General features: G+C 38.1%; 3 protein-coding genes across 3 annotated transcripts; 2 read left to right on the forward strand and 1 right to left on the reverse strand.

Annotated features, from left to right (window-relative positions):
- The first annotated feature begins 821 nt into the window (after nucleotides 1-821).
- LOC134651239 (protein winged eye) lies at nucleotides 822-152,301 on the forward strand. The gene is made up of 14 exons (XM_063506303.1): nucleotides 822-971; nucleotides 76,397-76,479; nucleotides 77,398-77,460; nucleotides 81,960-82,065; nucleotides 82,559-82,733; nucleotides 83,442-83,631; nucleotides 85,980-86,084; nucleotides 121,081-121,206; nucleotides 143,082-145,504; nucleotides 146,774-146,996; nucleotides 147,326-147,960; nucleotides 149,385-149,585; nucleotides 150,621-150,779; nucleotides 152,012-152,301. The coding sequence occupies exons 2-14, from the start codon at nucleotides 76,422-76,424 to the stop codon at nucleotides 152,234-152,236; spliced, it is 4,689 nt and encodes a 1,562-aa protein (XP_063362373.1). The 5' UTR covers nucleotides 822-971; nucleotides 76,397-76,421; the 3' UTR covers nucleotides 152,237-152,301.
- Nucleotides 152,302-160,141: 7,840 nt separating this feature from the next.
- On the reverse strand, nucleotides 160,142-168,744 carry LOC134651235 (senecionine N-oxygenase-like). Its single transcript, XM_063506300.1, has 7 exons — nucleotides 168,539-168,744; nucleotides 166,422-166,560; nucleotides 165,859-166,042; nucleotides 164,626-164,901; nucleotides 162,650-162,813; nucleotides 161,855-161,998; nucleotides 160,142-160,330 (listed from the first exon to the last, which is right to left on the reverse strand). The coding sequence occupies exons 1-7, from the start codon at nucleotides 168,733-168,735 to the stop codon at nucleotides 160,157-160,159; spliced, it is 1,278 nt and encodes a 425-aa protein (XP_063362370.1). The 5' UTR covers nucleotides 168,736-168,744; the 3' UTR covers nucleotides 160,142-160,156.
- A 15,976-nt stretch (nucleotides 168,745-184,720) lies between these two features.
- LOC134651268 (sodium-independent sulfate anion transporter-like) lies at nucleotides 184,721-225,390 on the forward strand. The gene is made up of 14 exons (XM_063506336.1): nucleotides 184,721-184,916; nucleotides 194,310-194,450; nucleotides 197,441-197,511; nucleotides 197,994-198,186; nucleotides 201,826-201,930; nucleotides 202,828-202,946; nucleotides 203,961-204,123; nucleotides 210,640-210,804; nucleotides 211,517-211,678; nucleotides 215,903-216,043; nucleotides 217,161-217,306; nucleotides 220,055-220,216; nucleotides 224,293-224,446; nucleotides 225,325-225,390. The coding sequence occupies exons 1-14, from the start codon at nucleotides 184,883-184,885 to the stop codon at nucleotides 225,360-225,362; spliced, it is 1,794 nt and encodes a 597-aa protein (XP_063362406.1). The 5' UTR covers nucleotides 184,721-184,882; the 3' UTR covers nucleotides 225,363-225,390.
- Nucleotides 225,391-288,358: the final 62,968 nt, after the last annotated feature.

The following is a 288,358-nucleotide window of genomic DNA, read 5'->3' on the forward strand; positions in this document are numbered from 1 at the left end:
TGAAGCCTTGAAATTGTTAAAGTTTAGAAACAGCGTCAGGCCTCACGGAGAATGGCGGAATCCTTACAATGCTGGTTCTATACGAAACTTGTTTGACCAGAACTGAGAAAAAAAGTAGCGGACAAGTTCGCCTACAATAGCATTCCTTGGTCGGGCCCGCCCGCGACCCGCCCCGCGCCGCGGCCCGCGCGCCCCTCGCCCCGCCCGCCGCCAGTCCGCGACCGAGCGCGACCGCGTGCGTACCGCGCCACACATCAACATTGTAATGTGCTCACAAAAGAATCAGCTCAACAAACAGACTAAATTAAAAAAACGGTTAATTATCAAAAACCCTTTCTAAAACTTTAAAGGTAATTTAGAATCTCTACCCAATTAAATTACTTTATTTCATTACAACTCCAAAAGTTAATCTCAAGTTACATTGACATAGTGTATTTTAGGCATTTGAATTAAAAAACCGGCAAATCTGTGTTGTGAATAGTTGTGTCCATCTCTAACGCGGTTGTTCCATATCCATTATCCAGTTGTTATCGATTTTTGGCGTCACTAGCCCCGAACAGCTGTTTTGGGGATGCGGAAGCGAATTGTCTGTGGCAGTTGCAGTTTTCTCAAAAACAAAAACACCTCTAAGTTGAATATTATGAGTGTTTTAGTTCATTTATTAAATTTCAATGAAGATTAGTTCCGTACAGTAAAATTGAAAACTGAAATACGAAGGATCATGATGTGCATGTGCATGATGGATTTAGTAGAATAAAAAAACAAAATACATTTTGATAATCGTGCCAGTGTTGTTTACAGTTGATGTGATAACATTGAAAAAAAAAACAAATTAAAAATAAATAAAGTGTCAACAAGTGCTAACAACGTGTGCTAGTGTTTTTGAATGGTTTTTGATCAAAATTCAGTGTAAAACAGTGTTCACCGATTTGGATTTCAAACGTGGATGTGGATTGTGCCCTAACAACAAGGTATGGTGTAATGTTTTGTTATTATTTGATAGTTTGATTAGTGAAATTGACGTTGCAAGTTCCGCTCGGCGGCACGGCGCCGCGCGCTTTTGCCGGTTCTAGGCCTAACTGTGCACCGCGGAAATGCTGCGATGCAGTTTGTAAAACTCCTAAATGTGCAGATTAATACAGTTAATAATAATACAGGCAAAGTCTAGCGATAACAATATGGTTTTGTATTCGTATTAACGAAGAATATTCAAAGTTTAAAGTTACGTTTTGAAGGAAGAAGGAACGCAAGTTACCCGGGTTTAAATTGCAGGGCACAACAGAAGTTAGGGTCTAAATTTTCTACTTTACCCTTGAGCCTTGAGTAATTGTGTTTTACGTTAATTACTTACTTAAGTTACTGGTCTCATAACTCTGTAAACATTATGTCGAGTACCTCTTTAGTTGCTTAGTTAAAGAAATGCTGTACAAAATAGTTATATAGACGACAATATACAACACATAAAACACGAAATAATATGTTCTTATTTAGAAATTATCCGAAATGCAAATATACATTAAACAGTCAACTGTTTAATCATTTTGTAATTAAACACTCATTTCAAATTACCTACAGTACCTACTCATATCCAAATATATTAAGGGAGGCGTAGAATAGCAAGAACTTGCAATGCAATTGACATTACATTGCCGACTACTAAGGTAAACATTCAAAAGTTTGCTCAGATACCGCAATGTAATGAGAATCGCATGCAAGTTCTTGAGTCTAAACCTCACTTTAGTAATGTACAGTTCTTTATTGCATGACTTATTAATAGTAAACTGTTCACTACAGCAGTGCAGTAGTTGTAAGTCTAGTAAACAGACTGTGAGGCTTTACAGTCAAATCTCGATAATCTGGCACTTCGATGGTCCTGTCCTGTGTACCCAGTAATCCGGCACTAAAATTGGGTTATAAATGATCATTATACAGGGTGCTTCCTGTAACAGGGGCAATAAATTAAACTGTAGGCTGTGCTCCTCAAACTGACCAACATTTGTTCAGCAACTTTTGAAAATAACTCATGTTTCGATTTTTATTACACTTTAAAGTTCATTCTAAGACGCAATGTATTGCAAATTTTGTTATGTTTAAAGCGTGACAAGCAAAGTCAAACACACCAATGTCAGCGTACATTGAAGGCAATATTTATTTTGTATGAAAAAGAGGAAGTCTAAAGGATTCATAATTTTTAAAAGTTGCTGAACAAATATTGGTCAGCTTGAGGAGTACAACCTTTAGTTTAATTTATTGCTCCTGTTACAGGAAGCACCCTGTATGTTCTAATTTACTATGTGCGCCTACATTGTCGCACTTCAATCTCTTTATAAATGGCTAAGTTCCAGATAACAGTTGAATTTTCTTTGAATTTAGTATTTTAGGAAATTGTATTTCTACGACATAATAAATACACATCAAAATAATATGCAGATTTGCTCTAACTTCCAGAAATCCGAATGTTCCAGTAAATTGGCTCTCTTGTGTCAGCATTCGTGCTGGATTAGTAAGATTCTACTGTAATTCAATAAACATAATTATCTGAGTGTCATGTGTTTATCTGACATTATTAGAGCTTTTCATTAAAATCAATATGTTCGGGATATCAACAATTCAACACTAACACACATTTATTCTACAACATTTCCACTTATCATCATTGGCCTTTGCGTCTATTCCAGACGATTTATGGTGTAACGCCGAAGAAACACCTTTTTTGGTGGCTGAATAGACTGATGCGAGACCGACATGGTCTACCACAGGACTGACAAAAGAGATTTCCGGAAAACGGCACTGAGACGCCTTGTCGTCGTTTTTGCCTCTTGTCAGCGAGTGCGGCGAACCAGGTCTCATCACAAAACTTGCGACCCTCCACAACACGTTTGCGCCAATCCGTCCGCTGTTCTGCAAGCCTCTCCCAGTCTCGGTGGTCGATATGGAAGGCAATCATGTCCCTCTTTGCGCAATCTTTAAAGCGAAGCAACGGCCTCCCAACGCTACGTTTTGCATTCGCTACTGCACCAAGAAGAACACGGCGGGGTAGTCGAGAGGGTTCCATCCTGTGCACATGCCCTAGCCAACGCAGACGTCTCTGTTTGAGAAACGCGGTTAAGGTAGGCAGCTGTGCAATTTCTAGAACCCTTTCGTTTGTTACCCTGTCTAATATAAGTAGAAGTATAAGTAGAGTTAATATTAGATGAACTTTTAGAACTGTAAGTCACAATAAGAAGTTGGTTCATGAATAGAAATAGTATGTAGGCTATTTGCACCATTTTGTAATCTTGCCTGTAAATGTTATTAGCCTGTATCTGTTTTTTCTCCAATAAAGAAAACAAAATGAAGCAGCGGTAAATTGTGCTTATACGGTGCAAATTTTATGACCCAGGAAACAGCTCAAGTTGTGGCTAATTCAATCATTATTATTGTGTTGATATTATTAGAGCTGTTGACATCAATTTGTTCGAGACATTAATACCTAGAAGGGACTCGTTTCTTAAAAGCTTGTAACTTGTAATACAAGTGGAAGTCCCTTTCTAACAAAAGCTGTCAAAAAGTGACATCCGCTTGTATTACAAGTTACAAACTTTTGAGAAACGGGTCTCGGAACCGGTATTTAAAAAAAACTCCTAAGTAGCCTGATATTTTGAATTATTTTATGCTCTTTACGTAGGACTGAATCATGTATTTAGGTAACAACTTTGTATTATGTATTAGATTGTCCCATTAAAAATGAAATAATAAACCAAAGAACGAAAAAGAACGTAATAATACCGGTATTTTTGTATGGAGCAAATACCGGCTTCCCACTTCCCAGCCCCTAGAAAGGTTAGTTAGGACATTCTGCAATAGGTATTTACATTTCTACGAACATTCAAATATATTTACCATTATTGGTGATTTTGGAACATACCTATATTTCAAAGTCACTAAGTCTCCCATGCATGTTTAAGATGGTTGCCATTGCCATTGAAAAAACACTGATTCTTTCCCCATACAGAAGTCTTCTTTAAAAAAAGCGCTGGTGGCCTAGCGGTAAGAGCGTGCGACTTGCAATCCGGAGGTCGCGGGTTCGAACCCCGGCTCGTACCTACATATGAGTTTTTCGGAACTTATGTACGAAATATCATTTGATATTTACCAGTCGCTTTTCGGTGAAGGAAAACATCGTCGTGAGGAAACCGGACTAATCCCAATACGGGCCTAGTTTACCCTCTGGGTTGGAAGGTCAGATGGCAGTCGCTTTCGTAAAAATTAGTGCCCACGCCAATTACTGGGATTAGTTATTGCCAAGCGGACCCCAGGCTCCCATGAGCCGTGGCAAAATGCCGGGTCAACGCGAGGAAGATGATGATGTATACATAATTCTGTCTACATCTGCTGTCTAATAATTCGAGAAAGACAACCATAGTAGATCAGAGTACCAGAGGTTTTATTAAGTTTGTCTTGTGACAACACTGTAAAATGTAAGCTCCAGAACATTTCAAACTCTCCATATTTTTTTTTAATGACATAGGTGAACCAAATAATTTTGCCTAATATTCGGTTTGGTAAGATCTCAACCGAATATTAGGCCATTTATGGCTCATCTAGGGTTGCCAGATGGTCGGGATTCGGCGGGATTCTCCCGATTTTTAGCATGTGTTCCCGATTCCCGACAAAGTGAAAATTGTCCCGAAAAACAGCATCAAGTTATAAAACAATAATTTCAAGTTCCGAACTGTCGTCGAGCGAGCGAGCGACCTGCGTCGAGCCCGTCAGCGCGCGCGCCGTGGCGAGATTGGGCAGAGCAGCTGACGTAGTGCCAATAATGTAAAATATCGTTTTTAATACAATTAATTTAATTTGAATGGTTTTTTTCCCGACTTAAGGCCCAAAATCCCGAAATTTTGATATTTTTTCCCGATAATAGCGCCTTTCGATCTGGCTCATCTCTAGTCACTTCTTTAAGCATGTCAATGCATGTCGTGGTGTGCAATTCTGAGTAACTTTACAGTAGGTTACTGTTACATTTCGTAGTTTTGTGTAGGTCCATGTCCAATACTGTCGCCCTACGTATTTGCGGGTCGATAACTCGATACGACCTTCAAGTTAAGAGCGCACTCCCATCGTAAAGACCGGCAACGCATTTGCAACCCCTCCAGTGTTGTAGGTGTCCATGGGCGACGGAATTGCTTACCATTAGGCGACTCGTCTGCTTGTTTGCCTCTTATATCCATAAAAAAGATGTAAGGTTCACGAAAATTATCAGGCATAAAAATCACGATAACTCTCATTGATAATTATCCTTTCGAACCCTGATATATTTAGGTAAGTACTAGGAAAGTAAGTATAAGTACTGAATCCGTTTAAGTTAAATTGTAAGTACATAATTCCTATTTAACAGAGTTTGCGCTTTATAACTGGGTACAGATATCAAGGATGTGATGTGTACATATTACGCCTTATTTTATTACAAATGGAGTAAGATGCAAAATTATAAATATATCTTTGGCATCGAGTGACCAAGGAAATTAGGAAGTAAGATAAGAAAAAGATTAAAACTCAGAAAAAGGAGGAAAAACCCCGCAAAGTCGAAGGGGGATAAAAAGCCGACAGAGCGTTTGGAGGTTCTAATTTAACGATGGTTGGCTTTATTATAAACTCGTTCAACCGATTTATTCTTGAGACGCTGATTCGCATCGATCAAATTTAAACCGGTTTGTTTGTTTGTAAAAAACTTAATTTTGAAATAAATTTTACTTTTAATTTAAACACGGACCCATTCGATTCGGAGCCTATCGATTTCTTAGTTTTAAAGATTAGTCGTTATAGTCAGCTGTTTCCGATTTTTGAGGCTACTTAAAAACGGCCCCTTGTTGAGTTTTATATGAAGCTTAAATAAATTTTGTATCAATCAGAAACGCTTAGACCCAATTAAAAGTGGAAAGACTTGAACCCACGACCACCGGATCGCTAGCCCGGCGCTCTTCCATCTGAACTACCAAGACCTTACCCAATACAGCGAATGATTCCACCTTAGGGAGGCCCTAGCTAGCGACAGCGACATCTACCGTAAAGGCTTCGTCATACAAGCACGTATTCCGGGCGGGGCATGAGCGGGGCGCGCTGCTTTTACATATAAAACGCTCACGCTCCGCTCACGCCCCGCCCGGAAAACGCGCCTCTGTGACGGAACCTTAAGGAGTGAATATTTCCACTTTTTATTTATTAGTTTCCAAGCTTTGAAGCTTGCCACGCCAAAAGGCCAATGTGGCGAAGACCGGCATACCAATACAATTTTGGTTGGGAAGACCGACGTAGGGCAAGGACTCTTGTATTTTTTAATACGTGCGTCGGACACAGTCTGAAAGGAAGAGCTTCGCTCCTTCTGCTCTACCGACCGTCTGTAAGTGGGTAAAGCGCAAGAGTTAGAAGCGACGACGACGTAGACGGTCTTACCTGATAGACGATAATCGCCACATTGATCTTATCAAATTCATTGCCACCCAGCCAAACAAGACATCCGCGCCAGGCCACAAAAATTTCGTCATATAAAGCTGTATAGTACCACGATCTCAACCAGGGATGTTGCGGATGCAGATTTTTTGACATCCGCGGATGCGGATGCGGATGCGGATATTTAAAGGCTCACATCCGCGGATGCGGATGCGGATGCGGATGTCAAGATTAGGTACTTAGAAAACGTCAAATATTACATTTTTAGTATTTTTTAATTAAAAAAACCGAAACGTTTAGTATTTGAGCAAGAATATAGGTGAGCGTTTTCCAATAAAAGTGTACATGTCATTCATGTCTTCAAAATATTGACTTCTTGGGCTCATTTTACTCAGAATCATTTGTACATTCACGCCTCATACATGAAAAAAAGTGTCCCAAAATGTTGTATGAAAAAAATTTTTTCCAGTACGTCACGTTCATACAAATAAAAACAATTTCATACAAGAATGTGACGATCAGGAAAGGAAATTTTTGGACACATTTTTTTATGTATGAGGCGTGAATGTACAAATGATTCTGAGTAAAATGAGCCCAAGAAGTCAATATTTTGAAGACATGAATGAAATGTCCACTTTTTTTGGAAAACGCTCAGGTGCGTTATATTTAAATATCTGGGTGACCGAGCTTCGCTCGGAAAACATATAAAAACTCGAAAATGCGCGTTTTCCCTGAGATAAGACCTAGCTAGATCGATTTTTCGCCCCCGAAAACCCCCATATAGCAAATTTCATCGAAATCGTTAGAGCCGTTTCCGAGATCCCCGAAATGTATATATAAATAAACAAGAATTGCTCGTTTAAAGGTATTAGATAGATAGATAAACAGCAACTTCGCCGACTTTTCTGGATCTAGCTAGACGATTTCCTTATAGGTAATGACGAAATTACCTAGCACTTACGCCGCCGCTAAGACGTTCCTATACCGACTTGTTCGACATCCGCATCCGCATAAGCTCCGCATCGATTTTATGCGGATGCGGATGCGGATGCGGATGTTGAAAATAATGCGGAAGTTCCGCGGTTGCGGATGCGGATGCGGATGTTCGCAACATCCCTGATCTCAACTATCGGGTCGTCCGGCCTGGGAACGAAATCATAAAATACCCGATAGTCGGGTTTTCGGCACTGAATGTGTTAAATATATAGGTACTTTTTGATTGCCAATTAACATGTACAAATTGTACGATTAGTATAAAATTAAAGCAATCTACACTCAAGAGTTAAAAATTATTTATTTTCATTTAACACTCAAGAACACTAGCAACTGGTCACATTACAGGAAAACTTTAGACAACGTATCCCGTTTTAACTGCCCTCGAGTGCAATACGTTTAGCACGGACCGTGGCTATGCGCAGACGCATGTAAAAATACACCATGTAGCGTTTCCGGTAGATAAGGTCTGATGGATCACTTCCTCCGGATTAGGGATGCGTCCGCGCACAGCAAAGTTGCCACTATAATAAAAATTAAAAAAGATTTACTTAGGCCATAGAGAAAAAAATACATAGATTGCTCAATCCATACATCAGTTTTGATACCAAAAAGACTATTATTTTCATAGTCGACATCTAGCATCGAGTAGCGGAATTATCAGGACTGCTACTATTTATTTTATGATGGACATTGACAGATACAGCGGCGGTATCAACGCCACAACAGTAATGTCGCAACTGTAAAGGCTTCGTCACACAGGCGCGTTTTCTGGGCGCGGCGTGAGCGGGGCGCGCTGCTTTTACATATAAAATGCTCACGCCGCGCCCGGAAAACGCGCCTGTGTGACGAAGCCTTAATGCGGCAGTGGACATCTTATGTGGCTTATAACGGCTTATGTGTAGCTCAATCGATACAGTGAATAGAGTCCTTATAAGACTCCAAGCTAACTTTGCATTTGCACCGACTTGGCAAGCGGCACAATGTGGCATAAACGAGAAATTTCCATGAAAGTATAACGATTATAGCGACACTGTCACACGTTGTCGCGGTCGTTGTCCAAGTTGGTGCAGAGGTAGCTTAGATGGACTTTAACTTCCATGTTAGACTATCAGTTCTCAACATATCTTTGATTTTTACCCCTACTTATCCCATTAATAAACCAATACCTTACCTTGTCGTGAGCAAAGAACGGAAGCAAATTCCAAATTCAAATCATTTATTCAGTTGGGACCGAGTTCCAGTCACGCGCCAATATAAACCTAATCTCAATAGTGTAAGGCTTACAATAGATCGGTTAATTGTGTCGTTGGTGAGCATCGATTTGAAAGCTTCGAGGAGTAGAGGTTTTGTGCACCAACGGATATACTGTTACTCTTCTTGAACCTTATTGGAAAGACATAAGGTGCATATGTGATCCTGATCAGTTATGTTGCTGATAGTAAGTCTGTTCGGAAAGAGAAGAGTCGTGGAATGTATTATGCCCCGAAGTTCCACGACTCTTCTCTTTCCGCACCGACTCTATAACTTTGGTAATATGGGATCTTGTGAAGAATTGCTGATCTTTTGGACGCCATTTTACAAGCTTTATTTAACGTGCAATGTATGTATCTATACTCAGGTCATCGTGCAAGCTAAATTATAGACCCAGGTCTCAATATTCGATTGCGCTGGAACTTAAGTTGGGTAATAATGCAATATTACAGTACCATCTGATCTGGTAATGATGATGAACACAGGAGATGGCCATAGAAACTCTGTACAACAACGCAACTTAACTGTGGTTGGGTTTGTTAAAATTAGGAGTAGTTGCCTGTTGAAAGAAAAGTAACGGGTTATTCATAAACGTCTGCTAAGTTAATCAGCTGATGATCATCGTTTAATTGTCCCTCTCTATGGCATACCGACAGATAGGGACAAACGACGACCATCAACTGATTAAGTTAGCAGCCGTTTATGAATAACGCCATATGTCGTTAAGTACTGTAGTAAGTATTGTACCTATCAAAAACGAAATTTTTAACAAAATAACGTATTAGTTTTACCGTCACGGACTTAAATTGTTTAGCCTTCTGCCCTAGTAGCACGGTAGCATTTTTATCGTTTATCACCATGCCTGTCATGTTCTAACAAGTATGTAAGTGCGAAAGTGACGGGCATAGTGATAGTCGATAAAAATGCTTCCGTGCTGAGCCCGCTGGTGTTCGAATTAATTTGGTTTTTCAATACTTACCCTTTTAAAATGTGCAATGCAAGAAACCCTAAATGGCTTATCAAAGTCTGTAGCTAATGTACCTATCACTAGTAGTGATTCACTACCTACTGTTATCGCTGAGAAGAGTGATTCGTTCTTACACCAAGGCTGAATGTTGAGTTATTTCCAACTGATAATTTTACTACTATATTTCAATGCATTATTCCATAAAATACATTGTTGCAAAGTGCAAGTTGCTCTGCTTCGGAATACCTATTTAAAATATCGCAAATACTCACACTATTGAATCAAATAAATACGAGCAGAAACGTCTGCGAACGATGCTAAATAAGCTTAATGCTTAGAATAAATTAAAGAGTGGAATAGTTATTTGTACAATAAGAGATCAAAGTTTGAGTCCCGTGCCAGCGAAAGATTCTATAGTAGATTCACGAGCGTAGCGAGTGAATCTAATTTAGAATCTTGAGCGTAGTAAGGGACTCAAAAGCGCACGAGATGTAAATAACTTTGATCTCGTGTAGTTCATAAAACTTTTCACCTCAGCAGTAAAAACATTTAGACAACCAGAAAAATGTAATCCTTCTTCATCACTTACCTATTTAGTCATGTTTCTTAAGATATACTAACAATTAAGTATAATTACCGCAATCAAACACAAAAACGAACAAACAAACGTAGTAAATTTCAGTAAAATAGGTAATATATGAAAACAACGACCATCAATTGATTGACATTTGAATCGGCAACTTTTTTTTTGTAAAAAAAAACATTGTAAGATACGGTCCGAATTACGGATACTTACTATTTGTAAACTATTGTAGAGTTTCTTAAAAGTATAATTATTTATTTTACGTGATATACTGTGTATTTTTTGAGTTCATTATTTTAATCGTACAATAAATTACGTAAAATATAGTGTTTTTATCAGTTTTTATCAAATCTGAAACTTTATTTTCATTAATTACATATTAAGAATTCATACTTGTATATGTTTTGGAACGATGCGTTCTGACGGTTTTCGGGGGTCTATTATAAACCGTCAATATACCGTTGAATGTCGTTTGAAATTTTTTTGTCTCTTTCTTTTTGCTAACGACGTGAAAGGGACAGAGATAATAAAATCCAAGTATTTCGAACTTGTATTAGACCCCGCATGTTGAAATGACATTTGAATATTAAGGTCACTTGAATGTCATTTTGTCTCACTCAGTGAGCAAAATGCGATTTTGCTCACTGTTTTTAAGTAGCAAAGTACCCTTGTTCGAGCTGCTGAGGTGAAAAAATTATTGTCGCTCGGGTCCACTTGACCCATATGGTGGAAAGATTTGCTGGCCATGGATGAGGTCTTTAATGGCTCAGATGGCAGAGCGCTGGAGTACCTATCGGTCACCCAAGACAGTAATTTTTACACTTTTAAATTTATTGTAAGCCAAACAAATACGATTGATAACGTGAATTTCTTGGTCTTTTTAACACATTTAAGTATATTTTATTTATAAACCGTTTTGACAATTATTATGAATATTATTGGTCATTCTATCATATTATAACCAAATTTAGTTGCCATAATGACCATAATCTCATGTCGTATAGAAATAAATGTATTTACATACAGGAACGTCGCGCTTTGCGGCCGTCAATTAATTAGGATTATCGTAATGGATGGATTTGTTTTCTTTGAAATTGGAACCGGACGACATATTTCTTGTTTTTGTTTGGCTTATACAATATGCTATTTCTGATGTGGCTGCCTTGGTCTTTGAAACGGTTATTTATTAAACGTTTTAAAAAGTCAATGTTATTCTTATTTGTAGTTTTTTTTTGCGGTTATGTCAGAAAGCTTTCAAAACATATTACACAAAGGACGTAAGTTTTAACCATAAACGGTTGAAGGAATTAAGGCTTGGCCAGACACAGAGCGCGACGCAGCGCCGCGTCCGCGTCGCGTGGAGCCGACGCGATGACTGTTCAAACAGGGCGCGCGCGGACCGCGCTCTCAACACGCCCTCATCGCGCGCGCGAACGCGGCGCGGCCGCGCGCCACCGCTCGCTGCCTAAGGCTTAGCACGCACTGCGGTTTTTAAACAGCGGTTCCGCTACCGCAAAAAATGTAACGTACGGCATTCTTTATAAGCGCACGCACTTGCGATTTAAGAATGCCGTACGTTACATTTTTTGCGGTAGCGGAACCGCTTTTTAAAAACCGCAGTGCGTGCTAAGCCTTACGTCCGATCCGACTGATGTGACCCAGCGCGACGCGGCGGCCCGCCGCGTCCGCGCGGCGCAGCGCTGCGCGGACGCAAGGGGCCGCGCGGCGCGGGGCGCGACAGAAGCGGGGCGTGATACCGGCGGGACGCAGTCTGTTTGACGTCGGTAACCTGTTAGCATGTGCCGCGGTCGCGCGGCGCGGACGCGGTGCTGCGTCGCGCTCTGTGTCTGGCCAAGCCTTTAGTCTCTACTATTTTTAATTAGGTACTTAATTTTAATTAAAACCAGCCTTTTTGCTTAGTCTCTTCATCATTATTGATCATTACATTATCAACATTTTTTTCCGTCATGAACGCAAGAACCCACCTGGCGGGTTCACATAGTAATAGAAATTCTGAGCTCGTTACTAAATTAAGTTCCGATTAAGAATATTGAAACGTGAACTGTCGAGTGTCTATCTAATGATTTTTTTTCAATATTCCCTAAATCGAAGTATTTTCTCAAAGATATAAAAATCCGGTTGATTAAATCATAATATTGATGTTTGGATACTTTTCGTTCAACGTAAAGTACCAATAATTAAAGCCGATATTAGGTGCCCTAATTAAGCAATTTCCAGTTTTTCCCTTAACAATACGAATCTACAATTGCTACAATTTCAAAAAGTGCTCCTTTAGTTCTCAACTTAGCGTCCCGCCCGCCCCTAAACCTTCCTCCAGAATCACTCTATTGATAGGTGAAATCCGCATGAAAATCTGTAGTTTTTGAGTTTATTGCGAACATACATACATACATACAGACAGACGCGGCGGGGGACTTTGTTTTATAAGGTGTATTGATTGAAATGTACTTAAGGTAATATCGAACTTAAAAATAAATAAATAAAAACTCGGCAAAGCAAATCAATCAAGCAGAACGACTTATTACTTTTTGCGCCGTTAAAACAGCTAAGTAGCAGTAAACGGACGATATCCAATTTCGAAATGAAATAGAAATTTCTAGCGTCATGACGTTTATAAAACGGGCCCCGGGCTGTGCGCGTGCCCAAACAGCTGATTGCCCGACCACCATAAAAATTGATATAAAACAACAAACAACCAAAAACAAACCTTAAAATCTGACTTATAAGCTATAAATTGCAATGGCGGTGCGTATGCGACCCTTACTTAAAGCTTCACCAAGCGATTTTAAACTTTAATTCTAACAGAATAAGTTTAAAATTGCTTGTACTAACAACCCACCGTACACGTCATCTCCAGAGCTCCCCCACACCAATGCAAACTCAACTTTAACGTAAATAAACGAAGGTTGTATTTCACTTGTACGGTGGTTAACGAGATAAACTCGAATGGATTTTGTGCATTTCACTTGGCTGGAGGCTGGAGGCCTGCAGCGCCGAGATGGATTATTCTTAATTACACTTGCAGATACCGCACTTACCGCGAAGCGAACTGGTGGTGACTTTTATGACACTAATTATAGCAGCACAACTAAGAAACACTACTTAGTTACGTACAGTCACCTGATATAATATGTTACACACCGAAGGCCGCATAAATATCTGACACGATCTTATTTGTAGAGCCATAAGAGCGTGTCACATTTTTTGCGGCATTCGAAGAGTATGTGACTGTACTAAAGTAAGGACGCTCAACACAAAGAATTTCGTACATTGAAATTAAAATTGAAAATATTTATTTCAGATTTGCATCCATATTTGTTAGTATAACTTAGCAATAACGTTAATTTTTGTACATAATATACTTATTACTACAACTATATGTATATACCTAAACTATTTTCTAAATTTACGAAATCCACATTATTGGAGCCGCCGTTTACTACATTTATGTCTATCGCAAGTGCATAAAAAACAACATGTTCTCAAGCATAAAATAAAAACACATTCACTGATACTTGACTTTATTCATCGTTGACTTATTTGACCTTTGCCTGGTTGTTCTGTTGTGAACTTGTGACCGATAAAGGTTACATTTGAATTCCGACTACAGTAGGACGGTGGATTTAAATCGCCTTCTAAAATCTGTAACTTTTTATTTTTTCTCCTTTACATTGTTGAGGATCGCGGCCACATGTATTTTATCTCCATTTTGTGTGATCATAAGCCACGTGGACTGCGCGGCGCAAACTGCCGCCAGCAAAGCTCTTTATAGCGTTCAACCATCTCATACATAAAATGTTCAAACTAATTCGAAACTAGAGTCTGTTCGGAAAGAGAAGAGGCGTGGAATGTATTGGGCCCCATACATTCCACGACTCTTCTTCTTTCCGCACAGACTACTAGGTTTTATATCATAATTACGACATTTCCAGTTCAGGTAAAGTTCAAGTTAGGCAAAGCAAAGACAAAGGCCATAACACTCAGTTTAGTCCACATTGTCCACAGTAAGCCCTCAGACAACGTATAGTTCATAGTTATTTAAATATCTATTGTCGTGCAGTTTGCGGCCGGGGAGAATATACCTATTCAAATGTGGAAAATCACTTCCCGTCGTTTTTGCTTCAGTCGCCGATCCAAATACATCACGAATAGGACTAATAATTAATGACACAACCCACTAAAGACATCTCTTATGGGTAAAATAGATAACCCCATGTGCAAAGCGTGCATGGGAACAGAGGAAAACAAGAGGAGAGGAGCTGCGGTGGTTAGAGTAGCGCTAACTCATTTTTCATGAAAAATAGACACAATTGATTGTTAATTTACTGCAACTGTCTCGACTGCAACTAGCACGAAATCGTACCTTGGTTTCAAAGCTTGCAAAAGCATTATCTAAACTTGAAGACTGAGTAAGGAATGTCGAGATCCGACGCAGCACTAAGGTGCGAAACGTGGGTGACGACATTACCGAGCACAAATGGAATTTGGCGGGACATGTTGCCAGGCAGTGATGGCAGGTGGACCAAAATTTTGACTTATTGGTGTCCGCTTTCGGAAGGATGAAGCACCTGGCGTCCTAGCACATCGGGTGGACGATATATGGAAGATCGCGTTGCACTTCTGCATGAGACTAGCCTAGAATCTCAGGTCCAGCAGTGGGCGACGGGTGGCTAGAATGATTATGATGATGGTTTCGAAGCAGAATACTTGTCTACTTGGCGCGTTTCATTTTGGCTGCAAACTGCCCGGCTCCCAGCTGACTCGGCAAATACCGTGCCAGATATTCACTTCGTAATATGGTTTTGCGTTGCATGGCCCCGTTTGCCATATCAAGGAAAGATAAAACACTTATATTGCTAACATAAAGTGGGATGGAACAAATGTTGCCATCATTGACAAAGTTCGCTGACAAATCGTCAACTTAATGCGAAGAAATTGGCGTTTCATAAACACTTGTTAAGTCTAACAAGCCCTTGATAATCTTTTGTCCTTATGCGTAATTTTGACATTTTTGTTTGTTAGAAAGGGACAAAATTGATAAAGGCTTGTTAGGTTCTATGAATACGGGGGATACGGCCTATAATGACCATTCAGTTTGCTGTTAGTGACGCAAGTTGCATCATACAAAAGGCACCGACCGAGCCATGCAACCAATTTATATGCAGAAATAAATTGAATATGATGAATTCTATGAATTAATTGTCGCAGAATGACATCTTTTGCGGCTAGAAACTTAACATATTATAATGATTTAGTTAACGAAACGAAACTAATTTACATAATTTCGGAACTTATAACGTAATGGACCCTATAATGGACGTGGAACCGGTAATGGGACATAAAACCACAAATCCTCTAAAATAAGTATGTAAAAGTAGTTTATAAACACTGGCAATATTTTACCATAAATAAGAGTCATAGAGCTGTTTAAGTTTGACTTTTTATTAATTTCGGTTAATTTTTAAGAAATTGGCGCCAACCCAAAAGTTGTCGTGTCACTGGAAAAAATAACCAGTAAGAATTCTTAACAACTTCGCTAAGAGAGGTGAGTTCATATATTAAATTGTAATTAATTATTACTTGGTGTAAACTAGAATGTGTTTTGTTAATTGCATTTACCATGAGATAAGGTATACAACACATTATGTTGTGACTCTAGAGATGTATAAAAAATAGTAGTATTTTGCCCAATCCCATTATAGGAGCTGTAAAACTGCATACCTCCTATGATGGGATAATTTACATAATGATGCTTGCCATGGCGTAATTTCATGTTTAAATAATACAGAAGTATAATGTAGTTACTCGTACGAACTATGTCAGGAGGTCTTCTCGGACTTCGGATAAATTAATATCGTTTTTACAAAATTTTATTTAACTTGCCCTGTTAGTTTGTATACAGGGTGGATTTTCTTTTTGGGTCAGTGAGGGTAGCTACCAGATCCCGTGCTGCGACGAGAAAACGGTCTTAGAAAACCTTCCCTCGATTTCAAATTAATGAAGATTGGCTTTTACAGATTTTGGAAAAAACATACAGGGTGCGAGAAAAAGGTCATTTTTGACAATCTTTTTTTTGATGCCAATCGATCCCATTCCTATTGAGGATCAAAAGCTTGTATGGAGCTAAAAAAAATTCCGGCTAGAAAAGCCACAAATCGAGGAAAACTTTTCCCATACAATTTGTATGAAAATCAAAACTTTTATTTTTCACATGCTATTTTTCTATGACAATTGATTCCATTCTTATCTAGTATCAATAGTTTCTTTGGGGTCAACTTACGATAATGTACTAAAAAGCCACAAATTAATAAAAACTTTTTCCATTGACCCCAAAAAAACTATTGATACTGGATAGGAATGGAATCGATTGGCATACAAAAATAGCATGTGAAAAATATAAGTTTTTATTTTCATACAAATTGTATGGGAAATGTTTTCCTCGATTTGTGGCTTTTCTAGCCGGAATTTTTTTTTGTTCCATACAAGCTTTTGATCCTCAATAGGAATGGGATCGATTGGCATCAAAAAAAAAGTTTGTCAAAAATTACCTTTTCCTCGCACCCTGTATGTTTTTTCCAAAATCTGTAAAAGCAAATCTTCATTAATTTGAAATCGAGGGAAGGTCTTCTAAGACCGTTTTCTCGTAGCAGCACGGGATCTGGTAGCTGCCCTCACTGACCCAAAAAGAAAATCCATCCTGTATTAGTGTGGTTCAAATCTTGGAAATGGCATTTGAGCCACTTTCGGATTTCCGATTGAGTTGAAATTTTGGATACGTATGCAAATCGGATGACAATGCAATCGGGTGACAAAAATGACTAATAACTAGTTTTTTGCCAAAAACTTATTCCCTATTCCAATATCTTATACTGATAGGGTATGCCCATTATAGGGGGCCCATTACTGGATCCACGTCCATTACCGGGGTTCCATTACTGGAGCTTTGGTGTCCATGACTGGAGAAAAAAACCATACTTTTAATTTATTAATTATGTGGAAACTAACTGCAGTATCTTTGATACAACACGCCTGAAACATGAAAGAAGGATAGGATATTCATCTTTTAACAAGCTAAGCGGTAGAACTTTTACATGTATCAGGGAAATAACACAAATACTCAAAATTTCCTCTTAAATGTCCCATGACTGGTGCCGTTACTATAGCCTCTGATTCTAATCGAGTTTCGTAGCTACAATTTCTTAAAATTACTACAATTCTTTAGAAACCTTATCAGTAATATAAAAATGCTATTTATTCTACGATTTCTACGAATACTGTAACCGAGAGCCGTAATTAATACCTTAAGGCCAAGCCACACCGGATGCGTGTGCGTGACGTACACGTACGCGTCCCGCTGCGTTGTAGAATACGAAAACACATAAGAGAGGACACACCGCTTGCGTGACGTGTGCGTGACGTGCGCGTACGCGTGACTTGCACGCAACGCAGCTCCGACGAGACAAACCGGCTGCGTACTGCGTGCACGCATCCACGCAGCGGAGCGGCAACGTCGCTTCGTTGCGTGCAGTGATGACGTTGTGTTTAACTGCGATCCCTATGAGAGGGCGAACCGAGCAGGTTCGGACACGCACAGCTCGGTGCTGCATAGGTGCTGTGCGTGTACACGCGCAGCTCGCTTGTATTTATTTACAACTCTGTCGGTGCGCGTGCTGGTTTTTAATATGGATTCAGTGATAAAAGAAAAACTAATTAAAATCTTTCGTCAATACGAATGTATATTTACAACATAGCACAAAGATTACAAAAAAATACGTCTTATATAAATAATTTGGCCTGTGGGAACAAATCGATGTTAGGTATTAACCAGGCATGTTATATGTGTAATAATTGCAATGGCGGCATTAGGTGAGCTGCTTCCATTTGCAACGGGAGTCACATGATGTAGGTACTGTCGCAGGAGTATTTTATTTTACTGCACGCATGACTGAGCTGCAGCGTGCACCTGCGTGGCGTGTGCAGCACACTGCGTGGCGTGCGCTGCGTGACGTGCGCGTCACCCGGTGTGACAGGGGTGCTGCGCACGTCACGCAGCGCACGCCACGCAGTGTGCTGCACACGCAGCCGGTGTGGCTCGGCCTTAAAATAGCCTCAGGGAAATAGAAGTCGAGCGTGACCTTTCGTCCAGTCGGTTCGGAAGTTCATGTTGCCAGCGGGTTTTACTTAAAAGCTAATTCCCCTAATTACTTACTACTTACTTACTTGGTTCGCGATAACCCAAAATGAGTCTTGGCCTCCAACACAAGAGCACGCCACTTGGCTCGGTCCAGAGCGGTATCACGTCAGCTTTCGCCGACGCCGAGCTCACGGAGATCTGCCTCCACTCTGTCCGCCCAACGATATTTAGGTATTGGTAATTATGCGTTATTTTATGCAAGTTTCATAATTTTTCTCAAAAATGGACGGCAAAGTCGACGTTGCCGGTTAAAAAATAGGTCGCGAAGTGCGTAGTTTATGGTCATTCAAAAAATTAAAAAGTTAAAAACATTGCAGTCTCGATTTCGGGACTGCAATGTCGCATACAAATTCCATTATTTAACGAGTTCCAAACTTTTTAAAACTTCAAATGGCCATATCAAATGAAGGCATAGGTCCCTTAAACAGCCAAACAGATGATCAGCACTTATTATTATAAAGCCTATAACAGACTATCGCACCGCACCGCACCGCGACCTTGGAGCGTCGCACCCATAAGTGAGAGCGAGAAACAGATATCTCTTTCTCGCTCTCACTTATGGGTGCGACGCTCCAAGGTCGCGGTGCGGTGCGATAGTCTGTTACAGGCTTAATGTTGGTACCGCGACTATTTAGGTGTCTCAAATAGGTTGGCGTATTTTCAGCAGAAAAATACACTTCTTTTTTTTTTAAAGGCGGCAAGCTAATTTTTTTAATGGTTGTATTTTTTTCTGTGAAAATTAATGGAAAATTAGAACGTTGCTTCTGTAAGTTCTGTAAAATATTTCTATTTCTTGCACCATTTTTGAGAAAAGCACTATATATGACTCGGCTGGAAGGCTACTTGCTGGCTTCGGATTCAATTAAACGGACTCCCAAGGTCGTCCGTTTAAAACGAATCCTCAGCCTGCAAGTAGCTACTTCCGAACCTCGACAATAATGTACTATATACCTATAGGTACAGAGTTTTTTTTCACTGTGTATACATCCTGTGTGTACCTGTTTTCACTGTGTGTACATACATCCTAATCCTAATGGGAAAGGGAGAAAAAACAGAAACTATAAGAGATTACGAGTAGGCACTTTAAGCATGACTTACGCTAGAACGGTCCGGGTCCGAGCCGGAGCGTTCGAAACTTCAGTTTTCTGTAAAAAGCATCACGTGATCGTCGATTACCGCCGTCATCGAAAACGACGTTTCCGAAGCCTTGGCTGTGATGGCTTCATAGACTATTCATGAAACCGATGCTGCCAAAAATACTGGGGTGCGGGGGACGAGGTGAGCGTATCCCGTGCCGTGATTGGTCCGTTCAAAGACACTGACCAATCACGGCACGGGATTCTGACACTTGACTCGAAGATGGAGTAAAACTACCGTATATTTGTGGCAGAGGGGGTAGCGTTACTATGCTCAGTCTAGACTTCTAGAGGATATCTTGTCTGTGGATGACTTGAACCCATAATTCTACAGAGTAGAGTGAGTTTATTCTTTGGTCGCTTATTATGCTATTATCGCTAATCCGAATGTCAAAACAGCATTTAATACCGTATTTTACCCGTTATCAACGTTGACAACGAAGCGTATGTTTTGTTTTGTACATAGAACATAACCCAAGACCAATATTGAGAGCTCATTGAGCCCCAATATTGATCTTAACGTGTCAAACATACAAACAGCAACACTAACTGTCCAACGATGGACCTTATGCCTTTTGTAATAAGAGTTACGAACTGTCAGTTAACTGTGTGGGCGAGGGTACAAGCACCATCTTGTTAACTCATTATTTCCTAAACCTTATGGCCCAGACATAAGGTTCAAGCATGGTGAGTGATCATTCCAGGAAAATTGTCGGTAAAATGGTTTCGTGGAAGTTAGATCTGGCCCCTATTTCACCATGCCGACATTTGTCAGTGACATATGTCGAGTGACAATTGTCAAGTGACTGGTGACAAATGACAACTTCGTAAACTGTTTTTGTATAGAAGTGCTTATAAACATGACAGGCATTTAATTACAATTGTCCATCTTTCATTTAATGACAATGATTTGGTGAAACAAGAGTAGTTTTTATAAGTCGACATATTTGTCAATTTGTCGGTAATTCTTGACATGAGATCGGAGCTGTGTCAGGCTTGGGTGACAATTGTAGTGTTTTCGTTGTTAGCAAACCCCGTTATCATTGTTGCAGTTCATTGAAAATAAACGTTGGCAAAACTGTGTACCCTAAATTCGCCTTTAGGGTACAAATAAAAATCGCTTTAAATCGCTTTTAAATTCTTCTTAACTAGCATTAAATCATAATTCCATTATAAATTGTAATTGTTGCCTATGAAGGCGTTTAGTAATTCAACATTTAGGATTTGGAATAAGTCTCAGTATAGTTTTCATAAAAAAAAAAAATTATATTGCGAAGTTGGGGACCGGTAGCGAAATTAGGTATGTATATGTTAGGTAGGTATTGTTTTTTTAATAATTTACTTGGGCGATGTTGGGCACTAACAGTAAAGTTAGGGTTTTGGTTAGTTAGAAAATGAATCTCCGCGAGAGCAATAGTGGTGATATTCTTATACAAGGGAATATATAAAGTAAGAATAGATTCCTACTTTGACGTCACTGACTTTGCATTTGCAGAAAAAATTACTTAAAACAAACAAAAAAATAATGCTTTGACGCCTTGTCAACAAATAATGTAGGTATACGCTGCATTAAATGGGGTCGGGACACAGATGGGATCTCAATCAATATCATGTTAGTGATGACAACACGGCACATCGAAAGCAATTAACGATCTCTTGTGAAGAATTGACAAATATGTCGACTAGTAAACATTACCCTTGTTTCACAAAATAATTGTCATTAAATTTAAGATGGACAATTGTACTAAACTACCTGTCATGTTTATATGAAGTTCTATACAAAACAATTTACGAAATTGTCATCTGTCACCTGTCACTTGACAATTGTCACTCGACATATGTCACTGACAAATGTCGGCGTGGTGAAACAAAGGTCTGTCATTTTTTTGACAATTGTCGTACCTGTCAGCTTGGTGAAATAGGGGCCTGACCTTTACTCTTTAGTTCGTGGAATAATAAATTGTAGATTTTTTATAGAATATGGTTTCTGTGAGTACGAGTTGACGTCGGTGAATAATGTATACAATATTTTTATTTCTTAGTCTCAGACAAAATCAATTGGATGCCTATGGCGCTCAAATTACCGTTTTGTTCATTATTAATAAACTTCCGAAAGCCGACAGTAGAATAAAAAACGTATACACTCTTGCAAACCCACCTTGTCAGTAGAAAAAGGTACAAAATTGCCAAAATTAAAATTTTCTGTGAGAGGACAACTCTCCGCGCCGACGTATTTTAAATTTGACGCCCTTTTCTACAAAAAAAAAGGCTTTTCAAACTATACTTACCTCTACTCACCCCTTTGTGGTTATAATACTGGCATAATAAAAAAATATGGTTTTCTCGGCCTACGCTCCACTGACAAGCAAAACTCTCACCAAATTATAGTTGTGTCATGAAAAATAGTTGTCGATGGTCAACTTCTTAATGTAATTGTCTCTGGCCGCGCATACCCCACGGTCAAAGTACCTATTGTCTATGCCCAAACAATGAAACAAGCTACTGAGAGATGAATCGCATCTTCGACCGATGGCAATTCCATCGTTTCTTATCCTTTGTATTGCGGCTAAAGCATTTTGATGAGATTTAATAAGTTATTTGATGTAGGTATTATATTGAAGAAATAAACAGCAAATATGAGTACATATGTACCTATAGAGAATTTTAAATGACAAAATTACATCAAAATAATATTTGCGCAGGCTAGCCTAATTATTTATAAATAGATTTCGATTTATTTATTTCATAATATGAAATTACAATATAAATTATTTTACACTAATCTATACGAATTTATATTATGATCGTCAAGTAGGAAAATAACAATTGATTATAATTATACAAATGTCAAGCAATACACAATTTAAAAACCATTATAAGCAATCGATTAATTAACTAAATTATTAATAATGTCAAATATTATAAAATAAAAAAAACAATAATGTCTGCGTTTTGGGCTGTATCTAAGAAGCTTTACCATTCCCAGTACAAAGGATGACGGAAATAAGTACGGATAGTATCCGTAATACCTTTTGTAAAGATGTCTAGCAAATTTACGTTGGACGCGCTCGACCATGATGTTATACTTTCTTTCCCGAGGGTCCCATGCGATGGAACTGTACTCAAGCTTGCTGCGAACATAGGCATTATAAAGAAATGTCGCATGCCGTTTGGAGACATCACATATAGCGTTGAATTTCTTCGAAAATACAATACAATTCGAATTCTCTTACCTATTGTACAAATATACAACAAAATATACCCCGCACTAGCGTCTCCCGAGTGTCGGCGACTAGTCTAGTCGACTCAATGGCTATGGTTCGACGCAACACTATTTTCCATAGCGCTGAGTCGCTGACTAGACGCCGACGCTCAAAAAGCACTAGTGTCCGAGTCTCTTATATTATAGCTAAAGAGCGGTGTCATCCAGAAAACCAAGACATGGTATTGGCGCAGATTTAGCTAGCTACAATGTTTTACTCCACCGGAAAGCCATTTTCGCCTCTATTTTTTCCCTATGGCTTGGCGAGCCACAAATAATCAGTATCTACGTTCAAATTGTAGACCTGTAAAACGCTTTCTACCGTCGCCATTTTCCTCCGATTCGAATCTGAATATAGCGAGAATTTGTTAGTTTACTTTAAAAATTAATGCTGTGCTTAACGCTAATAACTTGTACAGTCGCCATCAGATATATCGGAGCGGCTAAGGCGCTCACAAATATCTGAACACGCCTCTATTTTCGAGGCGTTAGAGTGCGTGTTCAGATATTGTGAACACCTTGGCCGCTCCGATATATCTGATGGCGACTGTACCACAAGTAAGTAAGTACTCATCAAGACACTAATAACCGCGTGGCTATTACACGTTTTTAATATTGCGGGCGGCCTCTATTCTGGGTCGTTTTGTCTAGCTATTAAAACTGTTTTCTTAGCAGTTTAATGTATCTACTTCAACCTCAAGTAAATTCATACCATGGGCTAGGCTACAGCTAGCTTTAGAATCTTAGAACACGCGGCACTAAAGGCTTGTGAAATTCTGCCGTATTTTTTCCGAAAATGGCCTTCGAGGCGAATTGAAATCTGAGGGTCTGCCGCGAAAAACGATATTCGCAAATTGGGATCTTTCTCTTTTACTTCAATGAAGGCGTAGTTAGAGTGATAGAGAAAGATGCCCGCAATTTGCGAACTTCGATTTTCGCGGTTATAGCCCTGTTGACCTATCCTGAGCTATTCGCTTATGATTTGGGCCATAAGAAGTCAGTAAGTTAAGAGCGGGGCACTAAAAAGCGCGTGGCTATAAAACGCTTATGATGTGCAGCTGCCACTGCCGTCACCATGTCGTTTACTTTAGTATTTCAGCCTGAATATTGCGGACAGGGGCCCGTTTATCAAAAGCTTGTAACTTGTAATACAAGTGGAAGTCCCTTTCTAACAAAAGCTGTCAAAAAGTGACATCCGCTTTGTATTACAAGTTACAAGCTTTTAAGAAACGGACCCATGGGTTCGAAAGGATAATTATCAATTATAGTTATCTTGATAATTATCTTGATAATTATCACGATAATTATCGTGATATTTATGCCTGATAATTATCGATTTGATACTAACCTAATTAAATTTATAAAAAAATAGCAAAAAACGCCCCATTTATTTTTCACTCTCAAAGAATTCAAAGAAAATAAATACTTAGGTAACATAGCACCATCCATATACCTGGAATAATTATCAAAGCCTATAGTTATCTGGATAATTTCGAACCCTGATTGTGGCCGACTAGACTGTCAAATTGCTAAAAACTCTTCTTTCTTCTTTTTCCTGTCTATTGCCCCAGTTTATTTGGGGTCAGCCCTCCTAGTAATCCTGAGCCACATCACAACGGTTGTGGGTTGTCTGCTCTGTTGTGTTGCTTTTGCATATAGTTCTTTATGGTTTGAAACAAGGTTTTTGGTAGTTGTCCAGGCCCTTTTTTTCCTTTTTTTATGCTAAAAACTAACCTTTACTTGAAATTGTCACGGAAAGTTTTAGGGACAGAGAGAGACTACAATTGATGTCAAAATAAGATCAAAGTCAAATATGAATTTATATTTTTTTTATTGGACGAAAAATTCGGACTAAACTCGAACTTGCGACCTTTCGGAGCACCGGTCCGATCGGTCTTGACCAACTAAGCCATCGAACCTTACCAGAAGCGAGCAAATCTCTCCATCGCAAGCGAAATCTAGAAGTTTCTATAAATTTGAATTTGTGTATAAATCAATCTACTTAATAATATGCCTAGGTTCAACGTACTCCAAGGCAATCTGAAAAATGGCAACCGTAGTCTAAACTAGTTAGGAAGGAAGACGAGACAGACTCAATAAGGGCTAGGTCTAGCCACAATCTAGGTAGTGCAGATAATGAACCTTAGCGCTACGGAATAAAGTCGCAAGTAAAGCCGGAGACATGGAGGGGTGAGAAGTTATAAAGTTATTGCCGAAGCTTCCTGTTGGCAAATAAAATCGTTTTACAGGAAGTGGGATAAGGATTTTTTTCAAAATACATATAATTAACCAAAAATACCCTAAATTTTGAGATTGCGCAAACTTTTTTTGGTCGGTGGGTTAGATAATTAGTTTGATGTCATAGTAGGTATATACTTTTCATTAGTTTAATTGTATCTTCATTTTTATGTCTTTTCACTTAAATCGCTTAACAATATCGGTAATTTAATGAAACCTTACCAATGGGAAAAATAGATTTACGCGGCAAAAAAATACTTAACCTGTTAAGCCAATGTCATTTTCTATTATTGTTTCTGAGAATCGTACAATAACAAGTGCTTATTCTTTATCTTATGTATGTGCGTATATCTGTTCCCCCCTACGTCGCGGTCCCATGTGTTCTCCACATCTGCCGCTGCTCATAAACTGCGTCATATACTTTTATTGTGTTTATACACGGTAGGTAGGACTGAGAGTCATATAAAATGCCAAGAAATATAATAATGTAACAATAATGAAAGGAGTTTCTATTTAATTAAGTCTATGAGAAAGGCACACAATCAGCTGTGAAAATAAACTTACCTACTAAAAAAAACTCGTTATTAGTTCGTTTTTAGGGTTCCATACCCAAAGGGTAAAAAACGGGACCCTATTACTAAGACTTCGCTGTCCGTCCGTCCGTCTGTCACCAGGCTGTATCTCATGAACCGCGATAGCTAGACAGTTGAAATTTTCACAAATGATGTATCTCTGATGTTGCCGCTATAACAACAAATACTAATAAATAAAATAATATAAATATTTATGGGGGGCTCCCATGCAAAAAACACGATTTTTTTGCTCTATTTTTTGTTGATGGTGCGGAACCCTCCGTGCGCGAGTCCGACTCGCACTTGGCCGGTTTTTTCATTAAAACCTGAATTAGCGTTGAAAAAACCCGGGAAAATACTGGAATATTTCAAAACGGCTCGTTTTTTTCAAGTTTCTTTCGAATAAAACAATACAAATTTCAGTTACAACAATACTTAAATAGTTATTTGTACAACAAGAGATCAAAGTCAGATATTTCTTCGAGTGCTTCTTTTGAGTCCCGTGCAAGCGAAAGATTCTATACTAATTTAGAATCTTGAGCGTAGTAAGGGACTCAAAAGCGCACGAGATGTAAATAACTTTGATCTCGTGTAGTTCACAAAACTTTTCACCTCAGCAGTGAGAACATATTAGAGAACCTGAAAAATGTATTCCTTCTTCATCATCTTACCTCTATTCACTCATGTTTTCTTAAGATAAAGCAAAATGCGATTTTGCTCACTGTTTTTAAGTAGCAAAGTACCCTTGTTCGAGCTGCTGAGGTGAAAAAAAAACAAGTACCTATTTTAAACATATACATATACACATATGTATTTGTAAACATTCTGCTATTCTGGTAGATAAACGCTTTGTATTTGTGTTTTGTGTAAGTACATAGTGCGACTTCCTTTTCATGTTCCTATTTTTTACCACTCCCTTGTAAATGTAGACCCGCGTGTCTTTAAAATGTAGTGCTAGCTAAGTAAGCATACCTCCTTGTTCTCGAAGTACCTATATAACTGAGGAACAGTTTGGGAACCCCCAGGGTAAAGTAATCCTATTACGGCCGACGATCAAAAACTCGACTTTACCGAGCGATGAGTGACATTTCCTGGGAGCCGACACTTTGATGTTCTACTACAGATACAAGTAATTATCTCACATGTGTTACATGTCCATATGTAGTTTTTAAAATACGAGTTCAGAGAACCAAGAATTTGGCTTGTTAAAAATTACCGGGAAATTACTAAACATGTTAAAGCCTGACCAGGAATATATGATCACGCGCCATGTTGCAAAATTTCACTGGAAATTATTTTTTCATACTATACTGAACTGTCACCCTATACATGAGAATAACAGCGCCTTCTTGACAATGATCATAATATATTACTGGTCAGGCTTTACTTTACCATTTTGATGACTACTTTTTGTATTCACTGAGAAGTGAGAATTGTCACATCAGGGCGAGATTATTTACAGATAGACCACGTGTAGGCCGATAATTTTAGTAGTTAGAACTCCCAAAAATGCTTCAAGCTTATGTCAGGTTTAGGTTTTGCGCTTACCTAAATCAAAAAATTACAAGCTAAAAATTAACTCGAAAACTACGAAAAATCGGCTAACATACATGGGGTATATTCTGATAGCCCACGATATGAGATATTCTGATAGTCCACGATGTTAGGAATCTAAAAAAAAAATTTTGGACCGCGAGGTTTGGACCATTCTGTATATAAGTAGGAAAAGTTGACACAATAGATTTACTTGTTTGACTTCGCTGGAGAACTTGGTGGCTGACGTAATGTGGCCATTAAACACGAGAAGTGCCAAAGGAGCGATATCCACGCGATAAAACGTAGAGTGGCCGGTTCTTGCTTTTATTTAGGGACATAGGCGAAACTTCTGGGCGTGTACTATGTGTAAGAATTACACGAAACTAAAGTATACAAGTAAAGTTAAATTTGACATAAGAACCCCTCGTGTAAATTTCATTCGGTAGTGTGACGAGCGTTCGCGTTTGCGTTATGTCTATTTTTGTATGGGATTTTGAACAGCGCGCCAAGCGAGACGTTTTGTAAACTCAAAATAACACTTGACGCAAACGCGTACGTCACGTCACGCTATCGAATGAAATTAACACTATAGCTAGGGGTACAGTTGATACACCAGAGGTGCTACCGCGAAAACCGAAATTCGCAAATTAGAGTGACAGAAAAAATGCTCGCAATTTGCGAACTTCGATTTTCGCGGTTATAGCCCAGACTTGTTCGGACTTCGGTGGAGATGGAGATACATGCAGTAGCTGACGTAATATCTATTGCCATTAAACACGAAGTGCCAAAGGAGCGATTATTTACGCGATGACTACGCTCTTGCCTTTTTTTAGGGACATAGGCGAAACTTTTAGTGAGTTATTGTGCCAATATGTACATGAAAAGCAGCTGTAAGTATATTTAGTTGTCTATGTAATATAATCTGGCTGTCAGTCCTACTTGCTTGCATATTTTTTTGCGGAAAACCCTTTTTTTAAAGCTTGTGAAGAATAGGAAAGCTTAAAACTTCACTTATAAACTTTAAAATACGTATTTATTTACATATTCATCTTACATGTAGATGTAGTAACAATTTCTCAATAACGACAAATCAAATTACGGGCATTAGAAAAACCGTTACCATTTGTTTTCCCAATTTCCTAGTTGCTGAACAATTTGCCAAATGCCTTGAAGGCAAATTCGATTTACCAAATATTCGACTTCCGATGTTCCCTCTCGTTTCCTGGTGTGCCGTCTCGTTTCCGCCTGTCAGGAACAGACGCTTTGTTTCTTGACAGTTGTGGTGACCCTTTATTGTATGTATTGTCCTATACACTCTAATTTGGGTTGCTTTCCTAATGTATAAGTAGAACTACCATTATTTGTGACCTTTCCTAGTTAAAGGTACCACGTCGGTTGTTAATAAAGATGATTTCGGTGTGCGTATGGCAGGGACACCTTATTCACAATTCCATTTTGTTTAGATACATATCATATTATTAAATTGTACAACGGGATTTAATCGCGTAATTAAGTTTTAAGATTTACCTCCGACGTTTCGAGGATGGCGTTGTCCCCGTGGTCTCGGAGACATTATTAGGATAAAGTCCCGTTGTACAATTTAATAATGTGTAAAAATTGAAAAAGTTTAAATCAGTGTTAACATACTTGTTAGGTAGGTATACCTTAATCTTACCAATTGTACCTACTTAATAAATCACAGTAAATATTTATGAAAAAATCGTCGCAATCGCAGCTACAGGACGCATGTCAGTCGTGACATCACGCGGCCTATCTCTCGCATATCTAGTGACTAGACATAGACACAGACTGCGTAGGTAGACTGGTCACTAGGGAATGCAACCTCGAACCAAGATTGGCGATTCGAGATCTCACGCGAAAATTCTGAATATTGGGTACTTGTGGGATCTCGACCGAGATAATTGATAAAAACTATTATTAGTCTTTTTTTTTTTTAATTTTTCACAAGCAGAAACGTCTACGAACGATGTTATTAAGCTTAGAACAAATTTAAAAGTGGAAAAATTACTGAGACTGAATTTGAAAATTACTGATTGAGAATTATAGATGGTTAACCAAATCTTGTCAGTAGAAAAGGGCGCGAAATTCAAATTTTCTATGGGACGATATCCCTTCGCGCCTACATTTTTCAAATTTGCCGCCTTTTTCTACTGACAAGATCTGCTTGACCAAGTATACGTACTGTGAGTTCAAGTCTCACCCAAGACAGTAATTTTTCCACTTTTAAATTTATTCTAAGCTTAATAAGTCTTTTTATAGTTGTTTGGCTGGATATCGGATGTTCGGCCTTACCATCGGCCCATCATTCGGTATCCGGCCGCCGAATTTTCGGCCGGCGTAACTATACCCTCATTTCGGTTTTTCAGATGTCCTGACGATATTCGAAGATTCACTTGATATTTGCCAGTTTCGAGATCTTGCGAGAACGAGATTCCAAATTCTAGGTGGACCAAATGTGTTTACGATAAGGTTGTAAGTTAAACGTGTGTCTTCTGGCCGATGGGACAGTCAGCAGCAACAGTTGCTAAGCGGGCGAGGTGTTTAAAATGATCATGACGCGGCTTTATTGTTAAGAGATTGATCGCGTCAAGGTAATTTTGAACACCTCGCCAACAACTTCTACTGTTGATTACGAGTGTACGCTCAACACGACTAATCGGCTTGCCCCATCTGTTAACTCCGTACTCTACAGTCGATCTCCATACAATAACTGGTGTCCTGGTGGCGCCGCCGCTGGGCGCCCACCATTTCCATCCAATTAGGTTAAAGCCTGCCCATTGTTTAGTAACTTAGGTATTAGACAGACAGTCAGATAAGTCGACGAGTAAGTTGCTTAGTAAAGTGAGTGGACTTTGCTTTTTATGGATTTTGAAAGAATTGCAACACGACACGAATCGCAGTTCTTATAGAGTTTAGATTTTAGATCTTAGATTCTAACGTCCGTCTAAGGTAACTTTGCAGCGACGCCAGCGACTTGAACAGAACAAAGTGAGTTTTCTTAGTGGGAAAGTTAAACACAATGCACATTTGATCAAATATTGGACAGGTGGAATACCACCCTAATAAACGATTGTTTAATTGCGTTAAACGTCAAGTTCAAAACCCGTTAGAAATAAACGTGATGACTTCAGTTAACTGTTACCAAAAAGCGTTACGAATCGTTCCCAATTAAGCTGTCAAGTTTAATCATCTACGGTGTACGTAGAAGCGCAGACGCAGACATCAATTATAAATTGGTATTTAATTCATTTAGTACTTAGGTATGCCTTTTTCCGTTGGCATAAGGTTTAAAAGCGGTCATGTTCTCTCCCTAGAAATATGATGCAGTCTCCAAATTATTTTATGTGAACTCTTTTCAAAAAGGTTTTTTGAGAACGACATCAATGGACGTAGAGCTCAGTATTTTTTTTTATTGTCGGAACATACGTAATAGGATTTTGGGTGCTGGAATGTTTTGCATTAGCCAAAAAATAGGTAAGAAATAAAAATAAAAAATTATTACATTTCTTACATTTGGAGCATACTACAGTCGTAGCAGAAGTTGCTAAGCGGGCGAGGTGTTCAAAATTACCTTGGCGCGCTCTTATTTTCTTAGCAATAAAGTCGCGTCAAGATTATTTTGTACACCTAGCCCGCTTAGCAACTTCTGCTGCTGACTGTACCTATTTCGTAGTTTGGTAACTATTTTTCTATAGTTTAAACACATGAAATATTTCCCGAAAAAAAAAACATGACGATTTATGCTAATCGATATACTCTATTTATTATAGTGTGGCTCCTAGAGTTTATAACAAGTTACCTGAAGATATAAGGAAAGTGTGTGACATAAATATATTTAAAAAATCTGTAAAAGAATTTTTGGTTAGGAAGGCTTTCTACTCCTGTAATGAATTTCTCATGGACAACCTTTACTGATTATAATATAATTATTATTAAATTGAAAATGTGATATGTATAATGATAATATTTTTTTTTTATTATTCTTAATTGATATTATTGGACATTTTACTTAATTTATTGTTTGACATACACACTGCCTGTAAATCTTAATTTAGTGCATGGTGCATGCTAATTGCTATTAGCAATCAAACGTAATTTCGTATGCCCTTGGGTACGACATAGTGGAACAATTTATATTTTTTACCATCATATGCAATATCATGTTGTGTACACCTATGATCGACGAATAAAGCATTTGTATTTGTATAGTTTTCTCAGTTCTATGGAAGAAATAGGAAGTACTTAAGTCCTAAAGCTACCCAGATTATATAGCACGAAACTTATGAATTAGTGTTTTGAACAACTTCGGAAGCGTCAATGGTGGATATACACTTCGTAAAGCGTCAGCCAAGGCCTCACATGCGTATGCGCATTCAAAACGGCTTTAAGTTCAGTTTCGCTTAGCTTTCAATTCAGTGCAACTGCATCCCAGCTGTATAATTACGCGGTGCGTGGCTCGCGGCGTAATGCGACGCGACATGCGACCGAGATAAAGTTTATTGACAGTATTGTAACTGATTAAAAACGTTAAGTAAATACAGTAAGAAAATATTTCATTGAAAGGAACATTTCAAACGAGTTTTATACACCAACACATAAATATGTAGGTAGAGTCAGGCTAAGGCAACTCTGCACCGTGCGTGATAGAACAGAGTGCATGTGCAAGTGTTATTTTATTCGTCATGTATTTATAGAAATTTGACGTTTATGATAACACTTTCTTACTTTGTGGTATCAAACACGGTACAGACTTAGCTTAGCCAACCCTACTGAGACCAGTAGGTAATCTATTTTCTAACATTTTTAATTTAATTTCGAAATCCAAATCTTGGTGCCTTTATATTGACTTGCATAAAACCGCACTGAACCTTTTATCATGGCTAAATAACTCAGAAACGTCGTAAAAGTCATTGGCCAAATACACAGTAATTAATTCAGCGAATCGAGCTGTGTAGGTAATTGTGTATTTTGAAGTTTAGAGTATCGCGTGCGTGGAAAATGGATGTTTATTTCAACGCAGAACCGCTTGATATAATTTTTCATTGCCCCCTACAGCCCAGGTAAATAGAATAAGGGTGACGGCTGGTACCTTAACTAGAGAGTAAGATAAAGAAGAAACTTAAAATATATCTACAATTATACATTTTTAGAAAATACTTAAAAAACACCAATCAGAATATTTGATCCTTATATACAATTGTATATTCCTTCAGTTAAAATACTGCTAACAATATTTTATTCATACAATTCGTAGCAACGCGGCCGGCATGCATACTTCATTAATTTCATCCAGCTCTATTTCGCTCATGCAGTAGCAATTACCTGAAGCAATCCACAACTGTACAGTCTCCATCAGATACATCGGAGCGTCTGAGGTGCTCAAAAATATCTGAACACTCGCCTTGACAATAGAGGCGTGTTCAGATATTTGTGAACACCTCGGCCGCTCCGATATAGGTATCTGATGGAGTGTACCGTGAAATCTTTATTACCATAGACCTTAAGTAAAAGGTTTAAGGTTGATTTTCGCTTGATTTATTTGCTGCAATTACTGTATTGCTATGCAATGATCAGATAAGTGAGACTTATCTGTTTCTTGCGGCGTTTCTTCTCTGCAAAAAATCGTAGTACATTTTATTAGTATTACTTTGTGGTTACAAACTTGTTCTTTCTTCATCATCATCATAGCTGAAAGACGTCCTATACCGCTGAAAATGAAATCTTTCTTCTAGGGGGACATCCTGTACGGCTACCATGAGTTGACACTTGACTTTTACGCTAGCGAATGCGTGAACTCGATCGCAGTCCTCGCTCGCACTGATGTATTGGTGCGATCGAGAGGGAATACAATCGAGTCCACGCGAGGGAAGGCATTCGCTAGCGTAAATGTGAAATCTCAACTCATGGTAGCCGTCTAAGTATAATACCCGCACTAATGAAGGCTCAATAAGCAATTTAGTATTCATTCACCGTCCGCCGCTGCCTTCCACGCATAGGTACTTACCTACTACGAGTACATTATGCGACATTGGCAGGTGATGTTATGAAAACTTACTACTTTATTGAATAATAAATGTAGCTTGCATGAATTACGGAACAGACACGTAAGCCATTTAATCGTACAATTTGATATCCAAATGATATCTAAAATCGAGGGTAGAGGTAAGAAGAACTAAGGCCTTAGTCCGGTTTTCTAACGATGTATTCCTCTTCACCGAAAATTGATATTACGAGCCGAGGCTCGAACCCGCTATATTCCTCTTAATATTTACTGCACGCTCTACCGCTACGCCAGCAATGCAGCAATTATTTAAGTAATTTCATCATCATCATATCAGCCATTCAGCCCTTTATCGCCCACTGCTGAGCATCGGCCTCTCTTCTAGTACGCCACTTGTCCCGGTCCTGAGCTAATCTCATTAATTTACCACCATTGAAGTATAAAAAACCCGGAGAAAGTTCCGTTCTCCCAATCATTAAAAAAAATCGAACCAGATAAAGTCCGGTGCTGAATTCTATAGAATTGCCCTTCCTTTGTATGTTGCAGTATCGATTTCCGATAATCCCACATGTGTGGACCCGTGGACACTGAACACAGTATTGATTCCATTAACACATTCACTACCGACGACCCGCTAGGCGGTTCAATATTTAAAAAGATATTAAAGAGGGTTCAAAGTTCTAATAGGTCAACGGGAAGTACCCTATACATTTTGACTCCCTTGAGAGTGTCGAAAATTCGAAATATACATTTTTTGCGGCACAAACGGCCGTATATATCTTTTACGGTAACTTAGAAGTTTGATTTATTCACAGCTTCAAGGGACTGTAGACCTGGGTATAGGGTTTTAATTTCAACTCGATACCGCTACGCGTTCCCGAGATAAAGGGTCTTGTCAAACAGACAGACGGACGGACAACAAAGTGATCCTATAAGTGTTTCGTTTTTTCCTTTTGAGGTACGGAACCTTAAAAAAGAGTATGTTTCGATGATCATATTTTAAATCGCAAGTTTCGCGCAGCGCGCCACATAGATTAGATTAGATGATGATTAATTTCATGAATGACAATTACATTATAAGTTTGCATTGATGTCAAAAATATAAGAATTTCTATCATGATCACATTGTCCACTTAATATCCAGGCTTTACGCTACGCCCCCTTTTAACGCCCAGTTTCCTGTTACAGGAATCTTAACTGGACGGATTTACTTCAGTAAAATGACAATTTATACCGGTTTTAATGGAGGGCTTAGCCTTTTTGACTGGTGACAGAGTGACACTGATCCTCCGTATATTTCTGGATTTACAGATAAATCTAAAATTGCCATAGTATCTCATAAGGAAATTTTATGTTGCGTAAGTCGAATCAGTCTTAAGATAGGTAAGTACGTGACTGTGTTAATTTTGTGTAATTTCAGTATTGCTCAAACCAAAATTGTTGGATTTTTCAAACGGTAGCCTCGCATCAGATAAAGCCTCCCTGCGTGCGCGTACCATGCATTTCTACCAACGCTAGTTAAAAACCCGTTAAATTTCGCTGTTAAATGCATGCAGCGCCATTTTTTCCTGCACTTCTAAGGCTAGATACACATTGAACTTTTATATTATAACATTTGTTTCTAAAGTAAGAACGCTATGCTCGTCTCTTACTTTAGTACAGTCACAGTCAAGGAATTGAATTTAATTCTTTGACTTTTTTGAGTACCTAAATACATCTTTATTAGGTACCTCGAAGCTTGTTTGTATTTATAAAATGTGATCTAAGTTAAATCCACCTATTAATGCACCCTTTAACACATTCGGTGCCAGCGCTTGCTACGCGCTACGAGCGTAGCTGATAACATGTGAAAAACCGTATATAGCGAAAACGACTACGGATAGAGCACCCGCCTGGCGGGTTGCTGGCAGTGAATCCGTTAAAGCGTGTCGTGTCGTTTATTATTGCGCATTTCACTAAGCAATATATTATTGCAGGTGACATGTTCAAAATGATTTGACTACAACTTTATTGTTAATAGAATAAAGGTACAGTTACCTACAATAAATAGTATGTTAGACAACGAAGGCCGCAAAAATATCTGACACGATCTTATTTGTAGACTGTAGAGCCATAAGAGCGTGTCACATATGTTTGTGGCCTTCGAAGACTGTCGATAATATATTATTGCAGGTGACTGTACAAGTGTACATGTTGGAAGTAGGAACCCCACCGTAGGCGACAGCAGAAAACAACGTGTCGTCGCGCATCGTGGCGTCGTGTCGCTATGTTACGATTTCGAACCCGACTGCAGACGGCAGCACATTTTCTTCATCTGCCGCTCGCCGACTAAGTCGCTTTCGGGTCGCTAACTACAAATGGGTACGAGTATTTCATAGAAATAGAAATTCTGCGGTCCTGTTCGATCCTTCCATCTTGTACCTTAACACTTTCAGTGCCGAAAACCCGACTATCGGGTATTTTATGATTTCGTTCCCAGGCCGGACGACCCGATAGTCGGGATCGTGGTACTACAGGTTTATATAACGAAATTTTTGTGGTCTGGCGCGGATGTCTTGTTTGGCTGGGTGGCCATGATTGTGTTAAGAGAACGGCTTAGCTCTGTAACGTGCTGTAACTCTATTCCCATCTGTACTTAACCATATGGTCACGACGAATTAGGGTTCCCTTAATATACAAAGTGTAGTGTGTGTACTTGCTTTACAAACCATGCGCATACAAATTCACATCCAATGTGTGCCTGCCCCAACCGGCATTTTTTCCGCTCGAGCACTAACTCGCCCCGCCCCCCACTTAAGCCGTAAATACAGTTTTAAAGAAACCTGGGGGCCATTCACTAAGTACGTTGCGCTGTAGGCGACCATTCTGACTTCCGATTACGCTTGAACTTAGTACTTTTACTACTTGTATGGCAGAAATGAAATTTCGTTATCTGCCTCTCTATCGCTCTTGCGTATTCGAGCGATAGAGTAGTAGGACCTCTATTTACTGTCATTCGATTCTGTAAAAAAAGACTAGGTTGGGACAGACAAGGCCATGCGGGCTGTGGAATGAATCGCTGTGGATTATGGCCTCGAATGTCCAATTCCTCGAATGTCTAATTCCTCGAACGTCCATGTACCCCGAAAGTCCAATGATAATGTTAAATCACACCGCTAGCAAGATACCTATCTTGCTACCATACCATATAGACCCAAGAACTGTCTCTCTTACACAAATTAACCATGTATTTTATCATTGTCAAATACGTCGTAATCAAAACGAGATGCAATTCTGTAGTGGCCCCCCACTGGCTGTTACATAACGTTATGTTATAGGTACAACATGGTGTCACAGGAACAACATTAATAAACACTATTTTTCGAGAACCGGTCGTCCACAAGCGTCTTAAATTATAAAGTAAGGAATGAACACAAACGACTCACAATTGTCTTGCGAATGTTCGTTTGACAGGGGAAAAGTTCCCGACGTTAGGAAATTATACGTTAGGAAAGTTTGTTTGACTTTCCGTTGTTTTTATTATTGCTTGTTTATTGCGTATCTTGCAATACTGAAGATATGTTTATTGCTGGAAGTTATATTTTTAGAAGTAAGTTAGCTAACGTTCGAGTTATTATTTCTGTTTTTGTAAGTTTTTTGAAGTGGAAACTTCTTTAGCGGCGCTGGGCACTTTTTGAGGTGGGGAAAAAATGATAAACTCGAGACAGCGTAAGGCGATCACGTGACCGTAAGGGGCGTAAGGCGATCACGTGATCGTAAGCCCCGTAAGGTGGCCACTCATAATTTAAATGGCATTTAAATCAATAAAGAAAAACTCAATGTTATTTGACATTTATGTTGCGGACTCCTTTTCAAGACTCTTTACCTATGTTCAAATAATTTGACGTTGTCATGGCAGTATGTAAATAAACATGTCAATGAAAAAGTGTGATCTTAGTTGAGAATGATAATAATATATAATAAATGAATAGAATACCTCCGCTAAACGTATGTATCGTGTTACGTATCGTGTTACCGGGCGTCGGTAACATAGTGAGGTGAGTTTTCACTTCTATCGGCACTCCCGGAGTGCAACCGTTGTTGCTTGTTCATTAGATTTAAACATACATAAACCGCAAGAAGCAGCCCGGATTTTTTTTCCTGGTGTTCAAATTGGAAGTAGTGGATTCTAACCCCGGGCAGCAGCGGCACACACCGCACTAATGATTTTTAAGATGAAATCATGCGAACATGTACACCTATCTGCGAAGAGTGCAGAGTAGTTTATAAATAGAGCCTTTAACCGAAGTTTCGGCTTCGGTAAAAAAACTGCCGAATCATACTTCGGCCGCGCCGAAACTGTATTTTCGGTAGTGTCCGATCGAAGTTTCGGTGTGGGTATAAAAATCACGTTCGCAAGTGATATTTATACCTAGTCTTTTCACTTCGCAACATCACCAGTATACGTTTTACAGTAATTTAATTACATTACACACTGTATTGGTTTGATAATGCACGGCTAAAAAAATCCTTTAATAATTTTCCTCTCACGCAAACGGTCCCTTGCACTCTGACAAGTGAATTGCGTGAATCCCTTAGAGGATTTCATTGCTATTGCAATTTATACCTTATCTTTGAAACTTTAAGGTCTATTTGTCTTTGCAACTTTTATATTTCTGCTCTAACGCTGCGATTACATTCGTGCTACCACGATTTAAACTTTATTACCATCAATTTAAGGTCTATTATTCTTCGTAAGTTAATTTCTTTCGTCGTTTTGCAGCGTGTGATCTCGTCTCGCCATCTCGTGCGTGTTAGGGTTGTAGTTGTGTCCTTGTCTGGCCGAAGTGGTGTGATAAGGACGGATGGAGCTTTTGTAATTCTTGTCAGCTTTTTGGGTGCAGTTTTCTTTGAAATAGACGACGTGTTGTGCGTTGTTTCTTTTTCCGTGGAATTTCGTATAGGGTTTCGTGGATAAAATTGGTAAAATTGAGATGAAGAAATTGAGGTAGAAATGTTTTTTATAATGAGTAAAACTTAAAAGTTTACCCTATACTTTTCAAAGCTTATAGACTCAAAAATCACATCTGCTTTTACACTAACAAACCATGTCACATCTTATACCTTTAAACGAGCAATTCTTGTATATTTATTTATTTATATGTATGTACGAGGGTGAATTGAAAAGTTTTGAGCCTGAGGTCGATAAAAAAATAAAAGGAAAAAATAATACTGGGACGTAAGACTTACATATTTTTTTATCATAATGCACTATCTTTTGTTTTTCTTCTGTCACAATTACACATTTTGTGATCGAATTACTAAAAGAGGTTCGCGATTTCCTTTAGAATGGATACAATTGAGCACCGTTCTGTCATGAAGTACTTACAAAAAAAGCGGCCAAGTGCGAGTCGGACTCGCCCATGAAGGGTTCCGTATTTAGGCGATTTATGACGTATAAAAAAAAACTACTTACTAGATCTCGTTCAAACCAATTTTCGGTGGAAGTTTACATGGTAATGTACATCATATATTTTTTTTAGTTTTATCATTCTCTTATTTTAGAAGTTACAGGGGGGGGGGGGACACACATTTTACCACTTTGAAAGTGTCTCTCGCGCAAACTATTCAGTTTAGAAAAAAATGATATTAGAAACCTCAATATCATTTTTGAAGACCTATCCATAGATACCCCACACGTATGGGTTTGATGAAAAAAATTTTTTGAGTTTCAGTTCGAAGTATGGGGAACCCCAAAAATTTATTGTTTTCTTTCTATTTTTGTGTGAAAATCTTAATGCGGTTCACAGAATACATCTACTTACCAAGTTTCAACAGTATAGTTCTTATAGTTTCGGAGAAAAGTGGCTGTGACATACGGACGGACAGACAGACGGACAGACGGACAGACAGACAGACATGACGAATCTATAAGGGTTCCGTTTTTTGCCATTTGGCTACGGAACCCTAAAAAGGGGTTAACGCCAAAGCAATTTTTTAAAGACATGTGCCAGACTTTAAGAGAATCTGCTCCATCATATGCCACTGTAAAACGATAGGCGGCAGATTTTAAACGCGGCAGAGAAGCAGTTGAAGATGAACCTAGGTGTGGTAGACCAATAACGGCTTCTACTGACGATAATGTCAATATAATACTAGATATGATTATGAATGACAGGCGGTTGAAAGTTGCAGAGATAGCGGAGACGATTGGCATTTCCTATGAGCGATTACAAACATAATGACCAAGGATTTTGGATTTTCTAAGGTTTCTGCTAAGTGGGTACCGAGACTAATTTCAGCTGAAAATAAACGCACCCGCCATACAGTGTTACAGGATTGTTTGAATCTGTTTCAATGCGACCCACAAGATTTTCTTGGTCATTTCATAACTATGGACGAAATTTGGGTCCACCACAATACACCAGAGTCAAAAGTGCAATCCTAACACTGGAAAAGGTCAGGGTCCCCACCTCCTAAAAAAGCTATGGCCATTTTATCAGCGAAGAAGGTAATGGCTTCAGTTTTTTGGGATTGCAAGGGGGTCATCATGGTTGATTATCTTGAAAAGGGTAAAACCATAAATGCTGATTACTATTGCACCCTGTTACAACGTCTGCACGAAGAAATTAAAACAAAAGGACCTGGTATCATAACTAAAAAAAGTGTTGTTCCAACAAGACCTAGCTCCTGTCCATACTGTAGCGAAATCTTAGGCACAAATACATAACTGTGGGTTTGAATTGTTGCCGCATCCACCCTATTCGCCTGACTTGGCTCCTTCTGATTATCATCATTTCCCGAACCTAAAAAAACACTTGGCAGGACGGAAATTTTCGACGGATATTAAGGTACTAGCTGTGACTGAATATTTCGATCACCTTGAAGATTTTTTTTTACAAGGAATAATGAAATTAGAAGCAAGGTGGCAAACGTGTATAGATAGTTTTCTAAAAACTCTCTCTCTACTACTAGACTATGTAGAAAAATAAAATTGTTATAAATAAATCATAAATCATTTATTTTTCGTGATAAACTAGTTAAACATACAAAAGTAACATGATAAAGGTTATAAATTCATAATTACATATTGTTTACCACGAAATGGGCTCGCCTCAGCATAATGCTGACCCGAGAGTCGGCGCTGATCTTCCGGCGAGTCCTTTTATTGTGGGCCACGATCGCAGCTGTATAAGCTGTATAAAACTCAAGTCTTTATTTTAAAGGTTAGGCTCAAAACTTTTCAATTCACCCTCGTATATTTTGAGGATCTCGGAAACGGCTCTAACGATTTCGATGAAATTTGCTATATGGGGGTTTTCGGGGGCGAAAAATCGATCTAGCTATATGTTATCTCTGGGGAAACGCGCATTTTTGAGTTTTAATATGTTTTCCAAGTAAAGCTCGGTCTCCCAGATATTAATATAATTATGTGCGTAATAAAAATATAATGACCACTGAAATTGGCCACGTTGTTAACTTGTTATGTTATGTTATAGGTCGTGGTGTATACTTAATTATACGGCAAATGATGATGATGGAATTTCCTTTTGCAGAGTTCACACCTAATAGAGAGATCGCACTTTTTTGTCATGTATGTACTACGTACCCCTAGTCTCGTGTAAATTCCATTCGATAGCGTAACGTGACATACGCGCTTAGTGTCATTTTGTATAGGATTTTTGAGTTTCCAAAACGTCCCGCTAGGCGCGCCGTTCAAAATCCCATATGTACAGAAATAGTCATTACGCAAACGCGAACGCACGTCACGCTATCGAATGAATTACACTGGGGGTTCTGATGCAGTGATCAAGGACCCGTTTCTCAAAAGCTTGTAACTTGTAATACAAGCGGATGTCACTTTTTGACAGCTTTTGTTAGAAAGGGACTTCCACTTGTAATACAAGTTACAAGCTTTTGAGAACCGGGCCCCTGAACTTTTGTTTAAAGAAATCTCAGGTATACGTGATCGGCGTAGTTAGGTTAGGTAAATATAGAATGATTGTCTGGCGACGCCATTTGCCCTTTGATTCAAGACTACAATGAAAGAGCTATTTGGCGACGCGCCTCACAGTAGAGTTACCACGCTTCAGGTTTGTACTTTCAAGACTAGGACTGTCTAGAAATGACAGGATTGACAGGGTTTTTTGATGACGTAGTTAGTCTTACTCGTAATACTCGTTATTATTAAAGTGCCAGCCTGAGAATGGCTCCGCGGACCCCTAGGGCTCCGCAAAGCCTCCGCGAGAAAAGCGAAAACAAATCAATAACCAGCTTTCCTATATCTCTGGTCCACAATAAATATTCCAACGATTTTTTTTTTATTTGGGGCTCTATCAAAAATTATGCTTTCCAAAAGGGTTCCGTCCCAAACAAGTTTGAGAACCGCTGGATTAGTTATTTCCACTTTGTAACTTTTATTTTCTAGTTTTAAATTTTGTCCCAGCCGTTTGTATCTGGGAGCTCTAGTCGGCGCACGCTGCCAACGCGATTTGTATTCAACCCGGTGCTCGGTGATTTAACACCTCCGTGCTCTGCTCGCCTGGTATTTATTTATTAATTTAATCATAAATTACCGGTAATAAGTAATAAATAATAATTTAATTCTTTATTAACGTTCATTATATCATATTTTGTTTATGGGTGAATTTATACCATGTTAAAGGTGAAATGATGGATGTGATGATGTGTGCACCCTTATTTTTACACTTGACTGTACTTTTTTTTAATACTTTGTTACCACATTAAAATTGACATAGGTATGTTCTCGGGAAAACTCGATGTAAGCTTGTAAAGAACTAAAGAGTTGTAAGCAAAATATTGTAAACGCGAAATTCCGTATGAAGGTGCACAAGACTCGGAAGTTAAGTTAATGTGCGGAATGGAATTATTGGGCAGATTGGGCTTTTGTTGGCTAGAGAAGTTTAAACTAAAACTAGAAATTGCCTGTCAAATGATGTCAAATGTTGATTGCAAGTATTGAATTCAGAAATAATAATGTAATTGCCTAAATTATGTGCTTTTCTAACAGTAATCCAAGTCAAGGTTCTGGTCTCGAATCCAGAGGCTCGACATATTCACACATGCGACTAATACGGCAAGAAGTGCCGTGCAGCGATAGGTGTATAACCCTAACCTCTAGCCGCCCAGATACCTATAAAAAGGTCTCCTGTTCCATTCTAATTTGAACTTTGTGTTGACAGAATAAAATTTAATTTTGCTTGGCAAGGTTTGACGTATGCGCGGCTAGAGGATAAGCGGAAATGCATTGGCCGTCTCAACCGCTCTTGACACAGCGTTGTAACAATCATCCGTCAGGCCATTGATGATGAATCCAAGTTAATATAATCGGCCACCGTACAGGGATGTTGCGGATGCAGATTTTTTGACATCCGCGGATGCGGATGCGGATGCGGATGTCAAGATTAGGTACTTAGAAAACGTCAAATATTACATTTGTAGTCTTTTTTTATAAAAAAAAAACGAAACGTTTAGTATTTGAGCAAGAATATAGGTGCGTAGGGAAGACGACATAAGAAAGATAGCTGGCCCAACATGGAGACGAACTGCAAAGGACAGAATAAAATGGAAAGATTTAGAGGAGGCCTATGTCGAAAGACAAGCTGTAAAAAGGAAGAGACGAAAACCGGTTGCCGATTCACTTAGTTAAGAAATATAGATATATAGTGTAGTATTAAAATAAATATTGTGTAAAGGTACCTACTTAATACTTATATTGTTATGGTGTTAAACAGCAATAAAGGCTTATTTTATTTTTTATTTTATTTATTTTATTTATTTATTTATAGGTGCGTCATATTTAATAAACAGTAACTTGGCCGACTTTTCTAGATCTAGACGATTTCGTTATAGGTAATGACGAAATTACCTAGCACTTACGCCGCCGCTAAGACTTTCCTGTACCGACTTGTTCGACATCAGCATCCGCATAAGCTCCGCATCGATTTTATGCGGATGCGGATGTTGAAAATAATGCGGAAGTTCCGCGGTTGCGGATGCGGATGCGGATGTTCGCAACACCCCTGCCACCGTATTTCTAATCTTACGTCTTAGTACGTTTAGTAGCCTCCTGCGGCCGCTGTGACTCACAGCGTGCTACCCTTCACCTTACTCACAGCCTGTGAGGCTAAAGGGTAGCACGTTTTTTCATTTTTAGTCTGCCTCTTTCGCACTCTAGAAATTTTCATAATCGTCATGGGTGCCCTTTTGCACACTCTAAACTGCGGACTGTTAATCAGTGGCCCCTTTATTATCAAGCGTACGCTTCATTTTAGATACTGTGCAACTCATGACCGATTTAATCTTAGGTACAGTCAGCAGCAATAGTTGCTAAGCGGGGGAGGTGTTCACAATGATCTTGACGCGACTTTATTGTTAAGAGTATTAGAGCGCGGCAAGGTAATTTTGAACACCTCGCCCGCTTAGCAACTATTGCTGCTGACTGTATCCTAATAATACCTAATATTGTATCTTGAGATACAAGCTAAACGAAGACAAATAGATTCCGATTTATTTGTGACAAAAATACTCATATTACTCCAAAACCAGCCTCAATGTTTACCTGATATCAGCTGCACTCATCTCACGATACCCGGCACGAACCTACCTTTACAAAAAACCTATGAAGAGGGTTCGGCCCCATACAAATCTCCCATCTAAACACACGCTTTTATCCCAAAGGTTTAAAGTTCATTTTCGCTCGGTTGATTGTAAATTGGATTTGTCAGTGCGCATGCGTGGTGAACTCCCCTGTTTAACACCACCAGTATATCCTTGAGCTCTGTTCTCGTATAGTTCGTACAAAGTTGCGGGTTAAGTTGCATTGGTAGTATGTGTAGGGTTTGTTTGGTAAGTTCAGCACCTGCGACACTCGCCTGTGGGATGCTGCGAGTGACTGACGTGTGTATGACATTACAATTACGATGAATGAATTTATTGATTGCATCTGACCTTTTGTGCCGCAAATTACGCAAGTACGCATTGGTAAAAATGCTGGCGTAAAAATAGTTTGCATTTTTGGGTTCCGTAGCTAAAAAGTATTTTATTGCGATCTTTCAACTGAAAATAATATTAACGTCTTGCCCAGTAATTTTAGGAGAGGGATCTTCAATATCTTCATAATATTTGAAAAGTAATATATTTACATATACATTTAAGGTTACTTTTTATTGTAAGTTTGTTATTAATTATGTTAATGGTTTTAATAAATAAAAAACCCATATATATTATGTTGATCAAAAAATATAATTTTATGGCCGATAAGATTATTAAAATTTTCGTGTTCAGCCTTCTGAATCATGAAACGACAGTAGGTATTCTTTTTTTTTTGGATTTTACATAAACAATACTTTGAATTGAATTCATTAGTCATATTTATGTCGATAAACATTCGTTTTATCTTGTTTTTTGTTTAGCTAAGAGAAGTTTTTACTTTTTGTGTACAAGTGATAAAGATTAACAGCATCATTTGAGAAGGGGAGCCAAAATCGGAGTTAAGTATGTATTTTCCAGAAAACTAATTCCTTGACGAGGCAGATTTTCAATCATCAGGGACAACATAACATAGCGTACGAGAATCGAACGTTTCCCTTTACCGCAATTTGTCACGTCCTATCACAGGCACGCTTATTATAAGTGTCATATCTACTTACTGAAACCCATTCTAATATCTACCTTATACTTATGACATAAGGTGTATTTCCGAACTAGTTTTGAAATTAATATACGTTAGTATTTCTGTAATGTTTACGGGCGCTAATGGCAGTGCGGGTCGAAGATTAATAAGCGGAAATAGATAGATCCACCTTCCGGACAGCTCTGATTTCCTGGTCAATAGAAACCTATTACTTATATAGGGGGAGCTGGCTGGAATGGCAAGAAAATGTCTAGAGGCTCAATACAATCCACGACTCTTCTCTTTCCGCACACTCTACAAATTACTTCGTCTGCGTGGGATGAGATACAGTAATGATAATTGTGATAAAAATGTCCTTCCCCGGGACGCAAACTATCTCCACCGTTCTGCGGGCTCCGCGGCTTATGCGTGAAGAGGTAACAGACAGACACAGTTAATTTCTCATTTATAATTTTTAGTAGGTAGGGACCAGGGTTTGCACGACGGATCCGAGATGTATGGGAAGATCCGCGGATCCGGATCCAGATCCGGATAATTTCATACATTTCGGATCCGGATTGCAAACCCTAGTAGGGACCAACGGTAAACCATCATTTCTGTTTGGCAAACCAGATCCAGATCCGATTTTTTTCCGAAATATTTTTATCGCAACCGAATCTCGATATTTTCCCGCTTTCGAAACGCTTGCCTTTTGTTTTAACAGCAATTTCGTGGTTTATTAAAGCTAATGGCTCGCGGCGTGACGTGGAAATACGAATTGAGCAGGTAATTGGTGAAATGTCACGACTGGCGTGACTGGCCATAGCAATAGAATAGAATCCCGTGTTTTAACTAACAGGGAATTATAATTGTGACGTTCTATGGGTAAAGGTACCTTAGGAATGCGTTGCTAAATAAGAGCCAATCGCCATAAGGTACCTTTATGGTTACCTCAAGTTTCCTCAACCAACTTTCGGCTCGGTCGTCAGAGACGCGATGAACAGTCACTGATGGAGGCAGATCACAATAACCAGGTGTGGAGAATCCACATTCACATGATGACGCCGATCCTCAGTCATGAGGGAGGGACCACAGAGAGAGAGAGGAGATTCTCAGCTTTTGAGATTCGTCGGCAAGGGTATCCTATTGTTTAACAAAACGTTTTAAGTCATAATGTATTGTTTGCCCGCATTTTCGTTAGTCATAATTTATTTGGTTAAGATCCGAATCGCGTCACTATTCAGGATTGCCATAAAACAAACCTAACCTACGAGGGGTGTTCAAAATATTCTCGGTATGAGAATGAAAACAAACAAGTACGAAAAGTTTGATATTTTTATTTTTCAATATACTCCCCCCCTATGTTCATACACTTAAAAGATCGATCAATTATTTTTTTTAATCCCTCGTAAAAATATTTTTTATCTTTCGTGTAAAAATGCTCCTCCACTGCCGCTTTCAATGCTTCATCGTCAGAAAATTTATTTCCACGCAGATCCTTTTTAAGATTGGGGAGCAAAAAGAAGTCGCTAGGGGCTAAGTCCGGACTATACGGTGGGTGAGTAACAGTTTTAAACCCACATTCAACAATAGCTGCCTTGGCAATATGAGCAGTATGGACGGGGGCGTTGTCATGCAGAAGCAGAATACCTTTGGTTAACTTTCCTCGCCTCTTTTCTTTAATTACATCCTTTAATTGACGTAGAATGTTAGCGTAGTACTGTCCTTTGATATTTACACCTTTTTCTTTATAATCGATTAGTAATACTCCTTCACAATCCCAAAATATCGTGGCCATGACCTTGCCAGCTGAAGGGATGACCTTGAACTTCTTGGGATGAGCTGAACCCTTAATGTGCCACTGCATGGACTCTTGTTTACTCTCTGGGTCATAATGATGAACCCAGGTTTCATCTCCAGTAACTATTCTTTGCAGCACCTCATCAGGATTTTCACCGCACAGGTCAATAAAATCGGAACAACAAGCTACACGCATGTCTTTTTGAAGCCGAGTCAGCATTCGCGGAACCCATCTTGCACTTACTTTTGACATATTAAGATGGTCATGTATAATATCATGTACGGTACCAATAGAGAGATTGGTTACTTGTGCTATAGATTTTACCTTCACTCGACCATCTTCCAATATAAGTTTTTCCACTTTATCAATATTTTCTTGTGAAGTAGCTACTACAGGCCGGCCAGGTCTAGGGTCATCTTCAATACTCTCCCTTCCGCGTTTAAACTCGCTTGACCACTTTTGAATGGTAGATAAAGAAGGAGCAGACTCACGGTAAACACAATCCATTTCCTCTTTTATGGTTTTTTGATTTTTACCCTGTTTTGTCAAGAATTTTATCACGCATCGATGTTCTAATTTAGTTAACATTGTCAATTCGCACATGATGTTCATGTTTGTTCAGCAATTGCAGAAAAACAAAAGACTATCTCGGTTCGAATTATACTTTTTTTTAATGTCAATGAATAAACCTTAGCGGCCAGTAACGAAAGAAATTTTAGAAGAGGTCGTAAGATATCAATACCGAGAATATTTTGAACGCCCCTCGTATCTATAGGATAACCTTATTAAAATCCTAAAAAGTTAACGGTTTCAGTTTTAGGACTAATGATAATATGATGTTTGTCATATTATCATTAGTCCTAAAACTGAAACCGTTAACTTTTCATTACGACTTAAAACTTTATGGGAAACAAAGGGATCCCTCGTCGATAATCAATTAATCATCGACCAGATTAGACGATAATATCGTACCTATCGTACATTGGATTTTATCATTTTATACATTCTTGCGACTTTTAAATTTCGTTTTCTCCTATTGAGATATCGGCTCATTTAATTTTGATTTTATTTTAATAAAGGGCTGTATTGTTTTCAAGTAATTCATGATTTAATGAAGACGAAGACACGTGTGAGTCCTGAGAGTGCTGACAGCAAATATCGTAATCGTATAAACATCGTAACACGATATAAATACACACCTATTAGTAATTTAAACTATATCCATCCAACGGCGGCGCAATGATGTTTTCCCATTACTCATTTTAACTTTATTCGTATTTATTTATCACACTAGGAGGTCAATACGAAATATGAACTTACATTCCGACATCAAAATGGTGTCATTTTGCCGATTTACGTACATCATTTTGATATCGAAATGTAAGTTCAAATTGGCCTCTGGACATAAAAACCATAAAAGTCAAGTAGATATTTACCTATTATACTATTTCCAGCACTCCACAAAATGATTCACGCGGCCTAGAATGTGTCATAGCCAGTCAGTAGCGCAAGACAAAGTAGTTTGCGGCCTTTCCGAGTAGTACGATAATAGCGTGTTTTACGGTTTGTCATAATGTTGACATTATGACCGCCTGCCTACATACAATGGCTCTTTATGGCTTGAAACAATTGTGTGTTTTTTTTTAATTTACAATTGAGTTCGATATTAAATTGAAAAAGCGTTGGTATAGTCTAGCGGTACCTAAGTAAGAGCGTGCGACTTTCAATCCGGAGGTCGCGGATACAATACAACGCCAGCTCGAACTTATGTACGATATTATCATTTTTATATTTTTACCAGTTCCGTTTTATCAGTTTCTTTTCAATTAAGGAAAACATCGTGAGGAAACCGGACTAATCCCAATTAGGTCTAATTTCATGTGGTGTCATTGTGATGAAAACATACTAGGTTCTAGGTACTCGTATATATTTACCTATACCAACGTATTAATGTATTTGCTAGATTGCAGGTATAAAAAGTGGTTCTAAGAAGAACAAATTGATACCTACTGACTTTTATACATGTTATCTGATTTTCCTTTTTTTGAATAAACATCTTGTAGATAAGCAGTTTCAGCACCACCTGGGTGGTCTATTTGAACTTTATACTTTGAATCTAGACTTGATTTCATATTTGACAAATATCTATAGCTAGCTCATTCAATTTCTTAAACCAGTAATTATAAATCAAAGTGAGATTTGTGAAATTAGAGAAGACCTCTAGGTGGGCGTTTTTTTTTGTTGTCCCCTACACTTTTTTTTCAAATTTGGGATTTTTTATATTATTTCTACTCAGAATCACGAGCTCTGTCTATCCTAATAGGAAAAAAAAAGTGTCCCAAAATTTCCATACCTTTTCGATCTTTCCATTGGGCAACCGCCATACAAATTCTATGAAAACTGCAAACTGCACTCTTATATGCAATTTGCTACCATAAAATGCACCGGTTGCAGTTGGGGGCGACAGAATGACTATTATTAGGTTAGGTTATACAGTATGGTTTTTTACGTTACTTCCGTTTGTTGGTCAATTTCACTGAAGAGTAATTTTAATTTATAACTCTTTTTTTTTTAGGGTTCCGTATTTCGTAGTAGTGCGTTGGGTATTAACTACTTTAATTTCTAATTTTAAGGGTTCAGTAGTCTTAATGGGAAATCATTACAGTTTTGTCTTGTCAAGCTTCTATTCTATTCGTCATGATTCGTTTTATAAGTTTGAAACCGCGAGTGCAAAACACACTATATTATGAGAATAATCATAACATATAGGTAGAATTGTTTACACATTGTACCGTTTTTAATGAATTGGCAAAAAAACTGCAAAAACTGCCTTTAACAAAACGAAGAAGACTTGCACCTTTTCTGTAAGTAGGTATTTTGTTTTAAATTCTTCGAATTATAAATTTAAAGGTCTCTAGCTCGTACCATGGCCCGTGGGCATGTGGGCCATGCATGTAACAGCGTGCTGTTAACTGTACATCTGTGGACTTTATGCCTTTTGTAATAAGGTCCACCGATGTACAGTTAGGAGTGTTGCTGTGTGTACGTACGAAATATTTTATGCAATCAATAGTTTTTTGTATGAGTAAGGTCAGGATGTTACGTCCGCTGCGTTCTCACAACGGATCTTGTCTCCACCAGATATATCGGAGCGGCCGATGTGCTCAAAAATATCTGAACACGCACTCTTTGACAATATAGGGGGTTCAGATATTTGTGAGCACCTAGGCCGCTCCGATATAATGATGATGACTGTACTATCCTAATTGTTAACCGACAATGACCCTTACTTACAAGGATATATGATCCATCGGTGGTTATTAAATTAAAATGTTGATGTTAGGACTAACATAATTTATCATTGCTGTGCCTTATTTCCTCGCAATAAGGCTTACGTATGGTTATTTAATTATGTCAATGATATGTTGAAGCGAGTTGCTTGTCGGTTATGGTCTCCTAATACATTTTCATCTTGGTTACTTCATCTTTGGTCGCAGCATCCACGAAACTACTGCACCAGCAACTCAGACGATATTTTGATTTGAACTACTTCGATTATTATTTTGTTTTTCTTTATAAATTGCTAAATTTGAGAACGAAATTTTCAAATCATTTGGTTTTAGGCTGCCTTTCCACTGATGCGGAGATGAGGGGAACCAACCAATAGCAATGGCATTTCTCTTTTCCGCTCCGCTGATTACAACCAATGGCAAAGCTTGATTGATTACTTTCATCAAATCATCACCGCTCGTCTCCGCCTCAGTGGAAAGGCAGCCTTTAGCACTAGAGCATTGCGAAATGTCTAGATTTAAATGACCGGGACATAAATGAATCTCTATTAACGCTTCCAAATACTCATTATTCTGTGATAACACGACAACGTACCTACTGATTGAGATGAGACATCCAGTGGTGTAAACAGGAACACCCTTAACTGCCCATCGGTGGACCATGGTAATAGGTACTTGTCGGTTCCCTAACATAAGTACTACGGGGGTTCGAAAATACGACGAAACGTGCCGAGAAAAGGTATGCACTGCCTTTTGCCCTTTGTCTCGTCTTGGCGGGGGCACGGCCGTGCCCCCAGATCCAACCTGGATACTTAAGGCTTGGCCAGACACAGAGCGCGACTTGGCGCGACGCAGCGCCGCGTCCGCGCCGCGTGATGCCGACGCGATGACTGTTCAAACAGGGCGCGCGCGGACCGCGCTCTCAACACGCCCTCATCGCGCGCGCCACCGCTCGCTGCCTAATGTCCGATCCGACTGATGTGACCCAGCGCCAGCGCAACGCGGCGGCCCGCCGCGTCCCGCCGCGTCCGCGCGGCGCAGCGCTGCGCGGACGCAAGGGGCCGCGCGGCGCGGGGCGCGACAGAAGCGGGGCGTGATACCGGCGGGACGCAGTCTGTTTGACGTCGGTAACCTGTTAGCATGTGCCGCGGTCGCGCGACGCGGACGCGTCGCTGCGTCGCGCTCTGTGTCTGGCCAAGCCTTTAAGTTGGAGCAACGACCGTACTCGTATTTACGTTTCTAAAGTGCCGAGTATTTATTTATTAGTTACAACAATTAAAATGGGTCACTTTTTGCGGACTTCCTTACTAAGGATCCCGTTCTTATTGCTTACCTGTGTGTATTATACATACTCGTTGATGAAAAAGACCTGATTCTATGTTTGAAGTTTTTCTGAAATTAAGATAGCAGTATAACACTTTAAACTCTCGCGTTTTGTACACATATTTAATTACACAAACGGGTCTACCGCGATATAATTTCATTGTTTTTACCTTTAATTCCGAAGTTTCAGCTGAGTTGCACCAGCTGTGGTCACGGAAAGTGGTCACAGCTGGTGCAACTCAGCTGAAACGTCGGAATTAAAGGTAAAAACAATGAAATTATATCGCGGTAGACCCGTTTGTGTAATTAAATATTAAGATAGCAATTTTAGAAAGTTAAAACTCAAAAATCTCGATTAGGCATATGGCAAAGCAAAGATACCTATAATACGAGGGGTGTTCAAAATATTCTCGGTATGAGAATGAAAACAAACAAGTACGAAAAGTTTGATATTTTTATTTTTCAATATACTCCCCCCCTATGTTCATACACTTAAAAGATCGATCAATTATTTTTTTTAATCCTGCATAAAAATATTTTTTATCTTTGGTGTAAAAATGCTCCTCCACTGCCACCTTCAATGCTTCATCATCGGAAAATTTATTTCCACGCAGATCCTTTTTAAGATTGGGGAACAAAAAGAAGTCGCTGGGGGCTAAGTCCGGACTATACGGTGGGTGAGTAACAGTTTCAAACCCACATTCAACAATAGCTGCCTTGGCAATATGAGCAGTATGGACGGGGGCGTTGTCATGCAGAAGCATAACAACTTTGGTTAACTTTCCTCGCCGCTTTTCTTTGATTGCATCCTTTAATTGACGTAGAATGTTAGCGTAGTATTGTCCTGTGATATTTACACCTTTTTCTTTATAATCGATCAGTAATACTCCTTCACAATCCCAAAATATCGTGGCCATGACCTTGCCAGCTGAAGGGATGACCTTGAACTTCTTGGGATGAGCTGAACCCTTAATGTGCCACTGCATGGACTCTTGTTTACTCTCTGGGTCATAATGATGAACCCAGGTTTCATCTCCAGTAACTATTCTTTGCAGCACCTCATCAGGATTTTCACCGCACAGGTCAATAAAATCGGAACAACAAGCTACACGCATGTCTTTTTGAAGCCGAGTCAGCATTCGCGGAACCCATCTTGCACTTACTTTTGACATATTAAGATGGTCATGGATAATATCATGTACGGTACCAATAGAGAGATTGGTTACTTGTGCTATAGATTTTACCTTCACTCGACCATCTTCCAATATAAGTTTTTCCACTTTATCAATATTTTCTTGTGAAGTAGCTACTACAGGCCGGCCAGGTCTAGGGTCGTCTTCAACACTCTCCCTTCCACGTTTAAACTCGCTTGACCACTTTTGAATGGTAGATAAAGAAGGAGCAGACTCACGGTAAACACAATCCATTTCCTCTTTTATGGTTTTTTGATTTTTACCCTGTTTTGTCAAGAATTTTATCACGCATCGATGTTCTAATTTAGTTAACATTGTCAATTCCCACATGATGTTCATGTTTGTTCAGCAATTGCAGAAAAACAAAAGACTATCTCGGTTCGAATTATACTTTTTTTTAATGTCAATGAATAAACCTTAGCGGCCAGTAACGAAAGAAATTTTAGAAGAGGTTGTAAGATATCAATACCGAGAATATTTTGAACGCCCCTCGTACGCGCGGTTGTTTTATACGCAGCGGAAACGCATGCTTCAACGGAATGTAGGAAAAATGCGTTGTTTCATTAACAATTTCGCAACTCCACCAGCCAAACTTCACCGAGAGTACCAGGGCGCCATACTTAGCAAGCGATACGACGTAAGTACATGAACATTACCCATTACCATAACACTGCTAACTGAAACTAAACCTTATTGCCAAAGCACAAGGTTCACAGATGGTCAGGAGTGTTATTACATAACGGTCATATTCAAACATAACGCCTCGCAATACGATCTTCGTATCGAGTGGCGGTTCTCAGAAACGTCTACCTCCGCCTAGGGCCCAGGTAGCGCCGACGAAAAAATACCTATAGTGTTGTACCACTTGTACCGAATAACAGTCGATAATAGCCATTTTACGGTATTTTTATTCTCGCTTCTTTTTATAGTAAAATGAACGCTATATTGCGATTTGCGATCCGTTCCGTTTAGTAGCTGGGCCCAGCCCAGCCCAGTCCCAGCATTTTTATAGTACCTAAACCTATGATTTCCAAAAGGAAACTTATGATTAGAGATGACTATACGACTTACACGACTACAAATGGATTGGGGCTTTTATACAAACATAAAACTTAAGTAACTTCATTATTCATGCGATTGCGATAAAATCTGATCTACCGGCTTCATATTATGTTTAACAATACGATGAGTAATAGATACCACGAAAACAACAGAAAATTGATGCAATAGTGGGTTAAGGATTAAGGATAATGCTTCTGAATTTAATTAATTTAGATAATCATAAACGTAAAAATCGACATAACAGAATTAAGATTAGTGTTCACGAATAAACCTTAATTCGTCGATAGTAATGTCGATTATGACGTGATCGGCGAAAATTGCACTGCAAAGTGATAGGCAAAATAATTAGCTAAACACCCTCTTGCATTGACATTGACAACTGCCCATTTCTCTTGAATATTCATAAAAAATTAATTATAATTGGACTGGAATTTTTGCTAAGCAGCTAAATCAGCGTCGCGGAATGTGCCATGTGGGTTATACCGTGAGACCTAGGTGAGTGAAGACCATTAGCACAACTTTTCATTTAGTGTTAGTTAGTTTTAAGGTTATTGTGCTAGTAAATGCTTTCTTCTTCTCTTCTTCTTCTTCTAAGTTTTTACCTGTAAGAATACCGCTATGCGCTCTATAATAGTAGTTTATGCAACAGTGATATAATAAGGGTTATTAGGGCCAATTATGAGCTGTTGCATACATTACTTTTTCTATGACAGCTGCAGCAAAAAAAAAAAAAAAGAGTTATTATTAAAAAAAAAGAGTTATTATTAAAAAAAAAGAGTTATTATTAAAAAAAAAAGAGTTATTATTAAAAAAAAAGAGTTATTATTAAAAAAAAAGAGTTATTATTTAAAAAAAATTGAGTTATTATTTAAAAAAAAAAGAGTTGTTATTGTAAATGAAAACATACCTCTTTCAATCAAGATGATCGGAACTTGTATCTTAAAAAAAAATAAAGCAGTTGTATTATACTCATAAGATGACTGCTAGCAGTCATCTTATGAGCCTATAGACAAAGCATTCAAATGACATTGCTTTAGATATCACTGTCAGTCATTTAATTGACACATTTAAGTGCTGGAGTAGAAAAAGCTATTAAAAAGTCCATCGATATACCGCCGCGTGTCCCATCCCTCCGAGCCGGTATTCTCACTTCCCGCTGCGATATTTTTTTACTTTTTACTTTTTTTTTCCGAATCCCAATAATGGCATTGTGATTTTTTTCGTTCTTTCGTACTTTATTACCGATTCCGAACGAACTAGGCTAGATGTAATCGCGTTTGGTAAGATTGATGGGTTTGATGGTGTAATAAAAACATTAAACAAGCAGGTAGTAATTATAAATCGATCGATCTGTTACGCGAAGCTGTTAGTAAGTAAGTTTTTTTTTCTGCAAGTAGGTAGTTAAGTTACTATGTATTAACTTTCTTTCTTTTAGGTTAAGTTTATTTTTGAGACTCTTGTTTTCTACTCAACCCGCCCGCTTCGCACAATGTAGAGTTTTTTTTGAAACCATTATTTCCATGATTCTTTGTTGCTGTCATCATGCCAAGTATCACTTCTAAACATTCTAAACCTTCCACATGAATCACTGTGGTTATTGATGAAAACCGCATTGAAATCCGTTGCGTAGTTTAATAGTATAGTGAAATACTATAAACGTACAGTACAGACTGAGCTAATACTAATACATATAAAAAATCTAATAGTCCTTGAATCCTTGACAAAGCGAAACATTTGTGCCTATTCATTCACAATGAAATGGTACAAATTGCAACAGTTACGAAGTTTCAAGTGGCTCCCCCACACGTTTGAGATTCGGTCGATAAAGTTGGGCGCAACACTCGAAACTTTGCGGAGTTGTTGTAATGTTTAATTTTCTCTTACTTTATTGTTAATATATTATGTATATTCATTTTGAAGTATATTACAAGGAGATGTGTAATAAAATAAAATAAGAATTAGCAAGCAACGCACACGTAGTGAACACGTTTTGCACACGGTAGTGAATAAAAATAAAAGTGAAGTGGCTGAAACGATGAGAAGTATGAAACTTTGAAGAGTGTTTTTTTTTTGTAAAATATGAGTTTTTGCCGAAATAACAAAACACGTGCCCATCACTTTTTCATGATCTCCAATATATTATGAAACCAATAATTAACTAGCAATTTCCTTGAACAAAACTCTCTACAGAAGTTAAAGTGTCATTCTATGGAACTTGAGCAAACTATCTAAGCAAACCGCCATATTGAAATTGTCTCTGAATGATGAATTTAATTTACTTAATAGTGACTTTTGTTTACATAGTTAGCAAGCTCCATTACATAGAATGACACTTTAGAAGGTTTGGTCACTTTTCAGTAAGTACATACTTTGGAGGATAATTTCTCCCAATTAGGTTGAGTTTGGACAGCTAAAAAAATACATGTCTGTTATCTTAAGATCGGTTTTCCTAGGATAGCGGTGCCGTCATATAGCGGCCGTCTCCATACTAAATAATACGGCTAAATATGGATGTCGTAGTATTTGTATGGAGACGGCCGCTATATGACGGCACCGCTATCGGAGGAAACCAAAGCTTTAGACTAAATAAATCAAATCGGAGCCGGATAGTTGTGTACCTTTCCTTGTAATAATTTGGGGTAAGTACCTATTCGAGAAAAAAATAGGTAGATAGATGTTTACTCCAGTCTACTACTTACCTTTTAAAACATAAACCATTATTTCAGTTTTTCTAACAGAGCCTTCTAAATCCCAGGAAAAAGTTCGTTATTAGAGAAATTTGCGACCCATGTCTGTTTGCCTGTCTCTGTCTATCCAGGGTCTGAACAAGGAATGCAAATCAGTGGCTTTATTAGGTTTGCTCTGGGCGGTTCGAGTCTAAGCTTTGAGGTCACAGTCACAAGCTACTGAAAAATTGAAAATCTGTGACATTCGATAGACAGTTCTAGGATTTCGTAATAGCTCCCCTTGAGGAAAACTAGGAAAATTGTAAATTCGTTGGAGACAAAAAATCAGAAAAGAAGCTTTACGTTACATTTTAAAATGTACAGACATTATTATTTATTGGTCCTCAAATGAAAGACGGTAGGTGATGCTGATGTAGCTATCGTAAAGGTTACATTCTAATTTAATTTGCTTCAAGATCCAGGTCATCCAGGACATGATTTTGAAATGAACTGCAGCAATGCTGTCGCAATTAGAATGTATGCTTTTCGCAGCGATTACTAGCTGGAGTCCGTCTGAGCTAACTTTGCATCGGTCGATTTGAATAGCACAAAGTGAGGAAGTGGAGTGTCATTATAAACGTCGTATTTTTATGGAAATTTGACGTTAATGATGACATTACCGCACGTTGTCATTGCAAATGCCATGCTAGGTTGGTCCGAATCTAGCTACTTTGCGATAATCGCAGCTACATTAAATTACAAGTTCGTTCAGTTTTTTTGATTCGTTGTAATTCCCGTCGTGGAGCTTATTTCGAACGAAACAATACCAGGCGCGCATGAATGTCAAAGGATCCAATCTAAATTCTGTGCGTGAAGCGCTCGGGGTGACATTTCGATCGCTTACCAAGCGTCAGGGCTCATTTAGATCGGGAATTAATCGAATTGAAACTCTTCAGAGACAGACAAACTAGAAGCGATCACTAGTACGAGAATAACATTGATAATTGAGTTTGTCGATATGGCATTAAAGACTTGTTTCGTAGCTAGGGTTGCCAACCGTCCCGCTATACGCGGTTCCGTTTCTGGAGCCCTAGAGTATGCGTCCCGCAAAGGGCCCTTGCGGGACGCCGATTGTCCCGTTATCAGGCTAGACTAGATTATAAGCATTGAAACGGACGGTCAGTTGTAAATAAGAATTTTTTTTTAAATATAATTAATGGGCTTACTCATGGCTACAGACTAGCCGAGGCGAAGACGTGGCCTACGATGGAGCGAGCCTGCTCAGAAGGTTTGAAGTTTGAGAACACGGTACGTCACGTGAAACGTGAATATGTAACAAGCATATTTAATTACACAAACGGGTCTACCGCGATATAATTTAATTGTTTTTACCTTTAATTCCGACGTTTCAGCTGAGTTGCACCAGACCGTTGACATTTGTTGGGACGTCAGTCTGTCCGTGACCACAGCTGGTGCAACTCAGCTGAAATGTCGGAATTAAAGGTAAAAACAATTAAATTATATCGCGGTAGACCCGTTTGTGTAATTAAATATGTGTACAAAACGCGAGAGTTTAAAGTGAATATGTAAGGCCAAAACTTAAAATGGAACTGTTAGTGTATTACCTTTTAATCCGATTAACTGACAGTCTAACATCATCAGGCGATCCGGTAATCTGTGGGCCCCTTAACGCACTCAAGCAATGGGAACGCTGTCCCAAAGGAACAAGCTGCTTTGTGAACCAACCTTCGCCACGTTTTGAGGTCGTCTTTTATGAAGATTGCCTATAAAACGGAGTTTTACGTGTGCCCACTATTCTTTCATAACTAGGCCCATTTGGGCAATCTTAAAATTTTATGTTGGATGGATATTTTAGTGTTGTTCTTTTAGTGGGTTAACCTACTAAAAGTTCATAACTTGCAAATCTGGTACTATTTTCGTTGTTGAAAATTGTTACACTTACACAAATACTTATAATAAAGCGAGTAGAGTCTGTGCGGAAAGAGAAGAGTCGTGGAATGTATAGTATAGGGCCCAATACATTCCACGACTCTTCTCTTTCCGAACAGACTCTAAATTCAGGACTTGTTAAAAAGTCGGACTCGTGTCAAGTCCAAGGGTTCCCCACCAAATAAACAGACGATTCTGGCCTCGAATGTCCATTTCCTAAAATGTCCATTTTCCTCGAAAGTATATGAAGGGTACACGGAAAGAACATGTCTAGTCACTTTTTTCGGAAAATAAGATTTCCATTCCAAAATGTAGACCTCTTAAAGAACTATTAGTTATATTTTTTGCTACCACTGTATAATATATAATAATATATAAAACAATCTCTTTTTATTTTAGTTAAAAAAAAGTCCTGAACACGGATTTACCATACATTTTGCCACTGTTGCGAACGCAACCTTTATTTGTATAAAATCTTAATACCTATATTCCTAATGCAGTAGCTAAACGCGGCCGTCGGGCTCGGCTAGTATTCGGCAGCTTTTTCTTAAGCACCAATAGGAGCGCTCCACATACTTTGTATCGCGGCCAATTAGAGGCACCTAAATTTAAACCACCTTTTGTACTATTGAAATTATGCAAATCACTCTCTCATCAGCCTTCATACAATATCCACCACTTCTACATTTAACCGTTTTGGCAAGAACCCTTGTAAACCAGTACTTGGAAAATTATATCAGTTCACTATAAGAATTGAAGCTTTTTATTTGAGTCGTCGAGCTCCTGACCTGCACGGCGGCTACAAGTGCTACAACACTGTTCCAGATTTTAAAACCGCGATTACTCAAAATGTTACTAGAGTGAGTAGACATGTTCTTTCCGTGCACCCTTCATATTCGAACGTATTCCCCACAGAAACCGTATTCACATCTCTTGAATAATCACGTCCACCTCTTAATTATACCAGATTGTTTATCAATTCCCCCACAATCAATAATCACATACTTAGCGATCTCATCATATTTAGTTCCGACGTACCAGGATAACAGAGACGCGAGGGGTTGCCTGGCAGCCCCCTCTCGGTGTAATATTGCATCGCCCTGGGCGACGCGTTTAGATATTTTCATCAAGGAATTGCTACAATTTTTCGCAGAGCGATTCTACTTAGAGGTTGCATTCGTAGTTTCGTACCTAACAGGGCAGAACATACGCGTCTAATTTGAAAATACGTTTATAAAATTGCTTGTAAAATACCATAAACATTGTAGGAAACATTAAAAGCGAGTATAAAAACAATAGTTATTTGTACAACAAGAGATCAAAGTTTGATATTTCTTCGAGTCCTTATTTTGAGTCCCGTGCAAGCGAAAGATTCTATACTAGATTCACGAGCGTAGCGAGTGAATCTAATTTAGAATCTTGAGCGTAGTAAGGGACTCAAAAGCGCACGAGATGTAAATAACTTTGATCTCGTGTAGTTCACAAAACTTTTCACCTCAGCAGTGAGAACATATTGGAGAACCCGAAAAATGTATTCCTTCTTCATCACTTACCTCTATTCACTCATGTTTTCTTAAGATATACCAACAATTAAGTTTTCACCTCAGCAGCTAGAACAAGGGTACTTAAAATGCGATTTTGCTCACTGTTTTTAAGTAGCAAAGTACCCTTGTTCGAGCTGCTGAGGTGAATATATTATTTATTTATAGCAACGTAACTATATCAGCAAAGTAGGTACCTACTTTAATTGGATTTCATCAATTACTCGTATTTGTTAAACCGTAAAAATGTTCAAAGTCAAACAACCAACATATCTGTTTAATAAAGGAATTATCTCTAATTGTAGGTTGGAAAACTGTTGAGACCGTATGCAATTAACAAATTATAATTCATTACTACCGGCGTCAATTGGACAATTGAGATCAAACACGCTTTTTAAATATGGCCGTCTATAGAAGTCATACTCGTATTTCTGGTCCTCCTCGTGTTTGGCCAAACAGCCATTGAAAAATCAGTCGAACTTGGAATCTATTGCGCTGGAACAAGGTTTAAAATTGAGTGAATTTTCAAATGGCACTTAAGGCTGTTTGTTGTTAGAAAATATATTAGACTAGTATACCTAAATACAGACAACACAGCTTAAGAGCCCATCAACGTGCACACTAGCGCCACTGCTAAATAATCGTGATTATTTAAAAAAAATTTGAAGACTTTTCTTGGTCTAATTCTATTACATTTTTAAGATCCATTAGGTATGCTTAAGGTCCATAGACCTTAAGCATACCTAATGGATCTTAAAAATGTAATAGAATACTAAACCAAACGAAACTAGTACTTACTCATAAGTAAGTACTAGTTTTGTCTCAAAATAATTTGGCTATTAGGTTTTCAGTTTGCCGCGGCATACTCTCATATTGTATATAAAATTATCTACACTTACCGTCACACTTACCATTTTTAATTTCATTAATTACTCATCAAAATACGATTGATTGAAATAAATTGCCGGAAAAGATCCCGGAACTGACAACTCAGAATACCGATGCCGTCAGAATACGGATGTAGACGCGGTGCGCGGGAATAGTGCGGCGCTGCGCGCGGGGCGCCCGCCTGCCTTCGTCCGCTTCACCCCCTTGAAAACCTAAAACTTGACTATAAGAGCGCCTTAACGAAATATTATTATATTTAAAAAAGGGGGCCGCTACGTACTGTATCTTGTATTGAAGTACCTTTTGAATACATCAAACTAGTTTCTATGTTGCTGGATTCGTCAATCTATGCGTCCAAAGTTAAAACGGTATACAGTGTGTAAGTCCAATACGGGCAATAAATTAAACCAGATATAAGAATTTACCCGTCTAATCATTAATTAAGAAGTTTTTTAAAGTTACACTTAATATGACTCCGTAATGAATTTTTTTCACATGTACCAAGCAGCAATGTACTGCAAACATTAAGAAACAGAAGATGACATGACATTACGAGATACGAGCTTTTTATTGTAACTGCTAACAAACGTTGACAGTTACTTTAAAAAGCTCGTATCCCGTAACGTGTGGTGTATTACATTGCGGGCCGAATTATTTTGTATGGTTAAAATTTTCATTGCATTTCTAAGTAAAATGTATCTCAATATACTTTTTAGGTCCTATGCTAACCACCGTTTAAATATTCGCCCGTATTGGATTTACACACTGTATAAATCTACAGGTTGGCCCAAATATACTATGGTATAAAAAAAATGCGGCGTATCGTTGATAATTTTAACAAACCTTTGCGTTTATGTTAAAGCTAATCGTGATACTACGTTTTATTTTAATTAAATGATTATATGGGGCATTATCTACGAAAAAGGACCTTATTGTCGATGGTGCTTACGCCGCACATCGTCGCGCGGCATTGTATTTATATCGGTGCATCGTTATAATGGCGTAAGCGCCATCGACAATAAGGACCCTTTTCATAGATAACGTCACATATAGCTTTAATCTTTGATGATATGTTATAATATAAAAGACTCGTAAGTTCGAAAAATATTTTTTTTTTGTCAACGTTTATTTTTGGGCCCGTATAACACGGAATTGAACATAGAATACTTTTTTTAACCAGAATTCACTATTTTACATGAAAATGGAGGCGGGAAGATTCTAGTAGTTTCCAAAGCTTAGTTATAGTCGGTTATACTACCAACAACATAGTTGAGAGAGCATTAGTCACGGTCAGTTCCGACAGTAGATACCGTCGTTAACTAACCATTTAAAACCTTACTCCACCGCGTTAAAGTCTAACTTTACTTATAGTCACTGTTTGTTTGTACGCTTTCCCGGAACCTCTGATAGCCTTTATCAGCCTAAATACGGACGGCGTGCATTCAATTAGTTGTGAATAATAATATACGTATATGTTGGTTATTTGTTGTACTTAACAATTTTCTGGACAGTGAATACAAATTTAATTACACAAACGGGTCTACCGCGATATAATTTCATCGTTTTTACCTTAAATACCTGGTGCAAGTTCACCGTGCAACTCAGCTGAAACGCCGGAATTTAAGGTAAAAACAATGAAACTATATCGCGGTAGACCCGTTTGTGTAATTAAATTTGTCAATTTGACACAACGCGAGAATTTAAAGTGTTACAGTGAATACAAATTGACACACACAGATGATCTTTTATTATGTATAAATTCCAGGAATGTCTGTTATTGGCTTTGTTCTCATGTTTTTGTACATATTATTTAATGCAAACGCTGTTGAACTTCTCAATAAATAAATTATGTAGTAGGTACTTACCTGTACTCGTACCATGAGTCACTGACGGTGTGACGGTGTCAAAACGGACATATATGCTAACGTCTAAGTATCTAATACATGTCGCTCGCATAATATGCGAGTACGAGCGAGTTACGCACAGGCTATCGATTAATGCCAGTGTCAAACTTGTGGTAGCCTTACAGGCCTAGTGAAAAGGGAGATTAGGTCAGAGCCCGTACCATGAGTCACTGACAGTGTCAAAACTGACGTATACGCTATCGATAACGTAATTTACTTTCTATGCATCTCGTTTGCACTTATATGCGAGTACGAGCGAGATGTATAGAAAGTAAATTACGTTCTCGATGGCGTTTATGGCAGTGCCAAACTGATGGTAGCCGTTCAGGTAAAATTTTCCTAAAATACTTTGTACTTACTGAATCTATGTAATTTTCCCTTGTCCCATAAAATTACTGCCTACTTATAGTTATTTTCGATACAAGTGCGAAAAAGAGGAAATTCGAAACGAGTGGCGATAAATTAAAACACGACCGAAGGGAGTGTTTTAAATCGACACGAGTTGCGAATTACCTATTCGCACGTGTATCGAACAACGTTTTACAGTACATATGGCACTTTAATGTTTTGACATATACGCACGAAAAGTGCTATTTTACGCACTAGTGCGGAAAAGTAGCCCCATATGTACTGTAATAAACTTTTATGGCGTTTTTCGGCTGCTAACTTTATCAGTTGATGATCGTCGTTTGTCCCTATCTGTCGTTATGCCATAGGACGAAGGATGATCATCAGCTTATTAACTTAATTTATGTTTATGAATAACGACGTTAATTTCTATTCTTTGAACTAAAAAAATCTTTTAACGTCATAAACAGTCTACATGGGGCAAAAACTCCCCTTGATGAATAAAAATACCTGTCGTCATTTAATAATGTCCTCCCTCTCCTCTACTTAGGGCATTCTCGTCTGAACATAAGTAGATTACAGCAGGGTCCTCTGGTAGGGTAGGGGTCTGTTAGATGCAATGTACGGTTGGCATTCTGATAATATGTAATATTAAATATTTGGGAAAAATCACACACAATTTTTTAGGCCCCATTTTAGAATGGAGCTTAGTTTACATTTACACTGAGCAAAACATGTGTTGGATACTGTGTAGAAGTTTATTTTTAAAGGCAAAAATTAAAAAAGAAGTTCAGAAGGAATAATTTAAAATTTATCATTTGTGGGGCCACGTCAAAACTCAAAACGCGTCTCATAAGTTAAACATCTTTCAGTTACGCCAGTTTTTGGACCTGCTCTTGTTTATCGTTATGATTGTTATGAAACATATTATGATGAATTTTACACACTTGGGTTGTCACGTCAGATTGTATTTGCAAATACGCGATTAAGTCCCGTTTTAGTAATATTTAATATGTAAAAATTCATGAAAATTTAAATAAGTAGGTATCAAAACAATTATGGTGGTAGGTAGCGGACTTTCGCACTGTAATTTCAGAATCAGTCTAAAATCACATTTCTAACGTTCAGCCAATATCTGCCGCTTGAATTGTAATTACTCGTTTTGCTGACGCTACAGGGTAGTTTAGCGTACATTGTTTGTTTAGGCCTCCCGTATGCGGCCCTGGTACCTACGTGTATAATTATTTCTGCCCGAGGAAGCTAATTGCTTTAAAGAACGTTTTAAGAGTCCTTAGTCCTACAAGCGAGCGTTTTTTGCAATCTGTTACCTTTTTCATTCAAGATTACGACGTAACTATTAGTATTCATTCAAAAACTGATAACGTACTTAAATAATCATTTCTTAAACTAGCAAGTAAGACCGTTCAAGTTGACATTTTCTCTTTTTAAACCTAAAATAAATGAGTTTTCTTGGGAGGCTTTTTCAAAATTTGCAGTGAGAACTGTCGTTTCGGTTCTCAATTTTGCAGTAAACAAGAATCATTTGATACAGAAATGATTACAATTCAATTCACCATATCTTTTACGAGCGGCTAAGACTATTGAAAATCAAAGATTCATTAAAAAAAATGGATATTTAACCTTCCGAACTTTCTTCATTTTTTGGGTGAAAACAGGGTTACATTATATTTTTTTATCGCAAATTGTACTATTATTTTGCCCTAAAAATAATATTATAGCAAACTATAACTATACGTTAACCCATAAAAAAATAATCATAACTATAGGACCTACCTTGCCGTAAATTTATATTATTTTAAAACACGTATAAATCACGCTGCACCGACGCCGCGCGCTCATTCTCCGCCGAGGCGGCTTAGGGGACGGACCTGTGCTCGATCGTCAGGCGTTCGGTGACTATGGTGCGTTCGTAAACAGCCAGAGAGTTCCGAGAAGTGCTGTATACAGCGACTAGAAAATCTTGATACAAATAAGTACATTTTTTACACCATATTTAATTTCAACAACAGACTCTCGCTAGGTGATAGGTTTTCAGTGTTACTTGAATACTGGTTAGGTTTTGCATTATTATTATACCCGGACGACCTGGATAATGTCCAGGTTCTCATGATGGAGTCAGGAGTTGGTCACCGAACTCCTAATCTACTCATCATAACTCCATCGTGTTTGGGCTCAATAGATTTGCCTCGACGAGCACCTTCGTTCTAGATGAGGTCCAGGTTCTCATGATGGAGTCAGGAGTTGGTCACCAGAACTCCTAATCTACATATTATCACTCCATCGTGTTTGGGCTCATTAGATTTGCCCTGACGAGCACTATATATCTTGAGGAGGTCCAGGGTCTCATGATGGAGTCAGGAGTCGGTCACCAGAACTCCTAATCTACTCATCATAACTCCATCGTATTTAGGATTATTAGATTTGTCCTGACGAGCACCATCTATCTAGATGAGGTCCAGGGTCTCATGATGGAGTCAGGAGTTGGTCACCAGAACTCCTAATCTACTTATCATAACTCCATCGTGTTTGGGCGCATTCGATTTGCCTTGACGAGCACCATCTATCTAGATGAGGTCCAGGTTCTCATAATGGAGTCAGGAGTTGGTCACCAGAACTCCTTATCTACTCATCATAACTATATCGTGTTTGGGCTCAATAGCTTTGCCCTGACGAGTACCATCGATCTAGATGAGGTCCAGGGCACAGGGCTATATTATAGTTCTTACGAACAGATACTTATCTTTCAAGAAAACTCAAATGCCTACCGTTTTAATACCTACACAAAAATACAATGGAATGACCTTCAACGCACCGCTCCCCGCACCGCGCGCACCGGCACAAAGCTAGGGTTGCCGACGCTTAGAAATTATTTTACAAATAAGTACCTACCTACTTACCTAAACTATAGATTGTATGAAAGATACCTACCTACTTACCTAAGGTACAAATATAAGTTTTATTAATTGTAAAATAACTATGAGCAAGATAAGTTGCAATAAGTAATTAATAATTATAATATTCCTTTTATCATTATTAATTACTTATAAATTTATTTTATTATTCTCTTTATTTATCTTTTGTCTTAAGTTAGGGTTTTTCCTTATTTTATTATTTATTATGATGAGTGACTGCGAAATATTTTAAAAGGTCATATCTCCCTACAGTAACCGTAGTGTTTACGCCGTTTTATAAACCGCGTAAACACTACGCGGTTTATAAAACGGCGTACTACGTAGCTTGCGACTATCGTAAAAAAAATTGATATAAGTACTTATATTGAGAACGTCTAATAGTTACTTTTCCTATCAATCGGTAGAGCAAACACGGATTTTTTTATTAGTTTTTTTTTGTTTCTGCATCCATCCACAATTCCACACTACAACATGTGTTATTTGTTCGTGAAGAAGACATTTATTTCGCATACATTTTGGCATATTCGAGCGCCGGCGACCAACTAGCTTGATTTTCTACCGTGAACGGGAAGAGATTCGTAGGTATAAATCCGTGCTCGCGCGGAGAGTTCCATAGGCCTGAGCGCCTACCGCGAACCACGTTCGACGTGTTGCCTCTCTGTCGCACTTGTAAATTCGTACGTAAGTGTGACAGGGAGGTAACACGTCGAACGTGGTTCGCGGTAGGCCCTCTCTCCAGGGTATCTTAATGGAGTGGAGCGAAGATGGCATAATATAAATAATCGGATTTCGGTATTGACCCCGACGAGGCCATCAAACAAAAAAAAATGTGGAATGTAGTCAACGGTATCATGGTTTTAAATAAAAACAATGACTGGTTTTAACAGATAGGGCCAGTTGCATATCACAAATAAAGAAACATGTTTATTTGCAGTATGGACGGGCCCCGACTTTCCCCTAAAAACAGAAATAGTACAAAAAGACGACAATTTGTGGGCAGCAAAAATGTAAACAAAACTCATGGTTTGTCATGGTTTGTAAAAAAAAACAACGGGTTGCACTCCGGGAGTGCCGGCAGAAGTGAAAACTCAATGACTAGTGCAAAATGTCTGCAGCACTATGTATAATTGATGTTAATGCCATCTAGCGTTATTTCGTCGCATTACTTGAAACCCCTAAGCACATCACTGTTGGTACTCGAGTTATATTAATACCGGTTAGAGGGAAACTCACTAGATGGCATTTAAATCAATAAAGAAAAACTCAATAACATTGTAACAGTTTTTTGATCAGGTCACGTGTCCGTCTTACGGTCACGTGATCTGTCGCGAGTTTAACATTTTTTCCCCACCTCAAAAAGTGCACAGCGCCGCTAAAGAAGTTTGAAAATACAACACTACTACAATGACGAATATTAGTAGTAAGGTTTATTCGGGTAATTCCGAAAATCATTGTAAAATCACTCATATTCCGTTGTAGTAAGAGTCAGCTTTCGGAATTATCCGCCACTATTCGTTCATTCGGAAATACCCGAATACACCTTATTCATAAGAAGAGTGATTGTCACAATAATTCCATGCCAGAGGTAAATATTGTTATTATTTACTCGCCTCTGGTTATATATTATCCCAACACATACACTCTATTGACTACTACCATGCTTATAAAATAAAATAAAGAGTGCCAATATAATGCTAAAAATAATGTTACTTTGCAATTAAATTGAAAAGTATCAATATTATTCTCGCCTGCGTTGAAACGCGCTTAACTTTGCCGGCGCTCGCGTACCGAGCGCCAACGCCATCTATCGAGTGTTATTTCGTGAAATCGGTGAACGCTCTAAGGAATAAGGCCTCTTAAGTGTTTTAACAGGCAAGTCTGTGCTGTTCTGCCGGCCTAGCCAAGGTGACAATTGCTAACGAAACGCTTTGTACACTCTCTATCACTCTTCTTTATAAAACAGTCCCCCGCCACGTCTGTCTGTTTGTGTGTTTGTATGTCTCAAAACTCAAAAACTTCGGAACGGATTTTCATGTGGTTTTGACCCATCGATAGAGTGATTCTTGAGGAAGGTTTGTGTATAATTTGTTAAACCGTGCGAAGCCGAGGCGGGCCGCTAGTTGCTTATATGTTTGATGCTGACTTCCCAAGCAAGCCAACTATAAAAAGCGGCCAAGTGCGAGTCGGACTCGCCCATGAAGGGTTCCGTATTTAGGCGATTTATGACGTATAAAAAAAAAACTACTTACTAGATCTCGTTCAAACCAATTTTCGGTGGAAGTTTACATGGTAATGTACATCATATATTTTTTTTAGTTTTATCATTCTCTTATTTTAGAAGTTACAGGGGGGGGACACACATTTTACCACTTTGGAAGTGTCTCTCGCGCAAACTATTCAGTTTAGAAAAAAATGATATTGGAAACCTCTCAATATCATTTTTGAAGACCTATCCATATACCCCACACGTATGGGTTTGATGAAAAAAAATTTTTTGAGTTTCAGTTCGAAGTATGGGGAACCCCAAAAATGTATTGTTTTTTTTCTATTTTTGTGTGAAAATCTTAATGCGGTTCACAGAATACATCTACTTACCAAGTTTCAACAGTATAGTTCTTATAGCTTCGGAGAAAATTGGCTGTGACATACGGACGGACAGACAGACGGACAGACAGACAGACATGACGAATCTATAAGGGTTCCGTTTTTTGCCATTTGGCTACGGAACCCTAAAAACATTGACATTACTGTCCTTATGGCCGTGCAAATATATTTTTGAAACGGCTTGTTTAAAAGAAAAAGCAAAATTGATAACCTCCTCTTTCAGAAGTCTGTTAAACTTTTCAACTTTGCGGCAACTCATAAATTCATACAAAACAAAATCTGTACAAACCGTCCCATTGTTAACTTAAACTACGTCACAAAAACGAAACAACTTATTGTTACCGAACTGCATTTGAATTTTGAATAAGTTAACCAATAAAAACAAGAAACTAATAAGCATTGAAAAAAAAAACACAAAGGAGGTTTACCGCTCATCATCGAAGGGACGGAAAAGAAAAAAAAGGAAAAAGGAATATTGTTCCTATTAAACAGTGAGAGTTGTGAAGAATAAATTATAAGGTTGTGTGCTCCAAATGCTTCCTAAGCAATCGCCTCGGTCGGTACCATCGCCCACACTGTTAACTGTCCATCGGTAAAGCTTATGTTATTACAAAAGGCAACTGATGGACAGTTAAGAGTAGGGCTTCCAATACCGGGATCCCGGGATCCCGAAATACCGGGATCCCGTCTTTTTAAACGCATTTTTCAATACCGGTATTTTTAAATGCAATACCGGGATCCCGGTATTTTAAAAAAACGAGGGAAATGTGCAGTATAAACCCTTTAAATCCATTATATTCGGCTGTATCAAAAAGCTTACTAAACGTCAGACGCATCTAGAGTTAGACCAAGAAAAGTCTGCAACGATTTTGATAGCACACGAGGTGCAAGTGTTATTTTAAACGTCGAACTTCTATGAAATTATGACGTACACTCAGCAGCAGAGCAGAAGTTGCTAAGCTGGCGAGGTGTTCAAAATTACCTAAACACGCTCTTATTCCCTTAACAATAAAATCGCGTCAAGATCATTTTGAACACCTGGCCCGCTTGTACTGCGTATGATATCAAAATCGTGGCAAAATGTACAATGGTCTACTGGTACTCTAACAACTGGCATCTAGCACTCATTTTATAATTGTTACAAAATCGTTGCCTATGCGTCAGATAAATATTTGGTGGTTGGTGGTGGATGAATCCTGAAGTTTTGTGAGTGATGAATATAATGATTATTGATGATAGTGACATTAACATAATTAGTTCTTATAATTTTATCAAAAAATAAAACGAAAGAGCAAGGATAACTGTAATAATGGCAAACCAATTTTTACGGAAATTTGAAAAAAAGTGTTCTGGTTGGTTAAGTTGGACTAAAAATGTGACTGGTGACGTGAAGTCAACAAATTGGATATGATTAGTGCCAACCTGTAGGGCTAAGATGGCCGGCTTTTTATCATTTATCACCATGGCTGTCACGTTCTAGCAAATATGTAAGTGCGAAAGAGACAGCCATGGTGACAAATGATAAAGAGCCGGCCATCTTAGCCCTACTGGACTCTGGAGTATGAAATAAAATTATTGTTTGATTGTTTATTGTTGTAATAGCTTTTAGGACATATCTGGTATTCCAGTGAGCCTTTTTAAGTCCCTTTTTTAATAAAACTATAAATTTGTAAGCGATTCATATCCAATACCGGGATCCCGGGATCCCGGTATTGACGAAGACAGTTTCTGTATTAATACCGGTATTGTGAGTAGTCCGGTATTTGGAAGCCCTAGTTAAGAGTGTTGCTGTTTGTACAAGACCGGTCCCAGGATTTGTCTGTCGGAGGTATCATATCGCAAGTATCGCAACTTCGAAATAGGTCTGCCTGATCTTTTATTTGCCAATTTACGGAACGCGTTTTTCTACCGTTGATTTTTCTAAAGCTTTGTAAAATGCATTCTGTAGAAGCCTTTGCCTTAGGTTAGATTGATAACCCTACTAAAAACGGTTAAAAAATGCATTCATTCATATAAAATACTGCATAGGTACCTAATGAATTGAAAAGCTCAAAAGTAAAGCTTAGGAAAACTATTTAAACTTGCTCATGGTACAAACAACAACACTCTTAACTATCCATCGTTGGACCTTATGCCTTTTGTAATAAGGTTTACGAACTGTCAGTTAATAGTGTGAGCGGACTGAGGTGGTATTAAGGAAAAATCTCTATACTGGTTTTACCGAGTCCCAAGTTCGGTATGCCAAATAAATAACAACGTTCTAACCGGCGAACCCACTCCTCTCTACCGTTTACGTACGGATTAGGCCTTCTTGGAATTCTGTCTCATACTTTACGCCTATCCCAGACCTTATCTCAACGTGGTAAGGTTCAGGTTAGGTCAGTTACATAACAAGGAGCAGTCTACGAACATCTGACTATAGTGATTATAGGCTTTAAACTCAATGTGTTAAGGTTCAAGTTTGCTAAGTTATATTGAAAAACAGTCTTCAAACGTACCATATTTGAAAATACGCTAATTTCTGTTAATATACTGGGTATTTTAGACTTTAACTCAAGCTAGTATGGTTTATATTGGAAGGAATATGGATTTTATTTACGTTACAGTAATCATCCAAATGTTGATTAACATTACAATACGGTTTATAATGTCTAAAGGGATTGGTGCAGTTTCTGTTGTAGGATTTTGATTGTGGTGTCGTATAATTTAACTATGTGGGTAGTCGGGCAGTAACATTTATGACTCTTACAGTCGTTCTTAGCTGGTAAAACGATGAATTGAACTTATAGTTGGATTTATTAAGGTGTCCGATTGCCCTATAAATAAAAGGTCTTCCTGCAATTCGAAAATCGTACATCATTAAAAGGTTTAATTATGTTATTCAGAACTAACACAAGATAACTTAGATTAGATACCTGCTGACTTGAGCGAAGGCCTCACTCGCTTGTCATTCCCCACCGTTTCATGTAGAATGTGTCCCAAGTCGTCCCGCCATCTCTCGTCTGCCTTTACTTTACCCCGTGTACATTTTTAGAAAGAGAGGGCTCTTTACTATCTCTTTAAATTGAACAACGTATATAATGTCATAGAGAAAAAAATACATAGAGTGATCACTCCATACCAGGGATGTTGCGAACATCCGCATCCGCATCCGCAACCGCGGAACTTCCGCATTATTTTCAACATCCGCATCCGCATCCGCATCCGCATGAAATCGATGCGGAGCTTATGCGGATGCGGATGTCGAACAAGTCGGCCCAGGAACGTCTTAAGAGCGGCGGCGTAAGTGCTAGGTAATTTCGTCATTACCTATAACGAAATCGTCTAGATCCAGAAAAGTCGGCCAAGTTACTGTTTATTAAATATGACGCACCTATATTCTTGCTCAAATACTAAACGTTACGTTTTAAAAAAAAAAAAAATACTAAATTGTAATATTTGACGTTTTCTAAGTACCTAATCTTGACATCCGCATCCGCATCCGCATCCGCGGATGTGAGCCTTTAAATATCCGCATCCGCATCCGCATCCGCGGATGTCAAAAAATCTGCATCCGCAACATCCCTGCTCCATACATCAGTTTTAGTACCAAAAAGACTATAATAGCATCTAGCATCGAGTAGCGGAACTATCAGTACTGCTACTTGACATTAGATGTAGCACCGACCGGAAAGTCTTATGCTATTGAGATAAGACTTTCCGGTCGGTGCTACATCTATTGTCAAGTAGCAGTACTGATAGTTCCGCTACTCGATGCTAGATGTAGACACTGAAATTAATAGTCTGAACTGATGTATGGAGTGAGCACTCTTGTCTTACTATATTTCTCTATGATAATGTATAGATGTTACATATTCTGATATCAGTGTACGTTCGAATTGGCTTGTTAGTCATTGCCACAATAGGTATCTACATAGTCACTACGAAAAACAAAACACAATGCACTTTCAGTTATCTTTCACTGTTTCAACCAGTTTCAACCGGTTGATGTATTGCAGAATAACTAAATCACTCACGACTGACGACAATAAATCATCGGGCATCAGAAATTCAGCAGATCCAACGATATCGCACATCCATTAATCAACATATTGTAAAAAACTGGCCAGGAGCGAGTTGGATTCGAGCCCCTACAAAGGTTCCGTACAAAATACAATTGTATGCAATACCTATCTAGCTATTTTTTTGTAAGATCGAATACGGTTCCTTATGGGCTTTGCTGTAATAGTGTAATATATAGGAATCTAAATAACAAGTTACTGTATTTTTGGTCCAAAATGTCCAAATGTTTTTAGGCCTATTAATTTCGAAGATATTTAAGGATTGGTAAATTTTCGCGTTTTACTCTTAAATAACTATATCTGTTTGTTTTAAATTATAGAGATTATCATAACAAGCTCTTCAATTTAATGTAAAACGCATTATAAATACATAGTTTGCGAAACTAATATTTTTATTTCCCCCCATTAGATGTTGCCATCATTGCCATGTTCAACGTCCATTTTTTTGTTCATCTTTGGGTATGTTCGGAGCAAATTGGCTGAGACAGACGGACATAGAGTCAGACGAGTGATTCTATAAGATACTTATGGTTTATTTACCTTATTTCGGAACCCTAAAAAAGTTTCCCCGGTTCCCAAAGCTGCCACTCTCTCAAGACGATGCGATTAATAATCGTGTAGATACACTTGCGATTAATTAGTCGCACAGTTGTAAAAGGCGCCATCCGTCTTGTGACGTCACTCATTGTGTCTGGTCTGGTCGCTCCCACGGCTTTTTCTACATGCCATAGATAATCTTTATAGTGCCTAAACATGTTAGGCACAAAACACTAAAATTAGTGTGGGCATTAAAGTAAGGCAACCTATTCATTGTGTGATTTGTGTGTAACTCCGGGGGTAAGAATACTGTAATTTCGGGTCTTTCATTCCCCTCCCCCGCATTTCCAATAAGTACTTCACTTAAGTATCCCCCCCGCGTTGCACAATGTAAATAGTGTTTCTGCATCAACAATAATTTGAGATTAGTAAAAAATATAATCATTCGAGCGATAAAACCGGTTTGAAACTTGCAAGCCCGTCCTAGCCAGACGCTAGTCTAGTGCGTCTAGAAGTCTAGAACCTAGACCTAACGTACCAGGGACGTATAAACACGAGGTATAGACTGCTAACACGACGCAGTCTATTTCAACTTGATGACCCGTTTTTTAATAGTCTTTATAACCTAATACATACTTGTATATTGTGATACTTAGTTTCATATAATCTATATGCATCCGTAGTTCAATATACAATGGTGGAAGACGAAGATTCCAGACAGCAAATGAATGGTGAATAAATAAATAAATTATTGTTAAATTGTGCAGTCAAGGGCATAGATGTCAGTTTCAATTTGATACCGAACCACACACGCGAACCACATACAACATAATAATATCTAAAAGCTTTTAGATATTAACTATGAAGCCTTGGTTTGTTTTCTCTTGAGTTTAAATAATGAGACTTAAGTTCTAACCGCATGCGACTTAAATGTACTCATTTAAATTAGATTAGATTAAAAATGTATCTCAAAAGACAAAAAATAATCAGTCCCTATTTGCAAACACAATTTCAACATACATTCAAATAGCTATAGCGGTTCGCCAAAAAACGCTGAACATGGTGTTAAAGGTCTGAAAATCGGTACGATTGATCTTTAGGACATTTGAAACAATTTGACCCGAAGCACCAACAAAAAAAAACGAGAGGAGTTATGACGTCATCTTTTTTTTGTATGGAATTTAAAAAAAAATTGTTTAGAAACCTATCGTGTGTGGTATTAAACGAAAGGGCTTTCTGAGCCGATTCCGAAAATATATCACATCAACACATTTTAGTAAAAAAAATATAATTATAATAAAAATAATTTTCAAAACACACCAGCAGTGGGCTCAGCACGGATCCATTTTTATCGACTATCACTATGCCCGTCACTTTCGCACTTACATACTTGTTAGAACGTGACAGGCATGGTGATAAACGATAAAAATGCGACCGTGCTACTAGGGCAGGGCTTCTCCAGATACAATACCGTTCAATATTTTTTTGTAAAATATACCTCAAATTATACCTAATTTCCTCATATCTAATCCTAATAAAGCAATCTTGAAAATATTTACATTTAGTTTTTTTTTTTCAATTTTACAAAGTGTAATAATACCCCTGCCGAATTACTCAATACGAGTAAGTATAATGTCATTCGGGTAAAATAAGAGTATTCAAACTTGGTTTACATGTTCCTTTGGTAATACATATCTAAGCTTTAAGTAAGAAAAAGTTCTGATGAGTGGAGAACTCGGGGAAAGGGGGAGCATTAAAGGTGAGTTTTTTCAGTTAATTCTTACATAATTATTTTTATTATAATTTAATAAAAATGACTAACATGTAGTGATGTGATATATTTTTGGAATCGGCTCAGAAAGCCCTTTCGTTTAATACCACACACGATAGGTTTCTAAATTTTTTTTTAAATTCCATACAAAAAAAGATGACGTCATCGTCATAACTCCTCTCGTTTTTATTTTATTTGTTGGTGCTTCGGGTCAAAATGTTTCAAATGTTCTAAAGATCAATCGTACCGATTTTCATACCTTTAACATCATTTGCAGCATTTTACTGAATTTCTCGGTGTACCGCCCAGTGTTAAAAGATACATCCTATCCTATCCTATCCTACTTATATCTTCAAGACTCGCGTAACTGACCTATGACGTCACCGCGCACTAACTACCAAATTATGAATATCTCCTCCAAAATCTGCTACCCTGGTAGCTCGCGTCGCTTCTCACTTTCAAATCGACCAACATTCGATTACTCAATACCGTCTCGGTAGTCAGACGTCAGACAAGTCACCGAACTATTGTGATTGCTGAACAGTTTGAGTTTTGAGTGCCAATGTAAAATGACCTGCGGGCAAGTTCACCGCCGGCGGTTCAGGCCGCTTGGTCCTACATATACGAGTATAAACCACTGGCCCTAATAATAAACTGTCTACTCCGACTGGCGATCTCCTTGATACGAGTGACGCATATAATATCTGGGAGGCCGAGCTTTGCTCGGAAAACATATAAAAACTCAAAAATGCGCGTTTTTCCAGAAATAAGACCTAGTTAGATCGATTTATCGCCCCCGAAAACCCCCATATAGCAAATTTCATCGAAATCGTTCGAGCCGTTTCCGACGTCCCCGAAATATATATAAATAAATATACATATAAATAAATAAACAAGAATTGCTCGTATAAAGGTATTAGATTAGATTAGATAGATAGATATATTGGTTCGCCTGCTCTCTGTTTGCTATTGCAACAGCAACGGTTACGTGAACGAAAATGCAACAAAACGTACGCTTCGGAAGTCGTGGAACTTTGTCGTTGTAGCGTATAGCTAGGTATGTGGGAGCGCTTCGGATTTGTAGTCTATTAGTTCATTTATTTGTATGATCAAAACCTGATGAAATAATACAAATACATAGGTACAGTCATCTGCAATAATATGTTACACAACGGAGGCCGCAAAAATATCAGACACGATCTTATTTGTAGAGCAATATGATTGCAGGTGACTGTACTATTTTGAATTAAACATGATTGAAGTCCAGGGTATTCAAATATAATTCTGCGAAATAGCTTAAACCGCAATTTTAAAATAAATATCATGTTCCGATTTCGTTGAAATTTCAATTTGTATTCCATTTCGCAATCGCATTCGAACGTAATTCCTGGTATTAATCAACTCGGAAATCAATCAAAAAGGTTGAAAATGTAATGGGTCACGGATGTCTCTTTTAAACCCTTTTCACCCCTCTTATTTAGCGGCCTTCTCCATATAAAATAATCCATATTTAGCCGTATTATTTTGTATAGGCCGCTATAAAATATGACGGCAAAATATCCTAATAGGAACACGGAGCATGTTAGGTTCAAACACTTCAAACAGCTTACGGACCGCTGCGTTATTGTTTTATGTTTTCGTTGTACAATCTATAATTATGCAACTGTATTTTAATTAACATTTATTTGTATTGTCCGCAGGTGGTGAGGTGTATCGCTCGGAGCTATGCTGGGCGGGGCGGCGGGGGGCGCCCGCACCCGCCCGCCCTCTGACCTCCAGCCAGGTATGTACATAACTACATATATATTCCCATTCCCATTTCTTTTAATAACTTTATTTTCTTTTCCTTTTGTAAGAATTTGATATGTTTTCTGAAAGAGCTACGAATTTGTATGATTCCATGTACATATGTATATTTTCTAAATCAAATTTCTATTACACCTTATGTGTATAATTGCATGAATTCTAGTGATTTAAATTGTATTTTTTTTCCTTATTTTCTCGTAATGCATGTTAATTATAAGATGTAATTATTTTTGAAAAGATGTGTCCCGCCGAGTTTGTTGCCGGTCCCATAATGGGATACCCTCCTCCAATTGAGGGGGGATTTAAATCTTCTCGGGGCAGAGGTGTAGGGTTGGAGCCGGTCTACCTAGCTTTATTTGACGTTCATAAGCGCATTGTAATTATGCCTACTTGAATAAACTATCTTTTATCTTATCTTATATACATATGTATGATGTACAGACATAGGAATCCGTGGGGTAAATTTTCTTGACAGGTAGGGCTTCCTATATCGATAAACTCAATTATCGATAGTTCTATATAATAGTGATCGCCTCCAACATGGCAACTTGACAACCTGTCAAGAAAATTTGGCCCACGGGTTCCTATGTCTGATATATTTATGATGCACTAATAGTTGTATGGATTACAATAATGTGTAATTAAAATTATATTATTATTCACACACACAGAGATTAATTAAAAAAATGTTTCTATTTGTCTCGTCTCAAAATTGAGGGTATGTAGAGTTAGACCAAAATAAGTCTGCAACGATTTTGATAGCACACGCAGTGCAAGTGTTATTTATACGTCATAATTGAATAGAAGTTTGACGTTTAAATTAACACTTGCACTGCTGTATAGTGTATAGTTGCTAGTAGGTACAATGTAGAGTAAAATGGGGCTCTATTTCCAGGTGTACCCCGGTTTCCGCTGTACTCGCTGTTTCCGCAGGGCAACCGACCCACGCTGCACAAAGGTAACATAATAGGTATATTTATGTAACAGTTTAATAATGTTATCCTATTTTACATACATATAATCACGCCTATTTCCCGGAGGGGTAGGCAGAGGCCATGGATTTCCACTTGCTACGATCCTGGAAACGTATTTCGCTTCCTATCCTATTTTAATCTAGATAATTTGCCTTCAAAAGCTTTGCCTTCACTTGGTTATATCTATAAAACATGCATTAATACAAAAGTATCACTTTGCTAATCCAAGAATTAATATCGTGCTAGTCAGTGCTAAGTCGTTATTTATTAGTCTATTTTGAAATGATCCTAAATTGCTAATCATTTATCCTATTTTATTTTAATTGGCCTCAAAAGTTTGGTTATCTAAAACAGAAATATGCATCAGCAATCTAATTAGTTTTGTAGCAATTCCTCCGATACTTTTATTTAGTTTCACGCGTATTCCTTGTAATACATTTAAATTTGAACCCCTTTCCGGTGTCTGAATTGTCTGATAGAGCAAAAATTTGGCATACTTCTGTATGTCCGATGACAAATAATACAATCAATTTGCTAATATGGAGCTGATCTGATGATACATTAGGAAGATATCCAAAGGAACTCTTCAATAGAAAAACATTAGCACATTTGTTTAAGTTTATCCCCCTGCGTCTGTTCCACGCTTCCACGGCAAAAGCTCTAAATGACGTCATGCTTAGGGACTCGTCTATTTGCGTTGGACCCTGGGGGATCTCACACCCAAACCCAAAACGACTTATCTTACCATAGTGAACCCTATTACAAGAGGGATAGGGTCGTAAGTTTATATGTTTCTACAAACAAATGGAAAACAAAAGAATGACCTATCTCATCCAACAACATCGTGAACCTTAAGACAAATGGATAAGATCGAGTTTTCAACAAGGATTTTGGTCGTCTGAGTAATTATGAGGTGTCATTCGGACCGACTCGTGCGCACATGTGGCGCGCATGTATATTGGATGTTTTGTTATGATGAAAGGGGGCTTGGGAATGAAAATTGACACTTGTAGTAAAATTAAAAAGAAATGTCTGGGCTTAATGGAGGAATCACTTACGAGAGTTACGTATGTATAATGTATAATTATTAAGTCGTTGAAAACTTGTAAGTAATGTGAAAACAAATGTTATCGTTTGATTTGGATAAAAATAGGCTGGTTTGAAGAGCTAGCGAAATAATTATGAAATCAAAACTTATCTCGCAAAAATGTATGTTTCGATTGTTTCGTATACGTATTACATTTTGTTTCGTACATAAGATGAAATTACGCTTAGGTATATTTATATTTTATTGTGCGAAATAGGGACTCTATCTCACGACCACGACCAAGTTTTATCGACAGATTGAAAAAATCTTCACCAAAATTAAAATCTTGTGTTTTTGTGTTATTGCATGTTTTATAAGAGAATGATGAGTTACTACCGCATAATTTAGCAAGCTGCACGCCGAGAAACAATAGACAAAGTGAAGCAATTTCCAAACAATACAAAAAGATAATAGTCCAATCAGTCCAAATGCAAATAACACGAATCTTCCCGACACCCGTACGTGAGTCGTGATGTGTATCGCTGCGGGCGACATACCATCGCCCACATTGTTAAGTTGTACATCGGTGAACCCTATGCCTTTTGTAATAAGGTCCACCGGTGGACATTTAGGAGTGTTGCAGTTTGTACATAGAGTACATAGACTGAGAAGAGTACCTACTGACATAGTTAGGTAGGTACATATATTAGAAATTTAAATCAATTCAATACATAGTTTTATTTCGTTTCATCTTGGCTCACCTTGTACAAGGTCTTAAAAATTAGTAGGCAGTTCAAAGTTACAAACATAAGCACTGACCATGTAACCATGACCATGTTAGTAACCCATGTTAACTTGAAATCTTATGATATGGATTGTAATCTATTACAAATAAAGTTCAGATTTCAACAAACTGAATCATACACCGTTAATCACAACAGCAATGACGTCACGCAGTCAAACTTTTTTTCGATACTTTCCCAATCAGAGGTACCAGGGCCCCATAATCACGCAGGGGTTAGCGGTGCCAGTGACAATCGAAAGTCCGAACTCGGTGCCAATGACCACTTTCGGCGGTTACTTCTTTTTTAACTGTGAATGCTCCTAGAAATAGGGTTTAAATTCGGATATAATAGTATAGAAGTTCATATTTGTCATCGTCTTATTGAAATAGAAACTACTTAATATCTTAGGTTCAGTGTTTGTCAACATGTGATGTGGCTTATGACAGGTCAATCCGTGGAACGTACGGCGGCGGAGACGCCAAGTTTTTGTATTGTATTGTATTGTATTTATTTATTGCAATTCACATGTACATTACAGGTTTTCCAAGTACTTAAGAGTATAGGTAGGTACACAAATGACACATGAAACCCTGATGGGCGCAGCAATCAGGTAGATATGTAAACAATACTAGTCGTTTCGAGCATAATTTTATCAATTGCAGGGTGGTTGAATAGTAAATATTCTAGAATTATACAAATAAGTAGGTATGTAAATTTTTCTTTCGCACCGAGACCGTGGTACACAACAAGTACGATTATGTAAAATGGATCAGCTATATTTACTCGCAAGTAGGTATTTAGAAGTTAGACCAGCGTACCTAATATTTATTTGCTGTTTACTCATTTTCATTAAAATACTCCTGTAAGCTGTAATGACATTTTTTGATTAAGTATTGTTTTAAAGTTTTATTAAATATTTTTTCCAATTCGATGTCTTTTATTTCGTTAGGTAAATTGTTATAAATTTTTATGGCCATATTTTGTGGGCTTGTGCTATGTAGTTTCAGATTTGAGTTTGTTGTCTGTATAAGGTTATTTTTATATCTCGATTCGTATCGTCTAGGTTGGTCAGCAATTTTTTTAAATAGAGCGGGGTATTTACGTACAAATTTGCAAATTTCAAAAATATAAATTGAAGTTAAGGTTAAGAGTTTAAATTTTATGAAGTAGGGTTGGCAACTGTCAGGGCAATAGATATTTGCTAATATTCTTACGCATGTTTTTTGGAGAATAAACAACTCGTTTGCATCTGTGCTATTCCCCCATAGGATGATAGAATATTTTAACCATGAATAGGCGTACGCGTAGTAAGCTGCAAGGGCAGATTTTAGGTCAGTGGTTTTTGCGTGAACACAGTTGATAATATAGCTCTAAAGGCTTGGCCAGACACAGAGCGCGACTTGGCGCGACGCAGCGCCGCGTCCGCGCCGCGTGATGCCGACGCGATGACTGTTCAAACAGGGCGCGCGCGGACCGCGCTCTCAACACGCCCTCATCGCGCGCGCGACCGCGCGCCACCGCTCGCTGCCTAACGTCCGATCCGACTGATGTGACCCAGCGCAACGCGGCGGCCCGCCGCGTCCCGCCGCGTCCGCGCGGCGCAGCGCTGCGCGGACGCAAGGGGCCGCGCGGAGCGGGGCGCGACAGAAGCGGGGCGTGATACCGGCGGGACGCAGTCTGTTTGACGTCGGTAACCTGTTAGCATGTGCCGCGGTCGCGCGGCGCGGACGCGTCGCTGCGTCGCGCTCTGTGTCTGGCCAAGCCTTAAGAAGGGTACCGCAAAATCATAAACTTTACATTTTTAGAATTCCATAGCCAAAATGTCCGTCTGTCTGTCCAGCATATCAATATTATCAATCAATCAATCAAAATCTTTATTTCTGGCAAAAATACCCATAGATAAAAATATAAAATAAAACATTATCACAGCCATGTTAAATAAAAACTTTACTATAAGCTATATTTTAATAAAATTTGGAACATATGTATTAGTTTACTTTTACTTACTACTTGTTTTTATTTGAGTTGTTTTATTTTATGTGTTTTACTCAGAAACACATGCTTCTCCTATTATTATTTTATCCATTCCATTTAGGGTTGCCAGATGGTCGGGATTCGCCGGGATTCTCCCGATTTTTAGCATGTGTTCCCGATTCCCGGCAAAGTGAAAATTGTCCCGAAAAACAGCATCACGTTATAAAACAATAATTTCAAGTTCTGAACTATCGTCGAGCGAACCAGCGACCCGCGTCGAGCCCGACAGCGCGCGCACGGGGCGCGCGTGGCGAGATTGGGCAGAGCAGCTGACGTAGTGCCAATAATGTAATATATCGTTGTTGTTAATACAATTAATTTAATTTGAATCATTCATTTTCCCGACTTAAGGCCCAAAATCCCGATTTTTTTTTATTTTTTCCCGATAATAACGCTTTTCGATCTGGCAACCCTAATTCCATTAAATTTATTACCAGTTTTCACAGACTGACAGTACGTAACGGAATACCAATTTTTTAACAAGCAGACTATACGTCTGCGAGCGATACTACAAGTTTTATAATGAAGGAAATTTTTTTTTATAAAATTTTTAGTAACGGAATAGAATAGGGTGAAATATGTATACAAAATACAAATGTTGCCATTGTGAGTTTTTAACCCCATCCTTTGTTTGCAGTGACCACGGAGAGTCTGTTCTCGACATCGCTGTCTACATTCGGCGTGCCCACGCCCCCGCCAAATTCCCCCCTACTGGAATTGAACTCGAGGCTATTGCTGGACAAGTAAGTTGTTTTAATCTATAAAAAAAATGGTGTTGATGGCTATATGGCTGATACACGATAATTTCAATTAACCGAATCATCAAATGGCATACTCATTAAGCCAGTGTTTTTCAACCTTTATCTATGCTGCAACCTCCTTGGCATAAAATTTTTCGCTACCTTAACTGTTTGAAGCTGATTTTATTACATATTATTTATGGCTAGCCGCCGCGACACACACACAGTTTGAAAAACATTGAGCTTTATACGGTGTTTTATAATTGAGTTTTCCCGAAATGGATCAGAAATTTTCCGCACATAGAATACAATTGGTATCGTCGGGTTTTCCATATTTTTCATCAAAAATGTAAATTGAGAATGACAGTAATTTTATTTTTTTGCAGCCGATTGCTTTCCAAATAAAATAATCCGCTCTTCTTACTACCAGCCGTCACCCTTATTACTTAGACAATATTAGGGTTCACTAAGTATGCTAATGACTATTTCTCCTCAGGGATCCGAATAGAATGGAAGACAGCAAGCTCGGGAAATGTGTTCCTGACAACCTCTGCTGTCCTGGTGATCAACGTCAACTTCTAGAAGGAATAAACGTCATGCAGCCTTTGACTATAAAGACGGAGCAGGCGAAACGTGCCTGTAATACGTGCCTCACTAATTCTCCTAAAAAGGTAGGTTAATGGACATATTGGACATACATTTACATATTATACTCGTACTCGTTCACAGTCACACACTCCCTATCTCTGTTCTTCATATTTTATTAAGGGAGGTAGCACTTTGCGTTCTACATATAAATATTGACTAACCCCATACAATTTTGTTTTAACCAAGACCAATGCTTGGCCTCTATCTTGTTTAACTCGCTTGTGTCTTTCGCTCGACATGTTTCTGGGAGCCTAGATCTCCTTTCTCAAGCTAAGCACCGTAAAATTACGAGTATGATTCAGTTTATATTCGACCACTTCGACCATGCACTTCAAATTTTTCATTCAAATTCATTTAGCCATACCTTCTGAACCTGCGGGTCGCCGGCTCTTTAGGTGGCTGTAAAGTACTGATTTGGGCTCCTGCCCAATTCCTGATTTCCTGATGTATTGAGACCACGAGTGCATTGCTAAGTGCACATCTCATACATAAGTCTACCCACAGTGGCCTGCGAGGTGATTCTGGTGTGGATATGTGAACCTTGCCATCCGAATTATTCCAAACGTCACCTTTAAGTAAATTAATCTTTCTACCTGTGGCTACAAGGCAAAACCGTGTTGTGGCTCGCATAAAAAGGTTGAAAATGGCTGGCTAGGTAATTTATTTTTATGTCATGTTTCTCTTGAAAACAGCCCTTTATTGCTCAATCTAATTCCACATCTTCTCCACAGATCGTCCACGCGGACGGCGGTTGCAGCCGCACCAACCCCGTAACCTGGCTGGGCGTGGCCGGACAAAACGTGCAGGTCCAAGTGAAGCGCGAACCTCAACACATGCTGTCTGAACTGGTGGCTGTCAAGTTGGAGCAAGCCTCGCCTGGTACCAAGCCGGAGCCAGCAATACCCGCATCACTTAATAATGGTACGTATGGTGGTTCAAGGGGTTGCGAATGTTGCGATGCGTTCCAAAGGTTGAAAATCACTGACTATATGTATTGAATAATTTCATACCTACACAATCTGCACATCTCTATTCCTACCTCGCTACTACTACTTGATGCTAACAATACAAACAACAACAAACAATACATACAAACGTATATCTGACCATTAAAAGCCCTTATTACCTCGCAATAAGATTCACAAATAGATAATGGTATCATTCTACGCGCTTCAGAATTTAGAATATTCTAATTTCACTCCAAACGTTTCTAATCTCCTGGTAGACAGAGAATGATAGTATGCGAGACGGCGATGTGTGTCTTCAACAAAGCGTGTGTCCAATCAAAAATATGTATACAGTTTTCCCCGTATCACAAAGGCGTAAGGTGCCATAGTGTTAACATAGTTTTGATGTCGACCGTCCTTTACGCACTTTCTTTGAGTGTGTATGTCTGTTTCTTTTGGAAAACTGGTTGGGATTATGGGAGTTGTTTTGAAGACGGGCGTAGTATTCTGTATAACGTAAGGGAATCGAATTCTAATCAATGGCAGTCAGTCAAGTTTTGACAAAGAAATACTGATTTTCAAGGATTTGTCTAGGAAAGTAAAAAAATAAATTAATAAACACACATATTTTTACTCGATCGCGCAGCAAGAAGTGCGTATTGTGTTTATTAGACTCCCAGCTTAAAGGTAACATCCCAATTGAGAAAGCATTGCAGCGGAGCGTTGCTGTAGACTGCATGAGTGCATGCATTGCTGCAAGAAATATCAATTATCCACGACATTGAAGTTTAATTGCAATGCTGCAGAATGCATTGTCCAAATGTTTCTGTAGTTACAGGCAGGGATGTAACGGATGTGGTTTTATCGGAACCGAAAGCGGAACCAGATGTTTTAAATTTAGTTTATCGGAACCAGAAACGGAATCGGAACCGAAAACGGAACCGGAACCAGAACCGGAGCCTGAGTCAGTACTATCAGTAGGTATACATTACACAACACAACACATACGAATACGTACTTTAAATTCAAAAACACGGATAAACCAGAACATCTAATTACTGCAGCACGTGGCAAGCGGGGCTATGAGCGAATGACTGGTATAAACCTGTTTGTTTTTGATGCACACCGCTCATGTCCCGCTGCCGCGCTAAGCATTGACATCCGATATAACTTCCGTTTCAAAAGTAACGGAACCGGAACAGAAACGGATGTGTAATACCCTAATAACGGAAGTTCCGACTTAACGGAAACGGAAACGGAGCTCCGTAACATCCTTGGTTACAGGCATATAAGCAACGATAGCCGCTTACCAGGCCGGAGGTACTACCTGACTAATTCTTTACAGCGAGCATTATGCTGAGTTGGGTCCAAGACAATAGTGGATGACTGCTTCTGAATATTTGACAGTTGAGGAGCGAAAAACAAATTACATACCTACATACAAATGCTTAAAAGCTTCTAACTTTTACAATATGTAGATAATTGAAAAGTCGAAAAAAGGTCATACCCCCTTTCTTTTCATAGATATATGTAGTTAATATCCATAAAATTGCGTGAAACTATTTACTATATGTTTTGACGACTGGTCTGGCCTAGTGGATAGTGACCCTGCCTGTGAAGCCGCGGTCCTGGGTTCGAATCCTGGTAAGGCCATTTATTTGTGTAATGAGCACAGATATTTGTTCCTGAGTCTTGGGTATTTTCTATGTATTTGTATATTATATAATATCGTTGTCTGAGTGCCCACAACACAAGCCTTCTTGAGCTTACTGTGGGACCAGGGTTTGCACGACGGATCCGAGATGTATGGGAAGATCCGCGGATCCGGATCCAGATCCGGATAATTTCATACATTTCGGATCCGGATTGCAAACCCTATGTGGGACTTAAATAGTCAATCTGTGTAAGAATGTCCTATAATATTTATTAATTAAATATGTGTAGGTATAGGATTGTATGGAGAAGCGGTCACGTGGCCTCATCTCCTTTCCTCTTAATGTTTTTTTCTCTGCTTTTGTCGTCACCCCCAATTTAGACTCTCGCGCGAGCCACGAGACGAGCCGCGAGCCGCGCCACGAGACGCGAGTGTAAGCGGTGGGCTCGCGGCTCGTCTCGTGGCTCGCAAGCTCGTCGAGCTAATATAATTTCAACACTAACGGCACGGCATAAGGTTTATAACCGAATGACAAGCCGAACGAGAATGTAAGCGGTGGACTCGCGTCTCGTGGCGTGGTTCGCGGCTCGTCTCGTGGCTCGTCTCGTGGCTCGCGCGAGAGTCTAATTTGCCTATCACAAGTAAATGTTAACCTAATGTTGGTGCAGGTTCGATCCCCGTCGGCATCGCGGTGGCGCGGCAGCGAGTCGGCGACGCGGGCCTACTAGCAGCTCTTTCCCAGAAAGACGCGCAGCAACGCTTGCACGACCTAGGTAAGTACCTAATTACAGTCATTACTAATTAATGAGTCGGCGAAAATGTTATCTCAAAAATAAAACCGACTTCAAAAAGGATGAAATAAAATATTATTGAAGTCTATGCATTACCAACTGATATGTTTGAAGTCGGTGCCAAGCCAAGTAGTAACAATACGAGTCAAAAATGGGATTTATAGCCATAAAGCTGATTACTTTTGACTGGTATTGTTACTACTTGGCTTGGCACCGACTTCAAACATATCAGTTGGTAACGCATAGACTTCAATAATATTTTATTTCATCCTTTTTGAAGCCGGTTTTATTTTTTTTGTAAAAAGTTTTTATTTTTCCATTTTTAGTTTCCTATTTTCTTACCCTTAAGGTTGGATTTTTTTTTCCAAATTTATATGGGACCAACTTCGAGGTATACCCTTTCCAATAAAAAAATAATTATCAAAATCGAACTACTCTGTAAAAAAGTTATGCGTGGTCATACATAAAAAAAAACGCGTCGATTTGAGAACCTCCTCCGTTTTTTTCGTCGGTTAAAAATAATTGGTGTAAGGAATCTAGACTAAATTGTAATATTTTCTTTATCCGTTCGACATATTCGTCGTTTAAAAATGACTACCATATTTCCGAAACGTACTATTATGTTTTGCCCAACGCCCAACATATTATATGTTATTGTACGATCATATAGCTCCTAGACTATTCTGTGAGCCTGGTACTTACTTGATATTTTGTTCCGTTAGCGTCGCTCGATACGTTTGATACGCTACCTGGCTACGGTTCCATTCACTGTAGAAGCCGAGTCTCAATATTAGTAATAACCAGTCTTACCTGACCTAAAGATATATAACAAATATACGTTATTGTCAAATGGATTTATACTGGTTGATCAAAGTATTCGATTAGAAAGTGTTTTGTAAGCGTTGATAATACTGCACACATATAAAGTAGGTATAGCATATCTAGCACGCACAAAACTCGTGTCGCTGTTATGCTATATCTCTCTATAGATTCTGCTAGCCTAGTACCACTATGTATTTACTACGATGCGCTTGATAGAAAAAAAAAGTACATTGAAAGGAAAACGGCAAAAATTGATGAATTGGGACATACAGGGTGATTTGTTTATCGTTCCAAATTTTAATGGCACTTTTTTTCGTTTCATATTTAAATATCACTTTACATGTTGACTTATCGAGTGTTCTAGTCGAAAATCGGCTTTCGAAATGGTAAAGTATGAAGTAGTGTTTATGTTTAATTGATTGCGGGTTCGTAACGAAATCGTGGTTATCGCCTCGGTCACGCGACGTGAAATATGAACGTTGAGTCAATAGGTACGAGATTCTAGTTTCCTGTTCGATTTTTCCATATTATAATGCGGTTTATTTTATAGCGATGTTTTATACCTGTCGCGTCGAGTGACAGTTAATTTTTATATGAAGTAGCTGTAAATAAATAAATATTATAGGACATTATTACACAAATTGACTAAGCCCCACGGTAAGCTCAAGAAAGCTTGTGTTGTGGGTACTCAGACAACGATATCTAAAATATACAAATACTTAAATACATAGAAAACAACCATGACTCAGGAACAAATATCTGTGCTCATCACACAAATAAATGCCCTTACTGGGATTCGAACCCAGGACCGCGGCTTCACAGGCAGGGTCACTACTCACTAGGCCAGACCGGTCGCCAATGTTTCATTAAAGACATTTTTTGGAAGCACATGAATTTATTTAGAAATGAAACATTTATGATTTAAGTAATAAGAAAAGAATACTGTATTCGTTTGCGAATTTTGTTTTACAAAGTCTGTAAGTCTAATCTAGGTTTAATCTTGATCGTAACGCATTTTGATTATCAGAACCAATGTATTCTATCGGCGATAATGATAAGATAAACCTATTTATGTAATGATAATTTCTTTGATTAATTACGTGCAATAAATACAGGTTTTATTTCAGAAAGTATTTAATTTACAAATGTAGTAGTAGTAGTAGTAGTAAACACTTTATTGCACAAAACAAGTACATAACACAGAGATGATCCAGTAAATGTGTACAAAGGCGAACTTATCCCGTTAAGGGATCTCTTCCAGCTAACCTTTAAGTAACTGAGAGATACATTATGAAATGGTAGTCAAACTAAGATAAACTGTACATGACGGCGAGACTTAAAAGAAGTAGCTAACCCTAGAAACATAACTAAATACAATGCGATGCATTAGGTGCAAAGGCATATACATGTATAAATATACGAAACAATTATATATCCATAAAAATATTAATACATACATTTAAATAAATATATATATATATATATTTAAATACCTACAAATATATTAATATATATAACCGCACAATCCTACCTACGTGTCGTTCAATTGACATTAATATTATTGCCATAACCTCTTTAATTTTGCCTTCAGCGACGCTACAGACTGACACTGCCTCAGCGGAGATGGCAACGCGTTCCATAGCCTCACAGAGTGTATCGTGAATGATTTATTGTAGGACCGGTGTTTGTGGGGAGGAATAGCGAGCGAAAGATCCGCACTAGATCGCAGCCGGTGGTCACTTCCATCCGCCAGAAATATAAACCGCTCTGCAAGGTAAGCTGGAGAAGAGGGGCAGAACAGCACCTTATAAAGTAGAGATAAGGTGTGCAAGTCTCTACGGCGGCGGATAGGTAACCACTCAAGCTGAGAACGGAACGATGAAACATGGTCAAATTTTCGCAGGCCAAATATAAATCTTATGCAGACATTCTGCAGGCGCTCCATCTTATTAAGAAGTTCCTCATTAAGGTCCAGGGTCGCAATGTCCCCATAGTCCAAAAGAGGAAGCAAGAGAGAGCGGGCAAGGATAACCTTCGTTCGAAGTGGGAAGTGGGAAATGTATCTTTACTATGTAAATAAATTTCTAATAGATGCCTCATTTGGCGTCGTTTAGGCCTATCTCTGCTGGATGCGGTAATCCGAAGGCTCACCGCGAAATTAGAAATTCGATCTGCCTCTAGACCCTCTAGTTTCTACAAGGGCGTTGGTTGCCAGCCGACAGCCAAGGGGAGGCAAGTTGACGTAAATACATTTACAATTTTAATATCAGACATGCTCCGAGAGTAAAATCTAGGGACGCTCTTGGATCAGTATTGCATTTTTGGAGATACAAACACTTTAAATTTCGAGATATCTTTTTTTTAGTTGTTCTAGAGTAAGACCAAAGAAAGTCTGCAGCGCAATAATTTGACAGCGAATTAAAAATCTATATATTGCAATGTTTTTTAGCAGTCAGTAAACGTCATTCACTATGATATGTCTTTGTCAAAATCATTTAAATATTCGTTGTGTTTTGTGATGAACGGAAAAAACACGTTGAAACCTTACAAAACTGGCGTGCGGGAGTTACTTTTCTGCATGACGAATAATTTTACACTAGTATAAAATCAGCACGAGGCGATTCAAGCTCAAAAACGACAATGTTTACAAAATTTGGAGTTGATGACGGGTAAATGGAAGGAAACATCTTAATACTTGCACCATATTATGTAGATAATATAATATTGGTTTAGATTAAGGTTTCACTACAAATTGAACGCACCTAATAGGTATAGGCATTAAGATGCCTATAAGAGGAAGTTCATAAGGTAGGCCTTATGAACTTCCTCTAACATTTTGAGAAACTCATTGGTACTAACAGGGTTTCGAGCTCGAACCCACTGCCTCCATGCTTATGCTTACGGCATGGGTACCTACTAGTTAAAGCTTAAATTTATTCTTAATATATGTTTATTGTTTTAATGGTTTATTTAGGTTTTCCGAAAACCGAAGTTCGCAAATTGCGGGCAATTTCTCTGTCAATCTAAATACGCCTTGATGGAAGTAAAAGAGACAGATGCCTGCAATTTGCGAACCTTGGTGTTCGCGGTAAGCCCTCTGTACCTGTTTACCAATAGGCCGTCGCGGATATTACAAAAGCTCAATAATTTTGATGATGCCAAATGTCACATTCTCCCAATGTTATTTATCAATATTAATTTATGTATTAATAGTGACATCTATTGTTGGAATTAAATTTATTTAACCATAATGCACAGCTTAATTTTTTCATAGACGGTAAATATGGTAGAAATTTCACTAGTAGTATTTTCTGTATCACATACTGATTTTTAAAAACTACTTTTAATTTAGCGCTGCAGACTTTCTTTGGTCTTACTCTAGCACTTAGTCTCATGCTGAAATATTGGTGCGAGTAAAATAGATGGTAATATTTCGCAGCCCGCTAGCAAATAAGGCCGACCATGAGTTTACATAGTAAGGATAGTGGGTCGTTCGTTTCTGTACGGCAATGATTAGCGAAAGTGATCGGAATACCCTCTGGCTCCACTCGTTTACGCTGTCGACTATCATAGTCCCCAACCCGGATTGGAATGATTACTGAAGTAGACTTCTCTGTCTAATAATATGTATATCGCTGCTGACAGCGACGGTGTGGATTTCCGAACTGTAGGCCTAGCACAGGAGAGGAGCGATGTAACTCGCCAGCGAGATAGATACCCGTCTTTTTCTAACTGTATTAATTTAAAGAGGGACGGGTAGTCTATCTGGCGGGCGAGATAATGTCGCGCCAATCATGTGTTAGCCCGGCTGGGGGTCTAGCGAAGATGACAATCGTACAAAAATTCGAACAAATAGAAAACAAATACCGGGTTGACAGATACCTACTACGAAAAGTATGTGACTCTTTCATTATCATCATAATATTTGCACATACATATGAATATTATGAATTGGTTCTCACTAGATGCGCTGCGACTACTGCGAGTAATGTCAAGTAAATATCAAAACAAATTGAGATTTTTAAAGTTCGATTGCCGACGAAGCGTCAGAATGTGGTGTGGTTAGAAATGTTAGAATAGTTAAAAGTTTAAAACATAACTAAAGCCATGAAACAGTCATATCTATGTATGCGGATGGCATGGTTTGGTTTGCGGTTTTCCTACATGCGGGTTATTTCCATTGGGCCCGCTGTATATTCAACTAGGTATATGCATACATATGTGACGTCCTACGGTAAAAGGTACCTTATGGCCGCTGGCGCTTACGTCACATAGCGCCGCAATAATATTGGAGCGGCGTTAATAATAGCGTAAGCGCCAACCGCCATAAGGTACCTTTATCCATGGGACGTTACATATGTGGCTTTCCTTATGCTAGTTATGCCTCAAGTGCAATAAGGAACTTTTTATCTGAAATTCCAACAGAAATTCTGACAGAATGTGCAATGGCACATGAAGCATATGGACACTTCTCTGATGGAAAGCCACATTCATCTACTACTAGTATGTACATATTTCTAAGAATTCCGGATGTTATAAACAACTCGGAAGTAATTTTAACTACATATTATATTAAATTTAAACTAAGATTTTCTTACAACCTTAACTTTGACATTGTAATCCAGTGACATGTACATATGCCATACGATAAATAATAATTAAATTCAAACTTTGAACTAAATTTCAAACTTCTACGTGTTGACTAACTAAAAAAAACCTATCAAGTGCGAGTCGGACTCGCGTTCCAAGGGTTCCGTACATTAACCAATTTGTAATAATGACTCTAGAATTCTAAAATACCTACACACAAACACACACAACACATGTACTTATAACAGTTATAACCAATTGTGGGATTCTCATAATCTCGCGCAGGATTATATTGCAATGGCAGCCACTTTAGATAAGATATTGTGGAAGCCGTCGTTTTACTAAGGGATTTGGCATTGTTTGTTTACTAAATCATTTTTTGCACTTTTACCTGAAGTTCCAACGTTATTTTATAAGTACATGTGTTGTGTGATCCGTTTTCGTATTGTTCCGTATCTTCAACGATACTAAAAAAGTACCTAACGAACCGAAAATCTTTGCGGCACTTCCGCCCTTTTATTGACAGTTTTTTTAGCGAAACCACCCAAAAAAGGCTTAGCTGATCAAGCACGATGAAATTTTTTTTTTTTTTATCGACTCCCAACTCCCAAAAGTAGCTCTATCACTACATAGTATAAAACAAAGTCGCTTCCCGCTGTCTGTCTCTATGTATGCTTAGATCATTGAAACTACGCAACGGATTTGTTTTTTTATTCAAGTTTTTAGTGATTCAAGAGGGAGGTGTATGTATAACTTGTTAACCCGTGCGAAGCCGGGGCGGGTCGCTAGTTTATTTATAAAACTGAATTATTTACACTACGAGCAAAATAAAATTTGGACCTGCAATGAAATCGTTCAGTCAGGTGAAATCAGCCTGTATGTTACAGTGAATTTATGCGCGCGAGGTTTAGGACAGGGGACAGTTTTTGTGAAACCGAGTTATTTATAGCTCTGCCTCATATTTATAGGCTAAAATACTGTAGGGCACGGAATTTAGCGTGATGATGAATAATAGTGGCCGTTTTTACACGCTTTTACATTGTATAAATGTATAATCAGAGCAAATTCCGTATTTTAGTAAGCTCTAGTCTGTGTTAGCTAATTTTGCACGACTTGTACAGAACAGAATGAAGACATGTCATGAAAACGTCATAACTTCATAAGTATTTTCATAGAAATTTAAATGATGACATTGTTACATATTATTATTGCCATGCAGATTTAGGTTGCTCCGATTTAATTATTTCATCAAATGTTGTAATTTAAATTCGGGTTTTCCATAATATCAATAAGGAAAAACGACTGTTCGATCGAAAATTGTGTTTTTTTTAATGTTTTCATGTACTGAATTTAAGCGCACGTTAGACAAACTAGTGTGGTGTGTGTCTGTTTGTGTGTGGTGTGGCCCTAAGTTTTAACAAGTAATAGTTAATTTAATACCATAGCAAATTCTAAAGTTGCAACACTCAACATAAGAAAACCTGTAAGTATGTATTTACTTGCAACGCCTTTGTACCAAGATTTACGACACCGAAGCGCGCTCACATCCGACAATTATATGCAAATTCGACACACCACTCACAGACTGGCTCACTAGATGGCACGTTCTGAACGATTCGCGAAGTTTAAGTTAGCCTCGATGCTTCAAGGCTAACAGGAAATGTGGAACTTCTAATGCCGGCACAGTTATATTAGTTTTGTACAATTATCAACATAAACTTAGTTTCAGGGATTTGGAATGTAACAGGCAGTGTGTGCAAAATACTGGAGTTACTGGACATACTAATGCAAAATGATGAGCACAAGCGTAGTCTCGGGGAGGTAGTCTACACCACCACTATACCTCCTACACTCACCTTCTGCATATCCATGGTACCCTGGTACCTAAACATAAATGTGGATGTTCATTTACAGTTAAAGTGTCAGACTAAGCTTTAAAAATATGTTTGACACGACCTTATTGCCTAGACATTAAGGTAACTTTTGGCCCTGTTATATTTTTTTTATATTCATGTAATTATTGTTAGGATATTTTTGATATTATCTTTTGCATTGTTCGCACTGTTCGCAGTTAGATGATTTCGTTAACTGTATTGTGATTTATTGAAGTTAATTACAGGTTTTGAGTTAAGTTTTTTTGCGTGGTTTTTAATTAAATTACAACACAAGTTTTCGCATCGTTGGACAATTGGACATAGTGTTTTTTCACTATTGTGTACATAACATTATGCCGATTTTAAATACCACCTTTAGGCGTCTGTCATGAATAAACATTTTTAGTATCAACATTTCGTAGTAGGTAAGGTAGTTAGGTACGTATTACACTTTGACCATATTAAACATTCAGACAATCATGATATTGATAAATGATAAACTATAAAGCCTAGTTTGAATTGTTGCTGTTACAGGATACACCCGGTATTTGTTAGGTACGTACATATGTCATCTTTGCTTTTTTGTTTGTTTTACAAAAACATTAGGTATGTTATGATATTTATGATGAAATATAATACTTCGAATACCGTCATATTTCTCGATAATTACTTCGCAGAAGGAATAAAAGAATATTGATTATCTAATTCGCAGTGTTAATTAATTCCTAGTGTCATTGCAATTGCTAACATTGCGGGTGCGAAGCATACACCGTGAGCTTGCCCTGCAGTATCTTGATAATTATTGTATCTAAGAGTACTTACATAAAATGGTTAGAGAAGGCCCGAATATGGGGTTTGCCGAATACAGATTTCGGCCGAATTATGCGGTTAAATGCCGAATATTCCACAAATATTTTTTATTGTTTGTCTTGTTGCAACACTGCAAAATGTACGCTCCTCCAGAACTTTTCAAGTACTCTTTTGGTTTGCGAATCTATTGCCTTTTGACCTGTTTATTCGTAGGGGATTAATTTACATTGAAAATCTTACCGAATATGCCGAAATAATCATCGAATATTTAGCCCAAACTAGTTCAGAGCTCACCACACACTGGTACTACACTAGCAAAAGTTAGTGGTCTTAATAAGTAAGTATATATATACAACCTAGAACCTAGGTACCTACATTATAAGGGTTGCTTGATCTACTACGTTATTACGAACAATCAATTACTGGCAGGTGCTCATTATGTATAACCACAATGTTCACTGACTTTTCTTATACCTTATTACAAATACATAAAGTCCACTATTGGACAGTTAGTGTTGCTTTTACATTGTACATTTTGTACAATGTTAATTGACGATACGTATACCTTAATGAAAGGACTTATGGTTCATAATCGGTCATTTAGTGTTGCTGTTATACTGCACAATGTTATCTGACGATACGTCTACCTTAACGAAAGGACTTAAGGTACATAATTGGTCAATTGTTGTTGAACCGGCTTATCTTGGCTGTGTTGTGGTCTAGCCCAGGGCTGTAAGACAGGCATGCAATCTTGTACGTCGTATACGGTTTGGTGAATGGAATATGCAACAGTGTAAAGGGAAATTAATAATAATTACATCCTGTGAACCTGCATGAAGCAATAGAGGAATTCTCAGGACAGATCAGAAGCCACTTTAAATGTATGGTACTAGTACATTGAGTTAACTTCGAAAGCGAAGTAATATCTAAAATGGCAATGCCAGGTTTTCAAAGCACGAGGGTTAAACAAAATTTGCCCCCGAGTGAAACACAAAAAATTTCACCACACCAACCCGAAAAAAAATGAACTATAAGATATCAAACCAAATAAAATCCAAATGAACATCATTAAATATTTATAATTCAAAATCATCATTTAAAAGTCAACTCTACCAGCTAACAGAAGGAAAGAACTCAAAATGTGCATTTGATTACAGTGATTACTTTGCCTCACATGTGGATAAAATGCAACTTTCTTATCAGTTTTAACAATCAAGAGAGCCTTTCCCAGCTGGTGTGGTGAAAATATCTTTACAAGCAAACGTTCCAAATATACATTTACACGACCTTATTTTCAGTAGACTCAGAGCGATAAAAATGTTAAAATGAGTAATCAATTTGTAAAATTCGAATGACGTTCTGGGTATCAATCAGAACTCCAAAGATTTATGAAGTGTAAATTGCATACAACATCGACCTCATGAATAAAGTTATTAATACAAAATGTCCATCTGCCTGATAATGTTTAAAAAACCGGCCAAGTGCGAGTCGGACTCGCGCACGGAGGGTTCCGCACCATCAACAAAAAATTGTGTTTGTTGTATGGGAGCCCCCCTTAAATATTTATTTTATTTTATATTTAGTATTTATTGTTATAGCGGCAACAACTATCGCGGTTCATGAGGTACAGCCTGGTGACAGACGGACGGACGGACAGCGAAGTCTTAGTAATAGGGTCCCGTTTTTTACCCTTTGGGTACGGAACCCTAAAAAGATGACTGTTTTCCTCCATTTATTATTCAGAACATATCGGAGTATTTTCGTACTTAACTCATTTCAAAATAAAATATGAAAAATTTATACTTAAATGCGCACAACATATGATTACGGTTTGTTCGAACGAGCCAAAAATACACGTCATTCAATATTTTATCGCAAATTATTCGCAAATTTAAATTTAAGCGGTGGTGGCCGAGTGGATATGACGTCCGACTTTCAATCCGGAGGTCGCGGGTTCAAATCCTGGCTCGTACCAATGAGTTTTTCGGAACTTATGTACGAAATATCTATTGATATTTACCACTAGCTTTTCGGTGAAGGAAAACATCGTGAGGAAACCTGCATACATCTGCGAAGAAATTCAAAGGTGTATGTGAAGTCCCCAATCCGCATTGGGCTCGCGTGGGGATTATAGCCCAAGCCCTCTCGCGCATGAGAGGAGGCCTGTGCCCAGCAGTGGGACGTATATAGGCACAAATTATTTTTATTTTTATTTTTATTCGCAAATTTATCTGACAGGTGCATACGGAATAGGTCTGTCGTATTAAAATAAAAGTGCAGTTTTAAACAAATGGGTTAATTAAGCTTTCTCCCTCTGGCGCTTGCGTTAGGGCGGGACAGCTGCAGTTTTATTAGGCCTGCTTTGATAGCATCGCGAAAGCGAACGCATTGCGAATTTCTCGACGACCTATTATAAACTTTACAACCATAGCAATAGCGTTCATTTTTAGAATTCGTGTTATTTTTTGCAAAACGCAAGAGTATTGCAGTGGCTTATTCATAAGTATAACGTACCAATATAGTGCGATCTCCGTGTACGCAAAGTTGTTAAGTATCTCAAGGCCATGTAATCCTGGTTATCGAGAACTCAATTCTCCTTCGCTCTCGACCAATGAAAACACCTCCAGCACCAATTACATGCTAATCAGAGTTTACAATTACAATAAATTGTGGTGCTTTTAACGGCTTCATGAATTTTCGAACGGTAAAAACGCAGTTTTTGTAGGTCTTCATAAACACGGTGTACAAGTGCCGCTTTCGTAAATCTACCTATGAATATTTACTTATTCATAGTCATTCATCTTCTTACGTGATTTTAATCCTTATCTAATATTATAACTTACTCCTAGTAGGCAGGAGAGGCAGAGATTTACAAAAAAGTGAAATACCTATTATACTCGGATTATTCCTATTTGCATTATTTGACACATTATGACTGACGTTTATAGAGATGTAACTAACCCAAATCGATTGTCACAGCAAGCGATTACGATTGTCAGTCTCGATTTCGGGACTGCAATGTTGCATACAAATTCCATTATTTGTCGAGTTCCAAACTTTAAAAGTTGAAATGGCCCTATCAAATGAAGGCATACGTAGGTCCCTTTTAAACAGACAAACAGATGATCAGTACTTATTATTATAATGTTGGTACCGCGGCTATTTAGGTGTCTCAAATAGGTTGGCGTATTTTCAGCAGAAAAATACACTTATATTTTTTTAAGGCGGCAAAGTAAATCTTTTTTATGGTTTTACTTTTTTCTGACAAAATTAGAACGTTGAATCTGTAAAATATTTCTATTTATTGCACCATTTTTGAGAAAAGCACTATATATGACTCGGCTGGAAGGCTACTTGCTGGCTTCGGATTCAATTAAACGGACTCCCAATGTCGTCCCGTGTCCTATTAATAAATAATAATAATAAAATATAATAAATTTAATAATGCTTTGTTGCGACCTAAAACGAAAAATGAATATCAATTTACTTAGAAGACTACCGATTCATAACGGTGGTGTCCGGCCAACCCTAAATTAAAAAAAAGGACGTAGAACGTAAACGTTCGCAGTGCAATTGTCTTCCTTTGTGATTTCGATGTGCAAGACATTTTACGTTGTATTGCTGTTGTGAGTGACACGTGTCAAATATGTAATGCAAATAGGAATAATCCGACTATAACTCTATAACCTAATTAATTTCAATACACTTTGATAAAAAGACTTCTTTTTCATGGGTTCATTCTTTTCATCCTAATATTATTGACGAATTTCCATATATTAAGTTATAATCATTAATTGTCACATTAGTAATTGTACATGCAAAGTACCAGGAGCGCAGAGATTACACGTATGTATTAGTTGTAGTGGACACAACACGGAATAGTCACACTAGTAAACACGTTATCTAAATTAGCGTACCGAATCGGGGTGTTATTTTACCGATTAACTTTTATGTCAATAATGCAATTACTTTGTAATGTTATTTGGGCTGATTATTTTCGTCAAATTTGGATAAAATTGGCTGGTTTGAAGAACTTGCCGCATATTCTAAGGAAAAAAAGCAGTTTATTGAATTATCTTTTTTTTCACGCATCCAATGTTCACAATAAATCATAAATTATATTGCAGAATTTGCAGGTGACTTCACAAATAGTAAATGTTTATTGCAATCTAAATAACGTCTTTAAATAATTAATAGTCAACGACCAATAGTATTATCGTAAATTATAAACTGTTTGTCTAATTATTCGTAGGTAATTACAATAAATTGAAGGCTACTTATATAAACATACTGCTATAGTGTTTATGCTTGCCTGGTACTAGTTATATACATGTTATAAATATATTACAGTATATTATTGTACAGAATTCATAGTAATAATATATTACATCTTACTCTGTCCATCTTATCACCTTTTCGCAGCTAATTTACGTAGGTACTGAACCGATATTGAGGAAATTTAGAATTTAACAGTTAGCTGCAGAGTTTACTGACCTCCTGCATAGATTTTTTTTAAGGCAGAGGGGTCAACTATTTCTGCAGCTGACTGTAACATATATCGTAAGGCAAAAAAATTTGCTGTCCCATAGAAATCAGCGGTATCACATCAGCCAGAATATATAGGTATAAAAAGCCAATTATTTTTTGCAATTTGGGCATTGTTATCATAATAAAACTTGTGCAGTATGACGGTCACTATGACCTATGGTCACTACGCAGAGTGGCCAGTGATTCAAAATTCAACCTGTGGGTGGCCCATTTAGATCGGTCAGTATGGGAAAATCTGAAACTATAAGACATACGACGATGTCTTCTTAGGAACCATGTCATCGATTTTAGTAACAAGAAAAACTGCATTCATACTTTTAAATTTTTTTTATATAAAATGTATTGAAAAAATGGTGGCCATTTCGAAAACATATAAAATAAATTAAAGGATATGAAAACAATGCATTTTATTCATTTCAGACATCATGTTTCATAGTAACATTTACTGCTTAAGACCTACACAATCGATATCTAAATAGAAATAAATTTAGATATTTTTTTTTCAAAACGTTCGGGTTCGATTCCCGAGCTGAGTACACTTTTTTTTTAATGTATGAATGCAGTTTTTCTTGTTACTAAAATCGATGACATGGTTCCTAAGAAGAGATCGTCGTATGTCTTATAGTTTCAGATTTTCCCATACTGACCGATCTAAATGGGCCACCCTGTATAGCAGCATCACACATATGCATAACTATTTATGTATATGCATTGCATGGATCAATAGAGGGCGAGCGTGCACCACTAATGACGTCATTACTTTGATCATTCATGCTAACATCTTTGCGATACCTAGGTGTCCATTTCATTAGGTACAGTTCACAACCGCTACGCGACCTATAGTTCCCTAAGTTATAGTGAACAAGTTGTATTCCTTCCAGGGGTCGGCAAACCGCGGCTCTTTGAAGGTACAATTTGCGGCTCTTTAAGTCACAAAAATAAATAACACTTGAGAGTTCTTAGACCACTGAAAACAGCACTTGTGGCTCTTTGAGCTACATATCGCCGCTATACTTACTCAACCTCGTATCTGCAACACTCATTTGATGACAAAAACCCCGTATTCCGAATGAAAGAAAAGCGACATTTCCATCAAATGATTGTTGCAGATATGAGGTTGAGTAAATATAGCGACGATATCATTGATGATTTATTGCAGTGGATGACTCTTTTTCTAAAAAGTTTGCCGACCCCTGAGTTAAGGCATCAACACCGAATTCGCGAAAAACAATATACTTGTCCTTATTATAGGACTCCTATACATAGGTATATGTCCTGACCTGACGTTATCAAAAGTAAAATGTCATAGTATCTTATCTTATACCTTTAAACGAGCAATTCTTATTTGTTTATTTATTTCGGCGATCTCAGAAACGGCTCTAACGATTTCGATAAAATTTGGTATATGGGGGTTTTCGGGGGCAAAAAATCGATCTTATCTCTGGGAAATCGCTCATTTTTGAGTTTTTATATGTTTACCGAGCAAAGCTCGGTCTCCCAGATATTATAAAATAAATCATTTACGTCGCAGCGTATAAAAAAAGTCAGTCATTAAATCATTAAAAACACCAAATTTAAAAAATATATATATTTCCATAGTTTATATCTTTAAATTAACATGCGTTCTTGGTGCTATAGGCACGACAATGACAACTCACGAACCAACACTTCTTCTTATCTTGGCTTTCAATATATAAAAAAGTGGATACATAAGTCTCCTAAGTTAAGGGTGGAAATTTATATTTTATACTTACAAAAAGCTTTAAAGAGTACTTAACTGCTTCTTGAAATGTTAAGTCATGACTTGGCGGATGAGAGAGTTGAAAACTTATACGTGTTCTTCTTGGAAACGTTGCGATCCCTTCAGTTAAAGTTATAAATATGTATACAATTTTAATCCTTATTTCAAGGGATCAAGGTGGAGAAAGAATATTTATGAAGTTGACTGCACAGTCCCTTTAATTAAAATGTAGATGGGTGCTGTGGATAACATATGACTCGAATATGCAAGACCATTAGAAAGGGAGATACGATTTATAAATTTTTGATGTATTTGAGCAGGGATCGGCACTATCGGCATACTCTTCCCAAGAAGAAACATCAACCGCATTATAAATCACCAGTTTTAGGAACCTCAAAAAGGCACTTTAAGAGCCGCAATTGTACCTCCAAAGAGCCGCGGTTTGCCAACCTGTATTGTAGTACACAAATTTAGAATAGCAATGTGAAATTTTGCCCGCCAGGCACTGTCAGACAGATCTGTGCGTGTGTGGCTGGCCTAAGAATGATATTTTACTGGCGCCCGATACGAGCGGATTCCCGCATCGCCGTCACAGACATTTGGCGAGCTTGTGTCACTTGTGTGTTGAGTGTCAGACAGATGACAGGTAGATCTGTGCATGTGTGGCTGGCTTAAGATCCAATATTTTAGTAACGCTCGAATCTCGATACGAGCGGAATCTCCGCCGCCGCGCCGTCACTAACATTTGGCGAGCTTCCCGCCAGGGCTGCCAGCGTTGAGAATTATATTGATTGTTATTTATTTTTATAAGGTCTAAGTTAGTCTAAAATAAAAGCTTATTGCTGAGAACGCTTAGGTAAGTACAGGTCCTAACCTAAGTTCCTAACTCACATTATAAATTACTATTGAAAACGAGGTATTTTAGTTTTGGCAAAGTTCCTGGTATTTTGGCATATTTTCACGTGCCGCATCAAGGAGTAGAACCTGGTACGACTTACGAGTTTAATTGTGGTTAGATCACTATGATGTGTCGTCTACCCACAAAATACATTGATACTTACTGAAATGCCAATGCATATGTCAAATTCAGGTAAAATTATGACGGTAAGACTTCAACTAATAGACTTGCTAGCAAATAATTTCATATACTTAACTCCAATCTAAAATAATTGGAAGCAGTTTTTCGAAACTGCCATCCCTGCGTATGAAATCTCCCCCGCTTGACGACCCCTGCCCTCAGTGCCGAGTGACGCATCCACTGCCTACAGGATTCTGCTCCCCTAGTGCCTGAGACTTTTCTGTCCCCACCGTATGGAGTACGGAATTTCTATTTTGCTCAATTTCTTCTTTCACCGTCCCCTGAGGATGTAATCACCGCTTGGCTACCCCTGCCCTCAGTGTCGAGTGACACAACCACTGCCTGCAGGATTCTTCGCCCCTGGTACCCAGGACGATTTTGTTCGACAGTTTCAAAATAAGGATGATGTAATTTTTTCTGATCTCAGGATATGACAGTTCAACTATGGCGTCCCACACGTTTCTTTCCGACTGTTCCAAAATTCCGAAATTTTTCGAACCGTAATCGGATTGCCTACATTCCCTAGGTTCTGCGCTCCTAGGGTGCCTGTAATCTTTGACTTTCAATGCCACTGTTCCGATAGAAACCGGAATTCAGTTTTCTCATTTTGGCAACGTTTCTTTTAAAATGGAAATCCTTGGCTTGTTGGAAAGTCAAGTCCCAATAAATAAATAGTCGACATACGAAATATCGCTTTATTTTTAGGAAGTAAGTTGGAAGTTGGCAACTACCTATTGGGTTAGTTTTAGACCGTTTCTACACTTGTAAGTTTTACTTACGTAAGTAGGGACAAAGCTATTTGTTAGAATGAGATAACGATATTCATCTCTCATTCTCTAGTATAGCTGTGTCCCTACACGTAAGTAAAACTTACAAGTGTAGAAACGGCCTTAAGAACACTGGGACACTTATGTTTACTCTCTCCATGTTATATGTAATTATTATCCAGTAGTAACCCATTAGTTTACAATCTAACGTAGCTTTATAATTTTACGTCACCCTAATAATAAGTAGTGTGGGATTTCCAAAATCTCACTTCCTGGCCAAGGCAAGACGTAAAACTTTAGACAAACCACGGGCGGTAATTCGTAAAGCCCCAGATCGCATATTTATGGACAAACACCTGCGATCTGGAGCATTTACGAATTCACCTCCCTATTAGGTATGTAATGTAAATGTACTATAACTAGCTGGCGAGATTATAAACTGACGAGTGTTTACCATTGTATATTAGGTAGGGCCGTGTGGTGCCGGCGTAGAATGTCACCACCCCTTATCCTCCAGTGGGTGTCGTAAGAGGCGACTAATGGATCCTACGTGATATGCCATAATTCATACGTCCACCTGGGCGTTGGCAAGTCACTGCATTCCCTGTCTCTGCCAGTCGTATCGGTCACACGGTCCACTGGTGCCAGGAGGCTGGGAACGAGAGAGTGGGCTTGAGGGGCGCAACTACTAGCCCACTATAATCTAATCACGCGCAGATGACCCTGGCAAAGTTACATTCCATTCTACGTATAAAATGGCAAGATCGCGTTCCCAACACTGAAGTACTTCGTCGCTGCAAGATGCCTGGCATGGAGGCTCTCTTGATGAAGGGACAGCTAAGATGGTGTGGGCATGTTTGGCGTATGAGTGATTGCAGACTACCGAAAGCCGTTTTCTACTCCCAGCTATCAGCTGGTAAACGGAAGCAAGGTGGGCAGCACCTACGTTACAAGGATGTGCTTAAGCGCCACCTAACTGCCTGCGGTATACCACCTGACAAATGGGAGGAGCTTGCTTCTCAGCGGCCAGAATGGCGTTCTCGCGTTAAGTTGAGCGTAAAGAACTTTGAAGACGCGCGTCTCACTGATCTTGATGCGAAACGTCAGATACGTAAATCCCGGCCGAAACCCTCCTACAATTATACTTACAATAGTTCTGGTCAACTTTACTGCCCCACCTGCGATAGAGTTTTTAAAAGTAAGTTCGGCTTTGCCAGCCATATCAGAGCTCACGCTCGTAATTAGCTAGGGTCGCCGTTGCCGATTACGGCATGGATAACTATATATATATATTAGGTAGAACATTTAATCGTATAAATATAAATCAAAATAAATACACAACGAAAACATTGATATTTGCACGCTTGAACCGATTCTAATTCCAACCGCTATGAGTTCGAATTTCGAAATTGATCGTGGATTCCCGAACCACTTCCCTGAGGAATTCAACCCGTTGGATTTTAGGAATTTGCTTTTGGTATAGATAGAGATAGAACATGACATTATCTCTGTTCCGTTGGTTTTCATGTTTATTGATTATATATTAGAATTACGTTTGTTATTTCCGTTTCAGAAATTATAAAACCTACTAACAAAAGAACCACATACAATAATACATTATATTTGAATTTGAATTGGTAGAGAATTTCTATAAGTCAAACAAACGAAACGAAACACATGCTGGTTTATTTATTAAGCTGGGTCCAGACGGTGCAGACTTGCGCTGCGCAGATTGTTGCACGGACAAAAGTATGTGCGACTCACATCGTCCACACGATACGGACATGTTAGTTGTTCCTTAAACCTCGTGGTGTGCGGACGTCTTTATATCCCTATTACTGTATTCTTTGGACTTAATTTTCCATAAAGCTGGAACTGCTGGAAGGGACTTATATAGATCTATAAATTCAACTAAGAATTCTCTTGAATATTTTTTTAAATCGTTCATTTTTATTATAAAAACAAAGCAAACTGTGAATTAATTAACCAAAGTTGTCGTAAGTTGACCCAAACAAGTCTGAACATGCGTCCACACAGTGCAGTAGTCGGCGCAAACACGCATGTCTGCGCCGACTTTTTGATGTCAGATACAAAAATGCACAGATGTTGTTACAGACTTGAGACTTCACGTCCACACGTCCCATTTGCACCGACTTAAGTCTGTACAGACACGCTGCGCAGACTAAAGTCTGTGACGTGTGGACCCACCTTTACACATAAAATAGAACTGCAAACGAAATGATTAATGTACTTTGCGCCGCCGTCATAGTTAAAGGTAATCTAATATTTAGCGTGGGTGTTTTTATTTGTTTGCTGCTTGCTCATTTTAAATAATTTGTCCAAGCGCGAGTCTAACTTTACCCTAAGGGTTCTGTACTTATTTTGACGAGTGGCGGACTAAAACATACAACCATAGGTTGATAAATGCAAAATTAACAAGTTATTTTTCCATTCCATTGTATATACTCAAATCAGTAATAGGTAGGTACGTATTTTGTAAACTTTAAAAAAAAATATCCATATTTTGAATAGAGTTGAACTAATTTGACTCTGCGCAGGTTTCAGGACGCAGGACTCAAAAATTGGAAGTGCCACTATAGAGGTCTATTGTTTAAAAAAAAGAATTGACTTTTATTATAGTGACATTTCCACTTAGTGAACTTAAAAATCTGTGCATTAAGAATAAAACAGATTAATTAAACTATCGCTTGTTTAAAAAATCGTCTCTTTGTAAAGGTTTTTTATTGGTACTCGAGCTTCTTTAACTATACTGAAACTACGGAACCCTAATTGACTCTAATAAAAACAGCTTTAATTTTATTATTAGAACGTCTGAATTCTAATTTAAATTTATGCTTTCCGGTTTCCCGTGTTAAATTACAATTTAAACACCAACAATAAAATTAATATTAATTTGCACTGAAGTACGTAGAAACACTAAACCGAACTGTTATAGAATACTAGGTTCTGCCGGCGACCTAGTCTACGTACCTAGTACGAGGGGCGTTCAAAATATTCTCGGTATTGATATCTTACGACCTCTTCTAAAATTTCTTTCGTTACTGGCCGCTAAGGTTTATTCATTGACATTAAAAAAAAGTATAATTCGAACCGAGATGGTCTTTTGTTTTTCTGCAATTGCTGAACAAACATGAACATCATGTGCGAATTGACAATGTTAACTAAATTAGAACATCGATGCGTGATAAAATTCTTGACAAAACAGGGTAAAAATCAAAAAACCATAAAAGAGGAAATGGATTGTGTTTACCGTGAGTCTGCTCCTTCTTTATCTACCATTCAAAAGTGGTCAAGCGAGTTTAAACGCGGAAGGGAGAGTATTGAAGATGACCCTAGACCTGGCCGGCCTGTAGTAGCTACTTCACAAGAAAATATTGATAAAGTGGAAAAACTTATATTGGAAGATGGTCGAGTGAAGGTAAAATCTATAGCACAAGTAACCAATCTCTCTATTGGTACCGTACATGATATTATACATGACCATCTTAATATGTCAAAAGTAAGTGCAAGATGGGTTCCGCGAATGCTGACTCGGCTTCAAAAAGACATGCGTGTAGCTTGTTGTTCCGATTTTATTGACCTGTGCGGTGAAAATCCTGATGAGGTGCTGCAAAGAATAGTTACTGGAGATGAAACCTGGGTTCATCATTATGACCCAGAGAGTAAACAAGAGTCCATGCAGTGGCACATTAAGGGTTCAGCTCATCCCAAGAAGTTCAAGGTCATCCCTTCAGCTGGCAAGGTCATGGCCACGATATTTTGGGATTGTGAAGGAGTATTACTAATCGATTATAAAGAAAAAGGTGTAAATATCACAGGACAGTACTACGCTAACATTCTACGTCAATTAAAGGATGTAATTAAAGAAAAGAGGCGAGGAAAGTTAACCAAAGGTATTCTGCTTCTGCATGACAACGCCCCCGTCCATACTGCTCATATTGCCAAGGCAGCTATTGTTGAATGTGGGTTTAAAACTGTTACTCACCCACCGTATAGTCCGGACCAGGGATGTTGCGGATGCCGATTTTTTGACATCCGCGGATGCGGATGCGGATGCGGATTTTTAACGGCTCACATCCGCGGATGCGGATGCGGATGCGGATGTCAAGATAGGTACATAAAAAACGTCAAATATTACATTTTAGTCATTTTTATTTCAAAAAACCGGCCAAGTGCGAGTCGGACTCGCGTTCCAAGGGTTCCCTACATTAAATCCCACTCACGCTTGACTGCTAATTTCTAATAGGTTTTTTTGGCTAATGACTAAATTACCTAGCAGTCTAGCACTTACGCCGATGCTAAGACGTTCCTGTACCGAACTGTTCCACATCCGCATCCGCATTAAATCCGCATCGATTTTATGCGGATGCGGATGCGGATGCGGATGTTGAAAATAATGCGGAAGTTCCGCGGTTGCGGATGCGGATGCGGATGTTCGCAACATCCCTGGTCCGGACTTAGCCCTCAGCGACTTCTTTTTGCTCCCCAATCTTAAAAAGGATCTGCGTGGAAATAAATTTTCTGACGATGAAGCATTGAAGGCGGCAGTGGAGGAGCATTTTTACACGAAAGATAAAAAATATTTTTACGAGGGATTAAAAAAAATAATTGATCGATCTTTTAAGTGTATGAACATAGGGGGGGAGTATATTGAAAAATAAAAATATCAAACTTTTCGTACTTGTTTGTTTTCATTCTCATACCGAGAATATTTTGAACACCCCTCGTAATACTATGTTCATATAACATTGCCATAGTAAATTCCACCTCTCTTTTCACCCCCATAATGAGTGATTTCCAGAATAAAATAGTAGTTTATGCAACAGTGATATAATAAGGGTTCTTAAAATTCAAGGGTCGAAGTTACAAAACGAGACGTAGTCGAGTTTTGTAAAAAAAGACCCGAGAATTTTAAGAACCAATTATGAGCTGTTGCATACATTACTTTTTCTATGACAGCTGCAGCAAAAAAAAAAAAAAAGAGTTATTATTAAAAAAAAGTTATTATTAAAAAAAAAGAGTTATTATTTAAAAAAAATTGAGTTATTATTTAAAAAAAAAAAGAGTTATTATTGTAAATGAAAACATACCTCTTTCAATCAAGATGATCGGAACTTGTATCTTTAAAAAAAATAAAGCAGTTGTATTATACTCATAAGATGACTGCTAGCAGTCATCTTATGAGCCTATAGACAAATCATTCAAATGACATTGCTTTAGATATCACTGTCAGTCATTTAATTGACACATTTAAGTGCTGGAGTAGAAAAACTAGCATAGCATATCTTTTTACGGACCCAACATAGAGATAGCTCTGCATTCCAAGTTTCATATAAATCGGAGGAAGATCTACGTTTTTATTATGGCTATGACATAAAATACATGAATTCAAAACAAAAGTCATATTTTTTTTCCAAATAGATAGCCCCGTGAATTCCAATTAGTCCTATTTTACTGTAGTAAATGCATATATTTTCAGCTTTTATTGAAAAGGTATTCACTATTCAGCATCTTTCGCCGCGAGCCTCTCAATTTCCTAAAAGCGAGCCTAAAATTTCGATAAAACCTAATGTATTTTCAATAAATACCACCCATTTAATGTTCGACTTTATCCCGCACTGACAAGGTTCATTTTAGAACGATGTAACTGTCAATACAAGGGTGTCGGGGTGGCGTCCCCTAGTTTGCATAAAATGCTGTTGACTCTGCTATTACAAAATGCATGTTGACATTTATTTGCGATGTAAATATTAATACTTTGATGGTTTTTGTATAACTAATCCTTAATTAAACGCTCTGGTAAGCCTGTAATGATATCATTTTTGGGTCGGTAACTCTCGCATACCTACCGTAAAAAAATTCAAATTTGTTTTGGAATGAACAACTTCAGGTCTTTCAAATTTGCCTGAATTGGGCGTTTTACATAAGAAGTATATAAAAATATCAAAAAAAATAACACTTTCAATGAGTTAGCCTTGTTCATAACTACTTATCCAAAAATTTTAACCGGTAGCGTAAAGTTCTCGATATATTTAGAAATGTGACAGACAGACGGACGGACATAGTCGCACATAAGGGTTACTTTTTACCTTTTTGGTAAGGAACCCTAAAAGTGATAGTTTTTGACCTTCAGATGTCCTCTTTTCTAGGTGATCCTTTTCAAAACAAAGGAAAATTCGAGTCCTGTTTTGCCTATTTTACTCGTAGTAATGCAATGATCCTGTTTTAAACTTTATATTGGCCGCAATAAGAATGAATTTGGGGTAGCTGCAATTAAGTATGTTAACAAAATATTGAATTTGAATTCTATGTGCAGTTCGATAAGGTTGAAATTCTCTAGGGATTAATTAAAAGGGATTGTATTTCCAAATTAATTGCTGTTCACAGCTCTTAGGTGGATTCCATTCATACTAACCTACACGGTATTCCTTTTACCAGCAAAAATCGTTTTCTCCGAACTTGGTAAAAAGAAGAAGTAGTATTTTTATAATCTTACTCAGGTAACCTCAGGTTTCGAGATTCGTTATCGATATATCGAATTACCGATAGCGATTTCGTTTAGCGATTAACATTAATACCGGTTCGTTGCCGGCCGGTCTCGGAGTTCTATTTTACGCTCCGCACGCCACGGCGACGAAGCTAATTCTAGAATAGGGCTATTTGGCCTAGATTTCTAGCGTGGTAAATAAAATAAAGCCGACATTATTTGTTTACGCGCGTTCGATGAATGAAAAGAAAAACACTACTACTACCAGTTTTGTAATAAAGCTTAGCGGGAAAACTTGAGCTTTTTATAAATACAGTTCGTTCGGAAAATCCGTTGTTGCCCATTCGGGTCATTCGGCGTCGGATAAACCCTTTTCTTCAGCGCGCGTGATACTAGGCGAGCAGCGGGCCCGAGGAGGTGTACGAGCGGCTGACTGTGGGCCGCCGTGTGTGCGAGCGAGACGCGCTTATGCGTGGAATGCGGGCGTAGGAGCGCGATGCCGCGGTGAAGGTCAACTGATAGAGCGCACAGTGTATTTACGTAGACAGATGCATGTTGTGAGTTTGTGACGTTTATTTAAAAGGCGAGCTAATGTTGTTCAGATTTCAGGTTCATTTATTTACTTCCATAGAGATGCCACGAATATTCGGCAACTATTCGGTATTTGGCCTATTCGGCCACTTTGCCGAATATTCGGTATTCGGCCGAATGTTGCCTACTATTCGGCCGGATACCGAATATCTGTTGCCCCTACCTAAAAGAAAAAATACACAAAAAACATACCAAAAAAATAGGTATATTTAATATTTAAAATACACAATCTTCACATCTCATGCCGAATAATAGGTATTCGGCCGAGAGAGTGGCCGAATATTCGGTATTCGGTATATATTCGGCCAAAACCACTATTCGGGGCATCTCTATTCCAGATCCAGTACTACATAAGAAGCATATGCTTATGCAAAAAGTTTTGATTTGATTTAATAATTTATTATCGGACTCAAATCGTACTAGTATTAAGTACCTAAATGTTGTCTCTTTACGCTTAAACCGCTGAACCGGTTCAGATGAATTTTTATGACGTCAAATTACGCTGGAGTATCGATCCAGAGGCCGTGAGTTTCGGTCTCATCCAAGGCAGTAATTCTTTCTCTTTTTTAAATTTATTCTAAGCTTAATAGCATCGTTCGCGGATGTTTCTGATTGTTAATAATTAATTCAGTATTTACATACAAAACAATACTTTTTATTGCACACCTCACACACAGGCGTATGTTGATTTTAATAATAAGTTAAAAATTAGATCCATATCTAATTCTTAACCTGTTATTAAAATCAGAACACGCCTGACAGATTCACATGTACAGTCGACGTCAACGATATGTTAACATTTTACAAAGGAGTAAGGTGCAAAAGTGTAAACATAAATAGAGGTAACATCAGGCGGTCTTATCGCTTAAGAGCGATGTCTTCCAGACAACCCTAACAGTATTCATTACTCTTAAAGTCGGACCACTAAGTTTTCATGCCGAGTGCTACGTTAATTATGGAAGCTTATAGGGTGCATTTAGGGTTTCCAGATACAAATTTAGAATTTCCTAACAAAATTCCTGATTTCCGAATATTTTTCCTGACATTTATATTTTTGACGACGTCAAGGGGGGGGGGGGGTCTAGCCGTCAGCGATGGCCACCCGATTGAGCCGATAGCCCTAAAAGTGCAATTGTGTTATTTTGGTGTAGTTAAATTTAGTCCGATTAAACAAGATGTTTTACCTACATTAATTTTAATCACAGAGGCAGAGGATACTTCTTATTATATTGTTATCTTTGCAAATGCTAATATTAGACACGATTTCGATTTCTAAAACATCTATGTATGTATGCTTGATAAGTTGAGTGGATCTCATTTATTATTTTTTTACAATGTTTTTGGATTTGAAAATTCCTGACATGTTCCGTCCCCATTCCTGATAAAAGGCCAAAATTCCAGACATGTCAGGAAAATTCCTGTCATCTGGTAACCCTAGGTGCATTAATTACCGCCAAGTTTGTCCAAAGTCAGCGTTGGTCAGAGTCTAATAGTTATTTACGATACAAGTGCGAAAGATAGGAAATTCGCAACGAGTTGCAAATTTCAAGTGTGGATGTAGGAACTGTAGATTACGCGTCTAACAAACAAGTTCAATCTGTACCAAACTACTCTACGCAGCCAATGTCAACAAGGAACGGTGCGCTGCGCCAGAAAGAGACAGCCGCGCAGCACGTGCTCCCTTTCATAATCTTTTTGCTCCTCGCGCCGCTGCCGCCCCGATAATACATCTCATTGTGGGAATTTGTTCGTGAGAGAATATTGTTTTTTTTTCTTATTGCTGATTTTTTTTTGTTTTACTTTAAATTGGGCTAAGGGGTGCATTAAGTACATTTTTTATAATTACTTTTTATATATTATAGTTTGATATATCGTTATTTCCAATAACGTAATGAATGGCATACTACCGTAATAGCTAATTAACGGTACACATAATGTTATTATTGGTATAATGGTCATAAGGTATATTTACACTTCGTCTAATATACATTGCCATTAGGGATTGCAAATATTCGAAACTTTCAGATATTCGAATATTCGACTTTTTCTGACGACGTATTCGAATATTCGAATAATTATTCGAATATTATAAATAATAAGAAAAGGAACGAGAAATCGGTTTATTATCGTTTTATTCAAAAGCTATTTTCACATATTGCTAAAACTAATGATATTTGGCCGAAATCCACTTAATTGACTAGATTTTATCATCCTACTATAAGATGCCCACATTTATAAAAAGTATAACGCCAAAATTTGACGTATTTAATACTTCTAGATAAAACTTATAATAAATGCGTCGTTGCGTGAAATAATATAACATTAACCATCCAAACACCTAGGTATGCAAGATATTTTTTTAGTAGGTACCTAGGTAATTATTTTCCGATATAAATTAACTTGTAGTCACTCAGAAGCCTGTAAAAAGGCTTTTAATTCCATTGTATTTTGAATCTTTATTGACTTTATTTGTTTTGGCAAGTTTTTATTCCTAATGGCTAATTATATAATATTGGAATATTTAAGGGAAAAGTTAGTTGACTACTGGGTGGATTATTCGTTAGCTAAAGGTGCATGGTTAGATTACCAAGTTGGGCAGGTTTGGTATGATCAAATTTGAGAATTGCGATAAGTGGCCAGGTTTAGAACTTTAGACTTCAAAAATTCGCTTATCGTACGCTTGTAGGATAAACAGAATGACCCTTTAACATAAAACTTACGCACCGTAAAAGTAACATACTTTTTGATTTCGTTTTCTTTTAAATTGGGTTAGGTTTCACTGTATTCACGAAGTCTATCGAGAGGAATACAGTAAAAATATTATTTCCTACGTATTTGGGTACCTACCGTTCCTCATTTACTGTAAATACCCGAAAAACACACAGAAACTGTAACTACAGCGGATGACATAGTTTTTTTATAGTAATAAAAAATATTCGAATATTCGAAACCTGAGCGGCCGAATATTCGAATATCAAAACAGGTCGAATATTCGACAAATTCGAATATTCGAATATTCGAATTGCAAGCCCTAATTGCCATAATGATTACATACTCTAAAGCATATTACTTGTTAACAAGTGATATCGCATAATGATTTGTGTGGCATAGTAGTTGCATGACATAAATGGGTTAGGTTAGGTTGGAACTGCGACTCCACATAAACGAATAACTACCTAGCAAAAGGAGGGTTAGGTTGACCCTCCGTAGAATGAAATACCTAGCAAAAAGTGGTTTAGGTTAGGTTTGAACTGCGGCCCTCGCAGAATTGAAAATCATCAAAATATTGGTTAGGTTAGGTTAGAACCGCGACCCCCCTAGAATAAAATATGTAGCAAAAGAAGTAATATGTAAATTTTTATGTTTCATATGAGCCACTGGGAGCTGACAGATTAAATGAAATATGACAAAAAAATTATACAATATATGTATTTATACTTGATAAAATTGTATAAAGTATTACGTTATACAAAAATATAATATAACAAATGTCATTGTAGCACATGTGTATATATTATTTAAAAATTATATTACAATAGGCATTATATCAATGACAGTTTAGATGAAATCACAATATAACAAAGGAAATGTATAATAAAAATTACATTATAACATATAATAATATATCAAATGGCGTTATAACAAATGTATGATAGTTTTTTTATAATTATATTAAGCATTACACACCCTGGGCTAAGTTTAATGTAAAGGGGTTTATAATAAAGAAGTTTAAAATGGGAATGTTTTAAAAGACAAGAATGGTTCCATGTCATGTCAGTCTTTAGTAACTTAATGAAAAAGAAACATACATAACAAAATTCTTACAAAGAATGCACTAAGTAATACAAATGAAACTACTTAAGGCAGTTAAAGTTTATAAAGAAATAACTTTAACAACAATAAAATGTACCAATTTTAAGATAATCTAAAGCTTTCTAGCATTTTTTTGTGCAATTTCAAAATGCAACATTATTCGTATTAGATATTAGATTCTGGTTTATTAATTATTTTGATAACGAAAACATGTTTTCGGATCAACTATTTTTGTTTGCTCGTATTGTAAGTATGTACCTACATAAAACTTTTTTTCTACTCCCGTACTTTTATTTGTCATTTAAAAGGTCGTGCACACACCTTTAAACCCCTATCTTATAGTTGTCAAGACAAGTTTTTAGTCTATTCCCCAAAAAAGTATTTGTGCATACACGCCGTATCTTTTTGGCACTTTTACGATACTTCGTGTAATCACCACTTAAAAAATATTGTATGAAATACATTGTTGCCAACCTAATTTTAACTGTCATTCTCTGACAGATGAGTGAACCATAGACATGTTTTTTTTTATTTCATTTATTCTTTTCCCGCCCGTACCCTCCATTCTTTGCTACTTCTTGAATGAAAAATATTTGTAAAATTTACAATTTTATTTCAAAGTATGTGCTTGGTCGTAGAAAAAGTATTGTATGCAACGTTGTTTAACTGAGTCAAAAAATACTCGTGGCGTCTTTATTAACAGTTTTCGGGTTCGCCTCAAATTGTTACTCACGCCACTCGCCTTTTTTGACCTCTCTTAAACAACGGTTGCATAAAATACTATAATAATGAATTGCCCTAAAAACTGTTCTACTTTCGTTCAGTAGATACGTCGGTAAACATCAATAAAAAAACAACCATTAAATAAATTAAAACAAATTACGTACCACTCAAAAGTGTCAAAAGGATCAATGATAATGATTAAGCCCCAAAAAAAGACGTCAACCAAAAGTGCGCCAAGCAAAAAAAAAAAAAATTTAGTCAAAAGTAATATCAGATTCGGGAACCGGTCTGGTCTGGCCGGTTGTCAGCTGAGATGTATTGCCGATGTATACGCGTAGTATAGGACTGTACGGACGAACGTTTTAGTGTCTTTTCAAAAGGGCTTATTTTTTATGGCATTCATAGAGAAATTTGCCCTTTTCACAAGACTCTCCTCGTTTAGGAATAGGTACATGTTGGAATTTCAAATCCATGATGGAACGACTTTTTTGAAATAAAATAATACCTACATATAATTATAAATGCTTCCTTGTGCGATTTCATCAACTTAGTCTATTTAACATAAACAAAACGAACGAGTGAGAATACAAGCAAGTTTAAACGTTCACATTGCACATCGTTGTAACTAAGTACACCTTACCACCTTATAAAACAAAGTCCCCCGCCACGTCTGCCTATATGTATGTTCGCGATAAACTCAAAAACTGTTGAACGGATTTTCATGCGGGTTTCACCTATCAATCTAATTCTTGAGAAAGGTTTAGGTGTATGATTTGTTAAGGTTTTTTACGTGCGAAGCCGGTGCGGGTCGCTAGTGTTAAACTGTTAAGATATCGTTTATTACATTACCGTATGTTGACCCCTAGAAAACTATTGATACTGGATAGGAATGGAATCGATTGGCATACAAAAAAGCATGTGAAAAATAAAAGGTTTCATTTTCATACAAATTGTATGGGAAAAGTTTTCCTCGATTTGTGGCTTTTCTAGCCGGAATTTTTTTTTGGTTCCATACAAGCTTTTGATCCTCAATAGGAATGGGATCGATTGGCATCAAAAATAAATAAATGACCTTTTTCTCGCAGCCTGTATGTTTTTTCCAAAATCTGTGAAAGCCAATCTTCATTAATTTGAAATCGAGGGAAGGTCTTCTAAGACCGTTTTCTCGTAGCAGCACGGGATCTGGTAGCTGCCCTCACTGACCCAAAAAGAAAATCCACCCTGTATATTACTATTAACGCTAGTTTTGCTATTGTTATGATTCAGTACAAATAAATACTTGGCTATAGTAGAGCCAAATATGTAAGGATGTTTGTAAAATACAAGTGGATTTTACAAATAAAGGAACATTCCTTTATTATGCCAGTACCTACTATAAAAAGAAAAAAGTTTTTAAGTCAGTTAATGAGCTGAATAAATTATCCTTATGTATGTAATAACAATTCTGCGTGACTCAGTCTTAATTATTAACATTAAAGTAAATTCTAATCTCACCTACTGTTTCTTATCTGAACTAAAGAATTAACAAATTATTTTCGTTTTCGGCGAGCACGTTTCCGAACGAGTTGTTGCCAAAAAAACGAAGCCGGCACATCTGGTCGACACTGTCGGCGGTTTAGGAAGTGGGCTCGGCGCTTCAGTTTATTTATGAACCTCATAAGTCTCATAACTGAGTGCCTGCCGCGAACGTCTGAAATTCGATTTTCGGCAATGAAGATGGGTTTAGAACAAAAACAAGCGTAAGTTCCAACATATAGGTATTAGGAAAATCGGATAGAGAGAAAACTTCGATCATTAAGATAAGCCCTCTAAAGTTACGTGTGAGATATGTAGTTGAATGCAGTGCATTATACAGGGTGGATTTTCTTTTTGGGCCAGTGAGGACAGCTACCAGATCCCGTGCTGCTCCGAGAAAACGGTCTTAGAAGAGTTAGAAGACCTTCCCTCAATTTCAAATGAATGAGGATTGGCTTTTACAGATTTGGGAAAAAACATACAGGTTGTGAGTAAAATGTAATTTTTGACAAACTTTTTTTTTGATGCCAATCGATCCCATTCCCATTGAGGATCAAAAGCTTGTATGGAACCAAAAACAAATTCCGGCTAGAAAAGCCACAAATCGAGGAAAACTTTTCCCATACAATTTGTATGAAAATGATAACTTTTATTTTTCACATGCTATTTTTGTATGCCAATCGATTACACTCCTATCCAGTATCAATAGTTTCCTAGGGGTCAAGTTACGGTAATTAATAAAAACTTTTTCCATACATGTTATGGAGAAAATCTGAAATTTTATACACTATTTTTTATCTACCATCTTCAACTAGAAAACATTATATTTGCTAAATAGGTACTTTAATAACGTGTGTAAGATTGTGCACAATGAAAAAAAAACTATTTTTACTTATTTATATGGATAATAAATAAACTATTGTTAATTGCTGAATAGCTCATATAACTCGTAACGTCACCCTATCCACTGATAATAAAATAAAAATTTAAAACTATTTCACTTGGAAAACAGCAAGAATTAAAACATAAGCCAGACCTAAGCATAAACTTAGTCATAAATACATCGTTCGCACTAACTCATTGCATATGCAATTCAAAAGCTCACCCCTGCATGCAAAAACATAACCCCTCGCCTCGCACGGTCGGGTTCCACTTTTAGTTCTAAAGAGTTGAACTCTAAATACGCTACTATAAGGCTGGCTTTGTTTTATCTAGACGCGATAAGAGTTCTTGAAATAAAGTCAATATATATCGTTGGTAGTTTTATGTTTTTGTGTGGTTTTTGCAGTTTGATGTTTTATTCTCGTATAATTTTAGATCGAAATTACAATGTGGTAAGTAAAAACACTAAAGGCGTAAGGTATGCGGCCGTTGAGCATAACCAATAATTTTCCTGGGGGTTTCATTTTTTCGTGCCTGTAATAATTATAAAGCATTAATTATGGGTATTAATTCATAGCGCTTTTATGTACGCAGTTATAGGTTAGTTAATGCCTAGGTTAGATGGAATATTTACGATAATGGCCACGCAACAAGGCCAAGTGCTTGTCATCGGCCCACGACTTGGCCAATGGTTTAAAGCCTGTTGTGATATATTATTGTTTTAATTCTATTTATAATGACTAGTGGGCTATATTATTTAACTGATGGTCTACTCAATGACTATACTTAGTCTGTTTTCATTTTTAATTATAAAGAACTCATAATCATCATCATAATTCTTAAGAGCCTGGCTCTTGTCGGTGGAGTAATCGCCATGCCGTTCTTCTATCTGCCAGTGGCCCGAAATAAAACCTTTCCCTGTTAATATTAACACCCCCTTGCCTAGATCAACAATCTTACTGATTATCTTTCTGATTCTGATATATAAAGAACTATGTCATCCATTTTCTATGCAAGAACTAAGTGACTTTTCTTCTTAAGACCCTAATAGCAAACAGCGCACTCGAAGCAATCTTTGATAAAAAGAGTCTCGTGAAAGTTAATCCCACAACCCCAATAGTTGTCTTTCCTTTCTTAATTGACCGAAGCGAAGCGAAGGTCTACGTTTTGACTCGGGCATTTTGCTTTTGTATGTCCGGATGTTCTCCTCTACAGGTCACAATTCTCAACCGATTCTTGTGAAATTTTGTGACCAGATTCTATGAGTAAATAAAAAAATTTAGTCGATCCCGTTTTTGGAAATTTTCAAAAATGGAGGAGTTGTGATACCTCGCGCTTAAACAAATAGTCGTATCGATATCATAAGAGTATTTTCTTTTTGAGACATATTTACATAGTAAATGGCAAAAAATGCAGAAAAATTGTATTGCTGGTTTAGGCGGTATTTAGATATTTAGTTTGTACTCGAGAATCAGTAGCCGAATTTCGTCAGCTTAGCTAAGAACTATCATGGCGCATTTTGTAAACAATCGCTTTTTTTGTTTGCACACAGGAAGTCTGGGTTCGATCCCCAGTAAGACATAACTTTTTGTATTTTTTTTTTCACTTAAACTTCGTATCTATTTTTAATAAATTAAAATCTTTGTATTGTTGATTGATCAAACCGCTGTGTGGCGCTGTCATCGTGCACGGTCCCAATAAGCTATGCTCGCGAGGTCTACAGACTCTACAGCTCACAGAGCCACTAGTTTATACTTACTTCAACCGTATACTTTGCAACAAAAGCATATATGTTTCTTTCTTTCTTCTTTCTTTCTTATGTAACACCATTAGTTTCAATATTAGACGCGTAATAAAATGTCAAGTTTGGCAGTTACCTACTATATGTAAGTGTAAGCCGACATGCAGCTGCCATGGCTCGGTGTGCCTAAATTGGCTTGTCAAGTTGTCAGACACCTAAGCCAACCCCGCTGGCCAATTTTACCATATAAAGGCACATGTGGTGTCAAGAATTATGATAGTGGTTAAATAAAATAAAGTTATTTCACGCCATGGTCATTTTAAGTGCATCAAAAATATAGTCCAATAAATATTTCTTTAATGCAGAAGTATTCTTAAGACACTAAAGGTATTATTTTGAATATATTTTGGTAAAAAAACTAGCTAACAGAAGATTTTCACATATAAAAACAAGTCCCGTTATTGTTGCTACCACTCTGCCTGTTGTTGGTAATATTGAAGAAGAATTTGCTGCATTAGCATCCAACTTAGTACCGGCTACAACAATTTCCTACATATCTGCTGCCGAAATCGCTGATAATATTCAGAAATTTCATCCTTGGGAAGCTGTAAAAGCTATACCAGGAATATCGAAATTTCATGATATATTTGTCAATGACAGTGAAATAGAATGTAAAATATGTACACTATTTGGGTGTAGACAATATTAAGTTTTTTAGTTTAAAGTAGATAAAACTTTATTTTCAAAAATTAAATTTCGTACAAGTCCCGTACAAACATTTTTGTCCCGTACAAACAGTTAAGTTTTAATTTTTTTGTTGTTATTAAATACATATTTTATCACATCTTATTCGTGTCATTTAACATGTATGTATGTGTCTATTACCTATAGTGTATTTTTATTTATCAATCAAATACTCCAATTATGCTAAAACTAATGCAAGATTGAATAAAACTGGAAACACGGTGGACTGGGTATGTCCCGTACAAACTAGTGATGGGTAGGACATCAATTTAAAATGAGTTTGTATGAGTACCTCATTTTCTAAAATGAGGTGTTACAATGTCTTACTTCAAATGAGGTGAGGTACTAGCATATTTTCAGCATCGACTATTCCATTAATTCCAACAGCGACAATTTTTTTATGGAAGGTTTATGTATAATTTGTTAACCCGTGCGAAGCCGGGGCGGGCGGGTCGCTAGTTATTATATAGAAGTGACTAACTTACCACCACAGATTAAGGTATGTTCGACTAAGATCGGACACCGGGTAAGATCGTATGATTCAAATTTCTGCCTGTTGCGGGGCTTTTTTTTAATGCTGGCAAGGTGATGCAATGCCCGGGACAAAACAGCGCATTGCATCACCTTGCCAGCATTGAAAAAAAGCCCCGCAACAGGCAGAAATTTGAATCATACGATCTTACCCGGTGTCCGATCTTAGTCGAACATACCTTAATGTGATGCGCGCGAGTAAATGAGTAAAATGAATAGAGGAGTGAAGTAAGACATTTTTGCGGTACGAAGTACTGCGACAAATTAACAAAATGAGTGGTACAAATGAGGTGCCTCACGAGTGAGCGACTCAACACTAGTACAAACGCTATTATTTTTTGGATTTACTCAGGAATGTGTTACTGTTTAGAAGAATAAATAATTGTTTATCCCTGATTCCTATATTCATATTTGTTGCAAGTTGTGTTTGGTTTCCTACATATTTTTTATTTTATCTTTAAAAATCCGTACGATTAGTCCCGTACGAACTGTAGAATGCTCCCATATACGAAACGAATTACTAGGTAAATTAATTGAACAAACGCAGACAACATTCAGGTTGGAAACAATTTCTTTTTATTAAGTCGGAAATTTCCTATGTAATTTATCGGGCGAAACTTTTATTTGACAGTTTAAGTAAAAAGTTGTATTGTGTGGCCACACTATTATCATCCCTGTATGACACTGATAAGAAAATCGTGAAACGTTCATAAAATGACTTTTAATTTGGAATACTTTGAAATTATGAAAACGTGACTAAATTTGGCCCCTTGGAGGATATAATCAAACGGAGACGCCATGTCTGTAATTTTCTGTACAAAACAGTCTGCCGATTTTTGCGGGGGAGGGGAACGTCAAATGTATGCGTAACGTAAAAATAGCCATGTCAGATAAACGTCAGTCCATACATTGTGTATGACCGTTGGCCGCCTATTTTCGACAGAGGGGAAAGCCTGTTAATGGCTACTCCGTTTAGTTGTATCCTCCAAGTTTGGCCCTCTAAAGATGGTTGATGCCACAAGGGACAATTAGATTGTGGTGTGAATTTTATTGCAATACTCAAATTATTATGGTACTTACATATTACGATACGAATAGTGGCGACAAGAACCAACTGCGTATCTATCTCACTTACACACTTTCGAGTGAAGATATCGAATACTTATCTTTTGTAGACATTATACCTAGTGATAATCACAACGTCTACCTACTGGAGAATGATATTGATAACGAATGATATAATTTAAGTAGATTACGATTGGTTTATCTAATACCACCTGCGATATTGACTGATAACATCGATTTCCTATTCGTATTAGTCATTCTTTCCTTGGGACATTCTTTGTTTTTTAATGAGTTTTATATTAGCTACCTATGCATTTTTATTTTAGTGGATCCTTTCGTAACTATTGTTCAATAAACTATTTGTAATTTGATACAATATAGGTATACGAGACGATGTGTGCTTGTTTGTTTCTATAAACTCAACTAAAGCTATCTTTAGCAATAAATAATCCTTTAAATTCATGCTATTTATTGGTCAATTCAATATTATTTCGATCAATATCAAACCCATAATAAAACGATACATCCATAATGAATCGCTTTATTATACTTTCATACATAACCAGTCAATGTAATTGCCTCCATTGATTAAAATAAATTGTTCGTACGCGCATAACACGATCCTTCTTTCTCAGGGCCTGCGTCATTCTGTCATCCGGACGGCGCGGCGGCCATGACGGTGCTCTGCGACGACCGGTCCGCCCCGCTGGCGTGGCCGGCCCCGCCTGCGCCGCAGTCCGCGCCCCTCTGGCAGTACCCCGGTAAGCCACACCTCCTGTACGCTTCTGCGAGCCTGGTAACTACGCGCCAACTGCATTGCGAGACCGCCGCGGCAGCGCCGGTGCCTTTCCGAAGGACCCCGTTGAGTCATGCTGCTTTGGTAGCGGCATTGCAACTGAATTTGTCCGGTCAATAGCTGTTGACATTCCATCCGGTCTTTGGGCATAAACCGGCCGAATTAAGAAGACTCCATATCAAAGGAACTCCAATTGAAAGGGAAGGGTATTGTAACGCGGTCGGTTAATGCGCTGACGCGTTTGCGCGCTACTTTGGCGCCTCGCGTGAACTCTTTCAAAACTTTTTAATTGTTTCTTCATTCTTTGAATTCTTAATTGTTGTGTTTTTATTAAGGTAATCTGACGCTCGTTTATTACGAGCGCGTTCTTTATAAATCTCCGTTTTATTTGTTCGATTACGAATGCATAATAAATTAGGCACTGGATCGTTTTACTGCATAAAACTAAAACTACCTACTCTGCGTTTCTGAGGTCCGAGTGATTTTAATCTTGATCTATCCATCAAGAATGAGATGAATGACGTTGTATTTAGGACAGGTGAGGTGTTGAATAGGGATGATGACACATGTTGAATTTTATCACAAAATCTAGTAAAAAAATAGACAGCAAACGAGCAATTTATCACAATAATGTGGATATTAAAATAAAATATTGAAAAATTACAAAAATACAGGACCTGAAAGTTTCAAAATTTAAGTTTTTTTAACTTCCAAAAACGATAAAAGTAAGGGTACCATTCGATTCCTTACATTTCATGCAATAAAATATTGTATAGCAACTATATACATAAACGCAATATTTCACCGACAAAAACGCAATTTTCTTGTTTTGTCCATACTACAAGATGGGCGATGAGTCGATGACGTCACGGCCCTTGGCCGTTTTGTATAGGGCGTTTCGCGAGTGAAGTGCGACTGTCGGCCTTTGACTACAATTTCTGACTTTTGTGTTACTTTAATGCAATGGGTCCCATATAGACATTTGATCCTAAAAAGTAAAAACAAACCCGATCGATTGATACCATAAAAAAAAATAGTCATGTAGCCTATTTTCATTTTCATTTTTCATTTATTTCCTTGCTTTGTGTCTAGTAGGTCTTATTAATAATATTTATGTCTCTACACAACCCTGAGAGGGCACTGCAATTCACTTACAGATAAAATCTATATAATACAGTCGTCATATGAATAATGATATATAGTACAGTCGCCATCAAAATATCATGCATTAACAAAAGATATATGTCACTTATTAAATAGTTAGTCTAGTAGTAAATCTACTAATTATAAAACGAATAAAAGGAAATTTATACTTTTCATTTACAGAATAGGAGTAGGAATTTTCTTGTTAGTTAGATAATTTCGTCAAGTATTTTCGTCCGTTTTAAATCAGATTCCTCGTATCGGTTTTATTCCATCAAAAACATTACATGTAAAAAGGTGCAAGTCTCGCAACGCTTTTACTACAAAAAAGTTTTGAGATGTAATGTGAAACCAAGTCGGTTATTTTAATCAGTGCCAGGGGGTGTTAAAACCGTATCAATAAGATATCTTTAATTTGTAATACGTATAATGACTTGGCCATCGCACGGCTGCATAATAACAAAAGGATCATCGTCATCTATTAAAAATAATTCTAATTGAACATAACGCTAGCGCTAATTGCAGTTTGAGCATTACACATATTTACGAGTACGGTACGAGTAAAGCATTATGTGCGATTGCCAAGTCATTATATGTATTAATATATAACGCTAGCGCTAATTGCAGTTTGAGCATTACACATATTTACGAGTACGGTACGAGTAAAGCATTATGTGCGATTGCCAAGTCATTATATGTATTACAAATTAAAGATATCTTATTGATACGGTTTTAACACCCCCTGGCACTGATTAAAATAACCGACTTGGTTTCACATTATATCTCAAAACTTTTTTGTAGTAAAAGCGTTGCGAGACTTGCACCTTTTTACATGTAATGTTTTTGATGGGATCTCATCTCTTTTTGTATGCAGTCCTTCTTTTCGGGTACTCATACCCATACTATGTATACACATATCATAACTAAACATATCTTCATTCATACTCACATCGTTGACATCGTACATCGTAGTGTACCTTTACTTTACCTAATATTAGGAACTGCAACAGTAACTTTGTAATATCATATATTTATATGGGATTACAAACTTACTTAAGCAGTTCTTAGATCTTTAAAACGTGACTGATATTGCAATATTTTTAGGTTTACCCTTTATGTGGCTATTAAACCCTAACTCTGTACCAAATTTCAGCTCTCTGAGTTTATGGGAAGTACTAATTCTATTCTGATGATCATGAGTGAGTGAATGAATGAATGAGTGTCATAAATGCGAAACTTTGCTTTCGCTTAACTTCGGAACTAAATGACCTACAGACTTGAAATTTTGGATTTTAAGTATGTGATTATAGCTTACTGGATGACGAAAATTTCTGCGTTCTGGTCTTATCCAGAGGTTCTCAAATAGGGGCCTGAAAATGCGGCGAAATGGTTCCAGTAAAGGATGGTACGGCAGTGTTTGCTTCGCGCTCGACTTGGCGGGGGCACTGCCGTGCCCCCAGATACTGGTTTAATTTCAAGAGACATTACGTCTTATGAACATAATTTAACTGGCTTTGTGAATTATATTGTATGCCTCCGCCATATTGAAAAAAATCTAAAATTTAATCGCCAAAAAAATTTAAGTATCTATCGAACTTGCTCACAAAATTTCACGAGAATCGGTTGAGGAATGCGACTTGTAGAAGAGATCATCCGGACATGCGAAAGCATTTTTTCCCAAGCTGAAATGTAGACCTTCGCAAACGCTCGGTCAATTATAAGGTAGTCTAGGTGTAGGTATCTGTATCTAATGATAAGATTTTATAACTGTTGTTTTTCATTTACCTATAGTTTCTGAGTTCCTTGAGTTATCTGTTATCAATTATCAAGTGTTCTTGATGTATAGTTGTAGGTATACTATCGGGGACATTGCGGGTGAACAACTTCAGATTTTTTTACCTCGATCCTTACGAGCGGACGGACCTCCGCCTCCCATAGAGATAAACAATTACGATGTATTTAGGATTCTTTATCTTAATAATGAAAAGGGTAAAAACAGGTAATGCGACAAATAATATTAGGTAGTAAGGAAAGTTTAGTAGTTGTTGTTGTTTAGGCTAAGCTTCGCCTCCCCATAAAGATAACCAATTAGGATGCATTTTGGATTCCTTATCTTAGTTTGCAAATGCCGACAATGGACGGCAATAAACTACCCGAGCTAACCTTTTTTGAAGTGAAAACTTCTTTAGCTACGCTGTGTACTTTTTGAGGTGTGAAAAAATGTTAAACTTGATGTCTCAAGTTTAACATTTTTTCAAGACAATCACGTGACCGTATGACGGACACGTGACCTTATCGAATAACTGTTACATGTAATGTCATTGAGTTTTTCTTTATTGATTTAATTGCCATCTAGTGAGTTTCTATATTTTCTTTTCCTTTTGTAAGAATTTGATATGTTTTCTGAAAGAGCTACGTATTTGTATGGTTCCATGTACATATGTAGGTATATATTTTTAAATCCAATTTCTATTACACCTTATGTGTATAATTGCATGAATTCTATAGTAATTTAAATTGTATTTCTTTTTCCTTATTTTCTCGTAATGCATGTTAATTATAAGATGTAATTTTTTTTTGAAAAGATGTGTCCCGCCGAGTTTGTTGCCGGTCCCATATTGGGATACCCTCCTCCAATTGAGGGGGGATTTAAATCTTCTCGGGGCAGAGGTGTAGGGTTGGAGCCGGTCTACCTAGCTTTATTTGACGTTCATAAGCGCATTGTAATTATGCCTACTTGAATAAACTATCTTTTATCTTTATCTTTCGCTCTAACTGGTATTAATATAACTAGAGTACTAACAGTGATGTGCTTAGGGGTTTCAAGTAATTAACGCTAATGCTAGATGGCGTTAACCTCAATTATACATAGTGCATATCAGGTGTACAGCCACACGCTAAGGCCGAGTACCTGGATTACTCAATGGACTGAACCGTTATGGAATTAAGGCGTTGCATGTGCCTGCACAGACTGCATAAAATAAGGTGGGAGGCGATAGCAAGGGATCCTATTGGCCTAAGTCCCTACTTCCCTAGCCCTAACTTATTCTATGACAAGGATGTCTGTACCGGGAGACCTATCGGTAACAGACGGATTCCCTACGGGGGGGGATCAAGGTGGTTTGGATGGATACTTGCTGCCGATCGCCCAGGCTCAAGCGACCGATTAAGGCTGAAGGAGTCTTATGCCACAGCAAGGGTTCCTGTAAAAAGGTGGTGGATGGGAGCCTCTAAGTCTCAGAGTGTCGCCCTGAGCAAGCAGAGGTTTTTGGGTATAGAGGTAGTGAAACACCAACGGACAATTGGTATCTGATTTATTTACAATTTGCATTTCTTTATATACACAACTTTACCTATAGCACACATATGTAAATCTTATTTGTATTACATCCGTGTAAAGTGCAACTAAGACAATATGTTTCTGCTGGTTTATGCCCTAGATTGATCTGCGTGGATCAGCGCGATGCGCTGACGCAATCTGTTGCTTAAACATCAGGGATGTTGCGGATGCAGATTTTTTGACATCCGCGGATGCGGATGCGGATGCGGATATTTAAAGGCTCACATCCGCGGATGCGGATGCGGATGCGGATGTCAAGATTAGGTACTTAGAAAACGTCAAATATTACATTTTTAGTATTTTTTTATTTAAAAAAAAAACGAAACGTTTAGTATTTAAGCAAGAATATAGGTGCGTTATATTTAATAAACAGTAACTTGGCCGACTTTTCTGGATCTAGACGATTTCGTTATAGGTAATGACGAAAGGACCTAGCACTTACGCCGCCGCTAAGACGTTACTGTACCGACTTGTTCGACATCCGCATCCGCATAAGCTCCGCATCGATTTTATGCGGATGCGGATGCAGATGCGGATGTTGAAAATATAGCGGAAGTTCCGCGTTTGCGGATACGGATGCGGATGTTCGCAACATCCCTGGTGCATATTGGACTAGTCATTGAGTTTTCACTTCTGCCGGCACTCCCTGAGTGCAACCCGTTGTTTTTTTTCAACACCCACATTTTTAAGTGCCATGCTATTGCTTTTGGTCCTCACTTTTATGATATCGCCTGACCGTCTGCAAGACGTTTAAAGGATTTTTGTCCTTAAGGTGGTTCACCGCCAATGTCCCTGATTGTACAGGGTGGCCAACTTAGAGGTATACAACTTTTTTTGCCGCCATTTTATTTTGGCAGTAAATATGATAGTTATTGCATGAAAATTAGTTTGTGTAGATACGGCAAATTTATTATGGAGCGTTTTACGACGGAACAACGTGTTTTAATAATTAAAAACAATAGAAACATTAAAAATAACGTTTCCCGGTCGATTAATTTCGAGAAACGGTGACATTGACTGGCCCCCAAGATCGCCTGATTTAACAGCTCCTGACTTTTTTCTGTGGGGCTATCTAAAGGGACGTGTCTATGCTAATAGGCCAACGAACCTTCAGCAATTAAAACAAAATATTCGAAACACTGTCGCTGAGATAACGCCAGAAATGTGTGAAAAAGTGATGAAAAACGCGATGAAAAGGCATTTTCCATGTGTAATTGCTGCTGATATTATATTTAACAAGGAATACTTAAAATTTTTATGTTTTATAGAATAAAATTTCAAAAATAAAGTGTATACCTCTTATTTGCCCACCCTGTACTACCCAGGTATAATAGTTGCTTCACATCTTATGGACGTCTAGCTAGTACTTTCTATCTGTTAGATCAGGGGTCGGCAACCTTTTAGCAGCCAAGATAATACCTAGTTAACGAAGTTGACACGGGCCGCACTTTGTTAATATTTGTGACTTTATCAGACACGCGTTTGTCAATATTATATTAAATATGTATACAAATAGCCAGGGAGTCTCGCGGGCCGCAAGTGAGAGGTTCGCGGGCAGCCTGTTGCCAACCGTCTATGCCAAGTCGGCCCTGCCGTCTTTCTAATGTCATCCGACCAGCTTCTCAGTCGAGGTCTCCGGAACAGTATTCGCTGGCCCCATCGGTCGTCATCCCTTCGACAGATATGGCCGGCCCATCCCCACTTCAGTTGCGCAATTCTTTTGACGATGTCGGTAAGGCTCACGAGGCTACTATCAAGCGATTGTGTTTTATTCTACGCGTCGCTTGTGAGTACCCGTCATATTAATTCGCTTAGGCCCACTTGCACCATTCCACTAACCCGTGGTTATGCGGTTAAACCGCTAACCCAGTGTCAAATTGTACTGGCAACCATAGTAACTCCAGGTTTAACCGGTTAACCTTGAGTTAGTGGAGTGGTGCAAGTGGGCCTTAGTTTCGCACACGACGAGACTCGTCGCCGACGCGTTTGATATCAGTCGCACGATACTGTCTTGCTGGTCGCACGCGATTCGAGTCGTATACGCGTCGTAGGTATACAAAATGGCGGCAGAACACACTTTTGTTATTAATTTTGTTCAGGAGGTGGAAAATTATCCATGTTTGTATAATTATAATCTGCCAGATTATGTATAAATATGTAACAGAAAAGGCGTGGATTGAGATTGAAAAAAAAAAAAACAATTTGACAGGTCAGGAATTATTTTTTACCTTAATTGAATTTATACACAATAATTGGATATAAATAGAGAAGAAGATTGTCTTCATCGCTGGAGTTACTAGACATCGTCGCACGAATGTTGTTCCGCTAATGATACAAAATAATCTCATTTGCGTAGCACCGTGTGCGGAAACGAGTAGCATACCAGTAGGCGATCATGGTTTGCATCTCAGTCGCGTAGCTTTTGAATAGTCTCGTGAGGTAACTTTCGTGCGTTGGGGAATGTCCTCATTGCGAATTCTGTCTCGCAAAGAGATCCCGAGCATCGCGCGCTCCATAGCTCTCTGTGCCACTTTTAGCTTGCAGACCCTTCCGACAGTCAACGTCCATGTCTCGCATGCGTAGGTCATCACTGGGAGGACGCATTGCTTGTAGACCCTGGTTTTCAGTGACTGTGGGATTTTGGGCTTGAAAACATCGCCTAGCTTGCCAAATACGCCCCAACCCAGTTGAATGCGCCTACTAATTTCGGCATCCAAGGGGTTGCCGTCAAGCGTTATTTTCTGGCCCAAACATACGTAATCGCTTACTCTCTCCATCGTTTGCCTTCCAATGAAATGGTTGCCTTTTCAGCAGTGCTCATCCGAGTTCCGAAAAAGTCATACGAGCCGGGATTTAAACTCGCGACCTCCGTATTGAAATTCGGACGTCATGTCCACTCGGCCACCAACGCTCTTAAAAGAACCCTAATAAAGGATATTTCCCGGAAACTTGTTGGAGTGTCTGGCCTACGAGCAGGGTCAATAGGGTCATATTTAGCCCAAAGGCTTAGCTTAGCTATACAGCGGAGAAATTTAATGCGGTTACTGTTCTGGGGACTATGCCCCAGGTTACATTAGGTTTCGTCGAAAATTTATTACTTATGTGTCAATGTGGCTAATTCCGTCATCGTCATAGTTGCTATTCCGTCCACGAGTGTAATATTTCTTTGATTTTCAATCGTAGGAAATAAACCATCTGCTTTTGAATGCTGAAACTAAAAGCAATCGCTGCTTTGTCGATGAAATTATCAATTTTGTTCGTTGTTCGAGAAAAACGCTAGTAGAAGGAATAGACGGAATTAGCCACATTGATCTTAAATACCTATTGTAGGTAAATATACATAGGTATTGTAATTAAACCTCGGCTGTAGCGAAATGAAAAAATGTATCGGGATGTTCGTCATGATCCTGATAGATATGTCACCGTAAAATTGTAAACACTCGTCATATTATAATCTCGCTAGTTACATTATAAACTGACGGTAGGGAGATTATAATCTAACCTAGCCTACGTTAGATTATAAACTAACGGGTTCACAATCTTACGGTGTCAGATACACTACGAAAGGTCACGGGACTATTTCTATGCATTAGGTATTTTTAAAGTTTTGATTGGCGCTTTCTATCAACGATTGTCATCTTGGCTATTTCATGCAAATTTGGGCGTTTTTTTTAAAGTCCCCTACACTGTTTTTTCAAATTTGGGATTTTTTATGTTATTTCTACTCAGAATCACGAGCTCTTTATATCCTAATAGGAGAAACAAAGTGTCACCATTTTTCATAGACTTTGTATGGCGGTCGCGGAATGGAAAGATCGAAAAATGTATGGAAATTTTGGGACACTTTTTTTCTCCTATTAGGATATGGTGGATGGCTTCGAATGAACCAACTGAGAGTTTTAGTTATAATAGTTCTGAAGATATGCAGAAAAATTTCAAAATATCGTTTAAACACCAATGGCGTTAAGTACACCCGAAATGCCGTTATTAAAATCGACTTATCAACTTCGTAACGTCAGTCTTAGAAACTTTTTGAACACGTAGGTAAGGTTCCTAATGTTCCTATGTTATTGTCAAAATGTCGCGCTGAACCGCGACCAAAAATGATAATGAACACGAACCACTAAACACAACCAGTTTCACACCCGCATCATTCGTTTCACACGCTCCTTGTCACTTCCCTACCATAAATAATCTATCCAAAAAAAAACATAAAAACTCAAATTATCGATAACCCAGGCGTGGGCCAACCCTATTATGCTTAACGCCGCCCGCCGCGCCCCGCCCCTTTTCTTGTCTCAGCCAATCGGAGGCCGCCATTGCGGTTAAGGCGGGGCGGTGGGGTACGCCTCGAGTGGTGTAGTGTTGTGAATTAGTTTTTTCTGTTTATGTTTCACTGGTGGCTCGGCGCGTGATCATGGCGATTGCTGGGTGAACGTGACACGCGATTTTCTGTCGTTGAACAATATGTTTTCTTCGTGAATTGTGGTTAGGAAATGTTACTAAAAACATTTAACTATGACTATAATTCTGTGTTTTAGGTGATTACTTATTATTACAATAATTAGTTGTTATAATGACCTATGAAATCGTAGCACCTATTTCACACATCATTCAACTCGCACAAAGTTAATTGCAAGTGTAATATTGCGAGGAAATATAGGTACATATCTATGTATTAGGTTTAGGTACCTACCTAATAAAAAAAATTGGAAAACACGTGGTGTCTTTGATAACTTTATTTACCTACCTGAAACCTACCTGTTATTTTCGATTGTAAGTACGAGTAGGTACATTCGAATATGTATGTTTATAATAAGTTTTTGGCAAAAATTTCATTTTTGGTACAAGCTTTTATCGCTGCCTGTACTTTTCTTACGAAAGACTAGTTAATACTCATCGAGACAATTCAAAAAACCCCTAACACAAGGTTGCGTTGTTTCACCACAGAGTTTCTATGGCCACCTCCTGTCTCCATCATCAGATCAGTTCGACAGTAGGGTAAACCAGGGAGTTATTGCCCACCGCCAGTGATTGCCCGCTTTTTAAAACGACATTATCTGTTGTTTGTTTTGTACCATTTTTGTAATAGTAGAATTTGCTAGATGACGCTGTTTATAATATAGAAGAGTTTTAAAAATAAAAACTGGCAACACTTAAAAAAAAACAACAGTAATGGCGGATTTTGTCGATACATGTGAACGTGTTACTCAAACAGGTAAATTTTTAAATGATTTTCTTAAGGACTTACTTGCTTCAAAGTTTATTCTGAGATTTTTTTATTTGATATTCCCATGTAATTACATATTTTGTGATTAAATTAATAGTAATTTCGTAGTTTTAAATATACGTCGGAGTTGAGTTTAGTATTTAAACGGTTATTTTACCGGTGGGCAATCGCTGTAACAAAGTTTGAACATTTTTAATTATTGCCCACCGTAGTTTTAGTAATTGCCATAGGTCAATAACTATAGTTATTGCCCGGGCAATAGCCGTCACGGTAGATTATTTTTCGTGTTTTGTATTTATAATAATTACATTGCTTATTAAGTGTGGTCAATAGGTCTTCGAGAAGCTGTTAAAAGTCCAACACCGCAGATGGAGGACTTTTATTGACTCGAAATTGTAATTTCCTTACCGCCCGTGATATACACAATGTTTTTCATCACACTTTCTAAGGAAAAACACAATTTTTAACGTAAATTCGGTTAAATACGGTGGCATTTCAAACATTCGTCCGCCATTTTGTTCTTTTAATTGACGTTTAGTATGAAAGGCACCGACCCTATGGCAAACAGCCACGATCGATAATCGTACAAAATATTCCAAAACGGTTGTTAAAATTATGTTTATTAAAATATGAAAATAAATAAATAAATAAATATTATAGGACAATCTTACACAAATGGAATAATAAACATCAATCTTTTAAAATCTACATTTTAAACGAATTTTTGTCTTTTTGTCTCTAAACCTTCGTGGTCCGTGTGTGTTATTTAGCACTTTAAAATAGTAGTTTTCGATACAAGTGCGAGAAGTGTGTCATTTCGCACGAGTCCCGAGGTTTCTTAGCCCGAGCCTTTAGGCGAGGGTCAAAACTCGGGACGAGTGAAAATGACACTTCCGCACGTGTGTCGAACAACATTTATATAAAGTACACTTTTTGATCAATTGTATTAAAAAAGTACTTTTCCTGCCGTTGGAGAAAAATAAAACTTTTCTCCCGCTTCGCATGCGTGCAATAAATAGCACATTTAGAAAACAAGTGTGATGAAAAAATTCCATTCTTGCAGTGCCCATGGAGTACGAGTATTCAATATCTAAATTGTTATTATTGTTTTAATTTCAGTATGCCAAAAACACCAAAAGTACAATATAGAAAAGAAAATTTGCAGAATGCGATCAAAGCTGTTCAAGATGCTGACAACAAGTTGTCTACAAGACAAATTGCTGAAAATTACGGTGTTCCAAGGACCAGTCTTCGGTATTACATTGAAAATCCCGGGCATAAAACTAGTCTAGGGCCATCACCGGTATTAACTGTTTCCGAAGAAAGTCAACTAGAGGAATGGATAATAATCTCGGCCAGAAAAGGGTTTCCTCGAAATAAAGAAGATATTTTAGATACAGTGCAAAAGTTTCTAGTGGAAAATCCTCGTCCTAATTTATTTACAAATAATAGACCCGGTGATGGTTGGTGGAAGGCATTTTTGAAAAGACATCCGAGGTTGACAATAAGAACATCAGAAGGAGTATCAAAAGCAAGTTCCTATGTCTCGGAAAAAGATATAAGAGGGTGGTTTGCTGAAATCAGCGATTATGCTAAAGAAAAAGACTTGACTCCCATTTTAAATGATCCAAATCGTATTTTTAATGCAGATGAAACAAATTTCCAAATTTGTGTTAAAACTGGCCAAGTGTTAGCGGAAAAAGGTGCTAAAAATGTATATAATATTGAACAATCTCAAGCCAAAGAATCTATAACAGTTTTGTTCACCTTTTCTACCGCAGGACAAGTCTGTTGTCCGTTCGTTATTTATCCTTATCAAAGAATGCCTATCAAAAAAATTAGCGATTCTGTACCGGACGGATGGGGAATCGGAAAGTCTGACTCAGGATGGATGACTACGGAAACTTTTTATGAATTTATAGCAAATGTGTTTCATCCCTATCTGGTCAGCAATAATGTCAAGCTTCCAGTTATACTCTTTGTGGACGGCCATAAAACGCATTTAAATTTCCATTTGAGCCAACTTTGCACTCACCTTCAAATTGAGTTAATTGCATTGTATCCGAATGCTACAAGAATCCTTCAGCCCGCCGATGTAGCTGCTTTTAGACCTCTAAAGATGGGATGGAAAAAAACTGTCAGAAAATGGCAAAATGAGAATAATAATCAAGGCGTGACTAAATTGAATTTTGCTACTGTGCTTAATGAAACTGTCATAACCAGTTTAAGGCCTGAAATATTAGTGAACGGTTTTAAAGCCTGTGGCCTGTATCCATTTAACCCGGACGCGATTGATTATAATAAATGCCTCGGAGACAAGAACGAGAATGTCACATCGCAAAAAAATAAAATGATACCTGACTCTGCAATGCTAAGTTACGCAAAATTCAAAGAGATCATCGGAACAACTCTTTCCAACGACTTTGAAAACCGTAGTCAGAATTTGCCTTGTCAAAAGAGTAATGAACACTTGAATAAGTTGTTCCAAATATGGCAAGCATATCACGACGTGGAAGTTATGAGTACCACTAAAGAAGGAATAGACTCTTCAGTTGTTACATCGCAAAAAGGCGACAAAGCAGTACAAGTAGTAGATTTTCCTAATGTATCACCGCAAAGAAATGAAGAAGAGTGTGTTGCAGAGATAAATGACTTCAGTGAGCTAGCTTTAAAGACACGAGACTTTAAAGAAATAGAAGGTGCTTTATCTCTTGATATTACTTCCACCGTACCCGAGAAGTCAAAATTTGAGTCTACGCCTTCTGTGGTCACGGTGAAGTCAACTCTTGAGCTGTCAAGTCCACAAAGAAATGAACAAGGATGCGTTGAAGAAGATAGTGAGCTAGTTTTTCAAATACCAGACACATTTAATGAAACAGAAGATGCTTTATCACTAGATTCACTAGACCTTACTTCTCCTATACCCGGAACGTCCAAACCTGTCATGGTACAGTCGTCTGGTCTGTTGCCAAGTCCTAAAATTGTAAAAAGAAAATGTTCTTTAGGAGAATATTTAGCATACCCAGAGACGCCAGTAAGAAAATGGAAAAGGAAAACTGAAAGACAACCATATGCCATTAGCTCCCAAAATTATAAAGCTGCTCTACATTCTAAACAAGTAGAAAAAGAAAATTTGATAAAAGTAAAAGAAGAGAAGAAGTTAGTTAGAAATATGAAAAAAAAAGAAAAAACGAATAAAAAGACTGAAATTACAAATAAAAAAACTGTACAAGAAAATAAAAAACCAATCATAGATAACGCACAATTTATTATGAATGATCCGGGTGAAACTCAATATACTAAAGAAGGAAAAAAAAATCTGAAACGGAAAACAACAAACACGGGAAACAATGACCACCAAGAAGTTCAAAATTTTGAGCAACAATCTGAACCTATACTAAAAAAGATAAAAAAAGAAATGGGTGTTAAAAGTAAGGGCAAAAAGAGAACCAATAAGCAATTACCAGAGTCTAAACGGATAACCGTTTTAAGAGAAATAGTTATAAAGCCCGGTAAAAATAGTATTTGTGCAGTTTGTTGTACTAATATGAAAAAGAATACGAGCAGATTGACTTGCAGTTCCTGTTCGGCAAGTTTTCACGTGCGATGCATTCCACGGAAGCATAAGGAACATATACCCGACAGGACTGAATTAAATTTATTCATGTGCCATAATTGTTACATAGTGGAAGATTCTGGCAACAGTGACGATTCTGACTAATTTTATTTCAGCTAACCATATTTTTTTCAATAAAATGTTTATAATGTTCAATTTTATGTTGAAAGTCAAGTTAGACTGTGATTTATGATTTTAAGTTACTGGGCAATCACTGTGCTGTGGTACTGGCAATAACTGTGGGCTCTGGGCAATAACTGTACTTTTTACAATATTTTTATTTTGTTGCTTTGTTTTCTATGTCACGTAAGACTTAACTTAAAACTGTTAATTATCTATAGAAGGGTTTATTAGGTAATAAGAAAATAGCAATAAAAACGAAGTTACTACGTTATTTCTATGTTTTTTTTAATGTCATTCTGTTTGCGACCCTTAACTGGGCAATAGCTATACGGTTTACCCTACCATATTATTGTATTGTCATCAGAACTACATACAGCTGCCAATTTTCATGACGCTACAATCCTTGGAAGATGGTTAAATTAGAGATTCCATTACATAGTTACATACAGGTCGACCTAATAAAAGCTAGTTAAAAAGGAATACGTTTTAAATAAAAAATGTAGAAAGTGAGTTAAGTATCTTAGTTAGGTAGGTAAGGTAAACGTTCGAGTGCTCGACATGCTAGTGCCCAATAGATGACACCCTGCTGTCATCTCTATTGACAATGACTTAAGTTTCAAGATGACATGTAGGTACTGGGACCGCGTCGAGCACCATGTGCGTTTACCTATAAGTACTTACTTAGGTTGGTAATTAAGATGGAGTGAAACTTGTCGAGTAAAAGTTTACCGCATTGTATTCATATCAAAATACTAAACAACCCGTTTGTATGGCCTTCGCGTCGCAGTTTCTTATAGTATATGTTTATTAATGACCCAATTAAATTAATTACGCCTCCCGGCCCGGACACGTCATTAATCATGCATGAGCACGCGGTTGTCAAAAATACGAGGGCGTGTTCATCGATATTGTACCTTAATTTATAGGGCGTAAGGTTCTAAAATGCTTATGCTTCTGGGTAATATAGGTACGATTGCTGAAAATCGAAAATACGAGCGCAGAGGGCCTATCGTAAACACCGTGGAGTTCGCAAAGTTCGAGCTACTCTCTTTTACTCCAATTACGGCGTAATTAGAGTGACAGAGGTAATAGTTGCTCGAAATTTACGAACTTAGATTTTTGCGGTTATAGCCCTGGTTACGGGATTAGGTATAAAGCTAGGTGTTCATAAGTAAAGTCCCGTTGCGATAAAGAACTTTAACTACTACATATAGGGCATTACTTGGCCATGTTTTAGATTTTTACTTACCTAATACTTACTTACTTGGCTGGCGCGATGACCTAAAATGAGTCTTGGCCTCCAACACAAGAGCACGCCACTTTGCTCGGTCTTTACTTTTACACAACTTTTATTTAATTTGGTCATTCTTGTGTTATTTCTACTTAGGATCGAACAAAAGTGTCTCAAGATTTTTATTTCCAATTGTTCGTAGACTTATGAGTTATGACGTTAGGTAACGGAATAGACGGATCAAAAAGCAATTTTAAGACACTTTTTTAAACACAAAAAAGCTCGTGATTCTGAGTAGAGAAATAAGATAAATAACATAAACATTAAATAAAAGAAGTGTACCTGGTGTATAACTTGAAATAAAATGGCCCACCTAAGTTTGAAATGTTAATTGTTGACATTGTTGTGATGGTTGGGTATCGATTAAAGCTGAATGTGAACGTGTTTGCCGCGCCTAATGGACTCATTTGGTAGTTTTGGACATGCGTGGAACATTGATCAGGATTGAGAAATTGTCTGCATTTATTTATAATGGAGTATATGGAAACAGCAAACGAGAGCCTTTCAAAGTATAAGATCGATTGCAAGCAACAGCTCCCTGAACAAGAATCTTAAGTGGCATACCACAAAAGTGTTTACCTATTTGCAGAAATGTACCATGGTGTCCCGTTGTTTCCCATAAAGTTTTAAGTCATGACAATCCTGAAAAGTGACGCGTTTCTGAACCAAATGAATTATGACTAACGAAAATACGGGCAAACAATTCATTATGACTTACAACTTTTTGGGAAACAATAGAGACCCATGTAACATTTTGCCTGCGATTCTCCGTGTTAAATATGATGTGGAGATGTCAGCCAGTGGTCTCTTTAATTAGACCTCCTTAACAAGAACTTTTTTGGGTTCCGTAGCCAAATGGCAAAAAACGGAACCCTTATGGATACGTCATGTCTGTCTGTCTGTCTGTCTGTCCGTCCGTATGTCACAGCTACTTTTTTCCGAAACTATAAGAATTATACTGTTGAAACTTGGTAAGTATAGATATATTCTGTGAACCGCATTAAGATTTTCATACAAAAATAGAAAAAAAAACATTTTTTTTTAACGTTTTGACTTTATTAAACACTCTTTTAGTCAAGATTTTTTAGGGAGGTATATTTTTGAACATAAAATAAGGACGAGTGGCAGTTTTTCTATTCGCTCTCTCTCTCTCTGGTTTACAAGCACTACAGCAATAATCTTCCACTGGAAACACTGGAGATGTTTTCGTCCAAAACAGGAAAACTAAACAACAGTGGTATGTCGTGCATCATAAACCACATAGGAAGTTTTATTAATTCATACCAGAAAAATTATAGAAAACATCACAGTACCTGCGTACAGAAGAAAATACCGGATTTTTTCAAACACAAAATCAAGCCCATGAAGTCTAGCAGTAGAACTGTACAGAAAAAAATCTTTGATTTCTTCGATATACTACAGTCTAAACCGAACACTACTTTAGAGGAACAAAATGTGTTACAACCAAAATTGATTAACCAGTCCTGCAGACCTCAAATGTGTACAAATAATTCCTTTCGTGAATAACTTAACACTTTTACATCAAAACATAAGTGGTCTTCTGAGCAAAAAGGACACACTCGAATTATGTTTGCAAGAATTTAAGGAAAAAAACGTGCCAATAGACTTCATATGCCTATCTGAAACATTCATCAAATCAGGCGAAGAAAAAAATATCAGTGTAAAAGGATACAAAATGTGTGCTAGTTTTTCAAGACAAGGACATAAACGTGGTGGCGTATGTATATTGTCTAAAAGTTTTATTGAGTGTCGTGAACTATCCTTTTTAAAAGACTTCGCATGTGAAAAAGACTTCGAATGTTGTGGTATAGAAATCCCTAGGTGTAAATGCATCATAATTTGTATTTATAGGATACCTAAATCGAATATAGACATATTCTTCACTAACATTCAAAATATATTACATAGATTAGCTAAACGCAAGTCAACTAAAATAATTTTAACGGGAGATTTTAATATTAACACTCTCATAGATTATAAGGCGTCCCGTGAACTACGGGCTATATTACAGAATTACGGATTCCATCTCCACATTGATAAACCAACAAGAATGACTTCTTGTATAGACCACATAGTCAGTAACCTGTCAAATGTAAAAGCTGAAGTGCATGCTTTGGGCCTGTCTGACCACAATACGGGGCAGACTTTATGTTTTCAAGTAGATGATAAAGATGAGGAAATGGAATTTTGGTACATAAACAAACGTGATTTTTGTGAAGAAAATGTTAGGAAATTTTGTGATTGTTTACGCATTCTAAAATGGTCAGAGACATATGCGCAGAGTGACTTAAACAATGCTTTCAATAGTTTCCACGATACGTTCTCACTCTTCTATAATTTATGTTTCCCATTCATGAAAATTAAAATTAGTAACAAAGACAAAAAATCGAGCTGGATTACAAAAGGTATTCAGAAGTCCACGAGTACAAAAAGATATTTACGTTTTAAATACTACAAGACTAAAAATCCAGATGATAAGGCGATATACTATAGATATTCTAAAATACTAAAAAACTGTATAAAACACTCACAGAAGGAAGACAATCTTAAATACTTACGTACTGCTAAAAACGTTTGTAAGGCATCGTGGAACCTAATTAAAAACCAAAGGTATCAACGCCAACGAACAGAAATCGTCAAAATTAATAACAACGGCAATATTATTCATTGCAAAAAACAAATTTCCAACACATTTAATGATTTTTTTATTAACCTAACAAATAATGACTACGATCACAAAAAATATAAATTAGGTCTAGAGTCAAATCAAGCTACTATATTTCTCTATCCATGTCATGAAGAAGAACTCATTAAAATAGTAAAATCGCTGAAAAGTACAGGCTCTGTGGGACCTGACGGATTTTCTACGATCATCATAAAAAAGAGCATTGATACTTTTGCCTCGATACTATGTTTTTTGATAAATCTTTCATTTACAACTGGCACATTTCCAGATAGATTAAAAACCTCCATTATAAAGCCACTATACAAAAAAGACAACAAAGAGGACCTTAATAATTACAGACCTATAGCCTTATTATCTATTTTTTCGAAAATTTTTGAAAGAATAATGCATGCGAGGATTGTTTCTTTTTGCAATAGGCATGACATAATTAATACTCAACAAAGTGCTTTCCAAAAAGGTAAATCAACAACCTTAGCAGCATTTAACCTTGTTAAGATAATTACTGATAACATTGACAATAAAGTACCTGTAGTAACTGTTTTCTTTGATATGAGCAAGGCGTTTGATTTTGTATCTCATCATCGCCTGTTGCGAAAATGTGAACTGTATGGTCTCCGAGGATTAGCCTCGAGTTGGATAGAAAGCTACCTAAATAATCGAACTCAATTTGTGGCGATAGACGATATTAACGATAAAAAAATGATATGCTCTGCGAGATCTAACATTATGGAAAACAACAGAGGTGTACCCCAAGGCAGTGTCCTTGGGCCACTTTTGTTTCTACTGTATATTAACGACCTGCCTTCGGCTACAAGACACCATTGTTTACTCTTCGCTGATGACATATCTGTAGTTATACCATGTGATCATATTCAATTATATAATACGGACATAAACAATACGATTAATGACATTGTACAATGGATGGAATACAATAATTTGCAACCTAACCTGACTAAAACCAAATATATACAATTCTATAATAAAAAAGGACCAATTGATTTAAGTGTTAAATATAAAGGAATAGACATTATTGAATCAGAACAAATTTCATTCTTAGGCATACTATTAGATAAAAATTGCTCTTGGACACCACAAATACAGGAAAAATGTTGTAAAATTAATCGTTTTATCTATGTCCTTAAAAGATTAGCTACTACTGTTAATAAAGCTACCGCTCTTACTGCCTATCACGGTTACGTAGCTTCAGTTATTCGATACGGTCTTCTGTTATGGGGAAACGCAAAAGATATTAAGAGAGTCTTTATTTCTCAAAAAAAATGCGTTAGAGCAATATGTAACGTACCACCGCTGACACCTTGTAAAGACATATTCAAAAGCCTAAAAGTTCTAACATTGCCGTCTTTATATATACTAGAAGCGTGTAAATTTGTAAGGTTGCATCCTGAATTGTTTACAAAGTTGAGAAATGTGTGTAAATTCAATACAAGATATCCAAACAGGCTTGTAGTGACAAGTAATTATAACAGTAAGCTTTATAGCAAAAATTCTTACCTAATGGCCATAAAAATTTATAACCGTTTACCTAACGACATAAAAGAATTAACCTATGCAAGGTTTGTGTCAAAATTGCATAAGTGGTTATTGGAAAAAGCTTTTTATTCAGTACAGGAGTTATTTTTAGACATTTAAGAACTATTTTTATTCTTATTTTATTATAGTTGACTTTTACTTAATTTGAAATATTTTATCAAGATTTATATTAGTGATTTATATTTGCCACTGTAATGCGATGGTGAGTTTATGATATTATGTAAATAGTTTGTAAATAATGTATAGTACAATATAGGTTAAAACAAAACATAATTTGCATGCCTAGATTATTGGCGAAATGTGCTGAACTCGCTAAATTGCATGTTACTACCTAATTTCTGTACCTACCACATTTCTAGCAAATAAATTTCTATTTCTATTTCTATTTCTATTTCTATTTCCCTTTTCTCTGCCCCAATCCAACCTTACAGCTTCTATTGGTTAATTGAGGTTTCTATAAAACCAAACTCAATCCTAACGATCAAAAATCCTGACTTGTCCTGATCCTTACCCTGATTGGGGAAATCGTATGGCAACCCTATGCGTATACCTTTTACGCTTATAAAATAAATGTGGAAATGACTACCACTAATAGTCATGAAACCGCGGTAGGTAACGTATAATGTGATCTAAGTTAGTATGATTCCCACACGGCGCGCACATTCCGACACGCAGCGGAACTGCGTGCGCACATGTACAGATCGAATATCAACTAAACCGCCTGTCAGGGGGCCTAGCCAAGATGACAATCGTACATCGAAAAAATGTATCTGTAATTCTGTATGATAGATGATACGAAATGTCACGTAACTATGCCTATAGACTATAGGTACTATTTAAGTTCGAATGCTGCTATTCTATAGTTGAGGTTGAATTGAAGCAGAGAGCTAATACCTACCTACGTAACATCATCAATTCATCACCAAAAATGACACTAATGTATTGCGAGTTCATATCGTTATTCCGTTTCGGCACTAATGGCCAGTCTTGGATGCGGCGATGTCTTGATAAAGTGATAACTGATAACCGCCTAAGAGAGACCCCACAGCAGCGTTTCCCGAGCGTCGGCGTCTAGTCAAATCTATGACTGCTGCTCGACGCACCGTTGGCGCAACTGCGTAGCGACACCTTTTTCATAGCGCTGAGACGCCGACTCTTAAAAGACGCCAGTGTGGGGTCAATTAATTTAGAGACCTATCTTAATATGACGTCAAGCTTTGGGTTGGGACTCGGTACGAGTAGGTAACTTTCATTGTTATTCCAGTTACGCTTTAAGGCATTCACGAATACATTCATTTAATACTGTCTACATGCACCTATACGAGTATATAGGTACCGTAAAACGGGGTGAGTAGGTTTCGCGGGGAGAGGTGGGTTATGAATGGGGAGAGAAGGTTTGAGAGGGGGGTGAGAAGGGATTTTAAGGCTACTGCTACAAAAATAATGTATTCCAATTTAAAATGGAGCTATAGTAATACGCATAATAAAAAAAAGCGGCCAAGTGCGAGTCGGACTCGCCCATGAAGGGTTCCGTATTTAGGCGATTTATGACGTATAAAAAAAACTACTTACTAGATCTCGTTCAAACCAATTTTCGGTGGAAGTTTACATGGTAATGTACATCATATATTTTTTTTAGTTTTATCATTCTCTTATTTTAGAAGTTACAGGGGGGGGGGGGGACACACATTTTACCACTTAGGAAGTGTCTCTCGCGCAAACTATTCAGTTTAGAAAAAAATGATATTAGAAACCTCAATATCATTTTTGAAGACCTATCCATAGATACCCCACACGTATGGGTTTGATGAAAAAAAAAATTTTGAGTTTCAGTTCGAAGTATGGGGAACCCCAAAAATTTATTGTTTTTTTTTCTATTTTTGTGTGAAAATCTTAATGCGGTTCACAGAATACATCTACTTACCAAGTTTCAACAGTATAGTTCTTATAGTTTCGGAGAAAAGTGGCTGTGACCAGGGATCGGATACCGGTATTTTTTGTATGGGAACGGAAACGGTATTTTTTCGTTCTTTGCTAATTACTTCATTTTTAATTGAGCAATCTAATAATATGAAGTCGTAACCTAAAAACACAACTGAGTCCTACATTTCGACTATAAAATAATTCGAAAAATATGGTTATTTCTAAGTTTTTGCAAAAAACCGGTTCCGATCCCTGGCTGTGACATACGGACGGACAGACAGACGGACAGACGGACAGACAGACAGACAGACATGACGAATCTATAAGGGTTCCGTTTTTTGCCATTTGGCTACGGAACCCTAAAAACGATCCAACAATCTTCCAAAATCACCTTTGTATGAAAACCCCTCTAACCCCAAATACGAGGCACTACGGGGTGAGGTGGGTTTTCCTCTTTATCGTCAAAGTTATGAAATGGAACTACCCAAAATAAAATAAAAACTAAAATAAAAACGTCCGGAACACTTATTATATACACCATTCAGTTTTCATATGTAAAAATAAAATGTTATCGATGTTTGAATTTCAGTTTTGACCCTACTCACCCCATTTTACGGTACCTACTTATTTGGAAGTATAATTCTGATAGATCCACCGACAGGATCTTAATAATACCTAATATACAAACATCGTTTTCATGAATGAAATGCTGATGCGCCGACGCGACTGATTCTATTGGTGTTTCCAATTTTTGAGTAGGTACCTGTAGAACTTGTTTTAAGCATTTTCTTAACGTTTTTTCGTTTTTTGTAGAACTTGTTTTAAACCCTTCTTAACAGTCTTAACACCCTTGAAGGTATGATTGTACATTCCTTAGAAGCGAAAATTAATTAGTAAATTTTCTTCTTTCCAGCCCAAATGTCGATGGAGAGCATGGTGATGGGCGGCGTGGGCGTGGGCGGCGTCGGCTCCGTGGGCGGCGGCGTCTCCTCCATGGGCGGCTTCCAGCTCGTGCGTGAACCTTCGTCCGGGGCCTTGCTCCTGCTCCCCGCCCCACCAGACCTACCACACACCGTCGTCTGGGGCGGCATGCCTTACCCTTCCACCCCCTTGCTACTTCCTCCAGCTCCTCACCCTTCACATCACCTACAGCTACTCTCTGGTGACCTCCTCGCTTCCACAGCCACCTTACAACACACACATACGCACTCGACAAGGCTGGTGACATTAGCACCGGCCCCAGCCCAACATAAGCCAGACAACAGGAAACCTATCATGCAACCTCTTATAACTCCTCACGCTTTAATAAAGATAGAAGCCGAACCGCAGGAAAAACCGCCACCAACCTTCGCTCCGGAGCCCGTACCACAACCGATGTTAGCAACGCATTTGTATTACCAGCCGGATTTCACTGAACAGGCTTGCAGAAGCCAAGCGACGTCGCCGGCCGCACCGCCTACACCGCCTCCCGATAACCATGAAGCTCCAGCACATAAAGACGCTTCTAATCAAACGGATCATATTGATGATGATGATGATTCTCCTAATCATGCTGATGAGGATGAAAGAGACGTCGCTTGTGTCGGTGTCGCTCATTTCCCCGAAGAAACACCGTTACACATGCCATTGCTTCAGCCTTCTCGGATAGACAGCGCCGAGGAATCATCCTCTGAAGCCTTAGCAACTTCTGCTGTAGTTGGAGCAGTAGAGAAAGCGATACATGCTATCGAAAGAGACGAAGCATTAGAAAATAGCTCCAGCAGCAGCATTTCTAACGATTTAGTAATCGATACAGCCAGTACGTCGCCCGTTCCACCACAACCGGCAAGGTCCGTGGTAGATGTCAGCGGCTTAGAGCTACTATCGAATAGTATCGAACAGTTTGAGAGAACTACTCCTGCAAGCATGCCGAGTTTAGACCCGGCTCCTCTGACTGTTGATACTAGAACTACAACAAATATTATGATCAAATCAAGCCCTAAATCGCCGCCGCGCACAGATGCGGAACCTCAAAGGAGATTCGAGTTTCCTCCAGGGGAAGCGAGCACAAGCGAGCGAGCGAAGCCATCGTTAGACGGACTGGGTCTGCTGTGTGCTCTCGCTGAACAAAGATTCATGGAGGAGGTCGAAAGCCCTCCCACTAATCTGTCCACGTCTTCCCGTCCATTCATCAAAAGCGAGATCCTGAGCCCAACGGAACCTCATGTACCGACCGAGTCCAAGAAAGACCGGAGCCGAAGGGACTCGTCAGCGGAACGGCGGAGGAAACGAAGCCGCGATCGGGAGGAGCGACATCGCCATAAGATAGACAAGATGCGTCGCTATAAGAGAGAGAAAGATGAAACTAGGACTAGCGGAGGAGAGTTAGAGGCGAGTTTAAGACGCGTTACAGCCTGTCCGTGTGGCAGCTCGCCCTGTTCGCACACAGCGGCCGTACCTTCAGCGCACGCTCTTGTCAACGCCATGGAAAAAGACCTGCGCGAAAGATTACATGAGCTTCAACGCCAATGTGACGAGAAACGAGCCCAACTCAGCGCTATGACACCTCCCTTGCCCGCCCTACCCGCTTTATCCACCCCTCCTACTCCTTCCACGCCTTCACCCATGGGAGCTCCATCCCCAGACTCCGACAGAGGTTCGTCTAAAAAGCGCAAAGTCGGCCGCCCCCGTAAAGTATCAAGCCCAGACTCCACCGAAACCATTGTTGCCAAAAAACCCAAGTCTAAGAGCAGTCTAGTCGGCTACTTACTAGCCAAAGGCAAACTGAAAGGCGGCATAGTGTGTTCTAGAGGAGAACCTTCCAGGGAGGAAAGCCGGACAAGCAAAGTCCGTCCGAAGTTGAAAGCGGAGCCGATTTTGAAAGTATACTCCGAAGAGGAAGAAACCGAGTGGGGTCTGAATAGATCAGCAAGCTCGTCCATGGAGAGTTTAAACGAAGTTCGACAGAAAAATAGAGAAAAGGTTGATAGATTAGTGCGGAAACATTCAAGAGATGATATGCCTGAGTTGGAATTCGCTATGCGACGCGCAAGTGCTTCCAGTGATAGTGAAAAAGAGCGTCGACGTGCAAAGAAGCGACGAAAGAGTTTGAAGTCTAAAGAGCGTGAGGAAGCGAAGGAACCAGTTATTGAATCACAACCCGCTCCTGTATCAAAGTGTACGTTGACTGAAGATAAGTTGGACAGCAATCCGCGGGTGCTCACGGCTATGGGAGGGCTGTTCTATGCGGGGAAACTGAGCGCGGTGACGGCCCCTGACGTGTACGCCATTACCCTCGACGGGGAGAGGGGGAACAAACCGCATATACTGTCTAGAGAGGAGACGCTAAGAGATGCGGTAAGTAATTTCTTAATTTTTTATTGTACCCTAATTTTTCTCTTCTAGTGTCCCATTTCTGGATTTTCTGGGAATGAAATTCTACATTTTTAGGGTTCCGTACCTCAAAAGGAAAAAACGGAACCCTTATAGGATCACTCGTGCGTCTGTCTGTCCGTCTTTCACAGCCTATTTTCTCCGAAACTACTGGACCAATTAAGTTGAAATTTGGCTCACATATGTAAGTTTGTGACCCAAAGACAGACGTGTAACGTAAATAAATTAATTTTAAATATGGAGGCCATTTTTGGGGGGTAAATGAGCAAATTAAAAAATAAAGTTTTTCAAACTATATCGTGTTACGTATCAAATGAAAGAGCTCATTGTAAGAATCTCAAATATATATTTTTTTATAATTTTAGGATAAATAGTTTAGCAGTTATTGAAATAGGCAAAAAAACACCATTCCCCGCGTTTATCTCCGAAACTACTGGGCCTAACATTTTGAAAAAAATACACAAAATAGTTCTTCATCTATAGATGACAGGAAAACCTATTAGAAATGTGCAATCAAGCGTGAGTCGAACTTAATGTACGGAACCCTTGGACCGCGAGTCCGACTAGCACTTGGCCCGTTTTTAGGGTTCCGTAGCCAAATGGCAAAAAACGGAACCCTTATAGATTCGTCATGTCTGTCTGTCTGTCTGTCTGTCCGTCTGTCCGTCTGTCTGTCCGTCCGTATGTCACAGCCACTTTTCTCCGAAACTATAAGAACTATACTGTTGAAACTTGGTAAGTAGATGTATTATGTAAACCGCATTAAGATTTTCACACAAAAATAGAAAAAAAACAATAAATTTTTGGGGTTTCCCATACTTCGAACTGAAACTCAAAAATTTTTTTTTCATCAAACCCATACGTGTGGGGTATCTAGGGATAGGTCTTCAAAAATGATATTGAGGTTTCTAATATCATTTTTTTTTAAACTGAATAGTTTGCGCGAGAGACACTTCCAAAGTGGTAAAATGTGTGTCCCCCCCCCTGTAACTTCTAAAATAAGAGAATGATAAAACTAAAAAAAATATATGATGTACATTACCATGTAAACTTCCACCGAAAATTGGTTTGAACGAGATCTAGTAAGTAGTTTTTTTTTATACGTCATAAATCGCCTAAATACGGAACCCTTCATGGGCGAGTCCGACTCGCACTTGGCCGCTTTTTTTTAAAGAAATTTCTTCCAAAAAGATAAACCCTATCATCTAGCTGACGAAAATTCTTCGTTTCCAGATCCTGGAAGTATCTCCATCGTCCGTCTCCGAGCTGGCGTCCGGCACGCGAGTGTGCGCCTACTGGTCCCAGCAATACCGGTGCTTATACCCTGGCACTGTCGCCATGTCGTCTCCGGACCCTCACCTGGACAAGTTCGTGGCTGTTGAGTTCGATGATGGGGATTCAGGACGTATTGCTATTGAAGATATAAGGTTCTTGGAGCCTAACTATCCTGTTGTTGGTTAGTACACACTTTTATCTCTTGCTACGATTAAGATTTATCTCCTTTAAGTACCACTCCTAATTTTAAAAAGATCTTAACAATATGTGTAACATAACTGGTGCATAATTAGTTGGATTTAGAGTTTCATTTCTCCACTACCTGAAGGTTGTCTGGAAGAGATCACTCTTTAGCGATAAGGCCGCCTCTTGTTTACCTCTGTCTTTATGTATTATGTGTGTTTCCTTGTAAATTTATTTTGAGGTTGTGCAATAAAGAGGATTTTTGTATTGTATTGTGCATTTGAATGTTCATAGACCGAAACTAATCCAATAATTTTGCACTTTCAGTATACGAAAACCCACTATTCACTCTTGGAAAGCGAAGAAGAAATACCAGCGCAAATAGCACCGAAGATAAGAAACCTCCCACCACCAGCACCGACAAACCTGCGGTATCCACTCAACAGGAAGAGGAAGACAGGAGGGACAGGAAAAAGCTCAAGAAACACAGGAAAGAGAAACTCAAACGCCTGTCTGAAGACGATCCGGTCGGATCCGCAGATTACGTCAAAAAGAAGAAAAAGAAACACAAGTGCTGCGAAGAACATTGCAAACATAGAAGGCACCACAAGAAACACCGAAAACACAGAAAGAGACATCATTCTGACAGCAAAGAGAGTTCATCCGGTGACGATCAGAATAAGAAATCATCGTCAGATTATTCCAAATCTAACGAAGACTCTGGAGATTCCAACGATAGATTGTCCACTTTAATAGCAATGGAGAAATCGCCGGATGATAAGATGAAGACGGTGATCAAGAAAGCGGTGTTGACGAAGAGTCCTCTGGTGAAGACGGCGGTGCTGGAGTTCAGTAATCTGGGGAAGGTGGTGGTGAAGAAAGATGAAAAGGATAATTTGAAGGACAGCGGGATTGGACTCGAGGAGGAGCCGACGGCGTCGACTAGCGATGTCGCTAAGAAGGTAATGTTGTTTTATATCTTGTAAGTACAGGGTGGCCAAATAAGAGGTAGGTATACACTTTATTTTTGAAATTTTATTCTATAAAACATAAAAAATATTAAGTATTCCTTGTTAAATATAATATGTAGGGTCAGCAATTACACATGGAAAATTAATGTCGGACAAATGTCCACCAGCAGCATGGCAGATGCGAACTATTTTCATCGCGTTTTTCATCACTTTTTCACACATTTCTGGCGTTATCTCAGCGACAGTGTTTCGAATATTTTGTTTTAATTGCTGAAGGTTCGTTGGCCTATTAGCATAGACACGTCCCTTTAGATAGCCCCACAGAAAAAAGTCAGGAGCTGTTAAATCAGGCGATCTTGGGGGCCAGTCAATGTCACCGTTTCTCGAAATTAATCGACCGAGAAACGTTATTTTTAATGTTTCTATTGTTTTTAATGATTAAAACACGTTGTTCCGTCGTAAAACGCTCCATAATAAATTTGCCGTATCTACACAAACGAATTTTCATGCAATAACTGTCATATTTACCGCCAAAATAAAATGGCGGCAAAAAAAAGTTGTATACCTCTAAGTTGGCCACCCTGTATTTTTGTTGATTTCTCTGTCTTTGTTGTTTTTTGGTTATTTAAGATTGGAGCACCAGAAGTTTGATTAATAGATTACCTAATATGGAACGTTAGCTCAACCTCGGGAGGTAAACCGCCTGTTGTTACCTCTGTCTTCATGTATGTATTATGTGGGTTTGTCTGTAAATGTTTTATTGAGGTCGTGCAATAAGGAGGATGTGTATCGTAAATGGTTTAATGTAAAAGTATGAATGTTTCGTGGTGCCTATCTTGTTACTTCTGCTTATTTTGCAATTTCCAAGTTTGATTCGTTGCATGCCTTGTCGGTAGTAATAGTTACGCCTTTATTTCAAGTTTTGCGATATTTTAACGGAGTTTCTACTTAAGAATGGGTGTCGACCTGGCGGTTTAGGCGCATAAGGCCCATCAGATTCGTAGTCGTAGTTCATTGGACTCGCTTGCTGAATTTGCCTGCTGTATTCGCTCGTTTCGTTTTTGATTTCAAGGGGCTAATTATGAGTCCCGGGAGCCTGGCTCTCCTCGGCTCTCGAATACATACGTGTCGACAGACGAAGAGACCACACCTATAGAGCCTTTAATGGTTCGGGACGTGCCGTATTGTATTCACATCCTGTCCGCAGCGCCATGTAAGGGCTGGTTATTGAAACGACGACATCTTGGAAGTGTTTTTATTCATATAGCGCTATCTCTTTCTAACCTAAGTGTTTTTACATACGTCTGTCCTTATTACTCTAGTGTGGTTATTAACTATCGAATGAGCGTATTATGGTTCGACCTAAATATCGACTTTGCCCTTACACGTATTTACTCAAACCCTTTATATTCCAGAAGAGCAAGAAACGCACGGTGTCGGGCGCGTCGGTAGGCTCGGAGGGGGGCGGGGGCGGCGCGGGGGTGAGCAAGATGGCCGCCTTCCTGCCCGGCGCCGCGCTGTGGCGGTGGCGCGGCGCGCCCTACCGCCGCACCGCGCGGCCTAGGCACAGGAAGCTTTTCTACCGCGCCATTGCCAGGGGGGAGGAGATACTCAACGTGAGTACACCGAACATTCTCAGGGTTTTCCTAATTGACAAGAAATTTTACATAAAAAAAAATAAAAAAAAAATCATTTATTTCGGACCATAAAATCCATAGTTACAGCTAAATTACATTAAAATAAAATTAAAATTTAAAACAAATTATACAAATAAAATATTACAATGAAATCATACAAATAAAATATTACAATAAACACCTAATATATATTACAATTTACTAAATTTATTATTGAGGCTAACGTGCATGGGGGATAGGGTTGCCAGATCAAAAGACGCTATTATCGGGAAAAAATATAAATTTTACGGGATTTTGGGCCTTAAGTCGGGAAAAAATACCATTCAAATTAAATTAATTGTATTAAAAACAACGATATTTTACATTATTGGCACTACGTCAGCTGCTCTGCCCGATCTCGCCACGCGCGCCGGGGCGCGCGCGCTGACGGGCTCGACGCGGGTCGCTCGCTCGCTCGACGACAGTTCGGAACTTGAAATTATTGTTTTATAACGTGAAGCTGTTTTTCGGGACAATTTTCACTTTGTCGGGAATCGGGAACACATGCTAAAAATCGGGAAAATCCCGCCGAATCCCGACCATCTGGCAACCCTAATGGGGGACCAGTGCTTCAGAAGGCCGCTGTCCCACCTGTTAGCCGCGACGTCCAGGAGGCTGTGGCGGCTGCCGCGTACCCCACCAAGCATCGCGGCGCAACGCTTGCGGAGCGTGGCGTGGAAACCGTCCACGCTCGCATCCGCAAACATCCCGGACGCGCTGCAGTATCGCGGCAGCCGCAACACCACCCTGAACGCATCGTTGTACTGGACCCGCAGAGCGTTTAGCGATCGCTGGGTATATCTGGTCCATAGGCTGCAGGTATACAGCGATGTACGGTACGCTCTAAACAGAGTTATTTTTACATTTTTGATGGACAGAGTGTTCCCGGTCCCGGCCGAAACGCTGGGGCGCTATGCTATACCGCGAGATTCGTAATCCTTATGCTCCCGTGTCATGCTCATAGTTTATTTGCAGGTGGGCGAAGCGGCAGTGTTCCTGTCGACGGGCCGACCGGATCGCCCGTACATCGGGCGAATCGAGGCGCTCTGGGAGGCTCGCGGAGCTATGGCCGTGCGGGTGCGATGGTTCTACCATCCCGAGGAGACTACGGGCTGCCAGCCTTTGCACTACCCGGTAAGACTGTCTAGGCTTAGGTCATCCTTCCCAACTAGTTGGTACAGCCAGGTAGACCAGATCGTCCATACATTGGACGAATCGAGGCGCTCTGGGAGGCTCCAGGAGCTATGGCCGTGCGGGTGCGGTGGTTCTACCATCCCGAGGAGACTACGGGCTGCCAGCCTTTGCACTACCCGGTAAGACTGTCTAGACTTAGGTCATCCTTCCCAGCTAGTTGGTACAGCCAGGTAGACCAGATCGTCCATACATTGGACGAATCGAGGCGCTCTGGGAGGCTCCAGGAGCTATGGCCGTGCGGGTGCGGTGGTTCTACCATCCCGAGGAGACTACGGGCTGCCAGCCTTTGCACTACCCGGTAAGACTGTCTAGACTTAGGTCATCCTTCCCAACTAGTTGGTACAGCCAGGTAGACCAGATCGTCCATACATTGGACGAATCGAGGCGCTCTGGGAGGCTCCAGGAGCTATGGCCGTGCGGGTGCGGTGGTTCTACCATCCCGAGGAGACTACGGGCTGCCAGCCTTTGCACTACCCGGTAAAACTATGTAGACTTAGTTATTTACCCTTCCAGACCGATTGATACAGCAGATAGAATTGATCATCCATACATTGGTCGAATTTAAGCGCTCTGGGAAGCACGCGGAGCTATCGCTGTACGAGTGCGATGGTTCTACCATGTTGGACAGATAGATACAGCTGGTAGACAGAATTGTCCATACATTACGGGTATTAATTGTAGGCACGTGGTGTTGTTAAAAAATTAAATTACACTTATAGCCATTCCTAAAACTCACTTAAGTTAGTCTAGAGTTCTACATTGATATTCGTACATCTATCTTAATACAAGCTAGCGACAATAGCGACGCAATAGGCAGCTCGCTGTCATAGATAAAGTATTGTACTCGTGTGAACTTTTTATGAAAATTGCTTCCTTCGTTCCAGCATAACACATTCGTGTCGTGTTTAATCCTCTTCATTATGTATCAGTTGCATAAACAACGGTTTTACTTTATGAATTTTAGCCCTTCTTTCGCGCTTAAAGCCCTTGCTACACGGTCGCCGACAAGCCCCTCAGACCGCGTGGCCGTGTCTGGACGGACCGTGTAGACAGTTGTTTCCAACAAAATTTGACCAAAACTGACCAAGGACAGACCAAGGTCAGACGGTTAGAAGGCTTGTCGGCGACCGTGTAGCAAGGGCTTTACTTATCTGCTCCGTTTCTTTTTCCAGGGCGGCCTATTCGAGTCCCCGCACACGGACGAGAACGACGTCCAGACTATCTCGCACAAGTGCGAGGTTCTGCCCCTCGCACAGTACCAGGCTCGCATGGGCGACGACCCGGCGCGCTACTCCAGCGTGTACGACAACAACGATGTGTACTATCTAGCGGGACATTACGATCCGACGCAGCAGACGTTGAATATGGAGGCAGATATACCCATTAAAAGTGTTTAGAACGATCTAGAGTCAAATATCGAGAAATATTGACAGTGAGACTAAGATTTGAGGGTGCGTTAAAAACTAGGCGATTCAAATTAAGTCGGTTAATCCAATAATACCGTTCAACTCATGCAATTTTAAAGCCTACTAAGCCAACGTCAAAATTCATTAGAAGAGAGTAGAGAACCATTGGAAGAGTCACAGGCGAATGATGTTAAAATGATCGGAAAGTGACATTTTGAAACGGTGGCGTACTTATACATATATTTTGTAACGATATGTCCACACCATCTCGCAAAAGTGCGAGGTCCTTCCCGTACGCTATGGGAGTGTATCATCGCGTCAACGACCGCCTCGGTTCGGTTGGTTCTTGTCAAATGAATAATTATTTCCAAAGTTTGCTACATAACTGTAACATAACAATGAAAAATAATTGCATAGCGAAGTCTTTTTTGAAAACATTATGACAGAACGTAGACTATTTGAACCTTTATTAGCAATCCATGTGCCTTTAATAGCCATTAAAGGCACATGGATTGCTAATACCTCTATACTATACGATGGGCCAGCGCCGGCCACTCCAAGGGACGCAGCCATGCGGTAGAATGAAATAGCAATATCACTTGCTCCCTCTAACGCGTAAATGCGTCCCTTGGAGTGGCCGGCGCTGGCCCATCGTGTACAGGAGCCATAATACCTGTTGCACTCGAGCGGTGTTGTTAAAAAACCGACATTTGATTGTAGAAATGCCTAAATGCTGCGACTTGCGAGGTCTTTTTTACAAAACCAACGTATTTGACCTTGAGCGTAACATCTATTTTGAACGAATAGGAAAGCGTTTTATTACCAGTTCGTTGACCTTTCCATTCGTTCGCGGTATTCGGACGTCAAAAATATTTGCCAACTCCTAAGCGGCGATGTTCTCCTAGTACCGATGCCAACTGTATAACGGTTCAAAACCAGTGAACGAGGTCAAACGGAAACAATTAAACTCTTTTTCTACTCCAGCACTTAAATGTGTCAATTAAATGACTGACAGTGATATCTAAAGCAATGTCATTTGAATGCTTTGTCTATAGGCTCATAAGATGACTGCTAGCAGTCATCTTATGAGTATAATACAACTGCTTTATTTTTTTTAAAGATACAAGTTCCGATCATCTTGATTGAAAGAGGTATGTTTTCATTTACAATAATAACTCTTTTTTTTTTAAATAATAACTCTTTTTTTTTTAATAATAACTCTTTTTTTTTAATAATAACTTTTTTTTTTTTTTTTTTTGCTGCAGCTGTCATAGAAAAAGTAATGTATGCAACAGCTCATAATTGGTTCTTAAAATTCTCGGGTCTTTTTATACAAAACTCGACTACGTCTCGTTTTGTAACTTCGACCCTTGAATTTTAAGAACCCTTATTATATCACTGTTGCATAAACTACTATTGGCGACTCTGTTGCTTTGGTAACGGTTTTAACAAAAATGATGGCGAAAGTAAAAAAAAAGTGCGATGGCACAATCTTGATCGGTGATCATTTTATTTTAATTAAACGGGACTATTGAATGGTCAATTATGTTTTTAATGGCGTTACTCATAAACGGTTGCTAACTTAATCAGTTGATGATCGTCATTGGTCCCTATCTGTCGTTATGCTATAGAGAGGGACGAACGACGATCATCAGCTGATTAACTTAGCAGACGTTTATGAATAACGCCGTTAGTTTATATTTCTTGCGTCAATTGTCTTATTGCTAGCAAGATGCATTAGAACGGAAATGACTTTTGTTATGGTGATAACTGATACTCAAATTACACCCGTTTAATTAAAATAAAGTGTGAGAATTTTACAAGTTTAATTAATATAATCATGATCAGTGTTTAGATTTAATTTCGCCGACGTCACGTTTGTGTTAGCGGTGGTAGTTTTTAAAATGGAAGTACACATTTTGTCTATTTCGATGTTAGAGTCAGTTTTCAGTAGATCCCCAGTGAAACTCCTGAAACGTTGCACGTAGCATGACTAAACAAGTCACTTATACAGGTCTTAAAGTACAATCTAGATTTTTGAGGCTCAAATTTGTGACATTTTTTCAGATTTACCGTCCTCTTTGGAGACGATCTATATAAAGTACGACTCAATGTTAGTTACCCTTGTTACGTTTATAATAGTGATTTTCAATTCGGAATGTTTTCCTTGGGCCGAGTGTGAGAGGCGAGTTGAGACAATATAGACTTTTTGACGAGTGTTATAAGGTCGAAATTGGAGTGACCGATTTGGTGATGACGATATGTGATTTATTTTTTATACGTGTAACGCTGTAATCTCAGTGTTTAGGTAGTTGTATATGCTATTCGATTTTACGTATTTCTCTCCCAGCGTGTATCTTTTTAACTGCAATACTTTTCCAGCTAGTCCTTTGTTCAAAATTAACCAGTATCTATTTAGTCGCGGTGGGAAGTACTCTTTGTTATATTGTTTTTCGCTATTTTATATTCTTGTTTAATAATTTTATGTTATCGAAGTATACATTTATATCGGAATGGTGCTAGACGCTTGATATAATTCGGTTATGTTCGCGGTAGTTAAGACTGTATATACTTAGATAAGTTTGGATCTTAAGTATACTGTATTTTCCACAATTTCATGATTGTCGGCTTGCTATAAAATTTGCCATTTTCGTCTAAATTGACTTTCTATATTTTATGTATTTGTATTAGGTATTTATCGTATGATTTCCACAGGGTAAGCCCTTCTTTGTACCCTTTTATCATATCGAGGACGGTTGAAGGGACTGAGACAGGGAATATGGATCGACCAGGATAGGTAGGTAGGTTTTGTACGGAGGCCAAACGTTTGTAAGAAAATGTGGGAAAGGAATCAGCCTTAAATGTAAAGTTACTCAGTAGGAACGTAGATGATTGTTCTCTACTTACGGCACAACGCCTGTACGATGTAGGTACTTTTCATTGTCAGATGTACTTTTATTTTCTAAGTCTACTTTTAAGTTATATTAAGGACTTCGCGTTTCGTTACTGTATACAAAATTATATAAAGAATAATTGCAACTCTAAAATTTGACACGTATATGTATAATAAAGAAAACGAAAAGTGCGAATTTGGAAACAATATTGAGGTAAATAGTATTTTTATAATATAATGAGGTAACGTTTTATTTTATCTGAAGCAAAGCTATTATAAAATAAGTACAAACTTGTTGATGAAACTGTGGCTCGGCCCAGTCACCCACATGCTCGGCGCGGGTCGTTCGCGGCCGGCGCCGCTAGGTGGCGCTGCTACGTTTATCGTTCTGATTGGCTGATGGGAATGCCATTGTATTTCCAATCTCCTTTTAGTCCAACGCTATGCTATCCTAGTGCCGGCCGTGAACTTCACCAATATCCCTAATTAATTATTGTATTCAAAGGGAAGCCATAAATATTACGATTAAAGATTAATAATATATCAGCATTGATAATATAAAGATTATAAATACGCTTAAATAAAAATATTTTTGGCTGATTCAATTGTTTTATTAAATACCAGCGGCGAGACTTACTTTACAGATTAAATTAAAAGTTTACAATAACTTAATTATCACTAATGTACTTGGCAAAATAAAATTATGCTATAAGAATTTCTCTAAAATCCCAATGCCGTTATTATTATATAATATTTAAATTACTAAAATTATTATTATTTTGTTACCTACTTATGAGCAAATTAAGTTCTTATTTCTAATCGGCTTTCTAGCACAAACATTATCTTGAAATGAACATTATGTGATCAAATTACTGTATTTCTAAACAGCAAGGCTATATTTTATTAGATCCCTTAAAGGCAAAACAATTCTTTCTTCATTCCTGAATTTCATATCCTGAAAGAATAATTTCGTCGCATTTTCGCAACCAAAGAAGATGACGATACCATGAGAAGTGAAAACTGTACAAGATTTTCGTTTTTCAAAATTTGACAGATAGGTACATAGCGGAATTTGCAAGTGCAACGAAGTAATGTAAAACTACCCAAATTTTCAATTATAATTTAGGAAACTCATTTAAATTAATACAAGTCTTTGCAAGAAAATCTCCTTAAAGCTAAACCTTAACTAAAAACCCTTTGTCCCCGTTAAGGGTCAACATAGGATTGGGGAGAGCGGGGAAAAACGCAACACTTTGTACTTTGACCTTAGTTTTTGGTTAACCGTTATTATTTTGATGTAATTAATGTAGTGCAGGTACAGCGTCAACAGTCGATACATATCATGTATAACTTCAGTTCATGTTCTGTACATTAACATCTTGATTAACCTTTTTTTTTATCTGATTTTTAATGAGGTTTTGGACACTCTAGGTGAACCTGTAAGCCTCATAGATTGATTAACCTTATAATTGTTAATTTTGTATGGTTGGAGTTACTAAAAAATCGTCTTTTGTTAACGGCCCGCTAACCGATAAATCCGTATGGCAGGCCGAAAGTAACACGTTTTGGGTCAAAAGTAACAAGACAGAAGTTTGTAATGAATATAATATGACATATGAAATCAAAAAAGTACTAATTATGTATTTGCATTTTAGCAACTTAAACATTAGCATTTTAAGAAAACAAATCAATATTAATAATGATTACTATTTCGAGTAATGAGATCAATTATTGTGTTATGAATATGTTTTCTAATCAGATAATTCAGGGTCAGACTTCTTTTCACTCACAAATATAGCAAACCATAAATACATCATTTAAATCATCATTGACGCATTAAGCGTGTGACCCCATATTAGATCCAATACATTATATGGGATGTAAATGTTACTTTTTTACCCATACGGCTTTGTTACTTTTGTACCCATTTTTCTGAAAACAGGAAAGATAATAAGTATATCTTTGAAATGGAACGTGCTAGAGAAAAACAAATGAAAACATTTTGCAATCAATCTAATAAATATGTAAATATTCTGATAAATGTATGTCTTTTAATACAACGTAAGTAAACATTAAATAACTAAAAGTCAAAAAACGTACTTTTAATTCAAAAATCACATTGGGTCCTCTGACACAATCTAAAAGCACGTCGCGCCCGTTTCGACTGGATGCAAGTGAAGGGGGCGCCACCGGCTATCACCTAATAACAGCGGAGTGATGTTTTGACTATTAGATAAACCTACAGAACAATAGTTGCTTTCCGCACGCCGTTACGTTTGTCCCAGTTTCCCCCTACAATCTCACTCTGTCCATTAGTGATGACCTCATAAGTCTCATCATCTATGATCTTGTAGACATCCTGTCGGTAGTGCTGAAGGTTGTGGAGGAAGCGGTTTGAGCTCTCTTCCCGGATTTTGGTGATGACTGGGGGCAGGTTTTTGGTGCGGGCTTCGTTGGCTAAGGAGGCGTAGTACTTTTCCTGTGGACAAAGGGAATGGTTAGTTGATGTAAGACATCAGGCTGAGGCCCATCTCACTAGAGAATGAAATGTATTTATTTTTATCTAAGAAGAAAAACAATAATTTCTTAAAATTTGTTTTAAGGAGTCTGAACAAAATCTTATGAAAACAAAGTTGTGATAATTTGATAACATAACACAGTGCAAGTGTTATTTATACTTACGTTATAATTTCATAGAAGTTTGATAATGAAGACAACACTAGCACTGCGTGTGCTATCAAAATCGTTGCAGACTTATCTTGGTCTAACTTTTATGAATCCTAATTTTTTATTTGCATTGTGTAAAAATGCCGTGTTATTTGAAAATATTAACACTAGATTAAGTACCTACGTACTGGAACTTTTTTCACAAAACAACATCAACATTAAGTATGTAGTAAATGTGGGAAATCATGGGACAAATTGTTTTCAAAAACATGACCGTTGCAAGTTTATTGTTGACATAATAGCTAAAACATACATTTGTATTGGCAACATGCGAATTTACGAATCACTGTCAGGCGTCCGGTTTACTTCTACCAGTGAAGGTAGTAAGTCGTTAAGTCGATAGAACCGGTTCCTAACTACCTATATCCAATCGCTATATATTTACAACAAAAAGCCGTTATCCGCGAATACAAGGTATGTATAGACGCGAGAAGTTAAACTATCAGAGCCACAATCGATTATAGCCTTTATAACTATCACTTAAGACGTTTAAAGTCCAGTATAAACTGTTAGTTGATAAAATCATTTACAGCTGGTGTTGCAATCAGTGCTTGACGCACAGTGAAAGGATCAAGACGTGGTGGGCGTGTTATAGTGTTAGTTTCGCTGCTGACGACTTATGCGGTCCTGGTACTTTGGTAAATAGAAACGTTCATTGATTGATTTCTGTTAAATAGTGTTTTTGTTAAATAAATGGTTGTTGGTTGTTGTTTTATTTATACGCCCTTGCAAAAAGTACTTTGAATAATTTCAAGGCCAAACGTACGATATTGGTTGCAGTTTTTAGATCCACACCATAATTGTGAAATACCCTTTGAAGTTGGTTTGTTTTTTTGCGAATAGAATAGAGGATCATTTCGCAATTAGGCTGTTGGATGAAAATTTATTATTTAATTTGTTGGATGAAAATAGGGTTAGGAAACAGTAAGTTTTAAAATTCATGTTTTTATTGCAATCAATGTAATGAATGCAAAAGTGGAACACACATATCTACATGAGTATAGTACGTTGAAATCTAATGCCGTGTGACAGTCCAAGGCCAAGGTCAGATTGAACAATTCCTCCCATAGATGGGGTATATAACTGCGCCAAAACTAGAATCACAGACCAACCATCTGCGTCTAGAATTAACTAATGGCGTATACGACTTGGAAGGTGGAGGAGCATTTAACCCTTACAGTACACTTGAATTTTAGAGTAGGTAAGTGCAGTTGCTACATACATGGGAGCCTTGATCCCAATCAAAATCCCAATCGACCTTAGGGGTTAGGGGCTTATGGGTATCAGGCGTGGATCACTCCGCTCAACAACCTACCCTCCCTTAAGTTCCCTAACTGTTATTACCTACACGGCCTACAGTCCTACACCATCAATTAATGGGACGTATACGTACCTACTTGTACTCGTAATTTGTGGATGTCATTAGAAAAAGTAGATATTGAGATGTGGAAAAAAGAGCTAAAGATAAAAGAAAACGTACATTCATCATCAAGTAAAGTCAGCAGCAGAAGTTGCTAAGCGGGCGAGGTGTAACAATAGAAAGTCGCGTCAAGATCATTTTGAACACCACGCCCGCTTAGCAACTTCTGCTGCTCACAGTACATATGTATCTACTGAAAAATACTACCTCTTACTAATGCCTTTGAGTGGGTAATGCAATTATACCATATTTGTTTGTCAGGGTTAAGTAAAATAGTTGTGTATAAGTACATTATGTTTTGCTCTTAGATCAGTTTAATTAGGTCAAAGTACCAATAAAGTTATCAGTCCATTGAAAAACAAGAATATCGACTGTATATTTATTATCGATAACATATGTCTACTTATTTATAAGATAAACGCACTTAATAAAGATACTAAAATCATATACTTGTATGTACCAGCTACTATTGAATAAATAAATGACTATATAAAAGAAAAAAATCTTTAAAATATTATTTCCCAGTAAAACTTAAAATATTTACTTACATGTTTATAAACTACATAGTAAAACTTACTACTTATCCTACATACTCTTAGATTTGTTTAAATTAATAAGTCAGGGATAATAATTAATTTAACTCGTTAATCTTTATCCTCGAATCTTTGGAGTTCTTGTCTATATAAAACTTGACCCAGCTTATACAATGTTATTTTAATGTAAGACTTGAGAGGTTTTCCAAAAACTTAAGTCCTGTCTGGAGAAGACTTGCATCAGACCTCAAGATTCCTCCTAACTGCTACAAACTTTTCCTATTTCTGCTATAACTGAGTAGTTTACCGATATTGCTGATAAAATATCAAAAATATTCTTAAGATTTAGTATAACAAACAAAATGATCATCATCAATAACGCAGTAGACGTCCTGGCGATAGTGGATGAGGTCATCCAAAAATTTCTGGCTGCTGTCGTTATGGATCATCGTGAACACCGCCGGGAGGGGCGCAGCTCCACTCTCAGTCGACAAGGAGAAGTAGTACTCCGCCTGTACGGTTACAATCTTATACCTTTAAACTAGCAATTCTCCTATACTGCCCGCCTAAGGTAAAAGGCCGTATTTTCATATAGTGTTCTTTGAAAATACGGACTTTTACCTTAGGAGGGCAGTATATACCTACATATATTTCGGGGATCTCGGAAATTCCCTAACGATTTCATTTCGATGAAATTTGCTATATGTGGGTTTTCGGGGGGAAAAATCGATCTAGCTTAGTCTTATCTCTGGGAAAACGCGCATTTTTGTGTTTTTATATATTTTCCCTCCCAGATATTAGACATGGACAGCCATTACCAGACTCTGTCATGTTATAAAGCTGCAGTGATGATGCGGCTCATGTCATCGTCAATGTCTTTTTAATAAAATGAGTGACAGGTTGATAGTTTTAATCACGGCAGTGACGCGGAAACAAACAGCAATTCAATAGGCAAGAAAATTGACATTGATATCGCCCATGTCAACGCTGCAGCAGTAATGCTGCTGCAACCGCAATCCGAATGTAACCTTAAGTGACGATGGATGGCTAAAGTTTCATTGTAGGTATATTATGTGAACAAAGTGGAGCTAAATTGGTACCCATACCCAGTAGCCTGCCGGGTTCCAGTGGGTTACATATAGGTATTGTAGTTGTAGGAAATCCAAGTGTGTCACATTGCCCATTGGCAACCGTCGGCAACTGTAACGGAACCCAGCAGTGGGTTGATAGGCTGATGATGACGCCAAATAACTCGAAATGCATTAGGTACTCCTTTGTCATATTCGAAAAAAGATTTCTCGAAACTCCACCAAAAAAAGAGATAAAAGACCGAAGTGACTGAATGTCGGTAACCGTAAATTATGGTAAACCAAGTCGGTAATTCTAGGCCTTTCCAAGAAGGGATATTTTACCTTGGTGGCAGATAACCCTGCTATCAAATGCATTATAGTCACACGTTGGCATTGCAAGGTCATCCGTCTATCAGCCGTTTACCCTGACTTATCTTATATGTGGACCTTCTTTATGTCTTCCGTGAGGAATAATACCATATTTATTATTAAGTATTTATTGCCTGTGCCAATGTAACAAAGCTTTTGTTTTGATTGTGTAAAAATGGAAGGGCAAATTAGTTTTCAGAGCATCAATTTATTGGATTGGCCGGTTAGTTTTTCATAATTCATTACCACCACATATTTGATGATTCTGAATTGTCATCATCATGTCATGTCATCATTACTAAGAACAAGACTGGAAGTAGATCAATGTAGGAAATTTCGAGGTTCAAAAACGCTTGATTACCAAGACCCACTTTTAAGAAAAATGTAATAGGTACATACAAATAATTCAAACTAACCTGTATTGCTGGACTTGGGGTTTTTGCCGATGACAAACGATTTGTCGCAATTGATCCTAAGTTTAATTACCAAGAAATTCACTAGCTGCCTACTGCCTAGAGGAGTGATGCCTACAGTTGTCAGGCCCCACAGCTCAAAGGATACAACATAGATCATGAATAAAGGTTTTCTTCGGCTTACCTGGTCTGGCCCCATCATATGCGTCTGCCGCTTGGTGAGCCCTCGCGCCCTTCGGTCTAGCCTCTCTTCTTCGCAATCCCGTGTCATCGCCTCTTGTGAGGGTAGTTTGAAGGTGCCGTTGATATGATTCATGTAGTACCGGACCTGGATAAAAGAACAACAACTTGAGATTTGTTTTACAACGTCACTAACATTCTACTGAATAGATGGATGGTGCTTTTGAAACTATTCAAAATCGTCACTGACATTTTGTTGATTTTCATTAGATAGCTGTTCATGAAGAAATTCTGGAATTATGAGATGCTTGCAAAGAGGTTTTACGCAGAGTACAGATACGAATTCATCACTTGATGGTTTGACCCCACTGCTGGACTTAACTCTTATGATACGAGTGTATGCTATATTTAGTTGTAACGTTAACCTAATGGAGATAGGGGGTTACACTTAATACTCGTATGTCAAGGAGTCATAACCAGTGGAAAAATTTTGACGCAGTCAAAATAAGCCCTCACCTTAGTTGAACATTTATTTAGTGACATGGGATAGGTACTCGTATGGTCAACATATGAATAGATTTTTTATTCTCAAATCCCGCAAAATTATAACAGCACAGAACGATTAAATAGAAGATAGGGGAGACAAAAGAAGGCAACTAGCGGGCTCAGCACGGATCCATTTTTATCCACTATCACTAAGCCCGTCACTTTCGCACTTACGTACTTGTTAGAACGTGACAGGCATGGTGATAAATGATAAAAATGCGACCGTGCTACTAGGGCAGGGAAGCCATCTCACCTGTAAATCAAACATTGAGAAGGCGCACACGTAATACGGTATGCCCACAAAGCACATGGACGGATGGCGAATGTTGACGAGATGCTTGTAGAGCGGCTCCACGCAGTTGTCGTCCACCACCACGCCGCACGACGGGTGCAGGAACGGGAAGTTGTACAGGTAGCCTGCAATAGGCTCTTTATATATCCTTGAGGTGGCAAAGTACATGTATAAACACAAAAGTGAATATGTGATGCGTCGACCTGAACAAAGGAAAACTGATAGGGATATTCAGTCTGTCTTTGTCAGGCTTGCGAAAACATCCAACTCGTTGGGGGTTGTTGGCATTAAAATCTTTAATAGTCAGAGCCGTGAGATTAAAGAGGCGGCTTCTTATGACCTGTAGTGATGGGTAGGACATCCATTTAAAATGAGTTTGTATGAGTACCTCATTTTCTAAAATGAGGTGTTACAATGTCTTACTTCAAATGAGGTGAGGTACTAGCATATTTTCAGCGTCAACTATTCCATTAATTCCAACAGCGACAATTTTTTTAAGATGTATGAAAGCTTGCAGCGCTTACGCTTGTTGTCTTTCGTGTTTAATTGTTAACGTATTTTCGATGGTGACGCGAAGCGATATTGAAGTACGTCGCGTGTCGGTCTCACTCCCTCTTTGGGTATTTCTAATTCATTGTTTCATTTTGAAAGGATTTTTAAGTCATGTCACAGAGAGGCGGTGAGTGGACCTTTTGTCGTTGCAATAAGGTTTGTAGTTCGGCAGTTGACAGTGTGGATCATTACTCGTTTCTTCATTTGAGACATTTGAGTTTTGAGTGTCGACGAGCAGGCGAGCACCTAGCGCCTCGCGCGATCCAGGGACTCTGTCGCGAGTTGTGAGGAGTGTATGAGTTTTGAGGGTCGCGAGACTCGCGAGTGAATTTGAACGGATAAGAGTTTTTTGAAATTTGAAGTGTGGCAAGGGGTGTTTGTGATGCGCGCAAGTAAATGAGTAAAATGAATAGAGGAGTGAAGTAAGACATTTTTGCGGTACGAAGTACTGCGACAAATTAACAAAATGAGTGGTACAAATGAGGTGCCTCACGAATGAGCGACTCAACACTAATGACCTGTTTGTTGAAAAGTTGAAGGCCTATTTGTTAGATAAGGCATTTTTTACGATTAGAGAATTTTACTGTAAATGTTAAATGATTTGCATAATATTGACGTTTGTGATTATCTTATATGATTGTTTATTGTCCTTAATTATTATTATTTAACTAGTTATATTTTTAATTTAGTGTTATTTATGTTGTATTTTTATTCTGGAAATGAGTCTATTTTAGTGTAAGTTGTATATTTTGTGATTTTATTTTTATGTTATTGTAATTTTGTCATGTGTTGTTTAGACATTAAAGTTATTGAAATTGAAATTGAAGTTAGTTTCATTAAATAGCTGAAAGGACGGACGACGGAAGGAGATAAGGAAAATTAATGCTTATTTTTTTTCATAAATAAGTGACAAAGTGTGGTTAACAGTATCCAAATAAATAGCATTCTAATATTATCAGTACCTAAAGCTCTTATTTCTCATTTAGGTGATAAGGATGAACTCACGCTAGACCGGGCCGAAGCTTCCGGCGCTTCGTTTTCTATGAAAAGCACCACGTAATCACCGGTCAGCCGTCATAGAAAATGACACACCTCGGCCCGGGCGCGGTCCGGTCTAGCGTGAGTCATCCTTTATTTTCATAATATACGAGTATTGGCCGGTCAGTCTGTTCAACGATTCATATACAAATTTGACTAGATATTTAAGTGTGGTTTGACAGAATTTGCTGGAAGACACAAATCTGAAAATTGACCGATTTGCACCTTCTCACTGACTTTAATCTGCTGGTCTTCGGTCACCAGTTTCATCAAGTCAATTCGAAAGCCGATTATAAATGTATGCTTAGCTACTGGAATAGACTACTCAATAATTCCAGAATCCTCACCAGTGCAAAGGAAGACGACATCCACCTCCTCAACGCTTCCATCCACAAACACCACCTTCCTCCCTTCCAGCCTCTCAATATCAGGCTTCTGCACCAGATTGTCCGGGAACACGGTCCTCGGCTTCTCCGTGAGGTGGTGGCTCAGTATGACGCGGGTGGCTACGTAGGTGACTTCTAGCGCGATGTCCATGCCGGAGGGACCGGCGCCGACCACGAGCACGCGCTTGTTGGCGAAGATGTCTGGCACGCGGTAGTCGTGGCTGTGCATTACGTCTCCTGCGAACACATGTTAGGTTAGATTTAGTAGATAAATTATCCTCCTGAAATTGTAAAGTTACCTTGCAGACATCGCATCTAAATATATTTGGTCATGATATTTTGAGTTTTATTCACCAGTACTAGAGTTCACTTTTATTAGCGATTTCATCAAGATGTAGCTTTATTGAATTATGTCATTGAGTTTTTCTTTATTGATTTAAATGCCATCTAAATAAGTGGCCATCTAAACCTTACGGTCACGTGATCGCCTTACGCTGTCTCGAGTTTATCATTTTTTCCCCACCTCAAAAAGTGCCAGCGCCGCTAAAGAAGTTTTCACTTCAAAAGAGATAAAAGAGCGAAGTTACTGAATGTCGGTAACCGTAAATTATGGTAAGTAGGTAATTCTAATGTGCATTACGTCTCCTGCGAACACAAGTTAGGTTAGATTTAGTAGATAAATTATCCTCCTGAGACCCCCGGTACAAATTTTTGTACATATTCCACAATGTTTTTTGCACTTTGGTTGAATAACAAAGAGTTCCAAATTCAAAAACAAAACCATTGCTTCTGGGTCTCAGGAGGTTGGTAAGTAGAATAAAAATATGTAGGTATATAGTATTTTTTAGTTTCTAGTATTTTATATCCTAGTATCCTTAGAACAACTTAGTTTGATCTTAAGTCTAAATATTATGTAGTTAACAAGAGACCGCTGGGGGGACGCGGATCTGCGTCAGCTTCAAGCCGATAATTGGCAGGAAACGGCGCAGGATCGGGAAAAATGGTGTGCTCTCGTTTCGGAGGCCAAGATCCTCTTTGGGTCGCTGAGCCGTAATAAGTACTTAGTTAGTTAACAAGAGGCGTAGTTATAGTACCTAAGGTGGTACATCTACAAAGACGTGATTCTTACTCTTTTACTTACTTAATTTTTATTTTTGAAAGCGTAGGAATGGAGGATGGCAATGATGTTTTTACCTTCAAACTCCTTAAGCCCCGGTATACTGGGTATAAACGGCGTGTTGTAATGGCCGTTGCAGACGAACACGTAGTCGTACTCCTTGGTCTCTGAGACCCCGGTCACCAAGTTCTTGTAGCTCACGTCCCAGACCTCGCCAGAGGGGGTAGCTCGGGGCTTGATCAGCTGAACGTGATGTTTGAACTGGAAATAATTTTTTTCGTTAATAATTTTTGATAAAAGTTTTTATCGCTGACGCTGGTACTTTTCTTTTAACTATCAACCAATATATTCATCGAAGCAATTGTAACAAAACCAAACAACAAGGTTGCGTAGTTGTATCGATCATCAGATCCGCTCTCGATGGTAGCATAATATTGCAATGTCACCCAACTTTATCTATGTGAGATTTCAGCTCAATCGAATAATGGGAAGTGGGTCTATTTCAGTGTGCAAGATTTGATCACAACAATTTTACTTGACATAACTACCCATCCTCATAAGGAGCAGCGCGATGAGCATAGTCTGGCCGAGGTATTAGGGAAACCCAATGATCTTGGGCAGGTTGGTAAACCATGCTTACTTTGATATGTTCCGTGACTCCATGTTTCTCCGCGTACATCTGCAGGAAGGCCAGCATGTCCTTGGAGGGCAGGTACGACTTGTCGCTTTCCGGGATCGGGAAGTCAGGGAACCCCATGATCTCCTTGGGCAGATTGGTTCTGGAAGAAAGAAAAACCAGCATGATAATTTTCGGCGCTTATTTTACATTTCTTTTACTAATCTCTCAGGCCAGGTCAGGTCTTTAGTTGCTACTACCAAGCATTTCGTTCATTGTCAAATGATACTTTGGTCGGCATTCAAATCTCCAGATCAGCAGAACGAGATGCTAGCAGCACTTTAGTTACCGAACAGGTGCATTCGCGGTGCGATGATCATATCTGAATGCACCTTTGCATAATTGTTACACTACGCGTAGCGGTCGAATTGAACAATTAATTCAATTGTTATTCTAAAATAACAAATTCAAATTATGTAATTTTCTGATTATGTTATGAATGACCGTCATGGCTATTGTATTGTGCGTGAGGTTACAGAACGCAAGGCTCGACCTCTGCTAATACTAGTGAATTTTTTGGATATTTTAGCTGTCCGTCTAATTAATACCTATGTAATACATCATATTATTAATATAATTTATTTTTTCAAAAATTGCCACTAGATTTTTTCTGAATGGAAACTTGCTTTAAATTTTCGTATAAGTTTCTAAAATAATGCAGATAATGTTCTGCAACTTGCACTAGCAAAGTATGCACATTGCAACTACAAGCACAACAGCCACAACGGCCATTGTAAAATATTATCCGTGTAGGTTATTAGGTACTCCTAAGGTAAAAGGCCGTATTTTCAAAGAACACTATATGAAACGGTCTTTTACCTTAGGAGGGCAGTCTTGTATTGTAATCGGTAGAATTAAAATAGAGAGTATCATAAACTTCATCAGTAGGTATCATAAACCTTTTCCTCGGTCATGTGACATTGTATTTAATTACTAATTAGTTAACTACTGCTATCACTTTACACGCATTTCACTATCGTGAAGCCGCATGGCAAGAACGTGGTACACATTTTTCAGATAGCGAATAGTTAGTTATGTTAGATACCACTTGACTTTACGAGTTAAAGTTAGACTGATAACCGGCAACATTGATTGCAAAGCTGATTTCTTCTGCTGTTTTTTTAGTATAAATGGCATCACGCTGCCGTTTTTCTCCGTTCGCTGTTTTCCATGCCATAACCATATGCATTTTTGCAAAAAACTTACAAGGCACTGCAGCTTCAATTCGATCCATCCATCATTTTCAAAGAGCATTTTACTCGAGATGAAATGGATAGAAGGATGGTAAAGGCCAGATCGATATCAGGTAAACTTTGTCAACGAAACACGTGCAGAAATTTGGCGGTGAAGGCGGTATTTCAGAACCACTAGTGGAAATTTCATTCGATAGCATGACGAGCGTTCGCGGTGTGTCTATTTTTGCATGGGATTGGGAACAGCGCGCCAAGCGGGACGTTTTGGATACTCAAAATCTCATTACAAAATGACACAACGCAAACGCGTACGTCACGTCACAATGGCAGACCACACGATGATCAAAATGGGGCTGAATCAATTCGTTTATGAACTTACGTCATTTTGGACTTCAAGTCGCTTTTGTTCAGTGTACACCCAAATACCGCCGATTTGCGAGCCTAGTTCCTAACGTCCACCTGGGACACGCAGCTCTCTGCGAGCAGGTGTTTTGTCAGACCTGAACAAACATGTCTACACGTACCTGAGACTGTTGTACATGATGGTATGTATATATCGGCAGCCCGAAGTCGTCATATCCTGTATGTTCGGTGTACACCCAGGTCCCTCCAACTTGCCGGGACTGTTCCAACACGTCCACCTGGGACACGCAGCTCTCTGCGAGCAGGTGTTTTGTCAGACCTGATCAAATATGTCTACACGTACCTGAGACTCTTGTACATGCTGGTATGTATCGGCAGCCCGAAGTCGTCATATCCCGTGTGTTCGGTGTACACCCAGGTCCCTCCAACTTGCCGGGACTGTTCCAACACGTCCACCTGGGACACGCAGCTCTCTGCGAGCAGGTGTTTTGTCAGACCTGAACAAACATGTCTATATACACGTACCTGAGACTCTTGTACATGCTGGTATGTATGGGCAGCCCGAAGTCGTCATATCCCGTGTGTTCGGTGTACACCCAGGTCCCTCCAACTTGTCGGGACTGTTCCAGCACGTCCACCTGGGACACGCAGCTCTCTGCGAGCAGGTGTCGGGCCGCACACAGCCCCGCCGCTCCGGCGCCAACAACGCACGCTCGGGACATTGCTGGAATGAGAACATTCCTGGTTAGGAATGTGAAGCTTACACAGATTGAGGTCTTTTCTGATTCCGAAAGTTTGATTAAACAAATGCTCAAAATGTTTATACTGAATACGGGTACAACGACAGTGAATTCGGGAAGTACAACTTTAGTTTTTCTGTGTGCGCAAGGAGTTTTTTGAATGGTAACTAAATATGTAGTTGCCTTTTAATGATATCACAACTTCCGACGTAGAGTCCGACTTAGGGTCTCCCTACATATGCCGACGCGGAATCGGGAAAAGCTGATAGAAAAAAACCTTTACAGTACATATGGGGCTACTTTTCCTCACTAGTGCGTAAAATAGCACTTTTCGTGCGTATGTCGAAACTTTAAAGTGCCATATGTACTGTAAACTGTAAAACGTTGTTCGATACACGTGCGAATAGGTAATTCGCAACTCGTGTCGATTTAAAACACTCCCTTCGGTCGTGTTTTAATTTATCGCCACTCGTTTCGAATTTCCTCTTTTTCGCACTTGTATCGAAAATAACTATTACTTATGTCTGCGCAATAAGAGCGTAAAAATCGTCTTTCGGCTCGATTCGTTCGGCCGACGTCTGCCGATGCGCCGACGCCTCTTACGCTAAGACCCTATGCTAACTAGAACTCGAGGTGTCATTAATTATAAACTTAGGATTTTCATAGAAATATTCCAATCTCTGTCTGCAAAGTCTATGTAGAGTTAACTTGATCCAACACTACTTTCTTTTCATAGGTTGATGTAATTTAGGGGTTGACCTCCGTAAGTCTATAGTTAATAATATGACCTTATGAATTATTTACTCAGTCATAATAGCAACCGTTCATCGTCCGATGATTACTGTTCCCAACGAGATTATATTTCATTGCCGCGAAACTGCTATCAGGTGAAGTCATAATATTTACGTTTAATATGGGTACTACCAAATATTTCCGCTCTTTAGTCTCAAAGTATCAATGTATTGACTAAAATGATAAACCTTATTGTCAAATATATAAAGTTTAAAAATGATCATTAAAGTATTATATACTTACTGATAGTAAATAGGTACAGAAAAGTTTAAGAGGAATCGGGTTGCCGAGCGGATCTACTCCTTGACTAGATGTTATGTTTTCATTTCATCAGTTGAAGTGGAGTAAAAACAAGGGCTCCGTTATTCAAAATACGATAATGTATAAGTATTATGTACCTACTGGTTTCAAGGAGTAGTTATTTCTAAAATAAACTTATTTTAACCAGATTTTAACTGACGTTGGATCTCGATGATTATGTAGGTATCATAGTGGTATCAGTAAGTATCATTTCATTCAAGCACTGCATTCAAGTCTCAATTACAACGAAATTAGGCAACATTCGTGATTACAGTTACTAGGGCGTCAGAGTTGAGCAAGAGTTATCTTGTTTTGACTCGAGAACTTTGACTCAATGACGCGGCTGTCGAGGTTGTCGACATGGTGATAGTATACGTCTTAGTAAAGTATAGTCATCTCACTAATGAAACTTGGCGTAAGTATCTTACGTAGGGGAGAGGCGGGCAGCTATCACTGGAGGCAGCTTAGAACAACTGCGATTAAACATTTATTTTTGATGCGATAATGACCCAAATCCATATTTAGGGCTTGCAACATCGACCCACACAACTATCACCTGACAGATTTGACGTTTGACAGAAGATGAACGAACAAGTAGCTTAGTTTGTTTTCGATTCTACCCGTTAGCGATATTTGTGCAGATTTGTAAGGTTTCTCAGGCTGTATTTGAAGGAAAACTTAATTTATTCGATAGAACAATCTGTTCTGTTTAGTGACGAAAGATGAATAATCAGAATTTGTAATGTTTCTGGAAAATAACGACGTTTATTTTTTTAAATAGAGGTTGGGGTAGTTTTGAAAAAAAAATAGGAGGCAGTTTTGATTAGCAGTCTGTTCAAAACTACCCCAGCCATAAGAAATGTTCATATCTGCCCCGATATTAACTGACATGTAGGTACCTAAATTGAAACAGTACCTAATAATATTTTAGTTATTTTAGAAAATGCTAATAATGCATTTACCAAAATTCCATAAACTACCTACCTAAGTGCAGTGCTTATTACGTTTAGTCTATGTTTAGTATAATATTTATTAGAATTCTGTATATTTACAATATTACAAAATATAAAATTAGTGTAATATAATTCATAATAAAATTGCAATTGATTGATTTAACCAAAAAATATAATAAATACTCATATAATCCGCTGTTAAAACATTATTGTGGTAGTTTTGAACAATGGTGTGTGCAAAACTGCCTCAAGGGGGTAGCTTTAGTAAGATTTCAATACTTTTCAAAGGTACCCCCACTGAGGCACCTTTGAACACTCCAAAAAACATGAATGTACAAAACTACCCCAACTTTATTTTAACTGCAAATTATACGATTAAAATGTTAACACGATTATTTTTAGTGACAAACTGTACTAAGTACAGATAAAATAAACACGGATATCTCGATATTGTTGCCTTTACAGCCCATATTTCAAATCTGCCCCACGTAAGTTCAAAGCCACCCCCTCTTGGGGCAGTATCGAACATTATTCCTTGAGTTGCAAAAGTCTAATTTGTACCTTTATCTTTAGCTTTATATATGTGGGAATGCAGTAATTACATAGGTTAATAACGTAGGTTGTTGTGTAGAGATTTAAAACTGGTTTCTGTAGGTAATATTTTGAACTATGAACATTAATGTGAAAAGTGTACTAGGCTGCCCCCCTCTCCCCTATTATCTGTACTTATAATGATGTTATGAAGTTACTATGAGTGTCCGATAGATATACAGTAAACGTGTTGGGGAGTCCTGAAAAACGAACATTTAAGATTGAAAAAATCACCACAGCTTTTTAAAAAGCTTGAAGACGCCAACCATGGGTGGGAAGCCGAAAATAGAGTAGTTTTCCCTATGACCTCCGAAGTAAGTCTACCTATGTATCTACATACATTGTTTTGCATAAGAACACGTTTGTGATTAATGGATGATGTCCAAATCTAATTCGATTGTATCTTTCATTACGGCAGACGCCATAACATCGCAGACTGGGTTCACGCAGTATTGCTCACTTCAATGCAATATCAGTATATTCGATCACGAGCAAATAAGAACTTCTTTCCCGTACATGGAATAATAGTTTTTCGGATATTAGAGAGGCGTACACGTAGAGGCTCTTTCGATGATTTGATGAAATCTAAGGGTCACACCTAGTGGATGCTGCCCTTGCCAGTGTCGTGTAATGATGCACTTATAGATGCCGCATCCGCCAGGGTGTAAGGACTACGTATGCACGTGGTCGAATGCTGATAGCGACCCTGCGGCACGCCATCTAGAGCGGAGTCGGCACTCGTTGGTGGTTTTAGACGGTAGTCCTCCACTGGTTAGTCCGTCATCCCCCCTGGTTCCTCCGGACCAGGTGGCATGCGTAAACACATTTCCCCGACGTAAAAAAAAGGGTGTAAGGACTATTCAGAGTGGAGTCAAAAACCAAGTAATTACTGATATTTATTATTAATATAGTGGCTTAATTATATAGGTGTACTAGAAACCAGTGCATAAATTAGTATAAACGTTTTGTGAATTACAAATGTTGGCTGTCTGCCATCGTTTGAGAGTCATCACATTACGTATTGTCATGTTACCGAAAGTGAAATGTAAGTAGGTATGTACTGTAGGGTGAGAAAGACCTTAATACCTAATTAAAAAAATATATAGGTACTTACTAAGATGGTTGGATTTAGGTAAGTACCAAAAAGGCATTAAATTAATAGCGATATATAAAAGAGGTTTTAAAAAAATACGAGTAAGTATACCTAGGTAGGTAATACACAAACGGACACATGCGACCTTGAAAGTTTCATAGAAAGTTGTATAATACGTAATACATATAACTAGGTATGTACAATTATTTTCGTTTAATCGCCTATTATCGAGTTTAAAAAAAATACAAAACTTCTTGGAAGCATGTTCCATAAGGACAATGCAATGTTATAGAGACTTGTATGAAGTTATTATCCATATATAGTATGGAAAAATAACTGATTGTCAATGTCGCTAGCCGTCAACATTGCGTGTGCACATTTGGTGCACATAAGCAACAACAAATGATCTATTAATTTCTAATATGATTGCGACTTGAAAATAATGTCATCTTGGAAATGAACATAAACATGTTTACAGTACATATGGGGCAGTACACATACTTTTCCGCACTAGTGCGTAAAATAGCACTTTTCGTGCGTATGTATGTCGAAACTTTAAAGTGCCATATGCTGTAAAACGTTGTTCGATACACGTGCGAATAGGTAATTCACAACTCGTGTCGATTTAAAACACTCCCTTCGGTCGTGTTTTAATTTATCGCCACTCGTTTTTTCGAATTTCCTCTTTTTCGCACTTGTATCGAAAATAACTAATTTACGTAAGTACAGTTAACTGGCTAATGAAACGCATTTCGGTTGATTCGGATAACCAGTATGAGTAGGTATTTAGGTACTTAGGTACCCCACAATATTGTCTACGGTATTTAGGTACCCCACAATCGTTAACAAACTAACTAATATGACTCAATGACCCAAAGACAGTCCCAAAGAGAGTCTTGGCCTCCGAAACGAGAGCACGCTACTTTTCCCGATCCTGTGCCGTTTCCTGCCTAACCTATCGGCTTGTAGCTAACGCAAAAAAAAAAGAAAGTGTCACCCTTTATTTACTTACAGCGGGCGCACCAAGGTTCCATTTTTATCGCCTGTCACTATGCCCGTCGCACTTACCCACTTGTTAGAACGTGACAGACATGGTGACAAGCGATAAAAATGCAACCGTGCTCCCGCCGCTGACCACGCGATCAATTCTTTGGAATCAGCAATCACTATCCTTGTACAATGTCACTTATCACCATTAAACCGAAGCGAACAAACCAATTAAGTACTTCGCGCGATAAGGTCGACTCTATCCGGATCCCGCTAGTAGGTACCACTTACACGTTTATCGATATATCAAATGAACCAGCGGGCGCATCATGGTTCCATTATTATCGCCTGTCACTATGCCCGTCACTTTCGCACTTACATAAATGTTAGATCGTGACAAGCGATAAAAATGTGACCGTGCTACCGCTGCAGCATGTGCACAATGATAATTATATAATTTTAGATAGCATAAAAATACTTCCTTATTTATTAGTATACCTACATACGAAGAAGTCTCTTATTTCCGTGTCCGTCACTTTCAATCGCCTGGTGTTATAAAGTGACGGATATTTTATCACATGGATAAATAGGTACGTCCATAATTAATACGCCTACTGGTTAATCCGGTACTAAGTTAGCTTAGACAATTAATTTGACAACTAGGCAGCAACTAGGTAATTAGTTCTAGCGGAAATTCTAGTCTCCGACACCATGTTTAGTAAACACAGCTCCTTCGGAAAGCGAAGGCCGAAGCGAAGTACGCGGGTCACATGACGGTGTCGTTCACCGAGTTACCTAAGGCCCTTCCCTGTCAAGGAGCTAGATAGTTACTACGGCACCTATAGATCTTGAACCTGTTAGAAGTATCTAAAGCTTTATTTGTGTGTTTATCTACCGTAGAAACTTGGTAGGTACCTATATACATACAGGTACAACTCATTGACGCGGCAATGGTGAAGGGTTTACAGTGTAGTGACTGTGTGGTGACCTCACGATCTGTGTGTAAGGGTGTAAAGTGTAGATCAGTTATTGTATTTTTTCTGAGACTATTTTATACTAAATCTTTATACATATTTAAAATTCATTTAATTTTTTATTGGGACATAAAAATACATACTAAACGCTAAAACTAAACTACATGCATTACTTATAAAACTTAAAATGATAATAATACGAATGTTGGTATAGGTATTATAATTTACATAAAAACAAGTAAGTAGGCAGTTTGGATATAGTGAGCCACGAGTGGGCGCAGCATGGTTCCACTTTTATCGCCTGTCACTATGCCCGTGACTTTTTCGCACTTACATACTAGTTAGTACGTGACAGGTAATATGGTGACAAGCGATAAAAATACGACCGTGCTACCGCCGATCTTATATACTCGCTGTGTATACCTATGCCTATTTTCGCCGAAATAAAGTTAAATTTCCAAAAAATCAAGTTACACGAAGTAAAATAACAAAAGTTGTACGTCGATCTTTTTAACTAGGTGTATGAAAACCTCGATAACTATTACCGTAACGTCTATAACGACCATAACGAATGCACGAGAGTGTGTCACACATATCAGACGAGATTGCATTTTATACGCATATCTCAGTGCGATAATTAAGGCGAGTCGTCTCTGGAATTCACTCCCAAGTTAGCTTTCAAGCGGTTGCTACATAAGTATCTGCTGAAACAAGAGTTCGAGTAGCGTTCATCATTATATTATATATTATGAGTATGTATGAAATATGTAGTAGTATATTAATTATATATATTCTAGTATTTTTATTTGTGTATTCTACATGTAGTTTATCAGAATTATTAATTGTTTAGTTGTTTACTAAGTTCTAATAAGTAAATTCCTTTTTCTCCTTGCACCAATTTTACATGTCTCTGTTTGGCCCGATGGTTGACTGGTAGAGAATGCCATTAGGCATTAAGTCCGCCATTTGTACATTTTTTGTCTGTATTGTGCAATAAAGTTTAAATAAATAAATAAATAATTGTGCCCGATTCAAACTTTGAGATACGTCAATTAATAGATATGTGTCAGTGTCAAAAGTGACGTTATTGTTTGAAGAAACGTCACATTTGACACTGACATAGGTATGTAATCCACATCGTTTCTAGATCTATTAACCTCTCAGATCCCAGTGGCTCATATATGAGTCGGAATTATAAGGCGTTGAGAGGTCCTGGGACTCCACGTATCTTAAAGTTTGAATCGGGCCGCGAGATGCGTTATCTAGTAAATTACAAATTAGTCTGGCTGAACTTTAATCTTTGGGGTCACTTAAGTGGCGCGAAATTTTTTACATAGGTATGCAATCATCAACATTTAAAAGGGTGTCGTAACCATGTGATTAAAATGGAACTCTACCTAATTTCGTCAAGTAGTCTGTGACACGATTTATTCGCTGGTCCATTTCTATTTCCTATATTTTGTGTTAAGATTTAATTAATGTAGGTTATGTGACGTTTTCAGCTTAATTACTTACCTAACTTATTTATCTTTAACGTTGTTTAGGTAATAGTTGATTAATTTTGAAAATGCTCATATCGAATGTTTTTAATATAATGTGTGTAACTACCTATTTTATTTTCATTTAAGCCTCAAACTAAATGTGTAGGTAGTCTAAAATTAACGGTATAATTTTATTGCGATCTGACTAAATAAGCCTAGTCAACAAATAAATACAATTTTAATAAAACATTGATAATTTTTTACGTAAAAACATGGAACTAAAAAAGCAAAATAGGTACTCACCTAAAAAATTAACTCGAAGTTCCAAACAAACACAAAAACACTCCACTTAACTGTTATTAATCAATAAATAAATGTAATGATTTATAAACGTTATAATTTGATAATAAGGGATGCTATCTTGTGCACGAACGCAGAGCAAATGTCGTTGGGAATGTCGACCGGCGTTTTATATTCGCTTTGACATGCGGCGTCTATCGGCGTCCGTGAATACGGGCGATTTCTGGACAACATCGAATGATATTCAGGTCTATTCTAACGTACACTGATATCAGAATGACATCTAACCTGATGACGTGTTATCGTGCATTTCGCTCGTACATGGACGTACGAATCGTACGATAACTAAATAACATCATTCAAATATTATCATTCTGGACCCCAAGTGCGTTTGCGTTATGTCTATTTTTGTATGGGATTTTAAACAGCGCGCCAAGCGGGACGTTTTGGAAAGCAAAATTCCATACAAAATGACACTTAACGTCACGCTATCGAATGAAATTTAAATGTACACTAGGGATACTGATGTCATTGAAATAAATCCGAAATTATCAGTGAAATCTTCTTGATTCTATCTATCTAATCCAATACCTTTAAACGAGCAATTCTTGTTTATTTATTTATTTATATACAGGGTGCTTCCTGTAACAGGAGCAATAAATTAAACTGTAGGCTGTACTCCTCAAACTGACCAACATTTGTTCAGCAAATTTTGAAAATAACTCATGTATTGATTTTTATTACACTTTAAAGTTTATTCTAAGACGCAATGTATTGCAAATTTTGTTATGTTTAAAGCGTGACAAGCACTGGTGACAAGCAACGTCAAACACACTGATGTCAGCGTACATTGAAGGCAATATTTATTTTGTATGAAAAAGAGGAAGTCTAAAGGATTCATAATTTTTAAAAGTTGCTGAACAAATGTTGGTCAGTTTGAGGAGTTCAGCCTTTAGTTTAATTTATTGCTCCTGTTACAGGAAGCACCCTGTATATATATATATATATATATATATATATATATATATATATATATATATATATATATATGAATACCTTTAAACGAGCAATTCTTGTATATTTATTTATTTATTTAAATATATATTTCGGGGATCTCGGAAACGGCTCTAACGATTTCGATGAAATTTGCTATATGGGGGTTTTGAGGGCGAAAAATCGATCTAGCTAGGTCTTATCTCCGGGAAAACGCGCATTCTCGAGTTTTTATATGTTTTCCGAGCAAAGCTCGATCACCCAGATATTTATTCCTAAATCAGGAAACATGTTCTGCCGATAACATTTCGCAAACGTCCGCTCTCTAAGCGCGTCCTAGTTTCTCCCAACTGATATCTGATATCCCGATGTCCACCTTTCAAAGACCTTCCAAATCTACCGTACTTCTTAAAGATAGGGCTCTACATAAATTTGCTTCTGTAACCAGCCAATTAGACCTTGATTTTCTAATGTGTTTCAAAATAACAGGGGTCAATCTATTTTGGTTTGAGCTGAGACTGACAATGACGAAATGCGACGCACACCTTGCATTAGACATCCGGCAGAGACGGCAATATAAACAATCGTGCCGTCCTGCTTTGACACCTTGAATAATAAGTTTTGTAGAAATGTTTAGAAGTTATTGGCTCATGTAGTTTTATGACCTTTCTGATAATGTTAACTCGGAGCATATTATACGAGTAGGTACTTATATAAAGCAAAATTACTTAAATTTTAAGATTTATGTAATTAGGTACTTATATATATGTAATAGAGTAACTATTATAAATACATACATAAAAAAATTACATCAGTAACATTTCAATTGCAAACAACGAGCCTGCAAAAAATTGAAATTTATTTTAAGTATGAAAACTTTTAGATACCTACATCATAACATAAAGTCCTGAAACTTGGTTTTTGTGTTTGTTCGTTAATTCATTCTATAAGTATATTAATATTATACTTACCTAAGTATCTACCTAGGTAGGTACCTACCTACCTAATTATTTTGATGCTGTTTGTTATGTTGTTAAATGTCAAAAAGTACGAATATGATATTTCAGCTTACGAAAGTCCAGGCAAATTATAGAGTCAGACCAAAGTTTTCAAGTATGGAGGTTATAGTGATATTGTATGCATTAATATATTACTGCCAAGTTTGTGCAAAGTTAGCGTGGTCAGACTAAAAAAAAAGCCGACCAATTTGCCAAGTCGTGGTCGTTGCTTTATATTTCGTACAGTACATAAGGTATGGCTTTGGCTTATGGCCAATGGCTTAAACAGTTAAAAAATATTAGTTAGATTAATCACTTTATTATCCAATAATCGATTGGATGAATTGTGGCAATCACAATGCCATTATTTTATTAGTAACTCGAATATAGAAACAAGGACTCATGGGAACATTAATTATTTGACGGATGATCACTTTAATAACAGTAAGAAAATTTTAACACACAACATGTTACATATATATTTTAACATACAACATGTTACATATTTTTCCCGTATTTACACAGCCTACACAGGTATTCGATCTATTATTTTTTCTAATGATTTATACACACATAAAATATATTATAGGTATGTGTGCAACGGTGCAACTAATAGCCATGTCTAACGCCAAGCCCCGCTGACGCAACCAGGTCGCCCCTTGCACCGTCTACGACCTACGTGTAGCGCGCGTGCGCACGCGCAGCCGACCCGGCGCAGTGCATAGCAGTACGGTTACCATCAGTTTGTCACTGACATAAACGCCGTCGAGAACGTAATTTACTTTCTATACATCTCGCTCGCACTCGTATATTCGTGCAAACGGGATGTATAGAAAGTAAATTACGTTCTCGACGGCGTTATGTCAGTGACAAACTGATGGTAACCGTACAGGTAGCGCTCAGCTCACCGGAAACTGTCTAGTACTTAATAATTTGTCTAGGCAGCAGGCAACATGCGAACGAAACGCAACGGTCACTGTCACACTAATATGGAAGAGTGATAGAGAGACATAAAGCGATTCAATAGCGAAACGCAACCGATCGTCACCTTGGCTAGGCCGCCAGGGCTACTATACAGGGTGCTTCCTGTAACAGGAGCAATAAATTAATCTGTTGGCTGTACTCCTCAAACTGACCAACATTTGTTCAGCCACTTTTGAAAATAACTCATGTTTTGATTTTTATTACACTTTAAAGTTTATTCTAAGACGCAATGTATTGCAAATTTTGTTATGTTTAAAGTGTGACAAGCAACGTCAAACACACTGATGTCAGCGTACATTGAAGGCAATATTTATTTTGGATGAAAAAGAGGAAGTCTAAAGGATTCATAATTTTTAAAAGTTGCTGAACAAATGTTGGTCAGTTTGAGGAGTACAGCCAACAGTTTAATTTATTGCTCCTGTTACAGGAAGCACCCTGTATTAGCCAGTCAATAACAGCACTATCGATCTAGGTCAGTATTGTAGCAAAAATATATAGGTAAGTAAAAAAACCTTGTTGCTCAAAAATAAGTATGCAGGCTGCAGTCAGTATCAAAGATAGGTAGTGATAGTGAGTGGCCAAATATATCGTAGCACATCTTTATTTCTATGGTAACAAAAGTGGTGCGATATATTTGGCCAATTTGGCCGTCACTATGTATTTGATACTGACTGAACCTAATATAAGGTACACGCCAAACTTATAATTAGAGGGAAAAAAAATGATTTGGTTGTGTTGTGGATAAATTGAACTTCCACTAGGCTGATAAGAACTTAAGAACGTACTTATGTTGTTTATTATCTAGTAATACCTATTACAATTAATTTCGCTTTACCTGTCGATTGAGGTGTGGTGTGGCTAAAAAACTAAACAACTACGAATAGGAAAATCTTGTTTCATTTTCTCATTTTTGCCACGGAACGCTTAATATGATTCCCTGTCTTAAAGCATCTTAAAGTTTTAAAACGGTAAAAATATGTTATCACTCAGTGTATGATCCATTGATTTGGAATTAAACATTACAAAGTAAACCACAGATAAAAAATGTATGATGCAACAGTGCCCCGCTTTACATGGAGCGACACAAAAAAGTCGGGTTAAAAATTAAAAATGTCATTCTGTACAGTGGGCCAAGAAAGTGGTCTACCACCCTACGGTTGAGGTTCGTTTGAATGTCATGAGACAACGTCGATTTACTTTAAATTCCTTTAGAAAAGTCATAGAAAAGTCAACCTTTGCGATCTCGCAGAAACTTTTGTCAAAACTGGTAGACCACTTTCTTGGCCCACTGTACCTACCCCTAGTGTAAATTTCATTCGATAGCGTGACTTGACGTGACGTGTATAAGTAGGATTTTGAGTTTATTTATGGTGGCTTATATTTGCGTATAAGTACCATTAATTTATGGGCCATTTTATTTAAAGTTGTCCCCTACACTTTTTTCAAATTTGGGATTTTTTATGTTATTACTACTCAGAATCACGAGCTCTTTCTATCCTAGTAGGAGAAAAAAAGTGTCCCAAGGTTTTTATTTGGTTGGTTTAGGTTGAAGTTTGGAAATAATCCTGATTAATTTAAAAAATAACATTAAGTTGGACCAAAACGACCAAAATCACAATCTATCTACTTCCCTCCACCAACAACTCGAAAATTAAAAAAATCTGTAGACTCTTGCTTCCAGCATTTTCAGGATTTAGTTTAGTTTAGGTTTTAAAGAGAATTACAAAATCTTTCAAGAAAAGAATAAGTAGGTACTTATCTTAGATTCACGTGTATCAACTAGGTACCTAATACTTAACTAAATCACCCCGGTTGTTATAAAAAATGCTTAGATAAGAAGAGAAGATTGTAAACAAAAAATATTAGTTGTGCATTGCCAAGTGGAAAGATTCTCGTCAACATTCGAAATATCTAGAAAGATATGTAACCCGTGGTTATCTGAACCAAATATTTCCGCTTAAAAGTTTCGATACTTCCTGGTGACATTTACTGGCCAGCGTATGGCCACGGTGATCAACTTGATACCTACAAACATCATCTTCTAACATCACGCGAATGAAAGAGAGACATATAAGAAACGATCACGTTGTCACTGATAGCTGCAGCCATCATACGCTTTATGTTTTATGTATCTCGGAGAAAAACAAAAGCTTACGTCAAACTATTTTAGCTCAGTTCAATTTACTTACATTGGAATTAGATCAAGAGTTGTTTTGGTGGTGTGGTCTTCATCATATGACGTAGGGAGTGAGTAACCCCATAGTTATGACACCAGTTCTATGATCTCATCATCATCATTTTAGCCTTCGGTCGCCCACTGCTGAGGATAGGCCTCTCTTCTTGTACGCCACTTGTCCCGGTCCTGTGCTAGTTTCATCCAAAAGTGCCCCGCGATACTTCGAACGAACGTCATCCACCCAACGAGCCAGCGGACGCCAGGCGCTCTATGATCTACAATGTGCCTACCTTTTGATTGAATGTACTGATCTACTGGATGAAGGTGATCGTTGCTTACCTTGCAGCTTATCGTGTAAGCCCGACTATTAATTTATCACTACAGTACCTAATCTACGTTTCGGTCGAAGTTACGATACCGAAACTGTGCTTTTAGTAGTGTCCAACCGAAGTTTCGGCATAAAAATCATGTATTGGCCGAAGATTCGGTTTCGGCCGAAACTAGAATACCTACTTAAAGCTGAACCTTCTGCCTCGGCAAAAAATCCGGGTTCGATCGGACACTACCCTTATCACTTATCGCCATTTGGGGATATAATACGGGTACAAATCAATTAATCCCCAGCCTGCCTGCACTCAAATGCAGTGGTAGTTAAATCTATCAATTTTCATGCCCTAAAATATGCCCATGCCCGGTTTTATTGGATAAGACTAGGTAGCAAATGACCAGAACGAAAACCGAAATTTCGTTATCTGTCTACGAAACTAGAAGTAGAGTAGTAGTTTACGAAATTTAATTGTTTAAATATTTTGACACTTTTTAAGTGATAATCGAGTGAAACTGAGAAAACAAGCCAATCGATAAAAACAACGGGACGTTTCCTATGTTTACGCACAGCAATAACTTACAATAACGTGCAAGTTGTGTAAGTGCCCTCTGATGCTATCTGATTGTGCAATATCGTCGTTTCGAGGAAACATATGATCGTCACAGTTGAATATAATTTATACATAAATATCTTCTTCTTCTTCGCGCTGTCCCGGCATTTTGCCACAGCTCATGGGAGCTGAGTTCCGCTTGACAAATAATCCCAAGAATTGACGTAGGTACTAGTTTTTACTGCCATCTGACCTTCCAATACAGAGGGTAAAAACTAGGCCTTATTGGGATTAGTCCGGTTTCCTCACGATGTTTTCCTTCACCGAAAAGCGACTGGGTAAATATCAAACGATATTTCGTACTTAAGTTTCAAAAAACTCATTGGTACGAGTCGGGGTTTGAACCCGTGACCATTCTATTTAGTGTTAAGATGACCGAAGATCCACTGCTATCCTAAATCCAACTCCTTACTTTTATGTCTCTGAAACATAAATACCTACTAAAATGAAATGAGAGAGTGTATTATCCCAATTTCGATAAAACTCTGTTATTTTAGAACAAAATTGATTATTGGTTGGTAATTGACCAATCGAATTGTAATTTCAGTAGGTACTTATCTGGGATATACAACAGCTTATTGATATGGGAAAGAAACAGCACAGTAGCAGTCATCAACCAGTAGCACAGAATAAGAGGGCCTACCGCGAACCACGATCGACGTGTTGGCTCTCTGTCGCACTTGTAAATTCGTACGTAAGTGTGACAGGGAGGTAACACGTCGAACGTGGTTCGCGGTAGGCCCTAAGTAATCCAGTCGTGACCACTTCGCGCCGGAGCGGGGTTATCAGTCATGTGCATCGGGCCCGACCTGGCACAGTTAGAACATTTATAGAATAGGCCCATTTCCTTATCCTACAACTCTATTTTAGTGATGTATATATCTCATGTATCTGTCGTAGTCAGATTGTATAATCCGCCGTATTACATTACGGCTAGTCGTTTTACAAAACAGGGGCGTTTTGAAATGCGGCGGTTCGACGATTAGCCGGATTGTCATTAGTCATTACGATACGTTCTTCAATAAGACGGCCTACGTTTAGCCGCATCGTATCTACTATTTAAATTGTAGAGTGACCATTCTTTCGGTCGCCTACGTAACCGGAGTTTGACAATGTTTGCAATTTAATTTATTTTTACCATGGTCCCACCGCACTTCATGTGTTTCTTTTCCAAAACATTTCCTTCACAACTTAAATAGACGGAGCCCCGCTTCGGGGGCGGGCGCGGGCTTCCTATTTCTGGGCGGTTTGCCCTTCGGGCATCTGAAGCTACCTAACGAACCTAACTTACTTACCTACCTACGCTTTTTTCCCCAAAGTGTAATGTTTTCACGGACGTCTCACTAAATCAATAGCTAGGAAATGTTTTTTGAAAAGAAACAGTCCGACGAACTCCAGATTTGATGGACACCCCAGCATTTTTCATAGTTTGTTGTTGTTATGTCAGCCAGCGCCACGAGTGTTAAAAATGGGCACTAAAAACTGTCAAAGCGGCGGCTAATGACTCGCTGTATTACATTACGGCTAGCCGTCTTGAAGAACGTATGGCGCCGAATACATTCCGGCGGATTTTCATTCAGCCGCATTCAATCCGGCTAATCGTCGAACCGCCGCATTTCAAAACGCCCCTGTTTTGTAAAACGGCTAGCCGTAATGTAATACGGCGGATTATACAATCCGACTGCGACATATCTATACTATACCGTTAAACCACAAAACTGTAGTCTAAAAGCTCCCACTGTGGTCCAGTGTGTGGTGGCTAAGTGTAAGGCCTGAGTGGACGCTCGAGTTGGGCGTGCAGCGGGGCGGGGCGTGCGGCGTGCATGTTAAACAAATGCAAACATATAGTAGCGGCCTTAGTGCACGCTGCTCAAATCCCTTGGGAGCTCGACGCCACGCTGCACGCCCTGCCGAACGCACCGCTTCGAGCGTCCACTCAGGCCTTACACTAACAATAAGTAAAATGGTCCAAGGTCACATGCTTTGCTTAGTGATTCGAACTGTATACAACAAACCGCTGAATACCTATCCAAAACGCTTCAAGCAATGTTGTATTCATGCCTTAGAATTGTTTTGCAAAGAGTTTGCATAATCGGAAGTCAACTTTACGCACTTTTTCTTTCTTTCTAAATTGCCGCCGTTATCCGCCATCTTTACTGACGTTAACTATAGTTGGTCAAACCAAATTGTCAGTAAATATTATAAGAACAAAAAAAAACTAATCCTACTTATTTATTCAAACTATACTCGTTTTTTTTGTTCTTATTTACTGACAAATTGGTTTGACCAACTATACGTACAAAATTATGAGTTTCAATTAAAGTATATGCTACTAGCTATACTCGTAAACGCTTATCTAACGTCACTGTCACTGTTACTGTCATCCTAACGTCATGGCGCCGTCACTTGAATAGATTTTGATCCTGCATACTGCGTATTGTAAACAATAACTTAGTTATGTATTGCAAGTACATTATTATTCATATTTGTTACTCCAATTAGATAATACTACTGCTGCATCAAATGCACCTAATAGGTATTATATTCAGTAGTGTAGTGATGTAACAGAATGGACGTGGATGATCCAAGGAGACCGCTGCTGGGTATGTTGTTTTACGAACTTTATTCTATCTTTTATTTAATTAGCTCACGATATAAATAAGCGAATGCGAATGTTATTGTTATTATCCTTTGTGATATGTACCTTTAAGCCTGAATATATTCATTTTTGTACTATTTTGGTGTGGATTCTTAATACTATTTTGTCCGGCCTTGAAGAACCTGTCTATACGTTTACGAATTCAGTTTTTAGTTGATTTTCGCAACTGTAGAAACTCGGGCGGTTTGCGAACCTGTCGGCTTACACAATACCGCCCCTCATTTGTAGCGTAATTAAATATTAATAAATATTTCAAGGATTGTTATCACTAAAATATTGATTATGTTATTGATACTGATTTCTATTTTGTTTAATGTTAATAATAACGTATGAAACGGTCATTACAACTAGTAACAAATTGCATAATATGTTGTATTGAAATGTAATAAAATACTTTTTTATTAAAAGTGTTTGAAGTCAGCAGTGGTGGATTTGCAGTTTTAGCCGCCCTATGCCCCAGGCCTTGTAGTAAGTGTACTAGCTGCCCCTTTCTCAGCATCCATATATAAACTGCCTGTGCCTACTCGGTCTTAGGGCCAATCCGCCACTGGAAGACAGTATATTTTCATTTTTCATTTGGAAACCTATAAATCAATGTATTAAAATGAGTGCTAAGTTTTTGCTTAGAAATAAGTTCAAGGAGATTAATATATTGACTATCATCTTCCTCGCGTTGTCCCGGCATTTTGCCACGGCTCGTGCCTGCCTGGGGTCCGCTTGGCAACTAATCCCAGTAATTGGCGTGGGCACTAGTTTTACGAAAGCGACTGCCATCTGACCTTCCAACCCAGAGGGTAAACTAGGCCCGTATTGGGATTAGTCCGGTTTCCTCACGATGTTTTCCTTCACCGAAAAGCGACTGGTAAATATCAAATGATATTTCGTACATAAGTTCCGAAAAACTCATTGGTACGAGCCGGGGTTCGAACCCGCGACCTCCGGATTGCAAGTCGCACGCTCTTACCGCTAGGCCACCAGCGCTTCTCATTAGCGCTTCAGATTAATATATTGACTATATACTCCCAACATATTTATGAAAATACTGTATATCGCCACTATACTTACTCAACCTCGTATCTGCAACACTCATTTGATGACAAAAACACCTGTATTCTGAATGAAAGAAAAGCGACATTTCCATCAAATGATTGTTGCAGATATGAGGTTGAGTAAGTATAGCGACGATATGTCCATAAACATATAGATAACTTCAAAGGAAATTGTGACATACATAACATTAATACCAGATACAAGGAAAAACTAGCAGGGCCAACCGCATGCTGCAAAATATCAAAAATTCTTTTAAGGGTAACTGTGTACGGTCCTACAATAAACTGCCAAGTGTAACTGAACTTCCGTTGAATAGATTCAACAAACATATTAAGATTAGATTCATTTGGATAGCTTATTATAATATCAAGGATTATGTAAATGACAAAAATGCCTGGGACTGAGCTGTGCCTGACTGGGATTTTTTTTTATTTACAAAATTAATGTACAGTCCTCAGCAGAAGTTTCTAAGCGGGCCAGGTGCTCTAAATGATCTTGACACGACTCTATTGTTAAGAGAATAAGAGTGTGTCAAGGTAATTTTGAACACCTCGCCCGCTTAGTAACTTCTGCTGCTATGGGTTTAATGATTTTTATTACTCATAAAGATCGAAATTGCAAGTGTAACAATGAGCTTCAAATATAACAATTTCATGTGAATTTAACAAGTCATATATGGTATATAATATGTATATTAAATTGTGTAAACGTACTTCCTATAATGTCCAAAGAGGAGAATGGGAACTGCGTTTTGTATGGAAATGGAAAGGCGGTTTCGGGACGGCCGTCTACTTTCGCCTTAACGCCTGAAATTAAAGTTAGTGTTATGTTCACAAATGTAACAATAGTCTTAGTTTGCTATGATATTTTCGCAGGGGCAGTAGAGAGCAGTTCTGAGATGATCCACGAGGTATTGAGTAAACTCCTCAAAACTGACAAATCCCCCCCCCCCCCCCCCTCCTTTTGGAATTCTAAAAAAAGGAAGTTAGGACTAGTAGGTATATCTACTGCACGTGCAGAAAACTCCAAACTATATCTATGATGATTTAACTATGGAACAAATCAAATGATTTTATGAAATATTTTAATCTGTTTTTTTTAAGTAGTCACACTACTTTATATAAATTATAAACTGAAATAGATATCATTAGGTACACTAAAGAAAAGGCGTCTAGCTTTTCAAAGATAGCATACACCAGAGAATTTGGGACGGGTAGGTATCGCCGTGACCGTGGTCTTAGTGGTCAGGATAGCCGCGTAAGCTGAAGACGCGGGTTCGATTCCCGCCTCGGCCACCGGTGAACTTGGTCACTTTTCTTTAGTGTATGATATCTATTTCAGTCTGATGATTTAGCTTAACGTCGTAGTTGTTTAATTTTCTTTTCTATAAATTATCTTTATAAATCCAAACCTTACAACGTAGATGGCATATGCTAAAACTATTGTTTTATTGCAAGCTTATTCTTATTCGAATCTTTAATTCTATGTTAGAACCTTCAAGATTAATTATTAGGGCTATGGTTTAACTGGTTTCCGGATTGCGTGTATTGTCAACCGCACGTAATGGGGCGGCACGCGCCTTAAGTCAGATTGACAGTCTAGACAAGTGATCGTCGGCTTATTACAGTTAATTTAAACAAGCAATTCTTGTTTATTTATATATATATATTTCGGGGATCTCGGAAACGGCTCTAACGATTTCGATAAAATTTGCTATATGGGGGTTTTTAGGGGCGAAAAATCGATCTAGCTAGGTCTTATCTCTGGGAAAACGCGCATTTTCGAGTTTTTTTATGTTTTCCGAGCGAAGCTCGGTCACCCAGATATTTACACTTAAATGCTATGCCAATTAAGTATCATGGAACGAAATAGATGGAATAAATCAAGGGGGGGGGGTATCCCGGAGTGGCGAGTTCGGGGTTCGGGTCCCGTCTGATACAGTGAGTTTTCCACTTTTACTACTACCTACTTGGAAATCTCATACCTATGTTATGATACTATTACTTATCTGTGCCTATCAGGTGCCTATGTTTAGTAGTTAACTGATAAATAATCGAAATCTTGAAATCTTCAATCATTTTTGCAACTAAAACCCCACGTGTTCAATCAAACTATAAACTATATGAATATATTATTGTTAAGATAAGTTAATTCTTTCCCAATCTGTGCATTGATTGCTTGAACCAGTGCCCCAGTATGATAAAAGAGCTGTTTATATATTTGACTAAGGTTAATTTATTTTTAATGAACAGTTAAAATAGAGTTTACGTTAATTGAAGTAACCTCGAATATGCGTAAAATGTGCATGCATGTATAAATGTTTCAGTAGTATTAGAGTCCCTTAGATACCTACACGACTTCGTCCTCAATTCTGCAAGTTTTTTCTAAATAATGTATTAAAATATTACGTTCATGTAAAACATGTTTCTTGTCAACATTTAAATATGGTTCTACTAGAGTTTTTTGAAGATCTGAATCTGTAGCAAGTTTAAAAGAGCTCAAGTCTCGATAAAATGTCCGGAGTCAATAAAACTGCATATAGTGTATTTGATAGAGATTAACCTTCTAAGCCCCACTTGCACCATCCCACTAACCCGGGGTTAACTGGTTAAACCGTTAACACAGTGTCAAATTGTACTGGTAACCATGATAACTTCAATTTAATAAGTTTAAGCGGTTAACCCCGGGTTAGTGGGATGGTGCAAGTGGCCCTTAAGAGTCTAAAGACTCGAGAGTCTTTACAACATTATTAGTTACAAATGTTACAATGCTCATTCACAGCAGACGCTCCAATTTTATCATCATCATCAATTATCGAGAATATTAAACAAGTGTTAGATAACGCCAACTCACAACGCGACCGGTTCCCAAAGACGGCGCACGCGCCGAATCCGAACCATCGTAGTCCACTAACCATTCGTAAACCCTATTACAATGGAATAAAGGCTCCATTTGGTCAGTTAAATGTGTAGCTTACCGTACTTGTGCCGTGGTAATTTAATACGAATGTGGTGTGTTTGATGTAAATTGATACCTATTTAATTTGATCATTAAGTATGAGCGGGATCATTGGAAATGGTAAGCATTTTTTATAAATAGTTAAATACCTGTGTTTAGGTTGACAAAATAAAAAGAATACCTATTTAAGTTTTACACAAATAAATAAATCTATACGATTCGATTTCTACGAGTAGGTGAAGAGTGTTTTGCACATTACAAATACTCGTAACTTTATAACTCTATAGTTTTTGTTAACGACACATAGTTATGGTTATGTTTTTTTTTACGGCCATGGAATTTGATTTTTGTGCCACTTCTTACCATACCTTACCTTATCACAGTGACATCTAAGCGGTTTACAGTACAGTAGGTATTTTATGACTGAGTAGGTACTAGTATTTTTAAACCTTCGAACACCAATGGTGTTACCTCATGCTGCGCTCCAGAACAAAAGTAGTCGACGTAGCTCGGAAAGCGGCCAAGCTAAAGTGGGACTGGGCTGGTCATGTCTGCCGGATGCCGAATGAGCTGTGGGCCAAGATCGCCGCAGAGTGGCAGCCCAGCTCAAAACGAGGAGTTGGCAAACCACGTCGGCGATGGCGAGACGGTTTATCGGGCGGTTTGCGAACCGGTCGGCTTACACAATACCGCCCCTCATTTGTAGCGTAATTAAATATTAATAAATATTTCAAGGATTGTTATCACTAAAATATTGATTATGTTATTGATACTGATTTCTATTTTGTTTAATGTTAATAATAACGTATGAAACGGTCATTACAACTAGTAACAAATTGCATAATATGTTGTATTGAAATGTAATAAAATACTTTTTTATTAAAAGTGTTTGAAGTCAGCAGTGGTGGATTTGCAGTTTTAGCCGCCCTATGCCCCAGGCCTTGTAGTAAGTGTACTAGCTGCCCCTTTCTCAGCATCCATATATAAACTGCCTGTGCCTACTCGGTCTTAGGGCCAATCCGCCACTGGAAGACAGTATATTTTCATTTTTCATTTGGAAACCTATAAATCAATGTATTAAAATGAGTGCTAAGTTTTTGCTTAGAAATAAGTTCAAGGAGATTAATATATTGACTATCATCTTCCTCGCGTTGTCCCGGCATTTTGCCACGGCTCGTGCCTGCCTGGGGTCCGCTTGGCAACTAATCCCAGTAATTGGCGTGGGCACTAGTTTTACGAAAGCGACTGCCATCTGACCTTCCAACCCAGAGGGTAAACTAGGCCCGTATTGGGATTAGTCCGGTTTCCTCACGATGTTTTCCTTCACCGAAAAGCGACTGGTAAATATCAAATGATATTTCGTACATAAGTTCCGAAAAACTCATTGGTACGAGCCGGGGTTCGAACCCGCGACCTCCGGATTGCAAGTCGCACGCTCTTACCGCTAGGCCACCAGCGCTTCTCATTAGCGCTTCAGATTAATATATTGACTATATACTCCCAACATATTTATGAAAATACTGTATATCGCCACTATACTTACTCAACCTCGTATCTGCAACACTCATTTGATGACAAAAACACCTGTATTCTGAATGAAAGAAAAGCGACATTTCCATCAAATGATTGTTGCAGATATGAGGTTGAGTAAGTATAGCGACGATATGTCCATAAACATATAGATAACTTCAAAGGAAATTGTGACATACATAACATTAATACCAGATACAAGGAAAAACTAGCAGGGCCAACCGCATGCTGCAAAATATCAAAAATTCTTTTAAGGGTAACTGTGTACGGTCCTACAATAAACTGCCAAGTGTAACTGAACTTCCGTTGAATAGATTCAACAAACATATTAAGATTAGATTCATTTGGATAGCTTATTATAATATCAAGGATTATGTAAATGACAAAAATGCCTGGGACTGAGCTGCCTGACTGGGAATAATTTATTTTGTTTACAAAATTAATGTACAGTCAGCAGCAGAAGTTTCTAAGCGGGCCAGGTGTTCTAAATGATCTTGACACGACTCTGTTGTTAGGAGAATAAGAGTGTGTCAAGGTAATTTTGAACACCTCGCCCGCTTAGTAACTTCTGCTGCTGACTGTATATGGGTTTAAAGATTTTTATTACTCATAAAGAACAAAATTGTAAGTGAAACAATGAGCTTAAAATATAACAATTTCATGTGAATTTAACAAGTCATATATCGGTATATATTATGTACATTAAATTGTGTAAACATACTTCCTATAATGTCCAGAGAGGAGAATTGGAACTGCGTTTTGTATGGAAATGGAAAGGCAGTTTCAGCCGTCTACTTTCGTCTTAACGCCTGAAATTAAAGTTAGTGTTATGTTTACAAATGTAACAATAGTCTTAGTTTGCTATAATGTTTTCGCAGGGGCAAAGAGAGTAGAGAGCAGTTCTGAGATGATCCACGAGGTATTGAGTAAACTCCTCAAAACTGACAAATCCCCCCCCCCCCCTCCCTCCTTTTGGAATTCTAAAAAAAGGAAGTTAGGACTAGTAGGTATATCTACGGCACGTGCAGAAAACTCCAAACTATGTATGATGATTTAACTATGGAACAAATCAAATGATTTTATGAAATATTTTAATCTGTTTTTTTAAGTAGTCACACTACTTTATATAAATTATAAACTGAAATAGATATCATTAGGTACACTAAAGAAAAGGCACCTAGCTTTTCAAAGATAGCATACATCAGAGAATTTGTGACGGGTAGGTATAGGTATCGCCGTGACCGTGGTCTTAGTGGTCAGGATAGCCGCGTAAGCTGAAGACGCGGGTTCGATTCCCGCCTCGGCCACCGGTGAACTTGGTCACTTTTCTTTAGTGTATGATATCTATTTCAGTCTGATGATTTAGCTTAACGTCGTAGTTGTTTAATTTTCTTTTCTATAAATTATCTTTATAAATCCAAACCTTACAACGTAGATGGCATATGCTAAAACTATTGTTTTATTGTAAGCTTATTCTTATTCGAATCTTTAATTCTATGTTAGAACCTTCAAGATTAATTATTAGGGCTATGGTTTAACTGGTTTCCGGATTGCGTGTATTGTCAACCGCACGTAATGGGGCGGCACGCGCCTTAAGTCAGATTGACAGTCTAGACAAGTGATCGTCGGCTTATTACAGTTAATTTAAACAAGCAATTCTTGTTTATTTATATATATATATTTCGGGGATCTCGGAAACGGCTCTAACGATTTCGATAAAATTTGCTATATGGGGGTTTTTAGGGGCGAAAAATCGATCTAGCTAGGTCTTATCTCTGGGAAAACGCGCATTTTCGAGTTTTTTTATGTTTTCCGAGCGAAGCTCGGTCACCCAGATATTTACACTTAAATGCTATGCCAATTAAGTGTCATGGAACGAAATAGATGGAATAAATCAAGGGGGGGGGGGGGGTATCCCGGAGTGGCGAGTTCGGGGTTCGGGTCCCGTCTGATACAGTGAGTTTTCCACTTTTACTACTACCTACTTGGAAATCTCATACCTATGTTATGATACTATTACTTATCTGTGCCTATCAGGTGCCTATGTTTAGTAGTTAACTGATAAATAATCGAAATCTTGAAATCTTCAATCATTTTTGCAACTAAAACCCCACGTGTTCAATTAAACTATAAACTATATGAATATATTATTGTTAAGATAAGTTAATTCTTTCCCAATCTGTGCATTGATTGCTTGAACCAGTGCCCCAGTATGATAAAAGAGCTGTTTATATATTTGACTAAGGTTAATTTATTTTTAATGAACAGTTAAAATAGAGTTTACGTTAATTGAAGTAACCTCGAATATGCGTAAAATGTGCATGCATGTATAAATGTTTCAGTAGTATTAGAGTCCCTTAGATACACGACTTCGTCCTCAATGCTGCAAGTTTTTTCTAAATAATGTATTAAAATATTACGTTCATGTAAAACATGTTTCTTGTCAACATTTAAATATGTTTAGATATGGTTCTACTAGAGTTTTTTGAAGATCTGAATCTGTAGCAAGTTTAAAAGAGCTCAAGTCTCGATAAAATGTCCGGAGTCAATAAAACTGCATATTAGTGTCTTTGATAGAGATTAACCTTCTAAGCCCCACTTGCACCATCCCACTAACCCGGGGTTAACTGGTTAAACCGTTAACACAGTGTCAAATTGTACTGGTAACCATGATAACTTCAATTTAATAAGTTTAAGCGGTTAACCCCGGGTTAGTGGGATGGTGCAAGTGGCCCTTAAGAGTCTAAAGACTCGAGAGTCTTTACAACATTATTAGTTACAAATGTTACAATGCTCATTCACAGCAGACGCTCCAATTTTATCATCATCATCAATTATCGAGAATATTAAACAAGTGTTAGATAACGCCGACTCACAACGCGACCGGTTCCCAAAGTCGGCGCACGCGCCGAATCCGAACCATCGTAGTCCACTAACCATTCGTAAACCCTATTACAATGGAATAAAGGCTCCATTTGGTCAGTTAAATGTGCAGCTTACCGTACTTGTGCCGTGGTAATTTAATACGAATGTGGTGTGTTTGATGTAAATTGATATTTAATTTGATCATTAAGTATGAGCGGGATCATTGGAAATGGTAAGCATTTTTTATAAATAGTTAAATACCTATGTTTAGGTTGACAAAATAAAAAGAATACCTATTTAAGTTTGAAATAAATAAATAAATCTATACGATTCGATTTCTACGAGTAGGTGAACAGTGTTTTACACATTACAAATACTCGTAACTTTATAACTCTATAGTTTCTGTTAACGACACATGGTTATGTTTTTTTTACGGCCATGGAATTTGATTTTTGTGCCACTTCTTACCATACCTTACCTTATCACAGTGACATTAATGTGGACATCTAAGCGGTTTACAGTACAGTAGGTATTTTATGACTGAGTAGGTACTAGTATTTTTAAACCTTCGAACACCAATGGTGTTACCGCATGCTGCGCTCCAGAACAAAAGTATTCGACGTAGCTCGGAAAGCGGCCAAGCTAAAGTGGGACTGGGCTGGTCATGTCTGCCGGATGCCGAATGAGCTGTGGGCCAAGATCGCCGCAGAGTGGCAGCCCAGCTCAAAACGAGGAGTTGGCAAGTTGGAGAGTGGCATGCTGGATTTCAATCCAAATGGAGATCCACGATTAGGATGCCGTTTAAAAAACATTGTACGTTTTTGACATTCACGGACCAATTTTGGAGTGCAGCCACGCTATTTGGACTGTTGGAAGGCTCGTCAGTGGCCACCTTTAGAATTCCGTAAATATAATGTTTATTTTATATCCACAGGGCATGCGCCGGCCGAGCCGAGCCGCGTCCGTCGCGCCGCGTCGAAGCTGTGCGGGCTGGAGTCTTGGCGGCGACGGGTCCCCATCACAACATGGCTGCCGAACTACAAGTCGAAATATTTGTTCAGGGACTTCATAGCGGGTTAGTATTTAAGAAAACGGGTTGTTTTGTGCGGGTTGGAGGTTGGACTGTTGGAGTAGGCTAGTCCTTTTGAGTTGCGCTTAAAAAATAATTGAAAGGACTCGACGCGGGACTTATTAATTAATTAAGGGTCCCCGGCAAGCTCTGTTCTCCATACATGCGTGGTTACGCTCTCATTTTAAAACGAGTAGCTAGTTCGATCTGAAACTTTGTACCTACTTACCTATGTAATTAGTTTATGTAGCTTCAGCGGGGCTAGTACATGATTGGCGCGACAGTATCTCGCCGCGACATAGACTACCCGTCTTTATCTAACTGTATTAATTAAAGAGGGACGGGTAGTCTATCTCGCGGCGAAATACTGTCGCGCCAATCATGTGCTAGGCCTACTGATACCATAGACCATAGTTAAAAAATACAGCGAATTTAAGTTTTTCATACAAAACTTATTATTGCTCTATTTCGTTTGTTTTATAAACTGGAGCTATTTATATAGTTACTACTACTAATAAGTAATTACAGACCTAGATATACCTCATGTAATTCTCTATGTGCAAAGTTTCATTGCAATCCAACTCGTAGTTTTAAAATGAAAACGAAATTCCGTTTGTATGAGAAGGTGAAATTCGGCCGAGCTTACCGGGGACTCTTAAAAGGGGGAAGATTTTTAGCGCAGTCTCGCAGAGTTTTTCAAATGTTGACTCAAAAGACCCGAGTTCCTACCAAGACTACTGAGGGTCTACCGCGAACCAAGTTCGACGTGTTGCCTCCCTGTCACAGAGCGACAGAGGTAACACGTGGTTTCGCAGTGGGCCCTCTGAAGAGTCGAATAATCCTCCTATACGTGTAGACCTTGAGACGGAATCATCAGATCATCACATTCCATATCCATTGTTATACTAGAGACAGACTAAACAAACAGCAAACAGTCTGATTGCAGCTTATCACGCGAATCATCTTAGAGGCAAATATATTTGGATAATCCGCTACAATGAGTATGCCTTTACTTTATTTAGTAATATTTAATTAGTAAATACGTAGTATTTTCTGCCTTGTTAAAGTCATCTTAAAGTCAATATTAATATTAATTGTTGAGACTATTTATGTTTGTGTTGAGTTAAGAAATTAAATGGTTTAGATAACTTTTGTACCTACTCATGTGCGGAATGTTAATCTTCATATTATCTTACTAACATGATTTTTTCATGCTCTTTAAAGCAAGATACTAGGTACTTTTTATGAACTGACTAGTTTTTATGACCTGGATAACTTCCTGAACAACTGGCCGGAGGAAACACCAAATCGGGAGTCGTGGAAATCAAGGGGAGACGCCTTTGCCCAGCAGTGGGACACTCGTATAGGGTAATAAAATAAAACTAGTTTATTAATTTATGAAATAAAATCGAAAATATCAACAAAAACAAAACACTGGACAAGGCAGCCTGAGGCAAGATCATTGATAGAAAACGTCAATCGGAACGTAGTTTGTCAAACCGAATTTGTCAGTAAATAAAAAAAAATTGTACTCATCTTTTTCTTTTGGGTGCTAGTACTGGTTTAAGACAAGGATAGTATGATTCTCTCCGCCTATGTTTGAAATGAGACAGTCCTATGACAAACTATAAATAAGTACATAATGTATGGAAACAGTCACGTGACTTTTCGTAGCTTTGTGATACCGATACGTTTTTTATTTATTTGGCATTTATTTGGCGTTAATTGATGTACGATTGTCATTTGGTCTAGCCTACCAGGAATCCCAATAGGTACTCCTAGGTCGTACGGCACGTTTTTGTGATAGATAGGTACATTTTGCTGTGCGTGCTAACCTTTTTTTTTTTTTTAAGAGGGGAAATGCTTTACGCATAGGTACCACCCGGCGCGGGGACGGGCCGGGATTAACCTAACCTAACCTATCCAATTTCTTTGTCCAATGTGTATTTTGCTTTCCGCAGTGCAAAGCACATTATTTGCGACTTGCTGTGTTGCGAGTTGGCATTCCAAGTCTTGCATTTTAAACACACGTGTCGGCATATGATACTATGTGAATTACAAACAAAGCTTCATCAAATAAATTTGTTATATAATTTAAAAAATAATAATGAATGATAGGTTGTACTTACCAATGAGATTTAGCTATGGACAGTATGGACATTATTAGGCTGCCATCTTCGTTCTGTCAAAATCGATTGTAAACTTAATTAGAACTATTTATGTTATTATTTCCGATGTCTATAGAAATATACTTCAAGTGTAAGGTTTTAATGAATAGGTAGCTACCTATACTTAATGTTTTTCCCACATGTTCCCGTTGAACGAAGTGCAGCACTATTTATGTGTGTCCTAAGTTGTTTAACTTGAACTTATTTCTCCATTTCTGTGCAAACATACCACATTCCTCGGTAATTTGATACACCACAAGTATTCTGTATGATCACATGTAAATAAAGCCTTATGCTTCTTTGTTTAAGGTCCATTCTCTTGGAAGAATTAGAATTGAGATATTTATTTAAGTGTTTTTAGTGGACGGTTCGCAGGATTCAGTAGTTGGATAACTGCATACCAACTTGTTATGAAAAATGCATAGATAAACTTGTTTATTACTTACTTACACAGATACGGGGCTATAACCGCGAAAATCGAAGTTCGGAAATTGCGGGCATTTTCTCTGTCACTCTAATTACGCCTTCATTGGAATAAAAGAGAAAAATCCCGGCAATTAGCGAATTTCGGTTTTCGCGGTAGCCCCTCAGTATATACTAAATCACTCAGTATATATATACGGGCTAATTTAGCCCGATTTTCTAAGATAACTGGAAAAAGGTGCTTAATCCATTCAAATTAGGTAAGCCGGTACGATTCGAGTTCTATGGCCGCTCCGCCACTGTTATTTTAGTAGTACCTAGTAGCAAAACATTTGATTGCACCAAACAAGTACAGTCAGCTGCAGAGATAGTTGTAAATTACTAATTATTGTTGTATTCTTCCAGGATTGACGGTCGGCCTGACCTCCATTCCTCAAGGAATCGCGTATGCCATAATAGCAGGGCTGCCGCCTCAGGTAGGAAATACGGATTGAGCCGATTATACTTAGTGAACAAGAGAGACCTCACACTAATGTTTCCCGAGCGTCGCCGTCTAGTCAACTCTATGGCTGCTGCTCGACGCAACGTTGGCGCAACTGCGCAGCGACGCTATTTTCCATATCTGACTACTTGACTTTCGAAAACACTGGAATTAGATTTAAAATGTTCAATAGTTTTAAATAAGAACAATAATAAAAATCGTGTATTGTCACATCTCGTAAGTATATAGGTTCATAAAAAATAAAGTAGCATAATAGAAGAACAAACTATTATTAATTTATACAAATCAAATAAATTATAATACGTATTGGGCAAAGCATTTTAGTCTGCATGTCCTGGGCCGTGATAGCTACTCGGCACTGGTTTTCAGACCGGTCACAGACTAGAAAAACTACAAGAACTTTTCCCTGTTCTCGATGATTTTTCTACTGATCGACGAAATAAAATCCCATTCCAGGTGGGCCTATACTCCAGCATCTTTCCCGGGTTCGTGTACGCCATATTCGGCAGCTGTAAGGACGTCACCGTCGGCCCGACGGCCATACTGGCGGCGCTGCTCGCCAAATATGTCGCCAAAGCCGAGGCGTTCGCATATCTGGCTTCGTTCCTGTCTGGATGTGTCATTATGTTACTAGGAGCGCTGCAGTTAGGTGAGTATTGGGTCTAAATGTCTGTTTTAGCTGCTTTATTTGCCAAATATGTCGCCAAAGCAGAGGCCTCGCATATCTGGCTTCGTTCCTGTCCGGATGTGTGCTGCAGTTAGGTGAGTATTAGGTCTAAAAGCTGCTTTATTCGCCAAATATGTCGCCAAAGCCGAGGCGTTCGCATATCTGGCTTCGTTCCTGTCCGGATGTGTTATTATGTTACTAGGAGCGCTGCAGTTAGGTGAGTATTAGGTGTATCTATGTTAGCTGCTTTATTTGCCAAATATGTCGCCAAAGCCGAGGCGTTCGCATATCTGGCTTCGTTCCTGTCTGGCTGTGTTATTGTGTTACTAGGAGCGCTGCAGTTAGGTGAGTGTTAGGTGTATCTGTGTTAGCTGCTTTATTTGCCAAATATGTCCCCAAAGCCGAGGCGTTCGCATATCTGGCTTCGTTCCTGTCTGGATGTGTTATTATGTTACTAGGAGCGCTGCAGTTAGGTGAGTATTAGTATTGGGTCTAAATGTCTGTTTTAGCTGCTTTATTTGCCAAATATGTCGCCAAAGCAGAGGCCTCGCATATCTGGCTTCGTTCCTGTCTGGATGTGTTATTATGTTACTAGGAGCGCTGCAGTTAGGTGAGTATTAGGTGTATCTGTCGGAGGCAGATCGTACAATCGGCCATATCGAGATATTTCTAGGCATACCATGAAACGCCGCCATTTCATGATCTGACTAGCGACTACCAGCCATATCGTTCAAACATCAACGTTTGACGATTTGCCTAGCGATGTTTAGGCATATCAAATAAGTAGGGTGTGATATTCCTAGGCATATCATGAAACGCCGGCATTTCATGATCTGCCTAGCGCGACCATCAGCCATATCGTGCAAACTCAAGGGGTGATATTCCTAGGCAGATCATGAAACGCCGGCATTTCATGATCTGCCTAGCGACTACCAGCCATATCGTGTAAACCTCAAGGGGTGATATTCCTAGGCAGATCATGAAACGCCGGCACTTCATGATCTGCCTAACGACGACCAGCCATATCGTGGAAATCTCAAGGGGTGATATTCCTAAGCAGATCATGAAACGCCGGAATTTCATGATCTGCCTAGCGACGACCAGCCATATCGTGCAAACCTCAAGGGGTGATATTCCTAGGCAGATCATGAAACGCCGGCATTTCATGATCTGCCTAGCGACGACCAGCCATATCGTGCAAACCTCAAGGGGTGATATTCCTAGGCAGATCATGAAACGCCGGCATTTCATGATCTGCCTAGCGACGACCAGCCATATCGTGTAAACCTCAAGGGGTGATATTCCTAGGCAGCTCATGAAACGCCGGCATTTCATGATCTGCCTAGCGACGACCAGCCATATCGTGGAAATCTCAAGGGGTGATATTCCTAGGCCGATCATGAAACGCCGGCATTTCATGATCTGCCTAGCGGCGACCAGCCATATCGTGCAAACCTCAAGGGGTGATATTCCTAGGCAGATCATGAAACGCCGGCATTTCATAATCTGCCTAGCGACCACCAGCCATATCGTGCAAACCTCAAGGGGTGATATTCCTAGGCAGATCATGAAACGCCGGCATTTCATGATCTGCCTAGCGCGACCATCAGCCATATCGTGCAAACCTCAATGGGTGATATTCCTAGGCAGATCATGAAACGCCGGCATTTCATGATCTGCCTAGCGACCACCAGCCATATCGAGCAAACCTCAAGCCTCAAAAGGAACGTAAACTTGTATTAAAAGGTACGATCTGGCAACACTGGACTCAGACGCAGCGCCATATAGAATGCAGCGCCACCAGTGGCAAAAAATTAGTGTCCGACCGAAGGTTCGGTTTCGGTTTCGGCCAGTTTCGGCCAAAAAATCATGTTTCGGCTGTAGTTTCGGTTTCGGCCAAAAAACGGCCGAACCTTTCGGCCGGGCCGAAACTTACGAAATGGTACTTCGGACAAAGACCAAAAGTTGGGGAATAAGTAGGACAACAATATTAATACCTACATATACTGATTCATGTATATTAGGCACAGAAATTAATTGGTTTATTATAAAACACAATTCCACTAATGAGGGCGCCACTGGACGGTTGACGCAGTCTTAAGAGGCTGTCAATAAGTGAATGAGATAGCACTGTCGCATGGGCCCTGGGCAAGAGAATAATAAGAAAACTAGCCTCACTTTTTACCTCAATTTACCATTGGTTTGTGTTCCACATGTCCTCTACTTCAGCTTAGCCTTTGGCCTCGCTGCGCCATGCTCGGCCTGCGGTCTCGCTTTTTAATACAATGGACATTGGTTGGAGTCTGTGTTCAACTACTTATCCTGAAGCCTTAAGCACGGCTTTGACTTCGCATGAAAGTTCGCCTCAATGGGGCACTTCGGACTTTTAGGCCCAGGTCAAGATCGGTACCCGGCCTTGCGATGCGATATTGTTAACAAAAAATTTCGCGCTCGCTGCGCTCGCGTTTTTGGTTGACCCTGTATCTACAGTCATGTTAGCTTGACTGGTGAATGAATAGAGTTAGACCAAGAAAATTCTGCAATGATTTTGATAGCATACGCAACTAGTGCAAGTGTTATAATTTCATAGAAGTTTTGACCTTTAAAATAACACTTGCACTGCGTGTATTATCAACTTATCAAAATCGTTGCAGAATTATCTTGGTCTAACTCTAGTAATTTTCATAAAAAACTGCTAGAGTAACATCAATTTCAAGGACATTGGGTGTTGACAGCCCCATAATATGTGTGTAAAAGCGGTTTTATGACATTTTTTCAACGATTTTAACAAGTCTACAAAAGTTTCGGTTTCGGTTTCGGTTTCGGCCGAAACTAGAGCCAAAGCCGAACATTCGGTTTCGGTTTCGGTTTCGGCAAAAAAACATGTTTCGGTCGGACACTACAAAAAATGCAATTATTTTACGATGCGATCGGTATGAATGAAGCTAGGAATTCGACGAATACATTGCTCCCATCGATCTGCCGAATCTTTTATAAGACAGATCGTGATATGCCGGAGTTAATTTTAGTCAGATCATGAAATGGCGGCGTTTCATGATATGCCTAGGAATATCTCATCAATTATTTTACGATGCGCCCGGTATGAAGCTAGGAATATCAACGAATACATTGGTCTGACCGATCTGCCGCCTCTTTTATAAGGCAGATCGTGATATGCCTGGGTTAATCTTAGTCAGATCATGAAATGGCGGCGTTTCATGATATGCCTAGGAATATCTCGATATGCCCGATTTTACGATCTGCCGCCGACATATCTATGTTAGCTGCTTTATTTTCCAAATATGTCGTCAAAGCAGATGCGTTTGCATATCTGGGTTCGTTCCTGTCTGGCCGTGTCATTATGTTACTAGGAGCGCTGCAGTTAGGTGAGTATTAGGTCTAAAAGCTGCTTTATTCGCGAAATGTGTCGCCAAAGCAGATGCGTTTGCATATCTGGCTTCATACCTGTCTGGCTGTGTTATTATGCTGCTCCAGTCTCGAGTGGTCACTAACGACCACTTAAGGGCTAGCTAGCGCTAGTGTGGAGTGGTCCTAAGAGAAGATATGATAAAGTATTGTTGAGATTAAGAATACAGATGTATAGGTATACTTAATTTCCAGGATTCCTGTTGGATTTCATTTCGAAGCCGGTCATCAGCGGGTTTACTGCGGCGGCCGCGCTGCAGATCGGCGCCGCGCAGCTCAAGTCGCTTCTCAGGCTGACAGGTAGAGCAAAGAGTTATTGATTGTAATTAGAGATGCAACGGTTAGTTGTTTGGCCGGATACCGGATACTGGATGTTCGGCCTGACCCTCGGCCGAATGTTCGGTATCCGGCCGGCGGAACTATACCTTCATTTCGGTTTCTCAGTTGCGCATCGTGCAGGTTTTGACCTGTTTCGTAGTAAACATTCGCGCGGACTCATTTCTAGGTTCGAAATAAGTTGTCGAGCAAGTGAGCAGAATGTTTTTATTGTTTTAAAATAATAAACGAGTACTATTATGGCCGGGACTGTTTCTGAAATCCAATTTGTTTATTCCGAAATCAAGCAAAGTTACTATCCGGTATCCGGCCCGATAGTAGGTTACTATCCGGTATCCGGCCGGATATAAAAATAAGAGACGGATAGGCCGGATACCGGATAGTAACCAAATATCCGGTGCATCTCTAATTATAATATAGATGTAAAGTCTAAGATAAAAACGTGCCTCCTAGTTCCACAGCCGAGACAGATGGCGCTGCCCTGCGTCACGTGTTTTGTGGTTACCGTGAAACCAACCAACTAATATAGTCCCGTACTACAAATGGGGCATTATCTATGAAAAGGGACCTTATTGTCGATGGCGCTTACGCCGCACAGCGTCGCGCGGCATTGTATTTATATCGGAGCATCGTTAATAATGGCGCAACCGTTCAATGGCGGTTAAATAAGGTCCCTTTTCATAGATAACGTCACAAATATGGTCCTGGGGCCTATTTCTCAAACGGTATTAGTCTAATAAATAATAATATTAATCCACGTATGGATTGCCATGACAACACATTAATAATATTAGACTAATACCGTTCGAGAAATGGGCCCCAGAGCGCCGCTAATATTTTAAAACCTTGCTTTTATTTCAGGATCGTCGGGTAGTACATTTCTGGAGGCAATAATCAATTTGTTCAAGAATATAAAAACGATACATTTGTGGGACTCCGTTTTAGGCGTCACCTGTATAGTCTTACTGCTGCTGTTGAAAGTGAGTATAGTCCGGCAAGAAATTGTAGAAAATTATTGACGGCGAACTTGTTACATTTTTGACGTAAAATGCTTAAACATGGCAACAATCTAGTATGGAGTTTTTTTAGTTTCATTTTATTTAATTTCTACTATTTTATGTCGCAATATCGGTGTTGTTTTATAAATACCTTTAATCTTTTTAATTCCGCTGTTTGTGCCGCTCGTCCACCGAGGGTTCCGTACTTTTTAGTATAATAAGGGGGCAACAGAACTATTACGGTTCATGAGATACAGCCTGGTGACAGACAGACAGACGGACAGAGGAGTCTTAGTAATACGGTCCCGTTTTTACCCTTCGGGTACGGAACCCTAAAAACGGCCCAAATATCAATAGCAGAATTAAAATCACTACTTAATCGACTCATCTACGTATTGAAATTATAATTAACAGTGATATTTTTTTTAATTTTAACAAGCAGAAACGTCTGCGATCGATGCTATTAAGCTTAGAATAAATTTAAAAGTGGAAAAAATACTGGAGTATCGATCCAGAGACGGTGAGTTCAGGTCTCACCCGAGACAGTAATTTTTCCACTTTTAAAATTCTAAACTTATATTTGTACTAGTGATGGGTAGGACATCAATTTAAAATGAGTTTTTATGAGTACCTCATTTACTAAAATGAGGTGTTACAATGTCTTACTTCAAATGAGGTGAGGTACTAGCATATTTTCAGCGTCGACTATTCCATTAATTCCAACGGCGACAAAAATATTTAATGTATATACATATTTATGTATTCATCACTTCCTTTATAAATAAATAAATAGTAACATTTAATTGGAGTGCAATTCTGGAGGTTAGGAATAGAACTTTTAGGAGAAAGATAATTTTAGAATCAAGTAAAATGAATAGAGGAGTGAAGTAAGACATTTCTGCGGTACGAAGTACTGCGACAAATTAACAAAATGAGTGGTACAAATGAGGTGCCTCACGAGTGAGCGACTCAACACTAATTTGTACTGCCTTCCAGCGTTTAAAGGTCTCAACAGACACGAGTTCGAGCGCGGCGCGGCTTGGCTGCGCGCGCTCGTGCTTGCACTTGGTGCGCGCGCGCAACGCGCTCGTGGTGTTCGCGGCCGCGCTGCTCGCGTACCTGCTGTCTTTGAAGGGCACTCTGCCTTTCGCACTCACTGGTATGTTTTTTTTCTCAAAAATGGGCAAAGTCGACGTCGTGCTTTGAAACCCTCGCAACGCTTATGATTCCATTTTTCGTACCACTCGCCAGGGCTTGTTAACGTTACCAATTCACATTATAAAGTAACGTTACTTAACGTTAAAATCATAAAAATACCTTATTACCGGTAGTAAATGGTAACGATACTTGATAACTTAACATTATTATAACGTTAGCTAGTTAACGTTAATTTTACCGGTAATTTTACTTTTTATTGCAGGGCTTGTTAACGTTACCCAATTCACATTATAAACTAACGTTACCAAACTAACGTTAACACTATCATTCTTTAAGCTGATATTTGCTTGTAATTTCATACACAATTTTAAGGCCAGTAGACCTTATTGACCATAAATACGGCAGGGCTTCTGTCAAATTGAAATAGAATCAGTCAAAATACATTAAAGATAATTATGTACGTTAGTAAAACTCAACTTTAATTCTAGTAGTTAGAGTTCATAGTCTTTTGTCATTATTCTTTATGTTTATCAAATGAAAGAGGTGGTATCCTACTTGTTTAAGATCTTTGTCCAATATGCATTGCGTCTCACTCTCTCATTAAGCAAAATGTGAGACGCAAATACACAATGGACCGAGATTGGACAGATAAAATACCACCCGGCTGTGTCGGAATATATTTGCCAAAATAAGAAGGTTGCAAAACGTCATAAATTAGTTTTTTAAATATGATGGTATAGCTAATTCGTTACTTGGTCGGTTTATATTAGATTACTGTCATCAACTCTGTATTTATTTTATTTCTTTAACCCCTTATTCATAAACGCGCTACAAACTTCAATTAGCTAATAATAGTAATAATCGTTTGTCCTTATCTGTCACTTTAACTTATGTATTTGTAAGTAAGGGATAAACATAATTGAACTAAATCAGGCCCGTAAAGTTTATGAATAAAGTGGTTAATCTTTATTGCACAAAAGAAAAACCTTATAGTACAAGAGGCGGACTTAATGCCATAAGGCATTCTCTACCAGTTAACGATGGCTTGTCCTCCGGGCCATTTGATCGATGACCTCCTTTGATTATTTATTTTTAATGGACGCCAAAATCCAGACAGGAACTTCGATTTTGACATTTACCACAGTAATGCAGTCGGTAGCAATGTCGCGCTTCAAAATTGCTGCAGTCGACTGCATTGCTGTAGAAAACGTGAAAAAGGTAATTCAAAGGGTAATAGGGTTATATACACCGCGGGGGTTATTACCCGAAAGATTTAAACCAACGATTTTATATCCTAATTAGAGTATATAAAGTTATATAACACATAGTCCAAAAACCCTTAATTTAAGAGATATTAATTATTTAAAACAAATCACAAGTTAAAAAATCTCAATTCTAACACACCCTTATGCGTGACGTAGCCACCAACTAATTTTACACGCAGACGCACTAACTGCATGGTTATTAGCCAAATTCGAACTTCTAACGAAATTTTGTTCTGTTCTCAATCACGAGAGTGCAAACTATTTACCTTCACGATAACTGGCTGATAGTTTGACGAAAATGACGAAATTGATGTCAAGATATGCGCAAGATAAAATCTTTAAATTTGATTGACTGTAATAAATAAAATTCGCCATGCCGCATTATCCTCCGGCTCATTTAGCGGATATTCACTTTGTGTACGGATTTGGAAACCCGAAGAACTATGTGCTTCCGGCACGACGGACCCACTTCAGCCTCGTTCCCAGTTCGTAAATTGGCTAGACGAACAATACCCTGAGAGGTGGATTGGCCGTGGAAGCAACGTCCTAACCTGGTCCGCCCGGTCACCCGACTTAACGCCATTGGTTTTTTTTCTATGGGGAACTCTGAAAGATAAGGAAGGAATACTCAACACCAGTGAAGTCTGGAGAAGAATTATTAATAAAAATTCGAACGGCTTCCGAAGAAATAAAGAACACTTGTAAACCTAAATAATGAAATCCGTTTAAAATTAAATCTTTGTGCTGAAAACGGTGGTACACACTTCGAAAACCTAACCTAACCTAACCTAGCGTTTTCCCGGTCTAGCGCCAGGGTCCGCTTTCCTGCTCAGTCTTCTCCACTTTGCCCGGTCTTCGGCATCCTCAGGTGTGAAAACCTAATTCATTAAATTAATAAAAAAGCGTAATTGTTTAACATAGTTGTTTATTTTACTTTACTCAGTATAAATCAACACATCGAGAATTTAAAATACGTACTGATAAGCATGATCGATATTTTAACAAAAGGTCATTCATTGATTTTAACAAAGTAATCATCCCTTTCCAGCTGTAGTATGAGTTAAAACAATAAGAGACATGATTTCTTTCGGATATAATCATGGTTAATGGCTTTGGTTATCTCACTCAAAGGAAAAGATTTTATCGCAAAGTTTCAACAATAATAACTGCACTGTACCTACTGTTGTAGTAATTAATAAAGTTTTGATACAATTTGTGGTATTTTGAGGTGCCAATCAATTGAAATAATTTCAACGTAAACATGATCCTAGACATAACTTGACACTTCTTGTCATGGAACACATATCACTGCATTCGCCGTGCATCGTATGATATCGGAGTGATTCGTGAAATGTCATGCTCGCTCTCTGTTTCTCTACTTGAGATTAATTAAACTCGCTCACTCTCTGAATAAAGGTTTGTTCACAAAGAAGCGGTAAATTAATATGATTTAATTTGTACTGAAATAGTAGTTTAATTAAAATATATAATTGGACCCATGTTGATATAACATTATTTACTCGTACTGTCGTCAAAAATACGTGGTTTAAATCTTTCGGGTTATTAAATCCCGCGGTGTATAAGATGAAATGATGCATTAATAAAACTTTAGTTAACTAACAATATTATATTAAATCAACAACTTTGACAGCACGATCTCTTCGCAGGTAGGTGCTCTACAAGGAGTTTATATTACAACATTATTTCCAAGAAATAATCTCTCATTATTAAATTATACAACGGGACTTAATCGCGTATCGTTGTATAATTTAATAATGTGTAAAAATCGTGAAAGTTTAAATCAGTGTAATCTCTCATTGTTACGAAAATGTTGGTAGGGTGGCTTTAGGTTACTTTTCGTTCATATCGTCTTGGATATGGGTGAACATGGTGTTAATACACTCAGTATCAATCAACCTGTAAAGATATTGTAGCCTGGCCTTTTCTCGAAAAGTCTTCTAGAAAAATTTACGCTCATGTCGTCTCGGATATGAGTATATTTGGTATCAGTGCATTCAGTATAATATCCTGAACACAAATATATGAGATGACAAGCGCGAAAGTGGTGAGGGTAGTTACTGTGATGCAAAGTTTTTACCATTTTTCTTTTAAACATACCATGTGGGGTACCAAATGAAAGGGCCTTGTGAGTAGATCACAAATATATAACATACTGTAACACTTTTACTACTTAATCCAACAAATTATTTGAAAACGTTCAAAAATTTCACAATGAGTTGATTTCCAACTGCTCTAAATTGACTAAGATAACTTGATCCCAAGTTTCCTTGCAATTATACGTAATCGAGGGCCAGGCTCATACTAGTTCTCATGTCGCGATGCGCTATCGCTAACAAAAACTAAGCGTTACGAATTGCTGACATTTGCTTCTTTTAGTTTCTCTACTCAAGCATCGGATGACAGGATCGTTGAAAAGGGACAAACATATCCTTTGACGTTACGTTACTCTTCTCGTGAGTTGTCAAATTTTAAAATTCGAAATTAGCTTTGGAATTTGTCCGGGTGGCTATTCGAAGTATAACTTGGTGGACGGTACTTACTAACCAAATAAGCTTGAGATCCAGTATCATAGATAGTTGTAAGACTTCAAGGGTCTATTTATATCTGACTGTGCATCCTGTATTCTAAACGTTTTGTGAATAGATATAAAAATTGACACCTATCATTTTTCACATAAACACAGACACTTTATGCATTGAATTATTAAACCTTAACGCAATGCCATAAGTCATAAGGTATATTTTCCTAATATACCTTTATGCTAATTCGAACTTTGTTATAAAAGATGTCATTTTATATCATTCGCGCGTGCATTTCACTCGTACTAGATGAAATATGTATTGGTGCGAGCGAGACGGTTGGGCGAATGATAACAAAATGATATCTTTTTGACATCTTAAACAAAGTTTGACTTGGCCTCTGTGGAAGCCTGGAAATACAGCATACTTCATTGACTTTTTATGCTGGAAATTGATTTAATTATTGCGAGAAAAATAAGTATGTAGTCTTCAATAACTTGTACAGTTATGTACTGCCAAAAAACTAGAAGTGTCCATTAATTGTGTAGAACATTATTTGCTGTTTGTTTCCAAAATCATGCTGCTATTCTGCGAATATAGCAGTTCCTCGGGCAGATAAATTAAACATGATCGAAACAAATACTATTAAATTAACCACAATAGTAAACTTTTCTCTCAGTGTGGGATATTCTCGGTCATGGAAAACTTACAAAATTGTTGTTTTTTTCATTAAATCTATAATTAATATTATTGTCGGGAGAAATTCTGACCGTGTAGTCGTGTAAGCTTCAAAGCCCATTCTTCAAAAAAATTCTAGTTAGAAATTACTGTTTAGGTAGTATAAAATATAAAATAAAAAAAATGTTATTTCTCAAAAACGGGAACAGATATCAAGTTGTTAATTCGCAGACGGGTATTCAATATGATATATAATTCACCCGTGTAGAAACATTTTACTGTGCAATTAATGTAACTTTAACTTTATATTGACTCCACTATTAGTAATTCGGTATTGTTAGATTACAAAGTAATCTGGGAATCGGTAATCAGATTACAAAGTAATTTCGAGTAATCGTGGAACCAGGAATCAATTACGAAATGCCCATCTCCATTTAATATGTCTTTGTCTCACGGAAGTTTTGTTATTAAAATTGCCCATCTCTGCTTGAGAGTGAATGAACATTCGCTCGATTGTCAACGATGATGGCACCTATCAGTTAATCAAACGGTAAATAAGCAGCTGTTAACGTTACCTACTAACGTTAACAATGGTGTATCGATACCTTTGACTTAACGTTAGCTCAAATTGACAGCTGCTAACGTTACCATTTTGTTACCGGTAAAGAGTAGTATAACTAACGGTACCTGGTCTAACGTTAGTTACAACTTAACGTTAAATCTGTCACCTTGTGGTAACGATACCAACTTTTTAACGGTATTTAAAGCCCTGCCACTCGCTACTAGGGCTTGCAATTCGAATATTCGAATTTGTCGAATATTCGACCTGTTTTGATATTCGAATATTCGGCCGCTCAGGTTTCGAATATTCGAATATTTTTTATTACTAATAAAAAATCTATTTTATCCGCTGTAGTTACAGTTTCTGTGTGTTTTCCGAGTATTTACAGTGAATGAGGAACGGTAGGTACCCAAATACGAAGGAAATAATATTTTTACTGTATTCCTCTCGATAGACTTCGTGAATACAGTGAAACCTAACTCAATTTAGAAGAAAACGAAATCAAAAAGTATGTTATTTTTACGGTGCGTAAGTTTTAAGTTAAAGGGTCATTCTGTTTATTCAGTACAAGCGTACGTTAAGCGAATTTTTGAAATCTAAACTTTGCCACTCATCGCAATTCTCAAATTTGATCATACCAAACCTGCCCAACTAGGTAATCTAACCATGCACCTTTAGCTGACGAATAATCCACCCAGTAGTCAACTTTTTCCCTTAAATATTCCAATATTATATAATTAGTCGACCATTAGGAATAAAAACTTGCCAAAACAAATAAAGTCAATAAAGATTCAAAATACAATGGAATTAAAGGCCTTTTTACAGGCCTCTGAGTGACTACAAGTTAATTTAAAACGGAAAATAATTACCTAATAAAAAAAATCTTTACCTAAGTTTTTTTTTTTGGATGGTTAAAGTTATTTTATTTCACGCAACGACGCATTTATAATAAAAGTTTTATCTAGAAATATTGAATACGTCTAATTTTAGCGTTTTACTTGTTTTTATAAAATGTGGGCAATTCATAGTAGGATGATAAAATCTAGTCAATTAAGTGGATTTCTGCAAAATATCATTAGTTTTAGCAATATGTGAAAAAAGCTTTTGAATAAAACGATAATAAATCGATTTCTCGTTCCTTTTCTTATTTTTTATAATATTCGAATAATTATTCGAATATGTCGTCAGAAAAAGTCGAATATTCGAATACCTGAAAGTTTCGAATATTTGCAATCCCTACTCGCTACGTTCGTGGTTCAATTTTGGAATCTTTCGCTTCCTCGTGTATCAATATTAGCACGAGCGGTTAAACAACAACTTTGCCCCCTTGTAAAACAAATAACTGTTACGTAAGCGTTAGAAATATGATACTTATGTTGATTCTCTTTCGAAGTAGAAATAATTATATCCATATCTTCACTACTCTAGAAGTTACTTTAGATTTTTCTGATTTTGGTATTCTTCTATTACAGGTACTATAACCGGCGGGCTACCAAATTTCGCCCCGCCCCCATTCTCAACAACCGTCGGCAACCAGACCCTTAACTTCCAAGACATGCTGGTCGTGTTCGGACCGGAGGGGTTCGTGATGCCTCTCGTCGCCATATTGGAGAGCATCGCTATAGCTAGGGCTTTTGGTGAGTCATGGTGCCCTGGTCTCTATGGTAGACAACCAGACCCTCAACTTCCAAGACATGCTGGTCATGTTCGGGCCGGAGAGCTTCGTGATGCCTCTGGTAACCATCTTGGAGAGCATCGCTATAGCTAGGGCTTTTGGTGAGTTATGGAACCCTGGTACTTTGCCTAAGCGAATATTTAACTTTAAATAGATCTAAAGATGTGTTGATCGAGTTTTAGATGGAAAATTCGCAATATTACAAGATTATTGTGGTATGTTATAGTTCGTCAAACCAATTCGTCAGTAAATAAGAACCAAAAAAACTATACTCATCCTTTTCTTTTGGGTGCTATTACTAGTGTAAGACAATGATAGTATGATTATCTCTGTCTATGTTTGAAATGAGACAGTCCTTTGACAAATTATATACCTATCTTACCTTTCTTTTTCTGTCCTATTAAGAACTTTTTACGTCGCGATAGCTAAAGCTTTAGATACGGCTTTCTCTCGTGTAAGAGGCTCATAAAAGAAATATCCTTGGGTCATTGACCCAGTGAAGTAAGTCATAATGATATTTTTTCTACTCCCGTACTTTTATTTGTAATTTAAAAGGTCGTGCACAACTTTAAACCCCTATCTTATAGTTGTCAAGACAAGTCTTTAGTCTATTCCCCAAAAAGTATTTGTGCATACACGCAGTATCTTAAAACTATAGGTATTTTTTATTTAAGCTGGCAGCAAACCCGTTGACGGCACCCAGGAAATGTTAGCCGTGGGCGCGTGTAACATAGTGTCCTCGTTCTGCCAGGCCATGCCGGCCACCGGCTCCTTCACCAGGACGGCGCTCAACCACGCGTGCGGCGTGGTCACCCCCGCCGGATCCATGTTCAAAGGTATAGTTTGTAGCTTTCTAATAGACCCAGAAGGCTAATCCTATTGTCTATTGTTAAGAAAAACCGCTCGTGCCACGTGCCACAACCACCTGCATAAAAAATCGGTACTTCGGTTACTGAGTGCCGGCGAGTCGAACGCTACAGAACCAGTCTAAAATGTGTCATCGAGATGCGTAACAGAGGCACGTTATCGGAGAGCGCACCTACACTGGTTTTTTGAGCGTCGGACTAGCCCGCGCTCAGGTGCCGAATAGAATAATCAGGACCCTTTTTTGCAGGTAAGTAGCACGTGCGGTTTTACTGAACAATAGACAATAGGATTAGCCTTCGGGGTCTATTAGAAAGCTACAAACTATACAGTACAAGAACAGTAGTGAATCTTCATAGAAATGTGCCGCTGCCGGCTTGAATGTGTGCGTGCGCGCCGGGCGCCGTGTACGCACGCGCTGCCACGCACACATTCGCATAACATACGGGGGAATACGGTGGCGGCAGTGTGGGCCGTACCGCGACTGAGATCGCGCGCATTCGAGTACGCTCGCATTTGCCTGCTCTTACCGGCCTTAATTTACACCTCATTTATGAATTGATAGAACATTTCATTATATTATATAAATAGAAACCTAGTGCTACTCATAATACGCAAATAATATTTAACTAAAAATAAAAGTGACAACCCTAAGCGCCAACGCAAGAGTAGGTAAATAACTTGCCGAGCGGCCTTAGATTCACTACTGTTGTTAGTGTACTGTGTCAAAGGTAAGGGCTCATTTAGACGATGCGAGTTTCATTACATTGCGGGTTTTGATCGGTCGGTTGAATTACAAGATACAAGATACAAGACATTTATTCATAAAAGTCAATGTTTTACAGGTCAGGTAGGTACGTATTCAACTAATACTAGTAGGTACCTACAGCATTTCAGGAGTGATATTTATGTCACTTAACTTATTATAAATAAAACATAATTGTAAACATAACAAATTCTAAATCAGTAGTATAGTCATTAGGGTCGCATATGGCTTAACCAGTCATCATTTTATTTATATGGTATACATTTGATTATACATTTGATTATACGTATTAATTGGACGTAACCAACCGTCCGCAATGTAACTAAAATCGCATGCGAGTTCGCGCGCCGTCTAAATTGGCCCTAAGGCTCATTATATCCTCGTAAGGCCCAAGGTCCTACCTCTAGTACATCTTCAGGTCGATTAAATATAATCATATTCAATAGGGATGATGGCACATGTTGAATTTTATAACAAAATCTAGTAAAATAGATAGCAAACGAGCAATTTATCACAATATTGTGGATATTAAAATAAAATATTGAAAAATTACAAAAATACAGGGCCTGAAAGTTTCTAAATTTAAGTTTTTTCTTAACTTCCAAAAACGATAAAAGTAAGGGTACCATTCGATTCCTTACATTTCATTCAAAAAAATATTGAATAGCAATTAACTATATACATAAACGCAATATTTCACCGACAAAAACGCAATTTTCTTGTTTTGTCCATACTACAAGATGGGCGATGACGTCACGGCCCTTGGCCGTTTTGTATAGGGCGTTTCGCGAGTGAAGTGCGACTGTCGGCCTTTGACTACAATTTCTGACTTTTTTGTTACTTTAATGCAATGGGTCCCATATAGACATTTGATCCTAAAAACAAACCCGATCGATTGATATCATAAATGAAAATTAGTCATGTAGCCTATTGGAACTTTGAGTTGCTTTTGCATTGTTTCATTCAGTTTTCAAACAATGCAAAATCAACTCTGTTTCCTAGACTATAGGTTCAACTTTCAGTGGTAAATTTTGGATTTTTTATTTGTATGGCGGGGCCTTAGGGAATCCGTAGTCAACATTTCAAAAACCAGTCACCAACTTTACATACTCCATTTTTGGATGAAACTTGGTATCTGAGGATCCGAAAGGCCTCTGTCGCAACGTAGTATTTTCGTTCTGTCAAGTAATGCCGGCCACCACCACTGGCCAAGTTTAAAATGCCGCACGGTGGGCTGAAAATCGGCCTCCATAGAAATAGAAACCGAAGTCTTAAATTTGAACTTTTTTTTATTGGAATAGCTTTTGTTAGGTTTTATTATGTCCCAAAATTAATCTTCGCTAATTTGGTTGGAAAAATAATTAATTATAATTTTTTTTCAAAATCTTTGTATGGCGCGTATCAGAAAAAACGAGTTTTCTCCGAAAATAAAAAGTTAACCGTAATATCCTGACAGATGATTTTAAAACCAATTATTCTTGATTTTGCCACATAATTAGAATTTTCCTACGGGGTGCCCTTTTTTTAAAAAAAATCGATATATTTTTTTATTTTTATTATCTTATTTTTTTATTTTAATACGGTTATACTCGTTATTTTGACTACAAAAAATGAATTTGAGTTTGATCGAACCAATAACTTACGCGTAGTGAATTTTTGTTCTAAGCAAATGTATGGAGCGTACGAGTAAAACGGATTTTTTTTCAAAAATTAAAGGTATACCGTAATATCCTTGCAGATGATTTAAGTACCAATTATTAATGATATGTTGACATAACGCGAACTTTTCTACCGTGTGCACTTATTTAATAAAAAATAAAAAACTTATTTTTTCATGCTGAAATAGCTTTTTCTCATTGTTTTAATCAAATAAATAATAAACATACAACAGTTACAAGTAGAAAATTGAAAATAAAACCATTACATCCTTTACATTATTACCATTGTATCCTCTTTATTACATTATCTTTGTACTTAATGAAACAGTATTTAACAAATGACACATTGACAACTTATGAGTCTAAAATTAATGATCATTAATGAGGTTACAATCGTTAGTAGATATTATGAATGCAGTTTAATCATTAAGGTTTTAATCATTATGCTTATAATTAGACGTAAAACTAATTATAATAGCAATGATATACTCGTAGAATGGTGGTGTTCATTAGTACTAGCAATAAATAGGTAAGGGGTACATTTTATATTTTAGTTCATCTTGAGCTTCTTAACCGCTAACTTACACGACCATAAACCATGGACAGTCTTATTACGAACTTGGACTTGTTTGTTATCCTAAAATCTCAAGGATCTAGTTTAAATCACGAAGCTTTGTTTGATTGTTAAATATTGTTTCATTAAGTACAAAGATAATGTAATAAAGAGGATACAAAGGTAATAATGTAATGGATGTAATGGTTTTATTTTCAATTTTCTACTTGTAACTCTTGTATGTTTATTATTTATTTGATTAAAACAATGAGAAAAAGTTATTTCAGCATGAAAAAATAAGTTTTTTATTTTTTGTTAAATAAGTGCATACGGTAGAAAAGTTCGCGTTATGTCAAAATATCATTAATAATTGGTACTTAAATCATGTGCAAGGATATTACGGTATACCTTTAATTTTTGAAAAAAAAATCCGTTTTACTCGTACGCTCCATACATTTGCTTAGAACAAAAATTCACTACGCGTAAGTTATTGGTTCGATCAAACTCAAATTCATTTTTTGTAGTCAAAATAACGAGTATAACCGTATAAAAATAAAAAAATAAAATAATAAAAATAAAAAATATATATCGATTTAAAAAAAAAAGTGCACCCCGTAGGAAAATTCTAATTATGTGGAAAAATCAAGAATAATTGGTTTTAAAATCATCTGTCAGGATATTACGGTTAACTTTTTATTTTCGGAGAAAACTCGTTTTTTCTGATACGCGCCATACAAAGATTTTGAAAAATAATTATAATTAATTATTTTTCCAACCAAATTAGCTAAGATTAATTTTGGGACATAATAAAACCTAACAAAAGCTATTCCAATAAAAAAAAGTTCAAATTTAAGACTTCGGTTTCTATTTCTATGCAGGCCGATTTTCAGCCCACCGTGTGCCGGTGTATTGTCTGTATGTGTTGTTATGTCAATTTCAGTAAATGCCAACGTTTTCTTGTACCACATTGCCATAGTCACAGAATAAATAATAGTACTAAGTACAGAAGACTCACTCTCTAACAAAACACGTCTGTTACGATCAGCAATGATATGGCCGCTAGGTGGCGACAGCGCCATGCGCGGCTTATGGCTTTCCCCAAAATTGGGGCGGAACGGATGTACTTTTAGCTACCTGTAGCAAAGCGACGAAATCGCGGAGTGAGCCATAGTTATAATTTAATTAAGATAGATTCATAACGTTTGTATTTTATTTTCAGCTCTACTAGTCTTACTATCGGTGACGTTATTCACTGATGCATTCTACTATATACCCCGCGCTGTGCTCGCAGCCGTCATCATGGTCGCTATGATGTCTATTATAGAACTCGCTATCATACCGACACTATGGAGGAATAGCAGTAAGTAACTACTTAAATATGTATAATATGCTTAGTTCTACTAGTCCTACTGTTAGCGACACGTCTTACTGACGCGTTCTACTACAACCCTCGCGCCGTGTTAGCGGCTGTCATCATGGTCGCTATGATGTCCATTATAGAGCTCGCTATCATACCGACACTGTGGAGGAATAGCAGTAAGTAATTTACTTGGGTATAATATGCTTAGTTCTACTTGTTTTACTGTCAGTGACGTTATTCACTGACGCGTTCTACTACATCCCTCGCGCCGTGTTAGCGGCTGTCATCATGGTCGCTATGATGTCTATTATAGAACTCGCTATCATACCGACACTATGGAGGAATAGCAGTAACTGACTGTCAGTGACGTTATTCACTGACGCGTTCTACTACATCCCTCGCGCCGTGTTAGCGGCTGTCATCATGGTCGCTATGATGTCTATTATAGAACTCGCTATCATACCGACACTATGGAGGAATAGCAGTAACTGACTGTCAGTGACGTTATTCACTGACGCGTTCTACTACATCCCTCGCGCCGTGTTAGCGGTTGTCATCATGGTCGCTATGATGTCTATTATAGAACTCGCTATCATACCGACACTATGGAGGAATAGCAGTAACTGACTGTCAGTGACGTTATTCACTGACGCGTTCTACTACATCCCTCGCGCCGTGTTAGCGGCTGTCATCATGGTCGCTATGATGTCTATTATAGAACTCGCTATCATACCGACACTATGGAGGAATAGCAGTAAGTAACTGACTGTCAGTGACGTTACATCCCCGCGCCGTCCTAGTGGCTCTCATTGTAAAAAAAAAAGTCAAAAATTCGTTATTACGTAAGACACAATTATGTACATAATATAAAGTGATGGAGCGACCCGGTAAGCAAAAATGCCTGTGTTGGGTGGCGCCGCTCTTTCTTTAGGTGACTGTGGTGTGTGTTATACAAAGAAAGTTTAATATGTGGTCAACCAAATCTTGTCAGTAAAAAAAGGCGCGAAATTCAAATTTTCTATGGGACGATATCCCTTCGCGCCTACATTTTTCAAATTTGCCGCCTTTTTCTACTGTCAAGATCTGGTTGACCGAGTATAAATCTGTTATATTTTAGAGCTGGAGCTGGTAGTATACTCGGGCACAGTAATAGTGGGGTGTACACTCGGCTTGGAATATGGCATCGCGGCGGGCGCGGGCGGCGACGCGCTGCGCGCACTAGCGAGCAGCGCCAGGCCGCAGCTACACCCCGCCGTGTTCAAGGTAGAGACCCCATGAGGAAAAATGTTATTATAATGTTCAAGACTTTTTCTCAAACATGCAATGAAATGTCGTCGCTCCGGGCGTTATATCAGGCTTCGAAGTATCACGTTTAGGGCGGAGCAACTCCAGAGAACTGTAAAGGAATTTCATACGAAATTGAAGGCCTAGGCCGGGAAGTATTTTTTTTTTAAATTCTAATGTAAACATGGGGTCTGTGTCCATGAACAGACTAAACAGCCGAATTATATTTTTATTTTTATTTTTGGTGAATGAATGGTTTTCGGACCAAAATATCCGTGTTAACGCCTGTTATACACGAACGTACTGATATTAAGAATACGAATCTGTATGATTCAATGTGTTGATGAATAAATTTAAAATTTTGTCTATACGTAAGTCACCAGAGACCATAGACAATATTTAAAATCCTCTGCATTTATTTTATTTATAGAAATTGAGATTCTTATTATCAGATTGTGTATAATGGCCCTAATAAGGTCTATTCGAACACTACACACGCGAAATACGGACGACTTCCGTAAAAAAAAAACAATTATGGCGGGATTGGAAGGAAAATTAAAAAACTTTTGTTGTGAAGTTGGATTTTTATTATAAAGATTATAAATTTGTTTTTTTTTGAGTGGTGTATTTTTTATTTCATTGCATGTTTGAGAAAAGCACTATACATGCCTAGCCGTGAAAAGGTCTTGCCGGCTTCGTATCACTATCCGGCCTCCCTACGGTCGGCCGGCTATACCTACTCACCCGGCAAGCCCTTCTTTCCCGACGTCTGCAGTAATCTACTATTTATGTGATAGCAGTATGTAATGAGATAGTGAGTGACATTTAAATTATTACATAATTATTCCTAAATTTAATTGAATATTAAACTGACATTGTAAGTTTTTATTACTAGTTGTAGGTTGGTATATTATGTTAAGGTCAGTTGACATTTATATTTATTAAATTTATTTTTTCCAGTTTGTAAGTTATATTTTAATTGTAAATAATTGTATTACTTAGCTATATTTTAAATATCGTAAGCCGGAAAGGTACATCATAGCTGCTGCATTGAAAAAACACCCTAACACCTGTACTAATGTATTTACACCTATGATGACGAAATAAAATTATTGATTGATTGATATTGATTGAGGTTTCAAACTAGGACGTCATTTTAAAATTTTACGGCGTTATTCATAAACGGCTGCTAAGTTAATCTGCTGATGATCGTCGTTTGTCCCTCCCTATGGCACAACGACAGATAGGGACAAACGACGATCATAAAAATTATCACACGACATGCACAAATACTCACACTGTACGATTGTTTCCGACGTACGTAAATACTTCTTCGTAAATATATTCTTTGTTGTGACCTGGGTCCCGGCAGAAAATCAGTGCTTTGCTCGAAAGAGCGAAGCGTATCACTGAGCCGTGACCCTTTTGTCCTGCTGCAACGCACACAGTTTGTATAGTTTGTAGCTTTCTAATAGACCCCGAAGGCTAATCCTATTGTCTATTGTTAAGAAAAACCGCTCGTGTCACGTGCCACAACCACCTGCATAAAAAATCGGTACTTCGGTTACTGAGTGCCGGCGAGTCGAACGCTACAGAACCAGTCTAAAATGTGTCATCGAGATGCGTAACAAAGGCGCGTTATCGGAGAGCGCACCTACACTGGTTTTTTGAGCGTTGGACTAGCCCGCGCTCAGGTGCCAAATAGAATAATTAGGACCCTTTTTTGCAGGTAAGTAGCACGTGCGGTTTTACTGAACAATAGACAATAGGATAAGCCTTCGGGGTCTACTAGAAAGCTACAAACTATACCTACCTACTTTTATTAAATTTTACTTTTGTACCTATACTCATTTCTATGTTATTTTCTTTGTTAGTGTAATAATTATTTAGTTTTTTTTTCTTTTCTTCTGTTATGATGATTGTGTGTAAATTTATATTGTGTGTCATTGCAGCTGTCAAATAAATGATTTATCTATGTATCTACTGACTAAGTTGGCAGCAGTGAAAATGCGTTCACTGGTTGGCAGCCGTTTATGAATAACGCCAAAGAGGATGTTGGACGACCGACCGCTTCCTCATACGGACGTACCTAGTCTCCGTTTTCCTCTCGCGAGATTGGTATTATGGAAAATATATTTATGCTATTTTTTGTATATTAACCGGAGCTGTGCCCTTTTAGTTTCTTTTTTCTATTTTTTGATTATATACCACAGAAGATACACATGAAAAACAAACTCTATACATTTTTTTTAAATATCTTCAAATAACAAAAAAAAATGTACCTACTTTTTATAACAGGCAGGAAAATGGGGCCAACGTTTTTACGGGTTGGGCCCCCTCTTAACGAATGTCTATCAAAATTAATTAATGAATATAATTATTTTAGGAAGCGCTGGTGGCCTAGCGGTAAGAGCGTGCGACTTTCAATCCGGAAGTCGCAGGTTCGAACCCCAGCTCGTACCAATGAGTTTTTCGGAACTTATGTACGAAATATCATTTGATATTTACCAGTCGCTTTTCGGTGAAGGAAAACATCGTGAGGAAACCGGACTAATCCCAATACGGGCCTAGTTTCCACTCTGGGTTGGAAGGTCAGATGGCAGTCGCTTTCGTAAAAACTAGTGCCCACGCCAATTACTGGGATTAGTTGCCAAGCGGACCCCAGGCTCCCATGAGCCGTGGCAAAATGTCGGGACAACGCGAGGAAGATGATGATGATTATTTCAGGTGGGCAACGAGTCGTGTATCTCCCTGACCCTGACGGGTAGCCTGGGCTACGCCGGCGCGGAGCACTGCGCAGGCGCGGTCCGCAAGCACGCGCGCGCGACGCCGCTTGTGGTCGTGCTAGACGGACGGCTGCTGACTAGTGTGGATCTTGGGGTTGCTGAGGTTAGTAGATATAACTGTTTTTGGAGACGGGTCTGTTTAAGCTAACACGAATATATTTAGTATAGTTTGTAGCTTTCTAATAGACCCCGAAGGCTAATCCTATTGTCTATTGTTAAGTAAAACCGCTCGTGCCACGTGCCACAACCACCTGCATAAAAAATCGGTACTTCGGTTACTGAGTGCCGGCGAGTCGAACGCTACAGAACCAGTCTAAAATGTGTCATCGAGATGCGTAACAAAGGCACGTTATCGGAGAGCGCACCTACACTGGTTTTTTGAGCGTTGGACTAGCCCGCGCTCAGGTGCCAAATATAATAATTAGGACCCTTTTTTGCAGGTAAGTAGCACGTGCGGTTTTACTGAACAATAGACAATAGGATAAGCCTTCGGGGTCTACTAGAAAGCTACAAACTATAACTTTATTTTTTAATTTAATTGCAGTGAGACGCCTCATTCGGTTACTCGTATAATGTTTCTTTTCTCTTAATGAATGTATTAATCATACAGGATTCTGACTCTTGGAGACCCTATAATACATCTCTAAGGATAATTTGATAAACTATGTTATCTTTTAGTTCTGACACTTAGAGACATTTACACCTCTAAATAAGTTTAGATTTTTTTTCCATGCATCTGTTTTGTTTTTATTTTAATATTATTATTGTAGTTCTTTTTATGTCATTCGACATTAAGAGACCTTACACATCTCTAAGTAATTGTATTACGTTAGTTTGATTTGGTAGTTGCAGTTGTATTTTATAATTGTTGATGTATTATTATTATTTTTTGCTTGTATGTAAATTCAATGTTGACGTGTAAAAGTGCCCTTGTGGCCTATTTGCTGAATAAATGTTGAAGTTTGAAGTTAACATTTGAAGGGTCCACGGAAAGAACATGTCTAGTCACACTAGTGACATTTTGAGTAATCGCGGCTTTAAAATTTGGAACAATGTCAAAACGTATGGTAATTCCGTGACCAGGTATTATTTAACTAAAAATAAAGTTGTGTTACATTTATTATACACTGGCAGCAAAAGATATAACTAATAGTTCATTAAGAGCTCTTCATTTTGAGATAAAAAACTAATTTTCCGAAAAATGTGACTAGACATGTTCTTTCCGTGGACCCTTCATTTGAACCTTAAACCTTTTTCACTAATAACTATTAGATCAAACATTTAAAAAAACCCTCTATACGCCTACAAAATCACCAAAAATGCCTTACATAATTTCGGAAAAGAGCTGATACTATTAAAACTGCTGGATCGATTTCTATCAAACATAGCTAAAACCACCGCTAGAAAACTCGCTGTCACGTATTAAAAACTACATCGAAGAATGTACTACGCTCGAATAGATGGCGATATACCTTTGGCCTACACTCGAGTACATGGGGACACCGTATGGGGATATCTAACATATCTGTGAAAGAACTAGGGCTTGCAATTCGAATATTCGAATATTCGAATTTGTCGAATATTCGACCTGTTTTGATATTCGAATATTCGGCCGCTCAGGTTTCGAATATTCGAATATTTTTTATTACTATAAAAAAACTATGTCATCCGCTGTAGTTACAGTTTCTGTGTGTTTTTCGGGTATTTACAGTAAATGAGGAACGGTAGGTACCCAAATACGTAGGAAATAATATTTTTACTGTATTCCTCTCGATAGACTTCGTGAATACAGTGAAACCTAACCCAATTTAAAAGAAAACGAAATCAAAAAGTATGTTACTTTTACGGTGCGTAAGTTTTATGTTAAAGGGTCATTCTGTTTATCCTACAAGCGTACGATAAGCGAATTTTTGAAGTCTAAAGTTCTAAACCTGGCCACTTATCGCAATTCTCAAATTTGATCATACCAAACCTGCCCAACTTGGTAATCTAACCATGCACCTTTAGCTAACGAATAATCCACCCAGTAGTCAACTAACTTTTCCCTTAAATATTCCAATATTATATAATTAGCCATTAGGAATAAAAACTTGCCAAAACAAATAAAGTCAATAAAGATTCAAAATACAATGGAATTAAAAGCCTTTTTACAGGCTTCTGAGTGACTACAAGTTAATTTATATCGGAAAATAATTACCTAGGTACCTACTAAAAAAATATCTTGCATACCTAGGTGTTTGGATGGTTAATGTTATATTATTTCACGCAACGACGCATTTATTATAAGTTTTATCTAGAAGTATTAAATACGTCAAATTTTGGCGTTATACTTTTTATAAATGTGGGCATCTTATAGTAGGATGATAAAATCTAGTCAATTAAGTGGATTTCGGCCAAATATCATTAGTTTTAGCAATATGTGAAAATAGCTTTTGAATAAAACGATAATAAACCGATTTCTCGTTCCTTTTCTTATTATTTATAATATTCGAATAATTATTCGAATATTCGAATACGTCGTCAGAAAAAGTCGAATATTCGAATATCTGAAAGTTTCGAATATTTGCAATCCCTAGAAAGAACATAGGTCAAATAGCCATATGTCATTCTAAGAGTTTTAGTCCTGTGTCGAAAGATGGCAGTAAATTTAGTTGACTACAAAATTTCAATCAATCAATATTTTTTTAACAAGCTTTTATTAGGTCGACCTGTACGGATATGATGGTCGTTCTTGTCTACGTGACAGCGTGATAAAACGGTGTCCGTCACTTTCTTTCCCACGGTGTTAAACAGTGACAGTTATTTTATCACGTGGATAAAGATGGATAAAGCTATCCATAATAGGCTGGCTGTATGTAACTATGTAATGGAATCTAAGGTAACTAATTTAACCATCTTCCAAGGATCGTAGCGTCATGAAAATTGGCAGCTGTATGTAGTTCTGATGACAATACAATAATATGGTACTGTCGAGCTGATCTGATGATGGAGACAGGTGGCCATAGAAACTCTGTGATGAAAAAACGTAATCTAATTGTGTTAGGGATTTTTAGAATTGTCTCGATGAGTATTAGTTGTCTGTCGTAAGAAAAGAACAGTCAGCGATAAAAGTTTTTTGCTAAAACTTATTTATTTGTTAAACATAGGTACATAGGTGTTACAATTAATTACTTAGTATCAATTAATTATTTACTTTGACAATACGCCTCTATACTCAATTCTGGTTGCTGCAGATCACTACATAGTATAAAACAAAGTAGCTTCCCCCTGTCTGTCTGTACGTATGCTTAGATCTTTAAAACTACGCAACGGATTTTTATGCGGTTTTTTTTAAATAGATAGAGTGATTCAAGAGGAAGGTTTATGTATAATTTGTTAACCCGTGCGAAGCCGGGGCGGGTCGCTACTTAACAATCTAAGAGTTAATCTGTAATTATTTTTCAAATGTAATTATTTTTGAAAAGATGTGTCCCGCCGAGTTTGTTGCCGGTCCCATAATGGGATACCCTCCTCCAATTGAGGGGGGATTTAAATCTTCTCGGGGCAGAGGTGTAGGGTTGGAGCCGGTGTAGCTTTATTTGACGTTCATAAGCGCATTGTAATTATGCCTACTTGAATAAACTATCTTATCTAACACATATCCAACTTCCAGTATGTTAAAAGCGCGCGACGAAATAAACAACTAGTTCTTCCTGAACCTAAATTAACTATGTATAAAAACGGGCCCCATTACCAGTCGATAAAAATATATAACAAAATCCCTGATTCTATTAAAGACGTTGAAACTTATAATATATTTCGAAATAAACTCAAATCATGGTTAATTGCTAAATCATTTTATTCTTATCAAGAATTTATGGCATCTGACAATAGTGATACGACTGAGAATTAAATGAATTATTATTATAAATGAATTGACACTATTATTATTATTTTAATTGATAATGTATTGTAATATCATCGGAAATATATTTGGATTATTCAGTGTAGAAATCAAAATTATGTTATGTTATGTTTTAAGGTAATTTTAAGTATTTAGTTTTTAAGATTATCATGCTATACCCTATTCAGGGTCCATGCTGTTACAATTTAAATGATTATAACACCTATATGTACCATGGATTGCAGTAAATAAATGAAATCTTTTATCTTATCTTTTATCTGATTTTCTTCTGACAGAGCCTCATCACCACGATCCTGGACCTGGAGGGTCAGGGTCACCGGTTCCTCTTCTGGAACTTCTCGCCGCGACACCAGAAACTGCTGGTGGAGCTGCAGCCTAACTTCGACACTAAATTCGTCACTGGGCCCAGCATAGACCAGCATATACTAGGTATCCATTATCACTACATAGTATAAAACAAAGTAGCTTCCCGCTGTCTGTCTGTCCCTATGTATGCTTAGATTTTTAAAACTACGCAACGGATTTTGATGCGGTTTTAATAGATAGAGTGATTCAAGAGGAAGGTTTATGTATAATTTGTTAATCCGTGCGAAGCCGGGGCGGGTCGCTAGTGCGAGCATAAGAGATTAAGATGTCTACAGGAAAGACTCGTGTCGCTATCTCATACTGAATTTTTTTTTTTGACAGCGGGTTAGCATCGCTATCCAGGGGCCCATTTCTTCAACGATATTACACTAATATTATTTATTAGTCCACGAACTGTCAAATCGTATGGGTTGTCATGACAACACACTAATAATATTAGACTAAATATCTGGGTGACCGAGCTTCGCTCGGAAAACATATAAAAACTCGAAAATGCGCGTTTTCCCAGAGATAAGACCTAGCTAGATCGATTTTTCGCCCCCGAAAACCCCCATATAGCAAATTTCATCGAAATCGTTAGAGCCGTTTCCGAGATCCCCGAAATATATATATATATATATATATATATAAATAAACAAGAATTGCTCGTTTAAAGGTATTAGATAGATAGATATAGTTCGAGAAACGGGCCCCCGAGAAATGCGGCCATCCTGGGTACCGTACCACTATTTAGGACATTTTTAAGTATACGTTTTTAATTTGAGTGTTTTATTTGTTTGTGAATTTTTACTCTCTTGTGTTTCGTGGTTAAATAATTTCCATAAACAAGTTTATTAGGAGCTAAGCTGGATGGAGGTTGTAACGATTCTTAGAATCCTAAATGAAACCTATATGAATGGCTAATACTTAATATAACAATAATGTTCATACATTTTTTTCAGCTTTAGACATCCAAAGAAGACCGACGGTAGTATACTGAAAATAAGAAACTCCTATTAAGAGAAAAAATCTTCAACTACACTCCAAAATATACGTCGTATACGTTCTGAAAATACTTCAGCATACTCCATGTATATCAGATACTCCATGTATATCAGATACAGATACAGTAGATCGACCAAATGAATATTTACAAGTTTAAGCGAAACTTGAAAGATATATATTATTCTTCTCATATACTTACAACTTATATAGGTCTAATACACATATTAGTAAAATTAGCTAGTCACTTTTACAATATCATGGTGCAAGCTCTGACATGTCCAAATAGGCACGTACATGTTTAACTAAAAATAAACATAGCTAGATTAGATTACGATTGGTGGCTGTAATTAGTATTCCTTATAATTCATTATTATAACAAATTGAAAGGGTATTAACTTTATTTGAAATGCTATAAAATAGAAAAGCGATTAAAATAACATAATTGAATATCAGTTTTGTTCTGATAGTATTAGTGTAAATATTCCGAATATGTATTAAAAACGGGTCACTCTACGAATAGATGTTATAAATTCGGCCTTAGGGCATGTAAAAAAAAATAAGTGACCGCGTTTAATAAACCTAATATATTTAGTATCAATTAATATGGTGTCTTCCTCAGTCATCTTGTATCCAATTTATCAGAATTATAATATGTACCTAACCTACTTTACAATGTATCGAGAGCTCAATCTCAATGTAATACTAATTTTGACATTCCCAATGTATTTGTTACTTGGTTAGGAATTAGAATAAGCATAACTGTTATCCTAGATAACGATGTGATATTGATATAAATGATGTATTCTCGTCAAAGAATAATATATATTTTATGACTTATCTGCTACTTGTTTTACTTTCATACTTTTACATTTTCTTTCTTTCTACAGGGGACTACATTTGTATGTTGCCTTTTTCTTTTTTTGTCTCTTGTCGACTTTCTTTTTGTCTCTTTTGTTAAATTATTATTTGTGTCACAATGCATGTAAGTTGTGGTTGAATAAAGATTTTATCTATCTATCTAGGCCACCAGCGCTTTTTTGCGCTGACACTGACATCCATCCTAACCTAGATTTAGGTGGTTTTATTTAGGACATTTAGGTCATCTACAGTGTAATTCAGGCAATGATGAGCGCCTTACCGAACTCCTGGCTAAATGGAAAAGCTTTCTTTACTCGTATTTGCGTATCATCAGAAATGTTTATCACAGCGTAGCCAACGGGTTCGCAAATATTGCTTTACGTTTTCATGAAAATAGTGTAGCGGTAAATCAAAAATAATGTCCACCTAACGGTCCCCTGGGGTAATATTCGGAAACTGAATTTCAATGGAAATATAAAATCAATGTAATATTTATGTATTGACCGTAATTAACCTAATGTGACCTTCGAAAACTAATTTAGTATACCTACCTTATTTTCGGGCAACGATTTCCTAATTACCATTGAGTTTCTGATATCGCCTGCGGTTGTCATGCGCGCAGCATTTACACTCGTTATCGTGCGTTTTTAGGGTGACTGGTATAGTTATTGGCCACTCCTAACAAATGGGAAAGAAACAAGCCAATTGCAGCCTTATTCTCAAGAGTGGCCAATCACCCTACTATTGTTAGCAAAATATGAGTATTTCTTCAAAATAGGAGTGTTGGTAGGTACACTGTACTGGAGGTGGTGTGTTTCAAGCTAAAAGGGGGCTTGGTTCAGCATGGCACTTAAATGTCGAATGCACCCGAGACGCTGGCCAAACTAGCCACAGACTGGACCCCATAGGATGGATCTCGGGGCAGGGAAAGACCAAAACGGAGATGGTGGGACGACCTTGATACATTTTGTAAAGAGTTGCCGCGAGTGTGCATTAGACAGGACTTACGCTACGGCTTACGTAGGCGGACAACGCGCGAACGCGGCGCGGCGCGGCGAGGATGAAAGAAACCGTTGATACGTATAGGTATGTCCTACTCGTACGTGAGTGATTTACACGCGAAGGTGCGCGGCGGCCGCGCGGCGTTCGCGCGTTGTTCGCCTACGTAAGACGTAACGTAATTAGCGGGAAAGAGGTCTCCCCCTTTGCCTAGCAGTGGGATACATATAGGCTAGTAAAAAAAAGTGTGTATGGGTCGGCAAAGCAGCAGGCACCCCTCGAGTTGCATGTGTCTGTGGGCTGAAATAATGACGTTTATTTTGACTATACTATACCTACACACAACACTATTTATACAATTACGTATTGCAGTCCACGAGGGATTCTTGGCAAAATAAGGGAATGAAAACTCACAACACCAACACCTTTATGAATTAATTTTAGTGCATACTTTAGAGCAAGCTAACACACCACCAATGCATTTTCGATATAATTGTACTACGCCCAAAGCATATTTGAGAATGAGGCACCAGGGGGATCTATTTTACCCCGCTACATTCAAATTGAGATTGAATACGATTTGTTTTCTTTCTGCTTTAGCTTACCAGTACCCTAATGTGTGAAAGTGAGACGCAAATATAAATAAATCGAATATGAATGGATGTTTATTTGGCTCAAAGTTGAGGTCTGTTTCGGTAGATCTTATCTGTCGCTATAAGTTGTATTTCTTCGGGTTTGCTGGTGACACACGGCTTTTAGCTTGGGATATAAGATAGAGATGGGAATGTTTCTATTCTGTGAAACTGTAGTCAGTTTTTTTGATTCTTGGGAAATGTGAAAGGTGTACGTTTTATGATAGCGTGTATCAAGCTGCCGTATTCGAACTTCAAGATATTCACAAGAGACGACACGTACTAGATCCATTCTAGATACGTTAAAGATTAGATTTCAACTAGTTCTATTTTGCAGCGCAATTCGGGCAACCAATGTCACTTTTACGATAGATCGTGTTAGATATCTATTAGATGTGAATTAGATCTCTTTCCGCACAAACCCTACCTTTTATGAGGGAAATCGTATTTACGTGCGTTATGTTAAGTAACTGTAGCGAAAATAATTGTTGAATACTCATTACAATTTCGTCATTTCTAAAAAAAAAAAAAATTAGATCTCTAAGTAATATCTTGTGGAAATCGTTCGAGAGTATCTCCAGAATCGCGGAAATGTCAAATATGACAGGTTAGATCTTAAACATATCGTTATCGTATCTTGGCGATGTCTAAATAGTAGTTTATGCAACAGTGATATAATAAGGGTTCTTAAAATTCAAGGGTCGAAGTTACAAAACGAGACGTAGTCGAGTTTTGTAAAAAAAGACCCGAGAATTTTAAGAACCAATTATGAGCTGTTGCATACATTACTTTTTCTATGACAGCTGCAGCAAAAAAAAAAAAAAAATTGTTATTATTAAAAAAAAGAGTTATTATTAAAAAAAAAGAGTTATTATTAAAAAAAAAGAGTTATTATTAAAAAAAAAAAGAGTTATTATTTAAAAAAAAAAGAGTTATTATTGTAAATGAAAACATACCTCTTTCAATCAAGATGATCGGAACTTGTATCTTTAAAAAAAATAAAGCAGTTGTATTATACTCATAAGATGACTGCTAGCAGTCATCTTATGAGCCTATAGACAAAGCATTCAAATGACATTGCTTTAGATATCACTGTCAGTCATTTAATTGACACATTTAAGTGCTGGAGTAGAAAAAGATATCTAATAGATGTCTATGCTGAGGTTCGCTCCTTTTTAGCATCATAATTTAAAAAAACTTATATCTACATGTAAACAAATTAATTTGTGCCTATTTAAGTTTAATTCTAAGGCTTGTAATGTTTTGTAGCATTGCCTGTAAACATTTTTCAATGTGGTGTTAAATAAAAATTTTCTATGTCTATGTCTATTACAAAATCCGAATCGGGCCCTTATTCTGAAAACATTGACATGTGGATTCACCGAAATGTATGAGACGGCAGATTTATTTTCGTGAATTCGGGGTTGGCCCCATATGGGGCCCCAGACTCAACAGTGAAAGTTGTTAAGCATGACCTACATATTCCAATTATTCACCCATCAGAGTATGGTCAGACATAACAACATACGAAAATCTATATACATGGAAAGCGTCTCTTCTTTAGCTCCGTGTTACCGTGACTTTACGTCATTCCGTCTCCAGAGGCCTACTGACGCCCCCCGGGCAAGTTTTGTCGCGAAAACGATTATGGCGGAAGTTTTTACGTTTCCCGGCATATTTTCATATTAGGAGTTTGGTGATAAGCCGGCAATAAAGCGAGATACAATCTTAGACGGCGATAGGTACTTACATTTGTCTTGATTTGGAACTAAAGACCATTTTTTAGGAAAAGGGGACCCATTACTAAGCCTCCATTGTCCATCGGTGTATCTTATCTTAAATTGCCGCAAAAATTACAAAAACTGTACTTACAAGTAAAAAGCGGCCAAGTGCGAGTCGGACTCGCCCATGAAGGGTTCCGTATTTAGGGGATTTTGACGTATTAAAAAAAAAAACTACTTACTAGATCTCGTTCAAACCAATTTTCGGTGGAAGTTTGCATGGTAATGTACATCATATATTTTTTTAGTTTTATCATTCTCTTATTTTAGAAGTTACGGTGGGGGGGGGGGGGACACATTTTACCACTTTGGAAGTGTCCCTCGCGCAAACTGTTCAGTTTAGAAAAAAATGATATTAAAAACCTCAATATCATTTTTGAAGACCTATCCATAGACGATACCCCACACGTATGGGTTTGATGAAAAAATAAATTTTGAGTTTCAGTTCTAAGTATGGGGAACCCCCAAAATATTTTTTTTTTTTTTTTCTATTTTTGTGTGAAAATCTTAATGCGGTTCACAGAATAATGGTCGCTCGGTAGGGTACCCAGAAGGCTGGCCGCATTGCCCCGCTGGATGGGAATAATAACGTGCAGGTAAGTAGGTAGGTATTTATTAAGGGATTTACCAATCACATGATATCTTGTCCGGGGGCCTAGCCAAGATGACAATCGTTGATAAAACACTACAATCGGAACTCAAATAATTTATGAAAACAGTCACGTGACTTTTTATAGCATCTGTCATCCCGATACATTTTTTCGTTTGGCATTTGTCGATGTACGATTGTCATCTTGACTAGCCCTCCAGTTCTTTTCGGCTTAGAAAAATGTCTTACGATAATCGATTATTTCCAATAAGGTCTAGTGCGTTAGTTTCTATTAGGTAGTTGTAAGAGGGATTTGGTTGCCGAGAGGAGCTTGGAATATTTTAGCATGAAACCGCGAAGGCGCCAACGAAAAGGTATTAGTCGAGTAGAGACTTTTAGTCATTGTGAAATAGACTTTTTAGCCGACAATGGTTTCACTCACTTGAATTTTTAGTCGCTATTGGCTTCAATCGGGACGGAGGCTGGATGCTGCCACCTGCATGGAAGCCTGTAATACCTGGTATTAAGCGGGAAGTGCGTTGTGACGATCGCGTAGACATAGTGAGTGCAGCGTGCTTGACGTCGGTCGATACAGCCGCCCTACCAAACCTTCACCTGACAACTCCGGCTGCGGAGTGCACCGCGCCCCCCGCCCCCGCCCCGTCAGCGCGCGCGCAGGGAGCGGCGAGCGTGCACGAGTTGCACGAGCCGCGAGCACGAGCGCCTGAAGAAGGACCCTCGAAGGGCCCAAAATATGTCGCCAATAGCGACTAAAAATTCAAGTGATCGTTGTCGTCTAAACAGTTTAAAATATGTCTCACGAAAGTTTAATATCGATTATGTGAAATAATTTATGGGATAACGAAGAAGGAATTTAAAAAAGTTTACAACTAGTAATTTGGGGTAGGTAATGGAGCGTTACATTGCATTGTAACTTAACGCGCTTCAAATGAAATTTTATACTTATTCGGAGTGATGGCGAACCACTTGTAAAATGTTTAACGTCGGTTAAGACGAGTTTTACGATCGCGTCCGTGTAAAAATGAAGTGTTAATGTTGCGAAGAAACAGTGTTGGATGAACGCCGAAAAATAGTTACTTATTTACCTACTAGTAGTGTCTGAGTGAGTCCGCCATTTACAAAAAAAACTAAATCGCAAAAAAAAAAACAATACAACTATCGAACATGCTCACAAAATTTTACGAGACTCGATGCGAAAATCTTAAATGCCGGCAACGCACTTATAAACCCGCACGCACTTATATTCTGGTGTTGCGGGTATCCATGGGCGGCGGTAATCGCTTACCATCAGGTGATCCGTCTGCTCGTTTGCCTCCTGTATCATAAAAAAGCCTGATATTGGAAAGCGTTTAAAAAAAAACTTCTTTAACAAAAACTCTTCGCTCGTGCTTCGCGCTCGTTCGGTCAATAACATCCTAAAAAGCGGATTACATTAACCAATTTCACGAGGCCCCTAAAATGACTTGTGTTGGGTCGGGTGTAATAAGAGTTAGGGAGTTCAGGGTAAATCGGGCCCTAGAGATCGTAGTGTATTATGTTTTTAAGTAGGTAAGTAATAAACATGAAAGTTAGGAGGATGGATATAATATAATATTATGGTTGTTTCTCGTTACTTCAAAAATGGCCGAATGGATTCGAAAAACATTCGGCTAAAGAATTGACAGTTTATAAACAGAACATGTCTTACAGAGTTTATTTTGAATACAAGTGTCTAATAAAAAGTTTTACTTCTTGTAATAGCATGTGCCAGATAACCATCAATATTATTCTAAAATTGTTATATATTATATTGTTATACTACTTACTTACCAACTATACAAAGATACAGCTACTTATTCTGTTTTATGCTGCTGTTTCGGGTCCAGTCTCGTTCAATCTTGAGTTATTGTCATTATTTATTTTATTGTACCCGTACCACGAGTCACTGACAGTGTCAAAACTGTGTGTGTTAATTTACTTTCTATAGATACATTTCGCTCGCATTAATTTGCGAGTACGAGCGAGAAAGTAAGTTACGTTCTCGATAGCGTTTAGGCATTGCCACGCCAAACTGGTGGTAGCCACATTGACATTATCAATATTAAACATTACTTGCATTAGTATTAGTTGCAATAACATTCGATCAATTTCAAATAAACATTTTAAATGACCGAATGCTCCATGAACACGCACTTTACCCCATCGACCGCATGCCCCACTGCCCGGGGCAGCCGGCCGACTGCCCGCGGCAATTGCCCAGAAACGATCGCTTTACCCCACATTTGTTACCTATAATGGCTCAATCTTTGAGGGTAAATAACTGCTTATAGGTTCATAGGTACTACCTACTCACCCAACTTTCAAATAGATGTCAACTTGCAAAGTAAACTACCCATTGGTGCATAAAGTAAGATAAAATTTTGGGTACTAATTAAATTATTTTATTAAATATTTTGATTTATGTTTTTTTTTTAACCTCTTAGAGCCTTAGAGTTGGTCAAAGACGCCTAGTCTCAGTAAGATGGCATAATTATAGTTGAGAAATTGGGACGGGTTCCACCGTGGCAGGGTGGCCAAGGGGCTCAAGGCGTTAGCCCGGATTGCTAAAGACGCCGGTTCGAATCCAGCCTTCACATCTATTGCAGTTTATAAGTAAGATGGGACCTACATTACGAGTAATAACTTATAAAAAACAATATATTAGAGTCAGAATGCCACTCCAGTGCTCCAAATACTTCGGCCCACATACGGATTAATTACGAATGAAATGATTCGTTTCGTTCATTCATTCTCGTAATTGCCGCTACATGGCATCGTTCATTCGTTCGATTTATTTGACGTCCCTGCGCCATCAATCTGTCGACGGCAAATGTTCTATTTTTGAAAAACAACGTATGATTCTTTCTTCAATATATGAAGCAATTCTGTTTGTTACTTTTTTGGCTTATTCGGTTATATTTCAAAATGATTTATAACTGGATTATTTTTGTTCAACAAGAGCAGCGATCAACAGTACCTATAGGTATCTACGCATGGTTAATTTTTATTATGGCCGATTTTTATGTGGTTGTAGATTTTTCTTTTTGTCAGAATTTGATAAAATTTTGGTAAGTTTGAAGAATTCCTCGTTCTGGGCGGAATAAAGGCGAAATCCCAATTTTGAACACAAAAATGTATGCAATGTTGAGTTAACTACCTACGAAAATATCATACCTACGTTTTCGTAACTCAGGGGAAGATTGTTAGGACGTAGTGTGAAATTGCTATTTTATTATACAGAATAGGGTACTGTATCTATTCACCAAATTTTAATCTGACGATAAGAAGAAAACAACAATAAAGATCGGCCCCTTATGGCTCTACAAATATCTATAAGATTATGTCAAATAAAGCACTTTGTTGTACTATTTGGAAGTTTACCTAATACCTACCTATATAGGGTAGGTGCGTTAGTTTTCGTCCAGCTCTAGTTTTCGTCCACTTGAGGAAATTTGAATAAAAAACCTACATTACTGCACAAACTTATACGTATGTATTAAAAACCTAAATGTCAAAACAATATATCTATCTATATAAAAATGATATATCACTAGTAGAAAATTGAAAATCAAATATATTACTTATTTGCAAATCTGTCAAGTGGACGAAAACTAGAGCATGGACGGAAACTAGCAAAAATTTAGCTACATATACTATGTATATATCTAGAAACAGGTCTATATCCCGCGCCGTCTAGTCTATTGGATATTTAATATATCGGCTAATACGGCCGTGTCAATTTCACGGGCGATGGCCAGCAATATCCTGCCTCGTGGTGTGTTGCTGTATTACTATATGTTCACCGTGTGTTTGTATGTAATAATGTTGGTGTACATGTACAGCGGGCTCAGCACGGTTCCATTTTTATCGACTATCACTATGCCCGTCACTTTCGCACTTACATACTTGTTAGAACGTGACAGGCATGGTGACAAACGATACGAGGGGCGTTCAAAATATTCTCGGTATTGATATCTTACGACCTCTTCTAAAATTTCTTTCGTTACTGGCCGCTGAGGTTTGTTCATTGACATTAAAAAAAAGTATAATTCGAACCGAGATAGTCTTTTGTTTTTCTGCAATTGCTGAACAAACATGAACATCATGTGCGAATTGACAATGTTAACTAAATTAGAACATCGATGCGTGATAAAATTCTTGACAAAACAGGGTAAAAATCAAAAAACCATAAAAGAGGAAATGGATTGTGTTTACCGTGAGTCTGCTCCTTCTTTATCTACCATTCAAAAGTGGTCAAGCGAGTTTAAACGCGGAAGGGAGAGTATTGAAGATGACCCTAGACCTGGCCGGCCTGTAGTAGCTACTTCACAAGAAAATATTGATAAAGTGGAAAAACTTATATTGGAAGATGGTCGAGTGAAGGTAAAATCTATAGCACAAGTAACCAATCTCTCTATTGGTACCGTACATGATATTATACATGACCATCTTAATATGTCAAAAGTAAGTGCAAGATGGGTTCCGCGAATGCTGACTCGGCTTCAAAAAGATATGCGTGTAGCTTGTTGTTCCTATTTTATTGACCTGTGCGGTGAAAATCCTGATGAGGTGCTGCAAAGAATAGTTACTGGAGATGAAACCTGGGTTCATCATTATGACCCAGAGAGTAAACAAGAGTCCATGCAGTGGCACATTAAGGGTTCAGCTCATCCCAAGAAGTTCAAGGTCATCCCTTCAGCTGGCAAGGTCATGGCCACGATATTTTGGGATTGTGAAGGAGTATTACTAATCGATTATAAAGAAAAAGGTGTAAATATCACAGGACAGTACTACGCTAACATTCTACGTCAATTAAAGGATGTATTTAAAGAAAAGAGGCGAGGAAAGTTAACCAAAGGTATTATGCTTCTGCATGACAACGCCCCCGTCCATACTGCTCATATTGCCAAGGCAGCTATTGTTGAATGTGGGTTTAAAACTGTTACTCACCCACCGTATAGTCCGGACTTAGCCCCCAGCGACTTCTTTTTGCTCCCCAATCTTAAAAAGGATCTGCGTGGAAATAAATTTTCTGACGATGAAGCATTGAAGGCGGCAGTGGAGGAGCATTTATACACGAAAGATAAAAAATATTTTTACGAGGGATTAAAAAAAATAATTGATCGATCTTTTAAGTGTATGAACATAGGGGGGGAGTATATTGAAAAATAAAAATATCAAACTTTTCGTACTTGTTTGTTTTCATTCTCATACCGAGAATATTTTGAACACCCCTCGTAAAAATGCGACCGTAGGGATGCGAAGGGCAGATATAGATCTTATTATGCATTGATACAAACAAGTGCACTTTGATGTAACCCTAAAATCCGTGCATTCTGTTACATGCGCATCATAATTACTAAATTTATTCTAAGCTTTTAGTCAGTAAATATATCTTCCCCTGAGTAGGTAAGTAACGAAAACGTATGGAATTTTCATACCTCAACGGAAAAGCACATACATTTTTTGTACGAAAATTGGATTTAAATTGTACGAAAATTGGAACTAAAACTCCTCATCAAAAGAGGTACCTACATGTGGTGGTATTTACATCCAAAATAAAAATTCCATTTAAAATCAAAAGACGGTAAAGGTAAATTATTATAAAGATTAAAAATTAATTAAAATAATATAAATACATGAATAATAATTACATTATTACAAAGTAAATAGAAATACTTTTTAAAAATCTTAAAATATACTTACAAAAATTACAAAAATATTAACCAAAAACTAACAAACACAAAAACTATTTACAAATTTCGCCCCGTGCCCCTCCAGACAGAACCCTCGCTCCGGGTATTTCCTTATGCAAAGGTCCATCGCGGTTGAACGTGGCAACGCGGTGAGTGTGATGGGCTCCTTTGCATCTGGAGGGGCACGGGGCGAATTTTGTGAATAGTTTTTGTGTAATACATGAATTAATTTATGTTTATATTTTATTTCATATATTTGACTAGCGTTTTAATTTGTACAATATATTTGTTAATTAAGTTCTAAGCCTTAGTTATTATGGAAGAGCGGTGTCTTCTGTTACAAGTATTTTATACTTACTAGAAGACTCCAACCTTTACAATTGTATCCTCTTTGTTAACAAATAAACATTTTTCATTTTAATTTTTTTAATTTTTTCACAATCCAGTGACATAAAATGGGACATTAATTATCAGGACGCACGTAAGGTACCTGCGCCAAAGAAGGCCCAGTTGTTAAGCTTGCCTACTTTCAAAATTTCACACTTTTATAAGTGGGAATGGATCCTAATTTCGCGGCCATAATAATAAGATAACGAAAAAAATAATTAAAAATAATGATAAAATAACACTTTTTAGTTTGTTTGGTTTGAAGTGTACAAACTGGGAACCCCACCAGTGGGCTATTGAGGAATGGGCGAACTAGGAATTACAAACGAGCCGACGAATCGCCCGATGGTAAGCGATTACCGTCGGCCATGGACACCCGCAACACCAGAGGGGTTTGAATCGTATCGGTGCGGCGACAGTTCATTCCACAGTTCAGCTGTGCAGCGCAGGATGTTTCTGGAGACACAGTCGAGGACTGCCAACCATCTAAGTGTAAGGCCTGAGTGGACGCTCGAAGCGGAGTATTCGGCGGGGCGTGCAGCGTGGCGTCGGGCTCACAAGTAATTTGAGCAGCGTGTACTAAGGCCGCTCCTATACGCTTGCATTTGTTTAACATGCACGCCGCACGCCCCGCCCCGCTGCACGCCCAACTCGAGCGTCCACTCGGGCGTTAGTGGTAACACTGGTAACCAACTCTTTTTCGTCCGTTCTGTTTTGGTTTGTTCCTGGTGTCTTTTATTTCCTCGGATTGGGGGTGGTGCTGGTGGTCACAACCTTCTGTGGACAAATGCCGAGGTACATGATATGAAACATTCGGTGAAGGCCGTCCCAGAACCTGAACTGATGTCCCTTGTTGTAGAACACGAAGTCCCGGCCTCTGTCGTGGAGTTTGTTCATGATTATGCTGGCTTGTGTTGCAGAAGGACGCCAGAAGTTGTACCAGTACTGGATACAAGAAAAAATATTACAATAATGTTCTTTAACGTGCATTGAGATAACTTCGCATGTGTGTGACTGTTGAAAAAGGGAAATATCTATAAAACCAGATACACTTCATACTTTAGCAAACACAGCTCCTGCAACGCTTACCAAGGCATCTGGCTTACTGTTGCTACAGAAGAACGTGCTTATATAATGTTTAAAACTTTCGCGTTTTAAACACATATTAACTCAACATTTATAGACGGGTCTATAGCGAAATTTATTTAATTACCTTTATTTACCGACGTTTCGACACAGGTTTCACTGGTCGTGGTCGCGACTAACCGGGCCCTGATTATATAGATATTAATAAAAATAATAATAACCGGTAAACAATAGACCGCTATACTGTTCATTTTTTCTACAATAGTCCCAAATTCCCAATGCCTGCTGAGACCGGTTCATGGGTGTCTATTGTTGCACCTGTGAACGGGTTCCAGCAGGCGTTCTACATGACATTAAAGCTCTCCAAAGGGCCTCTACGTGTTGGATCTATATCCCCACGCAAGGCTATCAAAAGACCGGGATTATAGGCCCGTGAAAGCCAAAAGGAGATGCAAATAATAATAATAATAATTTGAGCCTATATATACATATATACGCGAGAGGGCTTGGGCTATAGTCCCCACGCTAGCCCAATGCGGATTGGGGACTAAACATACACCTTTGAATTTTTTCGCAGATATTAATAATATAATTTAAATCTTATATACATACTTTGTTGTCCGTTATTAGCAACGATGGTGGTCCGCCATTAGAGACCTGTAACAAAAGGTACTTCATACTAAAAATAAATACCGTGAACGTCACTTTAAGTATGTGGCGATAACTTTTTTTACAGTACATATGGTGCTAACTTTACCGCACTAGTGCGATAATTAGCACATTACGTCACTATGTCGAAAATTTAAAAGGTCATATGTACTATAAAACGTTGTACGATACACGTGCGAATAGGTAATTCGCAACTCGTGTCAATTTAAAACACTCCCCTCGGTCGTGTTAGAATTTATCGCCACTCGTTGCGAATTTCCTATTTTTCGCTTTTATAGTAATGTACTATTAGTTATTACAGTACCTACATATGGCTATTTTACTGCCCTAGTGCAGTATTCGCACTATACGTGACTATGTATGTAGCAACATATATACAGTAAAATAAAATATAAACTTACGTTTACTACATGAGCGAACGTAAGCACGATCAAAAGTATTTTCATTTTGTCACAGTAAATTTTATCCCACAGTAGTCACAATGTATGTTCAATCAATGTTCTACAACTATAGTATACAATTTAAAACAAACAAATTAAAAATCTAGTCTAAACACAATACTAGTCAAGCGCTCTCACACAAATGAGAATTAAATCATCAGCCTCTGCTATTTATTCGAAAATTGAAGCAAAACAAATTATTGTTACATCATACGTACCTACAAGAAGAAAAAGCGGCCAAGTGCGAGTCGGACTCGCCCATGAAGGGTTCCGTATTTAGGCGATTTATGACGTATAAAAAAAAACTACTTACTAGATCTCGTTCAAATCAATTTTCAGTGGAAGTTTACATGGTAATGTACATTATATATTTTTTTTAGTTTTATCATTCTCTTATTTTAGAAGTTACAGGGGGGGGGACACACATTTTACCACTTTGGAAGTGTCTCTCGCGCAAACTATTCAGTTTAGAAAAAAATGATATTAGAAACCTCAGTATCATTTTAGAAGACCTATCCATAGATACCCCACACGTATGGGTTTGATGAAAAAAAAATTTTTGAGTTTCAGTTCGAAGTATGGGGAACCCCAAAAATTTATTGTTTTTTTTTTCTATTTTTGTGTGAAAATCTTAATGCGGTTCACAGAATACATCTACTTACCAAGTTTCAACAGTATAGTTCTTATAGTTTCGGAGAAAAGTGGCTGTGACATACGGACGGACAGACGGACAGACAGACAGACATGACGAATCTATAAGGGTTCCGTTTTTTGCCATTTGGCTACGGAACCCTAAAAATCATATTCGTCGATTGTTAGCGAAAATGCGTAATAAATGTTTGTAAACAACTTCCACCCGAATAAGTATGCGCTACGCTCAAAAAGCGGCTTTCGAAAAAAAAAATAGTATTTAATTGTTATTGATATTTGATATATATTCGGAGCGCTTCTTGCTCGGTCTAATAGATATATGTCCGAGTAAGATCTCCGGATGTATGATGTCAAAATGAGATAAAATTTACAAACTTGTAAGTCCGAAACGGGCACAAGTTGTTTTTAAAATAAACGATGTGTAATTGTTAAATTATGGCTGTAGGTAAATATTGATTAGGGTTTAAAATGTAGTCAAGTTATATACCTAAACCCTTAACCTAAACCTAAAACCTTACCTAAACCCCCGACACTCTGAAAAAAAAAACAAGAATTTCCTGCAACCAGTGCCGACTTACAGTGACAGTTAGTGCGTAAGTTGCGTTTCGTACCCTTGGAGGATATAATCAAACGGAGACGCCATGTCTGTAATTTTCTGTACAAAACAGTCTGCCGATTTTTGCGGGGGAGGGGAACGTCAAATGTAAGCGTAACGTAAAAATAGCCATGTCAGATAAACGTCAGTCCATACATTGTGTATGACCGTTGGCCGCCTATTTTCGACAGAGGGGAAAGCCTGTTAATGGCTACTCCGTTTAGTTGTATCCTCCAAGTTCGTACCTTACGAAGCGTAATAGCCGATTTAGACTCGCGGCTCGGGCTCGGCTCGCGGCGCGTCTCGTGCCTCGCCTCGACACACTCGCGTTCGGCTTGTCATTCTGTTATAAACCTTATGCCGTGCCGTTAGTGTTTAAATTATATTAGCTCGACGAGCTTACGAGCCGCGAGATGAGCCACGAGCCCACCGTTTACACTCACGTCTCGTGGCGCGGCTCGCGGCTCGGCTACTGGCTCGCGCGAGAATGTAAACCGCTTTTAAGCGATTGGCATGTTGGCTACGCGGCCAATAACCTACACTAATAACCTCAACAATGAGACCGCATATCTGGGGGCACGGCAGTGCCCCCGCCAAGTCGAGCAAGTATATACTCGTAACACTTACCAGTTTTTGTTAGATATAATTATCTAATATATTTAGCCGGACGAAAATGCAGCCGCCATTCCAATTTTAAGGACTCTTATACAACCTGCTGCTGCTGAAAAGCGAGAAATGCATTTTAAAATCTACTTGTAAATTTAAATAGAACCATGGAACCCGATTCTGATTAAATAACTTGATACGGTTTTGATCTTATTTTGATACGACCTTGAAGATCGCTCACGCTGATTGGTGCATGCGAAATAAAGTGAAAGTCATGCGTGAGATGCACGCTAATTACCACGACGTTCGTCTAAGTCATATCAAAACCGTTATAAGTTGTTAAATCTGAACCGGGCTCCAGAATTAACAGCATTACAATGTATGAACTTGTTAAAAATGAAAAAACGCCTCAGACGACAGACGCGCGTATTTTTCACGGCGAATTGCAAAACGTGTTTTGGTTAAAACAAGGGGGAATGGGCATGAATATGAATACACGACGACGCTTAGCCACGGTGTTTACATTCGGGTGGCCAGGTTGTGGACTATACGGGACAGAATGGGACAGTCCTGGAGACCAATTTAATTGCAACCAAGTACAAAAGACATTCAACCTAATGAAGGTGTACATACAGCACGTAGACCCTGATATGTGGCACGTGGACACGGGCCAGCAAAAACCTTAGGAACTACATACATTACATACAAATACATACATAAAAACTAATTTTAATCGAATTGTAATTTAATCACTAGAAAAATACATACATTAAAATGATGATGAATTCATGAATTATGTCAGTTGCTCGAATGCTCGTGTGTCTCGCTCGCGTCGTCAGGCTAACAAAAAAAACATCACGGCTCTAGTGAGAATAGAGGTACTTAAAACATATTCAGCGATAAGACCATCCAGTTCATATTTTCTGAGTTAGGGAGGGTGTCATACTATGACAGTCATAGTAATAGGATTTATATTAAAACTCGGTACAAAACTAAGGGACAGAATCCGGAACGAGGAAATAACAATGATTTATAACTCAAGATAGGTTATAGGCGTTCCAAAATTGAAGCGCTTACCTTGTGACAAATTGGACAAGTTGCCTTTAGTCGCGGCTGGACAAGCGAGTAATGTGCACGTGCTAACGAGCTCCCGCACACCGAAAGAGAAAGAGACGAGCTTATGTTTAACAACGAGTGTGACAAAGATGGATGAAATGAGAAAATTAATCAAAAATAACAGACTCCTTCGTAGGCACAGTAATAAATATGGAAGTATTTTTTGTGTTTCTTAAGTATGAGTATAACCTATCTATGGTTATATAATATCATTGGGAAATAAGGCGAAGAACTAAAGTAACTGACATACTCGAGCGTATCGACCAACAAAAGTGGAAGTGGACAGGCCACATGCTGCGTGACAATAGGGAAAAATGGAGCAAACAAGTGACGCACTGGTACCCACTTGGCTGTAAGCGTACAAAAGGAAAACAAATAACCAGATGGGAAGATGACATCCAACTAACTCTAGGACCCAACTGGACCAGAGTAGCCCTGGACAGACAGCACTGGAAAGACTTGGAAGAGGCCTATGCCGACAGGCACACCACACTAAGCGACATTCTATAAGTTAATCAATGTACATCTCACAAATCAAATATCTAAATCTGTATTTACAAGTGTCTCTTATATGGCTTATTTAATTTTATTAAAACGACACTCTGAAATAACATTAGTAGATTGTTAACCAAGAGATGAAAGGCACTCTTATCTGCCGAGTTAGTTGCGCCGAGGTAGTCCGAGGCTGAAATGATGCCTTTCACACGAGTTAAACACTCTACTTTTCATTTCGAATACGAGGAAAGTAACATGCATGTGTTTTTTTTAAACATGACAAAGTAGAATTTTTCTTAGTAAATCTTGAGGTTACTTTCAATTAACAATTCAGGCAAAAGTATTTATGGAATGGGGAGTTTAATATCAGAATGGAAATTGTATAACAAATCCATTTAAACCCAAATTTCAATTGCTTATTGTAAAAAAATTATATAGTCGTACTGGAACTTAAAATGCTCTAGTGCAGAAACGTATCACTTTCTGCACACCTTTTAGAACAACAATGACCCTCTTTCAGAGCATGAGAAATGAAAAAAAAATACATGAACATTCAAGTAATATAAATATTTATATTACTTGAATGTTCATGTAATTTTTATATGTATATACATATCTAAAATGTCATTCAATAGAACTTGCTAACTATGTAAACAAACCGCCATACTAAAATTGACACTGAATGTCAAATTACTAGTAACTTTTGTTTACATAGTTAGCAAGTTCTATTGAATGACACTTTATGTCTGGTAGTACCTACCTACAAGTTTTGGTTGCTAAAAATTGTTATGCGCAATAGACCTGAACGTCTAGCACAAAATATTACCTAAACGTTTTTTCGTTAAGTAATTTATTTTTCATCGACAAGAAAAATGCATACGTAATAAAACGAGACAAATGAAGCAATATCATCGCCGGGCGGGCCATTAGTCGATAACAGCTCGATCAGTCCGTCGACACTTCATTTTACTTTATATTCGTAAAGAATTTTGTACTCGACTTATTAACTCGTACCAACTGTACCAAGCCTAAAAAGCGTACATTTTGACATCTTTCTAAATGATGTAATTAAGTTATCATTCGCGCGTGCATTTCGCTCGTATGTAACTATGTACTTGTCCGTACCTGTATTGGCGCGAGTGAGACACGCGGGTGGATGAGAACAAAATAACATCATTTATGTAGATATTATTAAAATAACCTACTTTTTGGTTACAGAGATAATGGAGCTGATAGTAAAAACACTAGTTCCCGTGGCGAATCATATATTGTACGTGATGACATCAAGACAGTTGTACGAAAACATAAACAATTTCAAATGTGTGTCACATGTATCGTAATACGTTTACTATGCGCCAGTATACACATATGTAACCTCCATTATAATTTTTTATAACTTAATTTATTAGATATATTATAATTTTGATGTCAAATGGAAGTTTGAATCGCTCTCCTAGTCGTGACTTTTAGACGCATCTGCTATTCCTATTTTTTTCCCACTTTCAAAACCCAGGAAAAAAATCTCAAGACACCTTCGCAATTTCGAAGTTCAACCGGATATCCTTCCAAGGGTCACATTTTAATACTATTTGACATCGGTTTAGCTGCCAAGCGGTTTGTATCATTGGATAAGCTTTATGAATAGCCAACGGGTGCCTTTTTATAATCGACGCAAAATGGACGCGAATTAAAAAGAGCAAGATGAATGAATAAATAATTCCAGAGTTTTAGTTTAATTGCTCTTTACCCATCACGGAACAAGTAACATGGAACAAGTGTAAGGGCTTACGGTAGACACACCCTTCGGTCACAACTCCTCGTTGAAGGTCGCTAGATTCGCTTGAAGGTATATTGAATAAAAATCCGAATAAATTTCAATCAATCAATCAATCAATCAATCAATATTTTTATTTGTTAAACATAGGTACATAGGTGTTACAATTAATTACTTAGTATCACTATGTCTTACCAGCATTAGGTATACAAATTTAATTGCTTGGGAAGTTTAACAATGAACTGCATGCATAAATCTTACCTTATTCTAAACATTAAATAATTAAATTCAATTGTTTATCTTAAAAAAAAAATCGTACTCGGAAAGTGAAATGCTCTAGTGCAGAAACGTATCACTTTCTGCACACCAGAACAATAATGATCGACCCTCTTTCATAGCATGAGAAAAGAAAAACTTTAAAAAAATATGGAACCTGTGGGCACCCTACTCAGTACCCCATAGCCTAACTAGCTGTGCGCTAGTGTTGAATTTTTAATATTAAACAACATTCAATGAATACCACCGCTGCAATTTAAATGCATCATCCGTTGGTGATCCTTAAATAAATAAATAAAATAACTTACTTTACTTACTGCTGCGGCGCAACGACCCGAAGTGGAACTTGGCCTCCGACACCAAAGACCGCCACGCTACTCTGTCCAGAGCCGTTTCTGTTCACTTGTTTAGTCGACGGCGCCGAGTTCGCTAAGGTCTTTCTGCACTTCGTCTCTCCAGCGGCACCTAGGGCGTCCAGACGGCCTTCGGCCACTTGGTACTCCAGAGTACGCCCTCCAGACTGCGCGATCTTCCACCATCCGGACCACGTGCCCGAGCCATCGGAGTTTAGCTGGTTTTGTTTCTCCAATGATGTTCGGCTCGGACACCAGATCCTCAATCTCCTGGTTCTTGCGGAGTCTCCAGGTTCCGTCCTCTTGACGTGTGGGTCCCAATATTTTGCGGTACCTAGATCTTCCACTCAGCTACCAGCAGCGCGCGCTCCTCTTTTTGTGTTAGTGAAATAAAGAAAACGTTATGCAATTAATTCCAAATGTAAACTAATTTTTAACCGACTTCAAAAAGGAGGAGGTTATCAATTCGACCATTTTTTTGTATGTATGTTACCTCAGAACTCCGTCAGTTCTGAAAATCTGAACCGATTTAAAACATTTTTTTGTTTGAATGTACAGTCAGCAGCAGGAGCTGCTAAGCGGGCGAGGTGTTCAAAATTACCTTGAGCTTGAGACGCTCTTAGGGCTGATTTAGACGGCGCGCGAACTCGCATGCGATTTTAGTTACATTGCGGACTGTTGGTTACGTCCAATTCAACCGACCAATCAAAACCCGCAATGTAATTTCTTTATACTTTAAAAATACCGAAATCAGTTTAGGTGAAATATTTGAAGAGTTCCCTTGATTCCTCCAGAATCCCATCGTCAGATCCTGACAGATGGCATACATGTACCTAACATCACGCTTATTTTTATAAGGTTAATGTGGCTAATTCTGTCACAGGGACTATTCCGTCTACTAGCGTTTTACTCGAACAACGAACAAAACTGATAATTTCACCGACAAGCAGCGATTGCTTTTAGTTTCAGCAATCAAAAGCAGATGGTTTTGTTTCCTACGATTAAAAAAGTAAAGAAGTATACGCTCGTGGACAGAATAGTCCCTACGACAGAATTAGCCACATTGACCTTACTACGTCGGTGGCAAACATGTATGTATGCAGCCTATGTTATATTATGTATATAGTTACATGCGCGTTGCCGACCGGGCTAGGGCTCATTTAGACGGTGTGCGAGAACTCGCATGCGAGTTTCATTACATTGCCTCGTTTGATCGGTCGGCTGAATTGATGTAACCTCAGTGGTCCGCAATTTTCTGCAATTTGCTGCAGTTTTTAGTAAAAATTGTATCATGATGTACTATTACAGTGCTATATTAGCAGCTTACCCTATCGAAGTAATCTAACCTGCCCAAGAGTTATTCGTTTAACTTGTTTACAAACAACCTACCAGGCCAACAATCGACGTAGATTTCTCTCTTGTTGTAGAAACAACAACTATTCTTCTGCCGAAAAACTGTAACCTTTGTATTTAACAATAACCTTTGTTTCCATTTATTTTTCAAATAAATAGCGAGGGATAGGACTGCCAGTTCATTCATGTGAAATATCGTGGTTATGTTTAGTTTTGTCATCTCAGAGTTTACAAAAATAAATAAGCCAAAAACAGGCAAAATATAAGGCAGAATTGGGGTGAATAATTACGGCTAGGTACATAGTGTTCTAATTCGAAAGAAAGTAAAGTTAAGTAACGAATGCGTGAATGTGATTTACAGTATTGCCTACACGATTTTAAATATCTTGGTAAAAAGTTTTCGTAAATCTTGCACTTTGGCTGTTAGCTGTTGGTACGAAAAAGTAACATGTATTAGTTACTTTCTACTGTTATTAGTGTTATTAAGTACTTTGTGTGTGATTTCAACTCTGCTGTCGATACCTAGGTATTGGATACCTGGATTTAAGTATTCGTCGTATATTTAAACGTCGTCCTGTAGCTGACCCTGTACTGTGGTTGGGATAAAATGAAACTACTTATCATCTTAATCGCTGTGGTGGGCATAACCAATGTAAGTTTTATTTTTTATTTTATTTTAACAACTATCGACCCGCCCCGGCTGTGCACGGGTTAACAAATTATTCATAAACCTTCCTCTTGAATCACTCTATCTATTAAATCGTACCAAAATCCGTTGCGTAGTTTTAAATATCTAAGCATACCTACATAACAGACAGTGAGCGGGAAGCGATTTTGCTTTATACTATGTAGTGATTTCCATATTTTGAACTTTTTCTAAAACCTGGATCGACAAAAAAACTATGAGTACCTATTTAATCATAGAATCTGGTCACAAAATTTCACTAGAATCGGTTAAGATTGCGACCCGTGTGCGTAGACAAGATGCCAATCGTTCACGCTCCGTAGCGTAGCGTAGTTATCTCTCCCTGTCACTCTTCCATATTAGTGCGATAGAGACATTTGCGATTCATTCACTACGGAGCTTTACCGATTGGCATCTTGTCTACGTATCCTGAGGAGAAACATTAACACGCACATACGACCTAACAGTCAATAATATTTAGGTATATGTATGTATATAATTATATACCAATAAATACTTATGTATATATAATTGTGTACCTGCTACTAAATTTACTATTTATTAAAAGTTTATTTCATTTAAGTAATACTGTTCTGTATTTATCTCGTTTCGTGAATTGTAACGTGCTTATGTCGAAAGTTTAAAGGGCCATATGTGCTGTAAAACGTTGTATAATACATGTGCGAAAAGGTAATTCGCTATTCGTGTCGATTTAAAACACTCCCTTCGGTCGTGTTTCAATTTATCGCCATTCGCTGCGAATTTCCTACTTTTCGCACTTGTATCGTAATAATATGAAAATAATTGATCTTAAATCTTAAAATTAATTTTGTTCAATTTTATAATCATTTTTATACAGGCATTGATTTTCTTTTTGTTTTAGGTTTCAGATGGCCAGGATAAAAAAGCGGTTATTATTTTTTAATTTAATAGATCTATGCTACAGTTTAGACCAGGGGCCAATTTCTCAAAAGCTTGTAACTTGTATTACTTACAAGTGGAAGTCCCTTTCTAACAAAAGCTATCAAAAAGTGACATCCGCTTGTATTACTCAAGTTACAAGGTTTTGAGAAACGGGCCCCAGTTTTTAGTTTACTTTATCGTTAATATTTTATACTACGTGCGTGGCAAACAAGCAAATGGCCCGTATGTTGGTAAGTAGTCTTCGTAGCCTATGGACGCCTGCAACTCCAGACCTGTTGCCGACCCTAACACTCCGCACCCTCGTTGAGTTCGTTAGTTTGAATTTGAATATATTATTTTAATAATTTAACAAACCTAAAGCCGTTCTTTTTTATTTATCCATGAGAATAATAAAATCTAGAAACATTACAAGTTACGACGAGTAAAACCAAAGAATGAAAGACTGATAATTTTCTAAGTACATAGGTACTTAAGTTTCCTTACTATGACTCACTACCTGGTCTAGTTAAGAGGCCGGTATCGATTTTAGTCGCAAAAATGTAAAATTTATAGATTTAGTCGATGAAATTGTACACCTTTTGTTACGTAATAGAAATAACAAGTACTGGTATCTATTAGCACGTCTTCTTATCTTGCATTTGTACAGATCATATTTTTGAAAACTGACTCACTAAATTAGTACTTAATGATTTTTTTTCTGATGGACGTTTAGGTAAACGCGCGCGCATAAAGCACTGATTTAGTCGATCTTATTTGTAAATTTCGTATAGTTTGGACTGCTAAAAATGGTAATTTTGTATTACACATATCCTGTACTCCAACTTTCATAGACTACATTTTTGTTATATGATATTGAACAAGAGTAAATTAAAGTTAGACGAAATCAATTTTTACCAGAAATTACTTCAAAACAAGTGAACATTTTACGTAAAAATCGACTTAATTTCAACGTAATTCTGATACTTAAACAATCTACAACATTTCCTGAACCAGTTCTTATACATATTTTTTTATAATTTACCACTATAATTTTTTGATGAATTTTTAGAAGCTGCCCCTTCTCGTCATATATTGCCGGTGACGCCTGCTCGGGACTTCATTATTAAAATGCAAGATGAGAAGATGTGCTAATAGAAACCAATACTTGTTATTTAGATATTACGTAACAAAAGGAGTACAATTTCAACGACTAAATCTACCAATTTTACATTTTGACTCTAAAATCGTTAACGGGCTCTTAACATAAAAAATTAGTGCTAAATAAGTAGCGCTGGTAGCGCTGGCGTTACACCGCGAATATACAGTAAAATGCTGCAAATGTTGTTAAAAGTATGGAAATCGGTACGATTGATTTTTAAGACATTTGAATCAATTTGAGCCCTTTCGATGAATACCACACACGATAGGTTTCTAAACAATTTTTTTTATTCCATACAAAAAAAAGATGACGTCATAACTCCTATCCTTTTTAGGGTTCCGTACCCAAAGGGTAAAAACGGGACCCTATTACTAAGACCGCTGTCCGTTCGTCCGTCCGTCCGTCCGTCTGTCCGTCTGTCCGTCCGTCCGTCCGTCCGTCCGTCCGTCCGTCCGTCCGTCCGTCCGTCTGTCACCAGGCTGTATCTCACGAACCGTGATAGCTAGACAGTTGAAATTTTCACAGATGATGTATTTCTGTTGCCGCTATAACAACAAATACTAAAAACAGAATAAAATAAAGATTTGAGTGGGGCTCCCATACAACAAACGTGATTTTTGACCGAAGTTAAGCAACGTCGGGCGGGGTCAGTACTTGGATGGGTGACCGTTTTATTGCTTGTTTTGCTCTATTTTTTGTTGATGGTGCGGAACCCTCCGTGCGCGAGTCTGACTCGCACTTGGCCGGTTTTTTTTTGTTGGTGCTTCGGGTCAAATTGATTCAAATGGCCTAAAGATTAATCGTACCGATTTTCATACCTTTAACACCATGGCAAACCGCTAGCGCTATGACCGGTTCAGCCATATCAATTTCATACAGTAAAACCTCGATGTACAAATCCTAATTAAAATAAATTGAAGTAAATGATATGTATATATACATACGGCTATCAGGCGCCGTACGCTTATTTGCCATCGTCGTAGTACCTATAAAAATTAAAAACCATAGAGCTGCTAGATAAAAAATATATTAACTCACATTTATAGACGGGTCTTTACCTTTATTTACCGACGTTTCGACACAGGTTTTTACTGGTCGTGGTCGCGGCTAACTTCATACACTTCGGCTTTTTCATACACTTTTCGTCGGTTAAGGTAAAAATCTGTTTTGAAATTTTGCTGGGACATCAGTTAGCCGTGACCACGACCAGTGAAAACTGTGACGAAACGTCGGTAAATAACAGGTAATAAAATAAATTTCCCGATAAATAAATGTGAGTTAACATGTGTTCGAAACACGAAAGTTTGAAATACTAGATAAGAAATAGTTGAAGAACCTCTGTGTAACGATGATTATTTTTCCCCAGCCCTGGTACGATTTCTGGAAGAAGCCCGCGAACAGAATGAATCAGATCCTAAAGTACTTCTACTGCAGAAGCAAAAACTTCTCGACACGTGCCATAAGGAAGAGCAACCAACTGGCGGAGGGTTTCAGGCGCCTATGTTTCGTGTTCGGCCTCGGAGTGTGCCCGGAGAGGATCAAGACCACCACCACCACGACGGCGCCGGAGAACAGCACCTTGCCTCCGCTCCGCGGGCGCTCCAGGAAATACCCACTTATATATCACGCGGACGAGAAGGACTACGTGACGAAGAAGATCGTTACGAAAAAACCTACACAGACGACACGGTGCCCGCCCAAAATGCAACGACCTAAGCTGAAGTTAAATAGATAACATCTTTAGGGCCACTTGCACCATTCAGTAACCCGGGGTTAACCGGTTAAACAAGGAGTTACCAAGGTTATCAGTACAATTAGACACTGGGTTAACGGTTCAACCGGTTAACCCTGGGTTAGTGGGATGGTGCAAGTGGCACTTAGTGTACAAGGATATGATTTTTAACCTGGTTTTAACAACTTACGGCGTGATTCGGATTTTGTAATAGACATCTACCTACTAGATCAGTGGTTCCTAACCTTTTCAGTCCGGTCACCCCTATGACTAACTAGGGAACCTGATTTTACCCCTCCTCCCAATGGTAATAAAAAATAAAACGTGTATGTTTGTTGTATTGTTAAATTAGGTTAGCTTATTACCCCCGTAAAATACCAGTTTTACCCCCACGGGGGTAATTACCCCCAGGTTAGGAAATAGGAACCACTGTACTAGATATCTTTTAGACATCGCCAAGATACGATAACGATATGTTTAAGATCTAATCTGTCAAATTTGACATTTCCGCGATTCTGGAGATACTCTTGAACGATTTCCACAAGATATTACTTAGAGATCTAATTTATTATTTGTCCAAAAAGATCCCGAATTCTACACGACACAAAAGACTATTATGTTCTCGCTTGATCGAATTGTTTCACTTAATTGTGACGTCCCACGGATAAAGGTACCTTATGGCCGTTGGCGCTTACGCTATTATTAACGCCGCTCAGCCGCCGCGCGCTATTATTATTGCGGCGCTATGCGACGTAAGCGCCAAGTACCACAAGGTACCTTTTGCCGTGGAACGTCACAATTTTAGTTTTGGACACTAGAGACTATGCACCTCTAAGATTTTATTGTGTTTTTAATTGATTTTATATGTAAACACCTATATTTTTAACGATTCTGACACTTACATCTCTAAGTCAAATTAAGCTTGTAATTTGTAATTGTTTTTTTTTTTTTTTGGTTATTTTTATTGCTAGTGTTATAGGAAACATCTTGTACGTTTTAAAACTAGCCATCATCAGTAAGGTTTCAGAATAAAAGAAAATATCATCGATACATATATTTTTTTTGACTTTTGTATATTTTTCAAAACTGCGAGACCATTTTCGATAATTTAAATTCGAATTTCGATAAAATCCCATTTAGGGCCCACCTGGTATACAAAAAAAAACAAACACCCTTACCCCTACCCCTACTTACCCTTACTTATACCCTTTGAAACAAAAAAAGAATTTTCCAAATCGGTTCTTAGAGTAATCGTGGAACGTACATAAAAAAAGCGGCCAAGTGCGAGTCGGACTCGCCCATGAAGGGTTCCGTATTTAGGCGATTTATGACGTATTAAAAAAAAACTACTTGCTAGATCTCGTTCAAACCAATTTTCGGTGGAAGTTTACATGGTAATGTACATCATATATTTTTTTTAGTTTTATCATTCTCTTATTTTAGAAGTTAGGGGGGGGGGGGGACACACATTTTACCACTTTGGAAGTGTCTCTCGCGCAAACTATTCAGTTTAGAAAAAAATGATATTAGGAACCTCAATATCATTTTTGAAGACCTATCCATAGATACCCCACACGTATGGGTTTGATGAAAAAAAAAAATTGAGTTTCAGTTCGAAGTATGGGGAACCCCAAAAATTAATTGTTTTTTTTCTATTTTTGTGTGAAAATCTTAATGCGGTTCACAGAATACATCTACTTACCAAGTTTCAACAGTATAGTTCTTATAGTTTCGGAGAAAAGTGGCTGTGACATACGGACGGACAGACAGACGGACAGACAGACGGACAGACAGACAGACAGACAGACATGACGAATCTATAAGGGTTCCGTTTTTTGCCATTTGGCTACGGAACCCTAAAAATGGATTCCGACTAATTGAGAACCTCTTCCTTTTTTTTGAAGTCGGTTAGAATAAGAAGAACTAGGTATTAACAAAATAACAATTGACTTCGTAAAAGGGCATCAATTTTGTGGTCTTCATCAGTCTTCATTCGCACGTGTATCGAACAACGTTTTACAGTTCATATGGCACTTTAAAGTTTCGACATCGCACGAAAAGTGCTATTTTACGCACTAGTGCGGAAAAAAAAATGTACTGTAAAAAATTATGAATCCCACGGGTACCCGTGTACACGTATCTTATTTACCCGCGGGTTCGACCCTTCACTCTCGTGTTGGGGAGATTCGTGCTTGAAGACATACGATTGAATTGGAAAATTCGATTACTTTGCAGTTTTACCGGATTGATTGGTAATGTCTAATAGGTAGGTAAGTACACTTTGTTTCAATAATTCATATTTTTAGCTTTACTCTAAATAATATTAAAATTAACAATAGGTATTTTAGTATCCGTTGATTTCATTGATAGCTCGTTTTCTTCATTGTAGTTTTTTGATAATGAAAGTAAACCTAAATGATAATCTAATACAAAAGTAGCTAGTTATGCTTACTGAAACTACCACGAACGGATATGTCATTATTTTCCTTTGTAGCGCGAGGGTGGGCAATTCTGATGCTTGAACAAACCAGTATAATAATACTATCAAGACCCGAGACATAAGTATAATAATACTAATAATATAGCCATTGATTTCCATGCAAATTTACATTTAGTCGTTTATAGGGTTCCGTACCCAAAGGGTAAAAACGGGACCCTATTACTAAGACTCCGCTGTCCGTCCGTCCGTCCGTCTGTCCGTCCGTCCGTCCGTCCGTCCGTCCGTCCGTCCGTCTGTATCTCACGAACCGTGATAGCTAGACGTTTGAAATTTTCACAGATGATGTATTTCTGTTGCCGCTATAACAACAAATACTAAAAACAGAATAAAATAAAGATTTAAGTGGGGCTCCCATACAACAAACGTGATTTTTGACCGAAGTTAAGCAACGGGTCATTACTTGGATGGGTGACCGTTTTTTGCTTGTTTTTTTGCTTGTTTTGCTCTATTTTTTGTTGATGGTGCGGAACCCTCCGTGCGCGAGTCCGACTCGCACTTGGCCGGTTTTTCCTTTACATGGCCCCGCTTTGGGTAAAGGCCTCCTCCATTTGTTTCCTTTTTATTCTGTCTTGTGCTTTAAGCTTCCAGTCTCTACCAGCAATTCTTTGGATTTCGTCAATCCAGCGGTCTTTGGGTCTCCCTTTGCCTCTTTTTTTCCCGATAGGGCCCGCCCGTTCAGTTACCCGTTTTGTCCCTCTTCTGTCTGTGATGCGAGCTACGTGTCTCGCCCATGTCCATTTCAGCTGTAGAGCGTGTTGTCCTGCGTCTATTAATTTAGTTTTCTCGCGAATGTTTTCGCTATTACATCTGTCACTGAGCTTAATGCCTAGGTTACTTCGTTCAATAGCTCGCTGATATGAACGTATTTTTGTTTTTATTATGTCCTTTGTGAAGAACCATGTTTGTGCATCGTAAGATAGACAAGGCAATAAGCACGCATCTCTGACCGTTTTACAAACATAAGTAACCTAAAAGCCCTCTTACATCGATTAGCGTGATCGATCAATTCGCCGCCGCTCCAGTGTATTTACAATCGTGCTGATAATATTTATCACTGTGTTGTTTTATCTAAATGTTGAATAGCGTGAAGAAAATGTACAAGAATTCATACATACTGTTCATCACAAAAAGGGATTAAGTATTTAAAATGGCCATATGGTATGCAATAAACAAAGTGCAGGTGTTTCATTCAATATACCGTGTTGTTTTTACAATATGAATTGGTGCTTTTGGTGTTATCTCTTTGTAACAAACTTAACACGTCTGCAAAAAATACAAAAACTAATCATTCAGGTAGAATTATCTCATAGTTTTGTTGCAACGCGGCACTAAAGAGCATTTTGCTAATGACAAAGACAGCAAGAAATGAATAATATCTGTGCCTAAGATTTATAAAGTATCTCATCACGTACGGTATGGTCTTTATTTTATCTATGCATGTTATTCTACGTCTACGACGATAAAGAACTAAACCTTAAGTACATGTTTTTTGTGTAGCTACGTAATTATTACTTGAATAACGAGTTATTTTGTATAGGGGCTGTTCATAAATTACGTCATCGATTTTTGACGTTTTTTTGACCCCCCTCCCCCTAAAATCATCCAAAAATCATGCTTCGAATGACCCCGTTTCCTTCTACATCATCCGATGTCCAGACTGGGCCCCCCCCCCAATTAGAAATGACGTAATTTATGAATATCCCCATATCTTAAATGATGACAAAGGCAATACAAAATTAATTAAATTAGTATAATACATATCAATAACATTGAAAATCCGATAAAACTGATCGGATTCGATTCCAGTCGGAGCTCCTGATACTGAATCTTTGTTTTATTTAAAGCTCTATACATTACTTCAATCTCCGCTACACGCCAAGACGGGTTAGGCCCGCGTGTATTTATGTTCCGTTCACCGTGTACACGGGTACACGGGTACACGGATACACGGATCTTAATTACACGGGTACCCGACTACACGTGTAGAACGGGTCAGAAAACCGTGTACGTGTAGTTCGGAAACGGGTACCGAACACGTGTACACGAAACACGGACACGACCGCGAGCCCTAGACTTTAACGTTGCTTGTCACGCTTTAAACGTAACAAAATTTACAATACATTGCGTCTTAGAATAAACTTTAAAGTGTAACAAAAATCTTAAAATTTGCTGAACAAATGTTGGTCAGTTTGAGGAGTACAGCCTACAGTTTAATTTATTGCTCTTGTTACAGGAAGCACCTGATATAAATGGAGAAACAACTGTAGAGTATAAAAAAAAATTTACATTAAAAAATATTTTTGAAGTGTAAATTAAATGCATTAAGTCATTAAAAAAAATGTAAATCTTTAGATAATCGGGAAACATACTAGGTTAAAAATATATAAAAAAGGGAAAAAGTAGGTACTCTTAATGAAAGTATCTATGAAAAACATTGTTCAGAAAATAAAAATAGGGATAATAAAATGTGAGCTTTTTAATGCGCACCGCACATTACGGGGGGAGTAATGAGATTTGACAAAGAAGCAAAACGCGTCGCGGACACTTAGCCAGAGTGGCTGGAGTCATCTTGTACAAGGATGTATGAATTAAACTGTGCTCAAAATGTTAATATGTTGAATAATTTTACGGTTTAGACTCACTTGTTTTAAGTGCATGTCGCGCGAGTGACTTAAAACAAGTGAGTCTAACTAAACCGTAAAATTATTCAATGTTAGTATGTCTCACAACAGTTTAAATTCGATATTAATATGTTTTCCTTTTTTAATGTGGGACGTACCACATTATGGGCATATTCACTTAACTGTGCACCTTTAACGGTCGGTTAGCAATCGTCACAAAACTGACGGTCAATGTCAAATCCCATTTTGTCAGGAATGTGACGGTTAGCCGTTACTGAAACACGCGCTTTAAAGTGCAGGTTAAAATGAAAATGCCCTTATATACACTCTATAACGCATAACCACACACACGCATTGGTAACGCATTGGACCGGCACGGATGTGACATCTGTATATTATGTATACAATTTACGAACTGTGCTCACTCAGAGGAAAGTTATAAAGTGACATTTGGATGTCGACTGCAACGGTATTACTGTTGTAATGCACACCTTTAGGCAGTCAGGCCAATTCGAACGTGCACCTGACACAAAAACGATATCTGAATGATGTCAGGCCCCGTAGACAATATGCCAATCGCTACGCTCCATAGCGAGCGAAACGCAACTGTCACTGTCACACTAATATGGAAAAGTGATAGAGAGACACAAAGCGATTCGATGGCAAAGCGATCGTTACATCGGCTAGGCCGCCAGTTATCATTCTACGGTTCATTTCTCACGAACTTGTCCGTAGCGTCAGCGCGAGTGAGATACACACACTAATGACAGCTAACTGACATCATGTTATCAAATGGAATGCCGCATCCAATGGGTAAGTGTCCTGGCTCGGTGGCTGGGTGTCGTTACGGCTAGTTACCGCCACATTACCCTGGAGACGCACCGCGTAAACAGTCTGATGTAGCAAATCATATACATTTCCGCAAATATGTACTTGGAGAAATGTATATATTATATTTATAAATTGGCTAAAATATTAAGCATTCACGCTTTTTTCATATGTACCTAGGTTTAAATATTGAACATCTAAGTACAACTTTTCTTTTTAAAATTTTTAGGGTTCCGTATTTTTAGCTAAGTTCACTTATCCTCTCATCAGATCCTACCTCACAATCGAAGTTTCACTCAAATTTTAAAACGACATTCTGAAATAACATGAAACTTGACTTGAACAATATGAACATCCACATATATCTTGTATGCCTGGTACCACCGCCCACACTGTTAACTGTACATCGGTGGACCTTATGCCTTTTGTAATAAGGTCCACCGATATACAGTTAGGGGTGTTGCTGTTTGTACAACTGTACCTACCAGCTTCGTTGCTAGAAATTGTACTACAAAGAAATTAGAGTGAGTAGAATGTTGTTTACATACCTAACCTACACAAAACTTGTAAATACTTTACAATTTTTTTTGTATCAGCCATAATAAATACGTATGTAAAGTTTCATAAATTAAAAAAAAATCTTTTAAATGAGTTTTATTAAGCCATTTTCAAGTTCATTTCAGATTTTTTTACCTTAAAATAGACCATAATGACGACTTTTACAAAGATTTTATGAATGTCTTGAAACTCGGCGGTGACTGTTAGGAACGTATAACGAACATTTCTAATTAACCCACATTACTAAGTGTTATCTCCCATATTTGCAATTAAAAAGTAATTCAATTTAATATCTTATTGTACAAGAATACAGTCTATAATTGAATACGTATATAAATGAACATACGGTGAATATGGGTTGCGCTCACGGCGCAGGGATTCCTTGCATTTTATGAGTAGATAGCACAAATTACGCTCATATACTCATTTTTAGTCCTTATATAGGAGCTTTGTTCCTGGTTTTTGTCGGTTTTTTGGTGTTATTTTTTTGTACCGCATTAAGAAGAAAGCGTAATTATCGATGAGCACCTGATACTACCTGATGATAACCTACCATGCATTATTCTAAGTAAAACGTTACTACATCTTATTGGCCATCCGTTATGTAACCATTTATATGTATAACTTTTGTTTACGGCTGTTGTTGTCCTAAATGTCAATAAAAAAAAGGGTTGGACTGTTTTTGGTATATTAAAATGTCGTAGAGTGCAATTCAATTAAATAGGTACCTAACTTTACAAACACGAGCAGACGTCGGTTCCGTAGCGGTGCGCGGCGACTACTACTGCTAGACACCAAAATTGGTCTACTTGTAGCGACGCGACAAAATCGCGGAGTGAGCCACGCCTGGCGCTAGGTATAAGCTGATGATGCGGGATCTAGGAAGTGTAATCACCATATTACTGGCCCAGACACCGTGTTAAACTTCTTTCGTTAATTTCAAACTAACTTCTTGCGGCTCAATTAAGAAATTTTACACGTAATAGAATCCGGATTGTTTCCATACTTCCCGAGGTTCGCTTTGGTTTCACTCGGATTAATTGAAAATTTTTGGAAAAGTTAAATATGTATAAAGCAATAATTACGGCCTTTGTAATATCGAGTGAAACTGAAGTTTAAGAAACCAGTTAATCATGAAAAGTCAACAGCAGAAGAGAATGTTGAAAGTTAGTACATAATTCGTGAATCGTGTCGATTTAAAACACTCCCTTTCGGTCGTGTTTTAAAATTCGCCACTCGTTGCGAATTTCCTATTTTTCGCACTTGGTATCGTAAAAATAATTCTAAAAACACAAATGGTTTTAAGATGACACTAATAATACACGATAAAAAGACAAGCCAAGCTTGCAAGGCTTGGAAAATAAAAAAAGCGGCCAAGTGCGAGTCGGACTCGCCCATGAAGGGTTCCGTAATTTATGACGTATTAAAAAAAACTACTTAGTAGATCTCGTTCAAACCAATTTTCGGTGGAAGTTTGCATGGTAATGTACATCATATTATATTTTTTTTAGTTTCATCATTCTCTTATTTTAGAAGTTACAGGGGGGGGGGGGGGACACATTTTACCACTTTGGAAGTGTCTCTCGCGCAAACTATTCAGTTTAGAAAAAAATGATATTAGAAACCTCAATATAATTTTTGACGACCTATCCATAGATATTGTTTTTTTCTATTTTTGTGTGAAAATTTTAATGCGGTTCACAGAATACATCTACTTACCAAGTTTCAACAGTACCTATAGTTCTTATAGTTTCGGAAAAGTGACCTTGATATACGGACGGGCAGACAGACAGACAGACATGACGAATCCATAAGGGTTCCGTTTCTTGCCATTTGGCTACGCAACCCTAAAAATGAGTGTGAATGTCGATTAGTACGTAACGGTGGAATGCTTCTCTTGAAAGTCGGAGAGACATGCGCCAATCACCATGACGATCGTATCAAAATAACCAGTTCAAATCCGTAACAAAATATTAAATTAGAATCTACCTCCAGGTTAGCAATTTGCTAATTTGCCCTTGGAAAATCCACAGCGCAGTCGCTAATGGCCCCATAATGGTTCGCTCGCGCTAATCGGTTGAAAATAAACATTACGTTCAATATTGTAGGCAGATAATGACGAAAACCGCTAAAATTACCATTTAAAACCTTCGAAGAAGATTTGAGTAGGATTAGGTACCGAGATCGCGTTTTACCAAACTATGAGTACGTTTACGGTACTGCTACATGTAACATGACCTTTTATAATGCTAAGTAAATTTAAATCGGAAATCATAAAGTAGTTACGTTTTTTTTATGGCCTGGTTACGAGACCTTTAAGCCAATCAAAAAGTACGATTCACACTTTACAGCCATATTCAAACTTTAAGATACGCCAAATATTAGATATAGAAACGATATGGATCGTATATGTCAGTGTCAAACAAGTGTCAAAAGTGACGTTTCTGTGGCCGCTTTCGGTTGAAAGAAGCGCCTGGGGGCCTACCGTGAAAACCGAAATTCGCAAATTTCGGAGATCTTTCTCTTATACTTACTCCAATGAAGGCTTAATTAGAGTGACAGAGACAATTTGCAAACTTCGATTTTCGCGGTTATAGCCCTGGCCGTCCGTTGGCTCGTTGGGTGGACGACATCCGGAAGACTGCGGATCACTTCTGGATGAGATTAGCTCAGGACCGGGACAAGTGGCGTACTAGAAGAGAGGCCTATGCTCAGCAGTGGGCGATAAAGGGCTGATATGACGATGATGAACTAAGTTTTTGGTAAGATGACATTATAATAACCGTAAAACAGTTTGTGAATACCTACTGAAGAATGAAGATTATCAGGATTCATTAATATCAATTTTACAGCTTATTAAAAATAAAGGAACTGCTTAAACGTGTGTATTCGGTAACAGGATAGGTATACGATAATTCATAGCCAGATTTTATCGTGTCTTTAATTCAGAGCTAGTATAATAAATTGTTAACTAACGATCGAAATTAGTATTTAATAAATTATACGATCCTACGACCCGGTTTACGCAGCATCAATTAGCTATTTATTACACGGGAACATTAATTGAATCGCACACTCCGTGTTATTTATTACTATTAGATACGCAACCGCGGATGCAGTACGTAATTTCTATGATGTTTCCAATTTAACAGTGTCCAACACAACCTAATGAAACATTTTTTCATCACACTTGCTCGAAAAAGATCTTATTATTAAGACAAAGTAAATTGTTCCCGCGGGAATTGTAAAAAAAGACTAGAACTCCCTAGGGAGTTATATAATATATATTTTTGTCACTGAGCATGAGCATGACCCGACATGCTCTTGGCCAGTTTTTACAAGCCTGGTACTCTTTTGCCTTGGCTTTTATCGTGTATTTTTTAGTATCATCTTAAGGCCGCTTGTGTTAAAAAACTTTATAACCTACTTTTACTATTATATTGACTAGTGACACGTAAGTTGACAAAGAAATTCGGCATTAAAGCAAACGTTACGTAAGCGACTTGTACTCATAATTACGCATTTACAATTATTATTATCCTTGGTACAGTACAATGCCTCAAGGGCCTATTTTAGATGTAAGTTAGTTTTTAATTTCTTTTAGTAATACACTGTATATATCTTGTTTGTAAATAAATGATTTATTCATTATTATTACTAATTTGGTCATTGTGTTATAATCATTTATTTACAAACAAGATATATACAGTGTATTACTAAAAGAAATTAAAAACTAGCTTAAATTTAAAATAGGCCCTTGAGGCATTGTACCAAGGATGCTGGCGACATTTCCTCGCTGTATCGCAATGCTGATACGTTGTGCGAGGTAGCCGCCAGCTCTTCGGTTACCAGTTACGTCAACCAGACGCTTCGCGATTTCTGCGAACAACTTATGCGCGCTGGGACCCCATGGAACTAGAGTTTCAACTCCAAATGGTACAAAATGGCACTCTCTACCGAGGCTCTTATATTTGTTACGTTTTAAAATTTCGGCGCTTTCCGCCGCCCCGCCCGCTTTTAAATACATTTGGTCATTTGTTATTCAATAACTGAGCACACTCGCTCGATGTGAGATTTATTCGAATAGCATTGTGGCTGCGGCGATATCTTATACCAGCCTTGTTATACAAGTAGAAGTCTCTTTCTAACAAAAGCTGTCAAAATGTGACAAACTTTCGAGGAACGGGCCCCAGGAGTTCTTATGTACAGTCCGTACAGCTGCTGTGTACGTTTCTATTGTACGTTACATTAAATCGAATCTATGTGCACAATTATTTTAGAAACCACATCATTGTCAACGCTTCTATTTTGCGGCCACGGAAATCACCGCGGCCGCGACACTAATCGCATTTTAACGCTGACATAGAATGGAGCAAGTGCGATTCAATTGTTATTATTGTGTTAATGAATAAGCATAAAGTGTCATTCAATAGAACTTGCTAACTATGTAAACAAACCGCCATACTAAAATTGACACTGAATGTCAAATTACTAGTAAGCTAGTAACTTTTGTTTACATAGTTAGCAAGTTCTATTGAATGACACGTTAGTTCAAGTGGGCCTATTTTTATTTTCGTTAGATTTTGATCCAATTTGGTACGTTTGAAGAGTTTCTCATTTTGCGCGAAATAAATACGAAATTGGGGACAGAAAAAAAAATCTGTTGAGAAAGGAAAATTTTAGTAGGTACTTAAGTACTGTAAAATTTTACAGTTTCGCGCTTGTATTGTAGCTACATAATGGCGAACTAGAGTTCGCAGATAGATCTGTTCACCGAATTTGATTGAAATCTGACGAAAATAAAACGACAACAAAATAAAAATCGACCCAAGTGTGTGTCCGCACAGACTCTACCTATCACAACTTAGCAATCTCCTTTATGGATTGTCGTTTTCAAGTACAATACAGTAATTGTGTAGTTGATTTATTCTGAAAGCTATATCATCATCATCATCATCATTGGCCACAGCATCTGTTGTAGATGTTTGTTGCGGCGCTTGTGGGTTTACGGGGTTACGCAACGCCGTCGATGGCTATAGAGTCCTATAGCCGCGCGGCATTTCTTGCCACATCGATCGCACACAAAACGCGAGTCCGCTGGAGGTGGTAGAGCACGACGAAGACTTTTCTGCTTCAGGCTTTCAAGCCAGTCGTCGTCATGTTTTGAAGTTCCGACTTTAATGTCGTGACGCCATTCGGGTCTCATCTCGGCGCGTTTCTCCCAACCGTCGGCTCGAATACCAAAACTGTTCATGTCCCGCTTACAGGAGTCCTTAAATCGTAGAGTTGGACGCCCAACTGGTCTCCTTATGCCCGCTATCTGACCCAGCAGTACCTTTCGTGGTAGTCTCTCAGGGTCCATGCGATATACGTGTCCGAGCCAGCGGAGCCTTCTCTGCTTTAACATAGCAGTTAAGCTGCAGCAATGCGTTCTTGAAAGTACCACCTCGTTACTAATCCTATCCTGCCAAGTGACTCCAAGTATAGTCCTCAGGCAGCGCATGTGGAAAGCGTTGAGCTTGCGTTCTTGTTTCGCGTATGTAGTCCATGTTTCCGATGCATACAGTAATACGCTTAGGACGCAGGACTGGTATACAAGGACTTTGGTGTATGTAGTGAGCATACGGTTTCTCCATACACGCGCAAAAAGCTTCCCGAAAACTGTTGATGCTCTGCCTATCCTATATATGTATCTATCTCCTTGTCGCTAGATAGTGACTGAGTGGTGGTAGAGCCAAGATAACAGAAGTGGTCCACGACATCGAGTACAGCACCGTCGAGCTTGATTTCTGGAGATTGGTTTACGCCTTGCACCATGATGACAGTCTTCTTGGTGTTCACACTCATAGAGAACAGCCGACAGGCGCGACCAAATCGCGTCACCAACTCCTGGAGTTCGTTTTCAGAGTTTGCAACTAGTGCAGTGCAGTTTCTCATTTTGCGCGAAATAAATACGAAATTGGGGACAGAAAAAAAAATCTGTTGAGAAAGGAAAATTTTAGTAGGTACTTAAGTACTGTAAAATTTTACAGTTTCGCGCTTGTATTGTAGCTACATAATGGCGAACTAGAGTTCGCAGATAGATCTGTTCACCGAATTTGATTGAAATCTGACGAAAATAAAACGACAACAAAATAAAAATCGACCCAAGTGTGTGTCCGCACAGACTCTACCTATCACAACTTAGCAATCTCCTTTATGGATTGTCGTTTTCAAGTACAATACAGTAATTGTGTAGTTGATTTATTCTGAAAGCTATAAAAACTCTAATAATAGTAACACTCAATTCAGTAGACAAAAGTCGGGGCGAATTAATGGGTCTTTACAATATTTTACATAAATCGCAACACGGTGCATTGGGGTTATGTTAGCAGGTTATTTTGAGAGTTTGTATTAAATAAACTCAAAAGTGATTGTTTCACAAAATTCTTTATTCAAGTAGGCCTAAATGTACCCACAACACAAGACTTATTGAGCTTACTGTGGGACTAAACTTAGTAAAGTGTAAAAATGTCTATAATATTTATTTATTTATTCATATGGGAGAGATTTTGATCCGACTCTACTCACATGGAGTTAAAACTAAAATTAAGATAATATACTTACTCTTTGCGATTTCACCCTTTTTAGTGCTTATTGAATAACCCCAATGCACCTTATGGAACAAAGCCGTGTTTTCTTTTATGCGACATAAAATACGATTTTTAGGGTTCCTCACAACTTCGGGTATAAAACGTTAAAAGTTTGCCGGGTTATGGCTTGGAAGCATTTGTTTATTTTAATGGCGGAAATAAACATACAGCGCGAGTTACAATTCGAAACATAAAATACTTTTTGGCAAATAGGTATGAAATGAAAGCAGACTTCAATAGTGAATAATATATGGTCTAAAATTCTAAATGGTTTTGGTGTATTTTTAGGGTTCCGTACCCAAAGGGTAAAAACGGGACCCTATTACTAAGACTCCGCTGTCCGTCCGTCTGTCACCAGGCTGTATCTCACGAACCGTGATAGTTACACGGTTGAAGTTTTCACAGATGATGTATTTCTGTTGTCGCTATAACAACAAATACTGAAAACAGAATAAAATAAAGATTTAAGTGGGGTTCCCATACAACAAACGTGATTTTTGACCGAAGTTAAGCAACGTCGGGCGGGGTCAGTACTTGGATGGGTGACCGCTTTTTTGCTTGTTTTTTTTTTCTTGTTTTGCTCTATTTTTTGTTGATGGTGCGGAACCCTCCGTGCGCGAGTCCGACTCGCACTTGGCCAGTTTTTTAATACTGGAAGCGAGGTCCTATAACATTAAAAATAGAAGTAAAAAACCTTTAGTTACGTGTACTAGCGGATGGTCGGTGATCATGTGATTTCATAGAAAACTGAAGTGCGCCTTGGCTCGGATCCGGACTGTTTTAGCGTGAGTTGTCCCTTAGCGTGACATTATTTAAGCATTATTTGTATAAGCAACTCCCCGGATCTGATGAACTCAATCTTGAGTTTATTCGGTGGGTAACAAATGTAAATGAGGTGGTTCCCCGCTCCGGACGCTCGCGCTTGGCTGCCTCGAAACTCGTTTACTGTAATAAAGGTTGCATTCTGATTACGACTGTTACTGCCACAGCGTTGCAGCTGCAGGAAACGGGTGTCACTTACAATGTCCTTGTTAAATTGCGTTGTAGCAGAGCCCGTACCATGAGTCATTGACAGTGTCAAAACTGACATAAACGCTTTCGAGAACGTAATTTACTTTCTATACATCTCGCTTGCACTAATATGCGAGTACAAGCAAGATGCATAGAAAGTAAATTACGTTCTCGTTGACGTTTATCGACGTCAGTGACAAACTGGTGGTAGTGGTACTGTAGTATTTTTGAAATACGAAGGCTACGCTGACATATTGTCATCTCAGTGACCGTTTTCCGCGACAGCAACGCGGCAACAGCAATGCTGCTGCAGTCGCAATCGGAATGTAACCTTAATTATAATAGCTCGGAGGGTAAAGGAAGCAATAACTGTCATCTCTGCCTTTTGATAATCTGGTTAAGGGACTTCGCAAAGACGGTGTTGGCGTAATGGCGGAAGAGGAAAGGATGATGTCTGTGGGAAATTTTACGGTGGTGTCATGGTGTGATTTCGGTGGCAATATTGTCGGCTGTAGGAAATATAACGAATGAAAAGCAATGAACAGCAATATAATTAATTTAGATTTATTAAAACGTTTTGACATAGCCATAGAGAAAAAAGCGGCCAAGTGCGAGTCGGACTCGCCCATGAAGGGTTCCGTATTTAGGCGATTTATGACGTATAAAAAAAAACTACTTACTAGATCTCGTTCAAACCAATTTTCGGTGGAAGTTTACATGGTAATGTACATCATATATTTTTTTTAGTTTTATCATTCTCTTATTTTAGAAGTTACAGGGGGGGGGGACACACATTTTACCACTTTGGAAGTGTCTCTCGCGCAAACTATTCAGTTTAGAAAAAAATGATATTAGAAACCTCAATATCATTTTTGAAGACCTATCCATAGATACCCCACACGTATGGGTTTGATGAAAAAAAAATTTTTGTGTTTCAGTTCGAAGTATGGGGAACCCCAAAAATTTATTGTTTTTTTCTATTTTTGTGTGAAAATCTTAATGCGGTTCACAGAATACATCTACTTACCAAGTTTCAACAGTATAGTTCTTATAGTTTCGGAGAAAAGTGGCTGTGACATACGGACGGACAGACAGACGGACAGACGGACAGACAGACAGACAGACATGACGAATCTATAAGGGTTCCGTTTTTTGCCATTTGGCTACGGAACCCTAAAAATACATAGATCAGTTTTAGTACCAAAAAGACTATTAGCATCTAGCATCGAGTAGCAGACGAACTATCAGTACTGCTACTTGACAATAGATGTAGCAGTACTGATAATGATAGTTCCGCTACTCGATGCTAGATGTAGACACTGAAATTAATAGTCTGAACTGATGTATGGAGTGAGCACTCTTGTCTTATTATATTTCTCTATGACATAGCTTTCATATGTATATAATTTAGCATTTTGGTATAAATGCTAAAGTATTTACCCATGCATCTGGGTATGGAAAATCACTTTATTTCAGACATAACTCCATACAAAAATTTAACTTATAAAATTATAACTACACCAAACATTGAAATCGATTGCGTAAGACCGTAAGTAATAGTTCCCGTGATATTTAGCGAAGTTACAGACAGACGAACTGAGTGGCACCATAAGGATTCTTTTTACGGTTTTGGTACGGAACCCTTGACTTAAGGAAGACTCACACTAGACCTGTGTCATTTTCTATGACGGCTGATCGGTGATCACGTGGTGCTTTCCATAGGAAAAGAAGCGCCGGAAGCTCCGGCCCGGTCCCGGCCCGGTCTAGCGTGAGTCATCCTTTATAGGACTTCTATCTAGGTCATATTTGATAAAAAATATATCTAACTACTTCTAAATACTAAGAGCAGGTACAAAAGACTACACACTATTAAAATATCATCTCGTATAGTTCCCAGAACAAATGTTTTCATACGCAGGCTTTGCTAATGTAAATCATAATGTACGTATAGCGAGCTCCATTAGCAGCGTCATGTACGCAACATGACATATTAATTCAGTTAGAGAACATCTGTTGACGTTGCGACGAACACATAACAACAACATAACTAAGTACACGTAAGTACATATGTATAACAGCTGTAACAGTCTTTTGGAAAGCATTTAATTGCTTACCGTAATGATGTTGTGTAGGTAATGTACACGTGTAATTAATTTATTTATAGGTACTTATAGGTACTATTTAATACTTCCTTAGTACCTATAGTAAGAAAATCTCCTGGTTCCTAGCTGGGTCTATGTGTGCAAAAACGACAACGATATTACAAAACGAAGTTTTTTCAGCGTTTAAAAATACTGGTATAGGTAAAAAATGTGACAGTTATTACATAGAAAGTGGCGCCCTCAATAGTTTTCTACAATTTCTTGTCGGACTATTTATTGCAACCACAACCTTGGTGGAGAATAAATGTAGGAACATTTATTGTCAACCAAAAGAAATGTAACCCCACACAGACTTATAAACGTTTCTTCCGGCCACAATATTATACCCGACACGACACGGGGCATATCCGCCGTGCACAGATAACCGACACTAGATCATGCCCTGAGTGCGCGACTTTGACGTACACCTGGCAACTGTAGAATAATAAGGACCATAGCTATAAATTCGACGACAAAGGAGTAAGGAGCAAAAGTTTAGTGTAAACAAGTCTTTGACGTGTTGACGCAACCGCTGTAGCTAACGAATTTCTTTATGAGAATAAATGTCTTTAAACCTAAACCTAAACCTATTTCTCATTTGTGACAATGGTTCATATTGATGGGACAGATCTTTGTTATTTCTGAATAAGTATTTTTACCTGAATATGATAATGCGCTCGCATCGGTCGCGGTCCGGCCCGCGGTCGGTCGGTAATATTCCTATATTACTTACCTAGGTACCCAAAAGTTTATCTCTAAATACCTACTGGTCCATGAATTTTAACCATATACTCGTAAGTAGAACGACAGTTTAGAGTTTAAGCCGAAAACATCAGCTCAGAACATTTCAAACTATAACTGTGGGTTTTTGTAGGTAAAAAATTTTATAAGCATAATTCTAAGCATAAGTCTAATTTCATAAGCATACAAGCGCCGATATGTATTGTGTGTAGTCTTCATTGCTTCGTAATGCACTATCTATGAGAGGTAGTCTTTACCGACATGATATGTTATAGGCGTCATTACGGAAAAGGGAGATAAAACATATTAGCGCCCTTTTTACGTGCTGGTGCTTGTTTTATAAGCGTCCGATTTTGCGCGACTCCGGGCCATTTGGACGAAGTTTTCTCGATTGCTCCTGTAATGGTTACACGGGTTTTATAGCACGATCATGGTGAAGTAATATGTTTTTACCGTCTGTAAAAGCTGGTCGAGATTGCCTTTTAAAGGTTCCCATTTCAGATCAATCTTTTAACGGACTTCAAAAAATCTCAACGTCATCATTGATATAGAATAAAGAACTGGATACCCAATCAGCCGCAAAAAATGGCCCCACAAAAGTGATGTTAAAACAGATCACGCATTACTTTTTCGTTTAGTCTTGTTTGAAACGCTCAAATGTGAAGTTGTCAACAATTACGAAATGTGCCGTCGAAATATGTAAAAATAACAATGATAAAACAAGGAAAAAGGATGGAATGTATTTCATTCGGTTAGTTCTTGGAATAACATTACATAATTTATGTAATCTGGTGGTAATTTTATGGTTTTGAAAAAATTAATTTGTTACTACCAAAGAAGGGATGTCAAGGAACAAAAATCTAATGAGTCGATGTGAGGTCAATATTTTTTTATATTTTTATATGGCATTCGTAACGAATAACATTATGTTCAAATTCAAGATTTCCAAGAAAACCTATGACACGTGCAAAGTGTACTGCTATTTAATTATAGCAAGAGATAGGGGTGATGCAGTTTTATACAAGGCAAAACGGCACTTGTGTGTTCGGCCCATTTTCCTGTTTCCTACATAGGTATACACCACCAATAAGGGCTTATATCGACTAACTGTAAACGCTAAACCTGTCTGAACACAGTGACAACCACAGGATTTTTTTAATAAAGTATGGACTTTATAAAAACAAGCAACAATGGTTGCACTCCAGGAGTGCCGATAGAAGTGAAAACTCACCTCACTATGTTACCGACGCCCGGTAACACGATACATACGTTTAGCGGAGGTATTATATTTATTTATTATATATTATTATCATTCTCAATTAAGATCACACTTTTTCATTGACATGTTTATTTACATACTGCCATGACAACGTCAAATTATTTGAACATAGGTAAAGAGTCTTGAAAAGGAGTTCGCAACAGAAATGTCAAATAACATTGAGTTTTTCTTTATTGATTTAAATGCCATCTAAATTATGAGTGGCCACCTTACGGGGCTTACGGTCACGTGATCGCCTTACGCCCCTTACGGTCACGTGATCGCCTTACGCTGTCTCGAGTTTATCATTTTTTCCCCACCTCAAAAAGTGCCCAGCGCCGCTAAAGAAGTTTTCACTTCAAAAATTACCCGCTTCTCAAAAATCCAATCAGTACCAATAAATGTCCCCGTGCACCCGTGCGATGAGTAGATCTAAAATACACAGTTATTTTATTTAATAAATTGTTTTTATATTTAATAAGTTATCTGATTAGGTTTTTACAGCACATTTATAACTCCCGTAACTATGCCAACCTTACTCTGCGTGGTACAATTACTGTCGGTGGCGACACGAGTACGCTTGATCAAAAATTACTGGCGGTTAAAAGGTTAAAGAAGTATACTTATTTATTAAAAATTAAATTTGTTTGAATTTGAACCACGATTTAATTTTATTTGAGCTCCCGATTAAATTAAATTTGTTTTATTTATTACTTCAATTGGTTTACTGGTACTGTACAGTAATACCTAATAAAGTGTACCAAAGTGACTCCATTCGTTCATTATTCTCGTTTGACGTTGTTTGACGTAAATACGTTACGTTAGTGCCATCGGACTAAATTTTTAACAGTGTTGGTACCTCTGTTTGCAAATTTGACACTTAATGCTTACGACATTAAGCTCTTTTATGTACGAAACATTTATCTTGACTCAATATTTACGTAAGCGTTTTTATCATCAATGCAAATGGTGCGAAACGTCATTGGGGTCCACATTTGTTGACGTTTTTGTTCTGCTTTGTGTGTCTATTTCTTTTATATTAAGGCGACAGTAGAGGTGGGTAAATTTTCAGATTCTGTCAATTTACCCCATTTCACACACAAGCGCACTTCACGCACACTACCTCACTTTACTGGGACAGGTCATTGACCCATCAAGTTTTTTTAAGATAGCGTTTTGAGTTTAGTGATAACCACTGACCTCTTTTGAGGAACAGAAACTGTAAAAACGTTCCATTGAAAGAAGAAAGAGAAACAATACATTAAATCTTGCTCTCCTTGTCTGTTCATGTCACACGTGACGTATTTAAATTCTAATTTAATTCATTTGATTGTTAACTATTTTCTGCATATTACGGCTTTGTCGAGATACGCGTTTTGTAAAGTTATAAATAAATAAATAAAATAAAAATAAAAAGCCTTTTAATTCCTTATTTGAAGTACATAATTTTGCATGCATTCATTATTAGTTATTTTATCAACAGTTAAATTATCACTTAGGTATATCATTTGTTAATATAATGAAAATTAAATTAAAAAATTATTTACTATTATCTATTAATCTAAATTATGTAAGGACCCCTCTTAGGGTGAAGGCCTCCTCCAGTTGTCTCCATTTGTCTCTATCTTGCGCCTCATGTCTCCATCTTTGTAAAGTTAAGTTAAACCGAATAAACCCAGATGTCATTAAGTCAGATGTAAAATTTTATTTACTACTCTATACGGTTATTCATAAGGCGAAAAATCAATTCAATTAGAAATTTAAATAAATAAAGTTTCGGCAGGGTGGAAATTTATTTAAGGCGGACAAAATAAAATTTAAAAATATATGTCGGCTGATGTACCCCTAAGATCTTTACAGATTTACTTGTACGAGTATCGTATATTCGCTATTTATTTTGCTATTAAATTTATAAAATTAAAATAAATAATTAAATATTATACTGGCATTCCACCGCTATTATTTCAGTGCTGAACTGATTATCTTCGATCGTAGCCTTGATGATGTAGTTGTACTTACACTTACGGCGGTAGGAGCGGCAATGAACCCCGCGCAGCGTAGAACGAGAGGTGCGTTGGGGTAAGTGCATATACATATAATTCTTCGTGCGTCTGTCTGTCTGTCCGTCCGTCTGTCACAGTCTATTTTCTCCGAAACTACTGGACCAATTCAGTTGAAATTTGGCACACATATGTAAATTTGGCACACTAATGTAAATTTGTGACCCAAAGATGGACGTGTAACGTAAATAAAATTTATTTTAGAGAATTTGAAATACGGTAGCCATTTTGGGGGGGGGGGGGTAAATGAAAAAATTAAAAAATAATGTTTTTTAAACTATATAGTGTTACATATCAAATAAAAGAGCTCATTGTAAGAATCTCAAATAATTTTTTTTTTTATAATTTTAGGATTAATAGTTCAGCAGTTATTCATGAAAATAGGCAAAAAATGATCATTCTCCGCCCACCTTCTCCGAAACTACTGGATCTAAAATTTTGAAAAAAATACACAAAGTAGTTCTTTACCTATATATGTCAGGAAAATCTATAAGAAATGTGCAGTCAAGCGTGAGACGGACTTAATATACGGAACCCTTGGAATGCGAGTCCGACTCGCACTTGTTTTTGTTTAGCTCTTATTAGGTTTAAGGAGTTTTATGAGTGAAAAAAGAAGTTTTATGTGCCCGCGTTATTGCCGATCGATTGAGTTTTAAACGATAATTAGACAAAAAAACTTGTTTTTCACCCAACGAATGTAGATCCCCATGACACTTCTTCCAAGTCGCCTTTGGATAGGCTTAATTTTAAAAATAATTGAAATAATGTTCTATATCATACTTGCAAAAAAAATCTAAAAATAATTTACGTGACCAATGCTTATTATTAGTAAATATCTTATAATTTAATATCTGATATATCACACGATACAAAAAATGGCCGCAAAGTTAAAAGTTCATTTATTTACGTTACTAGTCCATCTTTGGATCACCGACTCTTTGTCATATGTGACAAATGTGTACCAAATTTCAATTGAATTAGTCTATTAGGGGCAGACACACGAGTGATCTTAAAAGGGATTTTTTTCTTGAATGATTTGTATGCACTTACCCCAACGCACCTCACGTTCCACGCGGCGCAGCATAATCAGTAAGTACCTAATAATTAATGTCCGACCGAAACACAAATTTCTGTATATATAAATATTGTTGTCCTACTTGCTCCCCAACTTTTGGTCTTTGTCACATAGTTTAGTTTCATAATACGAAGTACTATTTCGTATGTTTCGGCCAGGCCGAAAGATTCGGCCGTTTTTTGGCCGAAACCGAAATTACGGCCGAAACATGATTTTATGGCCGAAACTGGCCGAAACCGAAACCGAATCTTCGATCGGACACTACTAATAATCACAATGGTCTTAAGTACCACAGACCCTACTGTCGCTTAAGTCCTTTATGACAATCTCTGCCTATTAGAACTTATAAAAAAAAAAGAAACCGAGTAATTATATCCAACTACCGAACCTGCTTACAAATTTTCTCGAGATATTTGAGAAATGTGATATGCAAAGGAGAACATTCGAACAAACGAAAGTATTTTTGCCCAAGCTGAAACGGAGACCTTCGCCTACGCTCGGTCAGTGATGGTTTAGGTACAGTCAGCTGCAGGTCACCCCTGCATAGAAGATTGTATGCAGGGGTGGTACCTTTTCTCTGCAGCTGACTGTACACCTATAAAAAATAGTTGTACCTGCTGCAATTTTATACCGGTACCGTACTTTATATTTCAACAGGTACAGGTACAGGCACATAGTACCTTCAAAACGAAGCGGTATTGATAAATAATAACGGTACCGTACAGCCTATAAATAATAATAATAATTCAGCCTATATACAGGGTGGTCCAAACCTTGACGTCCAAAAATTTTTTTTTAGATTCCTCACGTCGTGGGCTATCAGAATATACCCCATGTATGTTAGTCGATTTTTCGTAGTTATCGAGTTATGATTTTTTTTACTTTTAACTTTTCTTATGAAATTCCGGGGTTCCCATACAGAGTGGCTAAAAAATAACTGCATTTCCGTTGCCAGGGAGGTTTTGGGATTATACTGAGCAACTTTTACAATGGGGCCAACCTCGAAACCGCGAAAAAAAATTACCCTTCCATAGAAAATGGACTAGCCAAAATGCATAAAAAAACAATTTTTTTTTCGCGATTTCGGGGTTGGTCCAATAATAAAAGTTGCTCAGTATAATCCCAACACCTCCCTGGCAACGGAATGCAGTTATTTTTCAGCCACTCTGTATGGGAACCCCGGAATTTCATAGGAAAAGTTAAAAGCTTAAAAAATAACATGAAAACTACGAAAAAACATACATATGGGGTACATTCTGATAGCCCACGATTTTTGGACGTCAAGGTTTGGACCACCCTGTATAGACAATAATCTCAACGCTAGCCCAATGCGGATTGGGGACTTCACACACAGCTTTGAATTTCTTCGCAAATGTATCCACTACGAGTATGCAGGTTTCCTCACGATGTTTCCTCCTTCACCGAAAAGCTAGTGGTAAATATCAAATGATATTTCGTACATAAGTTCCGAAAAACTCATTGGTACGAGCCAGGATACCAATGAGTTTTTCCTTACCGCTTATACCGTAAAGAAATAATGCAGTCTCTGCTTTGCACGATTATTGTGTGGACATAATTCTTATAATCACCGAAACATACATACCTCTACGCACAGAATGTCATTGAAATAAAACATTGTTTTTTATAGTAAATTTATATAACATTCGATTTATACACATAACAATAAGCAGGCCGGGCCGCAGCGATATTGGCCTGTAAGCTTTATCTCGGTCTCCAAATCCGCAAAACTCGCTGGTACTAAATGCTGATCTTGCCGTTATTAATTATCTTGATTCTTGAAGATTATCAGAACAGCACGTTACGTAATCGCATACATAGACGGAACGAACGTCAACAAAGTAGGTGTAGACACTGCAAGTCTTTAGGTATTAAACGAATTACGCTTCGTATTAATAGATACTTCGATACTTCGATTTAAATGAACATATAATATTCTCTAACATAAATACAAGATTACAATTAATTGACATCAAAAGTCATTGACGTACAGAAGTCATATACATTTTTATAATGACGCAAAATTGATACCAGCATAATGAAAATCAATCCCAATCAGTAAAACGAGTCTTTAAACTTTTTTTCATTTTAAGCGGGTTTTGAAGGAACAAGTTACTTAAATTCGATTGTAATCGTATTGTTTTAGGATAATTTACTGCTGTTTTCGACCGTTACGACCCGTGAATAACAACAACTCACATTTAAAATTTGACTCGAGCTCGACGTGATTATATTTATTTACCCTATTGTATGAAATACAATTTATCTACTGGTATACATTTTCGTATGCGTATATGATGAAATGTCTATAAAAATGTCAAAAACGAGCTACAACGACGTACACGTCTGCTTCGATGCAAGGCCAACGGCCATCTGACTCGAAGAAGAGTTTTGAGTGATGTCGTCAATGTATGGAAATTATACGAAAGTTTACATTTGGGATTGAATTTCTGTGTTGTATTTGTGAGTAAAAATATAAGTAGATAATAATTTGGTAGTTTAGTTATCTAGCCTTCAAAATCCCACAACAACTCAATTACTGTCAAAGACAAAACTGTAATGCGTCTTGCTCAAACGGAACTCCATATTTTGATTTTTGGACAGTTTTAGTGTTGATTTGTAGAGAATTACAGCAAATAAAAAATAATATGGCGTGAAGATCCGGTACACGGCTTCTTCGTGAACAGATTTACGTATAATTTAATGCAGGTATTAATCATTCATTGAACAAATTGATTGCACAAAGTGAGGTCTAAATCGAAAACGTCATATACCGTCCCCTTAAGTCAGTGAACGTCATCAATAAATATATGTATATTTTTTAGGGTTTCGTACCCGGATAACAGAAAAGGTAAAAACGGGACCCTATTACTAAGACTCCACTGTCCATCTGTCTGTCTGTGTGTCTGTCCGTCTGCCTGTCACCAGACTGTAAATCATGAAGCGTGATAGTTACAACAGTTAACATTTTCACAGATGATGTATTTTTGTTGCCGCTTTAACAACAAATACAAATACTAAAATAAAATAAATATTTAAGTGGGTTATGGGTAATTTTTTTTGCCGTTTTTTGCGTAATGGTGCGGAACCCTTCCTGCGCGAGTCCGACTCGCACTTGGCCGGTTTTTATTTATGTTGGCCGGTGTTTGTGGTAACTTTCTGGTATCCGATTCAGCCGTGAAGCATTTCCTGAATTCCGATTAATCCGATGAAAATGCAATTATATGCTAACATGGAGCTGATCTCCTCAGCCGCAGTCGGCAGATAACAAAGGAACTCCTGGATGGAAAAACACAAATAATATATCGAGTTAAGGTTTATTATTAGGTACAAAGGTCTCGAGAAATAGCAATAAAAGTGTGTCGAACATTTTTTTAAGTACTTGTCTTTCTCATAACCGCGTCAATGCGTCTGTAAGTTCCCAACCTTAAAAACATTTTGAATGATGTCTGCTATACGTAAAAAAGCCGTGCGGGATCAGAACGCAATCGCGCGAAGTGCGAGCGAGCGGAGGGTTTACAAAGCAAAGGCGCTAACAAAGTTGCTCATTACCTAAAAGCCTGCTGCGGCCGCTTTGTGTCGGATTAATCACGCGTTTGTCCGATTGAAGCTTTGTTAGAAACGTACTACTGTTTACTATGCTCGGATGACTCCGTTAGACCGGGCCGTGTCCGGGCCGGAGCTTCCGGCGCTTACTTTTCTATGACAGATGACAGGTGATCACGTGATGCTTTCCATAGAAAACGAAGCGCCGGGAGCTCCGGCCCGGACACGGCCCGGTCTAACGTGAGTCATCCTTTATCCTACGCTATGCATATAGCGTTATTTTCAGCCCGATTTGAACTTTAAATGTTAAATATTACGTCTAGATACGATATGTGGCAAGTGTGAATTGACGTTTTTGTTTGAAGAAACGTCACTTTTGACACTGACATATCTAATCTTTACATCATAACTTTTTCTAGCTATGTGCTCCTGGGTGCCAGGGTTATGCAATTAGTTGTACGTTATAGGTAGGTACCTTTCTAAATTCTAACTCCTAATAATTCTAACTTACAATAAAACTTCAGTTTGAGTACTACATTATGGTGTTTATCTTAATATTTTTTGTGAATGTCTGCTGGTGTCTGATTTACAACTGATGCAATGTCATGGTTTTGTTTTGTATCAGAAGTAGGTATTTTTAACTACATTACTTAAACTTTGTACAACCGGTTTATAGTATTTCTAGCGTATCGAGCATTTGTGTGTATTGTACATTCTCGTTGTTTTCTTATCTTTGCTATTTTTAATCGTTATACAATGTAATTCAATGGATGACTGTTATTGGCCTTATTTTTATGTAAGCATTAATATGTCTTAGTTATATTTACGGCTGTTGTTGTCCTGAATACCAATAAAAAAAATAAAAATAAAAAAAATAATCCATGTCATATGGACAAAAGTCTGAAATAAAGAATTTTATTATTATTATATCTAGACTTAGCTACCTAATATTTGACGTATCTTAAAGTTCGAATGGGGCCGTTTGTTAGGTCGCGGACTGGGGCCCGTTTCTCAAAAGCTTGTAACTTGTAATACAAGCGGATGTCACTTTTTGACAGCTTTTGTTAGAAAGGGACTTTCACTTGTATCACAAGTTACAAGCTTTTGAGAAACGGGCCCCTGGACGCACGCGACCAACAGTACCAGGAGGCAAATGAGCAGACAAAACGCCTGATAGCAAGCAATTATCATCGCTCATGGACGACTACAACACCATTTAGCCATTAATTTACATGCCACTTAACTATTCTTGACCAACTTTTCAAAATTCATCTTATCTAATCGCATAACTGTGACCTGTGGCTTTACTACGGGAGTGCGACACACGCTTGTGCGAAGTATTGTTAGTGCGACGTATGATTAGGCGATGTACGATTGTACGACATGTCATTTGTGGGAACTATTGTTCGTGCGAAACATTATTAGGCGATGCACGACTATACGATGTGCCGTTTGAGCGAATCATCGTGTGTGCGAAATATAAATCAATAGGTAGGTTAGGTTCGTTAGGTAGCTTCAGATGCCCGAAGGGCAAAGGGCCCAGAAATAGGGGCTCCGTCTAGTTCAGTTGTAAAGGAAATGTTTTTTGAGAAGAAACAGTGTAAGTGCTGAGACCATGTTAAAAATAAATTACCCGTAGACCCACAAATACTGTCGTGCACTAGAAGTATTGTCGAGCCGTAATATGTCGCACAATTTAACTTCGATCAAAAATACTGCCGGACTATAGTTTGGTCGAATAGTGATATGTCGCACAATATCACTTCGCAGAATTGCAGTGTCGTTAAAAAAAATATGTCGCACAATCGTGCATCGCACACTTGGGGTCGGACTTATGTAATAATCCCTGATCTGTTGACTGACTGATACTAAATAAACAAGCTTCAAAATTAAGATTCAGCCCTACAGATTTTGCAAAAGGCATTCGGTAAATGTCATAACGAACTTTCACAATATTGGGCTCAAACGAGTGAAACGGCTTTAGCGTATTGTTTGACACGAATGGGTCTCAGTTTACTTGACACTTTGACTGTTGAATAAATACATTTATAATGCTCACGTTGGCAGAGACACTTAATTGGTGCTCAGATGTTGGAAAATTGATGTTTTGTTTTCATTACAGCTATCTATTTGACGACAAGAATAGATCCAATTTTGCTACATCGAACTGAAAAAGTACCTACTATAGGTAGGGCCTTGGGCCTTAGGAGTTATTATTTAAGGTTTATCTGTAAAAATGTGTTACACTATCTGTTAACTCTGCCATTTCATTTCATATAAGAACTAAAACTAACCATTGTTTGCAAGAAAGTAGTAGGGTAATTTGGGGGGTCAGAAACGAGGAACAAATAGATATGTATCATAGTATATGTAGCAGTAAATTAAGGAATATAGAATTTCCTCGAGAACTTATTAACTGTTGTGGTGTTCTTTGCCATTGTAAAGAACACAAGATTATAATAAACAAAATGTATAACAATATTGTGCATATTTTGTCTGATGCCGCTATTCAAACTCATGTTGCGAATGTGACCTGTTCCAAAAGAGATAAACGTGTCTGCGGCTGGAATAAACATGTTCGTAGTGCGCACGGGGAGGCGAGATTTAAATACAAAATGTGGCTTAATTGTAATAAACCTAGTACAGGAAAAATATATGATGAAATGTGTGAATCTCGTAAAGTATTTAAAAGTAAACTGAACTGGTGCATAAAACACCAAGAACAAATTAAGATGGATATCATTGCGACGCATAGGGAAACTAAAAACTTCACTAAATTTTGGAAAGCTACAAACAAGCTTAATATCAAGCCTAGCCTACCCGTGAGCGTTGCAGGGCAAAGTGAACCCAAGGAAATTGCGGAAGTATTTAGGAAGCATTTCACGGTGAAATCATCTTTAGGTCCTTCGCAACAGGTGATCGATGCTGAGACTAGTCATGATAGGGCGATAATTCATATCACGGCCGAACAAGTAGCAAACGCTATTAGAGACATGAATAGAGGCAAGTCCCCTGGTAGTGACTGCCTCAGTATCGAACACTTAAAATATGCCGGGATTTATTTGCCGAAAGTTTTGTCTATGTTCTATTCACTTTGTCTAAGCCATGCCTACTTACCAGATGAATTAATGAATACCATTGTTGTACCAATAGTGAAAAATAAGACTGGAGACATCGCTGACAAAACCAACTATAGACCAATCTCTCTCGCAAATGTACTCGCCAAAGTATTGGATGGCATGCTTAACGCCCAACTTGACCACTACTTACAGTTTCAGGACGGACAATTTGGATTTAGACCTGGCCTCTCGACTGAAACTGCCATTTTGAGCCTTAAACATGCCATCCGGTATTACACTGAACGTAGCACTACCGTCTACGCATGTTTCCTAGACCTCTCTAAAGCCTTCGACTTAGTTTCCTACGACGTCTTATGGCAGAAGATGAGGGATAGGAACATACCTACGGAATTGACCAGCATATTTCAGTATTGGTACGCTAATCAGCGCAATTGTGTCCGATGGGCTGGTGCACGTTCAGACTCGTACGGGTTGGAGTGTGGCGTAAGACAGGGAGGGTTGTCTTCGCCAAAGCTCTTTAACTTGTATGTGGACGGACTTATATCTGAGCTCAGCAACACGCATGTGGGGTGTCACGTGGACGGTGTCTGTGTAAACAACATCAGCTACGCAGACGACATGGTGTTGTTGAGCCCATCGGTGAAGGCACTGAGAAGGCTCCTAAGTATTTGCGAGTCCTACGCGAGCAGACACGGATTACAGTACAATGTAAAAAAAGTGAATACATGATCTTTAAGGCCGCCGGTAAAAGACCGGAAATGCCGCCTCTTAATGTGCCGGTCATTTATCTCAACGGTGCACCATTACAGAGAGTTTATAACTTCAAATATCTTGGGCATTATCTAACCGACGACCTTAAAGATCATTTAGATATTGATAGAGAACGCAGGGCACTGGCGGTGAGGAGTAATATGTTGGCCCGCAGGTTTGCTCGTTGCTCGGATCAAGTCAAGATCACTCTATTTAAAGCGTTCTGTCAGAGTTTCTATACGAGCAGCCTGTGGTTCAACTGCACTCAAAAGGCGCTCAGTGCCCTGAGGGTTCAATATAATAACGGCTTTCGGGCGTTGTTGAAGCTGCCCCGATTCTGTAGTGCGTCTAAAATGTTTGCGGAGGCACGATGGGTTTCACGCCATCGTGCGCAAAAGAACTGCCTCGCTAGTCAGTAGGATCCGGGGCAGCTCTAACGGCATCCTAAAAGTGTTTGCAGGAAAGCCTGATTCTCCCATGCACAGACATATTAATAAGTTAATGATCATGGGTAGTTAATTGTGTACATTTTAATTTTATCGATTTTATTTGATTTTATTTATTTATTGTGATTTTACTAATTTTTAATTTTTATTAATTTAATTTATTGTAAATTTTAATTTCATTTATTTATAACTTATGTAGTATTTTAAATATTAACAATAGATTTTAAGTCACTTTGTACCTAACACCAATGGATCATAAGTTATCTGAATAAAGAAATTATATTATTATATTATTATTATATATGTCTATGTCTATTACTAAACATTATCTAGTGTGTTGTAGACGTCTCTGCTTGATACAAAGTTAAGTTACCATAGTTACATTACATAAATCGCCTTAAACGGACATATCTCACTAAACCACTAGTCTTCAATAGATCACATCACACCCGTCATAAGTCATAACCTGACAAAGTATGGCGTCGTCAAACTAAGTCCAAAAGACATCCGCGAAAGCTCCAATAAGCGTATACGTGAAACATTCCTTAAGTCATTGGGAGACGATTCGAACAAAATGCTAATGTAAGTTTGATCCCATCTTGTTACAACGATTTTTTAACTACGATTTCCCTTGCATCTTGTTATAATTCAGCCAATGTACAAAATTTTTCGTGTTTAGCGCTACTTTACAAGTTATAAATCATTAATAGATGTAAAACTCGAATCCCGCTCTTGAACGGTTTTATAACAAAATACTTTGTAACTCCGAAACGTTTTCATTGTTGCAGGTTACGTAGAAAACGGAAGATTAAGTTCGAGTTCACAATCTTACGTTTATTCTAACTTCATGGCTGTTTAATTTAATGGTTTGTGTTGAGAAACAACAATGTGTTTAAAGTATAAAATAAACGTATGTTTAAAAGTTACTTAGAGTTGTATCGTTGAGCCTTGAGCCAAAGATAATTTGTTGAGCTGAGTAATTGAGTACCTATGTGGTTATCCCACTGTAATAACCCGTTTTTAGTGTAACCGCGTGTATAGTTAAAACTAGTTTTCTGTATTGCCTCAGAAGAATTATTCAAAACTAGTTTTCACTAAGATATTTTGTGAAACCTTAGTTACTGAAAAAATCCCAGTTAGAACTAGTTTTGACCGACGCTTTACGAAGTAGGTACTAGTTTTAAATAAAAACGGGGTTTAACGGTAACACAGCTAATGGCAAGAGTTTCTAGAAACTACATATAGAAGACAGGTGTTGCATATGAAATCTGTAGTTTATGCAAATATAATTGGTATATCGGATCGGATAGTAGAAAGAAATAATATGCTGAGTAGATTGCTGAATTTACTGATAATCGGGATACTATATACCATAATCTGAAATAGATGTCATATACTAAAGAAAAGTGACCAAGTATACCGGTGGCTAGGCCGGAATCGAACCGCCGTCTTCAGCTTACGCGGCTAACGTCCTGACCACTAGACCACCCGGCTACGGCCGTCTTGTGGTAAGGCGTGGCAACTATGAAGTTGTACTATACGAATGAAAAGAATTATTGAAGAAAGGTGCTGCACATGAATGCAGCACCTTTCTTCAATAATTCGTTTCGGGAATACAAACAAAGATTTAAATTTAAACCGAATACCGAGAAACAAAGAAGCATACGCAACGAGCCGTATCTTCCTCCAATAAAAAATATCTTCATTATTGGCGTTACATTGTTTATTTGTTCCTAAAAAAGCGTCTTCACACGACTCTGCTCGCGTGTGAAATTGCTTTATTTTGTCCCGAGGCGTAATGAGAGCAAGAAAATCATGGCAAATGAGGACATCCTGTACATTTACGACAAGTTTACCGTTTTGCGTCTCGTAAAATATAAACACAGCGAGAATCAACCTTAAAACTTTAACGGTAAGAGTTCTGAAGTATTTTGTGAAGTGTTGAAGTAATGTGGGAAATGCGTGTGTTCGAAATTCGTGTGATTTTTCTTTGTTAGGTTCGATACGCGTGTGCGGTAATACGGGGTGTTGTGTTACCATCTGGAATTTGGGGGGATTATCTCTGATTTATGCCGCGATTGACAGTTAATTTAGGTGTAGCGATTTACGTGTAAGTATTTTAAACTGTAAGCTATGTTTTTAACACCTTTAATAATGTACTAAATATTGTACCAAACAGTGTAATAAAATGTTGCTAATCGGTTTTAACTAGGGCTCGCGGTCGAGTCCGTGTTTCGTTTACACGTTTCGAATACCCGTTTCCGAATAACACGTACACGGTTTTCTGGCCCGTTCCGCACGTTTAATTAAGAAACGTGTAATTAAGATCCATTCCCACGGATAAACGGGTATTCGAAGAAACGGATCTTATTTACCCGTGGCTCCGGAGACGTCCTTGACGAGTAGCGAAGGAACGAACCGGCGTAGGTAAGTACTTAAGAGCTACAAATGAATAGACAACAGATTCATCAGGAGTTTCTGTCATATTTAACCTTATTTCGTGGTTCATAGAGTCGAAATTCAATAAACGGTTTTCTGAGCAGGTAGTTTTTGCTTGCAATGTTGCAATACGAGTAGAAAATTAGAAATACAGAAATACAGTAGGTATGCTACTATCAAAATAGTATTTTATATAAGACTTCAAATACTAATACTTTATGGTTTATTAGCAATAAATATAAAGTGCTAGTAATAAAAAATAAAAGCAATAAAGGGTATAAAGAGAAGACTGTACGATAAAAACTGGTCATACATGATTTGGTAGGTATACATACAATATTCTTACCAATTGCACATTATTAAACAGTTCTTATATTTTTAATAATCTGTAGATATAAGTCCTATAAGTATAATTATAATTAAAATTCAATCAATTGTCAATCATATTACTGATATTACCTACAATGTATGTGTGTGTATCTGCCGCTGCATTTGTTACAATTTCTTGTGTAGACGTGTTCACCTTATTTACACCGACATAAAGCTTATAATTGGTTGTGGCAATTCTGATAATGGTTTGGGAACCTACTTCTTTTCGGCGATATCAGACAAAAGGGTATTGGAAAACAACACGTTCTAATGAATGGAACACCAGCGGCCGGCATTTATTACCTGAACACTCGTGTGAAAGTGACCCAAGTGAACATGAATGATTACCAAATTTGAGATCTATCTTAATGTTCTTAACAATATAATCGTTAGGTAACCAAGGTGGCATGGGTTTTTAAGGTTCTCGCGTGAAATCCGTTTCGAATGCCGCTTGTGTGTACTTTTTTTGCGTCGTTGGCAGATTTGCTGTTTTCGCTCAGCAGTAAATTGATAATAATAAGAAATAACCACGAAGTAATTCATACTTATTTTCTTAACTGTTATTTTTAACTAATATAGGTGGTATTTGTCTGCACATCTATTCTTCACGAAACTATATTACTTACACAATTATACATGTATAAAATGTATTTCTTTGATTGAAATCTAATTATATTAATTATGTAATGTATGAAATTTTATTACCAACTACAATTAACCTTTAAACATCCTGTATATCCTGTACAATATTTATATCTAAAATTACAAATTAAAATTATAAATTTAAAAAAAAGACAACGCTTCAAGTCGTTCCCGGCGCAAAGGTGCCCATGATGCTCGCAGCATTGCCACGCTGGATCACCAGGGACAGCCTTTGCACGAGGAACGACTCGGAGCGGGGGCCTTCCCCTTTCTGTCTGAGTCGACGTCCTAAGTCGCGTGTGAAGCGTTTCGCGTCGGCTCCCCAGCAACCCGCCGTTTCAACTGCGAAAGGGACGATTATGTAGGCAGGGGAGAGGGGATCATATTTACGACGCTTCACATCCGCTTGTGTTTCCGCTGCCGCTCCGGCCACGCGTGAGGTACGGCTGACATGGGAGGCGGCGAAGGTGCTGACGCACGTAGCGTCCCATACCAAACACCGCCCCCTTTCCCAAGGTATCAAAGTCAGGCCATCAGGCCGTTTACCGTCGGTACGACTAAGACCTGGTGGCTCAAGTACCGATGGCACACCAGCTGATCTAAGGGCCCGCTGGATCGTATCGTTTAGGGCATGGTGGCGCGGATGCCTACCTGCACATCGGCGACAACTCAGTGCGTGATGACCGTCAGCACCCACCATGGAACCGCAGATGCATAAATGTGGTTGGCATACATCGCATACATTTATGTAATTAATAATGAATATGTTAGCTTAAAAGCAATAATAGTAAAAAAAATAAGGTTTTAATTTAAACTAGGGACGAGTAGGTTTAAAATTAAGAATAGTAGACAATATAGGATAGGGATACCTACTTCGATTAATATATTGTATAGTTGGCTGAATATGTTATATCAACACAGTTACAAATAATTTAAAAATAATCGTACGCCAAACCAACGCCAAGTCAACATTCAATATTAGACCTTACATACCCAGACCTAGAGCATTTATTGGGTCAACCTGTTTCGGATCCGTTCGGGCCGGTGTTAAGTACCCGTGTAAACGGAGATACGTATCTGAGAAACGTGTCTTGGGAACGTTTATTGGATACGTATCCGGATCCCGGCGATTCCGTGTAAACCGTGTTCTTAGCACCGCCGGGCTTAAGAACACGGGTATTCGTTTCGGCGTGTAACACGGATACCGGGAGCCCTAGTTTTAACCTACCTACTTCTAATAGCTAGCTGCATAGTTTGTATGAAAGTTTAGTTACCTACAAGAAGATTATGTATACAAATACAACAAATACAAAATACAAAATTCTTTATTTCAAAAAATACACATATGTATGGTAGTACTAAATATGTTCATTAGAAACTATGCAATTTAAACTAAGTTTTAAAAACAATTATTTTACTCAGGTCCAAAATGGGTGCTTTGATGCTTAAAAACAGTGAGAAAAAAAAATTGACCATTATTTACTTTAGGTAGGTACGCGGTCATGAACTTATATTGCTATAGATATTATTATTCTAGAATCTAGATCAATCTCTCAATTAGCTTCAAGTGGCCGGACTGCATGAATCGAGAGGCAGCTAACTCAGCGCCGTGACTACGTAATCAAGGGTATTAATTGCTGGTTCACTAGGAAATTCACTCGGGAAGATGAACCTGCAATCACCATACATAATGCTAGTGACACTAGAAGCGGTATGCAGATCATAAAAGTAGTTTATGTGACTGTTCCATAATGAAAGGCATTAAAATATGAGTTATGTACAGTTACATAAACTACTATAGGTACCTATATATAAAATTAAAATGCCTCTACAGTCCCAATCCATACTATAATATTATAAATGCTGTCTGTTACCTCTTTACGCTTAAACAGCTGAACCGATTTCGTTGTAATTTGGTATGGAGATAGTCGAGTCCCGGGGAAGGACATAGGGTAGTTTTTTATCACAGAAATCACTTTTTAAGGGGGTGAGAAGGGGGGTGGAAATTTGTATGGGAAATCGATAAAAAGCAGATTGGGTAAAAATAAGCTGCGCAAATTACTAACTCCACGCAGACGAGGTCGCGGGCAAAAGCTAGTATAAGTATGTATAACAAATATTCCGTTCGAACGATACAAATTCACCTGAACCCGTAATGACCTACTTTCATTAAGCAACATTGCGCCAAATATATCTACACAGAGGGGCCGCCATCATTTAGAATAACGCCGTATCTTTAACATCTCCGAACGATAAAAGAACGGAGAATCCGCGCTGAACAACTTTTGTTTGGACATAGACTTCCTCATATAGACTTTGCACATAACGTTAGTGACACTAGAAGTGGTATCACTACATAGTATAAAACAAAGTCGCTTCCCGCTGTCTGTCTGTCCCTATGTACAGACAGACAGATGTAGTAATTTGTTAACCCGTGCGAAGCCGGGCGGGTCGCTAGTTAAGGTTATAAAATCTGTTATGATTTTGATATTATTATGATTTAACGAGTCTGACGATTTTGATTGAAGCATCACTTTTGACACTGACAGATCGGTATCGTATCGCTGTGACATCTTATAAGCATTGTTCGAAATGTGCCGATAGTCCTTTCACTCCATAAGTGGCCCACTGATGAACAGTCCGCCGGACGGTATCGGCCTGTCAGTTGTTCGGGACTGTCAAAGGGTATAACCGGGTAAGCATGGCCAAACTGCCCTTAGCGAAAAAAACAATTTCCTTTTACTGGATTATTAACCTATGTATATGTAGTGCTTTCACCAAATATTAAGCCTCAAATGCTTCAGATTTTAAAAAAAAATGCAAAAAAAGAAAAATCATTTTTATTTTATTACACCCAAAGTACTAATCCGATTTCTTTGTAATTTGGGTATGTTGTATATACAATTAAGGTCGCTTTCTGAAAAAATTAATATTGAATTATCTCTTAAAATAATAGTAAAAATTTAGATGAAAATTTTCGGAAAAATAAAAAAAATACATGTGAGATAGCGACAGTTATCAAATTTACATATTTCATGTAGAATTTAATAATGTTTAACATATATTTTTTTCAAAAATTAAAATCGGGATTAACAGTGTTAAAAACTCGAATTTGTAACATCCCATAATACCTTCTCTTCATACAAAATAACTTGTACGTTATACTAGAAAGTTATATTCCCAACGCAATTTGAATTTAGAACGCGACTTATTTCGCTGAGCGCGGACCTTAAACTCCGTGGCTGTATGCGGCTAGGGCGAACGGCATTCAGAGATTTAAAAAAAGCGGCCAAGTGCGAGTCGGACTCGCCCATGAAGGGTTCCGTATTTAGGCGATTTATGACGTATAAAAAAAAACTACTTACTAGATCTCGTTCAAACCAATTTTCGGTGGAAGTTTACATGGTAATGTACATCATATATTTTTTTTAGTTTTATCATTCTCTTATTTTAGAAGTTACAGGGGGGGGGGACACATATTTTACCACTTTGGAAGTGTCTCTCGCGCAAACTATTCAATTTAGAAAAAAATGATATTAGAAACCTCAATATCATTTTTGAAGACCTATCTATAGATACTCCACACGTATGGGTTTGATGAAAAAAAAATTTTTGAGTTTCAGTTCGAAGTATGGGGAACCCCAAAAATTTTTTTTTTTTTCTATTTTTGTGTGAAAATCTTAATGCGGTTCACAGAATACATCTACTTACCAAGTTTCAACAGTATAGTTCTTATAGTTTCGGAGAAAAGTGGCTGTGACATACGGACGGACAGACAGACGGACAGACAGACAGACATGACGAATCTATAAGGGTTCCGTTTTTTGCCATTTGGCTACGGAACCCTAAAAAAAGCGCGGGAACAGGAAAATAGGCACGAATTTTATACAGAGCGTTAACGATTGAAAAATGTCTGTTCCTTTGATGAATAAAATACGTCACATTCTAAATTCAAATTCGTAAAGACTGCGTTCACAATATACTTCATTCCTTTATGACTACTTAGCTTTGCTTGTATGAAGAGAGAGTATTATGGGATGTTACAAATTCGAGTTTTTCACACTGTTAATCCCGATTTTAATTTTTGAAAAAAATATATGTTAAACATTATTAAATTCTACATAAAATATGTAAATTTGGTAACTGTCGCTATTTCGCACGTATTTTTTTTATTTTTCTGAAAATTTTCATCTCAATTTTTTACTATTATTTTAAGAGATAATTCAATATTATTTTTTTCAGAAAGCGACCTTAATTGTATATACAACATACCCAAATTACAAAGAAATCGGATTAGTACTTTGGCTGTAATAAAATAAAAATGATTTTTCTTTTTTTGCATTTTTTTTTAAAATCTGAAGCATTTGAGGCTTAATATTTGGTGAAAGCACTACATATACATAGGTTAATAATCCAGTAAAAGGAAATTGTTTTTTACGCTAAGGGCAGTTTGGCCATGCTTACCCGGCTATACCCTTTTTGTTCTAACTGACAGGCCGATACCGACCGGCGGACAGTTAATCAGTGGGCCCCTTTATGGAGTTCCGTTAGCAGTCGGGAAATGAAAAATAATAGTAAAACGTCACATGCTCCGTCTCGTGGTAAGTGGTCCGTGATTCGGTGAATTCTTTAGCAATAAAACCTCGTGAGGCTTTGCCGAGCTTGCGGCGACTTGAAAAATAAGGAATTCTTTACATTTACCATGGTCGGGGCAACACCGCTGCTCTTCGACATTTCATCATATGATCATATCAGTCATTGTATCTTCTTCTTTTAAAATTATGGCTTCAGCCCAGTGGGACAATTTCGGTGTAGTGAATGGTACCATTTTTTATGAAAACCCCCATTTACTATAATCTTTATGTTAACGTCACAGCTGTTGGATCTCCAAATAATATAAATAAATAACAACTGGATCAATGTAATACATAAACACAGCATCTTGTAAAGCATTCACCACAATTAGCAAACTAATTACAAAGGCTTCGAGCAAAGTAAACAAAGTAAACAAAGCAGTACAAAGTTCCGAACTTGGCTGTATCGCACTGAAGTTCGCGGGCAAACTATTTAACGGTCTATCCGATAAGCGCCGAAGTCATATAGCTTGTACCTATGGTTGCAGGTTACGCGACTTCTTAGAATATCAACGGCTTGATTTTATAGTTCAAACGTTAGATGAAACAATTTTTTTTAACTTTATTGCACAGTAAAAAATATACAGTGACAAAAGGCGGACTTAAAGCTACACGGCATTCTCTACCAGTCAACCTTAAGGCCAAACAGAGAAGCATAGTTGGTATAAAAATCTTTGAGATCGATTAGCGATAAACAAGATATTAAAAAAACTAATATGACCTATAGATACGTAGGTATCAATAGGTATTTAGATCCCAGCGGCTTAT

This window comes from Cydia amplana, chromosome 9 (assembly GCF_948474715.1).
Source record: "Cydia amplana chromosome 9, ilCydAmpl1.1, whole genome shotgun sequence".
In the NCBI taxonomy this organism is placed as follows: domain Eukaryota; kingdom Metazoa; phylum Arthropoda; class Insecta; order Lepidoptera; family Tortricidae; genus Cydia; species Cydia amplana.

Excerpts from the sequence above, each read along its gene's own strand:
- LOC134651235 (XM_063506300.1), bottom strand. The coding sequence starts at position 168,735 with ATGTCCCGAGCGTGCGTTGTTGGCGCCGGAGCGGCGGGGCTGTGTGCG. Across the intron at positions 162,814-164,625 it reads TGTCGTCTTCCTTTGCACTG|GCTACCTGTACAACTTCCCG; the intron begins GTGAGGATTCTG and ends AGCCTATTGCAG. Across the intron at positions 160,331-161,854 it reads ATATGATGGGGCCAGACCAG|GCGGAGTACTACTTCTCCTT; the intron begins GTAAGCCGAAGA and ends GTAACCGTACAG.
- LOC134651239 (XM_063506303.1), top strand. The coding sequence starts at position 76,422 with ATGCTGGGCGGGGCGGCGGGGGGCGCCCGCACCCGCCCGCCCTCTGAC. Across the intron at positions 76,480-77,397 it reads GCCCTCTGACCTCCAGCCAG|GTGTACCCCGGTTTCCGCTG; the intron begins GTATGTACATAA and ends CTCTATTTCCAG. Across the intron at positions 145,505-146,773 it reads AGGAGACGCTAAGAGATGCG|ATCCTGGAAGTATCTCCATC; the intron begins GTAAGTAATTTC and ends CTTCGTTTCCAG.
- LOC134651268 (XM_063506336.1), top strand. The coding sequence starts at position 184,883 with ATGGACGTGGATGATCCAAGGAGACCGCTGCTGG. Across the intron at positions 194,451-197,440 it reads GTTCAGGGACTTCATAGCGG|GATTGACGGTCGGCCTGACC; the intron begins GTTAGTATTTAA and ends GTATTCTTCCAG. Across the intron at positions 211,679-215,902 it reads CGCCGGATCCATGTTCAAAG|CTCTACTAGTCTTACTATCG; the intron begins GTATAGTTTGTA and ends TTTTATTTTCAG.